This window comes from Condylostylus longicornis, unplaced genomic scaffold, assembly GCF_029603195.1.
Source record: "Condylostylus longicornis isolate FDR11 unplaced genomic scaffold, ASM2960319v2 ptg000001l, whole genome shotgun sequence".
NCBI classification, from domain to species: domain Eukaryota; kingdom Metazoa; phylum Arthropoda; class Insecta; order Diptera; family Dolichopodidae; genus Condylostylus; species Condylostylus longicornis.
In genome coordinates this window covers 3,830,004-4,060,854 of record NW_026577970.1, presented here as the reverse complement: position 1 = coordinate 4,060,854, position 230,851 = coordinate 3,830,004, and the positions used below count along the sequence as shown (strand labels likewise).

Here is a 230,851-nt window from a genome sequence, read left to right as displayed (position 1 = left end):
TTTAAAATAAATTTAAAAAAATATATACATTGGATTTTAAGCTTTATAATTATTGTTTTAATATATCATTATGGTTGTCCGTCCAATTATAAAAACAAACATAATAAAAATATAATAAAGAAAATGTTCAGTTTTTAAGTTTCCTAACGAGGAGATTTGTAGGAAGGCATGGATTGAGGCTATTCCTAGAAGAAATTGAAAACCTGTTGAGAGTAGTGACGAAATTAGGTAGGTAGATCATATCATGCTTCATATGACGGCTATTTTTTAATAAATTTTAAAAGAGGAAGATTTTTAATATTATTTCTTTTCGGCAAATAATTACAAAGAAATATTACTCGTAATTAATCTAACTTTTACAAATTTGTGTATGGGCGATTTTGATATTGACTTGCAATCTTCATGTGACAATTTGTAAAACGTTTTCAAATGTAATTTTAAATCATTTTACCAAAAGCAAAAATGATTTATTAGATGGTAATAAAGAGAATGAAAAAATTTTAAAATTTAATTAGAATGAAAAAATTATAAAACATTAAAAGTGTTATTATATTATATTAGTTATATTATGTGATATTTTTTTAAGTTATATGTATATGTATGTGATCATGTGCTGTGATTTTATTTGATTTAATTTGATTTTTGTTTTCTTGTTTTTGTTATTATGTAGATATGTCGTTATATTGTTTGTTTGATTTAATTAATTTTATTTTTCTTTAATATCTTATATATTAATTTATTTTTTTTTTTCTTAAAATTTTATAAATGTATTGTCTTTTACTCTTTCTAAACTTTTCCCGAAATTTTACTAATATGCTTTAATTTTAGGTAAATGAGTGGATTAGGCCTACTAGGGATACCACTTTAAAAAACGCGCCATATCTTATACCTCTGCAAGCTAATGTGGAAAGGGGGATAATTACATAATTACAATTATATATTTATTTTATTGTATTTATTTATGTCAAATGTTCAATTTTAAAAATTAAGGAAAACACAAAAAAATCTGCTCAAATTTTCACAAAAAAAATTGGTTTTTTTTTTTTGTCTGGAAGGTTTTTCTAAAATCAATATTTTAATGTTTTTATAAAACCGAATCTTAAGAATGTAAGCACTAGTAAACTAGAAAAAGATTGAATTTTAAGTTTTTCTAAATAAAAATTAAAAAAAAAATGATCTTGTAGGAGATTTAAGATGTTAAAAAGGGCGCTCTATAGGTCCCATAAGAATACGTGTTAATTCGTCATCTGTTAACTGTCACTCTCTCTTAGGGTCCAGGCCTGTATTTCTATCTGCCGTGGTGAATAAACATTTTCAGCATTATTTGACTACTATACTTTTGTTCTTCTTATTATGTAAACATTCGCCATCAGATGACAAAAATTATTTATCAAATCCTGTCAAACTAATTTATTTACTATACATACTATAATAACAGTGAAAGTGAAAACATTGGATTAAATGTGAAGTTGAGTAAAACATTATATAGAAACAAAAATAAACGGCTTTTAGCACATAATGCAATGATCCTCTTAAAACATAAGATAAATTATTCCCTTTTATATCAAAAAATAAAAGTTCATAAAAATAGATACCTTGCAACTTTTGGCAATGCAGATTTTCAAAATTCAAAAAATGTTTTTCAACGAAGAGAGTTTGAACCAAGAACACCAGATCCTGATTATATTCCACCAGTTCCTGAACATGCCCGAGTAGTTGGTAAAAACTTAATTGCAATTAAATAAAGTGGAAAAATATCCAACTATTTTAATAAACCATTTTATATGAATTTGTTATGCTAATCAAATTTTCACTTATTTTTATAGTTTGTGGTGGTGGTATCATGGGTTCATCAGTTGTTTATCATTTAGCCAAAAATGGTTGGGGAAAGGATACTGTTTTAATAGAACAATCAAAAATTTCTGATGGGAACCCTTGGCATGAAAGTGGTCTTGTTGGTAGATTCTATCCAACTATAACTGAAATAAAATTAGCACAATATTCATACGATTTGATACGAGATTTAACGAAAAATAATCATCCAACTGGATGGAAAGAAGTTGGTTCATTAAATGTTGCAAGAACTTTCGATCGAATGACCTGGTTTCGTCGTATGAAATCGATTGGCAATGCTTTTGGAATACAATCAGAAATCTTATCTCCAAAAGAATGTAAAGAAAAATGTCCTCATATTGAATTTAAGGATCTTGAAGGTGGTCTTTGGCTTCCTTCAGATGGAGTATGCAACCCACATTTACTTTGTCAAACATTTGTTAAAGAAGCTCAACGAATGGGAGCTTCTATAATAGAAAATTGTGCTCTTAAAAGAGTAAAACAAACTGATGGAAAAGTAAGTGGTGTGGAAACAACGTCTGGAAATATATCGTGCGAATTTTTTGTCAATTGTAAGTGAGGAATATTCTCTATCAAGTTTTTTTAAAGAAATTTTGTATATGTTTACACAGGCACTGGATTTTGGGCGCACTATATTGGAAGACTTTCAGATCCCCAAGTTAAAATACCTCTCCACCCAGTACAAGTTCATTTTTTACATACAAAGCCTATTCCGTGGTTACCAGCGGATATGCCAGTTATAAGAGACATGGATGGAAAAATTTATATACGAGGTAACGATGGAACTATTTTAGCTGGAGGTTTTGAATTAGAAGCTAAACCAGCATTTGAAGATGGTAGAGTCCCAACTGCCCAGTCTGATAGGGAACTACCGCCAGACTGGGATCACTTTTATGAACTATTAGAAGAAATTCTTAAAAGAATGCCATGTCTTGAGGATGTTGTAATAGATAGGTTAACAAATGGACCGGAAGCTTTTTCACCTGATTGTAAATGGATTGTGGGAGAAAGTCCAGAAATTAAGAATTATTTTATATCTGCTGGTATGAAAACCATTGGAGTTTCAGGTGCAGGAGGAATCGGTCGTGCTATAGCAGATATAATTGTTAAAGGCTTTTCAAGAATAGATGTGCACTTGCTAGACATTTCAAGATTTCTTGGACTACATAATAATCGTAAATTTTTAAAGGAACGATGTAAAGAAGTTCCAGGTTTGAAATACAAAATTCCTTATCCATTCGATGAATTCAAAACTGGTAGAAATTTGCGAATGTCTCCTATTTATCCCTCTTTGAAAGAAGCTGGTGCTGTCTTTGGTCAAACGATGGGTTATGAAAGACCCAACTATTATGATCCACGTGACAAATTAGGTAATTTTTTTTCATTATTCTTCAAATAATTTAATTTTCATATTCTACCCAGATGAACTCGGTCTTCCAAGGTTTCGAATAGCAGAAACAAATACTTTTGGTAAACCTCCATGGTTTGAATTTGTTTCAGCAGAGTACAACGCCTGCAGGTTCAATAATTTAATTTTTCTTTTTTTTTTGCTTTTTGCAAAACACTGAATTTTTAAATAAATAGGGAAAGAGTTGGTCTTGCTGATTACAGCTCATTTACAAAGTATGATATATCATCAAAAGGTCGGGAGGTCGTTGATTTTTTGCAATACTTGTGCTCAAACGACGTAGATGTCCAAGTAGGTTCAATTATTCATACCGGTATGCAAAATAATCATGGTGGATATGAAAACGATTGTTCAATAGTACGACTTTCAGAAAATCAGTAAGTTTGTCGTTCTTGATTTGTTCTAATTAAATGAAAATCATTTTTAGCTATATGTTGATCGCTCCAACGATTCAGCAAAAGCGATCTCTTGCTTATATTCGTCGTCACATATCTCCTGGGTCTGGAATAAACATAACAGACATTACCTCTATGTACACCGCCATATGCATTTTAGGGCCCTACACAAGAGCATTGCTCTCAGAACTCACAGATACTGATTTATCACCATCCAATTTTCCATTTTTTACTTACAAAGTAAATTTGTTAAATGTTAACCATTTATAATAAAGATGTTTTATATTACATATTTGTATAGGAATTAGATGTAGGTTTAGCAAATGGAGTTCGAGCATTAAATATAACCCATACCGGAGAGCTAGGGTACGTACTATATATTCCAAACGAATTCGCATTACATGTCTATTCAAGATTATGGGAAGCTGGACAACGTTACGGGATTCAGCATGCCGGTACGTTACATACATACGTGTTTAACATAAAAATGTACATATGTTTTAGTTATCATGAATGTTTTATTATTTTTTATTTATAGGCTACTATGCTACAAGAACTCTAAGAATAGAAAAGTTTTTTGCATTTTGGGGTCAAGATTTAGACACCTTTACAACTCCTTTAGAATGTGGCCGGACATGGAGAGTAAAACTCAATGTAAATAATTCCTATTTGAATACTTAATTCTGATTTTAGTTAAAGCCTTTAACAATTTTTTTTTACAATTTGTTTCGATATATTTTAGAAAGACATAGATTTCATTGGTCGTGAAGCACTGTTAAAGCAAAGGGCGGAAGGTGTTAAAAAAATGTATGTACAACTGCTTTTAAATGATCATGATCCCGAAATTGATTTGTGGTGTTGGGGTGGCGAACCAATTTATAGAAATGGTAAATATTCTGGTATGACAACGACGACAGGTTATGGTTTTACATTGAAAAAACAAGTATGTTTGGGCTTCATAAAAAATTATGGCGAAAAGGGTGAATCACTTCCAGTAACAAATGATTTTATACTGTCCGGACACTATGAAGTAGAAGTTGCTGGTTTAAGATTCGAAGCAAAAGTAAATCTACATTCACCTAACTTACCAACTAAATTTCCGGATCGAGAACGTGAGGCATATAAAGCTACAAGGGATAAACCAGTTCAGGGGGACATTTTATCATATAGAACATAAATTTAACTATTAAATGAGAAGGACAATAAAAATTATAACAAAGTTTCTAGAAATTAAGGAAGCTTGTTACATTTAGTTAACATTTATTTTATATCAAAGAAAATGGGAAATTTTTGTCATTTCGAAACTTTTTAGATTTTTAATACGGTCAATTAGAAAGTGATAAATAAATATTCACTAAATAATGTTATCTAAAATAAAAAGTCCCGCTTTGATATTTTTGGCTGTTTTTGCATTTACAATGCGATAATAGAAATTTTTATAAATATATAAATAATTTTAAAAAATATTTCTATTTTTAATGTAACTAAAAAGTTTTCATAAATAAGTAGTACATGTTTATATTATTTACTTAAATTACGAAAAAAAAAAGTTGTTCAAACATTTACATAATATATTTTACAATCTTGTTGTTTTGCCTGAAATTATGAATTAAATAACATTATTATGAAACAATGTACGATTTATTATATACACGCATACATACATTAAATAATAAATTTTGTTTTCGATATTTAAATTTGTATTCGAACTTTATTGCAATATGGTCCTTTCACTAAAAAATCAATGGGATGATATTTTTAAGCCTGTAGACAATTAGAAAAATAAAGCCTCACCTTAGCTCTGTTCTTTGAAATGTCAGGCGACATAACATTACTGAGGACAACCATTTTCATCTTTAAAATTACAGTTTATTGGTTAAAATACCTGTATTATTTTAATTTCAAAAGTATGAAGTGCTAATCTATTGTCTGCCGTGTTTTTTCAAACATTTTTTATTTAAACATAGTCACTACTTTCTCTAATTTTACTTACTTTTTTCTATTATATGCAATTCAGGAATTTACATCTTATTTTTTTGTAATAATATTTACATAACACATTTTGTCAAAAAAAATTTACATAATAGAAGATCTAATATTCCTCCAAACGTGCACGGTGATTAATTTCTCAATAAAAGTACTCACAAACCTAGAATAGGAATATTTAATATTTTTTAATAAAATAAATATAGTACAAATTAGAATTTATTTTTGTTCTTAATAATCCTTAAAGGAATGGATTTATTCATATGGTATTTTTTGACATCTGTTGGTCGCTGTTTATAATTTATAAAGCATTATAGCGCATGTATCATTACCATTTTTAAAGAAAAAACAAAAAAAAGCCATATAATACAGAATTACCTACATACATAATAAATGTACTCTCAATTCAAAGTAAAAAGTTCTTGAAATGGGGTCATTTTCAGTCATTGACTTACTTTTTGGTCCAGTGACCCATTTATTGTATTGAGGTAAGGTTGCAATTTTTAAACTACATAAAATACATAAAATTATGTATAGTGTTTTATATTAAAATTTTATTAATTCGATTCAATAATAAAATAAGTTAATCTTTTACTAATTGAGTTTTAAAAAAATAAAAATGAACGAGATAATATTAAATCTTAAGAGCTTCATTAAAGGATGAATAACGTAAGTAATTATCTACGTTGTTATTTTAGGTATAATGCTTTTGTTTTATTTACTGAGTGAATGGAACATTTACCTATATAATATAAAATCTAAACTTTTCTCAATTATTAATTTAATTTAGTTTTAGGAATATCACATTTGTAGATATATATTTACTATATTTAACTTTATTTACTATTTCTTACTAAAGAATTTATTTACTGGTGTTTAAATCAGTATTATATTCAAAGTACAATTCTAATATAATGTTGTTATATTAATAATAAATTAAAAAATAATTTAATTCTAATTTTAAATTATTTATAATTTTTAAAGCGAAAAGGTGTTCAATAGTGTTTCTAAACGAAATGAGTAAAAAATTTGACTTCAATGAATTTTTGATAATTGAGTTCTAATTTATAGATCTTAATATGAAGCACGTCCGAAACATAAATGCTGAAAATATTTTAAGTCAAAAAAATGTTATGCTAAGGACTTTATTAATTTGAAAATGCAAATACATATCAATGTATTTTTAAGATTTAAGTTAAAACTTTAAATGCATGCCAGAATTATTAAAAATACCAAATTTTATTAAAAAAATTAAAATATATATAACATGTTTTACATGCAAAACTACGATATATGTAGACTGAAGAACATTTGGATATTTGGAGGATCCTATCATTATGGCGCATATATAAAGAAAAGCGGAAATCTTATATTAAAAGAAAATTAAAGTTAAAAGTTTTCCTCAAAAACCTGCTCTTAATAGGGAATCAAAATAAACAACCATCAATAATCTGTAAATAACTATGAGGAAGCCGCTTTTTTCTTAATAGAAAAAATGAGTTCCTCATACTCGTAACTCAGCAACCCCTCAAATGGGTTCCAATTTTTTTAATAGAAAAAAACATAATATTAAATATATGTAGATTCCCTGTACTCCCAAATCAAATTTTCTTAATAAATTATCAAAGAAAGACTCTTAAAACTATTTGCAACGAAATGAAAACCACCCTGTACATACAGAATTATTTAATATTGAGTAGAATATTACATATACCATCGTTTAAAAAATCAAAAAATAAGAAAAATTTTTACTTGGAGAACTAGGAGTCACACTTCAATAGTGTCCGAGATACAGGGATTTTAAGAAAATTTGATATACAGAATTTACTCTTATTATGCGATCTACGAAAGAAATGAGCTTATATGTATATCTTTCGTAGATAAATAAAAGAACTAATTTTTTTGAAAGAGCTCATTGAAGTCTTTATGACAAAGCATAACTTAATTTCCTACCCCATTGTAATTCCAGAATGGTAAGCATTAAAAATTAAAAAACAATTTTCTTTATTTTCTTTATTCGCAAAATATTTCCAAAATTTTCAATGTTTTTTATTCCGCAACTACAAGTGTTAATATAATTTAAGCCATTCCTCATTTTAAAGGTTCAAAAGCTATTTAAAAAAAAAATGTACCAAATTTTCTTAAAATCCCTGTATCTCTAAAACCGTCTAGTTATTAAATTAATTTCTGCATAAAAGTTTAAACCTGTTTTTGATTCTCCAAGTCTTAACGATTGTATATAAAAAATTCGATATTGTAATCAGTACTGAATCAACCTGTATAGCGCCTATGCGTATCATGCTTATTGTGGTGTTTGTTTTTGTGTCAATATGCAATATTGAATAATTAAATTGGAATTCATTTCACATTTTTTTTATATTAGATATTATAGATAAATATTATTTATTAATAACATTATTATAAAATTTAATTTATTTTAATTTTGAATAATTATTCTTAAAGCAAAAATTAATAATAATGTACGCATTTCTGCTCATTTGCATACTTCTACACATGTTTGTTTTTAATTTATAATAAAAAAAAAAATTTCTCCCTATATATTCTTTTTAATTCATTTTTTTTTTATATTTTTCTTCTCCCAAGATATAAAGATCCTTGTATTCGTACATATATGAAAAATTTCTGTTTTTAGATTTTATTTTAAGAGTTTTTTTTATATGTACTCGCGTAAAATGTGAAATGAAGTAGAAAAATTTATAAAACAACACCATGAAAAGAATTCATTTGAGTACTACAAAATTATAAGAATAAAACAAAAAGAACGAGTTTAAGTATCAAGCATTTAGGTACCTCTACCAACCTATAGCAATTTCTTACAGCAATTTTAAGCTTTTTTAATTTTAGTTATATCGTGACGGTCAACATAAACAGTCCAATTGAGTACATTTTTTGCTTTTCAAATAAATTATAAAATAATTTCAATTATAATTAATATTTGTTTTTAAAAGTTAATTTTATCTAAATATATTAAAAGAATATTGTTTACCCGAATAATTTAATTAAATTTTAATAATTTCAATATCACAATAAAATTAAATATTACACTCATTTGTACATAAAAATATTGAGAGTTCACTAAACTTTAGAGATTAATATTTTGGACTTTACCCTGCTTATAAAAATTTTTTTTTTATATAAAAATATATGAACATAAATACATACTGTTGTACATATTAATACAATCATAAATAGTAGTAGATTATTAAAGAGTTTATTTAAAATCAGAAAAAATCACAATACATAATTAAAGGTAAAAAAAAAAATTGTTATTTTCTAAATTTTATTTGTTTTAATTTTATTTAAACAATAATAATACAAATTTGTATGTATGTATGTATTGTGAGAAAAAAATATAAGTAGATGATCAAATCAAATCAACTTGATCTTGTAATTAAAACATATACCATCAACACATTTTTATCGCACCCATAGAGAAAGACTGTCACAACTAGAAATAGAATAATAATGACATAAAAAAGATAATGATAATACAAAATCATTGTTTTCATGTTATGAGCTGTTCCTGCACTTGTAAAACTAGATTTCCTCGTATTTTTATTATATGTAAATTTTATAAAATAGCGGTTTTTATTAATGGAGTTATTAGATTCAAACGACAACTTACCATAGTTATATATTATAAGGAAATACTACTTTACTTTTGAATTATGTATGTATGTATATACATTTAGTCTTCCTTGATTATTTTAGTGATCTACCACTATTTTAAATATGAAATATCTAGTACAATAGTTTTCTAATATCGTAGATTCCAATAGAAAATCTCAGGTCGTATAATTATTGGTTATAGCACAAATTTAAATACAGGTATTTAAATTTGTGCTATTATGTAATAGTATAGCTTCTACGAATGTAAACAGCGAAATTTTTTAATTTCTTGATGTTTTAAACCGATTTTGTCATGATATAAAATATTTTTTTATATTATTGTCAATATTTAATCACTATTAGTGAATAATAATTCACCCACAACATTTTAATAAACGTCATACTATGTATATACATACATAGTATACACTACAAACATACATACTATGTAACGTACATTATATACCTTTATTAAATTTTTTTCTGTTAATAAAATTAAATCACGTACACTTTATGTAGCTATATAATTATTTTCTTATGCATGTGTACCTATAAGTCATTATTAGTTTTATTCATGATTTTAAATTATGGCAACCAATTTAAGAAAACTTATATAAATTATAATAAAAACATAATAAATATAATTACCACCAATCATTATGATTTTAGAAATAAAAAGTGCAACTTTACTAAGTATTTAAATAATTTTGAAAATTTTAATTTGAACGAAAACATATTGTGAAACCCTGTCTATTACGATTGTAATGCTCAGTGTTACACATATGTTACAAATATGCATGTTCAGTGTTACAAATATGCATGATAGTAAACATACAAATTACTTCAGATAAATTGTATAAATAGATCATTTTAAATTTATAATAAAAATGAAAATTAAATTAAATTGAAAAAAAAAAATTAAAAGTAAAGAAATAACTAAGTGAAATTTGAATAAGTCTCGACACTAGCTTCAAAATAACTTTATCAACGTATAAGTATTAACTAAGTACTTTGATTACTATATAAATGCGGTTATAAATAATTTGAAATAATATAATGAAAAATTTACGCTTAACGCTTGATTAACGAGGCAAAGTTTATAATTTTTTGCTATATAACTGGATTCAAAATGAAAACGGTCTCAAGAACGACCCTAATATTTAACGTAGTTTATTTATTATATACATTCATACATATATGCGTAATATGTGTGCGTATGTATTTAACTCAACTTTAATTTAAAATATTTTCAAAACAATAATAAAAAAAAGTTAATTAATTTTTTTTTATTTTTGTATATACCATCAATTAATTTGCACACAAAAAATATCGTATACGATTATTGTACATAAAATTATTAATAAATACATACATAGACATAGGTCGTTATTATATAGATATTTAAAAAATTTAACCCTAATAAGCAGATAGGATTTTGTATAGTAAGATATTATTTGCAACCTTAAATTTTATAACAAGTATTTGAGCAAAAAATTTACGACAAAAACGTTATTACGTTACATTTAATATTTTATTAACACTCAAATTATTATGTCATACATATGTATACTTATTTACGAAATTATTGAGTCCCTTCAACAAGAACTTAAGAGTTTTTAGATTTCCCTCAACGGTGGATGTTAAAAAAAAATCTGATCTGGTTAGCACATAACCGACCGCAATGTGTATTGTCTAGTTAAGTGAAAGTGTTACAGAATATTATAAAAATGCCTTTTAAATACTTCTTTTCAATTTTTAGGTCATTAGTAAACTTATAGTTATAACATACCTAGAAAAATGTAAATTTGTCTCTCAGTAGAGTTTCGCTTTGTGCTACTCGCATTACCTGAAATGCTCCTCAGTTAGTTTCGGTAACAACCAGAACTCAAATATCAAATTTCAAGAAATTCCATCAATTCGCTCTGTAGATATGGTGAAAAATGTAAAATTGAGGCCTGATCATTCCAAAAAAATTATATGTTCTTTGCTTTAGTACGAAGAATTTAAATATTAAATTTTAATGAAATCGGTTGATTATTTCTCTTTATATACGCAAACATGTATACTTGGCCCGTAGTAAACGTCCAGTTGCCGACGTCTGATTTCTTCCAAAAGTTGGGAGGTTTTGGCGGATGGTCGAGTGAAGCTTATATATATGAAATTTCAAGTAAGCCTGTTGAATCTTTTGTTCATAATGATCAAAAATGTAAAGTAGGGCCGCTAAAAAGTTCAGTTTCCGGGGCCTGATATATCCCAAAAGATTGATCAATTCGTGCCATAGTCGAAATAAACTTACATATAAAATTTCATCAAAATCGATTCAGCCAAACTTGAAATACACGCGTGCACACACAGACCGACAGACCGACAGGTTGCTAAAAATAGTTTATTTACACTTCCCTACTATGAAGAAGTGCGTTCCTACCTCGACATGCAAAATTTGCTGCCATCACATAACCTACCTATTGTATTCACAATACGGTCGTTAAACTTTTTGAAATCTCATAATTCATGTACGTAGTACTAAAAGCCGTTAAAACCAAGAAATAAAACAAAAGTCGATTCACGTATAAGCGATTTAGAAAATTGAAACACAATAATTTATCAAACCGTCTCATTAGGTTAAACGATAATAAAACAGCGTTCTCATAAAATTTAACTATGCTTAAAATAAAATTCTTATAGACAATTATTTTTAATTGAAATCTACTTTATAAACTGAAATCAATTTTAATTTATATGTGCATGAGTCTGTGTGAAAATTTTATATTTTCTCATATACAATATTATTATATGTAGTTAGTTCTATTCTAATATTCTAGTGTATGGTTACTTATAAGTTTATGACTAATTCAAACCATGTTCCTTCTATTTCACGCCTTTCTCCTAAAACATTGTGCGATTATTCTTTTGTGTGTTTTTTCTCTTTATCACTTTTAAATTTAATTTTTTAATTTTCTTTATTTGTTTTTATTATAATTTTTACATTCATTTCCAAATACAGAACAACTGGGTATTAAAATGATAAGATTAGACACATGTTATCAGTCCCTACTTTAATATATAAATAAAGCGACTTCATTATATTACTATTGTTGACCTCTTTTTAGACAGTTTTACTTAAAAAATATTTTCTAAACATGAACAGACATATTTTTATTTTGATGTGCTTTGTGAATTTTTAAATTTGTGAACTTTAAGATTAAAATTTAAAAATATAAGTAAGTGTTAGAAATATAAGATAAGAAGAGTTGTTGTATATGACACAGCATTATTATGGTCAGTGTGAACCCCTAAAATAATGGAATATGTGCGTCAGTAAAATAAGTTGATAGATTTTCTTTTATAGGTTTATACCTCAATTTCCGATATTATAAATTATAATATGAATATGCATATGCGATGGTTGCACAAAATATACCCCTACATTGTATTTCGTCTCCAAATTAATAAACCCAAGAATTTGAATTTTTAATATTATAAAATTATGCACAATATTATAAAAACATTTATGCACATAAAATTTTCAGTCTACAAGTCACGTGTATAAATATTGTACAGCGTGACCAAAAGTGAACTGACATATGAATTTACACAATCAAACTCCCTTAAATAGTGTTGTGATAATATACATAAGCCGTCTTGTGTTTTTGATGTGATAAATCACTTGTATAAGTTTGGTCAGGTTGGTGTAATTAGATTTTGGAAAATTGTTGGGATTGTCGAATGGATTCTTATTGCTAAATAAACCCAAAATAAATTTCTACATATTTACACAGAACAACTTTTCATAGACCCTAGCTTCATAATAATATATATAGGTGCAGACATATATAAATTAAATAATTAACCTTTATCTTTTTGGAACCCTAAATTCAATTATACAAATGTACATAATATCCAACTTTCGGTTTTAGATTTAAATTTTAATTTTATTTTTTTAAATTGTTTCACTTTTCACATAGTCAATCTTTTAAGAGCATACAGAAACAACAATTTTGTACGCATACGTTCTCTAAATATACACATAATATGTATACATATGTTTTGAATGCCGGTTATTGTTTTAACAGTTTAATATATATATATATATATATATATATACATAAATAAATACGCAAACTATAATGTTTACTTGCCTGTTCGGCAATTACTATTTACCGATTTAAAATTTTTAGTATATAATGTTCGTCTGATTAAATCCAAAACAGCATTTACTATAACTGATAGCTTAGTAGTAAACCAATTAATGGTTAATAAATATATTTAATTACCAATCTATGTGTGTGTATTACCAAATTAATTATTGAATAATAAAAGCACTATAAATTTTACTTTTTATCAGTCTGCACGATTATAACAATTTTTTTTTTTTGTAATTCTTTGTTTATTGTTTGGAAGGGTTATGTTTCGCTATCAGTTTTTTTTAGATAATATGATTCTTAACAAATTTTTAACCTTGTATAGAGTTCGGATTATAACATGTTTTATTCCTGAATAGCATTAATTCCAATAAATTTCTTTTTAATGGTTCGGTGAAAGATTATGAAAATAACCTGTAAACACACATTTTAAGTTCTGAGAGAGCAGTAGCGTTTTGCTTAATATACATTAATATATACCTATGTATATTATATACCATAACTATATATCTAAAAAATTGTTCATCTGGTTATAATTAAGAAATATTAAAAGTTGTTCAATTCGACATACACAGACACATAGGCTTACAAACGGATACCTTTTTGAAAATAGTCTTTTGACATTTCTATTATTTGTTCCTTCTTATCGTAGATAGCAATGCCCTAGTTTGACTCTATTTGTTTTAAAAGCTCAGCATTTGTAATTCAATGTAATTATAATTTCTCCCTTCATGTATGCAATGTTTCAGCATAGGCAAATTGTAAAAACATATTTGCTTATTGAAGTTCAGAAGTAATTGAAGTATTTGAAGGATGTTGGTGCACAAATCAATCACGTTTCATTGTTATAAAATTTATTGCACCTATTGTATAGTGAAAATAAAATAATTAAATTAATTAAACATGTGTAAAATTATATTAATAAACATTATCTAAATGTACATAGGTTCTTATATATAACTCTTAATTATATGAATTAAGACAAATTACAATTAACTTACAATTTAATTTCAAATTCCAAATGAAATTTCTTGAAATATAGGCCCAAAATATTTGCATTATATACCTATGTACATAAGTAAATCAAAATATTAGTACATTACAGAACTCGTGTTTTCCTTGACTTCAACGAGGGAATATGAGTAATTGCTAAATTTTGTAGTTTAACAGTATTACTGCAATTCTGAAGTCGTCTGGTATCTTACAAAATATAGTCTTCTTACTTTTGATCATTCTTTTTTCATTCTCTTATACATTCTGTAAAAAATTTTTGTTGTTTTTTATTTATCAACATGAACCTTTAATATATTTGGGAAATTCAATTAGTACAATAATCAAAATTGAACTTCAAAATTGGTACTCACAAGATTTTTTAATTTCATCTTTTTCTTTTATTTTTTAGCATCAATTTTCAGACGTCAATTACTACAGATTTTTATACGTGATATACATAATTTCAATTTGAAGAACATATAGATATATAAATCACTATTCTTACACGTGTTTATAATAATTAGTTTATATGCGGTAGTTATTATATAACTACTTAATCGTTAATTGCAAATTTATATTGTAAGCATTATAGAAAGTGAAAAGTAGAAGAAAGAACAATGATTCGGCCCAATAGAAATGTCGTATTAAATTTTCATAGAAATATAAAATTTATTAATAAATTATCAACATCAACATCACCAGCTACCACTACAATAGCATTAAACAAGTTTAAAAAAGTTCAAACAAGTTATAATCAAAAGCGTTTTCAAACAACTGAACCTGATTTTAATTTAAATAAAAATTTAAAAGTTTGTTCAAATCACGGGTATATTAATGCATCACCTTTTGAAACCATTTACGATCCTAATCTTACTTTAGATCAATACGTTTGGAAAAATTTAAAACGTTGGCCAAATAAAATTGCTGCAGTTAGTATCAACTATGCAAATAATATATAAATATGTATATTATTTTAATGGTTATATTTTAAGGTGTGTGTTTTAACTGGCAGAAAGTATACTTTTGCGCAATTAAGAGATGCTTCAGCAGCATTTGCAGTTAGATTACAAAAAAAGTTTAAACTTCAACCAAGAGATGTTTTAGCAGTATGTCTTCCAAATTTACCTGAATATCCAATAGCTTCATTTGGAGCCCATGAAGCTGGTTTAGTTGTGACGACCGTAAATCCTATTTATACAGCTGGTAATATTTTTTTCCCAAATTATTTAATAAAATTAAATTTACTTCTAAAAATTCTTATATTTTCATAAAACATGTAACTTTACATTTTTTTTAGATGAAATCGCTCGCCAATTAACTACTAGTAACGCTAAATTAATTATTTGTATTCCGTTAAATTATGATGCAGTTAAAAAAGCTTGTGAAATTTCAAAAAAAAATATTCCAATTTTATGCATTCCATTTCTTGGTGAAAAACAACCGCTACCAGAAAATACAATAAATTTCTTTGATATGATAAGTACAAAAGGAATTAATCTTAGTGACTTAACACCAAGTGGCATAACTCCTGATGATATAGCATTTTTACCATTTTCATCTGGTACAACTGGTTTACCAAAAGGTGTAATGCTAACACATCGAAATATTACAATAAATTGTGAAATGGTGCAGGCAAAAGTTCCAGTTGAAACTTATGTTCATGAAACTACAAATACATTCCAAGATATAATACCATGTGTCCTACCATTTTTCCATATATATGGTTTAACTGTTTGTATGATATCAAAATTATATTTGGGATGTCAATTAGTAACGATACCAAAATTTACCCCAGAAGATTTATTGAAATCTTTAGTTGTTTATAAAGGAACTATGTTAAATTTAGTACCACCGATTTGTAAGTATCAAAGCACTTTTAATTGAATACTAATGAATTTTGTACCTGTAGTATAATTGAAATATAATTCTATAGTAGGTATGATTGAGAAATATAATGAAAATGGCAGTGAGACTTCAGAATTTAATATTTAATTTGAATATTTGTTTGCTTCCCATTCCTCGTCCATCTTTTGTATGTCATGAACATAAAAATTTAATTTTTTATACATTAACTCACGAGTTCTCCCAAATAAGAAATTTTTAAATTCATTTTTGAATCTATCGATATTTGAAACCTGAATTTTACAGTTCGCATTCTATATGAAGAACACAAAGGCACAAATAAATGTATTTTAGATTATTATAAAAACAAGAAGAAGAATCATAGGTTTAATAAATTTCAAGGTTTTAAAAATTTTGGGAACATGTGAATGAAATCATGAAACTTTTATAACATTTTTCAAAATATTTTCATAATTTATTCAATAAGATTTCATCAGATATTTTTGTTAGACGAACCAAATTAATATAGACTAGTAACCAACTAAAAAATCGAAATGTGTTTAAATGAAATACTCGTAAGAAACTTGAATTCTATTAAAATATAACCATGCTAAATAATTGGTTCTTTAAATTTTTATATGTATATTCTAATATTAATTAAATTAAGTTTTTATGGCAGATCAATATTATTTATTTTGCAGTATTGATGTTAACGAATGTACCTACTGTTAAGACTGAATTTCTAAATTCTGTTAGATCTGTAATGACCGGTGCAGCACCTATTGGTGGAATGGATGCGATAAGATTTTTGGAAAAGTAAGTATATGAAATTTAATAATATACATTTAAAATTTTATGTTTTCCAACTAAGTAAGTTATAGGAATATCCATGTACTTGCATATAAGTTGTAAAAATTACCGATTTTTTTAAGCAAATACCTAACGTACCTAATTTCTGGCAAAGATCCAGATAATATCATGAAGTTTTACAATATGTCAGGATTGTTGTTTTAAATTAATGTACTCACATATAAGTACGAGACAATTTATTAGTTAACTGAAACATAAAACAAAATCTGACCAAAAAATTTTCAAATAAATTAATTATATTAACTAACAGCACTATGAAAATCTGAAATTAAATTATTTCTTTCAATTATATATTTTTAGATTTCCAGATGTTCAATTAATACAAGGTTATGGTTTAACAGAAACATCTCCAGTTGTTATACTAACACCAATTGGTAATAAAAATTATTCTTCAGCTGGATTTTTAGTTTCTAATACAGAAGCGAAAATTATAGAATTTAATGATCCTTTAGCTAAAGGTTTAGGTCCAAATAAAACTGGTGAATTATGTGTACGAGGTTCACAAATAATGAAAGGTTACTTAAATAATGAAGAAGCAAATTCTGATATATTTTTACCTGATTCATGGTTAAGAACTGGTGATGTAGCACATTACGATAACGAGGGTTATTTTTATATAACAGATCGTATGAAAGAATTAATTAAAGTTAAAGGTTTTCAAGTGCCGCCAGCTGAACTTGAAGAAGTATTACGATCTCATCCAAAAGTGTTAGACGCTGCTGTTTTTGGTATTAATGATGAAAAAACAGGAGAAGCTCCACGTGCAGTTATAGTACCGAAAAAGGATGTAAATGTGAAAGAAGAAGAAATTTTGAATTATGTTGCAGAAAAAGTAGCACCTTATAAACAATTAACTGGGGGTATAGTATTTGTAAAAGAAATACCAAAAAATCAAGCTGGAAAAATCTTAAGAAGGGAATTAAAAGTAAAATTTCCAGCAAAATAATATTTTAAAAATATTAATTTTAATTTTTCACTATAAATATTAATGTGTATGTATATATGTTTACAGTGTACTGTTTTTATAATTAAAATATTTGTTAAATTTAAGTTTTTCTTAAATTAAAAGTTTTTATTTTCGGAAATCGAAGGTTTTATTTTATTCGAAGGATTTATCACCTTCATGAAACATAAGCAAAATTTTTATAATAAAAATAATTAGGCTTATGTTTCTATGCTCTTATGTTTTATGCTTTTGGTGTATTTAAAATTTTTATATGTAATAGATATTGTATTCTTGACAAATGTGTAAGAATAGATAGAATACTACTCCCATGCATTCGTCTAACAAAAATATATATGTATGTATATATATATATGTACATATTTTAAAAAGGTACATTGAGTTGTTTGAAATTATTGTTTCTTTATTTTCTTGTTATTTTCTTGTTGTTCTTTACGTTATTTCAAATGAAATATTAAAATTATTCTCGTATGTGTGTATGCGTATATGTCAACTTTTATACCGTACGCAGCATAAAAGATACATTGATAAGTTGTCATATTATCTCAGCTAATGTCAGATTTCTCAGATTTTTTGTAAAGAAAATAAAAAGGTTCAGAGAATACCATCTTATTCTCAGTGTTTTCAGTACGTATAAAGAAAAAGTAAATTTTGGTTTAATTTTAAGAATTTTCTCTTTTTCATAATATAAATGCATATAAATCTTTGTAAATACATAGGCATATGTATTTACAAGCCATGCGACATACATAATGCAAAGCAGTGGTGTGTAAGTAGAGAAACCATACTGTGTACTTTGCTATTTTGTTATTTTTACCAACCGCTTTGCATACAATAAGGGAGGTTATATGATGGCTATGGCAACAAATTTCGAATGGAGAGTTTTCGGTGGTAACGCACTTCTCCTTGGTATAGAAGCGTTTATAAACTATTTTCGGAGAGATGTCGGTTTGTCGGTCTGTCTGCATATGTGTACAGCCTTGAACACACATGCAGACAGACGACCTTGGCTGAACCGATTGTCATGTAATTTTATAAAAAAAAAGAAGATAAGTTTGAATTAATTTTATACTTTGGCGCCAAAGATTCTTAAGTAAAATCACATTAAGTAGTGGTTTTGCCTTGAACAAGTGAAACCATTTTTATTAAAAGACAACTCTATTCTCATTAATTTACCAAAATTATTATATATAATTGTACGAATATCATTTAATAAGAAATTTTTGCGTACTTTTAGAATGAAAACAAAAATTAAAAGAATTTGTGACATAATTGCTGGACGTATTTCCCTCGGTTTTTAAGTTAAGATAAATAATTATACTTTTAGATAACACATTTACCATTACTTATAAAATCTTATGCATAGTTGTTTCATAGATAATCAGTTAAAAAATTAAATTTACCTAATTTTTAAAGACGCAAGTTTCTTAAAATGAAATGAACCACATAATATTTCATTTTATATAACTATATTTACTATTATATATGTATCCTACTACCTACTTTAATTGACAACAAGATTAAGCAAATTAAAAATTTTTCTTAGAGAATTTTAAGAGAAACATGTATGTACATATGTGCAAAATACAGGATTTCTATATTAAACAGTGTAGAAGTTTTGAGATTTCTTGAAGATATTCCTGTATAGATTTTGGAAAGGCAAAAATACCTCACAATATTCTATTGTAAATAAGTTGAAGTTTCAATTTTCAGATACTACATTTCAAGTTTTTTGAATTAATGAACGGGGAAATCAAAAAATTAATTAAGTTAGTTTTATAAAATTCGTTCCGAATTTTCTTTAATGAGTTCTTCACACATATGGATGTTTGTTTCTTAATCATAATTTTATATTTATATTTGCTATATAAGCACACGCCCCTGATATTTTGTTATATTAAGTATTTGTACACATACAATATAGATATGTACATATGTACATATATTTTACAAGCAACAAAGCTATTAATCAACGAAATGTGTTGTGTATATTAAGAAAACAAACTTTGCTCTCGAAATTCTCCAATCAGTAAGATCTTTATGCTCAAATGAAAAATAAAACGTTAAAGTGCGGCATTTGCTTTTTTTAATATTTTTGTAATTTTTGATAAAATTTTTTTAAAAAATTTTGGTTTGGAAAGGTTATAATAATTTTATCAATTGGTTTAATTTCAAATTTAAGAACTTTTTATAATTTTTAAAAAATTCTTGTTCAATTTATAGTAAATAATAAATGTGATATAATATATTATGGTATTCATATTGTGTACAATATAACGCTGACAACGTGAATACATGAATCAGTGTATAAAGATTGTGTTCATAATATGTATTTATGTAATAACGTGACATTAACACGCTTAATTTTATTTTTATTTGCTGTCTAATAAAAAAATTTATTAAAATCATAGTTGAAATTAAACTTTTTATGTATTTTTTTAAATTTTACTCGTGAGCAATAGAGGGCAATCGAATAGGAAAATATAAAAATTATAATGTTATGTTTTACTTTGATTATTTTAAAATATTTACATTGTACGAGTATGTAAAATAATTTCATTAATTTATTTGTAAATAAGCAATTATGTATGTAGATATAATATGTAAGAACAACCTTTCATACAATACATATGTACATACCAATCAATGTATGCAATTTAAAATATAAACGATATTCGATTGAAACCGTCCCTTTTTACACCCTGCATCTTTGTAAAGGATATTAACTTTAGTACGGAGTTTGTAACTACTTGTAAGAGCCGCCTGTGAGTTGAACATGTATATATTATATATATTTATGCTTAGCGCAAAACTCTGCGTTGTTGTGCATCCATTCGATCACACAATAACTCAAAAATGAATAACAAGCTTTTACAATTTGTTTTTTTTCTGCCAAGGACGGACACTTTTGCAGCAATTGGAACAATTGGAGCCTACTGTAATTTGAAAAATTCGAACAACAGGTTATGCTAGCTGCCATACAATAAATACTTGGTAGAGAAAAAATCATATATGTACGTACTTCATTTGTACTGCTCCTACATAATGTATTTCATACAGGGTAGGAGCAGTAGCTGAGGCACGATTTTATTGTTCTAATATTTTTAAAAATCAAGAATACAATTGATTACAGACAGACCATACATGCAGTTACAGACGATTAACAAACTACATATTTATGTACAGTAAAATTTTTGTAATTTTTTCTCAGCGTTTTTGAATTTGAACATGGTTAGATTCATAATAAACTTCTTCCTAAAATTTCTTGAATTTATACTGCGAAGGTTTAGTTTTTTATTTATATTATATCTTCTAAAACTATCACTGACTTCAAAATTGCAGTAATATTGTATTACCACAAAATTCAGAAATAAAATCTTGTCAAAAATAAGAAATAAATCTGAATTGTGTTTAATATCGCATTGCTACAATTATGAAGTTGGGGTATGCATAATATTTGTATGTATGTACTCGTACTTATCTCTCAAAACAGGTTGTAAACATTAACGTGAGATTTGAGTATACTACTTACATAATATTATTATGTAAATAATTTTTTACAAGTTATATTTTTATGAGTAGTTAGTATATGAGGATATAAACAGACTATGATTCGGTCAATAAAAAGTGCCGGTATATTAAAAAATTTTTTTCCAAATAAATATAAAAATTTTATAAGATATCAATCGACAAATGTGAAAATATGTAAAACAAATGGAATTATTAGAACTTCACCTTATGGGGAAATCTCTATACCGGAAATCACATTGGATAAATATGTATGGAAAAATGTAAACCGTTGGTCAAATAAAGTAGCAACGGTTAGTACCTAGAATAATTTAATTTTGAAATTATTCGTTATAAAGGAGAACGCTTCGATTGTTCCATTCTTTTTATGTAATTATTGTGCGTTAAGTAGTATGCTTGCTAAATTTAAGTTCTTGTATTGTTAATATTGCTATGTTATTTAATTTTCAATATTCGTGTTAGTTTAACTTTTGAATACTAAATAAATAAACAGATAAAAAATACCAAATAATTAAAGCATTTACATAACAGATTTACTTAATATTAAACACGTTAATATGCCAAATATGTGTTTAGAAATGGAAATATAAATTCACATCACTCATGTAATAATATCTATGTGAAAGTTTTAAAACATAAACTTTTTAACGCCTATTTTTTTTTTAATTTACATATTATGTGTAATATAATTTACAACAAAAAGTTTGAACTATATCGAAGCAGTCTTCCTTGTAAAAAACGATAATTATCTTTCATTTTTGTAAATTAACTTTTAATACGTATACAGATTTAAAATTTTAGCTATGTGTCGCTACTGGAAGGCAATATACATTTGCTGAATTACGTGATGCTACAGCAGCTTTTGCATCATCTCTCCGACATAAATTCTATCTTCAACCACATGATCTAATGGCTATATGTCTCCCAAATGTTCCTGAATATCCAATAGCTGTATTAGGTGCACATGAAGCTGGTTTACTCACTTCTTTAATGAATCCAATGTACAATGCAGGTTTGTTAATTGGCAATGATCTATATATATATACATAAAATTGTTAGATTAAACAAATTGTTCTTTATTTTTTTTAAATTAATTTCTGAAAATTATTCGGAAACGTATACTTGAATTATCGCTTTTGCGATGAAATTCACTCAAAAAACAATTTTTAAAAGATTTTTACTTGAATTTTCATTTTTTCTTTCTTGAAAGCTTTGAGTTATTATAGATTGAAAAGAAAGAAATTTACAAAATGTGCATATTTAACACAAAAATAAATTATTAACATTAATAATTAATTATTAAATTCACTTTATTGTGTCTTATAAAAACCGTCAAAAAAATTACATAAATGTTTAATACAAATAATATAATTGAACCCAAAATATTAATCCGTATTTTAGATGAAATTGCTCGTCAACTAATTATGTGCAACACAAAGTTAATTATATGTACACCATCAAATTACCAAGAAATTAAAAAGGCATGTGAAATTGGAAAGAAAAATATTCCTATTGTTTGCATACCATTTTTAAAAGAACAAAACAACCCCGAAGGTGCTGTGAACTTTTTTGAAATCATAAATTCAAAAAATTTTGAATATATTCAGTCAACGGTTTTAAAACCAGAAGACATTGCTGTGATACCATTTTCGTCTGGCACAACAGGCTTAGCAAAAGGTGTAACTCTTACTCATAAAAATATTGTAAGTAACTGTGAAATGGTACAAACTAAATTACCCACCGAACAATACGTTAGAGAGACAACTGATAATTTTCAAGATGTTATTCCGTGTTTTTTACCGTTCTTTCATATATACGGCTTGACGATATGTATGATGTCAAAACTGCATTTAGGTTGTCAACTAGTGACTTTCCCAAAGTTTACACCACAAGATTTGATAACTTCTTTAACAAAACATAATGGCAGTTTATTAAATCTGGCGCCTCCTGTATGTAAGCTTACAAATTTAAAACTTTAAACTGAAATACATTTATACATGTACATTTTTATATCTTTTTTATTCTTTATCATTCTTTTAGTGTTAATGCTCACCAATTCCCCCAATATTAAATGTGACCATTTTAAATCTTTGAGATTTGTTATGACGGGAGCTGCACCCGTTGGATTAACTGATGCTGAAAGATTTCTGTCTAAGTAAATTTTTCGACTCAACCTCTTTATTATGTAATTAATTTTGTATTTAATATTTTAGATTTCCTAATGTAAGTTTATCGCAAGGATATGGTTTAACTGAAACTTCTCCAGCTGTTATACTTACACCAATAGGCAATACAAAATATGACTCTGTGGGATTTCCACTTCCTAAAACAGAAATTAAAATTATTCCTTATCAGGGTTCGGATTTTAAGGGATTAGAAAAACACAAATCGGGTGAAATATGTATACGTGGTCCACAAGTAATGAAAGGCTATTTAAATAATCCAGAAGCAGATGCAGATATTTTTTTGCCTGATAGTTGGCTAAGAACCGGTGACATTGGACATTATGATGACGAAGGTTTCTTTTTTATAACTGATCGTATAAAAGAATTAATCAAAGTTAAAGGATTTCAAGTGCCACCAGCCGAACTTGAGCAATTATTACGTGATCATCCTAAAATTTTAGACGCTGCTGTTTTTGGAATAACAGATTCGAAAAGTGGTGAGGCTCCTCGTGCTCTTGTTGTTATGAAACCCGGAGAAAATTTAAAAGAAGAAGAGGTTATAAGTTACGTAGCAAAAAAAGTTGCACCTTATAAGCAATTGACTGGAGGTGTGTTATTTGTAAACGAAATACCTAAAAATGCGGGTGGAAAGATATTAAGAAGAGAGCTAAAAGAAAAATATGGACATAAAAAATGAAAAACTATTATACTATTGAATATACATGGAGATTTTTTCCGTATATAAAAATAATCATGTAATTTTTTTAAATAAAATAAGCTATTTACATAAAGGTTTCTTCTTAAATTAATTTAAATTTTAAAACATACATAAAAAAAATCATTTGTGAGAAAATGTATTAAAGCGGCTCACGATAATTTTCAAAAAAAATGTTTGTAAGATCCAATACCACTTTCTGTGGTTCAGCAAATATATTTATTTCATTTTTATCAAACACCTCTAAGTCATTATTTTCGTTTTCGCATTGTGTTTCGGATTCTCCGGTTAAAATTACGATTATATGACAAAATATTCGTCGAACCAAATTGATGTCGTAACCATTAAATTTAATCAATAATTCACTTAATCTTTCAATAAAAATTTTTTGAGCAAATGTTGAAATAATATTTTCTGGAAAAAGAAACACATTGTAGAGAGATTGTTAAAAAAATAATTATTCAAGACAATGAGTAAAAGTTAAGAAAATTTTTAATCAACTTACGATATTTCGAAGAATATTCAGGACAAAATTCAAGGACGAGTTTTGAAATGTTTTCTCGTATGTCAATGTCATCGTCCATCAGAAGGCATAATACTACCGAAGAAAATTCTGATACAAATGTTTCGTCTTTTAGTTTGATATTATCAACGAAAACGTTGAATAAATGCTTCAATATTAGTGATGATGTGAGTCTTGAAAAATATATATATAGAACAGAATTATTCTTAATACTTATAGATATAATTTATAAAATAAAAAAATGCTCATTTGGAAATTTAATAGATTTACCTCAATGAATAGTTATTCCAGGGTTGCGATATACTCTTAACGTATTGCATTATATCAAATTGATTTGTTCTTATACTTGTTTTATTATTTTCCAAAAAGCTGTTCATCACAATAGCAATTGAATTTTGTAGATCAACAGGATATAATTTATTATAACCAATTATTTGTTTTATATCGTATTCTTTTAAAATATTCAAATGACTTAAAATCGCAAAAGTTTTCATTACTGTATTTACATGAAAATTTTCATTTTTTTCTAAAAATTCTTGTATTGTCAATCCTAAAGGAAGACTAGACTTAAAATATAAAGCTGATTCTTTTAAAAATTCATCCGGTAAGGTTGTAACAAAATCTATTTCTGAGTCATGACATTCATATTCGCTAATCAAATCCCCAAATCTTTCTGTATTTTTAAATAAAATCATTAAAATAATGTTTAAGTAAGTTTCTGTTTCTTCGAAACTTAACAAAAATATGTTTTTTCGATTGATTGCATACAGTTGAGTTTCCCAAAAACTTTCAGCATATAATTTTTTATTATTTAAAAACTCAATTTGCAAGTTAAATATACAAAATGTTTTTCTAAAAATTGGATAATATTCGCTATATTTAGGGTTTAAATATGTTGGTGATCTTTTCATAATGCTTAATTGTTCAATAAGATGCAAAGGAATGGTCACTTTACTAAAAATATCAATTTATTAAAAATATATTTGAAGATTATTCTCCATTATAATACATACTTTTTTAGAATCTCAAGAAGTATTTGAAAAACCGTCCGCATAACAACTGGATTAAGGCTGAGTAAGCTTTGATAAGTTAATAAATCCTCAATAATATCACTGATTAAATTGGATTGTAATTGTTTTAGCGGTTTAATTATATACAATATCTAGAATAAAAACTATGTTAATCATAAATCACTGCATGTAAATATGTAGTAAATAGTAAAATTTGTGCCACCTACAATTTAAGTAAAATATTATTAACATTGTTAAAAAAATTTTTATGTAATAATTTTCCCAATATAAATTGCTGTATGCAGTTTATATTTGGATTAAAAGTGTCGATCAAAATAATAATTACCTATCTCCAGTAACTTTCTGGAAAAACAAATCATTTTACATATTTCTGTGAAAGCATTAGTTGAGTCAGCAACAAAACAAGAAAGTTAATTCCGTATTTTCAACCTTTATTGTAAAACCTTGGAACAAAGTCAAACTTAAGCAAAAATTAAATTTGTATTTTTTGCTTCTACTCTTTAAAAAAAAATTTCTTAATTGCCTTGTATTGCGTTTACTTTTAATCAAAAAAAAAAATGTTTGTTATTTAATTTAAAGTTATTTAATGTTCTAGATGGGTCGCACAATTTTTGTAGGTATCACAAATATAAATATTTATGCTCATAAAAATTTTCATCTATTACAATTAGGTAATAATATTTTCAACCTTATGCATTTATTTTACAAATGCTGATAGAGATTATTATAAGGATCATAAAGTTAGCCCATACGAAGATGGTAAGGAATATTTGTTTTTATTTATTTTATTTTTATTCTATAGTATGTATTTCTATTTTTTGAGAGTTTTCACCAGATATTGTAATTGAACTGCCTGACTATGAACCAGTAAAAAATAAGTATCCATCAAAAAAAAATTTGCAAAAAACGCTTCCTATTCAATATTCAAGTCAAGTGGAAAGCTCTACAATATCATCCACTTTAAGCAATATTCGAAATAATGGTGATATTATAACTGATGATAAAAAGTTAATGGAATATATTGACATAGAAGCTCCGGAACCAGAGCGTACAACAATGCCATTTTCAAAAACTTCAACCATCGAAACTAACGCACCTGTGGTTTTAGTAGATAACACCAATTCAAATGAGAATACAAACGTGTTTATAAACAATTTAAAAAATCAGAATGAAAAACCAAAACAAGAAAATTTCGATAAATTTTTCGAAGCAAATAAAATTGAAAATTTAAAACCACATAATGAAATTATTGCAGATACAAAAATAACAAATCTTTCAAATAATTCGACTAAAAAATTTCTAAATTTTAATAATACTGAAAATATTAAAAATATAAGTAACGTGGCAAAACAGAGTAGTTCGAAATTCAAAGATTTATTTCAAAATGAAGAAAAAAGAAGATATAAACGTAATAACTTTAGCGGTTTTGGTCATACTTTTAAAACCTTGCAGAAATTTTTAAATATGAATAAATTTTTAACGGATGTGCTACAGCCTATGGAAAAGCAACTTGAAGCCAAAAGTAAAGCTGAAACTAACAAAATTAGCCTGTACAATTTGATAAAACACCCGAGTGCAATAAAAAAGGATGCTTCTTGGCTCTACAATTCAAAAACAGACAAATCAAAACATAAAGTACAATTAGGGAAAGTGAACACCAAAAGGGCAACTTTGCGCAGCAAAAATGCTTTAGAAAAAATACTTTCTCCAAATAATGAAATGAAGACTGCCAGCTCAAATTCAAACGATACAAAAAAAGACGAAAAACAGGCACAGTTTGAACAGGGGGTAAAAAATTTCAAATTAGCTATGAATATGTTATCAAAAATGGATATGTATTTTGCGGCTATTTTAAAATCTTATTTTGAAAATTTATCAGGTTATGTAGATGAAAATAAAAATTTTTAACCGTTTATTTTTGTACAAATATGCATGAATTACATTTAAAATTACCTGTAATAAAAGGCCTTGAAAGTAGTTTGAATTTAAGCCTTTTTCTTCTGTTAATTTAGTCTGCAATTTAAAATATTGTGAGTTTCATACATTAGAAAGGAAAAAAATTACCTTTAGTGTGCTTAAAATTGTATATATTTGTTCTTCCACAAAATCTATTGACACAAAAGCAGCCACTGCTTTTGCAATTAATACCCTTGTTTGTAATTCTCTACTTGCAGAACAAGGTGAAATCAATGAAATAAACATTGAAATCTGAAAGTTGAGACCTCACTTTAAATCAATACATATAAAGAATTAAAGCAATTGAATTTAATACAAAAAATCTGTATTATTAACCTTAAAATGACATTCAGTTCCCTCTAGCGCTGACGGATATAACCTGCTTAAAATCAGCAATAGCGGGTGCAATTTATTAGATTTTTCATTGTTTTCAATTTTTATTTTTGCTTCTTTTAATTCAGTTAAAAAATAGTCATACAGTTTTGGATACCGCAAAAAGAAAATTCTACCAGTCATTTTATTTCGAATACTTAAATTGTCCGCCCCTTTTGTCCTTTGTACACCAAAAATTCTAACTGTTAAGGCTGCAAATAAAAGGGTAGAAGAGTTCCTTTCCGACCACGTATTCCCATCATAGCCTTGGATCGCGCAAATAATTCCATCGGCAATATATTCGTTGCAAACTTCATTAAGTTCAGTACATCGAAATAGCGCCCTCAAGATATTAAGACTATGAGTCTTCGACTCTGGGCTATAGCTTTTATTATAACAAATTTCAAAAAGAAATTTCATACATTTCTTTAAAGCTTTAGTAGTACCAACTTGAAGTTCTGATGTTATTAAAGCTTGTACCATAAATGGAATACCTGCACTGCGCCGTGTTGCACATATTTTTTCATTAATTTTTTCATCTTTTGATATTATATCAATTAATTCGTCTATCCACTGCATAGGTAACTCATTTAACTCCTCCTGATCAGTTCGCCAAAGTTTTGAACACAATTTTGTAAACCCCACGTAAGCTTGTTCGAAAGCACCGCGGTGTTTTGTTTCTGATAGTAAAAGTTTAAAATGATCCCCAATTTCTAAAATCTGATCGTGTGCAAGTAAGTAATTTACACTATTATCATTTTTTTTCTTGATAGTTGATCGTAAAGATAAATCACCTAAAATTAAAGATACTTCTTTTACAGTTCTCCAGGCACAAACCAGTACCATTTGAGGATTGGGTTTCGGAATATCTATTACAGTGCAAATGTTAAAACGGTTAAAACTGTTGATTTTATTTATGGTCCCCGTAGTGTATTCTTCATTACAAATTTTTGAAAATTCATTAAAATCATGCGGAAAATAGCCTTCAGGTGAGGAGCTATTTACAATTGGTGCGACAATATTCGAAGCTTGCTTATTTACTATAATAACATCATTTATAAAAACACGCCAAATATCTTCTTTACAAAGCTCGTCAAAGTCTAATCGCGACAAAATTTGTCTAATTGTTAGCAAACATCCATAAAACGGATTTGATATTACTGCCAGTAGAATTGATTTTTTTCCAATAATAATACCAGATTGTAATATATTCAGTACCATTTTTAGTGCACAGAATTTAACTGGCTCATAGAGAGGAAAAATTAAATTTTGTTCAATATCAAAAAATTTCACAAACTCTTCAATTGTGTACAAATAACAATAAAATTCTAGATAGTAAGTCGCAGTTACAGAATCGGTTGGCTTAATGCTTACGAGTAAATCTGTAAGCAAAGTTTGATGTCCAATAAATCGACCATATTTCATATCTACGAAAATTTTTAGGATGTCCAATGCAAGAACCTTGATATGTTCATATGAATCACTCAAACATGAAAAAACCAGATTTAAAGTATTTTCTGGCAAAAAATTGTTTAATTTCAAGTCAGTGTTTTGGATAATTATCAAGGTTATTTTTAAAATTTCTAAAGAAACCAATCTTCTGCTAAAATTCGATCCTTCAAATAAATTTTGACATAAGAAATCTAGCAAATTCCTCAAAAATTTAAAATAATAATGAAGATTTCTAAACTCTTTCTCATGTCTTCCCATTTTAATCACCTTTTTCAAGTTTATATCAAATCTTGTTAAAATTTTAGCTGACAATCCAAGTAACTTTTGTCTCTTTTCAGGATTTTGGCTATTTGAATGATACCTTAAGCAAATTAGTAAACTATCGCATTCTATTTCAGTTAATTCTTCGGTACTTTTGTGACTTTCCGCAATTAGTCTCAAAGCTGATATTATTGTATCATCCGAACTTAATAAGAATGTTTCTTTCAAATCTGGAATATTTTGCAATAGAGCATTAAAACAATCTGATTTTATCCCATTTTTGCGTACAGTGCACAAAACAGAAAGTTTTATATTAAGTTCTAAATCTCCAAGATCATCTTTTAATAAGCATTCAGCCAAATCTGGTGCAAGTTTAATGGATTTCTCTAACAGGCTTTGATATATATTTTTATGATCCTCATTAACTGTATTAATGGCTTTGATTAGGAAGTTTATATAAATACTTTTCCACTTTGGTAAATCCATTTCAAAATAGCTTTTTTGTATTAAACTTTCGAAACAATTTGCAACTTTTGAATCTCTTTCAAAATTCTCTGTGGTAAAAAAATCATCTAATATATTTTTATATTTTTCTTCAACAATTTGGCGTGTTCCGAAAACTTTGGCTAAATTAGAAATTAATATACATTTTACAGATAATGATACATCATCTTGTATTATAAACATGTAAATCTTATTGACCAGTTCATTCAGCTCATACTTAGCAGATATGTTAAGAACGTTTCTCAATAAATCCTTTGTCATGTGGCGAATATTTTCTAAGTTATGATCAAAATAGGAAAATGAATAATTAAATAGTGATTGACAACAAAGTGTAATTTCATTTAATTTCCATCCCAGACTAAAATTTTGTAAAGTTTTGGAAAACTGAACTAAACAACGTGTACCAGTTAAAATCATACAGGATTCTGAAGAATATTTATTAGCAATTAGGATGATTTTTTCAACAATTTCATATATCTTATTGAACTTTTTCTCCAAGTTTACTGACTTTAAAGTGTTTAAAATTCCAACCGAAGTGCATAATTGAAAACAATTATTTGTGTATTCTTCAGAATATAAAGGCTTGTAATTAATAATTTCATCTAGCCAATTGTCATATTTTTGAACCGCCTGCGAAATATAACTCAACAGAATACCAATATTTGCTTTAATATCCATTGGTATGTAAACATCACTAAACATATCAATGTTCGTAGTTCGTATGGTGTAAATGATTTTAATTATTGATAAATTGCGAAGATGCTCTAAAAATTCCTGGAAACATAACAACATCACTCTTATGGAATTATGCACAAAGAGGTACAACTCATTTTTAGCAGATGGCGAATTTATTGATCTACAAAAGTGGGTTTTAAGCTTTTGTTGCTCGATAAAAATAATTTATTACCTACTGAATACTTTTTAAATATTTATGTAGTGAGTGATGAATCAAATTAAGAAATCGTACAGCATGTTTTTCAAGAACATTTCTCAGATTTCGGAAATCTTCAAAACCTCCACTGAGAGAAGTTACACAGAAATTTATATATTCACATGGCAATGTTTCACAATTATCATGATCAGCAATCTTGTTGTAAATAAATGAATCAAGTTTTAAGGTCATTTCTTCTTTATTTGAATGGTCTTTAATTAACCTTAAAAAACAAGTTATCGATTTAATATTATTTATTATTTTAACTAAAATTATACTTACTTATAGCATTGGGATCTTACCGGATGTTTTAAGGGGCTATTGAAATAAATTTGAATCAAAAATTCAAGTTTGTCGTCTGAAGTACTTTCACGGGAAAGGCTAATTTCTTTAACAACATATATTTGCTTAGCTATGGTGTCTGCCTCCAAAAACTTCTTCAAAATATCATTCGAAACTACAAAAAATAATTTTGAAGTAATTATTTTTACACAAATGATCTTAAAATTATTTCACTTTTACTATTAATCGGCTCTGGGAGGACGACAATATGTTTACGTGTTTCGGCGTTCTTGATAACATTTTCTGTCGTCTTTGTAGTTGAAACTCTTAAGTTTAAGGAATTCATTACAGAAAAATTAATAACATTAAATCTTTGTAAAAATTAATAAAATGTTAGAGAACCAAAAAGGAAACAAATAAAAAAATATTTTTGAGGTTAGTGTAATGTAAACATCAGCACTATCAAATCAGCGAAGGAGCAGAAATGCGTTGCCGTTTAACTGAAAGAATATACAGTTTCGCATTTGAATTATTAAGATGCCATTTACACATAAAACTAAATTTACGGTTTAAAAAAATCTAACAAACTTTTACACATGAGACTCATGTTGTACCCTTAAGTCAAATTTTAGAAAACCATACTTTAAATACTTGCAATTTATCACTTAAAACATGGAATTAAAAAAGCGAAACTCGGCTTCAAAGCAAAATTTTTGAAAAAATCGAATTTGTGCTATATTATTTTCGTTTCAATTACATGTTATATTACTATATGCGTAGTTTGTGAAAAAACAGTATTTTTCTGTATATGAGTAAAATATAACCTTAACTTTTTGCAGAATCATTTTTTCACATCCTTTCTCTTTTTTATTATTCAAATGTCAATTATTCAATTTATTTTGAAAATGTCAATTTAATAAAAAGTGACATTTCAAATTTGAAAATTAAAAGCTAAAATAACTCTGAAAACACACAATCCATCAATTATAAACACATTGTAAATCAAAAATATTATTTCCAAATATGTCGGAAAAGAAAAAACCTAACTGCAGAGATTCTATGCATTTGTTCGAAGCTGCGCTCACTCATGAATAGATTAAACGTGATAAAAAGAACGCAAATCTTGTTTTTTGAAATTTTTCCATTTCTTCAAAATAAATCATAATCTTTGTAAAGTTGTAAATAGAACAAAACCGATTTTCCGCGGCGAAATGTCAGAATGTATATAAAATACACATAAATCAATAAAACTGCTCAGAATCAAGCGAAATTAGCGCCGCAAATCTTACCGTCGGCGATGAAAGGTCTAAAGTCTAATTTTAGCACTGGCGATTTTTTTTTTGACATTATCTGTTTCCATATGTGTGCTACATTATATGCAATCATATTTTTATAGGAAATGACTTGCAACCGTTTGGCTGACGGTCACTTCCCATAAAAATATCATTCATCTCATTAAAATTAAACGGCTAAGTGACTAACCAAATAAACGATTGATGGTCATTTCCCATAAATATATTATTCAGCCCATTAAAATTAAACGGCTGAATCTTATTTTTGCGGGAAGTGACCGTCAACCGTTTGTTTCGTCCAATTTTATTACAGTAAAAATATTTACAAAACAAAAAAACGATATTTAGGAATTTTGTAAATTATTACGAAGTAGAATTCAACTTCAAAAGACAAAATGGACTTCGATTATATTTTGATAATCTTGTAATTTTAAAATATTTTTTATTTATTTTTAGATTTTAAAAGTTATATTTTTTTATCTGGATGAATAAATATTTAGATTGGATAAAATTAATAAGCCCTAAAATTCTATTTTTTAATGAAAGTGAGAAAGAGTAAAACACATTTTTTATTTATTGTAATTTTGAACATGAACAAATCATTTTCTAATTAAACAGTTTAGAAAAAGTTACTTTTGTTAAGAAAGAATAAGAATACAAATAGCCTTACAAATAGTACTAAAAGTAATATTTTAGTACTATTTGTAAGGCGCAGTTACGAATCTGAGTTTCGATAACTCCATATCCCGTATTCGTAAGTAAACCCAAAAGGTTGCAAGTTAACCGATTATTATATGTACATACAAAGTGGAATGCTTCTGCTGCTTGTGATATTTAGTACAAATTTTAATTCTGGTTTTTAAAATAATGAAAAACTTTGAAAAGAAACTGGATAACTTTTGTAGAATATCAGGGCTCGAAAGTCGGAGTTCACTATGGGATGATTTTTTATTTTTCACCATATCTAAGAAACTAATCATTGGAATTTCTTGAAATTCAACATATTACATGCATACGTGAATATACCCTTTATTAAATTCCTGATTGCGAACCAAACTAAGTGGAAATAAAATCGGACCATAAAAACTGAACTTCTAAGGACAAAATTTAATATATATATTAATGATAAAATATGTATTAAAGATATATATTAATGATATGTATAATAAAATTTATATATTATGTATGTAAGTATATTAACTAAAAGTTTACGGCGTTGTTTTCATAGAATTTCAAATGTAGTTTAAAGTTTGTTTTTATCTTGTAAGTATAGATAGTATATGTACCTAGTAATATAGATTCAAAAGGAAATAGGATCATAAAAAATAATTTTACTACGACTTTCTTTATTCCATTTTCTAAGTACAGCAAACTTAGCCCAATAGGGTGACAGTACTTTTATAATCGGGCTTAAACAATTGTTAAGTATGTTTTTATCTATTTTTTGTAACTAACCCAGCAGGGCCAGATCCTACTCTTATATTTGTTGTAGTTCGCAGAGGCTGGAAGCCAAGTTCTTCTTGTGGTATTCCATATTGTTGCAATTTCCTTTCGTAAGTAGCTAACAAATCATCATGAGCTTTACAAACACGGGCTAATTCATATTTCAAATCGTCTATGGTTTCTTGTTTTGCTTTTAACAAATCGTCGATTCTAGCAGAAACTTTAGATGGTTCCATTCCAGATGCCGCAATAGCTTCAGATCTGTGAATAATATTTAAATAGATCACATTTTTAAATATAAAATAAGACTATTATCGGAAACATGATTTGCAAAAGCGGTTGACTAAATTTTTGTGAAAATTGCAAAGTTAAAATTTATTAAGCTTTTAATTTAGCTATTAAATTAAATAGTTAAATTTAAAGCTAAGCAATTTTTGTAAACAACATTTTCGATTATATGTTAAATTAAATCAAATTTATATGCTATTTTAGTTTTTATGTAATTTTAAACTTATACATTTTAGCCTTTTCCGTATATATACCACATTTAATATTTGTGAAAAAAAAAATTTTTTTAAGTATAAATTACAATATATAGTTACGTACAATAATGCCTCTCTAGCTTCAGCTTCTTTTTCTAAAAGTGTGATTTTGCGTTCTAGAAGAACGTTTTTTAATCCAGTTTTTTGTTGTAGTTCCATTAATGCTTCTTCAAATTTATTTTTCAAGTGTTCGCGTTCTTCCACTAAAACTTCGTTTCGCATTAGAATAACGTCGCTTTCCCATTTCAAATTTGTAACGTGCTTTTCGGCGCTAGAATGACGTTTCTTTAAACGAGCTAATTGTTTTTGGTCACGTCCATAATTTAGAAGTTTGCGACGTAGCTCAATTAATTCGGCTTGTGCCTCTGCAAGTGGTTCTGTTAAACGTTTATTTTCGATAATAGTTTCATTTGCGACTCGCTCATTTCTTTCAGATTGTTTTCGAAGCTCTTCCATTTGTTCTTTAAGGGTAGTAATTAGGGCTAAATTATTTACTGTTATATCATTATAATAGCTTTTTAATTCGTTGAAAGAACTTTCGTGTGACTCGATTAGTTTACTGATTTGAGTATTTTTACGCTCCTCTACTTCAGACATTTCCATACGGTTTTTAATTCCAAGTTCTTCGGCTTGCTGCTTTAATTTTTGTTCATGTAATGCCGTAAGATCTTCAGCCTCTTTTTCATAACGCTCCTGTTGCTCCCTAAAGATTTAAAATTTACTTATTACAATATTTCAGAATCTTATGAACATAATACTATGAAGAAATGAATACAATATACAGGAATGTAAGATTTTGATAAGTGAAATACATAATTTTTTATCTATCTAAATATTTTACAATAATAAGCAATTTTAAACAGGTTAATAAAATTCCGTCGTTGGGCTGGGTTTAAATTAAAATTAAGAACCATTGGGTTTATTCTGATATTTGCCGTAAAAGTTTCAAAAAGTTTATTATAGAAACGAGTCATTTGTATGAATTGGTTGGTGCTTACAATAATAATATCGAACATCCACGATAATTATCACTATCACTTTTGGGGTTATTCAAAATTTACCATTCCATTTGTAACGGTGAGAAATAGTTTTGTAATCAGAAGCGTTACGCGCCGAATAATAAGTTCATTACTAGTTCAGAAGCTAACTGTTTTAACAAAACAGAAACTATAATAGTTTAATATATCATTTAATAATTTAAATTTGAAATCAAATCGGCTTCCAAAGTTCTTTAAATCACATGCATTTAAGATAAATCACATACATTTAGATTTAAAATTCTTTAAATCGCATGCATTAACATTGATGTACCTTATCATTTCGCTGTGCTTCATTTTTAGTTCTTGAATTTGCAATTCCGTAATTTCCTCTTTCTCTCTCAGTAGGCGCTTGAGTTCCCTTATATCTTTTAAAAGTTCTTGTTCTCTTTTATCGTGCTCTTCCTGAGCTATTTTTAATTGTGTCATGGCTTCGGCACGTAACTCACAGATTTTGGATTGATTTTCATATTGTAAATGTTTCATTTGTTGCGTTACATTTTTAATGTCTATGTCAGCTAATTCTTGTGCCATCTCAACTTCTCTATTTTTATTACGAATTGTAGCTTGAGCTTCCTCTGTTTAAAATATTGTAAACGGTAATATTCAATTTCAATATTATTTAAAAAAGTACAGGAGCAAAAAAAAACAAACCTACCTAATTGGTCTCTTGTAATTTCCCAAAATGTTCTTAATTTATCTCGTTCCAACTGAAAGAAATTTCGTTCTTCTCGTTCTCGATCCATTTCTGCTTTGAGGCGATGTGCAAATCCTTCAAGTTGCTCTCGACTCATAGCTGATGTATTCACCCCATCGATTAGAACTACATAATATATGAAGAAAATTTATAAAGTATAACTAAATGTTTAGAATTTAAAAAAAAAACTTTATTACATACCGGGTCCTTTTTTTCCTTTCTTTTTCGGCGGCTGAAAACATTTCGACAAAAAAAAGATTATACAGCAGATTCATTGAATGTGGGATATGTTAACAATTTAAAACTTAAATTATTTGCTAAGAAAATTAATCACATATGATTAATTTTCTCAACTGGCTTATATAATATCATAATTGCTTTATTTACTGCAATTCAGTTAAGTCCGCTAAATATGCAAAATTAAATACGTGCAACAAATCCTGTGAAACTTACCATGTTTATTAAATTTTCTTATATATGGATATATGTTATGTATTCAATTTATGTATATGTATGTATGTAATTTTAAATTAAAATTAACAAAAGCTAAAATTTTTATAATTTTTTTGAATATTATTGCTACGACTAAAAAATTTTTTTAATGTTCTGAAATATTTTGAAAGAACTCAAATATATTTTTTATTAATTATTTATTTATTCTAAACAATTTCAACATTGATTTTAAGTTGCTTAGGAATTTGAACAAAATTCAAGAAAAATTATTACATATATGTAACATTCTGTTGATATGGTAATAGAATGTACAGAATTTGAGAATTCGGAACTGTGTAAATATTTTAATGTTCAATTTAAATATCGATTTTTCTTAAATTAATGAACGGCTTAATTATTCAGCTTTGCAAAGAACATTTTAGTAAATAAAATATTTTGAAATTTTCAAAGGAAGCTACCAAAACAGCAGCAAAAATAAAAAGCGAATTGTAACCAATGTAAGAAGGAGTTTCGGAATTTTTGATATATGCTAAATCGAATGATTTTTTTATTTATTTATTCAAAATATAAAAATGAGAATAGTATGAAACGCGAATGTACAGCACATATAATATGTACGTGTGTATAGATCGAGCAAAACAAAAAAAAATTATTCGAATAATATTGAAAAATATATGTATATGTTATGTTTATGCATATTATGTATAATCGAAATTAGAAAAGTTGGTTCAAACCAATTATTTGCAAAGTAACACTTTTCCCTTCAACAAGTAATAAAGATGGGTAATACCAATGGTTGGTAATGTAGGACTTTTCCCTCCAAAATATTACTTTAAAGAATAATCTATGTACCTACTACATTATTAAAATAACTTTTAAATTAGTTATTTAAATAAATTAAATTAAAAAAATATGAGGTGCTAAAAATTCTCATTGTACAAATTTAGAAAGGCGATAATTTGAGACTGGGTGGAGCTGGAAAAAAATTTCTTCTCTGGAAATAAACTGTTTATGGGTATATAAGAATAAAGTTGGATCAAACCAATGGTTTGAATTGTAGCACTTTTCTCTTCAACAATTAAAAATACTCCTTTTAAAAACAATCTGTGTATACCCACCACACCATTAAAATTATTTTCATTCTAGTACGAAACTATTTCATTAAGGATTGCATAGATTCAGGATGAACGATTTATGCAGTCTTTGAAATAAAGCAAAAATTAAGATAAAGAGGGATTAACATAATGCTCAATTTTAAGGGTTAATTGCGTGAGTTAAGAAAAATAATTATATTTTTTAATGTCATGGAATTTACCATTAGCTATTTGCGTTTATAAAAATTTGAAAAAACTTGCAGTTTCAGAAATATAAGGCGTCAAAAATTCAATTTTTACAAATTTCGAGAGGCGATAACTTGAGAGGGGGCGGAGATGAGAAAAAATTTTCTTCTAACGAAATAAACTATTTATTAGTGTGTAAAAGGTGTTAAAGATTCCCACAATGTACGGTGTGGAAGAAAAATGGTATCAAAAATTTGGAAAAAACGAAATTTAGATAACGGTAAATTTTAGCGGTCTTTTTGTTTTTTTAAAGTTTAAATATAGTATTCTGTGGTAAAAGAAGCCAGTCGTTATATTTTTGAGTTTGCAAAATTTAAAAAATGCTTATGGTTTCATTGCAACAATTAATATTTAAAAAAGGCCATTTTTAGGGTTTTGGGGGCATAACTTCAAGAGGGGGGGAGATAGGTAAAAATTTTGTTCAACGGAAATAAGTTTCTAGTAAAGATCTATGTACATATAAAATTTCAGCTTTCTACCTTCAAGGGGGTAGAGGTTTTCTAAACAGACACACGGACAGACGGACAGACGGACGGACGGATGAATGGACGGATGGACGGACGGACGGACGGACGGACGGACGGACAGACGGACAGAGTGAAACTAATAAGCACTTTTTTTCAAAATTTTTTTGGAAAAGTGCTAAAAATGATATTAAAAGTTTAAGAAAAAAGGGATTTTTGATAACGGTAAATTTCAACAGCCATTTCATTGTTTTTTTAAAATTGAACTATACCAGGGATGGCAAATAGGGTTTGATCAAAGTGCCAAAATTTGGGGAAATTTATTGTCACACTTTTTCCCGTGCCAGCACAGTACCAAGTACAGGTATGGTTAGGTAAATACAATATTATGACAAGTTGTAATAATATTTATTTATACATATTATAGTTCAAGGTATAAAAATTAATAAATACAGATAGAAAAAATATTAATTTAATTTTTTATCAGAAACTTTTTGTTTCATATTACTTGCAAGAGTTTTTATGTCGGGCTGGTACATTGTTGACTGCAGAGTAATACATGCTGCCGAATCTTCCTCTGTTAATCTGTTTCTAGTCTTTGAATGTACATGATTCAAAACGGAAAAAAGACTTTCGCAAGAGTAAGTGGAAGAGAAAATCGTTAACAACGAGATTGCTAATTTTTTGACTGAATAAAAGGTATCTGGCATACTATTCCAAGCTTCTAAAATTTTACTTTCCATGAAACATTCTGATTCCACATTTTGGGATCGATGGCTTTCTAAATCTTCAACAAGCTTCCGCATATTCACAAATTTATTTACCCAAATTGGATTGGATTGCAGATCAATAATTTGCATTTCTAAATTATCTAATCGCATCCAATTAAGGAGGTTATTGTCACAATCTTGCATATCAAATAAATCTGGGTAATTAATAATTTTTAAAATATTTTCGATCCTTTTAAAATCGAGAAATCTTTGTGCAAACTGTTGCTTAATAGAAACAAGAATATTTGGAAATTCATAGGTGAAATTCCAATTAGTTTTTTCAAAAATGTGTATTTCATCAAAAAAAACAAAAATAAAAAGAATATAACATTTGAATATGTTTGGTTTTGAATATTTGTCATTTCGCTATTAGGAAATTATCATTTTTAGGAAATTTTTCATTCAATCAATTTTTCAACGAGTTTTTAGATTTTTTATTAGAAAAAAAATCTATATAAAAATTTGTCGAGGCACAACTATAACGTGCCATCAAATTTTTTTTCCGTGCCAAGTTTGGCACGCGTGCCCTTTAATTGCCATCCATGAACTATACTATGCGTATGCCGCGGTAGATAATTTTTCTGCGTTTGCAATGTTTAAAAAATGTTGGTCGTTTCGTTACAATAAAAAGGCAAAAACGGCATTTTTAGGACTTTGAGAAGTTAGAGATCTTTTTCTGGGGAAATCTTAAGGGGTGTATGAGTTTTGTAAACCGACGCATGGACAGGCGGACGGACTTATAGAGTGATATTAATAAACACTTTTGTCCAAAATTTTTTTTAAAAAAGTGCTAAAAATTACTTTTAAAGATAAATGTACTTGTATTTATTATTAAATCAAAAAATGAACAACTTCTCTGTCTATTTATATTATTTCTTCTATTATTCTACTTCAAAAGGTAGGTAAATAACATAATGTAGGTACACATTTCACATGTTCGAACATACATTTTTAAATATGAAGGGAAATATTTTTGATAAAATATCACTGATATAATTAAAAGATAAATTGAACACAATTTTTCTTTTAATATATTGATTATGAACTAGAAAGAAATCCGTAAAGGAACGTTTATCATAAAAGAAAAATATTCAAAATTAGTTTTGATAAGATCGCACTTAATATTTTCTTCATTTTTCCACATTTTTTTTTCAGGTTGATTTTGGTTCGAAAGCATTTCAAAAAACTTAATAAGTTATAATTCATCCTCAATGAATGAAGTTTAAATATTTTTGATTTTTTTAGCTAAATCTTTTCTAAAAAAAAAATGTCGGAAAACGGAGATACAAACTCTATACATTTATCACCAGAAAATATTTCGCCACCAATTGAATTATCGAAAAAATTGTCAACTGAATCTACTACACAAACCTTAAAGAGTGATTCAACATTTAAACTACCGGACGGATCTTCAGGAAATTATAATTCAACGAAATTTTATTTAAAAAATTATAGACAAGTTCTTTCTTTATTACCGGGTAAGTTATAATTTTTGAAATAAATTTCACAAACAATTATATAAGCTTTCTAAAGTGACCTAGAATGATAAAAAGTCTAACATGTTCATTTAATCAATTAAATAAAATTTTATATCAAAAATACTTATACCATAAGTACAAAAAAAAAAATAGTTCCTTAACTTTTGAATGAGAAATGTTAAAAATTATGAATTTATAATAAATTTGTTAAACTTAGCTTGATATTTTCATTATAATAAATTGGTTCATATTAAAAATATATTAGAACACATCTTTTTATAAATTCTAATGAAACATATCAGTGTACAAGCATGAAAACATTCAAAATATTACTCGAATATTTTAAGTACGAGTATATCTACATTCATGCCTAAAAAATAAAAGCACGATAAAAATTGAACTCGTGGTAACGCTATACTGTCTAGATTAAAACCTTAAATGATACCTTCTAAAAACCAAGTTATGTTTAATGATCTCTTTAATATTATACTTTTTTTAAATATAATATCAAAAAAGTAAATATTTTCCTTAAAAAATTTATAAAATTAAAAAGAAAACCATAACTAAATTATTTTATTTTCATTTAAAACAGCATGGTTTCAATTTTTAGCTGTTGGCTTAATTACATTCAAAGTTCAGTATACTCCGGTTGCTATTATGTATTCAAAATGGGAAGCTTATACTTTTCAAAGTGTATTTTATATAGGAATCATAATTGGAGTCATACCAACTGCGTTTCTTTTAAAAAAAATTAGAAAACTTTTTCTATATGTAAGTATAATATTTGCGTAGATTGTGACGAAAATTTATTGAAGTTTAATATTAAGAAAATTAATAATTATGTACAAATTTATTAAACAATATAATTCGTATATACACACAATTATTGCGCTTTAAGTTCTGTGATAAGCTTAACATTTTGTAGTTGCGAAGTATGCGCACGGTGTCTTAAAAATAGCTACATATATTTTTTTTCTTTAAAGAAATCTCTTCATTAAAATATTGAATTATAAAATAAATTAGTTCACATTACAATCATTTCAGTTAATATTTTTGCTCTAAATCTTCTATAATCGAATAAATTTTCATACATAATTGTACAAACTAATTTTATTAAAATTAATATGTTAATAATATTACAATAATTATTATTAATTTTCAGTATATGAGTTCATTGGCATGCATTTCAAGTTGTATAATCTTTTTTGGGGAAACAAAATTATCACCATATCATATAGTTGGAAGTTTTTTAACTGGTCTAACATTTGGTATAGTATTATTAACTTTTCTTGCTCATTCCGGTGAAATATCAATAAAATATCTTCGTGGATTTAATGTTGGAATCATAGTTATAATTTTGGATGTTGGAATATATATTGGAGCAATTATTCAGTGTAAAGGATATAATAACAAAATAGATGATTTTGAAATAACCGGAATTTTTCTATTTATTTGTGGATTGATGACATTAATAATTTCATATTTTGTATGTGTTGAATCACCAATTTTCTATTGGGATAACGAACGTTTATTAGAATCAAAACAATCTTTGATTATTTTACGTAATGAAATATTTGAAACTGATCAAATTAAAAATGAATTAAATGATGTGCGAGCAACAATACTTTGTCAACCAGCAATATTTAGTCTTATTAAAAAAGAAGATCTTCTACCATTCATAAAAATATTTTTATTTCGTTTTGGTTATATATTAGGAACAGCATTGCCAATAAATTTGAAATTAATAAAATTATTTAAAATATATTTTAGAAATGATGAGGCAGAATGGCATTTAATATTTTTACCAAAAATTTTAATTAATTTTTTAATTGTATTAAATATAGAAATTGTTGGACGTAGAACATTTTTACTGTTATCGTACATATTATCAGGTCTAACATTAATAACAATTGAAATTATTTTAATTATTTTTAATACAACTACAAAATTTGATGAAATGGAATCATTTATAACATCTTTGCCGCCAATTTCATCAACGTTTGTCTTTACAATATTATTTATTTTATCAATAATGTATCAAAGTTTCTTAGGTTTAGGTTGTGGTACAGTTAGTTATATTTATATGGTTGAAGGTTTTCCTTTTGGTAGAAAAAATTTTTTAAATGCATTTATGATTATTGTCGAAAGTATAACATATATAGTAATAGTAGTTAGTATCAATGGTAATGACGATATACAAAATTTATTTGTATTAGTTACAGGTTTATTGCAATTATGGATAGCTGGTATTGCCATTACATTTGCACCAGAAACAAAGAAAATGGTACTTTTGGATACGCAGTATATTTTTAGAAGCAAAAAATAATTTTCGTTTTCGTACTTTAAGGTAATAGAAGAATAATTTTATTAGATTTTAAGTACAATATGTGTTTTTATGTAAAATGTTCCAAAATTGTCAAAGAAAACTTCTTATAATAAAATAAAAAAATTGTTTTGTTTGATCGAATCCTCTGAATATTATGTGAGTTTTATATTGAATAATATTTGAACTTAAATGTATTTATTAAATAAAAATATTACCTATAAAATTATTTTATAATTTTTTAAATTATGCTTTATATGTCTTATACAATTCTGTTTTCGACTCCGGGATGTTTTGTTACTTTAACGTAACGGTTTGGATTGGGTAAAATATATTATTTTTTTAGTTGTTGAAAGATAAAATCCAGTACCTTAGTTTACAAAACTTAAAAGTATGAAGTCAATATTTGTCATTTTTGACATAAAATGAATGTTTTTTGAAATCCAGGACTATATGTAAGCAGTTTTTAGTTCGAACTAATCGCCTAAGGAGCTCGGAGACATAATGATATTTTGCAGATTGAACTGCTGTTTTGACTGCAATTCTGTTAGTCGAGCAAGCAATTTTTTATTTAATTAGAGTTTGCGCAGAATATGGACGAGCTCGATCTGTCGAAGGAGCTATAGGTCCCAGAGAGCGAATCCTGCACGTAGGCAATTATAGTGTTCTAGAAGCACAATAAATTATCCGGTCACTCTCAGCTCAAATGTTGTTTATGAAAAATATTATGTTAAGCGGGTTTTATAACATTTACGAATAATAATTTTTCTAATTAAACTTGGATATAATTGAACTTTACTAGTGACCAATGATAATACCTATTTTATGTTATAATTCAAAAAAAAAAAATTTTTTTTTATAGAAAAAACTTTTATATTTCTAATAAGAGTAGCGTAATATTTTTATTAAATATTTGAATGGAGTACAAGCTCATGTATATCCGAACAATTTATGACTATGTAATTGATTAAGAGTAAACAAGAAATATATGTAGAAATTGAGGAAAAGTTAAAGTTTGCGTGTCTTATCACAGAATATTTTGAATGTGTAACACCGGAAGTGTCTAAATTTAGAATTGGAACTTACTATGTAATAAAGTTGGATGGTTCTGTAATGTAGCGGGGTTCCCTTAAAAAAGTGAAAGATTTGCATTTGTATTTCCAAATCTACATATTACTTTATTAAAATTACTTTCTTTGGTAATTAAAAACATTAAAAATATTGCATATATTTAGGATGAAGAAAAAAAAAAATGGAAGAAATGTTAACATAATAGTTGAATTCAACGGTTAAATTAGTGGGTTAAAAAATAATTAAAATTTTTTGAATTTTGAGAGGCGACAACTTGGACTTACCAACTAGAAGAGAAACAGTATTAAAATTTGAAAAACAAATTTAAAAAACGCTTTATATAACGGTTAACTTTAACCGCCATTTTGTTTTTTAAATGTTCGGCTAAGATGTGTCCTGCTACGAAAAACATGTCGCTACTCTTCGCTTTTGCAAAATTTAAAAATTATTATTTTGTGTTTTCAATACAATAAACAGTCAACAAGTTAGTAAACTTTAGAACTTTTAAGGCCTGTAGTTTTTAGAATGGGGAAGATAGGTAAAAATATTCTTCTACAGAAATTAATTTCTAGTAAAGATCTATTTGTTTATCATAATTCAACTTTCTGCTTTAATGGGTGTAGAAGTTTTGTAAATAGACACGTGGACAGACGGAAGGGTGTAGAAGTTAAATAATTCTCTTATTGCCACATAAATTCCCATAAATTTAGTATAAATCGAAGAAAGCATGAAGAAAGAAAATTGAAGAAAAGAAAAGCTGCTGTTCTTTCCTTAAAATTTGCAAATCCCAAAAAAAGGTGGAAATTTATGGAATTTTGTCCAATGCATTTTAATATTTTCAAGGTTTTCTTAAATTTAATGATTTTTTAAATCATATTAATTTTTTCATGTGATAATTGATAGCAATCGCCTTATAATAGAAAAAAATGTATTTACTTTTGATATTTTGAGAAAATTAATTTTTCTTTTCCTCATTACAAATGATTTCATAAGTCACGCTTTTTATTGATGAAATAAAGAACGTGTTCGAAAATAATGTGCTTAATTAAGTCTTAGTGGAAGGAGAAATTAAAGTTAACAGTTTCCAAAACATTTGAATCATTAAAATTCGAAAAGCAAAAACATGTAATTAAAAATGTGTTTATACTTGTACATACACATTTTAATATCGCTTTTTGTATGTATATGTATTTACTTCCAACTTGTTTTCTAAACAATTAGATAACACATTAGTTTCTTTGTCACTCGATGCAAATATTTTGTGATTCTAACAATTACTAATGCTGATATTTTTGTATTATGCAAGATATATTATTGATTCTTAGCACTGTTCAACAAAATTAGGGAAAAAAAATGCTTATTTTTTTCACTCTGTCCGTTTGTTCATGCATCTCTTTACAAAACTTTTACATTTTTGAAGATTAAAAGCTAAAATTTTGTATAGAAAGATATCTGCAAGAAGGGTTTTTCTTTAAAAGAACAAATTTACATACCTCCCCTGTTATAACAGTTATGATACCTTAAAACCATAAACATTTTTTAAATTTTGCAAACGCAAAAAAAAACCTAATCAGGTATCTATGTGTGGTAGGCCTAACTAATCGGCAACACTATTAGTTAGGCCTACCAATTAAATTCTTGTAATATTAATAAATAAGATTTTAAAACTCGTATCATTATATTGATTCCATTGTTTTGTAAAGCATACATCTAATCGAGTATAAAATTAACATTATAAAATTTTAAATAGTATGTAGCATAATATCACGTATGCATAATATCGCGTCAATGTGATCAAGAGTGAATAACAGCGGCCATGGTAAATAAAACCCTCTTTTTATAAATTATAAATTTTTCTAAAGTGAAGATAATAAAACCAGTTTGTTTTCTCCTTCCTATTAAAAATAATAATGTATAATTTTAATTTCCTTACCAGAGTTAAAAAATTGAAGAGATTTGGTTTTTATTCTCGATCCGTTTCTTTAAAAATATTTTTATTATTTTAGCTTCAAGCTCTATTAAAATTTTTTGTTTCTCATATCCTTATTTTTCCGTGGTATTATGGCATAAAATATAAAATAAATACAGCCAAGTAAAACTTTGACTGTATCTTTGGATGACGTATTATCTCATTTTATCGTAATTATATTAATTTTAAAATTTTTAAATGAAACTTTTTTAGAAAAGGATGTGTGTGTAAATAAAATTGAGGGAAATGTAAAATATTAATAATTTTTTTTTGTTTTTCAAAGAATTATCAATGGTATAAGAAATGGAATGTAAATTTTATTACGTTCTAGATATTTTAAGAATTAATGATTCTCGAATATATGAAAAAAAAAATAATAACTTAAAAGAATTCTTGAATATGAGAAAGCTTCTGTAGTACGAATAATTATTTATTCGTACTACATTTATATAGTATAGGGCAATATATTGTATATTTGTCTTTCAGTTTTCAGTAAATTGCAAAAAAAGTAACTGTTAACTTATCGAGCTATTCATCTGCCTTTGAAGAAAGTTTTTTGAAACTCTGTTTTATGGTAGGAAGTTTTTATATCCTTGTATCAATCCCTTCAAATATTTGATCTCTAAAGTTCGTATAAACAAATTTCATATTTATTTCATGACTTACAACAAATTTCAGATATATTTTATGTCTTACAAATTATTAGGTCCATAAAAATGGTTTAATAACTAATTAATAATATAATGATTATAATATTGAATATTCTAATTTCGAGACATAAAAAGTAGCATCATTTCCTGCTTTCATTTACCCCTACTATTTAGTGAATTTATGTTATCGTTTAAACAATTTGATATAGTTAAAAGTATTAGCCAAGAAGAGATTAAAGCAAGATTTGAGTTGTAGTTGTCGTAGACAATATTATCATCTGTACACACATATTAAAAATACCATATAAAATTTTAATGAAGCTATAAAAGTTATTAAACTTTTCCGCAAAGTATAGATTTTATTATTGTATAGACTTTTTAGATTATAATTTATTTAATAATTAAAATAAAATGTGACATAAACATTAGGTACATACATACATATAGCCATTTAATATACCAAATTTCATATTCCTTTTTCATAGTATTTACGATGATATTTAAATAGTAATTAATCGAATGTAGGGTAGTTCCTTGGAGTAACACTGATTTCTAGTACTTATAAACACCAGAAACTATTTTCCTGATTACAGGTTACATCTCACACATCCCAAGTTGCTATGCGTACACAATGTGATTAAAAAAATTTTAAGTATTATATAACAAACCTCATATATAGTATTTGTATGCAATTATGTATTACAAGTGTACAATTCAAATATGCGAATGTAAATTTAATTTCGTTGAAGTACCCATGTTTCATTAATTAACAGACATTATAGGATTTACAGGATTTCATTGAGTTTTAAAACAATGGTTACCATGATAAAAAATTTAACTCAAAATAAAATCATTAAAATTGCTTGTTGCCCCTTAAAAGTTATGATTTCTAAATATTATAAATATAGTAGGTTCTGTTGATCCTATTTTTTACGATTTCCATACACATACATAATTATCATATAAAATTATGGAAGTTTCATATTTTTTATACCCTGCACTTCGTGAAGGGTATATTCACTTTGGTATGGAGTTTGTAACCATTTGAAGGAGTCGTCTCCAGTATGGACATATATATATATTTTTGCTCAGCGTAAATTTCTGAGTTGATTTAGATATGTCCGTCCGTCCGTCCGTCCGTCCGTCCGTCCGTCCGTCCGTCCGTCCGTCCGTCCGTCCGTCTGATCGCACGATAACTCAAAAACGAAGAAAGCAATCGAAACGACAGCTGCTATTGTAATTGGCCAATTCGGACAACGGGTTAGGATAGCTGCCACACAACTCAAAGAGCTTTTTTTTATATTTCAAAAACTAATTAAGAAATGAATATCAAATTTTGCAAGAATGTGTCCAATTACACTCTTCATATGGTCTGAAAGTTTTGATGGAATGACTTGACAGATTCGGGTAGCTGCCGTACAACTCCAAAAGCAAATTTTAATGATTTGGGAAAATAAAAGAGTTAGATTCATGAAACTTGGCATTTGTGTGTCCAAGTTGTGTGGTTTGTCAAGTTCGAATACTTGGCATATAACAATGAGAGCTAATTTTACATATTTCAAAATCAAATTTTAAACTCAGATTGCTAACGTGCAGGGTATAATTCGGTCTGTTTATACCGACTGAAACGTTTTTACTTGTTTTTATTTAAAAGCAGAAATTCTAAAAGAATTCTAGATTTTCCTAAGAAGAAAGTGCTGAGAAAACTTATTAGCATTTTATATATTTTATTTTTTATTCGCACTAGTTTTTTGTATTGTTAACAAATTCAATTAAAATATCTTTAATTAATTAATTTTAATTAGCTAATGTCGAAAGCTTGAAAATTATCAAGAATTACAGAGAGAATTTTGTAAATGCCTGAGGATAATTTTGAAAATCCACACAAATATACATACATACGATACGCACATACATAAGGTAAATTGACATAATTGGCATAATTATTATTGATTTTAAAATAATGTGTATGTATGTGACAACTTAATTTATGCATTTATGTTTACATTTATTACATACTATACTTCCAATATATAACATTTACCTTTTGACTCTTTTTTATTTAATATTTTACATCGTATACGAGTACTTAAATAAAAAATTGTAAAAATATTTTTCAATTCTTTCAAATGGTAAATAAAAAAATCTGATGTGGTCAGCACATAACTGCTTGCAATATATTTTGTCTAGATCAGTTTTACTGATATTCCATAAAATTATGAAATTTCGTTTTCAAAGCTTCTTCTATCAACCTGTTCGTTCTGTAGATATGGCAAAAAATGTAAAACCAGATTATTTTCCTAGCTCGGATTTTACCAAAAAATTTATAGACACATTGTTTTAACACCTCGAATTTAAATTTCAAGGAAATCAGTTGATTATTTTTCGTTATTTTCGCAAAAACGTATATTGGTCCGTATAGTAAACATTCAGTTTCTCACGCCTGATTTCTTCCAAAAGTTAGGAGGTTTTGATGGACGGACGGATAAAGCTTATATATGAAATTTCAAGTTAATCTGTCGGATATTTTCTTCAAAATAATCAAAAATGTAAGACAAATTCGCAAAAGAGTCCAGTTCCCGAGGCCTGATATGTCCCAAAAGCTGATCAATCCACGCAGCAGTCGAAATAAACTTACATATAAAATTTTATCAAAATCGGTTCAGGCGAACTTGAGATACACGCGTGCACACACAGACCGACATGTTGCTAAAAATAGTCTATTTATACTTTTCTATAATGGAGAACCCACCGAAAACTCGATATGCAAAATTTGTAGCCATCACATAACCTACCTTATTGTATACACAATGCGGTCGATAAATATAAAATTACATACATAAAAATCTTCAATATTGTTGAATACCAAAGGAGCCTTCTTATATGAAAGACTCTTATAGTAAACAAACTTCTATGGTACTTCAAGTTTATATTTTTATGAGTAAATTATTGTTTTATAATGCGTACTTAGGCCATTAGGATTTGTTTTTGCATTATTTTTTGCTAATTAAAGGAAAAACCTTTTTTTTTGTATACATGCGATATTTTCTTTTCGAATGTGGCATTAACGCACTTCTTCCTAAAAATCAAATGAATATAAAAATTTGAAACTCATATGTTCTTTTATGTTTTCAGAGGCTACAGTCATGGCTTCTACGGTGGGTTTTACTTTAGCTCTCCAACTGAACATAATAAATTATTACATCTGCATCTGAATGGAAATGTTTAGCAGCTTAAACTTCTATCTGTATTTAATATTTCTATATGTTATTTAAGACCGTTCATAGACATTGAATAACATATGAAAATTGAAAATTATATTATTTATTTTTCATCACAAACAGTAAGGCAATAAATTTGTAAAATAAGGAGTTGTTTTTGATAAATTTTTAAATAAATATTTCTAAATTCCATTGGGGTCCTTTTAGATAAATACAAATTTTAAGAGTTAATGTCAAGTCTTTGATAGAAAAAGTTGCAGGCATTTCCGTCTTGGTTTCGTCTTGTGAAATGGTAAAAATAGTTAACACAAAAACAGAGAGTTCTTTGTCAAATAAAAGAATTATATTGAACTTAGGTTTATGTCATTTAAGTAATTCGGGATCACAATGAATTTAAAGAAGATTTTATAGTTGAGGGGAACAAGCAGTGCCTTATTAATATTACTTTAAAAAAATTTTTTGTTTTATGAATTCAATATTTTTAAATAATTGATTAAATTTAGAGAAAGGTCCGATGGTAAATAATTTCAAATTTCTTTCAAATAAGTTCTAAATTTTAAATTCCATTTACATAAACAAATTCCTACATTTACCTCAAAATTAACACTAAAAATTTTAATAATTAATGAGATTTTCAAAAATCTATATATAAAATTTTACTTTTTTTGAAGCTACTTGTTGTCTTTTTAAACTACTCAATGTGAAAAATTATAGATCAAACGTGTCTTGCTCTATTTAGAATATGTGGCTAGTACGCCATAAAATAATAACTTATTTATTTTTCGAGTTGCACAAAAATTTGACAAAATTCTGCGTCAAATCTATTAGATGTGATTTTCTGATTAATCTATAACAAAACAGTTATCTAACCCTTTGAATCATGATTTATCTTAACATGATTAAAGTTTTAAATTGCGACATTTTTCATTTTTTCACTCCAATGAACACCATTCATTTAAATGAAAGGGCTACACATATTATTAATTTATAAAACCCAAATTAAGACTTAATTGATGAATTACTTTTGTTATAAAAACAGAATATCTAGTGTATAGTTTGGGTTCTTCATTTATTGTAAAGAAAAATCGAATTACATTGAAAATATTTAACCCATAAACTTTCGAAATATGAAAATTTGAACAAGATTTTGTCTATAAAATTATTAAATAGTTAACATTGAAGTATTCTGGTTTGTGGAGGAATGAAAATCAAATAAAAAACTTAGCAAAAGGATTTGTGTTTTTTTTTTATTCCGAATTTCTTTTTAAACGAGTCTATAAATAACAATGTAGTTATTTTACCTTTTCTTATGAAACTTTATAGAAATTAAATTATTTTTCCTTGAGAAAGCCTAGAGCAAGTTATTTTCTACATGAAATTTTTAAGATTTATTTTTAGATAATCAAATTGTAAATGTTAAACTTTTATAAATTTATCTATTAAAACCATAATGAAATTTTCGTTTTACTTTATAATTAATTTATTTTGTTGTTTTTAATATTATTATTTTATATTTTATCGAATTAGACGCTAAAGTGATGTAAAAACTTTATTAAATTTTTATATACGTACAATTAAGATTAATTAACACATGAAATACTCACATATAATGAAGTTTAAGGATTAATTGAATATAAGAAGCAAAGGCTTACAGACTTCTGAATTAAATTAAGAAGCGTGAACTTTGGTATAATTTTAAGATATGACGTTTTTTACCAAACTCATAAGAAAATAGAAACTCAATTTTTTTATTTTTTCATTTTTGTCACTTCATTTCACTTTAACAAAAGAAAGATATTTAAATAAAGTTGGGTCAAACCAATGGTTTGTATTGTAGCACTTTTCCCTTCAACAAGTAAAAATTCTGCTTTTAAATACAGTCTATGTGTACCTACCACACTATTAAAACTATTTTCATTCATATTTAACTATTTCTAGGATTGCCTATATTTAGGATGACGCATACGAGTATATGCAGTCTTTGAAATAAATCAAAAATTAATATAAAAAGGGGTTAATATAATGCTCGATTTTAAGGGTTAGTTGTGTGAGTTAAGAAAAATAATTATATTTTTTAATTTCATGGAATTTACCGTTAGCTTTTTGCGTTTATAAAAATTTGAAAAAACTTGCGGTTTCGGAAATATGAGGTGTCAAAAATTCAAATTTTACGAATTTCAAGAGGCGATAACTTGAGAGGGGGTGGAGATGGAAAAAAATTTTCTTCTAACAAAATGAACTATTTATTAATATCTAAAAGCTCCTAAAATTTCAAGCTTCTACAGTCTGGGGTCTAGAAGAAAAACGACATCAAAAATTTGGAAAAAAATAACTGTAGATAACGGTAAATTTGAACGGCCATTTTGTTTTTCTAAAGTTTAACTATAGTATACCGCTCTAGGGGAAACAAGCCGCTGCCTTTCTGCGTTTGAAAAATTTCAAAAATGCTTATGGTTTCATTGCAACAAATATTTAAAAAAGGCCATTTTTAGGGTTTTGGGGGGGTATAACTTCTAAACGGGGGGAGATAGGTAAAAATTTTGTTCCACGGAAATAAGTTTCTAGTGAAGGTCTATGTACGTATGAAATTTCAGCTTTCTATCTTCAAGGGTGTAGAAGTTTTGTAAACAAAAAAAGTGTCCACGGACGGACGGACGGACGGACGGACGGACGGACGGACGGACGGACGGACGGACGGACGGACGGACGGACAGAGTGAAACTAATAAGCACTTTTTTCAAAAATTTTTTTGGAAAAGTGCTAAAAAGGAAAGGTAAGGAACATTTTTTGAAAGAGGATTTCAAATTCGAGGACTTTAAATCATAAAAATAAAATCGCAAAAAGGTTCGTACTCAAAAAAATCTTGGAAATTTATTTGTTTAGGTCAATTAGGAATGCATCCAGGAAGGATATAAATTAAAGTAACAATAAGTTTTTTTTTGTTGGGAATTTTGTTTTAATAAAATATTGTTGTTATTCAATTTAGTTTTTCTTTAAAAAAGTAAAAAAAACCTTTTTCGGTATTGGGTATAAAAATTACCGGCTTCAACTTAAGAATATTCTATAATTAAGAGATTTTATGTGACAATTAATTTGTATTAAGTTAAGATTGTGAGCTATCACTTAAGTGTAATATATGCATAGTAGTTTGTATGTGTAGTTAAGGCGCATATCATAGATTTATAATCAAAACTTAACCAGAATATTTTGCATACTTTTCTGGTTCGTCAGTCTGTTACACAGATCAACACATCATATCTAAAGAAATAAACAATGAAATTTTATATTCGAGTTCTATTGCTCAACTAATCAACAGACTTTCAGAAAAATTTAATCTACAAAGAAGCAAATTTACATTTGCATAAGCACAAATTATGTACTCTGACTAAACATTTTCTTAAAATGTAAAATATTTAAGTATTAAAGCGACATTTTGAAAATATCTCCAATACTTTGTTAAACTTAAGAGCAATAAAAATAAATAAATTAAATAATAAAAAAAATAATAAATTAATTGGAATTTTTAACCGATCGAATCAGATTATTTTCATTTTATGCAGTCAAAACTTGAAGAAGACGGGATTTTCTGTTAATTTTTTCTTTGTAAAATCTTTTTTTTTTTAACCTATAAACGCACAGAAAGACAGAGCGCGCTTTAACTAACTAAAAATGTGTAATTTTGAATTTATAAAATTTTTTTAACAAATTTGATATTTGCTTATCAAAAAAATAAGGCGTGGGTTGAACTTTAAGCAAAACAAATAAAATTTGTTTAAAAAAAAAGAAAAGCAATTTTATTTTATTATTTTCAAAGCATATATGGAGAAAACCCATTTTATTACAATAAAATTCGCAAAAGAACACACCGTCTGGACAATAATATAAAAATATTTTTAACGTTTTGTAAAATTATTGCAAATGTAAAAAGTACTCTTGAGAAAAATCCTTACAAATTTATTATGCCACTTACTTTAAACATTTTTACAATCCTTCATTGTGAAGTTATCGTACGATTATAGAGTCGCTTTGTTTATTAAATTCTGAAATTTTATTAAGAAATCTGGAATTTTATAAAAAAAATTCAGATTTTGTATTTTGCGCTGTACTTTTAACATTAGAGGAGAGACAATTATTCCAAGGATTTTAATATACTAAAAGGAAAGGTTCAGAGGTCTTCAAAAAGTATGGAAATACACACATATACGAGTATTTATGGCGTGTGTATATAAGAGTATATAATATTAAATGTTAAAAATGTTATTACTAAAAATATGTAAGTGTACTTGAAACTGAGTATTACTAAATTTTGAAAAAATAAAATTTCAATTTTTTAAAATTCTTTATAAACTTTTAGGATGTGTACAAAAACATAATTATACATACATTCATATTATAGAAAAGCACTAATTTATTTATTATTATAACAGCTGAATTGTAATAAAAATAAATGCATTTGTAGTAAAAAAATTTTACGTTAGAGATACAAAGGGATAATAAGATGAAAGTTGAGTCAAACCAATGGTTGTGTGTTGTAACAGTTTTCCCTTCAACAAGTGAAAATACTGCTTTTAAAAACAGTCTAGGTATGTCTACTGTATTAATAAAATTATCTTCATTCATATACGAAACTATTTCGAAGATTGCATATATTTAGGATGAACGATTTATGCAATCTTTGAAATAAAGTAAAAATAAATTTAAAGAGGTGTTAACTTAATGCTAGATTTTAAAGGTTGATAAGTTAAAAAAAATAATTATATTTTTTAATGGCATGGAGTTTAGCTTTCAGTGTTTATAGAAATTTAAAAAAGCTTCCGGTAACGCAAATATTAAATGCCAAAATTTTGAGAGACGTTAACTTGAGAGGGGGTGGTGGTGGAAAAAAATTGTCTTCTATCGAAATGAACTATTTATTAGTGTTTAAAAGTTGTTCAAATTTTAGACTCCTACTATGTACTGCGTAAGAAAAAAGAATGGTATAAAAAATTTAGAGAAAACGCACTTTAAATAACAGTAAATTTTAGCGGCCACTTTTTAAAGTTCAAGTATGGTATACCGTGCTAAAAGAAACCAGCCGCTATATTTTTGCGTTTGAAGAATTTGAAAATTGATTATGCTTTTATTGTAATAAATAGTCAAAAAATGCCATTTTTAGGATTTTTGGTGGGTAAAACTTTTAAAGAGTGGGAAGACAGCTAAAAATTTTGTTTTACAGAAATAAGTTTCTAGCAAAGATCTATGTACATATATTATTTCAGTTTTCTATCTTCAATGGTGTAAAACTTTTGTAAACATGTCCACGGACGTACCGATGGACGGACGGACTGGCAGAATGAAACTTATAAGCACTTTTTTGCAAAAATTTTTTTGGAAAAGTCCTTAAAATTGGAACCGCACATAATCCACTGCATTTGGCGTTTTCCTGATAATATTTAAAAATTCCTTTAAATTTATTATCGGCCAAATTCCATGTACCATAAGTTTTCAACTTTGTGCAAAAATCCACTTTTCCGTGTTAGACCAGTGTATAAAAAAATATTTTCAGCGATATTTTTTTATTCTGCCTGATTAATTTCATTTTAGAATTACAATTTTTCATTTCGCATCTATAGTGAGGTGAGTGTAATAAGTTATCAGATTTTGTTCGAATTATCCATAATCGTATCAAAATTCAATCAAATGTACATAAAGTACATATTCTAAAAATCTGTGATAAACATGTAGTTCAACTATCATAAGCTCGTCTACAAATACAATGTACTCGTATTAGAATACAATAAATTGTGATACAAAGTTTTGAGAAATAATTGTGAATACGAAATTTTGAGAAATGCCTTTTATCCTCTTTTACAATTTTCTTAACCCTTTTTCGGCAAATGGTACTTACAAGTGCCGCCTTAAATTAATGTCACTTCCGTCAATTAAAAATTGTTTTGTTTTTTTAAACCAACGAGACTTACAAGTACCACCTATTTCTTCTTGTGGTATGCTGTTTTATTGAAAAAATTAAAAGCAAAATAAAAATATTGATTTTTTTCATTAGGTTCTATTGCAAAAATTTCTTTTCTATTTCGTAGTTTATATTTTATTATACATATTGTTGAAGTTGGAGATGATTAGCTATTTTCTGTTATAAAAAATATAAATAAAAATAAATAAGTAATATGAAATATTTGACTAGAAACAATATCTACTTATCATTTTTTTAAACAGCAGGTTCCTGCAACCCAAAGATATTTTTAAGTACTGCAAAAAATTTAAATCCTCCAAATATTCAAAATTTATGAAACTTATATTTTTAACTAAAAATAGTCTAATAATTCACATTTTTGAAAATAGACTATACATATATTATCAGCTATTTAAGGCGTTCGTCCGTAAAGGGTTAATTTTAGATTTTATAACTTCAATGTAAAATTTTTTTCTTGATATTATAAGTGCTTTTAGAAATTTTCAAATCATTTCAAACATGTTTTGATTTTAAGGGCAAACTATTAGCACCCGAAAGTAGACAGGCAAAAATATAGAGAGCTATACAATACAGCTTCATAAAAACTTGGTAAAAAAAGTATGGCATTCTGTTTAAACGATTCTCTTGCTGACAAATTCAATAATAAATATATTTATTCGGCATGCATAATAAAATCTTCCTTAATTTAGCTTTTCTCATAATCCACAAATAAAATTTAAAATAAAGTTTGAAAAGCACGTTTCAAAAATATTTTCATCAATTTTTTGTATGCTAATGACACTAATCGTTCATAATAAATCTATAGATTTAAAATTTGATTAAAAAAAAAATTTATAAACTTCTGTGAAGTAAATTACTAAATTATAAAAGAAAAAACATTAGACTTCAAAAGAAAAGCAAATTTTTATGTATGTATGTTCATTTTATGTCACGTATTCCAATAAATTTCTTCCTTCTTTCACAATTTTAAAAAAATCAATTTAAAGGAAATGATAATTTTCTTGCCACCTTCCCTCTATTTTAAAATACTTTCATTTTTATGATTATAATGGAAAATATATTTTATTTTTTATTTAATTTTCTTTTAAAGATCAGGAAATAAATTTTAGAAACATCTGTACTATAATGGATGTCATTCAAATATAAAAATTCTATGCTTATTAGATTTTGAAGAAGGTGATTTGAATGATTAATTTAGTGTTTTTCTATTTTTTTTCGATTTGCCTTTTTGGTTTATTTTGTAGTAATAACTCAAAAACGAATTAAACATAATAATATTAAACCATATGTACATAATACTATTGATTGTGGAAGGTTTACTTATTAAAATAGTGTAGGAAGCGGTGGATGTTCAGCTTGCTGTGAAGAGTATCGTTGAATAAACTTAACGTTTCTTATGCAATCCAATCTTTATACACAATAATGACTGTATACTAATGGAATATTAGCTTAGAAAATATGGAACAAAATTTGTTGAAAAAACTAATAGGTGATTTTTAAGCACTTGATTTCTAAATTTACAAAAAATTACAAAAAAATTGCAAAATTTCTAAATAATTTTTATTTCTATTGATAAATCAATCCATTTAATTTATCTTGTGTCAAATTTTTAGCATATTTTCAACAAAATTATCCGTCTATTTACCCGTGCGATTTAAATTCTTTGAAACTTCATGCTTTATCAAATTGGTGTAAAAGCAATTCCATCAAAATATTTAAAATGTTTTTTTAAGAAGAAATGTAAAGATATTGAACCGCATTACATCAGTGACCATGACAAGCACATAACTCGAAATCAATTAATTACCGACCGTGTTCTTAACTTAAATAAATTATTGAAATTTGGGATGCATTATTGTGGAATGATTTGAATTTAAGAGATGCAACGAAGCATGTATGTGGTATCGAAAATAAAGAAATGACAAACGAAATTCCAAAAAAATCACCCTTTATTATACTACTCTAAACTATTCTAACTGTCGTAGAACGAATTCACTTAAAACACCAAAAATCTTGAATATCGAAAATCTGCCTCTACTTATTGACCTGATTTTAAACATCAACGTTTAAAATACTTTTATTGTATAAAAGCAAATTACTCAGAAAATTGTGCCATATGCTGCTTCAATAAAGATATTGGAATAGTTTAGTGTTTAAAATGTTTATGCATATTTCGTTTGCCTGAGAACGAAATCGAATAAACCAATTAATGTAAGAATTCGACACCATCGTTAGTTAATTTTTTTTTATAAATGGCGGAGCTAGTTTAGTTTTTCGCCATTTTCGTTTTTTTAGTTTAGTTCAATTCTCACCTATTCCTTTGAAAATTAAGCTAAAATTATTAAAAATCAAAACTTGTATACAAAAACTAAAATTTTAGCATGTAAATATGTTCACATCTATGTACATATGTCTGTATCAATATAATATAACATTAAATATTGCATGTTGGTACTTATAAGTTTATACATAAACACACATGTTTGACTACATAAGGACGCATGAATTTATGTAATGTATGTGTAGTTTTGTTTACAAAATAAATGCAACTTAAAATTTTTTACAACAATTTAAAAATAAAATTTTTAAGAAATTTGAACTTGACCTTGATCTTGTCCTTTAAAACTAAGAAGAAAAATTCAAATATTACAGGGCATCATTTAATTTATATTTCATTTATTACATTCATTAAGCAACACTATAGGTACAAGTAATTACAAATTTTGTTGATTAGATGAGATTATAATTGCACAACAAAAATTGTGATCTTTCTGATGATTTCTGATGCATCATTACTTATATTCATATATTTGTTAAGTCAGGGCCAAAACCGGTTGAATATCGTTATTATTTCGTAAAGATTATTTTAAAGTAAGTAAAAGAGTTCCTTCAGTTTATTTTTTTTCGTAATTTTGAATTTTTTTATTTTCCATTAAGTTTCGTCAAATTTGTTTGCAGCCGTACATTTTTATTGCTTCAAGGGATCTTTGAACTTGACTTCTAAATGAAAAGTCGGTTTTCATAAATATCGGCACGTTGCGCTAAAAGTATGCAAAAACTTTAGCTAAGTTTTTTTTCGTTTACGCAGTCTACAAATTCTGAAACTTCTAAAAAGCAAGTCGTTCGAAAATAACAGAAATGGTATTTTTTATTTTAACGAGATTTGAAAACTTAAAGAAAACTTACTTTAATAACCCTTCAATATTTGAATCAGCCATTTTGAAAACATATTTTCAATATTCATCAGCCAATTCAAAATTTTTTGGATTTCAAATCTAAAAAAAAAGAAGAAATATCATGAGGCAGCTACAAAATTTAAACTAGAGGTCGGCGCTACATCTCAGACATTTCTTTATTACAGATTAAACTTCCGAACACACTTTATTACAGCCAGTAATTTCCGAACGATCTATATTTTCATTGTATGTAACGTGAATTTTCGAATGTACTACAAGCCAGAACTTTTCAAGAACTTAATAAACGAAAACCCCCATACATATGCAATGATAATATACATTATATAATCAAATAAAGTTGGGTCAAACCAATGGTTTGTATTGTAGCACTTTTCCCTTCAACAAGTGAAAATTCTGCTTTTAAATACAGTCTATGTATACCTATCACACTATTAAAATTATTTTCATTCATATACAAAACTATTTCTAGGATTGCATATATTTAGGATGACGCATATATGCAGTCTTTGAAATAAAGCAAAAATTAATATAATAAAGTTGGGTCAAACCAATGGTTTGTATTGTAGCACTTTTCCCTTCAACAAGTGAAAATTCTGCTTTTAAATACAGTCTATGTATACCTATCAAACTATTAAAATTATTTTCATTCATATACAAAACTATTTCTAGAATTGCATATATTTAGGATGACGCATATATGCAGTCTTTGAAATAAAGCAAAAATTAATATAAAAAGGGGTTAACATAATGTTCGATTTTAAGGGTTACTTGTGTGAGTTAAGAGAAATAATTATATTTTTTAATTTCATGGAATTTACCGTTAGCTTTCTGCGTTTATAAAAATTTGGAAAAGCTTGCGGTTTCGGAAATATAAGGTGTCAAAAATTCAAATTTTACAAATTTAAAGAGGTGATAACTTGAGAGGGGGTGGAGATGGAAAAAAATTTTCTTCTAACAAAATGAACTACTTGTTAATGTCTAAAAGCTCCTAAAATTTCAAGCTTCTACAGGCTGGGGTCTAGAAGAAAAATGACATCAAAAATTTGGAAAAAAAGGACTTTAAATAACGGTAAATTTGAGTGGCCATTTTGTTTTTCTTAAGTTGAACTATAGTATACCGCGCAAAGGGAAGCAAGCCACTGCCTTTCTGCGTTTGCAAAATTTCAAAAATGCTTATGGTTTCATTGCAACAAATATTTAGAAAAGGCCATTTTTAGGGTTTTGGGGGGGTATAACTTCTAGAGGGGGGGAGATAGGTAAAAATTTTATTCTACGGAAATAAGTTTCTAGTAAAGATCTATGTACGTATGAAATTTCAGCTTTCTATCTTAAAGGGTGTAGAAGTTTTGTAAACAAAAAAAGTGTCCACGGACGGACGGACGGACGGACGGACGGACGGACAGAGTGAAACTAATAAGCACTTTTTTCAAAAAATTTTTTGGAAAAGTGCTAAAAAGGGGTTAACATAATGCTCGATTTTAAGGGTTAATTGTGTGAGCTAAGAAAAATAATTATATTTTTTAATTTCATGGAATTTACCGTTAGCTTCTTGCGTTTATAAAAATTTGGAAAAGCTTGCGGTTTCGGAAATATAAGGTGTCAAAAATTCAAATTTTACGAATTTCAAGAGGTGATAACTTGAGAGGGGGTGGAGATGGAAAAAAATTTTCTTCTAACGAAATGAACTATTTGTTAATGTCTAAAAGCTCTTAATTCAAGCTTCTACAGTCTGGGCTTCTACAGTCTGGGGTATAGAAGAAAAACGACATCAAAAATTTGGAAAAAAAGGACTTTAGATAACGGTAAATTTGAACGGCCATTTTGTTTTTTTAAAGTTTAACTATAGTATACCGCGCTAGGGAAAGCAAGCCGCTGCCTTTCTGCGTTTGCAAAATTTCAAAAATGCTTATGGTTTCATTGCAACAAATATTTAAAAAAGGCCATTTTTAGGGTTTTAGGGGGGTACAACTTCTAGAGGGGGGGAGATAGGTAAAAATTTTGTTCTACGGAAATAAGTTTCTAGTGAAGATCTATGTACGTATGAAATTTCAGCTTTCTATCTTCAAAGGTGTAGAAGTTTTGTAAACAAAAAAAGTGTCCACGGACGGACGGACGGACGGACGGACGGACAGAGTGAAACTAATAAGCACTTTTTTCAAAAAATTTTTTGGAAAAGTGCTAAAAACAGAAAGTTAAATGAAAATTAAATTTTCTTAAAATTTGAAGATTAAATTAGAATTTTACTAAAATGCATGTGCAATGTGAACGCAAAATTTGCACACATAGTAAATTGTTTACAAAATGTTTAATTTTAATGGTTTACACATATTCTTTTCATTCTTACTAATGTATCCCAATATAAAGTTCTTCATATGTCTTATAAATTAAGATTGACTTTGAATCTACCAATTAGACTATGATTTTTGTTATTTTTTTACTTGATTACCCAAAGAAAATTTGTTTACAGTTTAGTTTCCTTAGTTATTTACAAGTAAAAGAGGAAAAATATATTTAGGGATAATTTAAGGATAATTTTATAATTATGTTATTATTTTCATTGAAAATATACCTATTTTTAATCACTGATGTTTTAATCTATTTTTTTCTTGTCACCATTATTTTTTTTTCCCATATCTTATAGAAATTTTTTTTTTTATATAATTCAAAAATAATAATAAAACAATACAAACCTTTCAATCAAACGGCGCCATCAATAATAAATTTGTGAAATATTTTCGACAACAAAATTAAAATTTTCACATGTCATTGATGTATTCATCGGCGGGAAATAAAATACTATTATAAACAAACATTGAACATACGACTTAAATAGGTACAGGGTAATTCACTGAAAGGAGTTTCTTATTTTTGTTAAAAATAATGCACACTTATGTCTTGCTAATATTTCAGTTTCTGACCTACTAAATAAAGCCTTTTTAAAATTTTGTTTGCGTTCTAATGAAATGTTGAGTATGAGAGTAATGAAAATTGAGAGTTCTTATATGTGTAATTTGAAATTGTAGTTATTAATTTTCAGAACAGATGATTTAACTGCTCTAGTCATGATAATTTTGCACTATATTGTTGCATAAGTTAACGAGTATTGAAAACAAAATTGCCTTCTTTACGGAAATTAGTGTAATGCTGTTTTGGTTTTTATATTGAAGCTTACTGTGTTGTTATGAAAATTTATATTAAATTCTTACAATTAGTCAAGTGGATCCACATAGCAATATTTTAATTAGATTCTTAAGTTTAATAACATTATCGAAATAGTTCACTTAAACGATAGTGTAAAATGGTGTACTCATTACTTATTTACGCTGTATATTTATTACACATAACTTTATATTCCTATATATGTATGTAGGTATTATGAGAAAATAAAATTTGAGTATACAGCTAGTAGATTAAAATAGCACAAATAAACGCACATATCTTAGATACTATTACGAGTACATTATTATGTAAAATACTTTACGAAATGTTGATGGCATCAGAATATTAAAATTTATATTATATTTTATTATTTTAGGGAATATGATTATGATGTCATAAGCATCCGTACAATATGATATTTGATTGATATTTTGAATAATATAAAGATTATAAAAATATAGTATTAAAATTAGTATTTATGATTTTAATTTATGTCATACTCAATACATAAATTTCAGATTTTTACGGAAAGAATATTTTGTTATTAAAGTCGTTGAATCAGATTAAATGATTTGTAAATATCATTGATTTATGAAAACCAGATAATTGGAAAATGCATGAAAAATTCGTCGACTAAAAAAGATGTGTTAAATTTTCTGTGCTATCTTAAAATAAAGTTGGGTCAAACCAATGGTTTGTATTGTAGCACTTTTCCCTTCTACAAGTGGAAATACTGCTTTTAAATACAGTCTTTGTATTACTATTACACTATTACTATAAATACACCATTAAAATTATTTTCATTCGTATACGAGACTATTTCCAGGATTGCATACATTTAGGGTGAACGATATATCTTTGAAATCAAGCAAAATTAATTTAAATTGTTTAATAACATAATGCTCGAGTTTAAGGGTTAATTGTGTGAAATATAAAGTGTAAAAAATTCAAATTTTACAAAATTCAAGAGGCGATAACTTGAGAGGGGGTGGAGATGGAGAAAAATTTCAGGCTTCTATAACTTGGTCTCTAGAAGAAAAACGTCTTCAAAAATTTGGAGAAAACGGCTTTTAGATAACGTTAAATTTGAACGGCCATTTTGTTTTTTAAAGTTTAACTATAGTATGCCGCGATAGGAGAAGCAAGCCATTGCCTTTCTGCGTTTTCAAAATTTAAAAAATGCTTATGGTTTCACTGCAACAAATAGTTAAAAAATGACATTTTTAGGGTTTTGGGGGAGTATAACTTCTAGTGGGGCGGAGATACGTAAAAATTTTGTTCTACGGGAATAAGTTTCTAGTAAAGATCTATGTACATATAAAATTTCAGCTTTCCATCTTCAAGGGTGTATAAGTTTTGTAAACATTTCTACGGACAGACGGACGACGGACAGAGTGAAACTAATAAGTACTTCTTTTTCAAAAATTTTTTGAAAAAGTGCTAAAAATAGAGTCAATTCATAATTTTACTAAAGATTTCTGTATGTTTTTGAAAATTCAGTTTTTACTTCGAATTCAGAAAAGCAAATTCAGTTTAATTTATTTAGTTCGATAAATTAAAACTAGAAAAAGTCTTCAAAATTGTAACATTTAAAAATCATAGCATTGCTTAAAGTTGTAAAGTAGTATTAAAAAAAAATACATAGAAAAAATGGAAGCAATTTAAAATCTGAAAATGCAAACCAGTTAGTTTCTGCAGTATATCTGTACACGAAAAAAAAAGTTGTCTCCAAAAAAATATAGGATTCAAAGCTTAGGAACGATTACAATTTTTTTTCAAAGAAATCTTAGAAAAATATCGTAGATTTCTAATTTTTGCGCTCATTACCATAGTTTTAAGCACATATTTCTAAAATGCAAGTAAATTTGCATTACGGTTTTGAGTACTACTATTTTAGCATTATTTGTTTTTCGCTGTAGGACGATAATTCCAATTGTTTTTGGAAATCTTTCACTCTGCTTGTGTTGTAATTACAATTTTTTTTTTGGAATGAGTTACAAATTTTTGTTCCAACAAAGCCCATTATTTTCCGCACTCAATTCTACATAGACTTTAGGACAATGCGAAAAAAAAATGTGACAGTTTTCACTTTATTTGAAACCTTTTATAGGCTTTATATTCAATCGTTTAAAAAAAAACAGTTGCAGTCATTATGCCAAAATTTCCCAAAAATGAGGTAGTAGAACTCGATAAAAAATGGGAAGCTCACTTCAAATTTCTTTTCCGTGGCACTCCTCTTTGTAAATCATATGGGTAATGTTGGTTTTACTACATTTCATTATAGAAAATCATACTCTTATAGCTTTACTTTATAAACCCAAAATAAGGTTATGCAATTGTGTATATGACCTTTTTATAGTGTTTTTTTTGAGTTTTGAAATAAAATACAGAACAATTAGAATTTTTTTAATTATATTCGCTTTGCATAAATTTATTAATTTCTAAATTAAATTATAGTTTTATTAAAAATAAATTTTTATATTAATTTATTATTAAATAATAATTATATTTTATAATTAAACTATTTACAATTTCTATTTTTTTTTTTTTTAATTATTTCATACAATTATAACTTACTGTCTCATTTTTATTTTGAAATTTAACATTTTTTAGAAAATATATAATATTATTATATATGTATACATTTATTATATATGTATATTTGAAATTAAATTTTAGGATTTTCAAATTTACGTTGGTTTCGTTAATAGCTATTTACAATAAATATAAATATTTTTAAATATTATTTATTTACATTAATTTTAATGAGCAAATTTCCTTTAGAACTTAGTCGTGGAATTATAAACCAATAAACAAACGCATAATTTTCCCTCTTATTTACTCTAAGTTTTATTAAAACAATAAATTTCTTAATTATATAATATTAAAGTTAAAATGTAAGAAAAATTAATATTACAAAAATAATTGTTATAATATATTTATAATTTATTATATAATAATTTTGAAAATTAAAATTTTATTATTTAGTCAAAATAAAGAACAAATACATTTAAAGAAAATTTAGATTTATTTTATTGTTGTACGAAATGAATGATATTGGTAAATTTAATTTTGTGATGCTCTTAAAAATTTGTTAAAAATTTTGATATTAGAATTACAAGATTTTTCCAAGTGGTATAAGTGTAAAAACAATCGGAATTCGGAAATACAAATTAAATAAATTTAGAGAATGCAACAGTAAATTAGCAACGTGATAGTGCTGCGAAAAAGCAATCTTTATATTTAAATTGTAACTGGCCTCATTTACAAATTCTAGCGGCTTAAATGCCGATTTATTTATCTTTTATCTTTATTTTACACCGAAGTAAATCTTGCTGTTCATTTTTATAATAAATTTTTAATCGGAAAAATCTAACGTAATGTAAAATAGTAAGATAGAGACTTGCTTATTATACCGCTGGTAGTACCTAATATTTTCTTTTAATGACAAAAATGCAGAGCCGTAAAGTACGTTTTCTACTTATTGTACCGCTGGTATAGTAATAATTTCTTTTACTGAGAAAAATGCAGAGCGGTAAGCAACATTTATTAGAGTTTATTATAGTTTAGAGAGGCTTCTAAAATTTCTGTAAGAAAATTGTTTGTCTTGTCATACTTTTTTCTGTGTCCGCAGCGCTACATTTTTGTTATTGCGTTATTGCGTCTTGGCTTACATTTATGCCAGTTACTGTAGCTTGAAACATTTGTTTAGAAACCTTCTAGCTTTCCTATTTGGTTTCAGGAGGGACGAGTACATCTTTATGTATCTTTTTCATTTAATTAATGTCCCTCGTATATTTTTCTTTCTTTAAATAAAATTTTTAATTTTTTGTTTTGTTAGTGAATTTTTAAAAATCTCATAAAATTTTCTAACCTTTATCAAATATTTTTTTTTTAAAGATATGAGATTAAATTAAAATATTTGTATTTAATATAAAGTAGAATTTTTTTTTTTTTTAGAAATATTCTAATGAAATATCCCTTATCAAATCGGAAGAGATATTGACCTTTATGTCATAGTTCCATCATATTGATATTCTAATAAAATAATATGTGCTATCATAAAAGAATATTGTAAAAGTTTATTTGTTTGTTATATAGAAAAATAATAAATTTAAAATAAGTTTTTCTTAAAAAAAAATGAAAAATTATGAACCAAATTTAAATTTTATCTTAGGAAATAAGATAAAAGGAGTTTACTATTAACAAATTTAAACTTCCTTTGAATGGAATTTGTTTTAAAATTTTTAATATCTGTATTCAGATACTTAGTTGCTTCAAATACTGTTCAAATGCATTTAGTTTTATGTTTTGTCTTAGCACACAAAATTTCGAAAGGTTGACGATTTTTAAAGAGTGTGAAAAACAGTTATTTTGCATATAATTTCAATAATTGTCGTAACTTTGTAAGTTTTTTATGTAATCAAGCGATTCTGTGATAAACATAACAAGAAATCAAAGTGACCATCTTAGCTTCTTATAGCTGTCAACTTTGTATATAACTTAATCTTGTAAAACTCTTCTTGTTCTAAGCATATATTGTGAGAACTTGATTAGTTAATACCTATAAGCTAATATTGCAAGTACGCTACTTATTGCATTATTCTTCTTCATGTACCCGTATATACAGGGTGATTCAGAAAGGTATACAACAACATATACCATTGATTAGAGGATCAAAAATAGGTAAAACATTTGCTCAGGACTGGGTGCCAAATCTCAAGAGTTTCCGAGTTCCAGGGATTTTAGCGAATTCTTGCAAAATTTTTACTTATCCAAGTTTTTTTTTATTATAACTTCCGTTTTGAAAAAGATTGGAACTTTAAACAAACAGTTTCTGAAAGGCCTAGTGATGGGTTTAAAATAGACATGCTGCTTGATTCAGTATTTTATGCTACTTCGGAAGACCTCACATTTGAACTTTTTGGAAAAATAAATTTTTCCCTTGTTTTATTTTTTCAGTTTTGTCTAAACTAAATAGATAATTTCGTAGGAAAGTTTTTGAAACCTTGAAATTTTTTTTAGAATGAAAATAGAATGCTACCCAGCTGCTTAAACTTTAATTAAAGTCATCAAACATTAAAAAAATTTGCATGTTGCAGAAGATGTAGCGCAAAAACCATTTCTATGTTAAGATTTTAAAGGTCCTATCTTTCACTATTGCTTATTACTAAGCGCTGTAATTATCAACTATCATTAATTTAGGATGACAAGAGTCACTCGAAAAAACAGCTGACATTTTTAAGAGACGTTATTTTGATAAAAATCTGAATTTTAATGTTTTTATTGAAACCTAAGAAATAATAATTGAAATTGAAACGAAATTTTGTACAAACTTTTTAATTGAAAAACAAAAATTGAATTTAAAAAATTTTAAATTTTTGAAAAGAAAAACTAGAATTTTGTATTACGAAAAACAAAAAAAAATCTAGTAATCAAAAAATTTTTTTCGAAACTTTTCTTGGTAAAGAAAATTGATAGGTTTTTAATTTTTGCCAATTTTTATAAGAAATGGTACCTATATGGTTTGAAATTTTTAAATGCATTTTTCTCAGATTGGGTGCAATTTAATAATTTGAAAAAAATATTTTCGAAATCTAGACATCATTTAGCATCTGAAGCTATTAAAATTATTCAGCTGAAACGAATTTTTAACGCATGCCATATAAATTTTGACATTTATTCTAATAGAAAAAAAATTTTTTTAATAGAAAAATTTTATTTTTTTGAACAGAATGGAGTACGTAAGGGAATTAATAAATTTTCAACAAGTTTTTCGCAAACTTAAATTGACATACGGTTGATGCAACTAAAGAGCTGTTCCAGTAAAGCAATTAATTTAAAATATGCGATTGAATAGAAATAGATTTGAAAGAAGAAAAACATAAATTTTCTCCAAATTAAGTGAATTTCATAGAAAAATTTGGTGTTTGTTTTGAGAAATTTGTAAAGTTTTTGGATAAAGGAAAATTAAATTGAATTCAATTTTAGTTTTATCAACATCTGGTTTGATTTTATAATCAAAAAAACTTGGATAAGTAAAAATTTCGTAAAAATCCCTGTTACTCGGAAACCCTTGAGTAGAAGTTAAAAATATTTCAGTTCATCTTGATCAAATATCGTTTTCGCTATTATAGATTTTCAAATTTACGTAGTAAGGGCGAAATTGTTATAAAACTTTAAGAAGGAATTTTAATATTTAATTCTTTTTCATTGTTTGCAACGTCGTTCTGCAACGAGATGAAAGAAACATAAAAACTACAAAAATTTCATAGACGATTATTCCTGGAAACCATTAAATCTACTGACATCATAAAATGCATAAAAAATAATTTTACGATAATTTCTCTAAAAATTTTTTTATTATTAAAGCGTTATAGAGATTTTGGAATTTTTTGCTGTACAGATTTTGTAGCGCATATTATATTTTGTTTTAAATGACTAAAGGAAACAATACTGAGGCATTTTGTTTAGGAAGCTTTGAAAAAGTTGAAGATTTAATAGAAAGTTATTCATACACTTTTCTATATATTTTCATTTAATTCTATGATGATTCATCATTTCAGATTAAAATCAATTAACATATAGGTTCGATGTAATCGGGAAAACCATATTTCAATAGGTTCACAATTGGAACACCTTTAGCAAACTGTTCCAGTTTTTCAAAAACAGCCGCTGATTCGTGAAATTTATAACTACTGGAAAATAGTCTTGCAGTTTGGGTGACATTATTTATTTTAGCGTTTAAATACAGTCGTGCTAATTCAGTTCAATATAGTCGTGCTAATTGAGTTTTGGAGTAATTGTATGAACATTTTAGCGTTTTTATTGAATAAATAAGTTATTCATTTTTAAATTAACTTATTTTTACTATTGTATTGAAATTTAAACATTAAATGTGAATTTCTAGATATCAATGAAAACAAAATATTGCACATGATTTAAAATTAAATATACTTTTACCCACTCCAGTTCATTCTGAAAAAATATTTGGTAACTTTAAACAAAATTGTACTGTATTTTAAATTACATATTTTTCTTAATCTCTGTGGGATAAGATTATACTGATGGAAAAATATTGAAAAGAAAAAAATACTTTGATCTAAAAGTCAAGTCATCGTAAAAAACTATTAACTTACATGCTCAAAGAGAGAGGAGATCCCGAACAAAAGATACATGTTAAGGAGTTTTTGTTTATTTTTTAATATCTGACGATGACAGGATATTTAAAAGACATTAAATATATAAATTTTACAGTTAATAGAAGTCTGCATGCTTACAAAACTGAAGCCAAGGATGGAAATATTAATTATAATAACTCAAATATTTTTTGAACTCTTATAATGGTATACATGAAGGTTATAATAAATGAGTTTTTGCAATAATATGTTTTTAAAATTCATTTTTACAAATATGGTTCATAAGAGTGAGCCTATTGAATAGGATTCGTGGAAGAGCATTTCGTTTTAAAATTTAAAATATTATTAAATTATCTTTCAAATGAGATGAATTTTAGTAAAAGTTTAAAGCTTTTTTGTGATCGGTGAAAGATTAAATTATCGATCAAAATGTCGTGATTTCGAAAATTTTCTAGTTAATGAAGATGGGAAACAAGAAGTTTGAGAAAACTAATTACACAACCCTGTTTTCGACAGAAGTTTAGTAGTGAGTTCTCTTAACTTATAGAGTTAAGATAACAAAATTTCATAGAAATTCCTTATTTGTTATTATCATGATAATAGAACTGAAAATAAGCCGTGACCATCTAGTTAAGAAAACCCCGTGTGCATCTTTTAGTCTAGATTTCTGAAAAAATTTACGACTTCAACCGTATAAATAGAAAATTAATCATAGTTGTGCTTGAAGGTGGAACATTATTCAATGCAAATATGGAAAGGTAATCGGAATTACCTGTTTTTATCGATGAAGCAATTCAGATTGTCGTATAAAACTAAAATTATAATTAAAATAAATTTAAATCTTCTTTTTATATTTTAGACCAATCAAATTTTTTAAGGTTTATTTAATTTTAAATTACATAGAATAAAATGTTATGTATTCGGCCAAAGTTTTTACTGCAAATCCAAAATTTTTTTGTTTCATTAGAAAACATTTTATTATACAAAATCTAAAAGTTCAATAATTTATAAAATTCGCTTATAGTGAGGTTTCATAATTCGAAAATAGTTTAAATAAAGAAAAATATAGGGAAATGTAAATAAATTTGAAGAATTTTCTTGCAGTCAACTGTGATGTTTATTAGACAGAAACAATATTGAAATTAAAATCGTTCGAACGTTTTTTTAGAAAAAGGTTTGAAATGAATTCATTTCATTGCTCAAATATTGTGTAAACATACGTTAGGGAATTTTTGAGTAAAAAATTAAAATATTGTCTGACTGTTCCATAATAATTTCTAAAATGAATTTTATATAAAATAACTTTGAAATTCCGTTTGTATAACAAAAGAATAAACCACCCTAGAGAAAGCTAAATGTTATGTAATTTTACCTTTAGTATTTTTATCCTGGCACCATTTAAATAACATACTCATATTTTCCAAGAAAATTGTCGGGAAATATTTTTCATTTCATATTCTTTTATTTCCGATTATCTTCTTGTACATACATTCGTTATTATGTACGTTCATGTATAAAAAAAAAAAGCTTATAATAATAACAGTAATGTGGAGCATAAAATAATTTCAGTTAAAGAGATCCTTTTTATTTCTTTTCTTTTTTTTTTTAGTTCAAAACATGAAAATAATATGTGCTATTAAAATTTCATTTTAGAAAAGGAACGGAAATAAACACACATTTATTCACTGTATGAGTACATTGTTTGCGATTTTCTTTCGCGTTTCATTCGAAATATCATTCGAAAGAGGGCAAACTTTCATATAGAATATTTGTTTTTGGAAAGTAAAGAATTCAAAAGAAAGTTATCTATAGGTTCTTTCCTATTTACTATATGTCCTATTTATGTTATGTAGAGTATATGTTCGCGTTGTATATGTTGGCGTTTTTCTTTTCAAATGAATTCAAAAGAAAAATGAAAACTTAAAATAGTAAACCAAAATATTGTTATATGCAAAAGAAAAATACAAAATTTTAAGATTCGACATATTTTTTATTTTATTATAGAATAAAGTTTTGTTGATGGACAGAAAAATTTCCATAAATTTAATAATCTTACATAAATAAATTATGATAACCAAAGAAAAGAAAAAATAGCCTGATGAAAGAAACTATTCCTATTATGTTTATGACCCCCCCTATACAAAACTATCAAAGAGAAAGTAATAATAAATTTTATTGTTGTCGAAATTATTTTAGGCTTGGAACCTAAGATTTTTTCATGCAGAAAATATATTATTTGAAATAAAATTATTCAAGTATAAAAGTATTTGGAGACTTGTACAAAACTATTTCTATGAGTTTTTCAAAGATAGTCTCCTTTAGCATCAAGTCATATGAGACGCTCAGCGCATTAGTGGCCCATTCAATATTTTTGCAAAAATGAGTTATTACATATGTTTAATTGAGCTGTAATAGTCCAAAGAACTGTTCTATATTTTCTAAATACCTAGTTTACCCCTCTTTACACTATATTTTGACATAAGCTAGATTGTAGATTTGTAAGGGAACCGAGTGGGGCAGAAGTATTCTCCGGGCCACCGCAGCCTCCCGGAGAATACTCTTATAACAATTCGCGACTTATTGTAGCCTCCACACGCCCTCACCGACAATGCCCCCGTTACACTAATGAAACTCGAGACATCCCTAAGGGAGTTGGACAGCAGTTCCCCAACACTTAGGAAACCCTGTCTCTGACATAAGCTAGTTTTTGCCTTTAAAAAATTTTCTTAAAAATTAAACATTTGACATTTCAGTCGCAATTTACTCGAAATTTCATTTTTGCAAGTAGGCAACTAATGCGCTGAACGCCTCATATAATAATTGTTTAAAAAACTAATATATTTAAGAATTTTAGTAGTAAATTATTTAGTGGTGCAAGTTCAATGCAAATTATTTTTAAATTTGTACGGCAACTGTTACAAGACAATTTTGTTGAAATAGTAGTCTAACAGCAACACTCGTTTATGCAAAGTATAAAAACTTATACAACCAAACCAAATTTCGTGGAATATAATTACTCCGTTACTCCATTTATTTATGCGAAATTTTAATACAGTTAACTTTACGATTCCCGAAATATGACTAAATTATTTTCAGAGCTGTATGGTAGCTCAGTAAAGAATAATTTGTGTGTCATATATATATACTTTATATTCTATATTGAATTGCTTAATCGTTGTGAATATATTGAATTGATTTTAGTAATCCATCAATTTTAAATTGAAAATCGGCTAATACAGCATTTATACACGCAACGCTATGTGTTCTTTCACAACCATATAATATTTTGGATGCCTTAGTTAGAATTTTATCACATTTTCTAATTTGTGTCTGGGGATATGGTGCCTTATGAATAAAATTATATCGCTTGTGGTTTTTGCATTAGTTTATCCCTATCTCCTTATTAATTGCTCATTAATTTTCCTTCATTGCAGATAATATGATGACGTCTGGGTTTTATGCAAATGGAATATATGATTCCAAGCCAAAAGGAACCAAAATGGCATTTGTAAAGTAAAATAAAATTGAAAAAGTGTTTTCGAAATCTCAAACTCAAAGCTATAAAAGATTATAATTTCTAAATAAAATTTAGGAAATTATTATTTATAATCAAATAAATATCTATTGGTATACATACTATTTTTAATGAGAGGCTAACCATTTAAGATTTGGAATTTTCCGTAATAATTCTGATAACCATAAAAAAAAGTTTGTTTTAAAACACAAAATTTGAAAAAAATTCTTTTTTGATTTCCATTAATAAAAAATCATGGAATTTTTCCAATATTCTTAATTAAATATTAAAAATTTTAAAAAAATTAATGAGCATTAACGAGGCAATTTTTAAGAAGAAAAAGGATTTAAAATAAACAGAAATTATAAGTAAATGAAAATTACTATTACGTAAATAAGATTTTGAAATGGAGATTTCTCTTTTTAACTTTTATAGGGTTACTAGTATTATAAGTAAAGATTTCATTATTAAACAAATATCAGAAACGAAAGTTTCAACAAATATCAGAAATGAAATTACACAGTGCAATATCGACCATCATGTAATAAACATAGCTTTGGAAATATTATATTGCAAATACATGTATCCAGAATAAAAAAACCTGAGTCTTAAAAAAGAAATAAAATTTATGAAACCGTATTTCTACAGCGCCTTTTAGAACAATTTACAATTTTTTTATTGTTTGACTGTTGACCCTATAATTTTTTCTTATTTTGTCAGATTGAAAACTTTGCGTAAATCTAAAAAAAAAAAGTTAAAAAGGACTTTTGATCTTGAAAAATAAATAGAAAAATAAGTTTGGATAAAGTCAAAGGTTTATAAAGCAGCAACTTTTAGCTAGAAGAACTATTTTTAAAAAAACAATCTTCGACTTGAATTAATTTATTTAAAATAATACATACGCCAATAAAAATTTTTTTTACAATAAAAAACTATTGCATACTTTTCGGAGCAAGTACAAAAATTAAAAATAAACGTTTGAGGTCGATGGTTAATTAGTGTGGATATGATATAAGGTACGCAAGAACGGAAATTTTATTGATCTCGACAAACGATAAGGCGAATAATCTGTTGAAATTTCAGAATTCTTCAGCTTGATGTCTAAGAGCAAAATAATATCAAATATTTTAGATTATTATTAATTTCAACGGCCATTTTGTCAGTTTAATGTTCAATTATGCTGTTTTGTGCTAAAAGAATTATGTCGCTACTTTCCTGCCTTTGTGAAATTCAAAAAATTGCTGTGGTTTCGATGCAATAAAATAGCAAAAGAGGTAATTTTTAGGGGCGAGGCAGGTAAATATTTTCTTCTAGAGAAATAAGTTTCTAGTAAAAATCTATTTGTGTATTAAATATCAGATTTCTATTCTAAACGGTGTAGAAGTTTCGGGCAGACAGACATATTGATAATAATTAGCTCTTTTTTTAATTTTGTTAGAAAAATGCTCAAAAATAAAAAGCCTAAAAATTGAAAATGTAATAAAGTTTCCAAGTTGATTGTTTAAAAATATAAAAACAAAAGAAGAAAAAAGTCATATTCCCCCTTTTATTTTGTTACAAATACATAAACAAAGAAAAAGTATTACAGCACGTTCTGTGAACGCTCATTAAGGATTTTTGCTATGGTTATTAAACAGCACAATATTCTGTCAATAAAATTCTCTTGGTAATTTTTCTTTTTCTTTATGAGTATACAAAAATGACAAAGAAAATACAAAAATAAAAAAATAAATAAGAATCCAACAATAAAATTAAATTAAAATATTCCCTTAAGAAAAATATGTTGTATTTCTAAGGACATTCAATTAATACAAAACACAAAAAAAAAAGGAATATTTTTATTTTAATTCGCAAATATCGTAAATTTGTATATGTATAAAGAGCCTATGAGAAAATATCAAAGAATATTTTTTTAATTTTCATGAAAAAGCTGATATTACACTCGGCGTATTTGAGAATATTTTGTCGTTTCGAAGTATAATTTTTAGTTATATTGAATAATTTTCAAAAACTTAAGTATAAAATTATTTAAATTCCCGTTTACACATCTTTATATTAATATAATTGTATAAATATTTGTGTATGAAAAAGAAAGCATTTTCTAACGCGAGTATGTTTTGAAAATAAAAATTGAATGAATGGGTCTTAAAAACTTTAGACGCACACAATACTCAAGGAATAAAATTTTCCGTTTTGTTATTTACGTTATGAAATTTTATTTTTTTTGCTTTTTGGTTAATTTAATTTAGTTTTGCATATTTTCATATTATTTTGTATTCCATTTCTAATTTAAAATTTTTATATAAAAACTTAATGTAAATAAAATAATCTTTGTTAAAATTTGCTCTTAGTATTGCCAAATGCTGTTTCAGAAATATTTTTACAAGATTAGAAATATTGTTTTGGAAATGGAGTGTGTTTTATATGTATAACTTTAAGTGCATTAAAATAAGGACTTAATACCCTAATTTAATCATAATCAAGTTGTTAACGATTCTGCACACAATGCTTTTGATGATTCGTCATATCTATGATAAGCGATTAGGTTGGCAAACTTATACAAATTTCATGTATCATCTTATCAAACTCTACCTGATATAATTGCTCGATGTAATTATTCTATGATTTAAGATGCTTATACTAATTTTTATTTTCTAAATTTTTATTAAATTTAATAAGAGTGCGTGATTTAAGAAGAACTTATATTGTAAATCAAGAGACCTTTCTAAACAGAATTCCAATATTTAGTGTCAAGAAATTTCTCTAATTAGTTTCTTAGGTATATCAGAGAAAAGTGTAAAATTGACCCAAAATCAAAGATCGATTCTCAAATACAGGTTTTCTCGAAAATAATAAATTGATAGTTTATTCTCTTAACATATTGAAATATTAAAAGTGTGCTTAATATTTTAATAAGTTTGAAGGCGAGAGATAACTAAAAGCTGTTAAAATTTCAGACTTCTTCAGCTTGACGTCAAAGAGAAAAATAATATCAACGGCCATTGTGTCAGTTTAATGTTCAATTATGCTGTTTTGTCCCAAAAGAATTGCGTCACTACTTTTCCGCCTTTGCGAAATTCAAAAAATGGCTGTGATTTCGATGCAATAAAATGGCAAAAAAGAAAAAGAGACTTTAAGAGAAGAAGTTTGAATTCAAAAAAAAGGCGGATATAAATTTTTAACAAAATGGATTCGTAAATAATGCGTTTCTGTCGAAAACTTACAAGATGTAAAATCTGGTTTTGGTTCGACCATGCATTGCGGCCAGTAACAGGAAATTCTTAATATGTAAGAATACTCTGAACTTGACGTTAATTGCATATAACGTGGCATCAACTGCCATCAAAGGTGATTTCAATTTAATTTAAGAATCACTGAATGTAAACTATAATTAAACAATTTTTTGGAAAAATTACTTAAGTTGGTAACCCTATTTGTTTATATTCTTATTTTGAATTTATTAAAGATAATATTTTTGTATTAAAGATTCTGGGACCTGTATAAGAGCGAATAACTTTTATTTTTACAGAATTTTTGTTTAAAAATATTTAATTGTGCATAAATCATAATTTATACAAAAAAAATTGTCGGAAAATATTTCATATTACTTTTACAAGGCCCTTTAATGAAGGAAAATGTAAAAAGTAATGAAAAAAATTGTTACCTATAAAAAATTATTAATATTTAAAAAAACTTACAGTTTGATGAAAAAAAATAAAACAAAAAAAAATGGAAAAACAATTCGTTAATTAAAACTTCAATATTTGTTGATAATGGCACATTGTAAGCTAGGGGGTTATTTTTGATAATTTAATAAAAACGAGAAAAAAAATAGAGTTGACCATGTCAACTGTGTGATACCCGTACGAATTTGTTGTCATATGTGCGAATAAAGATGCCATAACTGACTATGGGACAGACTATGACTTTATGTTGCCGTATATTAATTTATGCAAAATTTCAGTACTGTGTTTTTCAAAATACTGTGTGTGCCAAACTACTATTGAAGTTGTATGGCAGGTACCAGAAGGAACCAAGTAATTTTAACGACTTTTATGAGACACATTGGCCCTAATAATATATTCGTTTGTGTGAAATTTCAATACCACAACTTTAATAGTTTCTGAGATATAGCTAAATAAATTTTGAAGTTGTATGGCAGCTACCCGAACCGGTACCCTGATCATGTCCAATTTAAATAGGGTTCTGGCACTTACTACAATAAATCATTTGTGAAAATTTGGTGAACTTAGCTCAATTAGTTTTTGAGTTATCGTTCGGACGGACGGACAGACAAAGCTAAATCAACTCAGAATTCGACGCTGATTAAAAACATACACTTGAGTCTATATCTAAGACCGTTATTTCTCAACGTTACAAACGGTAAGGCAAATTTAGTATACCCTTCGAACATACGTTCGTACGGGTATAAAAAATATTTTGTCTTTTTGGATATTCTTAATTTGTCCTATTACAGGCTTTATACATTTCTAGTTATAAACAAACGCACCTCGTAAATCATATGTAAATAGTTAAAAAAGTGAAACAAAATCAAGGAGTTTCGAAATTACCGTTCGAGAAATTTTCATTTCATTAATTCTAATGTCTACTAATTTATTGAAATTTATCGCAATTTTCTTGAAATTGGAAATCGATGACACTCGAAATTTTCGTCAGAGGGTTAAGGTCAGAAAATATTTTTTTAAAATTTAAGGATTTATGAATAAGATTCAGCGTTTTGCACAAATTATGGTACAACTACAAAAAGACAATATAAACTTAGAATCTCCTTACATCTGAAATCGGTTGGAAATCGGTTATTTATTTAGCAAGTGGAGCTTATTTTCAAGTGGAGCTCATTAAAAATCTTTTCCTTAATAAGTAATTTTCCAATATTTGTGCTTTTATAAACTTATGCGCTGTCAGACAGATATAGGGGTAAGCAGAATTAAATGAAATTAAACAAAAAGCAATTTATTTCCAAATTTTCTGCGAAATATAGCAAATACGAGTAATGTTTCCATTCAAAATATTTATTTTGAAATTCATACCATCTTAGAGAATTTATAGAGAAAATCTAAATTTTTGTAATATGAAAATAAAAATAATTAATTCAAATTTCACGGTTGGTTTTTTCACCCATCATCGTAATGTGTTTAACGACATAATATAGAAATTTTATCTTCAATGTAGGTTTTGTGATAATATTTTTTTAGAATACAAAAGAAATCAACAATAGAAGAAAATCTATTAAAACGGGGTATTATTGTACCTACATAAAAAGTAAGCGCATAATACAAAAAGGATCGTATTGAAAATTATAATTGTTTGGACCTTATTGAAAAGAAAAAGATAATTAGACTTTTCGTTACATGATATTTTAAGGTTATCTTTATTTTTCCTATAACCTTAAAAATAAAGCTTTTGAATTACGAGATGTTTTTTACATAGGTATTTAATGTTGCCGTAAAAATGAATGTATGTATTAATGATTGTTTTATTAAAATATTAGACATTTTTTTTAATCCTGATTCAATTGTACTGAATATTTGATCCGTATTTAGTTAAATTATATCCTTGAGCCTCTACTTAATATTATGCTTTTGATATAGAACGCATAAGATATGTCTGCAACAATATTAAATGTGTGTGTTTTTTCAACTGCAACAAATTTAGGAAACATGATTGTTAATTTTAATTGTTACCCTTTCTGGATAAATATTATAATTAATAAAATAAAGCAACAAATGTAAAAATTCTCAAACAGGATTAAAAATTTTCCCTTCCAATGAGAAACAATGAAAAATTTGTTGTTTAAATAACAATGATTTGGCTGCGATGTTTTCACGTTAACACGATTGGATTTACATACATATATGATATTGCATAAAATAAATTTAATTATTCTACGTTATACATGGTGGAAATTCTAGAATATTAAGATTAAAATGTTTTAAGTATTTGAAGTATTTGCATCAGAAATTCTAATATAGTATGCAAATAAATTTTTAGAAAAGTTAAACTTTTGGATATTTTTAAAATTTTTGTACAATACCCAACATAACTTTAAATTATACAATAGTAAAAAATTATTTTTTTGAAAATTATTAAAAGATTATGAAAATAGAAGAAAATTTAAAATCCCGATGTCATCATTCCTCCGTTTTTATTATAACAATCGAAATGTAATGATGAACTGGGTGTAATAACTGTTTGAGTTCTTTGTACATCTCTAGCTGGATAATAAACGCATGGGCCAGGTGATGGTGCACGATTACGTTTTATACGTTTACCTGATGTTATTCTAACACTTGTTGGTATACCATTATTATTATTACTATTATTGTTATTATTATTATTATTTCTTGTTAAATTTAATGCCGTTGTACTTCGTTGTGTACCGTGACGTGAAAATCGACCAGATGAACGATTATTACCCTCACCATTTGATATTGAACTTTCATAATGTATTAAATCTGGTTGATCACGACTAATTCTACCTTTACAAAATAATAATAAAAATATACGTTTGAATTTTTCACCAAATATCACATATATTATAAAATTTGCACTACTATTTATTGTTACTAATAAATTTGAAATTTTTATTAAATAATCATCAATTATACCATAAAATGCTTCCAATATATTTGTATATAATGCTAAAAAATTTAATAAAAAAAATACTATAACAACACACAATAACATTGTTGCTAAACCAATCTCACGTCTTTCTGTACGACTTAAACGCTGTCGTTCACGATTTGCCTTTTGAACCTGACGATATATTAAACAATTTAATATTGCTAAACTAAGAAATGGTATAAAATATATAAATATTAAATAACACCAGTGTATATAAATATTAATATATTGATCATTACGACGTAATGATGATGCAATTACGCAAAATATCACATTGTTATCATTATCATTATCATTGATATTATCGTAATTATAATTATTATTTAAAAATAATTCATCAATACCATCATTATTAAAATTAATAGTATTGCTACCGATACCATTATTATTGAAACTATAACTAGAATTATTAATATTATTACCTCTATTCGTATTAATACTACCATTAATATTATTATTAGTTATTGAAAGAGTAGAACCTCTAACATTATTTGTATTACTAGTAGTAACACTATTAGAAATAGTATTACCAGTATTATGAACTCCATTAATTGTATTATTTGTATTAATTGGATTATTATATATTGGTATATTATTATTATTATAATTTAAAGTATCTGTTATTACAATTACTTCCCAAAATCTTGGTATATTATATAAAAATGCAAATAATATACATATAATAAAATAAATTTTTGCTCTACCATATGTACATAATGCTCTAGCTTTTAATGGATGACAAACAGCAACATAACGTTCTAATGTTACAGTAAATGTCATATATACACTTGATGTTTGTGCTGCCATTGCTAATGGAAACATACAAGGTGATATATTCGGATATATATAATAATAATAATAAAATAAATAACCGGTATATGGATATATTGATGGTATACCAAATAATAATATTGATGTAATTATTAATACAGTATCACATCTAGCCAAACCAATTAATAAGTAATTAATACTTGAACGCATTTGTGGCCTTGATAATATTATCATTGATAATATATTACCTAATATACCTAATAAACCAACAAAATTTAATATAACACCACATATCCAAAATTCAAAACGTGCAAATTCTTGATCTGAAAAATCTATTTGACATCTGCTATCTAATAAACTAGTACCATTATTATTATTATTATTTGTGTAATTAAAATAATTTGTTAAATTATTATTATTATTATTATAATTAAAATTTAAATTATTAATTGTATTATTATTATTATTATATTCATTTATTAAATCAATTTGACTGTAATCATATTGTAATGTTGTTGAGGCTGCTTTAGCAATATTTGTAGCAGCAGTTGTAGCAATTGAAAATATATCAATATTTTTTTCATTATTATTAATATCACCATTATTATTATTATTATTAATAATAAAATTTCTAATATCAAAATTATTACTTGCATCACTAACACTACCATACATATTTGAATCATTATTAATAAAATCATTAATAAATTCATTATTATATAAATTTGTTTTTGATGGCATATCATTATAATATGATGATAACGATGATGATGAAGATGATGATGTTTGTAATGGTGATGTAATTGTTTCATTTTTAAAATAATCTAATAAATTAAAATTATTTAATAATGTATTATTTAATTTATTTAAATAATTATTATTATTATTATTATTGTTGATTTCTGATAAGAATTCTTTATTATTTATATTAAATTCTAAATTATCAATAACTTGATTACCATCATCAATATTAATAATGCCTCCATTTACAAAACCACCACCACCGCCACCACCATCTCCACTATCATCATTTAATACATCACTTTCGTAATCAATTATGTTATCAGTAATATAATTTTCAGTATTGAAGTCAATCATCAGTTTTTAATGTTATATAATCATTTATAATAATTGATTTCATAATATAATTTTATAATTTTATATTTAATTTTATTATTGTATAATAATAGTTCTTATATAAAGCTTCATTAAATATTTATAAGTAATTTTTTTCTTAATTATTATATAACTTTTATATTTTAAGAATATTAATAGTTTTGGTATGTCTTTTTAACAATATTTAAAAAATAATCTTTATGTATGTCATTTATATAACTTCTTACATAGTTTAATCATACAAATTTATTTCAGTTTGAATAGAGCTAATCATCTATAAATTCGGTGAGAAAATTTTTCGTATTTAAATATTTAAAAGAATAATTAAAGCTACAGAGTTATCAATTGGCAAATTATTTCGTTCATATTTCATATTATTTACTAAATCTAATTATTATTTATAATTTTCCAGAATTTTTCTTTAATTAATTTATTGTTAATTTTGTTTATATTTTGTATACAATTTCTATAATTTTCTTTGCTCAATGGTCTTGTCAATTATTTTTTACTCGATTTAAAATCATAATTATGATTATTGTAAAATTATTATAAAATAAAAATGTAATTAAAATCTGATTATTTAGAAAAAAAAAAAAAGTTTTTCAAATTTATTGAGAGAATAATCCAAAATTTTCCAAATAAATTTTTTTTTCTAGATTTTAAAAAATTTTTGAATACTTGTCAACTTTTTATGTTTTTTTTCCTAATAAAATTATTGATAATTAGAACAAAATTTTATACAAAATTTATTTTTGATATTTAATTAAATTGAAACGGAAAAACAAACTATCAAAATATATTCAAAATTATAATGGAAAAGGTTTTTCTAACATAATTTTCTCTTCATTTAAAATTTTAATTAGAATTAGATTTTCTAATATTTTTTTTTAAAAGATTTTTCTTGTAAAATGAGAAATTTAAAATTTTAAAATTAAATTTTGTGACAAATGAAACAAATAGTTCTACTTACAAAAGAATTCTAGTACAAAAGAATTAAGTTTAAAAAATATTTTCATGAAAATTTATGTATGACAAAAATAAATTAATTATTGTAATTATTATTAGTTTATATAAGACTTATTCTAAATTTAATTTTTCAAGTTTAAAAAATTTTTTTTTACTTATTTTTACTTTTATAATTCCACAATATGAATTTCCAAATATTTTACTTATATTCTTTGCTTTTGAATTTAAAACCTTAAAATTCTTTTAATTTGTAGGCTAAAATTCAAAAATTTTAATAGCTTCCTTATCTTATCGTAATTCCTTTTCTCATCCTACTCTTATTCAAGTTATTTTATATTCCCAATTAATTTGTTTTTCGATGATCGATTAAATGAGTGAACGATAAACTTTTTGGCTCGAAATTTGATATTTTTCTATCAATTTTTCTTTCTATCACTGTAACGCTTTGAAGAGATGATTTTTTTTTTCCTTTTATTTTTCTTTACTTATTAATTAATTTGTCTGAAATTTAGTAATATTGTTCATTTTCCTTTAAAAATAATTGGTAAAATATATATGAAATTTTTCAAGGTGTTCGCCATTTTAATTAAAATAATAAAATCATGTTATTTAATACCAAATAATGGTGATGTGTGAATTTCAGACGAAAAATACGAATTTGAGACGATTTTTCTTTTTTTGTGACAACCATTTAAAAACTTTTGATATTTAATAGAAATTTTTTTTGATATATTTTTTTTTTAGATATCCTTCGATTAATTAATTTTCATTATTGTTTTAAAATCCAAAATTAATTAATATTTAATTATTAAAAATATTTTATCACAGCTTTTCGTTTTAGAAGCATTTCTCATTCCAGATTTAAATGTGATCGAAATACGAAGAACAAGGTCTGAAAAAAAAAAAATTAAAAAAGAAATTAAATATTTTAGAAATTAATTAATAAATATAAATTATTAGTAATAAAATATAAATGAGTACTAATTGTTGAAAATAAAGAAGTTGATATTATTTGTGTATTATCGTAATTTTGGTAACTAATAGAATAAATGCAATGACTTTGCTTTAAAATTTTCTTTATAAATTTTTGCTTCTTTTGAAATATGGTCACCCTCACGGCTAATAAATTGATGTAATACACTAACAAAAGTAGGTTGGACAAATATTTTATTTTAATTAATTTCAACTGTTCACCTTTTTTCAGGTCTGATACCTGTTTGTATATACCGTGGGTGAAAAAAACAAAAAGGTTTTTCATTTGACTACTTTTCAATTCAAAATCTCAAAATCATAAATGTTCTTTATCTTTTGGAAAACTAAATATAGTATTTTTTCGAAATATTTCCTAAAAAGTTAATTACCTCGAAGAAAGCGCATGAGTTATTTTAAATCGTTTTTCTTCAATTTCTATTTATATTTCTTTCCTTTCTATATTTTTTTACTCTTTTTACAAAATCCTTTTCTCTTTTTTCATTCTATTTGACCATCATAATAAATTTTTCCTTAATTTTTGTTTCCTTTACTTAAGATAAAAGAAAAAATAAGATAGAAAACCGACAAATATTAGAAATGTAATTATATCCGGAAGAACCGAAATTTTTTGGCAGACAAATTTTTCTTTTTCTTTCACAAAATCTTTTAATTTTTAGAAAAGTAGAAAATGTTTAGAATCCTTTTTGAAAAAAAATAAGTAAAACTTGAAATTAAGATTTACAATCAACAAATTTGGCTTAAAAATTAAAATTAACTTGCGTTGTCGAATATATAAAAATAAAGTTGGGCCAAACGAATGTTTGCCAGAACTTTTCTTTTCAACAAGGAAAATGATTCTTCGAAAAGCAATCTAGCTGGCTACTACATTATTTAAATCAGTTTCATTCGTATATCTACATTTTATATAAAACAATTGCATACATTTAGGATGAGAAAAAAAAAAAAATTATAAAAGCATTTATATGATGGTTAAGCAAGTGAGTTAAAGAAAATAATTCCTTTTTTTTCCGTTAGCATTCTACACGGTTTCGGAAATATAAGGTGTAGAAAATTCGAATTTTACGAATTTCGATAGGCGGTAACTTAAGAGGAGGTTGAGATGGAAAAAAATTTGCTTGTAAAGCAGTAAACTTTGTATTTAATGTCTAAAACGTGCTAAAATTTCAAACTTCTAAAACCGCATTTCAACCTTCTAAAATCGCAGTTTGAAATTTTAGCATGTGTTAATTAACTTAACCACGCATGTGTTAAGTTAACTAACAATTAAATTTAAAGTTCGATTATCGCGAAATTATTAACTAAAAACTAAAAAGAACCTATTGCTACTTGTTAATGCCAGACATAAAATCATGAAAAATCATTAAATAAAAAAAGGAATAGACGGACATTGTAAAATATCAGCACTGATTTCTTTTCTTTAATTGCAATAAGCTAATAATTTTCTAAGATTTCCTTTTCGAAAATAACAAATTGGAATATTTAAGACGAAAAATAAAAACTAAGATAAATTGACCTCTTCTTGTCTGTTATCCTTGTTTATGAGATTTTTTTTTGTTTTCTTTCTAATTTAAAAAAAAAACCAATCCAACAAAATAAATTTTCTAGTAAAAAAGAAAAGAAATGTTAAGCTTCAGTCCTTTAAATTGGTTATTTTTATTTTCGTCCAAGTGTTTCCATTTTTAACTTTCCTAAAAATGTAGTTTTGTATAAAATTGATCATATGAAATCCTTGAAAACAATTTAAGATCTATGGACAAGTTGTCAAATACCAAAAAAAACCTTACTCATAACGATATTTTGATTTGTTGACAGATGGAAAATAATTTAAAATTGAATATGGTGATGGTGAAAGGGGGCGACGACTTACAACACATGAATGAAAAACTGTAACTTCACTTGATTAAAGCTGTTCTAGAAACTTCAAGCTGTTTTCAGAAGCTCATTATTTAAAAATTTAGCAGTGTGAGTTAGGAATGTCATTAAGAGAATTCTGCGATTTAAGTTAGAATTACTATAAAAAGTTCGGAATTAGTTAAAAAATTAACTAAGACGAATTTTAAGAAATATTTATTTGACTTTTTAGTTTTTGCCTCTGTTTCGAATGTCGTTTATTACCTTTCATTAATATTTTTCTAAACATAAGCAGATTTTTTGAAAGCATTTAGTATAATATGTTTTTTCCATACAAAATTTTGTTAGATTGTTTGAGGGAAGTTTTTTTATCTTTAATTTGACTAATATATTAGAATTAGTGACTTTAATACTTAAGCAGTTCTGCATTATTACGGCAAATTCCTTGTCCCCTCTTTAACAATAGAATTGGATTTATAATTATCCGTATTTTGCTGCTGCTTCAATTTAAAATTTTAATAGGAATAGAAGAAAGGAATTTTTTTAAGTTTGAGCTTTATAAAAATTTTTCTGTTTAAATAATAGAATCTTCCTGTTTAAATAAAAATTTCGTGATTTCAATATTAAAATTCATAAAAAATATTAAAAAAATTTAAAAGCAAATAAATCGAGTGAAAAATTAAATTTTAATAAAATTTAATATTCATTATAAAACAGGATTTTCTCCTTTATCGATTTATTTAAGGAAATAGAAATCATAAATAAAAAATTTTTATTGTTTATTCTAAATATAGCTAAGCGTATATAAAATATAATTTATAGTGAATACTTAATGTTTTCAGTTCATTTGCACCAAAAATTGAAATATTTTTCATTTTTTTTAATGTTAATAAATTTGTATGTATAACATTATGTTTTCTGATGTTATATGTAGGCGTACTACAATATCCACAAAGCTATTTAAACCCGAAGATTATAATATTTTAATATTCAATTTTAAATCGGATTATCAGAAAATGGTAATTATGCATATAAAACATACATCGACTGGAATTAATAATAAGGGTGTAATGTTACGTTAGAAAATTAAAATTTTATCTCTAAAAGAAATAAGATGTTACTTTGGGCGATATAGTTTTTAAAGTTTTAACTTGCAAACTTTGTAAGTAAAAATCCCAGTTGAATTTTATGTTTAACAAATTGAGTTTGCTTAAAAAAAATAATCGGTTTCTAAAATATGTCGCCTTTCATACAAAAATTGTATTTATGAACTGTATAAAATTAGATTTTAAATGTTCGCCGAGATATTCACATAATCTAACGGGTATGTGCATTTACCATTGTTTTTTAAAACAGTAGTGTAGTGTTTGTACAAAATATGGTTCGGCAGGAAGAAATCTCAGTCTGGTTGACAAAAGCACATAAGTCAAAAAACTACAATTTCTGATTTTAGAACAGCTGAATAGTATTTTTTCTGGAGCACATTCTGACAAGTACCAACTCATAAGTTGGTATATATGATTTTTTTTCTTAAAATCAACTAAGTAATAATCAACCTAAAAAAATTTCAAATTGTTCTATCCGATAAAAACACATAAGTCAACTTATGTGATTTTTACGGAAAAAATTTCATGTAAGAATACGACTTATTTTAAATTTTTTTGAACAAGTAGCCTATACGGTGTAATTCAAATTGTGGTTCTAGTTTTAAATAACTTTACTTTATATGATTATTTTACTTTGTGTAATAAAATTTGTTGAAATTACTGTTTAGTTTGATATATAAATTTGGTGTGATTAATTCGCTTTATTTGTTAGTATTATAATTTAAAATAAATTAACATATTGAAAAGATAAGCATTAATTGAAAATAATAGTTATTAAAGTTACTTTTTGATAATTTCAAAGTGAATTCTAAAATGTCTCTTAGTCGGTAAATTTTTTGTAAAATTAGTGCAGGAAAATCAACACAAAGCTGATAAAACTGCTCAAAATTATAAAGGTATTTCCAAACAAATTTTAAGTGACACAAATAATTTTACCTCTTATTATACCCGTACGAACGTATGTTCGAAGGGTATACTAAATTTGCCATACCGTTTGTAACGCTAAGGAATAATGTTCTGAAATATAGACTCAAGTGAATTCTGAGTTGATTTAGCTTTGTCTGTCCGTCCTTTAGTCCAGGCGATAACTCAAAAACAAATTGAGCTAAGTTCTCACAAAACCAAATTCACCAAATTTTCACAAATGATTTATTGTAGTAAGTGCCTATTTAAATTGGACATGATCGGGGTACTGGTTTGGGTAGCTGCCATACAACTTCAAAATTTATAGTCAACTTGTCTTATGAGACAAATTTTTTAATGAGAGTCCTTTCATAGAATCTACGTGAATTTTACGTTTTACTTGTAAAAAAACGATTTTTCTGCAAATGGTTTGTGTTGAAGGTAAAGTATTTTTGAAATAATTCACATAATGTCATACTCATTATCATTCAAAGTTTAAATGCTACTTAATTTTTGTTTCACTTGATTGAATAAACAAAGTTCTTAGGCCTAAAACTATTTAACATATTAATCATTCAAAAAATTAAAAGAAACCCTTAGACTTCTACAAGCACAAAATTTAGTAATTTTAACATTATGTAAATATTACAATATGTAAATAAATACTATGTAAATACATTACGGCAAATAAGAAGTAAAAAATTATGGAGGTGATAAACAAAAAATTATTTCCTTCAGACTACAAGAATGATTGTAGGTAATAAAATTCTTTTTGTTAAATTTAATTTTAATTCAATAAAATATTTAATGTAATTTTGAAACTTTTGTAACACAAATATACTTACATAATAATCCCTATATATATCATATTTCAGTGTTATCACATATCACAATATAACGTATGTAGATGTGGTAACACTGAAATATAATTATATGTGAGTAAACAAATAATATTTTAAATTTAATATTAAATGAGTGCTTTATTTGTTACTAAGGTAAACAAACGTATGTATATAATATTTTCATTTATAAAAATGATGTAAATATATATGGGTGTGTAGACAGGAGCACAATTTATCGAATTTTGAAGTACTCGAAAAAGTTAATATTGTAAGGCTTAAAGATAATAAAACATATTTAAGTTGATAGTTTAGTGTTTTTTATTTTTGTTTTTTTTTATTTGTGACATTTTGACATTTTTTTATACAAATAATTTTATTTTACTCTACGTACATATGATAAATACATACGTAGGTAATTATAATGTAATCAAGTAACATAACGCTAACAAGTGTATTAATAAGAGTATTGAAAATTAAATTTGAAAGACGATTTAATATACTTATTCCTTTAACCAATATTTATTTGCAGGCAACACAAATAAATACATACATGCGTACATATATGCATTATTATCACAGTATATTATAGTAGCCGTTTATAGAAACATACGTATGTGTGTCAATTCATTTCATGCATAATATATTCGTAGTTGTGTATTTAAATTTTTTTATGAGAAAATTTTATTATTAGAATAATTTTATTTCTATTTAATGATCACGAATGAATAAAATTTTATATTTATTTTATATCGTAAATTTTGATTTTGTGTAATTAAAGCTTAAGAATAATTCTAAAGCAAATAATGTATTTGAATGATAAATTTTGTTATTGATGGCAAAGTAATAATCGTTCAAATACCAATTAACAAAAGTGTAATATAAATTAATTCACTATATTATTTAATTATTATTGTCAGTATACGAATTATTTATTTATTTTTTTATATCCTGCACCTTCGGGAAGGGTATATTAGCTCCAACAGCTAATTTTAAATATTTAGAAAAATAATAAAGTCAAACTTGACAGTCGAGTGCCAATTATAGGTCAGATATAAAGTAACAGGGTATAATTCAATCGTTATATACCGACTGAAACGTTTTTACTTGTTTAATGAATATATTAGATTTCAAGTTGGCAGGGTCGATTTCAAATCAGATCAAAGCACTTTCATTGGTATGTGGATTCTTTTTAATCTTTAAAAGATGTGAGTATTTTAATATTTGTATTTATATTTTCAGGTAATAGTTCTCATTCGAAAAAGTTTCCATTCGAATTTGCTTCAATCAAAAATAGAATTTCTTAGAATAATTTTGAATAGAAAATGTTGAGGTGAGCTGTTGCATTCGCCGGACAATTATTTTTATCTGAAATTTCTTCATTGGTAGTTAGACTACGAATGTTTACCGACCACATTGTGTATACATAAGGTAGGTTATGTGATGGCAACAAATTTTGCATATCGAGTTTTCGGTGGGAATGCACTTACAACCAACCTGTCGATCTGTCGGTCTGTGTGTGCACACGTGTATCTCAATAGCCAAATTCACATTTTTTTGGGTATGTTAACTAAGAGCTTATTAGTGTCCTTAAAATTGTAAAGAAGTATTTAAAATAATGTTGTGGATTACTTTTACTAATCTAGACAATATACATTGTGGTCGGTTTTGTCCTTGAGAAATTTTTTCAAATCAAGACTAGAATCGATCTGTAACTGTCCAAGGCACAAAAACATTGCATCAAAAAAGTTACCAAGAATGAGAATGCTGAGTATTGTTAACTAGGTATTGAAAAGCTTCAGAAATATATTGTTTTTTTTCTTTGGGAAACATCAGTCTCTTAAAGTGCAGGAGCATATTTCAAAAAAATTAATTGGATCACATGACTTATTTTTGAAAAGCCGAAAACCGATTGTTCTATTTTGTGAAATCCTTTTTTTCAAAGAAAGCACACACGGATCGTTTGGTATATAATGTTATTTGTTTATACGTAGTTGTTTTATTTATATGTATGTATGGTGCTCCATGTAGTCCATTATGATCTACACAATATTAAATTTTAAGATAATTTTTCTTTAAACATACAAAGTAATTATTTTGTTAAAGTTGTAGAATACCAAAAGTTATATTTAATGTTTAAAGTTTATCTATTTAATGTTAAAAAAAATTATGTTATAAAAATTTAATAAAATTTTTTTTAATATATGCTTTTTCACATGATTCGCGAAAATATTTGTCTGTTAAACCGTTAAGATTTGACAACTAATCCCAACTAAATATTTTACCAATTTTTGATGCCCTAAACAATAATATCTAAAATTGTACGGTTTACTGAATCACTTTGCAACTTGCATGACCAATATGTTCGACCAACTTATTTGAACCACGTGGCTTGGCCAACACGCATGACCGCCAACATATTTGACCGACATGTTCCACAAATATGCTCGAACAACATGTTTGACCAACTTGCATGGCCAACACGCATTACCGACATGTTCGATCAACATGTATCGAACATGTCGTGCAGGGTATAAAAAGTTAAAGGTTTCCCCTTATGTTAATTGTTTTTTTCTTAAGTTTGAATGTTTGGTGTTCCGAAAGTATAAGAAATACATCAAGTAATATGTTGCTTTACAAGTCGTTTTAGAAACTGTTAATTTCAAACTGCCATCTTCTTCGAAAAGGAAGTTGTAATCAAAAAAGCTTAAAAAGTAGAAATTTCGTGAAAATTTGATAAAATCCCTGTATTTGGGAAACCGCTGAGGTTTGATCACTACTTCCAAACAAAAATTTGACCCACTTTTGATGCCCTAAACAATGATTATGTAATATTGTACTATATACTAAATCACCCTGTGTGATTATATGGTCGGCATTTATTTTATTTGTCATACAATCAGTGAAATTTTAATGTAAAGAAATTGAAATTTTTTAATAACTTAGAAACCTCTAGAAGGTTAATGAGATGTTAGAAATGAAAACAATTTTTAATAACAATTAAAAAGGGAAAAAGCTATCATTTAAATAGCAAAGTCGTATAATTATTTATTTGGCAATTAATTTTAATTATTAAACATAAAACATGGATTCTTTGGAAAAGTTATAACGTTATTAGACCATATTTTCTTGCGGCATTCTTGTCTGAAATTTTTAAATGAATGAAAGAAAAGAATTCGTATTTAGTAAAAAGAGAATTCTTTTTAATGAAAAGAAATTCTTGTATGTGTTATGTTAACAACATTTTAAATTAAAAACTCCTTCAAAAGAATTAAAAACAAATACAAACGTTTCAGCCGGTATAAACCGACTGAATAATACCCTGCACTTTGACAATCTGAGTTCAAAAATTTGTTTTTGAAATATTTAGAAATAACTTTTATTGCTAAATGACAATTACTTGAACCTGTCAAACCATTTAATAGAAACTTCACAGATATTATGTCTGACCTGTAAGTGGACACACTACTGGCGAGTTTCATGAATCTAGTTTAAATATTTTTCCAAATATTTAAAATTAACTTTCGGAGTTGTATGGCAGCTATCCGAACCTGTCAAGCAATTATATTAAAACTTCAGAAATACATCTGACCTGAAATTGGCCACAAGACTGCCAAGTTTCCGAACCAGTGCAGCCATTCCATTAAAATTTTCAGAACATATGTGAAATGTAGTTGGACACATCTTTACAAAATTTGATATTAATATTTCTATATTACTTTTCGAAATATTTTAAAAAACCTATTCGAGTTGTTTTGCAGTTACTCGATGATTCCGTTGTCCGAATTTGTCCAATTACAATAGCAGGAGTCCTTGGCACAAACGAAAAAGCTTATGAAAGTTTGGTGTCGATTGCATTGTTCGTTTTTGAGTTATTGTGCGATTGGATTTTACGCTGAGCAAGAATATATACATATGCTCATACCGAAGACGACTCCTTCATGTCGTTACAAACTCCATACCAAAGTGAATATACCCTTCACGAAGTGCAGGGTATAAAAATGTTGTTCTTGTAAGGAAAAACAAAAGCTTTTTAGGGAAACGAAAAGAACTTTGAAGTCTCATTAATTGCTTGTAACACTTTTATTTCATAGTGCTGCAGCGATTGTTTTTAGCACTTTTCCAAAAATTTTTTGAATTGCCTTATATTTCCTAAGCATCAAAAATTCAAATTCTACAAATTTCAAGAGGCAATAATTTGAGAGGGGGTGGAGTTGGAAAAAAACTTTCTTCTAACGAAATAAATTATTTATTAGTGTCTAAAAGCTGCTTTTATCAGCACCCCAGTGGTTTAGAAGAAAAACGACATCAAAAATTTGGAAAAACGGATTTTAGATAACGGTAGATTTGAACGGCCATTTTGTTTTTTTAAAGTTTAATAATAGTATGCCGCGATTTTTAGGATTTTGGTGGAGTATGACTTCTAGAGGGGGGAGATAGGTAAAATTTTTGTTTCACGGAAATAACTTTCTAGTAAAGATCTAGGTACATTTTAAATTTCAGCTTTCTATATTCAAGGGTGTAGATTTGTAGAAGTTTTGTAAACATGCCCACGGACGGACAGACAGGGCTGACAGAGTGAAACTAAAAAGCACTTTTTTTCGAAAAATTTTTGGAAAAGTGCCAAATACTCGTATGACTGATAATTTATATCATATAAAATAATTTCGAATTTTGTAACATTTTTCGCACCTTATATTTGCGAAATTTCAAACTTTTCCAAATTTCTATAAAATCAGAAATTTGAAGGCAAAAGCATTAAATAATATAATTATTTTTCTTAACTTACGCAATTGACGCCTAAATTCGAGCACTATTTTAACGCCTCTTTCAATTTTTTTTTCTCATCCTGAATATATGCAATTTTTTGAATACTTTGGCTATAATAAAGTAATTTAAATAATGTAAAATATTGTTTTTAAAAACAGGGAAAATTGCTGCATTTCAAACCAAAATCCTTAAGAGTTATAAATATAAAATGTGTACGGATATTGTAAAAGAATGCAGCGCTTACACTTTATATAGGTTACAAGTGGGTTTAAAAACTTTCTGCGAATATAATACAATATTATTTGTTTAATTTTTTGTGCATAACAATTTTTTTAAAAAATAAATAAATAAAAGCTTATTACGAATGTGGTTTTTATTAAATATTGGTTGTTGTATGTCATTCAAAGGATTGAAATAAATTTTAAATAACATTAAAAATAAAAGCAAACTTCTAAAGTAATTAGAAGCCCAAAATACAATTTTTGGAAATCCATGTTTTTTAAATTTACAGTAATATAACATCGAAAGACATTGCCACGCAGCGATCACGTTCGAATTTTAAATTCAAGTGTGTGGTGCTGCTAATAAGGAAGCTATTTTCATTACCAAGCGGTTTACGACATTTTTTGCTTGATTTTTTTAATGTAAAATATTTATGTTCTGTTTTTTTTATGTTTAAATGAAAGTTTATTGAACTTCAACAAATGATTATTAGAAACAAGTATTTATTCTTAATTTTATGTAAAAATTATTACTAGTAAAAACATTGATGAAAACCACTGTTAACGCTAAAGAACAATTAAAAATATTTATAAAAAAATTCATTTCCAATTTCCGAAAAATTTCATATCTTATTGAAATTGAAAATTCAATGCTTATATCATAATAATATTGCAGAAACTCAATTCTTAAAATGTGAGGAATTATTGGAAGATTTCAAAAGAAAATCAGTTACGTGGTTTTGTATAATTTTATTTGGTTGTTATTTTTAGTAAATGTAGTAATAAACGATTATTTTATTAATGATGCGACAAATTACTTTTCCAATCCTTGCAATTCAAATTTAAGGAAAATTAAAACTGAAATTATAAAATCTGAGATCTATTCGATATCCTAAGAAACTGTTCAAAAGTTATTCGAAACTGCAACAATTCTTTTCGCTCCTACAAGACACAAAATATAATAAATTATGTAAATATATCGATTCGGCTTTAACGCTTTTTGTGGTTCTGAAAATTTAAACATTCGTTGGAATTCGAATTACAAAACTAGGTAAATAGAAAATTAATTATAATAAATAAATAATTAATATTTTTGTTTCTCACATGATAGTGGGGACATAATTATTTTATATTAACCCGAATTTTATAATTATGGGTTGTTGATTAAAGGAAAAAGTTTCAAGATTTTTTTTAACTCGAGGTGAAGTATATAACAATCTAGCTCTATATATTATGTATAAGTTAAAATAAAATTGAAATTTCCAAAAGAAAAATTTAATTTTGCAAAATCATTTCCTATTCCTCCAATTACTATAACCGTATTTCAATTCCAAATTTCTTATTGTCATGTTTTATAAATTAATAATAAAGAAAGAATTTTATTAGACATTTAAAAACTTTTAATAAATAAAATGGCGTCAAGATTAAAATTCCGATTACATTCAAGTTCTTATTTTCTTTGGACTTTTTTTTGCTTTTATCAAATCTTAAATTACACATTTATTAAATTTTTAAATCATATCTTTTGAGATGCCTTGTGTCTGTAATAAAGAAAAAATATGAGTAATTTAGTAAGGCATAGAATTTTCTCATCTAACCACCATATATTTAATGTATACATGTGTACATACATAAAATAAAGCAATTTTCCGACCATATATAGCCGAATAAATATGTTTCTTAAAATGTACGCACCAATTAACAAAGAGAAAAAAATTATTTTAATAAATAAAGCAAAACAGAAAAAAATGACATGAAATATAACAAGAAATTTATAAATATCCACACAAACATAAACATTCGTAGTTAAACTCCGTTATGTCGGTTTTTATATCCTCCTTTATATTTTTCTCAAAATATTTAAAGAAAATATTACAGAAGTTTTGATTAATTTTTCTTTAACTTTTATTTTTGCCATCTTCCATTATGGTTTACTTCATTCTTATAAATGTTATTATGGAACCGAATTTGTGGTTACCAGAAGAAAAAACAACTGAAGCGGTTAGAGTTAAAAAGATCCCGGAAATCAAACCCTAATAAGAAAAAGTTCTTCTTTCTCATAAATACTTTTTTCTCGTACGTATAACCCTTGTCAGTAAATTTTATTTACTTTTTGTTTTAAGATTTCTGAATGTTAAAAAATTTTTGAGGTTAAAAAATTTAATCATGATTAATCACTTTGATGGAAAGTATATTTGTATATGTTTATTTTTTGAATGGGTTCCAATCTTTGATTGGATTGGGTCTATTTAGGGAGAAAAACAAAAAATTTTAAAGTGTGGTTAAGATTAGTAACTGTAGTTAGATAATTAATTCTTAATTTAAATGAATTTTTTTTTGAAATTTCAATTGATTATTAAAAAGCTTACGAGTATAAGTACGATAACATAAATTTAGCACTCCGTTTGTGACGTCAAGAAACGGACGTGTGTGATATAACTTGATAGACACAAGTATATATTTTTGATCAGAATTGAACTCTGAACCGACTTAGCTTTGTTCGTCCGTCTGTCCTTCTATCCGTCGCAGCGATAACTCAAAAACGTGATAAACTAATCAAATTTATATAAATTGTTAATAATATTTACAGCGGGAAAATTAATTGCTTTGATCTATAAAATAGGAAGATATAAAACATGAAATAAAAGGTTTACAGAACTTCTACACTGTTTAAGATAGAAAGTTGTAATTTTATACGTAAATAAATCTTTACTAGAAATATATTTCATAAATTAATAGAAAACTACTAAATTCCTAGCGTATATACATAGTCTATGGACAATGTTTGACGTTACCTCTTATAAGTATCAATGATATTGATATTTGCATTGCATATGGAAAAATTAAATATAGCAGGAAATCGGTAGAAATAACACTAAAACAGTTTTAAGTTTATTCAATCCAATTAAAGCAAATAAAACTTAAGATAAATTTGCCCTACTAAAATTGCATTTTCATATTGTATTTATGTAGAATATAGTCAAGATTAAACTTTATAAGAAATGATGAGAAAATTTTGAAAACAAATGTATAGTGTTATACCACATTATTGTACTTCGTTAATTGCTTTATGATTTTTGCTCAACAAATCTTCGGTTAAAGACTATAATGTAAAAAATGTTCAATGAAAAGGATCAGGTGTTTTAATATCACAAAAAGAAAAAAGATAATTTCAAAAAAAAAAAAAAAAAAAATTTTAACAGAAAGCAGAGAAAACTATTTTGTATTTTTCCAGTTTGTGATTTTGTTTCTTTCTTTTAAGCAGATAAAGGTTAAAAATGTTAAAGTTTCCTGATACAATTTTATAACCAATTTATATTTAAAAGGATATTATTTTCATCTTTCTTTTATATTTGCTTGTGGGAGCGTTTTGTTTCTCTTTTTATTTTGAAGAAATAAAATGGTAAAGTTTGCACCTTTTTTAAACACTTTACAATACGAAATCTCTTTTCTAAATGCTCTTAAAGCAAAAAAATCATATTTCTAGGAATTCAACTGTAGTATATTCGGTTAACTACTGAAAAAATGAAAAAAAAAATGGATAACATTTTTAAATTAATCAGAATAGAATCAATTACATCAGAATGTAATCAATATTTATTTGTAAAAGATGAGAAAATTTAAAGAGTTTAAAAATTTAAATTTTGAGTAAAAATAAGACGGGAATGAAAATATTTTACATTCCCAAAAAAATGAGAGTTTGAGTGATTATTTTGTCCAATGAACTGACTGAATGAACCGGTTCACGTAAATTTTATACGAATTATCTTTGTATTTAATGGTTTAAGCAAATTATATTCATATTTCTTAGCGTATTACTTGATACCGTTGCACATGAATAGGTAGGAATAATAATTAAAATCTACAGTTTCTGTAAAATTTGGTTAGGTTTTTAAGAACCGCCAGACTCTCAGAACCTCAAACTTTACAAAAACCTCATGACTTCATCAAGAAAAATATTTAAAATTTCAAGCAAAATGCGAAGTATTTGAAAATAGTGAAATAATTCTTTTCAATCAGAAATAAAACCACATGGTATGAAGACATAGTAAATTTTAAATTTTAAAATGTTCCTCAAAAATTTCGCATATTGGACTTAGTACTTTTTTGATAAGCGGCTTATACCGACATAATACGTATGTGTACTGTATAAAAGCCATATACACACACGTACACATACCTATACATACATAAGTAATTATTCGCTTCGGTCAGCTGAATAAAAAAAGTAAAATTAAATTTTTTTTTAAATACTCTAATCTATAAAATTCTATATTATTCAACTTTAACAATAATTTAATTTGAAAAGAAGAACGGTTGGGAACTAATGACGTTCTAGTTTCACCCTTTTGTGTGTTAACGCTTAACCATTATAACCGTATTCTACATACATTTTTAATATTATAATTAAAATAAATTTTTATTACCTTAAACCATTAAATTTAGCAGAGAAGGTAATCTTTAAAAGCGTAGGAAATCTTTGTAACCAAAAGTAAAATATTGTTAATTTGCATAAGGTTATGTTTTTCATTCATTTTGAATTGGAACGCTGTTAGATTAAAACCCGGATTAAACCAAACCAAAAAATTATTTAAAATTTTAAAGGTCATTTTTTGTAGGAGGTTTCATTTCCATTTATCTTTTAAATAAAATATTTTATAAGAAAATTAAATATGAAGAAAACATCTTTAGTGTGCAGTACTGAGAAAAACAGACAATAATAATTTAAGGAAAAATTTCTTAGAATTTAAACTTTTTTACCCAAGAATTTCATGTAAATTTAAATATTTTCCCCAGTTGAAAAATTAAAGAAGCTTTGGGAAAAAGAATGAATAAAAAAACTTATGTATTTTTTTTACAGACCACACTGGATACATTTAAGAAGGTTATGTGATGATACCAAATTTCACATGTCGAGTTTTCGGCGGAAATGCGATTTTCCATGCTAGGGAAGAGTAATTAAACTTCTAATTACTAATTTTTAGTTAAGTTACTAATTAAGGGACATGTCGGTCATTCGTTTTGATTAATTTTTGCTATATGTCTCGAGAAGTGTACTTTTTTACAGGCCGATTTTACATTTTTGATTTTTAAGCGTATATTCAACCGATTAACTTGAAGAGACCACATAAATTTTAAAAGAGATTAAGAGTCAGAATTTAACAGCATGTAAAGAGAAATAATCAACCAATTTATTTGAAATGTAGTATTTGAATACATTTTTTACCATATCTAAAAAACTAATTGAGGCAATTTCTTGAAGTTTAATACTTGGGTTTTGTTTGATATCTGAAATAACTGGCGAACTTTTCAAAGAATTCGGATAGCACAAAAATCGACTACGAACTACATTTACATTTTTCTAGGTATGTTAATAAAAAGCGTACTGGTGTCCTTAAAACTTGCAAGCAGTGTTTAAATTTAAAATACAGTTTCATAATCTTCTGCAAAATTTTTGCTAAACCAAACCAACTAAGAAAATACATCTTGCGGTCAGTTATGTGCTGACCACATCAGATTTTTTTTGTATTAAACTTGTGTATGTATAATGTAATGTTTTTATGGACATAGTTGATTAATAATTAAATAAATGCTTATGAATTTAATTAAGGCTACTAAATTGATTTATCTTATTAATTGTCCTTTGGGACCAGTATATGCATTGTGTATGTATGTATGTATGTTTTTTGTAAAGACCACCAACGTGATTTAAATTAAATTAAAAGTTGTTATAGACTTCCTGGTGTTCAAAGAAAATGATTTAAATGACTTGAAAAATTAATTAAATATTTTTATTCAAAATTAAATCTACAAAATTTTGCTTTAAGACTTTTTACTTTCTCTAAAGAGAAAATAAAAAGTGTTTGTAGATAATGTTTGTATTGTAGCACTTTTCCCTTCAACAAGTGAAAATACTGCTTTTAAATACAGTCCATGTATACTTAGCATACTATTAAAATTACTTTCATTCATATACGAAACTATTTCTAGAATTGTTTATATTTAGGATGAACGATTTATACAGTCGCGGAAATAAAGCAAAAATTAATTTAAAGGAGGATTAACATAATGCTCGGTTTTAACTTTTAGAGGGGAGTGGAGTTTAAAAATTTTGTTCTAGTGAAATATGTTTCTAGTAAAGATCTAGGCACATATTAAATTTCAGCTTTCTATCTTCAAGGGTGTAGAAGTTTTATAAACATATCCACAGACGGACGAACAGAGTGAAATTAATAAGCACTTTTTTCAAACATTTTTTGGAAAAGTGTTAAAAATTAGATTTGGGTTTTTTTTTCAAAAACTGTTCTAAATTTTTTAACTTACTGTTTTCAGGCTAATGGCCTGAAGATGAAAAACTATATAAATTCTGCATTGTACTTAAATGGAATAAGAAAGTAAGGATATTTAAAGTTCTTGCTATCCACAAGATTACAATAAAATAAATTCAATTTTAGGTATTAAAAACTTATAACAGTGGTCCGAACAGAGCAATTGATCCGTAGCGGTAAATTAAAAAATTACATGTTTTTTACCAATTGTATAAGACAGAAATCAAATGAAAAATTACGGAATTCAAAGTTCAAAATTGTAATTATCATATGAAATGATTTAATGACCTTGTATTTAATACACAAGCTGTGTTATTGCATATTATGACTAAGGGATATTGTTTTCAAAATCACTGTTTTTGATTAATATTTAAAATAGAGCACGCATCGGTTCTCTTAATAGTTAAACCACAAGGTTATTCTTGATTTCATTAAGCTCTAATCAATAATTTAACACTAAGTTGGAAAAATAAAAAAACTATTCAGTTTTTCAAAAATTTTTGTCGCAATCAGCTAATTGCTAATCTCTGCTTTCTTTTCAAAACGCTTTTAAATCTTAGCTCGAAATTACTATAAATTTCACTTAGGTAGTTTTATATTGCTGTCATAGATTTTAGTTTTAGGATTTTTATAATATTATCAGTCATAAATTATGTGCCCACACGTCAAACGTGTATAGGATTTCCTGTTATATTTGAAAACTTTTTACTATATAACAACTTAGGAATTTTACTGCCTACAATTTAAATTTTAATTTCCAAGAATTCTAGTTTTATTTGTAAAACTATAAAGCTTACTATTATTATCATGATTATTATTATTATTGTTATTAACAAAAAATATTTTAATAAATTAAGAATTTTTACGATATACTTTAGATAAAGCACATGTACATTTGCTTTTGTAGTATATTACGTATGCATATATGCAAAATAAATCAATCAAAAATAAATTAAAAAACCGTAAAGTCAACAGTAAAAACAATTTTCTAAGAATCATTTACATAATTCTGAGCATAAATAATATTATGAAAATAAAAAACAAACAGTTTTGATTGTATAAATTTGAGATTAAAAATATTATAGGCACAATCAAACGTATATAGATAGACACACACATATATGCATATATGTATATATAAGATTTTGACATTGAACAAAAATCTGATGTGGTTAGCACATAACCGACCACAATGTGTATTGTCAAGTTAAGTGAAAGTGTTACAGAATATTGTAAAAATGCCTTTAAATACTACCTTCCAATTTTTAGAGGATCAGTAAACTTTTAGTTAACATACTTAGAAAAATGTAAATTTGGCTCTTAGTAGAGTGCAATCCGAATTCGCAAAAAAGCACGCCAGCTAGCTTCGGTAACAACCAGATCTCAAATATCAAATTTCAAGAAATTCCATCAATTCGTTTCGTAGATATGGTAAAAAAATGTAAAAGGCTCCCGTTTAGTTTCCGACCCCCGATCATTCCACAAAATTTATAAATTCATCGTTTTAACAATTTAAATATAAATATTAAATTTAAAGGAAATTGGTTGATTATTAATTCTCTTTATATGGGCAAAAATCAATAATTGGTCCGGAAAAAAGTCCAGTTCCCAAGGGCTGATATATCCCAAAAGTTGATCAATCCGTGGCATTGCCAAAACTAACTCACATATGAAATGAAAATCGGATCAGCCGAACTTGAGATACACGCGTGCACAGACCGATAGACAGACAGACAGTCCGATAGACCGACACTTCTCTAAGAGTAGTTTACTTACGCTTCCCTACTACGGAGAAGTGCGTTCACACCAAAAACTCGATATGCAAAATTTTTTGCCATCACATAAGCTCCCTTATTGTATGCAATGCGGTCGGTAAAAAATGAAAAGATTTCCCAAAAATGCTTGTAGAACATCTATGATTGTAAGGATATACGTTCATATATACATGTAAGTATACAAAGATGAAAATGATTATGTAGAAATTGTCATAGATTTTTTTTTAAATTTAATGTTATACTTTTTTTTTTCATTCGTGGACTGTTATATATTTCTTTGTTCGTTTGTGACTTGGTAAAAAAACTTGTAAAAGGATATTTGAGATTTCCCTACATGTAAGAAATTAAAGCACTTGCCATTTTTGTCGGTTCATTTGATAATTAATAATTTCGTAATAAATAATAAGTAATAACAAATAAATTTGTAATTTAAAGATTTAATTTTAAAATTCGAACTCTGACATATTTCGGAATTTATTTGACAAAAACTGAAATTAAAATTTCTGATGAACTAGAATTCATAAGATAAGATTAGTTATGTTGATCGGTTTCTAGTTCTATAATTAAGATAATTTTGTTGAAATTTTAACATTTGCTGGCCAGATAATTTCAAAATCTTGACCAAATGTTTATCGTCCTTGAACTGAGTCTCTCTTTATTCTTTAAAACAATGGGTTTTTAATGCTTTCACTTCCATTCTCACAGACCATTAAAAACAGCTTACTTACTCCTTATTGTTTTTTCATCATTTGAATAAAACAAATTTCAAAGAACATGTTTAACCCTAATACGTAATGTAGCTAATAGGCAAATGAAAACATAAAATCTTACGGAACATTTAAAAAACATTTAGTATATAAAATTTTGTTTGATTACCTGCAGAATATTTTGTGCCAATGTTGAACCCATTGTACATATAATGTTGATTCTATAATTTCTTAAATTTTACTGAGACCATCAAATTTGCTATTTCTGGTCAATGTTATCAAAATAATTTCAATCATATCGAATCCCTATAGATATCCCATTATTAAATTATTTTATATTTTTTCGTTTATGACTTCTTATGTTATTTGAATGATAATTTTCCAAATTTATGCACATACATATACCGAGTGCTTACTTACATATATACATTTTAATGTACGTTTATTTGTCTATTTTTTTGGATTTTCTATTTAAAAGATTTCCATAAATTCTAAAAGCTTGGAAATATGAAAATTTTAAGAAGAAATAGAAGAAAAATATAACTGATTATTCTTAAATTTGGTTATAAAATTATTTATTGTTCCAAAGGAGGCATACTATCAAAAAATCGTTTGAAAGAATATGAATTCTAAAATTAAGGAATTTTACCCAAAATCTGTTAAATATGTATGTTATCAAGACTGATAAATGCACTAAATAAGTTAGTTGAATTAAATTGGAATTTACCGTAGTTCATATTATCTCACTTTGTCGGTTGGAAAAACTTTTTTAATTGTTTTCAAAAACTATTTAAAATTGAATGTGCGTCTCGAACAACTTCTTACTTTTTTTACAAAAACGTTGTACTTTCAAAACTCTACATTTTGACATATAAACTACCGTTAAATTCGAATTAGAAGTCGGTCAATTTCGCATTAAAAAATGCTAGTCCATCGAAAAACGTCTCATACAGGAAATTATAGAAACTGAAGAAATTATAGAAAGCTGAGTAGAGACAAAAAAGACATACAAGCGTTTCTGAATCAAAAGATGTCAACAATAAGAGATTAAGGAGCGCCGGAAAGTCACATAAAACTAGAAAAAATAAAATTGAAGCCGAAGAAAAAGCGCCAAAAGTGGTTCTCAGAAAAACGTTGTATATAACAAAATTTTATAAATGCAATTTTCAGATTGCAAGTGTAATTTTAAATGTAGAGATTTTTCAACAAAAGTAATGAAGCTGGAATTTGATAAATTCTTGACATTTAATTCTTATTTTCTGGAAAAAAAGTATTTAACGATCGTCGAGAAAATATTATTTTATTTAAGAGATCTTGAATACAAAACCATTAATAGGAATGTTTCCGTATTTGTACAATTTAAAATTATCTGCTAGCTGAAATAAAAATTTAAAACATTGGTATGCAATGCGATCGGTAAAAAATTTATTATTTAAATTTGACTGAAAAGTTCTTGACGATTGTCAACTTCTAAAATGTAGGGTGCCATTTCTAAGTTTGATAGATCTTACGACGGTAAAAACAATTCAACATTGAAATAATAATTGCAAATGATTTCGAACATTTGATATAGTGATTTAATCATTTAAAATCGCATTCTGAAAGTTTATATTACGCGTTGCATGAATAATTTAAATAATCTTGATTTTTAAAGCATCGAGATCGTGAGCTTTCCAATTCTTTCATTAATTGGTGACTTCCAAGTCACGTTTATTTTCAATAATTTTTCAGTAAATTTTAAAATTTCAAAATGGGATGATTTTAGTCAGTGCATATAAACACGGCGTGATATTTTACTGATATTCCATCTTAATCGAGTCAATTTAAATTCTATTAAATGAGTTTTTACATGAGTTTTTCTGCTATTTCATAGAAGTTTCAAACTAAACCTTTTAAACCCTATAAAATTTAGTACACAGTAATAAAATTTGTAAATCTCAATATTTGCATTTGCTAAATAACAAATGTATACGTATGTCAATATTTTGTTGAATTTGATAGCGCAAAATATCCTTTCTAAATCTAATTATTTGTATACTTCTGAATATTTGCTATTAAAAAAATATATGTGTAGTAGTCACATTTCCCTGACCAAATATTTGTTCACTCGTACACAATACTCACATATACTCGTACATTTACACTTATGTGCAATATTTTAGTTTGTGTTACAATAAATGATTTTAAATCTCTATCCTCCAAATAATTGGGGTGTTTTAATGTTGTTATCAAATATTTTTTTAAACTTTATCCCACTATCTTGTTTTATTACACCACAAGGTAAATAACAAATATTGTGTGTCTCTTGAATACATTTGTTTTTTATGTTGATTTCAAGTTTCAGCTGATACACGTATAAAGATAAACATATATATGTATGCACCCCTATGTAGTTGTACTTATCTTGTGTTCGAGTACTTATGAAAAATGTAAAACCGTTGGAAATAAATTGATGATGGTTATTATGGATAAAAAAAAAATCCAAAATATTATTTTTCCCTCATCTAAAATGGGCTGTGGAAAATGGTCTTTTGAATATTTGGGAATAACTAATCAATTTTGTAGAAGTTGTTTTACCGTACTAAAAAAAAAACAGCAACAACAATAAAAATGTAAATTTACCATATGTTACATTTAAAGCGACTGACTAACCTAAATAAAAAAATTTTCTCCAAAAAATAATATTTTTTTTTTGAATATTGGTATACAACTCCCTCTTCTCTTACGCATTTTACAATATTTAGGACGCATAAAAGTATCATTAAAGCCCTCATCAATTCCTAAAAAATAAAAGATAAAACGAAAGGAAAACGAAAAAATTACAAATTGCTCTATCGTGTAATGGAAAAGAAAATATTTTGTTTAAATAAAAGGTAGATTTTAATCGTAGTTAAAAAACACAGCAGGTATTAAATTTGTGGATTAGTGAAGCCAATCTATGCAAATTCCTAAATATATACCTATGTAACCTCACAGAATAATTAATTTATATACAAGTTGGGAATGTTGAAAACTTCCCTTGTAAAGCATTGAATTTTAATACCAATTGAATATATAAAGGACAATTCCTTTTCAAAACACTCTAGCCACTTACGAGTTTAACTTTCTTGTATTTTTAGTGTTTGAATTTTGCCAATTTCGGACTCATTTAAATCGAAATTGAAGTTGAAGAGTTTTATTGCTAAATAAGATTAAATCTCCAAAAATTATTAATTAATTCTAGTATCATAGAATTTACACGTTTGAAAGTTAATCATTAATTTTTAGCATTTTTAAGAAACAAAATGGGAAAAAATCGCCTTTGGGGATTCGCCTTTTGGGATTCATAAAATTTGAATTATCTACACCTTATATTCCTGAAACTGCAAGCTTTTTTAGATTTCTGTAAAAGAAGAACCTAACGTTAAACGCCATGCCATCAAAAATATAATTATTTATTTTAACTCACTTACTCAATCGTCAATTACGACGCATTATGTTAATATTTCTTTCAAATTTTTCTCATCCTAAATTTATGCAACAATTTGATATTTGTTGGCAGGGTACACTGCATAAAGCACAGTATTTTTACTTATCCAAGAAAAAAGTACTACTTTACAAGCAATTGCTTTAATCTAACTAAAAATCTGTGTAAAGGTTACCCAATCTTTGTCAGCTTGATATCTTGAATTCAATGAAATTTATGTGAGGAAATAGAACCATAATGAAATTTTAAGAATATTTTCTCATTGTTTCAAAAACACTCAGTGTGAATTTAATATAGAATTTATTAGAAAATAATAATTAAATATAAACACGGAAGAAAATATTGTATGGTAATTAAATCTCATTCAATGCAATGCAGAACAGCGATATTGTTATAAAACTTTCCTTTTTGCCGTATTAAATTTTAATTAAACACCTGCTTCGTCCTACTCTCTAAATGATTAAATAAATTCAAATTTTTTTTCGCAATGTTATAAAGAATATTTTTAGTTTGTGTTCGTTAAATTTTTCTTTATACTTTTAAAATTTTTATAACATATGCAAGTACCAGCTTATTGGTTTTTGAGGAATTTTTATTCTTATAAGAGTTTTTTTATTTTAGGTCAACTGCCGCGATTATTTTAGGTCAATATGTACTATGCGAGCATGAGTATGAGCCACTTACATTACCTATTTACAAGAAGAAATGAGAACAAAATTGTGTTGTTTTGACAAATAATAAATTTGTATGTCTATTATCTATTGAGATCTTAAAAATTTCAATAGTCGCAATCGAATAATATATATTTTTCATCATTCTACTTGATGGACCGCATTTTAAAGTTGAATGGGCCGCATGCCGGCCATGGACCGCACTTTTCCGACGGTTGATTGACAAATGTTATTTGAATGAAAAAAATATCTATTTTTATACCAGTGTGAAATTTAAAAATTTATTATGCTAATACTATTTCTTTATTTATTTACATTTATAAATAAAAATTGAAGCTTAAAACATTATTTTTTGCATATTTCGAGGAAAGTTCCAAGTTTTGTTCGTACGTTCGTGGACGTTCGTTAATTTTGTAAAATCGAAAAGGTCTTATTTACACAGCAACTTTTCACCTAAACGACAATTTAAAAGTGTCACAAATTTTAATAATTTACAGTATTGATAAATATTTTATTTTACGTGAACAAAATTTCTTAAGCTATTACGTTTCATACCTTCTGTAAAAGCAGAAATGTAATAGTGTCACACTAGTCGCCCTCTTCCCCTTTATCTATTGATTACTTTGATTAACTATTATTAATACAAAGTTAATAAAGTTTTTGTTATTTTTCTAAGAATTTGCCTAGTAATATGCAAAATTATATGGTAGTAAGAGAATAATAAATATTTCAATACAATCGTTTAACCTAACTAAAACTCTATAAAATGCAAGCTCTTAAAAGAAGTTACAGTGAAATGTAAGCAAACTATTCTTATTATCTTATTCGTGGAGATCGTAAATTTTAACAGTCATTTTAAAACTTCAGTTAGTAGAACAATGTGGTTGTTGTTTCCCTATACTCTTATGCATGTGTTTTCTGTTTCTTTGAATTTAAATGGGTACGTAATAAATTAAAATCGAATTAGTAAAATTTATATTTTTTATTTGGACAAAATTAATGTTGGTGAGACTTTGCAAGTTCACATTATTATTCAGGATTAACACTTTATTTGTATGAAAATATTTCTACAAAAAGTTTTATTAAATTTCAATTAGAGTAATTTACGGTAAATGTTTTCCTATCAAAAATTTAATGTGACTCATTTAACTGTCTATTTCAATATCTTCTATTCCTATAAGTATGCAATTTAAAGACTCAATACAATGGGAGATCTCAAAATATTAAATCGGTATACTAATAATAAGAATAAAAATATTTTAAACCACTAGAAAAAATTAATAGAATTGTAATTGAATGCCATTTTTAGCAGAAGAAATTCTTTGAACAACTCAGATTATTTAAGTAAAATGCGCTATTTTATAAACTATCAGTTCGACCCAAATTTTTTCTTATATCCTTCTACATAAATCTGCACATTATTCAAACAGCATTAAGCAAAAGGATTTTTTAAATAATTGTAAGTCAATGACGTACGTGTCATAAATTTTTATATGAAGTAATTCAACTACATACCGTAAAAATTTTACAAAGGATTCTTTCTCCTTTATTTGTAATACCAAAATAGTAAAAAAATGTGAAAATGCCTGTATATACCATTATACATACATACATAATTATATTTTACATGCATAAAGTTAAAAAGGTGAAAAAAGTTCATAGCATGACTCTTATAACTTATAGTTGTACATCTATTTGCTCATAGGTATAAATGTAATCTTGTGAAGCTTGCATATTTAAAATTATAAGACAGTATGTTTCAAATGCAAACAAAATTTTCTTGAAGACTCTGCTATAGTAGGCAGCTAATTTTCATAGTCATATTAATTTTCGAAGTCTAATTTTCAAATTAGAAGTCAAATTAATTTTCAAATTTTCGAAGTCATATTAATTCAACTAATTTTCAAAATTAAGTTTGCGTTTTGGCAATAATAGAATCGAAGTTCGTTTTTGTAAATCAGTAAACATATACGACAGTACACTTTATGAATTCTTATATTATATTTCTGATTACAAATTCTAAAATCTATATTTTTGTTAAAAAAATTTGCCAATTACGACAAATTTTCTAATTATTGTGTCTAAATATTAGAAGGAGTAGCAACTGGTTTTTTTAGTTTTTCTGTTAATACAAATTCTTACAATTATGGAGTTTGAAAAGTCAATCGTTTCGTTCGATTGTTGATGCTATGGGTTGTAAGCCGCCTAATTACATTTCAACTGTTTAAGTTTTAGATTGAACCAATACCGTGTCTCTTCCCAAACAATTTTCAAGGGACTTTCAAGTAATTTTCCACGTTTAACAAATAATTTTTCTATTTTCATATGAAGAAACTATGTTGCTTCAATGTCTTTTATTACATGGTTTATAATGTTACATTGAAAAATTTGCAACATATTCAAATGAAAATCCTATTAAATAATTTTGATAAGACGATTTGTTCTAGTATAACAGAATTCTGAGTTGTTAATATGATTTTCTTATAAATTTTTATACTAATCCGTTTAGTTATTTTAACTTCGACCATTAGTGTTACAGCTTCCTACCATCGAAATGTAACAATAAACCGCTAATAGCTTAGGGCATTCATTTAAATAAACACAGGGTTTAAAATTTGGACTATTTACATTTAATGGAGAATTTGTTTTTTTTTTTAATTTGATATATAAAATCCTTAAGATTATTTACATTGTTTGATAATACGTAAGAATATTTTCTAAGAAATATACGTAATTTAAATAAAATTTTAAAAACATTTTAGGGTGTTTACTCAAAAAAAAAAAAATTCTATTTTCAAAAATGTTGCAAATTACACACAATTTCCCGATTTAGGTATAAAATTTTATGGAATGGTCTTTTACAAAACATAGAAAAGCGACAATAAATTTAAATAATATAAACTGATTGAATTTCACTCTTTTCGACGTTTGTTTTACCATTTCAGTATGAACAGACTTAATGCATATCAAACTATATAATTTAAGATATAAGTTAAGAATTCGCGTTCGATTAGCCTGTAGATACCCGTCTCCGTTCTATCAACTGATCGCAGAGGTCATGTGATTTGTGCTTCTAAATTCTTGTTAATTTCTTGTTTATGCCGACTATCTGCCATCGCCATTACAGCTTTGGAAAACTACATAATATTGAATGTGGTATTGGTTATATCCCAGTAAAAATGCAATACATAGAATTATGGAGATTTCACAAAAGCAGTTTTGCTCACGCCTTCAATCACGTGCTATTTTAAACTTAAATGGTTGAATCTGTTCTAAAATTTATCACAAATGAGAAAACAATCAGAAAGGGAGATAAGTAAAAAGCAGGATTCTAACTTATTCTTTATTTTTATTCATCGACGGTGTTCGGGCAAAAGTAAAGAAAGGGTTTATCTTATTTTCTCTCAAATAAAATAAGATTTTTTACCGCACTCCTAAAAAAATTAATTAAGTTCGTATTTGGTAATTTTTTCTGAAACAAATAAAAAGTTTTAATTTTCAAAATGGCGCTCATTTAACTTTTCCCGAACAATTTAAGATCAGGAGGGAAGCCAATAAACTATTCAGACTTTTGCTTTTTTTTGCTAATTTTATATTGCTCTTTTACAATTAAAATTTATATAGAATTTTAACTAAAATATAATAAAATATAATTTTTCAGAGGAAGTGAGGTATTTTGAGAATATTTTATTTCTATGTATAAAATTCATAATTAAAATTAAAATAACAACACTACTCAGAAAAAGAAGAAAATAATAAGAGGGAATGTAAACTACAAATTCAAATCGAAAATTTTATTTTAGAGAAAATTCACATTTGCGTTAAAAGTGCTGAACACCATTATTATCCTTCGTATACTGTTTTTTGTCCTGATTATTGATTTCCTGTCAATTGTATAAAATTCTACTAAATTTTTTTTTGTTTCTGTTTTATTTAGCAATGTGGTGTAATAAAAAAAGAATATTTTTAATATCCGTTTTAAATTCCTTACAATAGAAAGGAAGGTGAGTCGATTCCCTTTTTTTTTTGGCAAACGTAATTCGAAGAAATTTTGTTCATGACAATTATTAATTATATTTTTTATTTTAATTTTTTTTTGTTTATTAGACAAAATCAAAAATTTAAAATGGAGTCAAAATGAGATTTTATCAGCTAATTTTTTTTTTATTTGTCATTTAATTAAATTGTGATTGATGAATATTTACCGTAATTTTAATGAAGTTTCTTTAAATATGTTCTTACCAGATTTATTATAATTAGGTCAACTTATAAAATTATTTTTCTTATGAAATTTATTTTTCGTTCTTTATTTTTAGAACCATGTAGTGGGAGTGATTTATTGGAAGCATAAATTGTTCGATCTACTTTGAATTTTCGATCTTTTAGTAAGTAAAGCAATTTTTCAGAAAGCTAATTTGTTAATTTATTTAATTTAATATCTTAACTATAAAGGGAATCGAATCGAGTTTTTACTAAACTACTCATTGAATTTTTTGCTTGGTTTAGAAAAATTGTTATCAGTTTTTATTAATATTTTTTTGCCATGTGATTGGTCTGCCTTAAATTTGCTAATCTTGAATACAAGGGATTCCATTATAGAAACTTCTCGATTTATTGGTACGTTTATCTTATTTTTACAGATCAGCTATTATACGAGTAAGTCTTAGTTGGGTTCACGATAAATAGTATCAACAATTATATCAACTTATATAACAGTAATTTATCAAGTCTGCGTATATTATCGGTCTAATCGAACTAACCATTGCTTAAAGGCTTCGATTATGTTCTCATATAACATTATGACATTAAATTTATATTATAGTTTAAGGAATATTAATAAATATATTTTACATCTTATATTCTTACATTTTTTATAAATAATTTGAACTTGGAAAATTTCCAAATTTAATTATTAAGCTGATATAAATTGGAAAATTCCAGTGAATACATTAAAAAAATATGATGTGGTTAACACATAACCAACACCTTGTTGTATTTTATAATTTAGCAAAAATTTTGAAAAAAATTATGAAAATAACCCTTAAACACTTATTTCAAATTTCAAGGACCTCTAGTAGAGATTCACTTTATGTCTTTTAAATTCATAAATCAATTTAAGTCAGTTAGTTCCGGCAGAAAACAAAGTACAAAAATGGTTTATTTACGCTTCCACACTGTTTTCAACGAAATTTGGTGAAATAACATAACCTCCTTTGATGTATGCTATGCGGTCGCCATATAATTTAGATCCTACACATTACTGTGATCATATACGGCATGAATTTATGTACAAGTAGTAGATGCCATGTGAACTGGTTCAGAAATATTGCAACGATACAAAAGAACTAAAACTTTCTTAGCCGTAAGTTAGGTTTAATTCTTTAGTAATTTCATATTTTGGTTTTAGCTTCATTTTAACATTGTTAAAAAGATATTGTTGCCACATGTGTTGTATCAATAGGTCGATCAGAACATTAAGAATTTTTAAATTATTAGTAAAGCGGGTAAAGAAAAAGTTATCCAAAAAATTTCAAAATTTCAAAAATGATTTCAATCTCGTTGGAATGTTGTTAGAAAAGATATTGAAAGCTTCTATGTAAAGGGCTAATTTTTGGAAAGATTGATTTTGAAACCGGTGGAAAGGTGCGAAAAGTGTTTTTGTGTTTTTTTGATTATTTTATTGGGTCCATCATCTTGCTTTAGGAGTACAAGCAAGTCTTACTTATACACTACATAATTCTTATGCATACATCAAATTATCTTACTTAGAAATTTTCAAGTTTCTCTCGATTTCAATATTTTACCGAATAAATTTTGTTTACTTAAGTTTTTTAAAAATTCAATTTTGTCTATTATTTAAAATAAATTTCAGTTTTTATACTTACAAATTTTTACAATATTTTGTATAAATTTTTCTGAAGCATAACTATGTTATATTGTTTATTGATATATATTAAATATTTTTACAAATTTATAGGAATAAAAATATTTTAGGGCGAGATTACATGGAATATTAATTAGTTTATACTTGGAATATTTCTGTTTGTTTAATTTACATAAATTTGCATAAAAGGGAATTTCATTAAGGTTTTTGGCAAAATTAACTTTTTAAAATATGAAAAATTACTTAAAACGAAATATGAAATTTTAGCTTTAATGCAATCTATTGGCTATGGCAAATTTTTTCAACTTAATTTGATTTATGAATAAAAATTAAAAATTTAGTTATTTTTTGAATCCTCTGTGAATTTCTTTATAATAATAAATCAATATTAATAATAAAAATAGTTTATATTAAATTTCATTTTAAAAATGTTTTTAATTCAGAATATTTTTCTAGAATAAATTCACAGATACCAATTACTGTTTAATATTAAAATTTTGTGGGTTATTAAAAATAAAATTTTACATAAGAGAATGACACATAAATTGGATACAAAATTGTGTAGGTAAAATCATTTTTAAAGATGAAGGTTGGTTTGAAGTTCAGTTGTATAAACTCTTTTTTAATTTTTGTGCTCGCCGATCTCAGGTCTTATTGCTTGAAATTATGCAATATGAGAGCATATTATGATTAAAATAGTAATGAGCTTAGAACATCGATTTTTTACAGAATTTGACACGTTAAAAGCTATTGATTGAAAAATAATTGTTTAAAAAAGCCATTGAGTGCCAAAAATTGAATTATTATGCGTTATCTATCGTGGTAAATGTGTAAAACTATTCTTCTTGCAGAATTTATTTCTTAGATTAGTATATAGTTTTTAGCACTTTTCCAAAAATTTTTTAATAAAATGTGCTTATTTGTTCCACTCTGTCCGTACCTCCGTCGGTCCGTGAACATGTTTACAAAACTGCTACACCCTTTTAGATAGAAAGCCGAAATTTTATACGTACATAGATAATTACTAGAATTTTATTTCCGTAAAACAAAATTTTTATCTGTCTCTCCCCCTCTAAAAGTTATACCCCCCAAAACCCTAAAAATTACCTTTTTTCAACTATTTATTTTAGTAGAACCATATGCATTTTTCAAACATTTGCAAACGCTGAAAGGGAGTGGCTTGCTTCTTCTTTCACGGCATACTATACTTGAACTTTAAAAAAACAAAGTGGCCGTAAAAATTTACCGTTATATAAAATCCGTTGTTTCCAAATTTTTCAAGTCGGTTTTCTCCTAACCCCCAGATTGTAAAAGTCTGAAATTTTAACAGCTTTCAGACATTAATAAATAGTTTATTTCGTTAGAATAAAATTTTTTTCATCTCCACCCCCTCTCGGTTTATCAAGTAAAATTTTAATATTTGGCACCTTAAAACCGTAAACTTTTTCAAATTTCTATAAACGCAGAAAGCTAACGCTAAATTCCGTGACATTAAAATGTATAATTATTTTTTTAATTCACGCAATCAACCCTTAAAATCGACCATAATGTTAAACACTCTTTATATAAATTTTTGCTTTATTTCAGAGACTGCATAAATCGTTCATCCTAAGTATATGCAATCCTAGAAATAGTTCCTGGAAAATAATTTAAATAGTGTGCTAGGTATACATACATAGATTGTTTTTCAAAGCAATATTTTCACTTGTTGAAGGGAAAAGTGCTACAATACCAACCATTGTATTTTGACTGTTTTGATAACTATACAAGCGTAATATCAAAAATTGCGTATTTGCTTAGGTTTGAAAGAGAAATTAAATGAAAACAAAATTTAGAAAATTCCAATTTTCTTCATAATAGTTATTTAACGATATAATTTTAATATTAATGTTAAAATTGATAAAGCGATATTTTTCATTATTGTCTTCGAAAATTGCGTATTATTTAACATATAAAGTCATGATATGCTTATAAAAATATTCTAAATGAAATATTCTGAATTATACTGAAGCTTATATAATTGAATGAGTGCAAATGTAAGAATTTATTATAAGAGTAAATATCTAAAAGTGATACACAATAAACCAAATAGAATGAGCAAATACAAATAATAAAATAGACTACAAATATACAAATATTTAACATGCACACTGCTTGTTGGTATATAATTGTTGATATGTACATAATTTACGATGTAATTCACCTATACAAAATTAAACTAGGATCAAAGTAATGTTTTACAAAATACTATATTCCAACAAGAAACATTTGAATTGTCAAAAATTTTTCTTCAAATAGTTTTCAACATATTACGATATCTTAACGAAAAAATTATTTCATTGTATACTTTCCGGACCACAGAAAAAATTTAAACTAAATACTAATATATTAAACATAACTATAGTATATTACATGCGGCAAAGCCAGCGTGAGGGGTCTGGACGAGTAGTCGAAAATTTACATTGAGTATTGAAATAGATTCTACAAAAGGAAAAAATGGCTTATATAGGTCATATGTAATAGTTTGCTCGATAATAACCTTGGTCTTGAGGTGGTGATAATAAAACGGCACATTTGTGTCAATTGAAGTACGGGAGGCCTGTCAGATCATATGGTAAATGGACAAAGTAATATAAGTAAGCACTTTTTTTATATTTATTTGTAATGTGCTAAAAATTTAATATTATAAATCAGTTTCATCTAAGAAATTTCTAAATAACATACAATATTTATTTTAATTTTAATATTTATTCTTATTTAATTTTCTTAGTATTAAAGTAAAATAAAAACTTTTTCATTTACTTATTGAACTTATTACTTTTTAAGTGGATAAGGTACAAATAATGTAAGTTTATAAATAGCACAAATATTAGGTATACTTACTTACAACATGTTTACGATTCCACATAATTTCAATTTCAAATATAATTTGCCATATTTTATACTATATTTGCCGTATAATTTACGTATATTTGTTAATATACCGTAGTTATTTTACTCAATTTGTATAACTTTTGAAAAAAAGAAGCAATAATTTATATCTATTACATAATATGAGTATAATCGAGTACACTTACATTATACATTTACATGTATATAGTATTTGCTCTACTAGCATTGCCAAACCTTTTTGGATGAAAGAGTTAACAGTTTCTTAATAAAAAAATTTTAAAAATTTTTGTTGTTAATTTAAAAAATTTTATATACTTTGTTACTTGGATCGCTTATAACTGATATCAATTAAAAACAGTTAATATGCAAAATAAACTCTTTTCTCGGATATTGTGGTGCTGTTTTAGCATTAGCATATAATATGAATGAAAAAAATTTCCTACCTTCCAGTATGTACACGAGAAACACATATTTTGCATACCTACACAAAAAACAGGTTATATTTACTATACCAAGTTAAAAACCTAGGAAAAAAATTACTTTTTCTAATGCCTTTTTGTACACAATTGAAGTCGGATAAGTGGCAACCCCTTTCATGATTTGACATTTTTATAAGTGAAATAAACTTTCCCGTTTCTACTACGCAACTACTTTCTACTACGAAATTTTTTTTAATTACATATCTATGAGTATTTACTTACTCGTATATATAGAAGTTTCCAAGGATTGTATGGAAGTGAAGAATTTTAGTCTAATTTAAAGAAAATTAGGTACTAAGAACAATCAACTCAACTGTGGTTTCTGTTTAACGTACAACGTTAGTGTGATTAAAAGTGAACTGTCTTCATCAATATAAAAATATGAAATTTTTTGTACAATTCATTATACGAGTAAGTACGTAAGTAAAAATATTTCAAAATAAATGACAATTTAGCGGAAAATATAAAGTTGTGTATGGCAAGACTATAGATCAACAATCCATAATAAATTTTCTGTATACTTATCATAAGGATTGTATCAATCAAAAATTTTCATTTCCATCTGGATAATTTCAAAAACCTACACAAATTGTGTATGTATGAATGTGAACTCATAGGTTTTTTACATTTATACAAATATAGATATACACCTTTCTCTTATGGTTATAAATGACTCGTATGGTTACTTACGTATACGTATAAATGATACGTACGTACATATCTGTTATATTGTATACAATAATGTTTTTTGAGTTCCAATTCCGTTGCAAATGTGAATTGAAAGAGCTGTAAAACTGTGAGGTACGATGTATAATAAGCATTTAAAATTATATTACTATAAATTTTCTTGATTCAAAAAACATGTAGAGGATATTTTTCAGTTGAACTTTTTGATAACTTGAAAATTTCTATGGATATGCTAAACAGATTTCAAAATTTGTTTAAGAATATTTTGCTATAAAATCCCAATGTTAAAGAAAGAAGACCTCAAAATTAATTTGTGAAAACATATACAAGCTTAATTAATGGATAAATTAGCAAAGAGAAGTGGAATATACACTTAATTACAACTGATTTGTAAGCGCAAATTCTCCTTTAAAAAGTAGTTACTTTCTCTGTCACAGTATTATAAGTGGAATAATAAATTAACAACCAAATCGAAATAAAAAAAAGAAACTGGTACAGGTATAAAAAATTAATGTAGAAATGCAGAACCTGAATTGAAGCAGAAACTTACTAGAAATTTGAATTTATTATCTTTGTGAGAGTAAAAATGAAATAAAATATTATTTTTAACTGAACATCTGTAAACTTATACAGGACGAATATATTATGGTATCTTTGCGTATTTATGAAGTTCTCAACTTTATTTATGATTACTTAAATATTTTTCAATTTGTCTTAAATCATTGGTTGATATTGGATTGCAAGGAACAGGGGAAATTAAGAATTTTTGTTTTAATTTTCAATCTGTGAATTTTTGTCCAAGATTAAAAGTTATGATATTTTTAATTTAAAAAATAAATAAATATTTGCTCCTTATCTTTACGAAGTTGATTAAAATTAAATTGCTAAAATTTTAAATGTGAATTCTAAGACTTTGATTGAAATTGTTCAAATATAAGTTATCATGAACTTTTTCTTAATAACGCTCAGGTAATATTTAAAACGCTTTGAGAAAAGTTTTGTTTATTAAAATTTCAATATAATAAGAGATTTTCTGTTTAAAATTTAATATTTTTTGTAGATGCAGGAATAATTAAGTATTCGCAGTAATGCATGCAGGAATGATTAAGTATTTCCAGAAAAACTGGGTTCACAGGTCAAATTAAGGAACTGGAAATTGGCCAATTTTCCAAATTCTTAGTGATTCTTTTTTTTTTCATCTGAATCCTCTTTTTTACCTTCGAGGTACGAAAATCGAAAGACTATTTTTTACCCTTCAATATTGTTGAATTTTTTTCCGATATCAAGAAAAAAATCATACAAACTATAATTTCCACGATTGAAGAAATTTTCTAGCACCTTCATTATCATGCTTAAAGCTTTAATCAATTAAAATTTATCTTGATTTTTACAAAGCATATTAATAATATGAATGATTTTCATAAAAATTCATTTTCGTTATTATTGCAACATATTGAAAATATTTGGATAACCAACAGGATGCCACCATCATTTTACTACAAATATGTGTAGATTAATTTATTTTTATAAGGGAATTATAATCCGATTACAAAAGGAAGAGAATGGAACTTAAGTAAGGAATAGCACAACAAAAAAAAATAAAAAGAAAAGGGAAAAAATTAAATAAATAAGGAACTCATTAATCTTATTGAAGGATAATAAATGTCGAATATAGTAATTACAAAGTTCTATTCTTCCAAAGTATAAAGTGAAAGAATATTTCTCTTACCCTTCATCAATGGCCAAAAAATAAAAAAACCTAAATCATTGAATTTATCTCTTTAATAATAAAATTCTATAGTGTCTTGTTGTATTGAAATTAATTTTTATTCATGTTCAATATTTTAATAGAAAAAGTATTACAAAATATTAAAATTATAGAATTAAAACGATCAATAGAATTTCAGTTTTATGCAATAATATCCTTTCAGAGTTGTATATAGTTTCTGTTCAGACAAGTATAATACGACAAATAAATTCGTTTGTTTATATGGCAATACCAGAGCCATATACTTGTACTTTTAATCCAAAAATTACTCTTTTATACATGTAAACCATGGTCTCTTATAATTGTATACTTTAATAAATTCTTAATCAACAGTTTGATTATGAATTCTTTTCGTTAGAAATATGCTCTATACATTGAATAAACTTTATAATGAATAATTTCTTTAATCCAAAATAAATTAATTTATAAAAGAAATTAAGAATAATTTTCTCAGAGACATTTAAGAATAACGTCTGACTACTGATTAAATTTTAACAAAGCATCATTGTTTTGTGAGACTAAAATAATTGAATTTTAAGGCACAAAATTAATATAAATGGTAAAGCCAGACAAAAATTAAGAAGTAAATGCTGTCAATAACTTACTCGTTTCAAATTATAACTTAAATTTTAACAAGTGATTTAATTACATCACTGAATGACATATGGATAAACAGAGAATTTTTATCATCGTTTTTGTTTAAAGAAAAAAAAAATATTTTTTTCGGCAAATTTCATCTGAATTGAATTTTTCTAGAAAAAAAGAATTATAAAAACCTGTTTCAAAAGATATTTAAAATTATGTATATAGCTTTTTTGCAAAGATGTCAAAATAAATTAAAAAGTAAAAAAAAATATTCTGGTATATATCCTTCTTGGTCTCAGATCTCCACAGACGTTGTTATTGTAATTTTAAGAAAATGCTTTACCGATTATTCAATTTAGTTACTTGTTAGAAAAATTGTAAAATTTTTAACCAGCAATTTTGAAAAAACTTTATTTAATAGACTTGTTAATTATCAACTTGAGTTCGTAGATTTATCATTGATGAATCAGACTCAATGAAATTTTGTTGCATGAAGTATAGGTTTCTTACGTTTAATGAAGCATAAAGTTGCTTACGAAATTATTTGTCAATTTCTATATAGTCTTTTCTATACTAACAAAATTCTTCTACTCTATATAATTTAAATTAAAATATTAATGAAAGATATTTTTCCCAAAGCTATGCAAAAAATAGAAAAATAGACTCACAAAAATTTATGACAAAAGTCACCTATTTTTTTACAAAATACTGTTTTATTAAATAAAATTGGAATATTGTGATTCGGTTTTGTTTAAATCCAACGGTGGTTGTTTTGTTCCCAAACTAATTTAGCTAATATAGTTCAATATATTTACAAAAATTACTCTTCAAAAAATTTTTATTCAAGAAAATTTTAAGCGATTTTTAAGTGCTGAATTAAAAAGAAACAATATAAAAGTAATGATTTAATAAATTTGGGTCAAACCTATGGTTTGTCTCACTTTTCCCTTCAACGAGTGAAAATACTGCTTTTACAAATAATCTACGCATACCTATCACACTATGAAAATTATTTTCATTCATATACGAAACTATTTCTAGGATTGCATATATTTAGGATGAACGATTTATACACTCTTTCACATAATGAGAGATTCACATAATGCTCGATTTTAAGGGTTAATTGTATGAGTTAAGAAAAATAATTATATTTTTTAATGTCGTGGAATTTACCGTTAGCTTTTTGCGTTTATTGAAATTTGAAAAAGCTTGCAGTTTCGGAAATATATGGCGTACAAAATTAAAATTTTACAAATTTTCAAAAACGAATTTTCTTCCAACGAAATAAAGTATTTATTAGTGCCTTAAAGCTGCTAATTTCAGGCTCCTACAATCTGGGGTCTAGAAGAAAAACGACATCAAAAATTTGGAAAAAACGGATTTTAGATAATGGTAAATTTGAACGGCCATTTTGTTTTTTTAAAGTTTAACTATAATATGCTGCGATAGGAGAAGGAAGCCACGGCCTTTCTGCAGTTTTGTAAACATGTCCCTGGACGGACGGGCGGACACAGTGAAATCAATATGCACTTTTTTTCAAAAATATAATATTTGGAAAAGTGCTAAAATTTAGATTTATCAATAAAAATATTTAAACCACTGTTACATTCATCCCTCTTCTATTCGTTTCTATAAGCACACAAATTTCGGTGAAAATATTTTATTACTCTAGAAAGAGAATGATATAAAAGGAGTTGAAATTCTGTACATATTCGAATATGTTTATCGTGTTTTCTGTAAAATAAGATACCCTTTTATCCTTCCCCTTTTTACTCTTCTAAACTTATCACAATTGTTGACATGATGAACTAAAATCGGAAATAGTTTATAAATATTCAAAAGGCAAAAAATTTCTTGAAATTATGCCAAAGATTGAAACTACGAAAGTTAAGACTAAGAATCTAAGAATGACTACGAACCAGCATTACAATGAGAATGTTCGACTCTCTCACAACACAAATGAATTCTAACTTCATTTTTTCTTTTATTTATATAATTTTCTAATTATATTGGAAAACTTTGACACTACTCAAATAGTTTCTTCAAGTTTATTAATGTTACAAATAATTTATTTCATTCCTACACATGTGTACACATATTATATGTGTACCTTTTACATTTACTTTTAAAACAAAGTAGAGTCGTTAAAAATTTTCTCAATCAATACGATATTGTTTTTATATTTTTAAATTTATTCAATGAATAAAGTTGTAAATTTTACCATAAATTTTATACTCTTGCTCATAATCAATAAATCTATGCCTTATGTGAAATATATTTATAGAAGTTTGTATTACAATGAAAAGTTTTCCGAGATTTTTAAAATTATGTATATAGGTACTTATATGTATATTTAATTTTTATCTTCACATTGTCGTAACACATACATACATATTGAAAATTTTTATTAATTGCTTGTATTCCTAAAATTCTTAATTTTACCAATATTTTTTATTTTATTTCTTAAGTAATAAAATTGAAATACAAATTCTTTTGTATTTTATTTTGTGTAAATTTAATGAATATTAAAAAATTTTTTTGCAATCTCATACAATTTTTTTAAATCAAATGAATTTTATAGTTTTTTACATACACATTCGTATATAAATATAGGGTGTCTGAAAAGTTCCCGTACTTTTGGAAATATTAATTTTTCTCGTTATAATTTTGGTTTTTTTTTAATTTGGTTTCATTATTTGATTTCGTCGTGCAATTTTACCCCAAGTACCTGTTAACTGTGTCTTTATTTTTTGTTAGCCCAGAAACGAATCGCGATAACAAGCGCATTAATATTATAGAATTACACGGGTCAGGTATGAAAACAGCTGAAATTGTAAGGACGACTGGTTATAAAAGAAAAATAATGTCTATAATGCCAGGAGTTGGGGAGCACGTCGAAGTGTCCTCGTAGCGACCGCCCTACCACTATATGATCGAACTATGGAGCGAATTTTGAGCATTTGTTGTAACTTTTTTATTTAATATTGTTATTACTATTCTAATAAACGTCCCTAATCAGTCAACAATGTTGTTTTTTAATCCATGTAGCAGTTATAAGCTGTAAAATGTTTAACAGGAACTTTTCAGACACCCTGTAAATATGTATTTATTTTGGTATATTATACAACATAGCTACAAGAACTGTAGCCAGACGCATCTTGTAAATCATATCACTTAGGAATTTTTAACAAATATTAAAACACAATTCAATTTGTACAGGAAAAAGGATATTTTTGTGTATACAAGAAGTCCAAAAAAATAAGCAATAAATTCTATTGTTTAAAGTTCTTTAAAGTAGTTTGTTTGTAAGTAGCAGAGTTTTTTAAATTTTTTTAAAAATCAAAAGAAAAAAATATGATGTGATCAGCACATGATCGAAGGTATTAATGTTTACTTTTGACATCATTATAAAGCTTTAGAATTCGTCTGAAAAAAACATTTTAGATTCCACATGTTTATTATTCAACATGGCTCCTTTTTACATGGAAATTAATTAATTATGAAAATTTCAAATGGGTTTTCATAGAAAATTTCAAAAGGTTACGCGAAAGATTTATTAATCATTTTCCGAATAAATTCAGGTAAAATATAATATTTCAAATGTGAATCTCACTTCCTGCTTTTGCGATTTCTCAATCATAGAAACACAAATTTGTAACTTCAAATCATTTTTTATATAGTGTTTCATTTGTATTATGATACCGCCATTATTAGAAAATGTAAACTATTGCGATATACACTCCTCTCTTAACATTGAAAACAATTTTAATGTTTTCGAAAATGAAATTAGGATCGATGAAAATAAAGACCAACTCAAATTTGATCGAGCTTCGCTTTAATGTAAAGGTAATATTTAAATGATTTTAAAATAATCATATTTGTTCTAATAAAAATTGTTTATATATTTAAATACTTCCGATTGTAACCCCTGCCTATATATACTTGATACTTGATTACCATAGTATTTCCTCATTAATATTTTATATATATACCTAATAAATATATTATATTGAAGTCGAATGTCAGCTACCACTAGAATTCAAAAATTTTCAAAGATTTCTATCACACATAAAAACCCCATATATTTTTGTGTTATTTGAAACATATTTGGTTGTGCATATTTCGATGCTATTGCTTTAATAATTTCTGAAATAAGGTTAAATAACTTTTTGTTGAAGTTGTAGGGCAGCTACTCGAACCAGTGCCTCGACCATATCCTATTTAAATAAGGTTTTGGCATTTACTTATATTAATCATTTGTAACAATTTGGTGAGCTTCGGTCAATTAGTTTTTGAGTTATCGTTAGCAGGGACGAACAGGTGAACACATGAAAAAACATAGTTAAAATAACTTAGAAGTCGGGTTGATCAAAAACATTTTCTTATGTCTAAATCTCAGACCATTATTTCTTAAGGTTACAAACGGTAGGGCAAATCTAAATCCCAATCCAGCACACTCTCTTACAGGTATAATAAAGTGTACATATAAAGTGCATGAATTTATTACAAAGGATTTAAATCAATTTTATGAACGAAGAAATTTTAATAATTTGCAATTAAAAAAATTTTGGACAGAAGTTTTTTGCGATTCTTTTTAAAATTCTTTTGTTAATTTCCTCTCTCTTTACTTTATATTTCACTCATCACTCGTCACTTATATCACAATAGATTGCAAGGCTACATACTATCGTAGATTGACTACATCCTCTTCCGTGCACGTTTATTTAAGAATTAAAAAATCATGTCTGTTGCATTAGAGCACGTCTCTTTTATTTTAATTTAAAAAATTCGTTGAAAATGTTAAATTAAATTAGGGATCAATGGAAACTAAAAGTACATTTAAAATAAAAGCATTGTCTAGTACTCCAAGCTTAATTAAAAAAAAATGCAAGTCAAATTTTTTTTATTTTGCAATATTTAAATAAATTTTTAAATTTCTCTTTGCATGATACTCTAACAACGAAAAAAAAATTCTAGCGTTTTTTTTTGTAAATGGAATATGAGCTTATAAGTAAAATAAAAATATTTAATTTTTTATAATATGATAAGCCCTAAACCTAAAAACGAAATTTTGTACCTTTTCCAAGGATAGATTTACAAAATTTAAAAAAAAAAATTATTTAAATCCTGTTATTTTCTTTTTGGTACTGAACAGGATTTCGTGAAATAAAAATAAAATAACCCAATTATTTCAACACGCCAAAAAATCTAAAAGGTACATATTTTAAGATGGCCAAAAATGATTGACCACAAATTTTTATGAAATTTTGAAAAATTAAGTTCGCTTAACTTGTCATTAAAATTAATCATTTCAATTCGATTTTAATAACTTAATTCGGCAACTAATAGTGCTTAGTCTTGTGTATACTTGCACAAGAAGAGTAATTGAAAATACTTTACTACAAACAAACTCTGGAGTACAGTATAAAAGTGTATTAAATAAAACTGGTAGTATTATAAATATTAACGAAACTCCATTTTTATTTTCTTGCAAAAGAAAATGTATTCCTTAATAAATTATGTACAAAATTTTCATTTATAAATGAAAATAGGCAATTTTATTGACGCGGATATTGATTATTAAATTGTAATTTTTTTATCATTTCATGAAAAGTACACCATAAAACTGAAATACGTGGGATGAAATTTTTTACCTGAAATACGTTTTCCAATGATTTGAAAGCTTAGAAACATGTGTTCCTGTACAAAATACTTCAGGTATGTAAAAATACACGCGTTGTGCCTAAAGTATTAAATTTTGTATTATATATTCAAAGATTCAAATAACATACAACAAAATTCAGTGATCAATTCGCAAAATTAGAAAAAAATGCAAAGATTTGTGTTACGTAATTGTGATATTTCTGTTATGTTGCGGAATGTGCTATAAAATTTCAATTTTAACCATGTTTTTCTTTTAATTTAAGCTTAAAATAAATAATTTCATTAAAAACTATTTTAAATATTATTAAATATTAAAAATAACTCTATATGACTCGAAAATAGGGTTTAACACAATTGTAGACTCTCGATCATCCTGATTTCAATAAAATCTAATGAAATTTTTAATAGTTTTTTTATAGCAAATAAGAGCTGATATCAAACAAAATCGATACGTAGGTGATTTTTTAATACAACTTTCGTTAATGATTTAACAGTTAAATAAACTCCCTGAATAAAGTTCGATATGTAAACGCTAATTGATTGCCAATTTTACATTCACATAGGATGTAACTGCTACTTTTGATTAAACAATTTCCAAATAAAAATAAATTTCAGCAAAATCAATATTTTAACTTTTATAAATTTTCTCAGTTAAAACTTTATCAACACCATAGAATACATAGAATATTTGAAATTCGAAAAATTTATGGTTAAAACTATTTTTACGTAATTGGTTTAAAAAAGAAATTGTAATTTAACTCACCTGAATTAAATCGACTACACTGACAATTTGAGTACACTGATGTAAAATTGTTCATAAACGTTATGCAAGAGAACCTGCAAAAAGAGCAAAAGTAAATAATTAAAATTAATTATAAAAAATTGAATTATAATGAATTTGTAAATAATTTTATAACGAACATCATCCGAATATCATTAAAAATTTTAGGTATAATTTTCTTATATTGAAAATTTTATCTGTAATTTAGTTATTGATGTATTGTTTTAAAATCCTAGAAAAAATACATGAGGCAAGCAAAAAATTTAATAAAAAAATTTCAAATTTAAACATTTCTCAAAGTTTTGTGATGCAAAATTTATAATATTTGTTCAAACTATAATATGCAATTACTCTTGGGAACCACACTACATTGGAAGAAACTTGTACGAATTATGGAACCAACCAGAAAAGTCGTCATATACATAAGTATATTTTGTAACGAAAGTATAATGTATGTAAATATGTAAGTATATTTAAGTAACGAATACCCATGGAACGACATGTGATTTAATTCAACAAAAGAACTGAACTTGTTTAAAGGCATTTCTCGCCTTCATTTCTTTTGGAATGCGTCATGAAGGTTGTATTTAAAAATTTAAAGAAGTCAGAATCTTTTAAAATATTTTTTAAATAATCTCAGTAAATAAATTTTGATAACTTTAATGATTTTCATGTGAATTAAATATCAAAACCATAATGTATCCTTTTATAAAGCAAAAAATCTTTATCTAATCTACATTCAATTTCATTACCCTTATAATTAAATGAACTAAATTAAGAGAACTGAAAGCTCTTAGCTAATCCACTTTATCAATGTCAATTTTAATTACAAAACATTTATATTATAAATAGGCTATTATTAAATTTCTAAAACTTTCTATACTATGTGTACGATTTCTTAATTTTACTATTCAATTATTTAAATTATCCTTTAATGTACACATATGTAAGATTGTTAAGATTAACGAAAGCAAAAAAAAAAAATTCATGTTTTACATTCAATCTCATATTTCCGTTAAAGTCCCTAAATTTTTGTTCAACCTTAAATATGTACGTCGTTATTATAATATTTTCTTTGAAAAATAGTTATAATTAACTATGATCTTATACTAATTAATATATTAACATTTAAGTCCCAAAAAAAAAGAAAAACAGATGAAGTTTCTTGTTTCTATTTTATTAACTCAAACTTCTTTATTCTTTGAAATTTTCTTTTAATAATTTTCATTATTGTAAATTATATTGGGCCGGCTATCATTATTACATGTAATACTCGTATAAGAATGCATATATGTATGTATCAAGGGTGTTAAAATGGAAAATTTCTTGTAATAATTATGAAATAATAAAATGTAATAATATAATGTTATGTTTAGGTCAAAAACTTAACAAGTTGTTACACCCCCTGGCGATAAAGAAAAACAATAATTTTATTAATAATGTGACAACTAAAAGGTATTATTCTTCCCAAATGGTGAAAGAAATTTTAATATTCCATAAATTGTAAGAAAATGGTAACAACTTTCAAATTTTCCAAATTTATTTTTGTATTTTGAAAAGTATTTTACCGTAGGCGAGTTTCGTTCGATCATTCATACATTTAAGTATTGGAAGTGTAATTTTCGGTGAAGTTAGACCTTAACGTCTTAAATTAAGAATAATTTTAAAATTTGACTTAAAACAGTGCGACATTGCGATTATTAAAATTTTGTAATCTGTTTACAGAATAGAAAAGAAAGTGATAGTTTCTAATTGAGAGCTCTAAAATTAGGATCTTATGTAATTAGTCGGCAATTCGAGTTTTCTATTTAAATTAATTTATTTGTTAAATAAAATTAATTTAACAAATCTTATATTACAAAAAGTTTGACTAAAGAATTTTATACATGTATGTCAATATCTGTAAAAACTCTGAATGTGGTCATTTTTAAGATTACAATGTTACTTACCAAAATGTTACAATGTTACAACAAACAAATCATAAACAAAATCTAAGATTACAAACGAAAAGAGAATTTTTATAATTTCTCTCTCCTGCTATAACCGTAATTAATTTACAAAACTTTTTATACATTTTTACTTTTATTATAACTTTCTTGTCTACGTGTTACATTTTTAAGGTTTGAATAAATTTGATTTATGTTTTTCTATCATTTTGGTACGGTTGATTACCACTAGAACAAAAATCAATTAATTTCATTCTATAATATTAAATTAAGCAGGAAATTAACTAACCATAAAATTATTCATTCTTTCATATTAAAGAATTATTATAATTTTTTTGTATTTTCTCTTTAAGATTCTTGAATTATAATAATTACTATGAAACGAGAAAAAAAATAAGGTTATCCGTCACAACTTCGTGATATCCGTACGAAAGTTTTCCGAAATGATTCATAGAGCTCCGACTAAATAATTATTAAGATGACGACTTTGTTTTTAACTTGTTTTAAATTTGCATAATGCAACTATTGTTTATTCTTGTAGAGCAACAACCAAATTTTTCCAGAATAGTTGCTCAATATTGCCAAACTAATTCTTCAAAATTTGAAGACTGTTTATATTTTCTGAAATGTAATCAAATAACTTTTGAAACTGTCTTGCAGCCATTATAAAAATTTATACAACGATAAGCAAAATTTATTGTAGCAGTGACCCTTTTCACTAAACTTGTTCAAGTAAAAGTTAAATATTTTAAATTTAACGCGCTACCTGAGATTTAATCAAATTATTTCTGGGATTGCTTCCCTGCTATTATAAAAACTTTTTCTGCCATTACCAAATTTAGTTTCTGTACTTCTCTAATTATAATTCTTATTGTTAAAAAAATTGTAATGCATCTAATATTTAAAATCAATAAACTTGTTTCAAAATAGGATACTTTAGGCTCTATTTAGTTACCAAGATGTCACCTAATTGTTTTTAGGACTACTGATTCAATTGAAATCAAATTGAACAGAATTCTTAATATAAGTTTTTATATGTATGAAAAATTTGGTTAACTAAACGTATTTTTAAGTTATTGCTTGGGAATACTGACGGCCAAGGATAGGTAAATACACTCGAAATTCGACGCTGAGAAAAAAAATATAAACATATTAGATCAATATTTCAGACATTTTTTTCGCAACATTACAAAAGGAGTGTAACATTTTACATGTCTTTTTAGATTCGTATTAATATTAAATGGGATTTTGGATTGAATAATGTTTTTGTTGGAAATTATTACTTATACGTACGTTATGCTTTATATAACCTAAAGCTATCACTAGAAATTATTTGCGGAAATCTATATTGGAATTTTCCGAACTACATAAATTTTTATAAAAATTCGATTTAAATAGTAATTATAATAAAATTCTTTTCCGCAAGAGGTTCAAATGTTAAAATCTAAGATTACTAATTTTTTGAATGATTAATTACAAATTTAATGAAAAATATGAAACAAAAAGGTATTGTAATGGAATATTGAGCAAATAAAATGTAAATAGGCATAACGTAAATTGAAAATTTTTGAAAATGACAGAACAATATTGTGTTCCTAAATAATTTCTAAATAATTTGTATGCAAGTTTATGGTTGTTTCGAACTGAATTAATTAACTAAAACATTTCATAAATATTTTACATTTCCATTTTCTTGTTTCTACAGAAAACAAAAGTAGAAGTAGGTTGTTTAATATATTTTCATAAGAAAATTTTCTCCTTAATTTTAATAGAAATTCTATATCCATAATTAGATTATACGATTTCTTACAAAGAAACGAAATATAATTAAATTGATTCTCTACAAACCGACCTCCTTCTCTCTGCCTTAATATGAAATTTAAATTAATAAAAACGAAGAATAAAATAAATAAAAAAAAGAAAAAGTAAAATTGAAATTAAGTGTTTTTTTTTTTTTCATTCAAAATTTTAAAAGATGAAGTATTTTAGTTTAAAGATTTTCACAAAAGAAAGGTGAGTGCCATGAAGCAATTGGATGTGTCTATTTGTACTCAAATAGTTTTTATTGCATATAAATAAAAAAATATAATGTAAGCTTAGGTCTGTTAAAAAAAAATAATAGATCTGAACTCAAATTTGTTGGTTAAATTGAGTTTTAATCAGCAGAACATTATTATTTGCTCTCCATCTGCAAAGGGACTAAGCTAATTTAATAATTAGTAAAAAATTTCAAAATTGAAAACGATGTCACAAAAATTTATTCTTATTAGAAATTTTATAATTTTGAAAAAGCTTAGTTCCACTACAATGCTAAACACTAATAGGCTTTTAAACAGTGAAATACACACAAACTGGTAACACTAACAAAACACGAAAATATCAACACAAATCTAAATTTTATTTATTGCGATAGCAACTACAACTTTTCAGTGACAGTGACTATCAGTGAGTGAAAGATAATTGAAGATACTTTCTTAGTTACCTTGTTTTTGTACCGGACAGTCATTTATAATTGTATTCTTTTATTTCGATATAGACATTCACATTTCATTCGCACAAATGAAATGACAAGTTTTAGTTCAATATAGATTCTAGTGAGATCAACTTGTTAAAATTTGAATATATTTGTACGCACAAAAAACAAGAGAATAAATTAATACATGATTGTTCACAAAACGACGTAAAAAAATCATGTCATTTAATATTTTCGCCTCATGGAGCAAATATATGATTTACGTTTAAAAATTTTTTTTTTGTGAGAGAAGAGACAAAATTTTACTTTCATTATATTCCATTACCTTATTACATTAATGAAAGAATTCACCGAGGTATGAAATTATATAAATGTGCACTTCTGTATACACATACATATATACGTTACATAATTTACTTGTAAAGAATTAAAGGTAAAATTTATTTATTTTAGTATTTTCTTCTTTTTTTAAACAAAATTATAGATTGTTATCATTAAATGTAAAACATATGTGATTATGTTCGTCAAAATTCGAAGTAATTACATTTATTATATTGCTGTCAAGGTAGCAAATTTATTACAAGTGGAAATGAAGCAAGAACACATCACAAAATGAAAATTTTATTTATTTCATAAATTTTTTTTTGTTTTTTAACTTCCACTTTGTCAAGATATTAAAAGAAAACAAGAAAACAAAAAATTAATGGATTTGTTAAAAAAAAATTTTGTATCAGGTGTGATGTTTTAAGCTTGCAATGCCTAAAAATATGCAATATTTACCTTCTGAGAATTTCAAACAACTACAATGTATTATTAATTGCTAAACCCTTAAAATGGCCCTAGCAAATAAGAGTAGTTTCAAAATGGAAGTTTCTACTCTGATATAATAAATAATAGGAGATAAGTTCTTGAAAAGGCAACATTACAAAAAAAACAAAAGTGAACAGAAACTAAGTCTTATAATACCCTAGTACTTATGTCAGAAATTGTATTAAGAAATTTTTGCTAAAATATTCAGATTTTTTGCTGTGCAAGATCAGATAAATGGAAAATGTGTAGAAGGTTTTTAAAAATAAAATATTATCACTATCTTTATTTAATTAATCAAATTAATCTTCCTCTAAGACAATTTAATTGTTCTAATTGCCCAATTACACAAAATTAAAACATTTTTTAATGGTTACAACACTTTCTTTCCAATTTTCAATTGAAATTTTTCGATAAAAAAAATAATTTCAATCCTGATAAGTTCTTGCTAAATTAAAATGACTTGAATAATTTTATTATTCAATTTTATTATTAAATTTTATCATAATTTCATGACGCATTCCACGTATTAAAAGTTTCCTACACAATTCAAATTTAGTTGGAAAACTTCTGTGCGAGAAAATTTGTTAAGATTCTAGGTAAAAAGAATTTAAATACAAAAGTGTATTAAATACGAAATTGAATTTTCTGCTCGCTTAGATTATTGCTAAATACAGCTGGTAAATGATGCACATTAGCTTCTTAAATATTTTTATCGTGCTACATAATTACCGTAGTGTGCTATAAAATATTTCATTGCCTATAAAAAAATCGATAGGTGGACAATTTAACATGAATCACAAAAATTTTCGTTTTTACAGGTGACAGAGATTGCGTTTGTATGATCATAATTATTTTTATTGGATTAATTACTTAAGTAGGTACACACATTTAATAAATTCACATAATTAAACAAACCAACATGTGTAATCGAACATATGTTATAATGGTAAGCTTTATAAAAATAATATAAAAAATAAATATAAAAAAAGATTGAAAAATATGAAAAAGAATCACAAACGCGTAAACAAAATAAATAGCTTAAATTTTATGAGGAAATTATAATTTTGTAAGGAAGCGGAAGTAGAATAAACATTGGATGGAAAGCAATCAAAATTAAATGAAAATGAAAAAGAATAAGAAAAAAAAGTTTTCGAAATCAATCTGAGTGCGAGAACGAATAAAACGACTAAGTTCTTATGACAGCTCTTGTATACATTAGCACTTTATAAAATTTTATTTAATTTTAATTAAAACTTATTCAAGTTTAAATACTTTTAATGTTATTCTTAAAGTACACACTTTTGATAAAAATTAATGAATTGTTAGCTCAAATTTTCATTGTAATTGTTTCTTATCTTTTATTCTATGGTATCAATTTCTATGGTATTACTTACTGCGAATTAAAAAGTAAAAAATATTTAGATAATTTTACAATTAAATTAATTTATGGTTCCTTTAGTTTAATTGGAAATGTAATTATAAAGCTAATTAGTTTCCCGTTTCCCAGTTAAAAAAATAAAAACGATAAAAAAAAAAAAAATAATAAAGTTAAAAAAATATAAACGCAATGCTTATAAAATTAATCTCGTAAAGAATAGGTAAAATGAGGTTAGGTAAAGCACTTAAATATCACAAATATTGAATTTTTGACAACTCACTATGTTGAAACTGCTCCTTTTTTGTAAAAGTAGAGAGATAAGGAGCATTTTTCTTCTGTCAACAAATAACTTAGAAAAAAATGTCAAAAATCGCAAAATCATGCTTTTATCTTGAACTGGTTCTCTTTTACGAATCGAAGCAGACAAAAACTTTAATAATTCAAACAAATAGTTAGAATTATATAACACTTTTTTCTGTTTGCGTTTCGTTTCGTCCCGAGTTAAATTTAAAAAAATTTTAATTTTTGACATTTAAATTCTTTGAAACCTTAAGTATGATTGGACTTCCAGAAAGTGAAAATTTTGTGTAAGAAAATGTTTATTTTAGATAGACTTTCAGTTTCACATCTCCTAAAAGTATGCAATATAATATTTTATATTAAATGAAAATGATATAGCAATAGACAGAAAAAAAACTGTTTTTGCCCGTTAAAAGAGAAAATGCTACATTCTTTGTAACCCTTTAATGTGATTCGGATTTATTTATAATAAATAAGTTTCTTTTTGTTGGATTTGTTGGAGTTATATAATATGCCCTTAATTTCTAAGATTTTGGGATTATTGCAATTCCAAACAATTGCTTCAAGTCTCAAATAAAAATACTCATTCAAATTTTTCACTCCTCTGTCTACAACTTTTTATTGTTCGATTTTTTCATTATTTTTTCATTACTCCTTTGATTATCTAAAATTTTTATTCATTTCATCCGTTGATTGAATAAACCAAGTGTTTCGTTCTAAAGATTATGTTCAAATATGAATAACTATCATTTTATGTTTATCATTTTTGAAAACAAATTAGTGTGAAAAACTTTTTTTCCAGTAGATAGTGTAAAAGTATTTACTTGATTTTCAAATACTTCATCTTATAATACCTAAAAAAAAATAATCAATATCAAGCAGGTATTTTCATTGCGAGCCTTAAAATGGCATCAAACTTTTTAGTTTAAAAAAAAACTCCAACGAAAATGTTCAATGAACTCTAAAGAATTGATTTGAAGAATTACTTAAAAAATTAACAAAATCATGTTCTTTAATATTTCAACTAATTTTATACCTAAAGAATTTATAATTTAAAAAGAAAATTGCTTGTCATTGGACTAAGTATGTACGTCATACCTAGATGGATATTAAATCAAGCATACAGGGTCATATAATAACGACACATGATAATTATATTACACGCACACATCTATTGACCATATTTCTAATTTACCGAAAGACCTGGCAAATGCTAAATTTTCCAAATATTAAAGAATGTTTATTTTAATATTTTTATGTGCTTTTTGTATTTAATGTTAGAGTTTCAGAATACTTCATGCTATTGGTGAATTGCTATATTATAAAGATTGCTATAGTAAAAGGTCAAAAATTATTTACTTTAAAAACTGTTAAATGGCAACAATAAAGTCCAGCCACTACTAACTTTAAACCATTGCCTCTTTTTACTTTTAATTAATGATCAATGCAATGCCCTTTTTTATTGTTATAGAATTTTGAATTTTATGGATCCCAGCCTTAGTTATTTGAATATAAAATCAAATATAGAGCTTGATTTGCTTTTGGCGGCAAAGGATAGTAAATTAAATAGAAATAGAGTATTAAACTTTCTATATTAATCAAACTAATTAAACTCGAAATTTCAATTCAATAAATCTCACTTATTTCTGATTCACGCTATATTCCACAGAGTCATTGTAAATTTGTTAGCTTCTAAAAACAAAAATTAAATTAAAAAAAATGAAATTGAGCTAGACAATTTGGCGACTGTTCAATTTTTTGTGTGCGTTTGCTCCCCCTTCTACTCACCGTTTATAAAACCGAAATAGATTTTCTTTAAAGATAACGCTTAAAAAAAGCTGTAATGTATGCTGCCAAATAATTCTGTGTTTCTTTTAAATAACTTAATATACATTAGGCTTTTCAACAAAAAACTAAATATTTTTAAATAGACTTCTCTTCCAAACAAATACGCATAATGATTTATTAAGCTACTGTTTTTTTCGTAAATATTTAACAAAAACATAAATTAGTATCAAACAACAAAAAATATATATTTTTACACAGAATCAGTTAATTTTTGCAAACATAATGAAAAATTAATTTTATTTCAGAATAATAACGAGAACAATCGTTGAAATTAGCTTCACAGGCTCATGAATAAAAAAACAGATATAATTAATTTATTGTTTTATTGCAATGAAAGAGATTAGAAAAATATTATAGATTTGCAATCGACTGCTCGATAATATGAAACAATGGCAGAATTTCATAAAACACAAAAATACATTTGAGAAATGGAAAACAACTTGAGTAAGCGAACATAGCGAAAAATAAGGCGTCAGGAGAAGTACTAAAATTGATTTTATATATTTTAAAGACATGGTAAAGAAGACGAACACAACCCACATTCACATTCTTTTTGACTGAATAGAAAAAATATTGCAAAATCTTCTTTTAAAATTCTGTATGTTGCAAGGTGTAAGTAAAATAAGTAAAAAGATATTGGAACAAAATTGGACATGAAATTGTAGAGTTCTCTAAAAAGAGAAAGTCACCATCATAAAGAAAAAGAAAATTTACACAATGTAAACAAAGAAGGTTAGGAAATTCGTAAAACCTCTAAGTCTGAGAATATGTCTCAAATATCTGTTAGAGGTAGCGGACGAAAATAGAAAACGACAAAAATACAATACGAGAATATTCCATTATTTATCTCTGAATGATAATGGAACATTATACATTTACATAATTAGTGATAATACAAAATTCATTTCTATTAAAGGTGCATGTTTTTCTTCATTCGTGAGGATTGGATATTGCAGATTGCAGATTTTAGATTTATTTGTTGAAAGCACACAATTGACACCAAATCTCTCCGGCCAGTTTGACTTGATCTATTGTATTTATTGCAACATATACTACTACTATATGTTACCAGTGTTTCCATAAGGAATATGGAGATATTGCATTATGACTTGGAATATCCGGAAAATCTAAATAATCGATTTTCTCATTCTACAGTTAAGAAATTTTTCATATAACGTTTCTCCGTTTTGTAGAAGTAATGTGTAGCAAATTTACCTCAATAAAGCCAAAAAGTGATATACAAAGAAGGAGTACTGTTAGTACTCTAGGTTTCGATGAAGTGATTCAGAAAAAATGTATTCAGTAAATTTCTATGTATAGTTCACAGTTTTACAGAATTTGTATTACTGATATTTGGTAGAAGGTTTAAGAAAAAAATTATAAAAAGGTCACATGTGATCGAGGAGTAACAGGAATTCATAAGCATGAATAAACTGTTTGGTGTAATCATGTGAGGTATCAAGAGAAAAGTTTAATATATTCGAGAAGTTTGTTAAACTTTATTGGAAAATCCCAGCAACACGCGGTTCGTTAGTTAGTTTAATAAATTAAAAATTTTACGATTTTAATAATGAATAATACTAAACATTTCATTTTATTTAACGTATTTGTAAATGCTTATGATAGCTTTCAAAAATTAAAGTCACACAAACTTGATTTGGAAGAATTACAATTTATTTAATTTAAAATAATATAAAGATTAAAATAATATCATTAAAGTACACAAATCCCCAAGGACTAAATTCATATTTCAAGAAAAGTACGTAAGCATTTATTACATTTGAATTAGTGTCACTTTCTTTTCTAAGAAATTTGACAATAGCCGATTTAGGAAAATAAAAATTGTAATTTATTAATACCATTAAAATGTCATTATTCCAAAAATTCTAACAGCTGTCCTCTTTTTTTCCTTCATTTCTTAGGAATTGCTTTTGAATAAATTTTATTTATTTTTTTTAATTTAATAACTTTGTACCCAAATAAAATGAAAATCCTTACAATTAAGGAGAGAAATAAATTAATAAATTGAAAATAAAATACTCATTTTATTAAAAAGAAAAATAAGAGATAATGTTTTATCGAAAAAAATTCATTATAAAAATGAATTTAAGTCACCCACATCTAATTACACGCTTGCTTTTTTGGCAATTATTATGCTCTTCCCGTAAGTGATTATACCACTTATGTTCATTACACGCATAGAAAGAGAAGATGTTTTCCTTTTCGTATAAATCATGACAATTACCAGTCTTGTCACAAAAACAAAACATTCTTGTTATTATTTTTTTTTATTTGACATAAAATATGGCATTCAATTTTCAAATGGTTGTTTCTCATTCCGAAAGGCCTATCAAATAAATTGAAAAAAAAAACTTAACAAGAAAAAATTGAAAAAGGAAATGAAACTCGATCTAAAAAAAAAATTATTTACTGTTTCGTTTCTTTTTCTTTCTTATTTTATTCTTTCTTTATTTTAATTGAAAATTTAAACCAATGCCATATTTATCTTATTATTCAATTCGCCAACGAATTTGCTCGAAGGTAAGTGGCTCTCCTCTTTATTAATTTTTATTACAGTAAATATCTCGTGTCATAATTGATCGATTTTCGTAAAATTTGTATTTAATCGAACCCTTATTTGCTTGGAGTATGACTAAATTGACTTCTAGTAGGATAAGTATTTCATGAAACAAAAAGTAACTGTAACAACATGTTAGAGCACCATTTAAAAAAGCTATGAATTGATATCTGTCGACAATGTCCTGACAAGTTCATTTGTTTTCAAAAACTTTAAATTTAAAATTTTAAGATATTTGGAAAAAAAATTTTTATGGAAGTCATTTTGGAGCCAAAGCAGCTCTATTTCGGCTTAGAAATTATATATCAACTGGAAAAATACTCACGTAGAGTATCAAAATACAGGTTTAGATAAGCTGTACGAATTTTTAAATCTTGAACCTGTTTGTCTCTGAAAAAAAAACTAAGGTTTACAGAACTTGTACCTCGGTATAACCTTTACGAGTCCAAAGGTATATTGGAAAGATTCCAGGCCATTTGGTTTGAAGAGAATTTTTAAATTGAAAGTTGCCTTGTCCACAATCGATGTGCTAAGCTCTTTCGTTTTTAAAAGTCGCCAAATTTAGTCATGCCACTTACCATTGAAACTTAAAAAAAAATATTTTTGGAAAATCACTTCTTTTTTATATGATAACATTATTTAAGTCACTTTATGTAAATGAAGGTGAATAGAACATTTTCATTCCAACAAAAATGTGCACATTGTATGATGTATTGTATTGTTCGGAGGCTCGAAAGATATATAAAAAAATTCTTAGATAGTGTTTTATACTCCCTAAACAGTACAAAGCAAAGTACTTTAGTAATATTATTTTGCAAAGCAAAATATTAAATGAAAGTTCTATCAAAATTAAAGACCTTGGCGAAAATATTTTGAATTGTAATTCACTAAATATTTGTTCCGAAAGATTGTGATATTGGTTTTGTGCCCTTATTTTGCATCATTTTATGAAATATTTTTCCATTTATAAATATCGTGAGTTCTTGTAATATGCAGCATTTTATTGTTAAATTAAAATACGATTTTCTAAATAAAATTTATTAATTTTTCAATATACTGGTGGATTTTACTTTTTAAAGTATTCGTTTCGAATAAATCTATGAAAATAAACAACATTTACATATTTATATTTCAATGATAATATTTTTAATATCCTTTTCATTATTGGTTAAGTAGTTATTTAAAGTTTCAAGCCCCACCATATGAACATATGCAGCTTAGAATATGCTGAGGTATAATCCGATTAAAATGCAACATGTAAAATAATATGAAAATTCAAAATTATTTTAGTAAAATAAGCATTGTATGAGAAATGCAAATAAATTTTATATTCCATATTATGAATTTCGAATTTTATATAATTAGCAATGCAATCTGCTTACTTCGTTTAAACCTCATTAATATTTGATTTAATAAATTTTTACATTTTACTAAAATATAAAAACTACCGATTACATTCGACCAGAGGGATGAAAAGGAAAATCGCATTCATTCCGTTTTATTTCTCATAAATTACAGAATAATGATTTATAAACAGAATATTTTCAACTATATTTTATTTAAACATAAAAAGAAAGGAGAATGATTCATTAACGAGAAAATTTTCACATAAATTATGTACGTAACATATGTACATAAATCTTTTTCGCCGAGAACTTGATTATACATTGTACGTACATTCAAATATCAAGCATTATACATGATATAAAAAATATTTCAATCGATAAATTTTACATTTATTAAACGAGATTTTGCTGAAGCGACACGTATATGTAATACAATCAATACATCATAACAGAAATTCTTTCATCGGGAATTTTAAAGTTTTCAAAAAATTGTTTGACAGAACAAAATAATTTGCCAAATACGAGTAGTGTATTCTGTCCATATGAGTTTAATTAAATTTTAAAGTGAAATTATTTTGGAAAAAATTCTTCTCTAAGTAAAATTACAGTAATAAACTTGACGCTTCTGTAACTGAGTAAGCGTAACCTAGTGCCTTGAATGGGGTAGGCCATTGATCTGAGTATTGTACTCGAAGTTTAAGAAAAAAAATATTTGCCTCATTCAAAAATTATAGCTCTTTTATTTTCTCACGAAAATCTATCTGCTCTGTAGTTTTATAAATGAATTGTTTATTTTTATTAAGTTCTTCTAGCTAGATATTAAAATCAGAATTAAATTTCGGTATAGTAAAATGACTTCACATATGCAGTTATTTTCTCTGCGCGCTTTTTTTCTCCAAATTTCCTTCTTAGGTAAATGGCTTATCAAATTTTTATAAAAACAAAAACCTTAATATAACTAGTGTGCGCTTATTTCAAATACTAGTTCTCTTCTTAAAGGTATGCTACAATCAGAGATGAAAATAACAATTTCAAAAAGAAATATACAAAAGCTCGTAAGATAAATTGTTTAAAAAAATATGCTAATTCGCAAACCTTTGATTAATCCATAACTTCTTTGACGTATTGTCTATCACTTTAATATTTCAAGACTTCTTAAATAAGAATTATGAGTGTCTTGTTAATATATGGTGTAATGTTAATTTGATGTTAAAACGATATGCAGTCGGGTTGACAGAAGCGAAAAACTTATTGTTTAAAATTAAATCCTTGTTTAACAAAAAAACAACACAAGTCGATTTAAGTGAGCATTTTGGTACATAATATAAAAATATAAACAATTGTAACCTTTATAACATTATTTAATCTAGATAGTAATTCAAATACAAAAGGTTTGATTGAATGTTTTCCTGTCACTTAATTAAATAAGTTATTCCGACCACCGACTTTTAAAAAGTAAAAACTCTAGTATAGGCGCGAGGAACTTCTCTTTTCAATTTTTGTTTATTGGCTTAAAAATACCATTGAGATCGAGATACCCTGCAGTATAGTACTTGTTGAGTTACTACGATTTAAAGATCAAAAACCGTTTTAAATTTTCATATATTCATAGACCTTCATACATACGCGAACATCAATTATCACTCTTTTTACCGACCGTATTGTGTATACAATAGGTAGGTTATGTGATGGCAACAAATTTTGCATATCGAGTTTTCGGTGGGAATGCACTTCTTCATAGTAGGGAAGTGTAAGTAGACTATTTTTAGCAAAACTGTCGGTCTGTCGGTCTGTCCGTCTGTCGGTCTGTCGGTCTGTGTGTGCACGCGTGTATCTCAAGATCGGCTGAACCGATTTTGATGAAATTTTATATGTAAGTTTATTTCTACCATGGCACGGATTGATCTTTTGGTTTATATCAGGCCTCGGGAACTGCACTTTTTAGCGGGCCTGTTTTACATTTTTGAACATTTTAAAAAAAATATTCAACCGATTTACCTGAAATTTTATATATAAGCTCAGCTCGACCGTCCGCGAAAATTTCTATGTTTTGGAAGAAATCAGGCATCGGCAACTAGACGTTTACTACGGGTCAAATATACATTTTTGTGTATATAAAGAGAAATAATCAACCGATTTCATTGAAATTTAATATATGAATTCCTCGTATTAAAACAATGAACATGTAAATTTTTTGGAAAGATCAGGCATCGGCAACTAGACGTTTACTACGGGCCAAACATACACTTTTGTGTATATAAAGAGAAACAATCAACCGATTTAATTGAAATTTAATATATGAATTCCTCATACTAAAGCAATGAACATAAAAATTTTTTGGAAAGATCAGGGCTCGCAAACTGATGTTCGGGCCGATTTTACATTTTTCACCATATCTGCGGAACGAATTGATGGAATTTCTTGAAATTTGATATTTGAATTCTGGTTGTTACCGAAACTTACTGGCGAGCATTTGAGGGAATTCGGGTAGCACAAAGCGAAATTTTACTAAAAGCCAAATTTACATTTTTCTAGGTATATTAACTATAAGCTTACTAAAGTCCTAAAAAATGAAAAGAAGTATTTAACAGACATTTTTATAATATTTTGTAACACTTTCATTTAACTAGACAATACACAATGCGGTCGGTTATGTGCTGACCACATCAGATTTTTTTATTTTGAATATTTTATTTTCTATACGCAAGTGGAATAAATTTTTTGTAAAACATGTCATTTACATTTTCTTTAAACGATTTTAGGCATAAGTAGAAAATTGTAATCAAACGAGTGCTTTATAATTTTATTATAGTCTTTTATTGGCTTCAATTTACAAACTATGTAGAAATAAAATATTTTTATGCCTCAGATGTATTTTTTAAATTTAATTCCATTTTCGATTTCTTTAATGGTTTACGATTTTATCTCAATTTTTACATTTGAGGTCAAAGTTCTTAGATGATTGCAAATGTAATTTTTAAGTATTTTTTATATAAATCTATAATATTAAATATTTAGTACTAAAAATATTAAAAGGGTAAAGGAATCACATGTTTCAAATCGGAAGAATTAAAAGGTCAAAAGGCTAAAATCAGTGATCAATAATAATTTATATTTCACGAAAACAATAAAATTTATTAAAGAGACAATTAATTGGAATAACACTCGAAAATTGTGTTGGTTGTTAAGTAAAAAGTCAACATCAGTGCAGAGTTGCCCGTTAAAAATTTTTGTGATATTAGTGTTTAAAATTTTCAAAATAGAAGAAATCTAAGGAATGTAAAAATGTTTACTAGTTATTCGCAAACAAAAATTATTTATCAAAAATTTTTGGATTCCAAAACTCATTTCTCCTGTACTAGATTAAGTTCTTAGCTTCAATGTTAAATTATAACTTTTACAGTTTTCTTTGGATTTGTAAAGTTATTAACAATTATCAAATTAGCTTTTAATTATACCTGTTTTTAACCATTCTGTTTGTAGCGCTGAGAAATAACAGTCTGAGATATATACGCAAGGAGCTATATGTTTTTAATCACCTCAAATTCTGAAACGATATGAGTCATATTTTGCTGTGTATCCTTCGGTCCTCATAACTTAAAAATCAATTGAGTTTAACAAATCGTTTATGATAGTAAATTCCAGAACCATATTTGAACTGAATGTTATCGAGGGAGTTCTTTAGGTAACTGTCGTTCGGTATACAATTTCAAGAGATTTTTGATCTTATATTTTGGAAATCATTGAAACTTTGAATTTGATATGGTTATTATTTTCAGTAAAACTTTTGAGAGGGTATAAGTTCATGTTGTAACTGTAATTTATATTCTCGTTTTATGCGTTTTTATAGTTTGATTTTTAAAAAGTAATAGATTTTTAACACTTATTGATTATTACAAGATGCAAATATTTTTTGTAATATCGTCTTTTTTGGCTTAAACTAATGTTTTATAAATACTCAAATCGAGCCAAATAATTCTCGAACTCATGAGTTTACGCTTAGAATGTCCTTATCGAATATTCGATTTAAAATTTTAATAAAATAATCAATTAGCTTTAATTAAAATTCTTAATTAATGTTAATTGATTATTTAGTATAAAAATTTATATTTTTTACGAGAATAGCCGAGTTTTTTCGGAAATTTTCTACAGAACAGCCATTTTTTGTATTTCTTTTGCATACTTTTAGGGGATATCTTTGTTTTTTCGTGCTACACATGCTAACACTTAAGCTTTACATTGAATTTTGTAGACTAATCAATAAATCCTAATCAATTATCCGAATCAATTATCCGAAACTATCCGAATTAATTTGAAAACCAAAAAAGAAAAAAAAATTGGTTAAAATATTAAAAAAATTCAATTTTGTTTCAATTTTAAATGAAAAGTACAATCGTTCCAGAAGCTTTATATGCTAGTATATTTATATATTATGTCTAGTAGTTGTGAGTATATTTATACTGGAAAAATATTAAGAATATTTCTAAATATATTATATAGACAAAATACTTTGTAATAATGCCCAACATAATATTATTAATTACCCTTAATATGAAAAATCTTAAAATCAAATATGAGCAAATATATTCCCTATTCAAGTTAACAGGACTACAAAATACAAATAATTTAAAACTTATGCTTAACTTTATTTAGAATAACCACAAAAATTATTGTATATAAAAATAAAACAATATTAAATATACATATACATGTATATAAAGTTAAAATTAATGCGATTATCATGTTTGTATGACTATTGTGTACTCATCCCACTTTTCTGATGATTTTAATGTGTCTGACTGTTTCTGTATTCTGTCAAAATGTGAACGTTAAATACAGATGAAAATAAATTAATGTGAAAATTATTTATTATTTTCTGTGTTAATTCAACAACTTCCTCCTCCTATTTTTCTATTATATAGCTACTTCTTAAAATAACTAAAAATATTTAAAATTTAAAATAAAAGCATATTGTTTAACAAAATGGCTTTCAGGATTTTAAATTTCAAGAGGAAATTAAGCAATAATTTTGAATATTTCAGAAAATTTTCATATTTTCTCTATTTAGGTCTTTTTTTCAAATATTTGTTGGTCTTTAATGTTGTAAAATGTGTAAGTGGTAATTTAAATAACAAAGAAAACTTGTGGTTCGAGATATTTTTTAAAATCTTCTTAATAATCTTAAGTAATTCTTATACAAATAGGTTATTATGGTTCGTTTAAACTATTTTTGTTAAAGGTATTTCATACTTTATTATAGAAAGTCCAAAAGAAAAAAAAGATAAATTCTTAATGAACCATGTCTTCGGGTCTTCAAATTTGTTTTCTTTTTTGATTATTCATTTTTTCTTTGACAATTTTTTTGTTGGTTTGAACTAAAAAAGTTTAAGGATTCAGGAGTCTTTTAATGTATTTTTCTATTCAAATTTTTGGAATGATAATGTTGCATAGGCTTGTTTGTGTTTATTATTTTGTTTTTGTTTATATCTAAGCATAAATGCATGTATAGCTATTCATATACATATAACATACATTTTTAAAAGAAGGACAATAAAAATTTTATTCAACGAAATATTTAAATTTACTTTATTGTTTTTGAATACATTTGATTGAAAAGAATTTAAAATTTCTTGCTCGTTTCGTTAGTTCCGCTCTCTTTTTATAAAATGTTATAGGCTTTAGTGACCTAAAGACGTACGTGAGACATTCAACGATATACAAAATTTTTTTAAATAATTTTTTTTTACTACATATTTTGATGAAATAATATTGCTAAAATCGAATATGTGGATTCGGATTTAAGTCCGATTTTCGGATTAAAATCCGAATTTCGGATTAAAAGCTCATAATTTAATACAGAAATATTTTGTTTAAATGGGATCAAGAAGGGATTAATTGCAGTTAATTAATAAGGAAAATAATAACAAAATGTAGAAAGTACAAAACAAAACTACGTTATGAAGTTACATCAGATTTTGTATCTGATATAGTACTGAGAGATTTGAACAAGAAAAACTATCTTGATTTTACATTATTTTTGCTATCCAGTTTGTGGATCAACTTATCAAAAGAAAAAATGGAGAAAAAACCTTTATAAAAAATTGTTTAAATGACAATTAATTGACATTGGTGCAGCGGTTATGGCGCCGGTCCTTTAACCGAAGGGTCTCGAGTTCAAACCTCGGTTAGGTCACTATAAAAATTGTATTAAATATTAATAATTCATATACAATACTAAAAACTTTTAAGTAATTTTCAAATATTCATAATATTCGTTACTAAAGACTAAGAAAAATAAACAGTAAATATTAATAAACTTAAATATTTAATATAAATAAAATGGTAGTACAGCATGGTAGTCACCTACCGACCTAGTTAACTCTTTGACGCTATGAAACTAGGGACTGATATCATGCACTAGCTAGGAGTGAAAAAGGAAAGAAAAAACAAAAAAAAATTAAAAAGCATTTGCTCTTCATTTTTTAAAAGAAATTTTTTTTGTAACAGCTACCAAAATTACCCATTCAAAATTTTCAATATTTTAAATTATTCATTCTGTGTTTCAAATTTCTGTAACTTAGTTAGAATGAGAAAAATGACGAATATTAACTATAAAGTTCCAAAACAAACTAAAAATATCTATATAAGAGTGCTATATAAATTCTAAATTATTTAGTATGTTCGAATTCTTGGTAATTCCCATCCAGTAAATGAGTTACGCTTACGGTTTTGCTACAACTGTTAAACAAGAGTAAATTTAACTAAATTCGTAAAATTTAGAATAAGTACGCGCCGTCGAAACATTGTTTTTACGTAAGAGTTGTGAAGCTAAATTAGTAAAATAGTTTCAGAGCACTCCTCCTTCAAAGCAAATTGTAATATTTAGTAAAATGTTTTACGCATGTTTGTATAACTTAAAATTCATCTAAATACAAATTTCAAATGCGATTATTGGCGAATTCTTGTTAGCATAATGTTTTTCCTTATTTTTCAGAATTGAACTAAATTTGAATTAACATTCAAAGTTCGAAAAGAAATTTAACTTAAATTGTGGTTTTTAGTACATTACAAACGCAGTTTAAAAAGATAAGATTTCTTAACTAATTTACTTTGTCCATTTCTTATACGTACTTTAAGAACTTGTACGTACTTTAAAATATAATTTTTAATTTTATGCTCTCAAATTCTTTAAAAAAGCATTTTACTATGCCAAAATCCAAAATAATATCAGAAAGTTAGTCTCTACCTTGTATCATGGACAAAAAAGTGTACCAGTATATCAAAATCACAAAACTTTGGTCTACACTATTTACCTTTCTCCAAAATATTTCTTAAACATTTTTGAACTTTATCAAAGCAAATTTTAACAATAAATATCTTTTATTGCATACACATAGGATGAAAATTATCCTATTTTTGCTGTCTACTTTTTTGTCGGCTAATTCATTCATAATTTCAATTTTAGTCTTTTTTAAGCCTCCGCTTTTTATTATATAATAAGAAAATAATTTCACTAAAAAGTGGTTTTTTGCCTTTACTTTTTAATAATTTTAAACATTTTAAAGGAAATGTGCTACTTCAAAATTCAGTTTACTAATTCAATATTCATACTTTTTATATCTTTAGAAATTAAATTAATAATTTCAAATAAACTTTCATATTACACAAGTTTACAAACAATGCAAGATTGAAAAAGACATTATTAAAATTAAAAGATAACTGATGCGTATGTTTGTGATATTTTTGTTTATGTGACAGGCAACCAACCACCATTCATTTTATATAAAAAAAATGTCTTAATTTAAGAAGGAAAAAATCTAAAAAAAAATCATTTTCTTTTTAATTAGAACTCTATATAAAAATGCCTTTCAATCACAAGTTGTTCAAAAGAAAATGTAAGTAAAGTTAGTCAGAGATAAAATTAACGGGCATATTTTTTAAAAAAAAAAAATGCCAATTTGAAAAAGGAATCATTTTGAATTTTTGAAATTTAAAAAAAACTGAAAGCTGTCAGAATTTTCATTTTATATTTTACATTTGAATAAACCCAAAGCAATTCAAAATGTTGTGTGTAGAAATAATAACCAGTTAACTGACGCGGAATTTGATTAAAATGGTTATTTGAGGATTTTTCATACTCTTCTTATACAAATTCGAATTTTCGCGTTATTTTGTTTATTAAATTAAAAAAAATATTCTTTTTGCGTGGATATTAAAATTTAGTCCCATGTATTTTAAAAAGAATAAAAAATCTGGCCGAAAATTGAAAAAGAACATTGAACCCGACAGACTCCTGTCGCCAGAACATTGTCATATAATACAAATCTATTTACAATAACATTTTCGAAATTCAGAAACTATTGATAAAGTGAGATTCATTCCTTAAAACGCAAAGATATAATAGGTTTTGTTGTACCAATAATAAAACCAATATAGTTTGAATTTCTTTTTAAAAAAATTAATTGATTTTGACGAAAACTTTACCATATTACAGCTTTAATCAACAAAAACCTTTGTCTCCATATCTGTACATTTGTGACAAAATATCTGGGTGAAATTATACAGCTTAAGACAACAATCAAGAGATTATAAAAAGTGCGGGCCAATAACAAAAATAAATTTAAATAAAAATTCTAAAATATGGTGTTAGTGTTTTAACATAATTACCAACATTTTTTTAGTGAGTGCGATTATATGACAACCCCCAATGCTGACAAAAAGTGCATATTACTCTTCGTTACTCTTAATTTTCTTCTAAGTTTTAGGCAAGTTTTAAACCGTGCATAATTGAGTTTTCATTAAAACCAGTGTAACTATTACAAATTCCACTTAACTGAGAAGAGTGCCTTTCATCTAGCGTCCCATTTTACTTTAAAATGAACAATAATTTTTTAAATCAGGAAGGATTAATTTTCCTTGAATCTTGTAAAATATGTATGAAAAATTGCTGCTCTTCCCGAGAAAAAAATTAAATTAAATTATAAAAATATTGTTTCCATTTTTCTTTCAAATGCAACAAATTTCAAAACCATAAGATTCAGATATAAAATTCGATGGAAAAACATTCATAATATGTGGGTGCTTTTGATATTTTCAAGGTTTTTCATTTTTAATTTTATTTTACACGAAAAAACTTTCATTTCTCTAGTGTTTACCAACATGTTATTAATTAAGAATTAAGAGGGGAGAAAAGGAAGAAATTTATTTTATATTTCCTTTTTTTTTTTTTTGAAATTAAAATCCAAAATGATAAATTTGATTTCAATTTGGATTTAAGATTTATTAAGCACCTTTTTTTTTGTATTTTATTTTCGAAATGTGTTTTGTGTAGATTTCAATAAGGATTTATTTGATGTAATAAATTATACAGATCAAAAGGATTTAAAATTCATTCCATTCTAGACCTTTTTTTTCTAGATTCAACATTTTTTCCATAACTTGACTGAAACTTTCAAAATTGAGGAAGAAGTCAAAATTAACAATAGAAACAATCTAGGAATTTTCTTTTTTATTTTATAATTTTTTGTGACTTTTAAAAAAAAACCTTTTTTCTTTTTTTTTAATAATTTCATAACCTTCTAACTTTTTTTTTATATCATGTTCTCAGGACATTCATTTTTTATAGCCTTTGTTTCAAAAAAAAAAACAAATACAAAAATTTAATTAAGAATCTCTCTTACTTTGGGTCGATTGTTTTTTAGCTTTAGAAAAAAATTTCGTATTTTATGAAGTGATTTAAAGTCTTCTGCTCTTCTGAACGATTTTTATATTTTTCTTTAAAAGAACAATGGAAAAATATTTATGAGAATTTTTCCAAAATCAAAATCAATCTTTTTCAATTTACCGACTTTCAATTTTTTTATCATGCCAATAAACCTGAATAAAAGTAAGGAATAAAGAATTTCTTAATGCATAATTTCAATCTAAATGGACCAACCTATGTTCGTATAATGTGTACATGCAATATTGGTAATAATTAATTGTCGCCTACTATTTTGGTTTGTCAATAATAACAAAGACATTAAATGTTACTCATTGCAAAAACAACGAAAATAAAAAATTCTTTAATTTTTGCTGAAAAGTCCTGTCTGCACATCTTTGATCTTATTATGCAGCAGAACTTTTAATTAAGTACAAAAATATTTCGCTTTATAATTACTGTCGAACATGATTACTATTGACAGCACTATGAATTTACGATTTGATGAAAGCAATGGTTTTTAAAAAAGTATATTTTACTTAAAGTAATTGTACTAAATGCAAAAAGGGGCAAAATGTCAATCACAGAATATTGTTGAAGGAATATTAAGCAAAATGTTTTTAAAAAAAAAAGTTCAATAAGTGTTATATTTGATTTTAACTTCCGTTAAGCAGGTAAGAAACACTCGTTTAATTCCTCTTGGGAAAAATTGTATCCTGCTTGCTTATAAAAATTTTTTTTTTGAAGTTTAAGAGCTTGAGGAAGTAAATGAACGAAAATTGTTTTTATACCCGTACGAACGTATGTTCGAAGGGTTTTTGAAAAACACGGTACTGAAATTGTGAATAAATTAATATGGTAATATGGCAACTTAAAGTCATAGCCTGTCCCATATTCAGTTACGGCATATTTATTCGCACATAGGATAACAAATTTGTACGGGTATCACAGAGTTGACAAGGTCAACTCTATTTTTTCTCGTTTGTTTTATAATTTAGAATGCGACAACTAGGAAGTTGTTAAAGATGAAAATTGAAAATAAATTTTTGTTATTATCTCAAATCTAAAATGATCTATTAATCTAATTAAGTATTATCTAAATATTATTAGTAGATTTTGATAAAAAAATTTATAAATATCTACAAAAGTTTACTGTAATATAAATAAAGGATTAAAATCTAGGGTTTTCTTACATATTTTTTGAATAGCATAAATTTCAATAAATCTGTTTTCATTTACTAAGCGAATTGTGTTGCTTAAGATTTGTGACTGTAGTGACACTCCGTTGAAAGCTCGACTTAGTGCTGTTTCAGTCTTTTATCTTTAATTATTGTATTTAATTAGAATCTAGTTGAACTTATATTTTAATTTTGATGATTAGATTGTATTAACGTTCATTTCTTTGAACAAACAAATTTTGATATGTACAGGGTGTCTCGTAACAAAGTGCACTTTGAAGTTGAGCTGTGAACATGGTCTCTATACAAAAGCTTTGTCTACTCATGACGGCCTATGTAATGAGGGCCCTGTATATGTATATTAAATTTGAAATTCTACAAATATCTCAGTCTAATTATGAAAAATTATGATCCATCGCTCTCATTGTCTAGCTACCGTACTGAATGATGGCTCGGTTACTATGTATGTAGCATACGCTGAACAAAATATCATATAATACAAAACTAAAATTATATGCGACTGCAAAAGCTTAATATTCCATAAAACAAATATCTTTTAAATTTTATACTAAAATGCAAATTTCATATTTTCAGAATATTAAGGAAATAGACGAAAAACAAAAGCACTTTCTTTTGAATTTTTTATTCAACGTAATTGATAAATTTATTTTATTCATGCCATCCTTAAAATCCTTGAACGTATATAAAACAAAAACACACGAAATGAAAACAGTATGGCAGTTATTAAATTAAATTAGCTGAAAATATTAAATATAAAATTTATGCTTTAGAATATTTTTAGATGCATAAAAACCGAAAATTCTAAGAAATATTTTTTAAAATAATTAGGTAGGTTGAAAAACTTTTTGAATTTTATTTTTATAAAATAACTTTTTAGTGGGTGGCTTCTATCAATTGCCAGTATTACTTATTAATCAATTTGGTTTAAAAATTATTTGAGGGAAAATTCCAGCGGCATATTACTACCGGAAATTTAATGAAATTTAATCTAAAATATTAACAGAATAAACTTTATATTTTTGTAATTTTGGACATTTAAAAAGACTTTAAATAAAATTTTAAACTTGGAAAAACTTTTCGCCCCGAGATAGGACGTTGCGTAGCATAATGTTATTTTATTGAGAAAAACTCAACAAAAGTTCAAAAGAATTTAATTTCATGTTTGAGAATTGGTGATTTAGTGAAATCTTGTTTCAGTTACCATTTTGACTGTTAACTGCTTATTTGAATTTGATCCTTGATTGACCGAAACAATTTAAATTATTTAGAATTTATATTGCCGGTATTTAAAAACGCTAGGAACAAAATTATTTTCTGCCGTCATTAATAGACACAAATTATTAAGTGATTTTTTCTCCCATAGTTTCAATAATTAATTAGTACGAACGTAGGTTCGAAGGGTATACTAAATTTTCCTTATTGTTTGTAAAAAATTGTAATCTGTGATATACACCCAAGTATTTGTTTTTGATCAGCTTCAAGTTCTGATGCGATTTAGATTTGTTTGTCCGCCTGTCCGTCCGTCGATCCATCCCAACGATAACTCAAAAACTAATTGTGTTAAGTTCACCAAATTTTCACATTTGATCATGTCCACTTTAGATAGGGTTAATTCCAGAACCCTATCTAAAGTGGACATGATCGAGATACTGGTTCGAGAAGCTGCCATACATTTCATAGGCCCATTGTGTTTGATGAAAGCAATTAAAATTGCTTGAATCCTTTGTAGTAGTTTGGCCATATTTAAGAAAATATGAAAAACACAGCACTGAAATTTAGAATAAATTAATATGGTAATACGGCAACTTTAAGTCATAGCCTGTCCTACAGTCAGCTATTATGCATATTTACTCGCACATAGGATAAAAAATTCGTACACGTATCAAAAAGTTAACATGCTCAATTCCATTTTTTCTCGCTTTAAATATTAAAATTTTTAAAATTGAAATTGAAATTTCAAAATAAAAATAACTCTTATACATTCATCTTTCTACTGTTATTTATAGGTAGTCTGTTAAATTTTTATTTTACGGAATTTCTCATCCTTTTGATTCATATTTAAATAAGAATTGATTTTTTTGTTAAATAATGAACACATTTTACATTCAAGTTTTAAGTATAAAAGTTTTCAAAACATTATTTTCAAAGTGTAAAGTAATTATTTTTCCCTTAAATTCAATATCACCTAACATTTTCACTCATACATGAATTTCTTATTCAAGTGACAAGTTTTCAAGTAAGTTCTTAATTAACATATTGTCAAAGCGTGTACCGAATATGTTACTAAGTTTCATGTATAGTCATGAATTGATTTATTAAATTTTCTATACAATTTTGTTCGCGTGAATTATTGCTAAAGTTAAACAAAAAATTCAATGGTGCGTGTGTTGTTAAATTTCCCTTTTTCAAATTTTTTGAAAACTTGTAGGTATTCATTGTACACGAACGTATATAAATCAAATTATGAGGTAAAAACAGAATCATATTGTTCTCAAATATTTTTACCAACTTTTCTTATATTTTTAGACAGAAAAAAGGTTAAGAAAGAAAAGAAAATATTCAAAGTTTTTTTCTTTTGTGTTTGCGATAAGCACTTGCGTTTTCCTTTTCCTTAGAATTCTTCAAAATATTGATGCACACTGAACCTTACACACATTAATTTTGTCATAAAATAAGTATAAAGGATGAATTTTCTCATATGTTTTGATTCCTTAAGGAAATTTTAAGCACTGCCAATATTACGTTTAAGGTTGCAGTAAAAACAATTAATCTTAAAAATATATCGAAATTTTTTCGAAAACTATTGGTAAATTCCATGATTAGTTCCAAAGCTAATTGGAAATTTTTGTGAAATAAAATAATTGAAAAGGGGGGCATTTGTTATTTGTTATTTTTTTTTTTTTTTTATTTTTTTTTTTTATTGAAGGCACATAAGTAATTATGATTCCAATTTATTTCATTCAAAAATTTTTACATAATTATAAATTGAAGTAGATTGAAATATATTTGGAAATTCTTGAGTAATATTTATTTTAACAGAATTAAATTCACAAATTCATAGACTTTATTTGAAACGTGTTCTTGAAAAGGAGCATTGTAATTTACGAGCATATTTAATTTGTATATAAACTTTAAATATATTGTTTGAAAATTGCATACTTTTAGGTTTATTAAAAAATGAAATGTTTTCCCACGTTCAGTAACCGTACCAATTTGCCAATACTGAAGTCTTAGACTCTATTCAAAGAACATTTATTCTCTTTTATAGCGTTTCATTTCGTTTACGCCCATCTCTTTTTTGTTTTTATTCAACATGTTCTTCTTATTACCCAGTAATCGGATTAGCATACGACCAAAAATAGAAATTTGTCGTCCTTAATTCTTTCCTTGTTTTTTTTTACAACCTTAACATTACTTTATATGTATGTTTGTCATGTATACATATATGTATGTTTATATTTATATTTATTATATTATATGCGTATATACTTATTTAGTATCACAAAATTCAATTGCTCACTTTATAAATTTTGTTGAACTCATTTTAATCCTTGAACATCCATATTTTCAAATGACATTCAAAGAATATTTTGAAATGTGCAATTTAAGCGAAGTGAATGAATAAAAACATATACTAAGTGAGCAACTAGAAATTTTTTCCTGGAATTTTACCCCGCTAAATATACAAAAAAAAAATTATCTCATGTTACAATTTCAATATAATCAAAATAAAAGAAAAGAAAAAAACGTCAAAAACAAACTGTGAATTTCATCAGCTTTCCTGCTGCAAACTTAATAAGAATAGCATAAGTTTTGAAAACAGATGCGCTTTTTTGTTGCTATTCTTGCAGTTCTTTATAAATTATTATGACATTTGAAAAGATTGATTGACTTGAATGGAGTAAACAATAAATTCAAAAGCAAAATATTTACAAGGATACGTACATTTATGCATCCATGTAAGAAATTTATATGCTAGGGAATATTGAATTTTTTTTTCATCAAGTAAAAATTCAGTAAATTTATTCAAAGTACTTTTAATTCATTGTAGAAAAAAACACTTTTAGTCTTTACATGATTATTTCCGCTTCACAAATAAACAAATACAATATATTGTATATATACATACATATTTATATAAAGTGCAGATTACATGAAGTAAATTTTAAAAGTTCGCTAAGCTCATGTGTATATTTTGTTGTCAAATAAATGATAATTAACATTTCAGAAAATTCGAAAATTCCAGGAATCTGCAAAAATATTCACGAAGTAGATTTTTACGTTGAAAATCCGCAGTCATGTTATATTTTATTTAATTTGATTTTAAATAAAATTAATTTTCATACACCAACATTAATGCGTATGAGTTCCATTAATGAACAGCAACAACTGTTCGGAAAAAATTATTTTGAAAATATTCTCATTATATTATAAAAACGTGAAATTCGTATTACGAGCCAAAAACGAAAATAACGAATACCGTACTGAAAAATAAGTCAAAATGTCATTAATTTTCTTATTATTCTGTAACGCTTATTATATATGACGACATACGTACGAATATATTTGACAATAGGTTCGACTGTTTCATATACTAAAGCTTCAATTTTTTGAAACAGAATGTGGAAACAATTTCTTTACTGAATTTTCCTTCCACAGAGCGCATTTTTATTTTCTTCCCATATAAAACAGATCTAAGAATAGCAATGGAATAATTTATCTAAGGATTCCGTTAGAAATTTTGTTCTCAGATGTTATTTTGTAATATACCGTCTCACATTATATTTAGAATGATTTTGTATAATTAAGGAAAAATTGATTTTTAACCCTTTACAGATTTAGCCAACTAGAAAATAAATTTGAAAGCATTAATTACCTAGGCATAATACCTGTTTGGTATTCATATATAAAACCAAAATATAATAAAATATTTTTATTCATAACATGTTTATGAGTTTAAAGAGTGTTATGCGTTATGTAATGTTGCATTATACTTTTTATCACGTTAATATTATCTTTTGCATAATAAAAATGAGTAGGGTTTGTGTCTTTTATGTACTCTTATACTATAAATCTAATTATCATGAAATTTTGGGAGGTTGTAATAAATTAATGGGTTTTTGGAATTGTAAAAAATTCATGAAATTGGATGTTATAGCGATAAAATCGATTTTTCAAGTATTTTAAGTCGAGCATTTAAATTGCACCAACAAGTGTGATCTAACGCTCTTAGATCTCGGTGAGATTTACAATTTTTATCCTGGAATATTTTAGAAAATCTGTTCTTTGTAGCTACACGTTTCAAAAAAGTGATTCAGTAAAATAAAAGGATTTTATATTAACATTTAGTATTTTACTGGGTTTAAGATGAAATTTATCAAAGGAAGAGGGAGCTAGGGTTCCGGAAATCTTAAAAAAGGAACAAAATTTGTACATTTTATAAGTTTCCTAAAGCACTAGAACAAATAAATAATAAGAATTCCACTTCCGCTCTTCTAAGATTGCAGGAATGCGTAACATTTAAGCAAATTTTTTGATAAAAATAACAAAATAATAAATGATTTGTGCCACATTTGGTACCCTAACAGAGCTATCTTTTTAAAAATCCCGCAGACCAAATGTATTACGGTATGTACGTAATGTTAAAGATCAATTGTTTTTGAGGAATAAAAATAATTTTTTAAAATTATATAAAAGTTCCTTTTAAATCTCCGGAATAACTACATATGGGATAATTCACCGAGATGTCCGACCCAAATACAGATTTATAATATAAAATTCTAAATAATGAATTTTTAAACAAAAATTAAAACTAAAAAAAAATTTATACAAATTATTTGATTCCATAAAACTCAGAAACGTCCATTTTTCTATAATTAATCTATGCGTCTATTTGAATATTTTTTGGAAATATTTTATAATATAATTGCGTTCTTACATAAGTACGAATATATTAATGACCTTGGGCGTGATGAATTCAAAAATAATTTTCTTTTATAAATTAAAGGAAACCCTAATCTAATTGGTTTGCTTTCTATTTGGTTTAATTTCATCTGAACATGATAAAAATTTCAAAAAAATAACAAAATTATAAAAAAATATTAATTTAGAATTTTGGCGTCCTATTTCCATGATAACATTTAACCAGTATATTTATTATACATACTCGTATTATATACCAGTGTCTTTAATTTCTTCTAATAGAAAATTGTACATATAATTACATACATTTATACATTACATGTACAACTCTTTGACCTTCAATATTGTAAAATATCATAATTTCTAATATAATTATGTAAGATACAAAAAATAAATAATTTAAGTGAGTTTAAATTTGTGGTTTTATAACAAAATTTATTATTTGTTTTTATAAACCAAATATTTTGAATAATTTTGGAATTTTACAAAAAATTGTATATGAGAATCTATATATGTATGTATACATCTGAAATCTATATCAATACTAACTAGAACTAATGTATATGCTCGGGAAATTAGGAGGAAATTCTATGATATTATGCAATAATAAAATTTTGTTAGTACCTAACTAGTTCACAGTATTAGGAAATTACATCACTGTTAAAATAAATTATTTAAATTAAATTTTAATTAATCTGTAAGCATTCATAAAAAAATTTTTTTCGAAATAAAAGTATTAATTAAACTAGTATTTGGACTAACAATTTTTTGACTCTGTGATAATCAAAAACTAAGACTTATTTCCCGTAGTATTGCACAAATCATAAATGTGATAATGAAAATCAGGAGAACCCGAATTTCGAGCATTTACAATAAATATTGCTTATTATGACACGGAATATCACCCAAGCGCGTTAAAAACAAGATCAAACCAATAATTTGTAAAGAAGCAGTTTCTCCTTGATAAAAGCACTCTTTTACGGTCATTATTTAAATTATTTTTTTTTTCCGAATTTCCAAAGTATATTGCACATATTTAGAATGAGGAAAAGCAAAAAATTGAAAGGAGCATGATAATTGGGAGTTATATTTTGGGAGGAGATACAGGTGGAACATTATTTTCTTTTAATGGTGTAAATTATTTTATTGGTGTCTAAAGGGTGCTAAAATTTCAAACTCCATGGCAACATGTAGCCCCGTAGAATAAAAATCATATGTAAATAACTTGGTTAAAAACGGATTTTGGGTAACGATTAATTTTAACAGGCACTTTGCCTTTTTAAAAATTTAATTGTGGTATGCATTGGTTGGATAAGCATGATATCTTCCCGCAATCGCGCGATTTAAAAATGTGTGTGTTTTAGTTACAATAACTTATATTCAAAAAATGACATTTTTAGGTTTTTGGGGGATTTTTGCTTTTAGAAAATTTTATTCCACAGAAATAAGTTTCTATTAAAGATCTATTTTCGTATAAGATTTGAGCTCTCTAACTCAAAAAGGTTAAGAAGTATTGTAAATAAACACACAGACGGGTGGACGAACGGATGAACGGAAAAAGTGAAACTAAAAACATTTTTTTTTGTATTTTTTTTTGGAAAAGTGTTAATAAAAACAATACCTTTGTTATAAATTCACTTTTTATGAAAAAATAATAATGCCGCTTTTATATTAAGACCCTCTATCACAATTCTTTCGTAATAAGAATCCAAAATATGATTTTCGGTATGTAATTTTTCCAATATATAAGTACTCTGTACATAAAGTTAATTGTACGTTTTTATGCTGGCTTGCGAAAGGACATTTTTTTGGTTTACAATTTCTAATAACCATTTTCATCTCTAAAATATTTTTTACAGTATTTTTTAAAAGAGGATAAGAGGCAGTTAAAATTTTATTTAATAAGTGTGACTTTTGGTATTTGTATGTGGTATATATCCTTAATTTATGCAAATAAAAAGAAAAAACAGAATAAAATTTAAAATTCAGTTTGATTACAAAAAAGGAAATTAGTTCTGAATTTTAAACATTTTCATATGTGTACAGACATATGTGAACATGTACATTTATATGAAATCAAAGTAATTAATAAATGTTGGATGCTCTTGAACAATATTCAAAAGCTTCGCATGCATAGATTTTACTAAAATGACAAATAATTACAGTGGCAAAAGTAACCGGGAGTATTCTTTATAGAATATATGAGAATCAAACTAATTTAGAATTGAATTTAACTTGGCTAGAATATTAATCAGATTGAAATGTTCATCAACACAATTTTTTTTTATAAAGACCAGCGATAAACATTTTTTCAACAAATCTTTTAAGAACCATTTGCAATTTATCAATAAAGCAGCAGCAGAATTCAAAAATAATTTTCTCGAAAATTTATAATCAGATTAGTTTTTATAATAATTGATCTTTATTATAAAATTTGTAAAGCAAGTATCAATTGATTTCATTCTGAAATTAGTTAACTTAATTAAAATTTAATCAAAAGTAAAATTTCAAGATTAAAACGGATACTTACTATAATGCATACTAACAAAAATATCTTCTATTTAAGGCACATTGCTGAAGGATAAACAATATGCAATTTTTAAATCAATATTTCTCATTCTATTGTCTAATTGAATTCCTGAATGATACTTAGATGTCAATTACAAATTTTCTATTAAAATCTATTTAGTAATTAAAACCATCAAAAAGGAAGCGATCGGAGCTCTGGAGAAGTCTTCTGGGGCTGTGGTAGGCCAAGGAACTTCTGGGACATTATGACCGGGAATGAGAATTATTACCGGGGCCTTTTTGGGTCGCTGCAGACTTAAAGGGGAACGTCAGACTTAGACTGGGCTTGGAAAATGAAAGCACTTGCAGGTTCTGTGGGCGACATAGGAAGACCCCAGCACACCTTCTCGGGGTGCGTGTGTAACTCGGCGGCCGAGTTGCGGTCTTTGGCGCCTCAGAAGTTGCTCGAGTACATCAGAGTGCTGGATTTCGAGCGGGTGCCGTTGGGCCATACCCCATACTTAGAAGGGGTGGGGCCCACAATAGAACCTTTCAATTTCCCGAAAATGCAACAGGGTATAAAAACTATTGTATTTTGTTTCTCAAATTTGAAATTTCAAGATCAAATTATAAAAATCGCTTCGTGAATTCTGGAATAGGCCAAATAATACGGCTTTATAAATCATAAAAGGGGCTCAAAATTTTTTGCGAAAGTAGCTAACCAAATAGTAATAACTGAAAATTGAAAAAATGATATAAGAAGATAAGCAAGGGTTAATGCAGATCTAATCAGCCAACGAATCTAAATTACACTGGCAATTACAGTGTAATTTTGATTTTCCAGGTAAATAATCGAAATCGCGAAAATTTAAAGTTTCCAAAATTTCGTCTTATCTTGTGACTTGACTTTTTGTCAAGTTTTTAAGTTTTATCTCAATAAGAACACACGCCGCTTTCAGTGGAGAGCATTTAATTAAAGATATAAGCATTTAATTACAAATATTTCACTGCTTGCATCGTCAGCAGTGCAAGAAAAACACTGAACACAAATTAAATGACTTTCAAAAGAATTCTCATTATGAATTTTTTTTTCCTCTTATTTTCAGTTCTCCTTTTCACATTATTATCAAAGGGACATACTTGAAAGGATCTTCTAGATTTTACTTGTTTTTTTCAACATGAGTTTTAACTGATAATGGAAAAACAAGTGAAATGAAAATAAGTTTTTAAACTTTTTTAGTATCTGTCCTAGAGACGTGAGAAACACTAAAAAGAAAAAAATTATTTACCATTAAATTTTCCTTCTGGTACCATTTTTTTATCTCTTTTATATTAAGGTGTAAGTTGATCTGGAATGCATTTTTTTTCTTAATGTAATGAAAGGTTATAATTAGTTTTTACTATGTAACATTGTATTAAAATTAAATTTATCTTGAAATGCATGCACTTTTTTTATTAAAAACTCAATTGAAGTTTCATTGCAAGCAAAATATGGAAAAGTAACTTAACTCTTCTTGCAATTTATGTATATGCTTTGTAAATATAGGTACTCGTATACTATACCGTCTAATTCTGACATATCGAAAAGCATATGAATTCAGAAGAATTCAGAAGAATTAATTTGTTTCGAAAAATCACTTTCGGAGAAAATCAAATAAAATTGATGGGAACCATTCTTAATTAGCGCTTTTGCGTACTTTTCTTTATAATTTTTAAATTCAACGAGGAACGACAATGGGAAAAGGTTAAATACTTGCTGCGGCTGCTTTAAATTCCTTTAAAATGATTTAAAATTATTTTCTTTATGATCGATGCATTATTGTAAATTTACATAACGGAGTAACAACCATTATAACATCTACTTTCATCATGAAATATTTATTTTCCACACTTATTTCAAATTTCAAGAATATCATTCCCTCTAATTAATGCACCTTAAAAAATTTCATTGAAGTTTCATTGAAAATTTCTTAAAGAAATAAACGAAGAAAATTTTTTCGTACAACAGCAGAACAGATGGATAACGTATTTAAAGGAACGAATCAAGACAATAAAACTAAAATCTTTTCACTTCGAAGAGGACTCGAAGCAGCGATATATATTTGGCTTTCAAGCTGGACAATGTGCAAATATTAAAAAAAATTAGTTCATTATTTCCTTAGATATATGATCAAAATGTAAAATATTGTAATAGGGGGAATTCAAGAACGAGTTGGGAGCCATATACCACTCTGTAGACTGTCGAAAAAAAAGTAAAATTTTTGGAACATTGTGCATTGTGCAAAGGAATTTTAAGAAAATTTGCCAAAATTTAAAATTTCTAAGTTTTTTTGGTTATCACTCCTGTTCCAAAAATTACAAGAGCTTCAAACAAACAGTTTTTGAAATGTGTAGTAAAGAGTTTAAAATCTACACGTTGCTTTATTATGATTTTGTGTACTTTCGGAATACCAATCATTCAAACTTTAGGAAAGATTATTTTAATTCATAATTCAACCTATAGATGCTAATATTTATCAATTCAATCATTTTTCATAGCAATAAATTTAAAGTTTTCAAATACGGTTTAGAAAACTTTCTTGTTTTATTAGCAATTGAAAAATTTAAGTTTTTTGAATAATTAATTTATGATCTACATGGAATTCAAAAACTCCTTATTAAAAGCTAACTATGAAATTTGTGTTTGCTTAGAATTTTTTCTCAGCAATGTAATATAACTTTAAAATGGTAACACCGCGGTATAAACATAGCAAGCATAGCAAGCAAAGAAGGTATTCATTACTTATTATTAATTAAAATTTATGATGCAGGTACAAAATGTGTACATATTTTGTACCTGTATCATAAATTGCAATTTTCCCTTTTTTTTTGTAGTAATTATTCAAATTTTTAATAATATTTTCATACGAATTAATTAAATTCTATGTTATTCATGAAAAAGTTTCTGGGAATAACTTATGTAATTAGTTTATATGTGCATATATGCAAATATTTTTTTTATGCAACGTGAATGAATTTTACGACGAAATGTGACGTTGTTGCAATTAGCATAGATTTTTTTAATCTGTTTTTTTTTTTTGTCAAAAATTTGAACATAAATTTAAATGAATAAAACATTTTTAAATTTTTCGCTCGTTTATATTGCGTTTATTATTTAAACAAAAAATACAGTGAAAATGGGTTTCTAAGTATAGCAACGTTATCTATAAGGAAATTGCAGTTCTAACTTTATAAATTTGGGAGCATATTGCACGAAAACCATACGGAAGAATTTTTTAGAAGCATAGATAGAAATTATAGGTTTGAAAATAGTAAAAGAGACTTAAAAATGTCATACTACCTAGGTTGAGTTTGGTTGTTCCGGATTTTGTCTAAATATCGAGTCTTCTATAGTTTTATTCATATTCTGCCAAAAATTCTTTAACGTAATCTCATTAAGTTTCGAAACTTTAAGCATATACCTACTATCAAAATATTTTTCAACAATAAAACAGTGACTTCATGTCTCTGTTGGGAATTTTAAATTACAAGATCGAACAGTAGGCTGAAATTCCTCTGGAAATAAAGCCTAAAGATAATGAAAATGAATTAGCAAACAAAATGAGAAAATTTTCACATACAACAATGATCTACTCAAGCGATTATAATGATCTATCTACATTAAACGTAAGTAATGTCGTGAATGTTAGAGAATGTTTAAACCACATTCTAAATTATAAGCAATGAAGTTCATGAATAAGCAGTGTAAAAATTTTCTTAACAATTTATTATATACAAGAATCAAAATTACCACAGCCATAGAGCCACAGCTCTTTCAATCTTAATGCAATTTTCTATTAAGAGTAAATTATTATTAAGAGATCCAATAAATGATTCGTTTTAATCGTTAACTTTGATAAAATAATTTAAAAATAAAGTCGATCCATAGATTGGATACAAAGGTATTTTAAGTGATAAAACGTACTTACACTTTTGAGGAGGGCAAATTTTGTTAAATTTTTTTTTTCTTACAGTAAAGATTTCTTTTATACGTTTAAGAGGAATATGAGAAAACAGAATAATTTTTAATTAAGGTTTTTCTTAACATAACAGTTAATTAGCAACTAGTAGTATTTAATTAGTTAGTTAAGAAGAAGTAACTGCCCTGAAATTAAATTTTTTAGAAATTGCTATGGCAACACTTCAGAAGAAAAGATATGAGCGCTTTATTAATATATGCACCAAATCAAAATGTTAAAGACTTCGGGCTTGCTGTCCGAAGAGGAAAGGAGTAGTTTGCTAAGTAGAACGGAGTAATAGAATAAGAGAGGAGTATAACGTAAGGTATAAAATATTTCAGCTTTTTATCTCGAATTGTGACCAATGGATGCACGGTCGAACACAAATTAGTTAACGAGTCTTATTTCCTTAAATTTTCTTTTTTGGAAAATACATTTTGTTAAAAATTTATTAAAGTTTTATCGGAGTAATGTTAAAAATTCAAATTATGCAAAACTCTAGTAATACGCACTATGATGATTTTTATATGATTTTATAGACAATTATATTTGTTGAAGTCAGGTGTACTTAACAAAAGCGATAATGTTCACATACACATTAATTTCCATAATAAATAGATTTGTTTTTTTCATGTCAGTAAGTTTTAAAATTTCTATAATTAAAAATCATAAATGTAAATTGAATTTTTTTTTTCCTGCATCAATTTTAATTAATGCAATGATTTTTTAAAAAGCTTAATTAATATTTCATTTCTTGTACTTTTTAAAATGAAATATAAGTATGTGTTTCATATGGGATTATGGCATATCTGAAAGTCTACTACAATAATGTGTAACATGCCTACCAACAAATTTTTCTAATTTTTTACCGACCGTATTGTGTATACAATAGGTAGTTTATGTGATGGCAACAAATTTTGCATATCGAGTTTTCGATGGGAATGCACTTCTCCATAGTAGGGAAGTGTAAATAAACTATTTTTAGCAACCGCTCGGTCTGTCGGTCTATCAGTCTGTGTATCTCAAGTTCGGCTGAACCGATTTTGATGAGATTTTATATGTAAATTTATTTCGATCATGGCACGGATTGATCAACTTTTGGGCCACTGGACCTACACTTTTTATCGGGCCTGTTTTACATTTTTGACCATTTTGAAGAAGATATTCAATCGATTTACTTGAAATTCATAATAAGCTTCGCTCAGCCGTCCACGAAACCTTCTAACTTTTGGATGGAATCAGGCATCAGCAACTGGACGTTTACTACAGACCAAATATACATTTTTGCATATATAAAGAGAAATAATCAACCGATTTTATTGAAATTTAATATTTAAATTCTTCGTATTAAAGCAATAAACATGTAAATTTTTTGGAAAGATCAGGACTCGAAAACTGGTTTGCGGGCCGATTTTACATTTTTCACCATATCTACGGAACGAATTGATGGAATTTCTTGAAATTTGATATTTGAGTTCTGGTCATTACCGAAACTAACTGGTGGGCATTTTAGAGAATTCGGGTAGCACAAAGCGAAACTCTACCAAGACCCAAATTTACATTTTTATAGGTATGTTAACCATAAGCTTACTAATGTTATTTTGTAACACTTTCACTTAACTAATTATTGCGGTCGGTTATGTACTGATCACATCAAATTTTTTTTAAATATTGCAAAAGTTTCTTGTGCCACTTAAAAAATTTACTATAATAGAGAGCCCCGAAAATTTAATAAACTACAAAATAATCAAAGCTAAGTTTCATTTTCCTGTACGTCTTTAACAATGAAAACTAACCTATTTTTGTTATACTTATGAGTACATATGTATTATTTGACAGGTTAAAGCTAACATTTTTTGAAAACCGTTAACATTTCGTCTAAATGTAATGGCACATTTGATTTTTACGTTTATCACATATGCAACATTAATCCTTCGAGTACGAAAAAAATGTGTTTTCCAATATGTTTTCACATTGTTCACATAAATCTTTGGATTTTAAGGGTTAAAATTGCTTTTTTTTTAATTTTTTTTAGAATGATTTAAATTATTTTTTTTTAATAATTAAAGAGTTAGGTCTATAGGCTCAAATGGCAAAGCAGAAGGTTGAATTCATTATGATCGATGAACTAGCATCCTATAATTAGAAAACATTGTTTTAATTGTTGGATGTGAGTAGGATTGTAAATTTAATTTTATGTAAAAACAATTTTATATAATTGTAATATTGTTATTAAATTTTAATTGTTATTATACAATAATTATGATTAAATAAATAATTATTTAATTATTAATTAATGTTATAACTTTTTTTTATCATGCAGGATAATTACGTGCTTATCTTTATACTAATTACTATGTTGTTAATAATTTTTTTAATTAATATATGAACAATAAATTTTTTTGCTATATAATTACTTAATTGGCTTTGTTAACAAAAAAAATTTAATGAAATTTTTATTGAATTTTTTATAATTTTAAAATTTTTACAAAAACTTATTTTTTTTTGTTTTTTTTGGTTATTAAAATCCAATGCTTTTCCATTCCTGCATTACTATTCTGAATGTAATTTTGAATTGTATGAGTATTATGTACAAGGGTATAGTGACATGAAGTCAATACGGTATTGCACGTGAAATTGAAATAAAAATCACGTTTTAACCTTTATTTTAACCTGTTAAGCGATTAGTTTTTATTAGACAGATAATAGATTTAGACTCGATTTACTGTGCTGATTTCAAGCGAAAACGCGTATTTACGAAATTTTATTAACAGAGAAATTTTCGTTTTTTGCTTAACTTTAAATTTCATAGCAAATGCAAATTTTTTTTTCGGCATGACGCACATATACGACATTAACTAAACAATGAACTTTTGAAATTGACACATACATACGACATAATCTCTTAACAGGTTAAAAATTACGTATTAGATGCTACAAAATGAGGGCAAAATTTGAATGTTATAAAGTATAACACATACTTAACAAGAACAAATAATCTCCAGAAAAATTAATCAACCACAATTTTATTTTGCAAAATAAAACTCATTTGAATTAGAAATGATCGACCACAGGTTTGGATAGGGGTCAGCTGTTCTTCAAAAGTTATATGACGATATCTCAAAAACTACTGTAGGTACAGTATAATGAAATTCTAGTCCTTGATTTAAGTAATTGAATTTATGTGACTCCTTGAAGTAGCTGACAAACTAGTTTAAGAATTATTTAACTATATCTTAGAAAATATTGATGCTATACAATATTGAAATTTCGCACAAAACAAATTAGTAATATAGTACGGCCGTATCTTTTCGCAAAAAAGTTAAGATCACATTATAGTACTCATGGTAGTTGCCATGTAACTTTAAAAATTACATTTAATTCATTAATAGTACTACTACTGAACTGTACTGTAAGAACAGTAACTTTTATATTTTATTGAACATTAGCTTTAAAATTTGGTACGTTGGGAAATTTTTTTCATACTTTATCGCTTTCCAAAAATTTCCTATATAATTCCGAAAGAAACTGCAATATTTTTGTTAAAAAATGTTAATTATGGTTATAGTACAACCAAATAAATATTGTCACATTGTGCCAAATTTCGTTCAGTTGAATAAAATGAATTTATCATATTAAGAATATTATATGTACAAAGTACTTAATATTCAAATTACAAAATTCTACAGGTTTATATTAAACAGTGAGGCAATCATCATACTACTTTTTTAGAATTATTCATTTGGACGAGTATCAGTGTATATAACAGAGCTAATACGGTCAATTTAATTTAAAAATTTTTATCGCTAATAAAAATTTATTTTATAATGGCACAGTTTGAATAAATGAGTTCAGAATTAAATTTAATAGCGATATTAATATTTTTTATTGAAAAAAGAAAGTATAGCTCATCAAATTGGCTGATTTCGTTTTCATTTCAATTCTTTTACGTCGTATGAAGAGTATTTAAGCTCTATGATTTCAAAAACAGATTGGTCGAAGTTAGTAATCAACATTAAAATTTATAATAAAGCTCTGATAACACATATAGCCGGGAATTAGCATTTTCATGTATGCATTTTACTTTTTGTTGAAAGGTTAAAGATCATTGTATTTACCTTGTTGGCTTGTTCTTTGCTATAAACTTTAGAAATAAACTAAAAATGAGGGAAACCATAAAAAATTAAATTTCTTATGCAATTATGGGACACCCTACAGCACATTATTGAACCCAGCAATTACAGTATTTATAAAAAAAAAAACATTTCGCACTTAATTTCTTCAATCGTGTTATCTTTTCCTTTTCCTTATGACCAACTAAGATGAAAATTACAAAGGCCAAATTTCTCATTTTTAGCACTTTTCCAAAAAATTTTTGAAAAAAAGTGCTTATTAGTTTCACTCTGTCCGTCCGTCCGTCCGTCCGTCCGTCCGTCCGTCCGTCCGTCCGTCCGTCCGTCCGTCCGTCCGTCCGTCCGTCCGTCCGTCCGTCCGTCCGTCCGTGTGTCTGTTTACAAAACTTCTACATTTCTAACGATAGAAAGCTGAAATTTAATACGTGTATAGATCTTTACTAGAAACTTATTTTCGTAGAACAAAATTTTTACCTATCTCCCCCCCTCTAGAAGTTATACCCCCCCAAAGCCCTAAAAATGGCCCATTTTAACTATTTGTTGCAATGAAACCATAAGCATTTTTGAAATTTTGCAAACGCAGAAAGGCTGCGGCTTGCTTTCCCTAGCGCGCTATATTATAGTTAAACTTTAGAAAAACAAAATGGCCGTTCAAATTTACCGTTATCTACCGTCCTTTTTTTCCAAATTTTTGATGTCGTTTTTCTCCTATACCCTAGCCTGCAGAAGCTTGAAATTTTAGGGGCTTTTAGACATTAACAAATAGTTCATTTCGTTAGAAGAAAATTTTTTTCCATCTCCACCCCCTCTCAAGTTATCGCCTCTTGAAATTCGTAAAATTTGAATTTTTGACACATTATATTTCCGAAACCGCAAGCTTTTTCAAATTTCTATAAACGCAAAAAGCTAACGGTAAATTCCATGACATTAAAAAATATAATTATTTTTCTTAACTCACACAATTAACCCTTAAAATCGAGCATTATGTTAACCCCACTTTATATTAATTTTTCCTTTATTTACAAGACTTAATCGTTCATCCTAAATATATGCAATCCTAGAAACAGTTTTGTTTATGAATGAAAATAATTTTAATAGTGTGGTGGATATACATAGATTGTTTTTAAAAGCAGTATTTTCACTTGTTGAAGGGAAAAGTGCTATAATACAAACCATTGGTTTGACCCAACTTTATTACTTTTTTTTTTTCTTTATATTGGAAATATGTATTACATTCATTTATTTATAAAATCGATTAAAGTATATAATCCCTTGATCCTTTTTATTAAGGTTAAAATCATTGAAGAGTATGTGATTTTTATTTATTTATATTGGAAAACAATAAGCTCTACCCAACTTTTGTAATAATATTTAATGGACTCTACCATAATTTCCAATTTACGTGAATGTTTGGGATATACACGTACATTAAGTACTTGAATGGTGGCCTTTGTATAAGAATTTATTAAATGATTATTTTGTTACGGTTATTAATAAATGGATGAGGAAAAATTTTGAAAACCTTACGAAAGTACAAAAACAAAAAAAAAGTAATTTTAAATTCAAATCGATTTTTATTTTAAATTTTAATGTGGTTGCAAATTTATATTTTATTGAAAGCAAAACCAATTATGGTAATGAAATTAATTTTGTATAAAAATCATGAATAAATGAGCTACGTTCTCGATACTTATAATAGAAAATTTGCAAAATAATTTTGCAATCAAATATTTTAATTTAATAATATAGTAGTTTAAAAATAACACTAGCAGCATGAGTTTAGCAAAGTGATCACGCGTATTCCCTTAAGTATTTGAAAACAAATAATTTTAACAGAAAATGTATGCAAAAACAATTTTTATGAACACACGCATAGCATTTATTTATATAGATTTAAATCTAAAGATCTCCAGATTAAGCAATCATTATGAATTAGGTACAGTACAAATAAACAATAAGAACGTGTAGTTTTTTGTACAATTTTCTCTTTTTTGCAAATTTCTTATGGGAAAACTCGTACATACAGCAACAGAACAGATGATTGTCGTAGCCTAGATTTAGATCTAATATTTATGATTTAGGTTCAAAAAACGAAGTATACCGCTGAGATGACCACTATTAAATTAAGATTAATTTCAGTAAAATTGGGGTGCGAATTTTCTAATTTTAGTAAATTTAGTAAATTATGGAGCACTCGTGCTTTGCTATTTTAATTATAGTATTTAAACTACGTACTTGCTAATAATTTTCACTTTATATACTCAAATTGTAATGGCAATGGGTGATTTTTTAAGAGTTTAATTTTCGTAACGCTAAATACCGTTTTAAAAAATTTTGAATTTTTAAAATCAATATCAAATAATGCAGTCAAAACTGTACTCAAAGTTGAATCTGGGTAAAGTAAAAAAACTCCATATGTGCAAAATTGTTCTCATAGAGTACTTTCACTGCATTGAATAAATGGATCAGGATAAAAGCTTATCTAATAATTTTTCATACTTTTACCAAAAATACTGTCTGTCTTAATAACTTTTTAATTTTTTGTTCATAAAAATGAAAAATATGGATGAAGAAACCATTATTGTTTTCGAAATTGAATCTAAATTTCTAGAAAGACTCGAACAATTTTTAAAACTCGTTTTGGCAAAATTTCAGTATTTCAATTTGTTAGTTTACATTGATGCAAATATTTTCTGATACATTCCTAAGTTAAAGCTCAGAGCAGTACAAGAAATTTTATAAAAATATTGAATTAATTTCAAAAAATCAAAATTTTACATTTCTCGAGCATGTTTAAGAGATGTAGATGAAAAATAAATTTATTAATATAGGTGACATACATTATCACATATCTGTGGACTTTTAAATAAATTTTTGAGTTATCACAGTGTTTATATTCTTACCGTCCGCATCGCATACAATAAGGAAGGTTATGTGATGACAACAAAATTTGCATATCGAGTTTTTGGTGGAACGCACTTCTCCGTAGTAGACAAGCGTAAATAAACTATTTTTAGAGAGGTGTCGGTCTCAAGTTCCGCTGAACCGATTTTGATGAAATTTTATATATAACTTCATTTCGACTATAGCACGGATTGAACAAGTTTTGAGATACATCAGGTCTCGAGAACTGCACTTTTTAGCGGGCCTGTTTTATATTTTTGATCACTTTGAAGAAAATATTCAACATATTTACTTGAAATTTTATATATAAGCTTCATTCGACCGTATGCGAAACCACGTAGCTTTTGGAAGAAATCAGTTGTTAGCAACTGAACTTTTACTATCGGCCAAATTTTTGCGTATATAGGGAGAAATAATGAACCGATTTCATTGAAATTTAATATTTAAATTCTTTGTATTAAAACAATGACTCTATAAATTTTTTGGAAAGATCAGGACTCGGAACCTGATCTCAGGGCCGATTTTACATTTTTTACCGTATCTACGGAACGGATTGATGGAATTTCTTGAAATTTTATATTTGAGTTGTGGTTGTCACCAGAAGTTACTTCGTATAATTCGAACTGAACAAAATGAAAATCTACTAAGAGCCAAATTCACATTTTTCTAAGTATATTAACTAAAAGCTTATAAGTGTCTTTAAAATTGTAAAGAAATGTTTAAAACTCATTTTCATAATCTTCTCGAATACTTTTACAAATCTAGGCAAAGTCGGTTATGTGCTGATCACATCAGTTTTTTTATATACATGCATATATACACATAAAAATATTGAAAACTCTTGAATTTATTTATTCGTCATTTTTCCAATATGAAATTTTATATTTTGATTTTTTTACTTTGACATAGTCATGTACACAACAACAAATAAACCTAAGAATAGAATTTTAATATTGTGCTCGATTTTAAAATTTATTTTAAGAATATTTTATTAAATATCATGGCACTCCTTTACGTACATATACATATTCTTATATGTATAAATAATACATAATACTGAGAAGACAAAAAATGTCATAAAATCATCATTTCGAATTTTTCTTTTGTAAATAAAAAGTTTATGTAAATAACACAATTATTAATATGAATAAATATGTATATATCCGTATTTATATTAAATGTAAAAAGAAAACACACACATAGACTTTTGATAGAGAGAAAAAAAATTTAATTAATATGTGACGAAATTTACATCATAAACCTCAAAAAATGAAATAGAAGAATTAAAAATATAGAAGAGGCGTCTTGGTATATAAGGTCAAATTATAAAATGGCTGAACTCAATTAGTTGAAACAATCTTTTAATTAAAATAAAACTACAAGATGAAAAAGCAAATTTATGGACTTTTTCATGAATTTCTTTATTTTGTGAATCAAAATAAAAATTTCGGAAACGAAAATTTTTCGGAAAAAAAAAAATTTCAAATTTAGCGTCCGAATAAATTTATAATTTTAGATATCAGTTCCAGTATATTACGTAGTTCATTTTTACGTTTTTATATACTACAAAGCCACAAAATCTATTTCTAAAAAAAAATTAGTATTTATTTTGATAAATAATGTTATTTACGGATATTTAAGTGTATTAAAATTTTTTATTATAAAAAGATGAAAATTTTTAATAGATTTAAAAATTTCCTAAATGTTTATTTTGATTGACAACTATATACGACATCGTAAAGTCAAATGCGCATGTAGCATCTGAATGTAGTAGAATTACTGTACAGTAACATGAAATATGTAAAGAATTTAGATGACGGTAGTGAGAATTAATTTTTTAAGCCTTGTTTCGAAATAATTAGGCTGACTTTTCACTTTTGCAAAAATTTATAACAAAGAAATTACCCAATAATTTTTAATTTCCATGACGTTGAAATGAGAACTCAATATTGCCAAAAAGAAAAAGTTTTCGTCTTTAGAAAAATCTAGATGTCTCTTGTAATATTTTTTTATACTCTTTGCAAATATTTCGGCTTGTTATATTTGTTTAAAACTGTTATATTCACAATATTTTTTTTTTTTTTTTTTTAATAAAAATTTATGCAAATATGGCGGCATATATTATTAGTATGAAAAATTATATTTAAAAATACCATTTATAAGAGTACCATTCCCTCGTATAGCTGCAATATAAACCATTTAAAATTCTTTTAATCGCAAATTCACTTATATTATATTATGTAAATATATCAGTTTTCCATTAAGACTGGTTTTTCAATTGAGGTTCAGCCGGGATATATGCAATTTTTTATTTTAAATCACATTTTATTCTAAAATTTTGAATTTTTGAAATAGTTGCGATAAAATGTATTTGAAGTTTATGGATTTAACAAATTTATGCATCGAAATTAACCTTCAAAATAAAAAAAGTTTCAACAATAAATGTTAAGGATACTGGAACTTCAATACAGTTTTAATTGAATTTTCAGTAAAATTAACATTTTAAAGCATCAACAGAGTAATCAAGCCAGCCTTTTATGCAATTCTTAAATTTAAAATTTACTAATACTTTTTCGATACCACAATTTTTTAATAATATTCGCAAGATGCTAAGATATTAGTGGAAATTATTAGAAAATTATTTCTTTTATTCACTTACTGCCACATAAAAACTAAATGAATTATTTAACATGAAATAAAATAAAAAATATAAACTCAACTTAATAAAATAAAGTGTCATACATAAAATTTCGTATGACATTTTATTGAATTAAATGTACTCGTTTATTAAGAATTAATCACAAATTATTTGTGTAAGTTTATTATTGTTAGCAAATTATTGGTTTATGAACTATACAGATTTCCTCCTAGCATACATTTTGAATGTGTAAAAGTCAATAATACAACTGAGATTTTAATAACCATTTTGCAAATTTTTTAATTTCATTTTTCATTTCAACTTTAAATTAATTTTCCATAAAATGTAATAAATATTTTTTTAATTCTTCTTAAAGGATTTACCCTCACACTATTGTACTATTTCATATCATTGAGCTCATTTGGTGGCGTAAATACAATTATTAATAAATTTATTATATAATGAAAAAAAGAAATCAGGAAAATATTTTAAATTTTGGTACCGACATACATACATAACATAATTAAATTTTATTCAATAATAAATCAAGCATTTTAAAAAAAAATCAACCTTTTCCGACGAAATCTCAATTTACGTAGATATTGTTTGAATAATTTTTTAAACCAGTAATAAGAACACACATAATTTATTTTCTCTTATCAGCCAATTTTATCTACTAACATACTGGTATACATATATTTCAATTTTGGTTAAAATTATTATACAATTATGATTATCGAAATTTCATATTTTCAAAATTTCAAGTGCCTGGAAAAACCTATATCTATATACATATACATACGTATAAAATAATATGTATGTATACTTGTACATTTATACGCATAAAAACCGGTATATCTACAACATACAAATACTCATATATGTAGTAAAAATTTTCTTATGAATAATATCCCAGCAAGCCTATGTGAAACAAATTTCTATCTTCTATAGGATACCTTCCAAGTTTTCGTCTTATTATTGTAGAAAAGAATTTTTTATTATTATAAAAGGGAAGAGAAGAGGACCGTAAGTGTAAACTACCGAAACTGCACAACTCAAAATGAAACTACACAACTGAATTGAAAGACTTTAGACGTTTCAAATTTGAATAATTTTGAAGGAAATAATTCGCTATTCAATACTTCTATAATAAATTTTCATTCTTATTCTGCTTAGCTGGATTTTCTCTTTTACAAGGTAGATCTTAATAAAGAATGGTCGAATACATTAAGCCACAAGTTGATCTTAATCTATAATATAATCCGATAAGGACTCTTCCCCGAAAAATTATAACTAAAATTTTAATGTAAATATTGATGATTTTTCCAAACTTGCTCACTTCTTAATTACACATAGTATTCCCTTTCTTCACTGCAAGAAAAATATAAATATTTCAAATCTTAAGAAATCTAAGATTTTCCAATTAAGGTATTGTCCAATGAAACATGTCAAGAAAGTGGTCATTCAATTTGTATCACAAAAATATATGAGTATAGTACAGTTCAGATTGAACGGTCAATTTCTGAATTAAATTTAAATTGAACGTTCCTGCTGACAAAATTGCGATGCATAATTTAATCGAAAATTTATTAAAATTTGTCCGATAATTTCTAACCCGATATTTGATTTCATCTAAAACATCTTATGATTTCTATTGTCATATGACAATTCTCTCAGATTATTGAAATTATTGCCTCCTAGATTATTGAAATTGCTTACCAGGATTATATGTATATTATATGAAACATTAATACTTACATATTATAATATATTTAATCGAAGTTTAATCTATATTATCAATATATTACAGAAAGTTTTATAATTAAATTTGACACAGAAATAAGGAAAATTATAATAATTACATTAAAAACCTACATGTTTTCAAATAAATGTTATGGTTGAAAAGCAGTAAATATTTAATATTTATTATAAATAAAAAATATTTCATATATATACATATATATACTTACAAGTTATAGATGTACCTACATATTATTTGCTTTAAGGATGTTAAGATTTAATCAAAAATAAAATTAATTTGTATCATCATGAAGCAATGGATATAAAATAATTTAATTAACTAGATCTCATGTATTTTATACTATAAATTCATATTTAAACATATATGGAAAATTAATATATGTAGTTATGATAGATTGAATTAAATGAATTCAATTAAACTAATTCACATTTTGTTTGATTTTCTTATTCATATTTATATTATATTATAAATTATATAAAGAGTCTTACAAATGGGTGGTTTTTAATTAATTGTAAGTTTTCAATAATATTTCCAATGATATAAAATTCATTAGTATTCATAATGTATTCTAATTTTGAAACTAAATAAAAGATTATACCATTAAATCATACATAGGTATCTATATAAATATAGAAATTCGTATGAGTTTAATTTAGAATTTTTTTTTTGGAATTTTGGGTATATTAATAATCTAAAAACGGTTATAAACCTAAATTTATGAAATAATTCAAAGAAATTCTGTAGCTAATAGGATGAGATTTTGTAAGGAAATCAATTGAATGAGATGAGTTTAAATAAATAAAAATTATTTATTAATTAAATATTAATTATAAAGTACATCGATGGAAATATCTTTGAAGATCAGTGAACATATTTCCTAATTCCTTTCCAATATAATACATTATAGTGAAAATATAATGAATTTTAACAGAATACAAAAAAAAATGGAGATATTTCTTTGAGATCCAATTTTAAATTTCAGAAAATCTTTAAATATTTCGCTACTTTCGAATGATGTTGAATAAGAAATGAAAAACTGTCTATTCAAAATATGCTTATTCAAACTAATTCGTCGAACACTGAAAAATCGTAGCAAATTCCTAAAAAACCTGTGCTTTTAGGGAAAATACAAATGATGAAGTACTTTTAACAGCACTCTAAAAAAAATTTGAGAACACTATAATGAAAGTTCTCTATAATGAATTTCTTAAAATTGTACAAAATTTCTAATATTTTATAACACATGAATGCTAAGAGCTTTTTTAAAGTGCCTTTGCAGTTTTACATTCTAATTTGTTACCTTAATTGTTATCTTTTCTACTGTAACGATCTCGAAAAATTTTTGTTAAATTAAATTTTATTTCCTCTGCATATATTTTTCTAATTCAATGTCCAAATTATTTAAAACAGATAGTATGGAAAACTTGAAAAATCCAAACTAATAAAAAATTATTAAACTCTATTAATTTTGAAAGAAAAATATGACACACACATTTTCATAGTAATACGAGTATACACAAAATATATTCATGACTGTATATTTTTTTTAGGTATAACGTAAAGACGACAGATGGCTTTGTAGTAAAATAAAACAAAAAGAAGAAAAATTTGTTTTTATTTCGCCAATTTTCCTCTGCAGTCTATTATTAAATTTTCTCTTCATTTTTTTAACATTTGATTCTTTGATGTTTTTCAATTATATATAAAAATAGCAAATATTCATGTCTGAAGAACGTGAAAGTGAAAGCATTCAAATTGGGTACATAAAAACGCAAAAATTTAAAATTTAATATTCAAATCTTTAAATTGAATCAAAATTCATCCAAAAATGTTAAATTAAAGACTAGCTCCACAACGATAAAAAATTAATATAAAAAGCTTTTTTTCAACACTAAGAATAATACTAAGAAGAATTTTTTTTTCAACACTAAGAATAATACTACCCCAGACCTAATAGATTTCTTTATCTCCAGAGGGATTTCTGGGAACTACATGCATGTTAAAGAAAATCTTGACTTAAGCTCAGATCATACTGCTGTGATACTTACCATAAGCGAATCCGTAATTACTAAACAAGAACCACCTAAGCTAAGTAATAAATCAACTAATTGGAACAATGTCAGAAATGAGTTACAAGCCAACATCGAATTAAATACTCCTCTGAGAAATGCTCAACAATTAGAAATCGAAGCAAACAAGTTGGTTACTGACATTCAAAATTCTGTCTGGAATAACACTAATCCTCGCATGATAACCAATAGCAATAATAATTTTATATATCCACTAGAAGTAAGGAAACTAATAAAAGAAAAAAGAAAAGCTAGGAAAAGATGGCAGATTACCAGAGCTCCAGTTGATAAAACGAATTTCAATCGCATGTGCAATAAATTGAAAAAGCTTTTAAAACAAATTAAAAATGAAACAGTTGCAAATACATTAAGTAAACTATCTGTAGATAACAAGAACGATTACTCTCTCTGGAAAACAGTCAAGAGTACAAATAAACCAATAAGTCAAGCTCCACCGATAAGGAAATCTGATAACTCATGGGCTATAACCGATATGGACAAAGCTAGCTGCTTTGCTGAGTACCTAGAGAATATTTTCAAGCCTCTTCCCAGGCAGACTTTCTTGGAAAACGCAAACCAAGTTGCTAATTCCAATCACATGACCATTAGGAAAATAACTTTATCTGAAATTCGTAACGAGATCAAGAAAACCAATAACAAGAAGGCTCCAGGGTATGACCTTATCACCGCAAAAATATTAAAAGAACTACCAACTATTGCTGTTAAGAAAATGCTATTCCTGTTCAATGCGGTAATTCGCTTAAAATATTTTCCGGAAATATGGAAAGTTGCAGAAATTATGATGATTCCTAAACCAGGGAAGCCACCTACCGATCTGAAGTCCTATAGACCGATTTCACTCCTGCCAATTATATCCAAGCTGTTGGAAAAAATGCTGTTGGCTCGCATTATGCCGATTATTCAAGAAAGAAACTTAATACCAGCCCACCAGTTTGGATTTAGAACGAGTCACTCTACAATTGATCAAGTTCACAGGATTACTAATGTCATAGAAAAAGCGTTGGAAAATAAGGAAATTTGCTCAGCAGTATTCCTAGATGTGGCGCAGGCCTTTGATAAGGTGTGGCATAAAGGTTTAATATGCAAATTGAATAAGGTACTGCCGAACGAAATGTGTGTGATTCTAGAATCCTATCTTACCGGTAGAACTTTTAGAGTTAAGCACAATAACGAATATTCAGATATTAGAAACATTGAGGCTGGGGTCCCACAAGGTAGTGTGCTGGGTCCTGTGCTATACCTCCTCTTCACAAGAGACATCCCAGAAATAAGTTCAACAATGACAGCCACTTTCGCAGATGACACGGCAATCTTAGCTACGGGAAAGACAATTGAGGAATGTTCAAACAAGCTACAAGTAAACTTAAATTTAGTCAACTCTTGGATGAAAAAATGGCGTATTAAAATTAACGAATCTAAATCCGTTAACGTAAATTTTACAAACAGAACCATTAACCCTGTTAGTATCATGCTTAATGATGAGGCAGTGCCATACGCTAATGAAGCAAAGTATTTAGGAATGACCCTAGATGCTAAATTACGCTGGAAAACCCACGTAAAGAAAAAGAAGGAGGAAATAAATTTGAAACTAAGAAAATTTAACTGGTTAATCGGAAAGAAATCTGAGCTCAACTTACATAATAAGCTCTTAATATATAATCAAATTATTAAACCAATTTGGACTTATGGTATCCAACTTTGGGGATGTACTAAGAAAAGCAATTACCAAATTATACAGACAATCCAGAACAAGGTGCTTCGATGTATTGTAGATGCTCCTTGGTATGTCAGAAACTCCACTATTCACAGAGACTTAAAAATCAACACAGTTGAACAAGAAATAAGGAAATATGCAATTAACCACAACGAAAGAATAACGCAACACGAAAACATAGAAATGAGGAAAATAATTGAAGATGAAGATAGTAGTGCAACACGTCGCTTAAAAAGAAGAAGACCTTTAGATCTTGCAGCCATAATATAATTATAAAATCCGGGGTTACCGTCGTTGGACGCTCTCCCACTCTCTCTACACGTGAAAAATAAATTGCTAGATAGGTTTAATTAACTTAGTTGCGATATATTAAAAGAGAAATAAAAAAAAAAAAAAAAAAAAAAAAAAAAAAAAGAATAATACTGGAGGTAAGAGGAGAATTACCGTCATAGTTTTTCTGCTATACAAGATCGATAGAGGTACTACAATTGGAGAAATAGGGGTCCGAAAATTTTTATTTTCTAATATTAATATTATAGCTATCTGGTGGTTAAAGATTTTTCAATACCAATAAACTGTTAAAATTCAAAAACCGATTTGATGCATAACTATCAATTTGAATAGATAATTCGACAGTCTAACATTATTGTTTATAGTTTTTTATGATAAAAGAAATTGTGCCTGACTTTGCTGTACTAACATAATTTAAAACATTGCTTTTGTTTGGGACAAAATTTCTAATTTCACGACTTTGACGATTTTAATCGAAGTGATGTTGAGATACGGAAAATATTCTATTCTGAAGAATTAATGTTTTCAAGATTTAATTGAGTAATCTCCTATTTTGATCTTGCTTTAGAAGTTTTATATAAATAAACAGGCAGAGGGCAGATAGAGCGAAATTATTAGGAATATTTTTTTCAAAATTATTTTGAAAATATGCCAAAATATAAAGGTTAATTTAATTTTAAATAATTTTGAAATATTCTTAATAAATTCTATAGTCCATTTTTTAAAAATTTAAATAAACTTAAATTTTCATTTTTATTGCAGTGCAAAAAAAAATATCCTTAAAAAAATTCCCAAGCAAAGGCTCGAATTAACATTTTTAACCAAAACAATACATTCGTACATATATTTATTTTGTGTCGAGACAATTGTTTTTCGATAACAATTTCGATTATCTAAATATGAGTTTATCATTTTATTTATGAGTCATAACATTATGACCTCATTTTAATTTTATTGGCTATCAAATTATAGTTATTATATTAATAATAAAATGTACCCAGGGTTAAAAATAATAATGCCAATAATAATGTACCTAATGACATTAATATTTATGTGAAAATAAAATAGTTCCTATATATGTGGTGTATCAGAGTTGCTTATTTGTTTCATAAAATTATTATCAAATTATTTTGAATATCATTATTTTGGGCTTGATAATTTAGTAATTATTTAATTTACATACACGTGTATTTAGATTATTTGTTGACATTATAAATTTTGTTATATTATGGAATGGATTTTAATTCGCAGACACTTTATAAATGAATAACAAAACTGTTATTTATAATGGTGATTTTCAATTTAAAGTTTTGTACTTATTAGAAATTTGTATGATTTTTCTTTAAAATTAATTATACTGCAACAACCTCAACATTAGTTATAAAACTGTTAAATATTACAATTTTAATAATTCCTTGGATTACAGTAAAAAAGAGACTGGAATAACTTTAAATCATACTTGAAAGTATAACAACCATTTCAGAAGGCACAACATAAAAAATCGTAAGGTATGGGGTTGCGGTTATCATGGGATAGTGCTTTCAGATTGCCTAGTCTTGGAGTAGTTTAAGTGAGCATGCAAAAAAATCTATGGGTTTGTAAAAGAATTCAACTCCTTTGTTTTCATGTAGAATTTTTTATACAATTGTGTTAATAAAAAATCTTGCATCTATCTTAACTTAATAGCAAATATAGTTTATATCTTTCTAAAAAGCAAGCTATAAACAATATCCAATTTGGTATCCGGCACATCTTTTCAAATAAAACACAAGTATTTGATTGTGTTTTCTCTTCTAATAACTTAAAAAGAGAAAAACCCACTTGAGCTTTTATTAACAAGCTTTAATTTGATATTTCCATTCTATATAAATATTACGTGTGAACATGTGTGTTATCTGAATATAAACATGTGTCTCTACTAACATACGCAGCATGAAAACAATAATTTGTTCCAAATTACTGTACAATTAATATTTTAATATCATTAATAAGGATTATTTTTGTTTTTATTCCAATGAAAATTTTATCTTGTCACATCCATTATTCTCTTATGAGTAATTCCTCGAAATAATTTTATCAGCATCGAATAATAATAAATTCAAAGGGTTAATATTATATACATATTTGATTTAATCAATATTAATCTAGTTTAAGCACAAAAATAATAAATTAAATATTGACATGAAGTAAAGGAAAAATAAATTTTGATGTTTTTATTAATCCTAGGTCATATTTTTATTTTAAAAATTTTCGTAAATCCTTAAAAATAATATTTTGACGTACGGGACGCGTTCAAGTAGTTTCTAACTGAAATGCAGATGTGTGTAAATATGTATATGATTTTTTTTATAAAAATTAATTAATAGAAAATTTTCCTTGAATAAGTGAAAATGGTTATCAAGAAAAATTTTTTTTTCTCAATATGATTTTTGCAATAAACGATTATTGCATACTTTTAGGGAAATCAATAAAAATTTAAAGAAGTTTTTAACAAAATGTTCGAATTCGACGGCTAATTCGGTAAATTACAATAAATTATCATACTATTTTAAAGAGGGTATAATTACTGTTAGTTTTTAACATTTTGTTGGTAATTTTATAGAAACAGAAAATCTTTGCTGTTTCGAAATAACAAGGAGCCGAAAATTTTATTTTTGCGAACTTCGAAATGTGTTAAACTGGGAGTAGAACTACAATTCTGCATTTTGTAATAGGAGAAGCAAGTTGCTATTTTTCATCATTGTATATGATCCCAACCGCGAATCAATTCGATTGAAGTTCCTTGATAATTTTGCATATTTATCGAAAATCAAAACGCATATTGACAATCATTTCGTACACACATATAACTTATGTAAATTAATAAAATGTAAAATATGTGGCAAGCCATAAACTTTTTGTTTAATTTTGGTAAATTTTTAGTAAATTTTATTTTCATTTACAGTAATGCAATACTGAAGTGTTGATATCTCTTTCAAAATAATTAAACTAAAAATTTTATAATATGAGAAACCAAAAAAAAACTTTTTAATCCATTAAAAATATTTTTTCTAGTTATTTCAGTTTTCACTTTTTTAAATTAATTACGACTTTGTTACAAATTGTTTCAAGTTTCACTTTTTTTTTTCCGGCATTGATATCCGATTTTTAATAAATAATATTTCAGAAATTCTTATTGGTTAGCATGCATTTTCTAAAATTATTACTAAATTGAAAAAAAAAAATTAAATGGAAATTGCACAAAGCGTTTTTTACCTATTCTTGGTACTTTCAGTAAAATACTTGCGTTGCTTTCATTTACGCAGTAATTTTAAAATATTGCACAACTTTTGGTTCTTTGAACAAAATTTTATTATTATCGTTCTCAGTTTTATAATTGTTAAAATTAATTGTTAAAATTATTAAGTAGTATAAATTGATTTAATACTTAATATTTTATATTCATTGTTTACTATTCATTTGAATTGATGGCCGGCAATAGCTGTTTTAATTAATTTGCACTTATATTTTTGAGGTGTCAGTTTCCTATATCAAGTTTGATTCTAATTAGCAGCCCTTAATCCCTTTCAAAATTTTAATGTACGTTCTTTACGTGATTTCGAAAGGAATGAGATAAGTAATGCAAAGTATGTATAGCACCAATTGTTCATTCCCAATTCAATTTTACCATAGCATAAAAATTATGAGAAATTTCATTAAGAACATTCGGCTTTGTAAACTTATTTACTTAGCGTTTACTATTGCAAGAGATGTGAAAGGATCATAAACCGATTATCAAAGTTTGGGATATTCTTACACAATTCCCTATTTAAAAAATTAATTAAAACTTTAAATAGTTTTAAAATGATTCAGACCACTTATTTGCATAAAATACTTATGTGCATGAAATATTTTTCTCCCCAAAATATTGAATTTTTGGTGTTTTTTTTCTCTAAAATAGCATAAGATGCACATTTCTACGTAAAATGTACATAAACATTTTTAATAATATGCTGATAGAAGTCGCCACAGATATTGGTTTTTTTATATATAAAATATCATTTCACTTAAGTTATTTAAATATAAAAAAATAGATTAATATCGACATTATTAAAATTTCTTTGAAAATTAAAAAAAAAACTTTCGAATTTTTAAAACAAATACGGCAGGATATCCAGTATCCAAAATATAACTCTGTTTAATATTATTGACCCATTATAGAATTAATGATTTCAGAAAAATATTATGTTCCTTGTGCCAGATTACTGCTGTATTTAATTTTAAACCGAAATTGAACATAGTAGGGATAATTGATTTTTGGCGGTTGGGAGTTAAATCTTAATAGTTATTCAAGAATATTTAAAAACTTATTTGCACAGATAAAACAAGCAAATACAAAGCGAACATATTTGATCGAAAAAGTTGATATGGATCAAAATCGCACTGGACCTTCTCTAATTATTTTGCTATAGCTCTCGATCCCTTTGTTGAAATTGCACAAAACTTAATAGTCAAACTCTTAACATCGCAATAAAACTAGTAACAAAAATTTAGGAAATTCCATCGTTTAGTTTTTAAGTAAAGTGTTGTTAAACTTCGAACGCGATTTTCTCGATTAAGAAGTCATGGCGTATGGACCAAAATTGCACTCAGCCGACGATTTGTTAAATTGAATATATTGTGAAACTTAAAAAAAATTTTACAAATTGTGTAACATTTAAACATGGCTCTTATTCAATTTCAACAGTCTAATTCCGCGAAAAATGTTAGAAACAACTAAATATACTCGAATATAAAACCTACATTATTAATTAAAAACTTTGGTAGTTCGAGAAAATCTAAGTACCTTCATTACTTTCATTACTTCAAAACAGGCACAAATTAGCATTCAACAATTTCAACAAAACCTGACTATTTTAATGTTGCTACAAATTCTGTGCTTATACTTCATATTATACGCTTCTTTTTATATAAGTAATATGTGTATGAAAATTTTTTATTTTTCCATTTCAAATCAATTATTGGCAATATTTTACAACCACAAAGTATGATTAATAAACCTTAAATGGTTTTTGAAATTCATAAATAATGCAGTAAAAGCAACGATGCGATGCAATTATCCTTTTTACTCTTACTTAATGTCGAAAAGAGCAAGATATTATGTACATTTCTATATTCCTATATAAAATAGATAGCTACATATATGGCTATGCAGCAATAATTTTATAGACCACATTATGTACTATAACGTATTAACCGCATTATTGATGTATTGTAATCGTGCTAACTTTCACATATCTAATGCTCAATGAAAATGCATTCCGTCATGGAAGAAAAATGTAAGCTTAAATAGATCTACTGAAAAATATAGATATGTATGTACGTATATGCACTATGAAATAAGTAATTTTTGGTCACATAAAATTTTTTATGTAAAAAATTTAGTTTGGCATTTAAACTTGATTTTCTAGCCGGTGTGAAAAGAAAACTTTTTTAAAACTACTTCTAAGAAATTTAGAAAACGACATCTAGATACAATTGATCGTGTCTACTCTGTGATATCTGTGCAAATGATCATTCCAGGAGTTGCGTTTTAATTTGACAAATTTATTGATTCGCACTATTTCTATACTTATACGTACAGCTTCCAACTAAGTCAATTCTAACTAAGTCTAATTCCAACAAATCCTAACAACTTTAAAAGTCATAGGACAGCTGGCCAATTACGTTCAAATTAAATGAGTTACCATACGACCCCACTTAGCGTATTGATTATAATGCCTAATTTTTTTCGAAAAATTTTACGAAAACATTATTTTCTTATGTTGAGCAAATGATTTTTCCAAATAAATCTTCATTTTTTTTTTAACTTTTTCCTGACAAATGGTATTCCTCGTAAATGTAAAAATTGAAAATTTTAGCGGTTTGTTACGTATCGCTTACAAAATATTTTATATCTTTTTCATTTTGCTCATTTTGGAAGTATTGGTCTTATGAAATTTCTATAAAGTCGGGAATATTTTAATTGTGCAAATTAGCTGTCTAGTCAACATTTTTCTCGAACCTTATATAAATTAGCTATCCTGCTTATGGTATACAACTAGATGATTACAATAAGGTAATAACTTCAGTTATATAGGTTAATACAAACTATGGTTAATACACTTGGTGCGTTCCATTATTAGGTACTTTAATATTTTATTTGATATTTTAAAAAACACGATTATTTAAAGTTTTTTTAGTGAAGAATCCCTTTGAAAATTTAAACAATCTTCTTAACATTTCACATGTATAAAGCAATGAAATTCACTTTTTAAAGTATATAAATATTAAAACTCATATTTTATTACATTTCGTGGTATAAAATGAATTCTATAGATTAAATTGTATCACTTTGTATATACATAAATTCATTCAGATCGTTATCAAATTTGACAACATAAAAGTTTGCTGCAAAATATTATTTTATATAAACTTGGTAAAATAATAATATAGAAAAATAAAAATTTCATTTTATGTTCAACTGTTCAACACTTTTATGTTCGTACACTATAATATAGATTCAAGAGTTGCTCATTAAAGTCTTACATAAAAAAACATAAAATGTGGAAAAATTATTTTTTCTCTGGGGTCTTACGTTCCCTTAAATTTTGTAATATTTTCTTATGTACTCAAGTAAACACTTAACTAATATCAGGTGTACTCATCAAATTTAAACTGATTCATTTTTCATAACGTCATACCATTTAATATAGAATATTATGTAGGTATTTGTGAATTGTATATTTTACTGGTATACAAGGTTATTCATTTCTTGTTGCAGGTGAAAACTTCCTAAGTTTAGTTTATTAAATTTCCTTTTACTTTGGATTACAATTATTTATAATTAAATTTACTGGTGAGTAAAAATTTTATCTATTTGTTTCAGACATATTGATATAGTTTTCAGAGAATGTATAAATAGCCTATTTTTAAACCTATTCCAAAATTTATTGAAAGTTGATTCTCCAGAACCTTGTTTTTCTTGCTGATATTTTCAAAAAGGACGTTCACAAGCACTCGAATACTCCCTAAATATTCACATGTGAAAAATATAGCAGATGACACCCTTTATAAGTAAAACCACAGAGATCCCTAGTTACTTAATTGAATATAGCGAGACTTCTTCTACAAATTCAAGGCTTATTCCGCGCAGCTACGAAAAATAAAAGAATTACTATGAAGTTAATTTTGAATAAAATTTTTAGTAATTTTTACCGACCGTATTGTGTAAACAATAGGTAGGTCATGTGATGGCAACAAATTTTGCATATCGAGTTTTCGGTGGGAACGTACTTCTCCATAGTAGGGAAGTGTAAATAAACTATTTTTAGCAACCTGTCGGTCTGTCAGTCTGTCGGTCTGTCGGTCTGTGTGTGCACGCGTGTATCTCAAGTTCGGCTGAACCGATTTTGATGAAATTTTATATGTAAGTTTATTTCCACCATGGCTCGGATTGATCAACTTTTGGTTTATATCAGGCCTCGGGAACTGCACTTTTAAGCGGGCCTGTTTTACATTTTTGAACATTTTGAAGAAAGTATTCAACCGATTTACTTGAAATTTCATATATAAGTTTTGCTCGACCGTCCGCGAAAATTCGTATGTTTTGGAAGAAATCAGGCATCGGAAACTAGACGTTTACTACGGGCCAAATATACATTTTTGTGTATATAAGGAGAAATAATCAACCGATTTCATTGAAATTTAATATATGAATTCCTCGTATTAAAACAATGAACATATAAATTTTTTGGAAAGATCAGGGCTCGAAAACTGATTTGCGGGCCGATTTTACATTTTCCACCATTTCGAAGAAAATATTCAACCGATTTACTTGAAATTTCATATATGAGCTTTGCTCGATCGTTAGCAAAACCTTCTAGCTTTTGGAACAAATCAGGCATCAGCAACTGGACGTTTACTACGGGCCAAATATACATTTTTGTGTATATAAGGAGAAATAATCAACCGATTTCATTGAAATTTAATATTTGAATTCCTCGTATTAAAACAATGAACATGTAAATTTTTTGGAAAGATCAGGGCTCGAAAACTTTTCTGCGAGTCGCTTTTACATTTTTCACCATATCTACGTAACGAATTAATGGAATTTCTTGAAATTTGATATTTGAGTTCTAGTTGTTACCGAAACTAACTGGCGAGCATTTCAGGGAATTCGGGTAGCACAAAGCGAAACTCTACTAAGAGCCAAATTTACATTTCTCTAGGTATGTTAACTATAAGCTTACTAATGTCATAAAAATTGGAAATAAGTATTTAACAGACATTTTTATAATATTCTGTAACACTTTCATTTAACTAGACAATACACAATGCGGTCGGTTATGTGCTGACCCCATCAGATTTTTTTATAATGAAAAGAAAAATAGAAGGGAAAAAAATGTTTAACCTATTACAAACATTTTTTTACACATACACTGTATATATATACAAACATGTAATATATTACGGTAACGTTACACCTAAGTAATATTTTTGAGTGTGTACTCCACACATTATAAGCAACATTTTTTCAATCTTCAATTCTTTTTTTTTTTACAAAACACTTTGTCAACTCATACTTCATACACGTAATGATATTAGGAGACAATATAATTTTCATATACTTACGTACATACATATCTATATATGTCAGTTTATATACATTTTATATAATATGTTTATATGAGAGAATAATATTATAATAAAATGAAAGAAAGTAATATGTCATGAATTAAGGACATAAATCATTCTTATATGTTATGATATTGTCATCGGCATAGATTTTTCCGACAATAATAAACCGACAAAATAAACAAAAATATTATAAATATAAACAAACTGATAACATACCACAATAATAAAGATTGTTCCCAACATACAAATCAATTCCCAGGCAAAATTTCTTGGATGTATTTAATTTTCCTTTTCAATAACAGTGAATTTAAATTTACAATAAAGATTTACAAAATTTAAAATGTATAATATATATGTACAAAGTGCTTAACCAATAATCGAAATACTTTAAAAGATTAATAGCAAATTGTACTTTGATTTTAGAAAATTCATTATTTGTTTAATCTTCATGAATAAAATTTTTACTTTATTAGTTTTTAATGCCCTTATTTAATCTACATTAATTTATAATTAAAAATTGTAAATTATTTGACCCAACCTAAATTTAGCTTAAAAAATCTAACTTTAATTTATTATTAAAATTAAAGTTCGAAACAATTTCGAACTTTAATTTTAAGGCATTTCTATTTCAAATTAAGTTAACTTAATACATACGCGCACAACGAGTTAACACTGTTAAGATTATTAAAGTACGTTCAAAAAATCTAAAACAAAAATGCTATAGTAATCCTTCAGAAAATGTGCACATATTATGTGACACTCTTCATTTTTATAATTTTATAACAAAAATAGCTACTTGGAAAATAAATAAAAATGTTCGACCCTCAACTAAGTGAATAAGAATGATGTGCATAAGTCAATGGAAATGACATTCCAATCATTTATATTAGATTATAAGAAAAATAATCTAATGTTTTAAAAATAATTGTTATGATGTGGAACACATTATAATTTTCTATTACACACATCTACGTACATAAGTAATTGCTGATCAAGTACATTATACATAATGATATATATGTATAATAACAGCTCTGTCTATAACAAATTTAAAACCGGGAACAGAAATATTTTTTTCGCTGATTCTATTACCTTTTGTCATTTTGAAAAACAGTGAACTAGACAAAACTACTAACAAATTTTTAAAAATTTCTTTCACTTGGAAAGTTTGTTTCCAAATATACTTGGATTCTTAGTATAATTCCGAAAAACCTACTTTCGATTTACAAATACGTGGTTTAAATTATAATCTCTCATAACTTATTCGAAATCACTGATTCTTGCTGAAGCAGTTACACTTTATTTCAAGCGGGTTGGACTCTATCTTCCCGTTTTGGCGGGAACAAAATAGAAAGCTGGTATTTACTAATTAATTTTTGCAAAAATTTATCCAAAGAAAATTACATAAAATTCAAAATTTTAGATTCAAATAAATTTTTAAATACTGTGAAAAGAAATAACGGTGTTAATCCTAAAGCTACATACTTTCTACAAACAATGCATTAAATGTGTTTCATTAAGAGAAACAAGAGAGATCACCCATGTCTTATTATGACTAAATTTCTTTACGGCTCACTCTTAAAATTTGGTGAGTACCATTTATCAAATATTATAAACATATTTAGGACTACAATTGATTCGGATACTATTCGTTCTTCTTTTAGGTTAAAGATTTTCAATTCTTTAAAAAATTTTATAAAATTTCACTTCAATTTAAAAAAAATCGAATTCCAAATTCTTGTCTTCGAATAAATTAATATTGAACAAATAAGGAAGCATAAAATTCATCCGCAAAATTCTTTTATTTTCCGAGCACCTTTCATTATAAAATAATTGTGTAGAAAATGAAAATTAAAAGTGAGTTCAAACATAAGAAAAAAATAAAACCTGTTCAATTTTTATTTTGTTCCAAAGCTTATTAATAGGTACTGTAACATATCCTCATACAAAAAGGATTCACATTATTATGAAAATTACGAAACGGTAATAATTTTAAGAATGCTTAAAAATTTTTTATATAAAATTTCAAATTGAAAGCGACGGCTCACTACATTTCCAATTGTAATTGTATGGCAAAAACATTCAAACAACTTTTTTTATACCCTGCACTTCATGAAGAGTATATTCATGTGGTATGGACATGTATATATTATATTCTTGCTCAGCGTAAGATTCTGCGTTAATTTAAACATGTCCGTCCGTCCGCCCGTCCCATTGAACGATAACTCAAAAATAAATAAAGCAATCGACACCAAACTTTCACAAGTTATTTCTTTTGCCAACGACGGCTGTTATTGTAATTAGATCAGTTGAGACAACGGGTTCGGGTAGCTGCCATACAACCCAAAGATTGTTTTTTTAAATATTTCAAAAACTAATAAAAGTATTAATATCAAATTTTGTAAAGATTTGTCCAACTATATTCTAAATATATTTTGAAAATTTTAATGGAACCAGTGCAACCGGTTTGAGTAGTTGTCATACAACTCCAGAAGAAAATTTTAAATATTTGAAAAAATAATATTAAACCTAGATTCATGAAACTCGGCCGTCGTGTGTCCACTTATAGGTCAGACAGAATATTCGTGAAGTTTCTATTGAGTAGTTTGGCAGGTTCAAGTAATTGCCATTTAGCAATCAAAGTTATTTCTAAATATTTCAAAAACAAATTTTTAAACTCAGATTGTCAAAGTGCAGGGTATTATTCAGTCGGTTTGTACCGACTCAAACGTTTTTACTTGTTTTTAATCAAATTTGTATCGGGAAATTTAACCTTTTTTTTGGAAGATTCAAAATAAATTATACAAATGTAATTAAGTGGGTATTTTTAATTTGAAAAGGAAACCAATATTCATGTTGACGTAGAAAATTTTTATGAGTCAATTGCAATTGGTAAATAATTTTATGTAAATATTATATATTAAAAAATATTTGTAAAATGTGAAATGTAAATAAATATGAATTTGTAAAGGAATGCATACAATGTATGCATATATGTATGTATTTATTTATATCCGTACATTACGTATGCATACGAAAAACATTTTTTTTTTTTTAATATTTTTCTTTTGCAAGTAAAATTTTATTAAAAATTAAAAATTATTTCTTAAAAAAATATTTATGTACCCACACAAATCTGATAATAATAAAGAATTCTCCTTTGACAAAGCTCATTTAAAAAAAATTATTATTGTAAAAACTGATTTTCCATTTTTAAACTGAATTGAAAATAACTGAAAGGAAACTGAACCTTTCGAATTAAAGAACAAGTAAAAACGTTTCAGTCGGTATGAACAGATTGAATTATACCCTGCATCTTTCATTGTTGTATAGCAATTACTCAAACCTGTGAAACCATTCTATAGAAACTTCACGGATATGTCTGACCTATAACTGAACACACAACTACCAAGTTTCATGAATCTGACTTTATTATTTTTCCAAATATTTAAAATTATCTTTTGGAGTTGTATGGCAGGTACCCGAACCTGCCAAGCAATTCCGCTAAAACTTCAGAAATATCTTTGACCTATAATTGGACACACGACTGCCAAGTTTCATAATTCTGACTTTATTATTTTGCTGAATATAAAAAATTTGCTTTTGGAGTTGTATGGCAGCCACCCGAACCGGTACAGCTATCTGATTAAAATTTTTAGAGCATATGTAGAATATAATTGGACACATGTATACAAAATTTTATATTTGTACCTTTATTAGTTTTTGAAATAATTAAAATAAACTCTTTGAGTTGTATGGCAGCTACCCGAACCCGTTGTCCGAATTGGTCCAATAACAATAGGGTTCGTCCTTGGTGCGATCGGACGGACGGGCGGACATGTCTAAATCAACGCAGAATTTTACACTGAGCAAGAATATATATGTATGTATATGTCCATACCGCAGATGACTCCTTCAAGTAGTTACAAACTGCATACCAAAGTTAATACACCCTTCACGAAGTGCAGGGTATAAAAAACTATTTTTATTTTCATAATTGCATTTAAAATTGTAAAATTAAAAATTTTTAAAGAATTGGGTATTAACCACCTATGCTTACGTATGTATGCAAATCTATGACTCTTTGTAGAATTGAAGCAAAATGATTCAGTGTTGAATTATTAGTAAAATTTTTTTCATTCCTATATACATAAGTGGGAGTCAGATAGCTTTCCTTCCTACATGTGTGATGTTCAATATGTTTTCTATTTATGCCACTTATTTTGAGCAGAAGCAATTAAAATAAAGTTGGGTTAAACCTATGGATTGTATTGTAGCACTTTTCCCTTTAACAAGTGAAGATACTACTTTCAAAAACAATCTATGTATACCTGTTACACTATTAAATTACGATAATTCAATGAACAATTTGCAGTCTTTGAAATAAAGTGAAAAAAAGATTGAATTTTAATTTCATGGAATTTATCGTTCGCTCTCTGCCTTTATAGAAATTTGAAAAAACTTAGGGTTTTGTAAATATAAGGTGCCAAAAATTCAAATTTTACAAATTTCGTGAAACGATAACTTGAGAGGGGGTGGAGATAGAAGTTTTTAAAATTCATGTATTGTATCCCTTTCCTAAAATTTCCTAAAAAGCTTCCTCCAGATACTTATACGTTTCTAATGAGTTTAAGTTACTTTTTCGGAGTAATACCTTGGAACGACGTGTTAACCAAGACTCCACCGAAACAGTCCTTTTTCATCACTGGAAAAAAATGATACATAATCTCTGCTACTCTATATAATCTACAATAACTGATCAGTTTCTTAGCTCAGTTTTCTTAAACCTACAATGCCCAGTAAAGAAGTACATGACCATTCTAACATGTTTTCTGCTCATTCTGATGATTGTTTTTCAATTAATTATTTCTCCTCCTCCTATTCAACATGAATATGTTTACTTTTTATTTCAGTACAGGAAAAATGTTATGCTCTTTCGACAAAATTACATAAGTATGTATATTTACATATTTCTTTTCATTATTTGTTTACTCAATTCTTGAGGGCATCACAAATACTTTGTACAATAATTTTGAAAAATATAAAATTTTTAAAAATTATATTAATTTAATATTTTTAACATGTATAAAAAATTATTCTAATGTAAATAAATTGCATAATAATGAATGATTGCATATATATGTGATCAGGCGCGGCTCTGATGTATTCGTCGCCCTAAGCGGTTCCCAAAAATTGCGCCCCCCCTTCAACCGTTTCAACTATTTTACTAATGTGAACAAAATTTAATAGCCATTCCACATTGTGCATCATAAAGCACTTTCTTGTAACCTTATTATGCTGAATTATAGAATTAAAGTCTGGAACTAAACTTTCAATTTTTTGTTTTATAAATTCAAAATCAAGGTAATTTATTTAACTGTATGTTTTTCTATGAAGTTATGATCAGATTTATATCAATCACTTGATTTTAACAACCAAAAAATTTACTTTTCGACGTAAGTGAAACTTATTGTAAAATGTTCTATGAAAATTATATCAAATAAACTTTTTCAAAGCTTATTTGAATAGGAAAAAAAAGTAAAAATTTATTTACTTATATACTTAAATTAGATTGTACATAGCGAAATTTTATTCGTAATTTTAAATTTACGAATAAAATTTGGCTTTTTATTTCACAAATCGCCTGAGAAATGAAGCAGCGTATAAAAAAAGTTTCGACTTGCATTCAAAAATTTAAGGAAAATCAAAGTTTCGTTCTAAAATTTATGACTTGAAAACTAAGCTTTTTATGAACATTGGTACAAGCTTTTATACTGTTCGTTAAATTTTTTAGACTTTATTAAAATAAATGCATTTGCTGGTATTTATAGGCTTGTGGTTTTGAAATTTCAGAATGTCGTTTTGCTAAACTGTTTTAATTTTGGAGATTTATTCTTATTTTTTGGATAACTTACACTACATCAATTCAGCATAAAAATTCTTAACATTCACTTGATTATTAAACAACATTTTTTCAATTCAATATAAGTAGTAGATTTTATCAATTAAAATTTAATTCTGTGATTGATAACAGTTTTTTCAAAAACGAAAGCAGAACATAGTAGTAGAAATTCATAACGATCATGTAATTTTGAAATTCATTCAAAATTTTTTGTTGTTAGACAAAAAGAAAATATTGGTATACACAATCTCAATATCAAGCTATGCATTCCATTATTTAAGAATATTGCTCTCATTCTCTTTTTCTAATTTCTTTCTATTCTCATTCTTAATTTTTATACCCTGCACTTCGTGAAGGGTATATTAACTTTGGTATGGAGTTTGTAACTACTTGAAGGAGTCATCTGCGGTATGGACATAATATATATATTCTTGCTCAGCGTAAAATTCTGCGTCGATTTAGACATGTCCGTCTGTCCGTCCGTCCGTCCGTCCGTCCGTCCGTCCGTCCGTTCGCACGATAACTCAAAAACGAATAATGCAATCGACACCAAACTTTCACAAGTTTTTTCTTTTGTGCCGAGGACGAGCCCTATTGTTATTGGACTAATTCGGACAACGGGTTCGGGTAGCTGCCATACAACTCAAAGAGTTTATTTTAAATATTTCAAAAACTAATAAAGCTATAAATATAAAACTTTATATACATGTGTCCAATTATATTCTACATATGCTCTAAAAATTATAATGGGATAGCTGCACCGGTTCGAGTGGCTGCCATACAACTCCAACAGCAAATTTTTTATATTCGGCAAAATAATAAAGTCAGATTCATGAAACTTGGCAGTCATGTGTCCAATTATAGGTCAAATATACTTCTGAAGTTTTAGAGGAATTGCTTTACAGGTTCGGGTACCTGCCATACAACTCCAGAAGCTAATTTTAAATATTTGGAAAAATAATAAAGTCAGATTCATGAAACTTGGCAGTTGGATGTCCGATTATAGATCAGATATATTTGTGAAGTTTTAGAGGAATTGCTTGACAGATTCGGGTACCTGCCATAGAACTCCAGAAGCTAATTTTAAATATTTGGAAAAATAATAAAGTCAGATTGATGAAACTTGGCAGTTGTGTGTCCAATTATAGGTCAGACATATTTCTAAAGTTTTAATGGGATTGCTTGACAGGTTCGAGTAGCTCCCATACAAGTCTTAAAGCTTATTCTTAATATTTGGAAAAATAATAAAGTCAGATCCATGAAACTTGGCAGTTGTGTGTCCGATTATAGATCATATATATTTGTGAAGTTTTAGTGAAATTGCTTGACAGGTTTGGGGACTTGCCAAACAACTCCAAAAGCATATTTTAAATATTTGGAAAAATAATAAAGTCAGATTCATGATACTTGGCAGTTGTGTGTCCGATTGTAGATCAGATATATTTGTGAAGTTTTGATAGAATTGTTTGACAGATTCAGGTACTTGCCATACAACTCCAAAAGCTAATTTTAAATATTTGGAAAAATTATAAAGTCAGATTCATGAAACTTGGCAGTCGGATGTCCAATTATAGGTCAGACATATCCGTGAAGTTTCTATAGAATGACTTCACAGGTTCGAGTAATTGCTACACAATAACGAAAGGTGCAGGGTATTATTCAATCGGTTTATACCGACTGAAACGTTTTTACTTGTTGTTTTTTTTTTTTGTTCTTGTTGTTTACTAATGCAATAGTATACAGAAAAGTAATACATTATAATAATGTGTTTGTTTGTTTGGTGAGTGGGCGCCAACTAAGCAAAAATAAAATTTTGCATGTATGAAACAATTTAAATATAATGTGTACGAACGAGTGTAGCCAGGGAGATAACTAAGCATAATAAAAACCTTGGTTTGTGATATAATTATATGCGTACGAGCGAGTGTTGATAGGGAGCAATCTCAGCAAAATAAAAATTTTGCTTTATGAGATAATTATATGTGTACGCATGAATGTTGATCTTATACATATTAGGCAATATAAATTATGTGTACATGTGTATTTTTGAATATTTTTATTTGTTGCGTACATTGCTTCTATATATGTATGTATATTATATGAGACGATTTCACTTGTATATATGAACGATTGAATGTATACAGCTGTGTGAAATAATATTCTGTGTTTATAGGCATATACAAATTCATTCTATAATGTATATAAAAGTAATAATATTAATAATTGTAATCTGATGATTCATATCATTCAAAAAAATATGTTCTGCATTCGTATAAAAAATAAGAATGAAAGAGTAGTGTAGAGTAAAGAAATGTGTGAGTAATTTTAATTCTATGAACATTTTTTGTTATATGGTGCAAATAGAAAATATGTGTAGGAACAAAATATTATGTTTGCATGTAGGTAGATTTTATTAAGTTAATTTCGCTATAAATTGATGTATAAAAAAAAATTTGGAATCCTTTTTTTGGGTGAAATTTTTTTTTTTTTAAATTTAGGGGTTTTTTAAGTTTTCAATGGCGCCCCTATTTTTTATCGCCCATTGCAAATGCATACTTTGCATGTATGATAAATCCGGGGCTGTATGTGATGAAAATAATGCAAACATTTATGATTGCACGTAATGTAATTACTTTTAATTTTAAAATCCAATATAGCGGTTACGTACCTTTACACAAATGTAATATTGTTGATAAATCTGAAATCAAATAAGAAAATAAAATTATTTTGTAAATTTTAAAATTTGAATCATTTTAAATTTGGAAATTACTTTACCACACATACAAGTAATAAAACTTTTCTAAACTAGAAAAAACAATATTCTAAACACTCAAGTACATTTTAATTTAAAAGATTTACAGAATAATGGAAAAAAATGTATGTGAATTCCTCATAAAAAAAAACATAATCAAGCCACTTCTAAAGTTGCGGCTTTTCTTTAAGTGAAAATAATTTTTTGTAAAAAGCATTCTGTTACCCAATTATATCAATTATTTATCATTAATATCTGCACATGTTATGGAAATACATATATCAAAATATTGCATACATTTAGGATGAAAAAAAAAATTGAAAGAGCGTTAATATAATGAAGTGAGTTGAAATAAATAATTATATTCTTTAGTGGCATGGCATTTACGGCTAGCTTTATGCTTTTATAGAAATTTTGAAAAACTGACAGTTTCGGAAATATAAGACGCCGAATTTTGAGAGCTGATAATTTAGAAGAATGTGGAAATTTTTTTTTCTTTTAACGTAATAAACTATTTATTAATTCATAAGAACTGCTATAACTTCAGACCTCTATAACATGCTTATTTAATATATTTAAATCACAACTTTATTATTTCAACATTCAAATATGCTATGTATGTCACGGTAGAAAAAGCATGTCACTATAAATTTTTGGAATTCCCTGTATTTGTAGAATTATAAAATATATTTGCTGTTTCAACACAATAAAAAGTCAAGAAATGGCGTGTATTTATGGCTTTAACTTTTAACGTCAGGGGGATAATAAAATTTTCTCCTAGAAAAATACATTTCTAATACATTTCCGTGCATGAAATGTCTATTTTGAAGGTTATAGCAGTTTTCTAAATAAACACACGAACAGAGGAACGAATGGATTAATGGACGGACTGGCGGATATAATGCAGCTAACAAGCGCTTTTTTTAATTTAATTTTTAACAGTACAAAAAACTTGTCCGTGTTTCCACAAACTGACATATTTTCATATTGGTTTATTACGTAATATAACAACATTAAACGTATACTCTTTGTGCCTATATAAATTATAACTATTTATACATATATACAAATATACTTAAGCGTTATATCTACACATCACCTCAACATTTTGGTTATCTCATATTATGTAGATACGTACGTATATATACGAGTATATTTGGTTTTGACTAGTCCTTTTTTGTTAAGAATTAATCATTTCCTCCCATAAAAATAATAACAATGATTAATTTTTTTGCTTAGTGCTGTAAAATATAAAATGAAGCAATTGTTGTTTACCTAAACGTTTGCATAGAACAATGGCGTAAGACGAATGATGATAAATAAGCTTCATCGTTAATAAATCTCTTAAAAAATCACATATGTTATGTAACAAAATTTTGTCACTAAATAAACATTTACTCTGTTGATGTTGTTAGTGTGCCGTTTATTGAAAAAAATAAAATAATTAGGACACATACGCATATGAGACGAACATAATAAAGAAAAGGACATTGAAAAACCTTCAATTTTCATGTTTTATGTTCTTTTTAGCAACTTTCCAAAAAAAATTTAAAAAAAGGTGCTTATTAGTTTTACTTCGTCCGACGTTCCGTTCGTTTGTCCGTGAACGCTTTTACAAAACTTCTACACCCTTGAATACACAAAGCTAAAATTTAATTTGAAGATAGATTGAAATAGAAAAAATTTTTATCGATCTCCCCCTTCTAAGAGTTATAGCCCCTCAAAATTCTAAAAATGCGATCATTACTAAAATGATTGTAGCAAAACCAGAAATATTTTTGAAATTATGTAAACGCGAAAAGTAATGTCTGGCTTCTTCTACCGCTTCATACCATACTTGAACTTTTTGAAAAAAGCAAATTTACAGATATCTAAAATTCGCCTTTTTTCTAAATTCTTGATATCATTTTTCTTCCAGAACTCAGATTGTAGGAGTGTGAAATTTTAGCAACTCTTAGAAACTAATAAATAGTTCACATCGTTAGAGGAAAATTTTTTAATCTCTCAAGTTATCGCCTCTCCAAATTTCTAAAATTTGAATTTTCAGCACCTTATATTTCCGATACTGCAATCTCTAGCAAATTTCTATAAATGCAGGATGTTAACAGTAAATGTCATTAAAAAATATAATTATTTTTCTTAACTCACGCAATTAGCCTTTAAAATCGAGCGTTATGTTAACCCCTTTTTAATTTTTTTTTATTTTGTTTTATATCAAAGAATGCATACAATATTCATCCTAAAAGTATGCAATTTTTAAAATATATTCGTGTATGAATGAAAGTAATTTTAGTAATGTATTATATAGCTAATTTGTTTTTAAAAGCAGTATTTTCTCTTGGAAAAGTGCTACATTATAAACAATTGGTTTGATTCAAATTTATTCTAAAATATTATATTGTTAAGGCTAAGAAAATCATTTATAATTTTTACAGTTTTTATTTAAAATGGCAATATCTGCAAATATACTTTTACAAAGTTTCAGTAAAGTATATTGGAAAAGAATGAAAACTACTTACCTAGATTCCTTAATAATGTATTACGGACCTTATAATATAACAGTTAACAGTATAACAGTTACGAAAGATGTCACCTTACAATTACGGTTAAAAAACTTGCTGTTTTAGTTGTGTCTCTTAGACTTAATGTAGTGGATAATTAATAATTTTTTTAATACGTATGCGCATTTTACTTGTGCTAGAAAAATATATACAACGTAAAGTATTTTTGGTGATTGTATTCTAATTTAGTACAAAGGTGGTGTGATGCGTTTGTTATTTACTGAATAAACTGTTAAGTAAGTAAATCGAAAATGTAGAGATGTTCTAAATTATGATCAAATATGCTGTTCATGCTATTATTTCAAATCATTGAAGTTTTAACAAACGCAAATTGCATTATTAAAACACTTGGATCAACCAACTGTTATAATAATTTTGGAGGCCGTTGATAAGAACAACGTTTTGTCAATGTATCACAAAGTAAGATTGATACTGATAATTAGTGATTTTATAAACAGTATTAAAAATATTCTAAAACTGAACAATGTCAAACATGAATAATATTAGATTTAAAGAACGTCAATGCTAAGTTAGCGTGAATGCTAACGTTAAGCTTGAACCGTGTATTTAGCACGAACATAACTCCTACAAATCTTTAAATGAACAATATGGTGCAATGTCAGCCACTTTATTTACAGATTCTGTGGTAGAGACTAGTCGTTAGTGTCATTAAATGAATTTCCTTTTGGATAATTTTAAATTTTAAATCAAATTTAATCAAAAAAATTCAATTCACAGATCAAAAAGAAAACAAAATTTCAAATTATATTAAAATTGGTTCCAAAATTTAATCAAATTTAAAATTATGTGTTGCTTTACCTTAAAACAAATAAATTTGACCAATACGAGTAATCACAATGAAACAATTTTTGAATGCATTGAATAGATTCTACACTAGGAATTTTTTCTAAATATTTTTCGTATTAGAGAAAAATACTTTAAAATGGGAATGTGTTAGATTTGTCGAGAAATTCCTGCATGATTTCAATACTAAAAACATGATTTAAATCGTCCTATCAATTACAATCTATTATAAACAAAATATATTTTAAGTGTTTTAAATTTTTCCACATTTATATTAAATAAAATATTTGTTAGTAGGTCAAGATAAAACATTAGTTGGGCACATTCAGTCGGGAGAAAATTTTAAAATTACTTTTTTGCTAACTAAAGAAAATACGAGTATCTACAGTATATACAGGAATTCGAAGGAATGAAACCTGATTTAATTAAATTCATTTTTTACGAAAATGTTCTTTTATTTTTGCCTTCCATAAAACTACAAATTCTGAACATTTTTTTTCATTACTCCTTTAAAGCAGTTCAGTTTTTCCTCTAACCAAATTAAACATTGTTGCAAATGTAGAGATTGCTGATAAATTTTTATAAAAAAAAAAATTTCTATAAAAACGTTTAAATAACTTTTAATAATAAAAACTAGGAAATAGGAAATTTTTTTTTCCACAAAATTTAATTTAAAAAAAATCTCATTTTAAGAGAAGAACCGAAGACCCTACAAAATAGATAATGTGCATATTTTTGTTTTTTATAATTTTTTCACTATAATCTTTTTCCTATATATTTTCGCAATTCATTTTATTACAACGCTAAAAAAATATTTTTTTTTTAATATTAATCTTTCAACAATCAAAATGATATCCCGGCATGAATTTTAACTTAATATAAAAATTTTTAGTAGGTAAATTTTAAAATAAAGAGATTACATTGAACTTTTGCTTTATCATCTAGCTTTATCTTCTATCTATACACTGTAGCATTCAACAATATCATTGCTATAAGTAAGAAATTTGATTAAAAATGCCTCTATCACCTATTAAATCGCCTCATCTTCGTTGCCTCTTTGATCATCAGCATTACCATTAAGAAAAAAAAAAATTAATAAGAAAAATAAGGAATTAAATTAAGTACACAAAAAGATAACGAAAGTCACAAAAACAAAATTAGAATACCATTTTTTTTTCCTTAACATTATAATTCCGTTATATCCAAGCGATTTATAATATTTTACAATTTCCTCAACTCCTATATAAGTTTATATTAATACCTATATAATATACTAAGTAATGTGTTTAAAGTCTTTTAATTTGATAGCACAATGAGAGGAGAAAAACAAAAACTTACTTAACTTACTTATCCTTAAAGTACTATGTAAGTTCAGAAACACACGTACATACACATTGTCATATATATTTTCTTGTGGACCAATGTACGGGTACATTAAGGAATAAGATTGCCATGTTGTAATATTTTTTTTTTGACTTTTCAGTCTTTCCTTGTTTTTCTTCGGCACATACGTCGTATGTATAAAGTACATACATACTCGTATAAGTACATACATACATTTATCTAGTACAGAACTTGGTTGTTCACTTATCCACTTGATTGAGCTGAAATTTTACACATTCAAGGACAACTTATCATTTAATAATAAGATACGATCCAGGTAAAGCAGTTTGCTTTTTTGTAATTTAAAGAAATTTTTAATTTATCGTCAAACATAAACGTTTGCTTGTTCTTCGTGCTTGAGTTCTTGGTTCATCCGGAGAAGCAATGGTGTAATTTTTGCAGTGTCTTTTATTGACATTTTTAGTATGCAATTAGTTTGCTATAAAAAAACATGGAGTCCTGCTTCATATTTATTTGTAAATCCTACTAACTAACCGATAACCGTTTTGCCACTGTTGATTTAGGCGAATTTGAAATTTATTGATTTTGAGTAGAGGTAGAGTTAAATAAGTATTCCTGAAAAGCATATTTTGATAATTTCTTAAATTATGCAATCGAACGTAGAAAATAAAAAAACGCACTAACAAAAGAACTGGATAAATAATACTATTGCAAAGCTTTGGGCAAAGAGTATAAAATTCCGCATTTATAAATATAAACCTATAATAGGTATGGATTAATTATTACAAGCGTACTTTATATATTATCTTTTGTTCTTTAAATTTAACATTGTATACCTTCAATACATTTACAAAATTTCTATTATCAACTCAGTCATATTTGTTCAACTCACATGTTTTCCTAGATTGCATTTTCTTAATATTAACTTTGTATCAATTTCCTAATATCGTCTTTAGAATAATTTTCAGATATTGGTAACCCTAGATATGTACATATATCCTATGTATATCTTATGTACATTTTCTATTCGTTACTTAATTGTAATTCTTTAGAGAAAGTGGCACAGCATAATTTCAATTTTTACTTTTTGCTTTTGTTTTAAAAATCTCAACAGAATTTCTTTTATAATGCTCATAGGAAAAATTATAAAGGAATAACAAAATGGGAAGAAACAAATTGAAGAAATAGACTTTTTTCACAAAAGCATAAAAGTTAAACAAATGTTTAGACCACTACGAAAGAAAGTCAAGGACCCTAACTCGAACTCATACATAAAACATAGTAAAGTAAGGTAGAGTCGTAGAATGATATTTTGATAAAGGATTTCAATTAAAACTTTTAGTTGAAAGTTAGGTTTCCTTTTTTTTTTGCTCATGGACCTCATTGCTTTCATAGTAAATTTTAAAGTTTAATTTCTTTTTAGCGACTTGTTATCTTTTATTTTAAAACTTTTCACCGTCAAATTATGATGTCTGGAACAAAAACCACTTATTTCAACCTTATACATGCGAACTTTTGTGTGGTTTTTCAAAAAAATGTCAAATTAGTTTTTTATTTTCTTGCTTTTAATTTGAAATTCTTTTTTAACTTTTATAGTTTTTATTTCGATATTATAATATTTTTATTATTTTTCATATAAAAGTTTTTGATTTTTTTGAGATTTAATATTCATATTTTATTCATAGTAGAAATTAAATGCTGTCGAAGAGCAACAAGAAACATAGGGTTAGCGACGGAGAAGAAAATAACGACATTATTTAACACGGTGAATTAAAAACCTCAGACTTGCAAACCCAAATTTCAAAATGTTTAAGAGTTTAGTACATAGAACCGAAATAGTACATAGAACCTACCTCAAAAATCAATCGGTTTTCTAATATGAATGTAATAAAACATATTAGTAAAGGGTAAGATTACATGATAGAATCTTGGAAATTATTCTATTTAAAAATATTCAATAACAGTTAATATTCCAGAACAGCTGGTTCATGATATTATAGGAAGTAATGCCTCAGTTTCATGCGAGAATAAACGAATATTAATTTCAGATTTAAATATTTAAGATCACTAATATTTTTACTGTTTTATTTTTGCTGGTATTTAATATCGAATATTATAGAATTGTGTGGTAATTAATTTTATACTATAGTATTGTGTATTAAGCTATATTGAATATAATTTTTCATAATGAACTAACCACTTTTCACATCTTTAAAAATTTTTAACTCTAATTAATTTTGTATTCTGACAGACTGAAATTCAGAAGCATAATCCAACACAAAATAGTTAAATTGGTAGTATCATACAGCAGAACAAAATGATTAATCGATTGGTTTATAAAAACTACAATTTTGTGTAGAACAACATTTATTAAATAAAGTAAGAAGCTATTGACAATGTAACAAAATTCAAGTCTTAAAAATATAGAACTTTACTAATCAAATAGCGTTCCTCAGATTTTAATTTGAATTTACCATTTAACTACCAACCTAAATTACGCAAATATGAATGGAAACGATTATATGTACAAGAAAAGTCTACATATTTCAGAAAAACCAAAAAAAAATGATTTTTAAAAGCAAATGCTGATTGAAAATCTTTTTACAAAAGTTTTTTTCATTCCAATAACCAAAAGCTATTTAAGAAAATTATTTTCTTTTCTTTAGACTAATGGCAATAGTTACAATATTTTCTTTTTACTCTTCCAACATTTTCAAATGTTTTCCAGATACAATACAAGTGTATGTAGAACACAAATAATACATTCTTATTATTATGTAAGTGCCTCCCATTCATCTTTTAATTCATTTTTATTTCTCATGCATGAATAGTCAAGACATAAAATTTATAGAATTTTTGCTTCAAGGTTGTATTGATATTTTAAATAAAAATATCCTTTAAGTAAGCCTTTATGTCTATGGCTTTAAGATTATGTCTAAGTTTGAAGATGAAATCGATTCGATACAAAATATTAAAGATATTAAGTTTTCAATGAATATTTTACAAATTGTCAATGGATTTTTAAAATTAATAAAATAAAGTTAAAGTAAATCTGGAATTTGTATTGAATAGTCAAACAGTGAACTATACTCTTAATTTTAGCTAAAAGTGTGTAACTTGGAAAAGCATTGTAATTAGTTTTCCGTCTAAATTTTTATTTGGAATTGAACATGAACAAAATTTTACCATTTCAGTACTCCTATTTTTAGGCAATTTATATTTGACTGGATTTTTTGAAATAATTTAAATTATTTATAATTGATTTAACATTAAAAAATTTCTTTTAGCAGAAATTCCGTAGAATGCAGTTTAAGACAACATACAAGGAGAATTGCTCTTTTTCCCATACAGATTTGACCCTTAATCTCACAAATACCTTCTATTGATTTTCCCTTTTTCAATAGAATATAAATTTTATCGTTGCCAAATCTAAGAGAGTAACTAATATCTGACATTAACTGAACTCTATTTTTGTATAAAATTATGCTCCCAGATTTCTGTTTCTCAGAATATCTCTTTTACTTTACATTCAATTTCAATGAAATACTTAAGATTTTTATTATTAACATTTTTTATAATTAGTTTAAGAAAATTCTCTAATAAATTTTTTGATCTTATTTTCGAAATCCATAACATAAATTTTTTTATGTCAACGACATTCATTTCTAGTTAAATTCAAATTTTTTTTTTGTTTTTTGGGGTCCTTGTAAAAATATTTTGTAATAGAAAAGATAATTTATTCCAAAGTTAAGTAGTAAAAAATTTTTTTTAGATCTAATAAAATAATAAAATTAATTAAATGTTATTAATACTGCTTGAAAAATATCTTATAATTTGTGATCTACTACATTTTCGCCTAAAGGGGCAACTTTATATTCTATAAGTTTTTTAACAAATTATAACATTTTAAATTAATATTCTTTAATTAGAGTTCAATAATCCTTTTTATCTTAACTTTATATACTCTTAATTACATAAAGTTTTTGAATAATAATGGTATAAGATATAAGAAAAGTTTCTGTTAATAAATTCCTTAACGGTTTTCTTCCACAGGATTCATAATATAAGATAAAGATATAGAAAACATTTTAAATTTATTATAAAATTTTTGAGAAAATGAAAAAGAGAAAAGAGAACAATGAAAATATATATAGAAAGGAGAGAATATTAATTACAACCATAAAAGAATTTTTCTATCATTCTTGTGGTTTTTCTTATTTTTTTTTGGTATTTAAAAATTTTCTTGCTTTTAAACCGAAATTTAAGAAGATTATCGAATTTGTACAAGATTTTTTTTCTAATAATCTGACCTTCATAATACATGCGAATTTTAAAAAAAATTTGTATTACTTTTCATTGTGTTTTTACTTGAGGATATTATTTTTGAGGATTTTAGAACAAGAATTTGCATTATTTAATATTGTGGCTAAGAATTACGTAAATGCGAAAATTTTTCTATTAGCAAGCTTGTATTATTAATTAATATAAATTTTTTTTTTAAGTAAGTAAACGTACGTATTGTACAAAAGCGGCTTTTCAGTCTAAAAAAATTCATAATACTTAAGTTGTAGCTATTTGATGAACATATATGGATGCGAAGTTTGGACTTTTAAATAACTCCGACCAAAGTGCACTGAGGATATTTGTGAGGAAAGTATTGAGACAGATATATGGGCCTGTAAGACTACAAAATGGAAAATACAGTAGAAAATACAATGACGAATTCTACAATCTGAGCCAGAAAGATGTAGTGAAATATGTTTAGTCTCAAATGATCAATTGGGCCAAGCATATTGTAAGAATGCACGAAAACGGAGCCCAAAATCGAATACTCTTCAACAGATCGCTTGCAGCGCAAGATCAGAGCAAGAGATAAACCGAGATTAAGGTGAGAAGACAACATTCAGGACATCACGACGATGCAAGTAACTAATTTGAAACAATGTGCCAATGGAGGTCAATTGTGGAGAAGGCTAAAACCCACCCCGAGCTGTAAAGCTACAAGAAAAGATTTGATGAACATAGACAAAGCTTTTTCTTTATTTAATTAAACCATTTATAATAATTTTAGTATCGTCAAGTTAAAATGTAAATAAAATTATATGCAAAGAAAGTGCCTTTAAATATTTCGGTTTTCAATAATTTCAAATTAAATACTAATTTTAAATCTAATATAATTTTCCACATAACTTTTAAAACTAACAAAAATTCTTGCAGTTGCAAAACGTCTTATAATTTCTTTAATTGTCATTTAATCTGAGCATTGTGAAATTATTTTTGTTGTAATCAAATTTATTACCGTACTCATTTAAAAATAAGTGTTATACACTCTTAGAATAATAAGTGTCATAAACTTTTATATAGATAATTGTCATGTTATAACCAATAGTTAAAATCATGAAGCAAGTGCATAATTTCCTCAATGGTTCATAAGTTTTCTAATTATAATCAAGGTAATATGCTATCGAGTTTTTAGCTTTAATATTTTCAAAATAGTTATTGGCAAAAAAGACTTTTGTTTTGCTAAAAGTGTTGCCACAAATTTATAACACCGCAAATTCAATAAAATAGTAGTAATGAACGAACACATCAGAAACTATAACTACATTTTTTATTAAAAAAATTAAAATAAAATTTTACCAAAAATTCTGAAAGAATTTGAGAAGGAATGAAATTTTACAGAAATTTAAATTATTTCTTTTTAAATAAGCGAATTTTATTTAAAAATTTCAAAATTGCTGCAATTTTCTTCTCACTTGAATGATTATACAGTAATTATCGAACCTTTGCACAAGGAAATTATAAATAATTATATGGATAAAAAATTTTACAAGATTATTGAGCCCGATTACTCGTTCAAAATATATTTAGTTTAACCTTATTTTGATCTCTATATCTTCAGTACATTATATACAGAGAATTCCAGACTGTTAGCTGGCTAGTTGTAATTGAATAGGAAATAACATTTAAGAGGTAGATATTAACCAAAATATAGTCAACTGTGCTTATTATTGTTTATTATACAAAAAATTTAGCAATATAACAGTTATGAAAAACTTTAAACTTAAATATAATAGTTATCGCGATGCACTCTTGCCTAGGAGAAGAATATTAATTTGAAATATTAACTTTTTTTTTAATTTTATTAAAATATAGATAAAATATACACTAAATATGAATTCCACCTAGAAATTATATTGAAAATCTACAAAATCTCACTAAAATCATTGCATACAATTATCACAAAATGAATACATTAAGTACATGAAAACCTGGGATTGTTAAACCAGCATATAAAATTATTACAAAAATGAAATCAAATATGTAATGTGCAAATCCACGAAGCATTATTAAGAATATAAAAGTATCTTCACCTTTATTCATATATAAATACTCCATAACAGTATTTTTAGAATAATTCACAGAAAATACTATAAAAGCATTGAATAGCGAGAAGAAATTAAATTTCGACTAAGAAAAATCAATTTTTCAGTTGAATCATAGAAAAATGTTTGTACACATTTGTAATTTATACATGAAAAGCCTCTAGTTGTTTGAATTTAATATAAAATTAAATTTTCTATAGAAAATTTTCATATAGAAAATATAATAACCGTAAAATATCTCAAGTCCGCATACGTGTACAAAACATATATAGATAATGCTACTGTAAGCACAATATGCACATACGAGTACAATGATACTTTTTATAAATAAATATGAATTTTCTTTTTTAATAAAAACTAAAATCATATATGACTTTGCTTCTTTTATAACAAGTACCATTATAAAAATTACTTGTAAAAGACAAAAAGAAAACGAAATTTCTGCGTTTTGTTTTTAAGAGTTAATAACGAGAAAACTTTCTAGGCGACATTTTATTCTTACATAGGTATACACACAACACATAAATACCTACAAATATAATATAAACTTTTATATTTCTTTTTTTACGTACCAAATTTGTTATGTAACACTTATCTATGTAGGTTTTTTATAATATCGAATCATAAAGGGCATTTACAATTTTTATGTAGTAGAAATAAGTAAATTATAATGTGTTTCAAAAAGTTTTTTACTTTTTCTTATCGATTCAAATTCCTGGTGAAGAAGATAAAATGTGATAAGTTTCAAGGAAATCATTTGTTTGTAGAAAGGCGAATTTCAATTTAACAGCAATTTACATAGCGATGCCCAACAATTGAAATCTATATTTCAGATAGAGTTTGTAATATGAGAGTTCTGGCATTACTATTCCCAATATAAAAACTTTAAGAAAATCATTCTGAGAATTCAGATGCTCGGTAAAGAACGAGAAAACTTTAATTTGAAAATTTGAAATTTCGTTGAAAATTTTGCCAAAGATTTTGTACTAACAGTAATTTTAAATTATCTCAACTTAAAGTCCTGTAAAAGCTTCTATACAGCTAATATTTTTCATATTGTGGCTGTGATTATCAATCTGAATCTGATCAATAAAAATATTTTGTAGAACAAAATGACCTACAGAAACAGAAAAATTTAAAAAGAAAGTAATTACTAAAATTGAAGGTACCATTCCGCAATAATTATGGAAATTACATAAAGAACAAGGAGAAATGACAATTAAATGGAATGCAAACTATTTCGGTTTCCATTTTTTTTTTTAAATTTTCTAGGACAAATAAAAATATATAACGACTTCAATTGCTTTCAATATCTGATATGATGTAACAGGCATTAAAATCTCATTATTATATGTTGCATTAATAATCCTGTTATATATCACTACATTGCTTTCTAAATTAAGATTACAACACCAATATTGCAGTATATTCCAGAAAATTTTAAATGCTATTATTTTTGAGAAACAAATAGCATTAAAATAGCTTTACATTTCATCGATTGAGATCTATTTACAAACATAATATATAATTACTATTGTATATGCACAATTTTTGTAATATATGCTAAAAATATATAAGCACAATAACGTATTTCATACCAGTGATTGTATATTACATAATCATGTAAGAACATACAATTTCCAAATATTATTCTTGCTCAAATTGGATCTTTTATACTATTTCCATTTGCCCGCATTTTCAAATCTATTGTTATAATGTTCTTAAAATTTCAAAGGCTCTTATAAGAACTTGTAAATTTTCTTGGTATACTAAATTATAAATATAGCTTTGATAGAATTTATTGAAATAAATATTCTGACCATTTCGGAGAAAATTACTCCTTTGGGGAATTATATGGTTCCTTATATAACAATTTATTTCAATAAACGTATAATAATAACTAAATGAAAATTTAAACATTCCTTTCTGCTAAAAGAAAACTGTTTGAAAAATACATTTTTAAGAATTTACAAATAATTTAGAAAATTTATATTTCCACGTTCTTTAATTCTCATATTGTACAACATATATGTACATGCGAGTATGCATAATTGAAATACGTTATATTTATTGTAACTATAATAATTTTTAACATGTAATCGTATAATTGCAAAGCATTTACAATGAGCGCCAGAAAACGGGAGCGCTATTTAAAATTAAGAAAAAAACTTAATTTTAAAAAATTTAAATTTTTTGCCAACTCTTTCAATTACTTGCTTTACAGAAATGTTTCCCTTTGTATTTGCAGCGAAATTGTACCTATATACGAATATTGGAAAACAAACAACTAAAAGTTTAATTTCATGTTTTAATTCTATGTTTAATCTTGCATTCAGCATGACCAAGTTACAAGCAAGTGATTTATTATGTGCAATGTTTGTTGTCTTTTGTTCCATGCTTCGAAAGCGGTGGAGGGTATAGTGCGTGTGAACTTTTTGGAACCCGCTTAAGGCGCCAAGCAAATAGAGCTGGACCTGACTTTATGTTTAAAAGTTTTCAATTGGATCATAATTCCACCTCAAACACTTCTACAATCTTTGTATTATTATCCAATCCTCCTCCATTTAGCCAGATCAATAAAATTTTTAATTGAATTTCATGGAAAATTTTTTATTTATCATATTATTTTAGAGTAACAATATGTCATGGAATTATATATATGCGTATAAGGAAGTTCTCAGATGAAAATTCTTATAGAGATCTAGAAAAACGAAAAAATTTTTAGTATACCTTGAATTAAGTGTAATTGGAAATTTTACTATTGTTTTGACAAGCACAAGAATATTTTTTCAAAATTTGTGTAAAATTTCCTAAAATTTTCTAAAAAATCCATAACATACCGGTTATGCACGAGCTATTTCAATTACGAGGACAAAATAAACGAGAAATAGATTTGACGGTGTTAATTTCAATTCTCTGGTACTCGGAAAAATGTTTTCTATATTTCCCGTTAACATTTTAAATTCTTTTAAAATGAGTGAATGAGTAACTTGTTTTTGAAATTGTTTAGTAGTTTTAATGTGACACTGCAAATTTATTATCAAAAATTTAAAGTCAGGCACTGCAAGTTTATTATATTGTAAAGTATTTAGTTTCCAATAAATTTTGTTGTAATAAAACCAAATTAATTTTGAATTTTTGGAAGGCAGCTATTGTAAGAACTTATACAAACACAACTAAATGCTTGTTGAACTATTGGTCCAAGTAACTAAATTTGTTTTAGAGTTGTATGGCAGCTGCTGGAACCGATATGTCAATTGAACCCAAATAGTATTCTGAACAGTAATAGAGGTGGCAAAGTACAAACACAAAAAATTTTAAGTTTTGCAATACAACAATTATAACAGCTAATTTCTATTTTAAGGGTGTAGGTATTATTTATAGGTCTTATACAAAACTAAATTATAGATTACACTAAATATATCACCCCCTTAATTTGGCACATCAAATAAACCCAAAAAATTTGAATTTTAAAAAGCCGCAGAAATCATATTCAGGCAGGAAACTATTTTGTGAAACAAAAAAGTCAAATTTACCATCAACTTTGAATTTGTTTTTCGCACATTTTCCAAAATTATTTTACTACAGATCGTTAACAATCAATTGTAAAAGCTTTTTGGATAGAAATTATTTTAAGTAATCACAAAAGTTTAAAAAATTTGAACGATCTAATAACAAAAAAAAATTCCAATTATTCTCTGAAGAAAAAATAAATGTGCTCTTCGTAACGAACAAAAAAAAAAAGAATAATAAAAAATTAACAACAAGAGAATTTCTCATTTTAAAAACTTTCGCCTTTATTAATATTCATAGAAGAATGCACTAAAATCTGTAAAATTTTCGATCTGTTAAAATTGCGCTTAGGATAGCACAAAAATTTTATAGCATAGAATGTAAAGTAAACTTTTTAAAAAAAACTTTTAAATAGTTGAAATTTAGAGAAAAAATTTAAAGAGAAAGTTTTTCATTTCAATGCCAAATTAAAATCATAGAAATGACCCACTTATTTTTCTCTCTCTCTCTCTCTCTTATTCAAATATTTGTACTTTTACTTTATGTAATTGTAAATCACTGTAAAATGCCACTTAAGAGTAATTAAACAATCCTTAAATATAATTTTTGTTTTTGAATGTACTTTTAAGAATCTTATATACCATTTTCCGTTTCATTTATATTTTAATTTAAAAACTATTTTATTTTATTTTTAGAACATAATTTAAAGATTCTCTTTTTACCAACCGTGTTGTATAAACAATAGGTAGGTTATGTGATGGCAACAAATTTTGCATATCGAGTTTCCGGTGGGAATGCACTTCTCCATGGTAGGGAAGTGTAAATAAACTATTTTTAGCAACCAGTCGATCTTTGGGTCTGTGTGTGCACGCGTGTATCTCAAGTTCGGCTGAACCGATTTTAATGAAATTTTGTATGTAAGTTTATTTCGACTGTGGCACGAATTGATCAACTGTTGGGATATATCAGACCTCGGGAACTGGGCCTTTTAACGGGCCTGTTTGACATTTTTGACCATTTTGAAGAAAATATTCAAACGCTTTACTTGAAATTATATATAAGCCTTGCTAGACCGTCCGCGAAACCTCCTAACTTTTGGAAGAAATCAGCGGTTTGCGTATATAAAGAGAAATAATCAACCGATTTCATTAAAATTTAATATTTAAATTCTTCGTATTAAAACAATGATTTAACATTTTTCACCATATCTATGGAACGAATTGATGGAATTTCTTGAAATTTGATATTTGAGTTCTGGTTGTTATCGAAACTAACTGGAGAGCATTTCAGGGAAAAGTCAAACTCTACTATGAGCCAAATTTAGATTTTTCTAGGTATGTTAACTATAAGCTTACTGATGTCCTAAAAATTGGAAATAAGTATTTAACAGACATTTTTATAATATTCTGTAACACTTTCACTTAACTAGACAATACAAATTGAGGTCGGTTATGTGCTGACCAGATCAGATTTTTTTTTGGTACTTAAATAGTTTTGTTGAGCATAATATAGTGTTGGTGTGCACAGTACATTTTACTACTTAAAAAAATATATTAATGTATGTATGTGTATATGGGACAGAAAGAAAGTTAAAAAAAATAATATTTATCCTTCCCTTAAGTGCCACAATTTTTATTTACAAAAAAAAATTTCATGTAACCTTGCTATTTAATTTTAATTTAAAAAAAAAAAAATAAAAAATAATGAAAAAAGACGTTTAATTTACGTATAGGTTAACTCTCAACTATTAAACTTAATTTTATAAAATCCTTAAGTCAAAATTTATGTTTCTATATTTTATATGAGAACGACAATTTATTTTCAAAACTGTTCTGACAATTTTTATCCTTTTATATTTCCTAAATCGATTAAACTGGTCTTATATAGTATGTGTGAGCATATACTCATGTACATACTTGTAAATATATACATTATGTCATGTTTGTATAGATGTGTAAGTGTAACATAATATTTTCGTCTCATTTAATATAAAATAAAAATGTTCCAAATGTATTTTTGCTTTTGTGTTTTGTTTATTTCATCCTTCTTCTTAAAAATATCCTTTATCACCTTGTTTTATTATATAAGGTTATTGTTATAAATTTATTCTCATTTTAAAGGTTGAATTTATTTCAAAAAATTTAAATTTTCATATTTATCTATTTTTGTTCTTTTAAATCGATTCGTATACATATTTTGTTTTTGTGGAAAATTAAATGTGTATATGTAATGAAACCTACACACCAGGATGAATTTTTTAAAAATAACTGTAAAAATGATTGTTTTTTCATTTGTATTTATTTATTTTATTTTTTGGTATACGGGTGACTTGTTTTCATCCTTAATATAATATTCAAAGTATATGCGGGTACAAAATTTTTAACAAACGAGGTTACAAGTCATTGCTGGGAAAAATTCACGAACTGGGAGAAAAACATACAAAATCGTCATGCATTTCTATGTTTCAAGACTAGAGATTAAGAAATAATTTTTTTATAAGAGATGAATGAGATATTTATATTGTTAACTAACATTATTAATTAATGGCATACCATTACTATGGAATTATAACTTTGTATAATATTATTATTGCAATTGAAATTCAATCTTGAAAAAGAACTTACAAGTTAAGTTGAAGTTGTGTATAACTGGTAGATCCATATTACAGTCTTTGTGTGCAAAATATACTTAGAAATATTGAAAAGTGAAGCTGCTTCTCTTTTTCCATTTTCTAGGTTTCCATAAACTGCGCTTTTAGTAAATTTCAATTCATTTTTGTAATATTCATTTAAATTTTTACGAATTCCAATTCTTCATATACTTAGGTGGAAAAACATTTTCCGATTGAAACTGTAGATTGTTTTGAAATCGCACTGAATTAAAGTCATAGTTTTATAAAAATTGTTTATCAAAAAGTAATGTTATTTTTAAAAAATCTAATGGCGTCAGCACATAACCGACTGTAATGTGTGTTGTCTAGTTAAGCGAAAGCGTTTCAAACGACTACGAAAATTTTAAATACTTCTTTACAATTTTATGGACGCTAGTAAAGCTTTATTTAACATATTTAACTAGAAAAATGTAAATTTGACTCTTAGTAGAATTTTGTTTTATGCCACCCGAATTTCTTAAAAAGTTTACCAGTTGGTTTCGGTGAAATTTTATCAATTAGTTCAATATGATATGATAAAAAATGTAAATTCGGCCACCAATTTGGTTTCCAAGCCCTAATCGCTTCAAAAAAATTCAATACTCCTAATTTGAATATTAAATGTCAAGGAAAATGGTTGATTATTTCTCTTTATATCCATCCGTGACATAGCTAAATCCGTGACATAGCCAAAACAAACTCCTATATCAAATTTCATCAAAATCAGTTCGGCTAAGAACTTTAGACCGGTTGCTAAAAATAGTCTATTTACACTTCGGTACCGAAAACTCGATATGCAAAATTTGTTTCTATCACGTAACCTCACTTATTGTATATAATGCCGTCATTAAATTTTTGCTAAATTATTTTAAAGTTTAAAATTTAAGTATTATTTCAGGTGTTTGCATATTTTTCTGTTAACGTTTACACAGGTATTTCAAAATACACTCAAAGAGCGCAGAAACTTTTTTATTATAAAATCATGGTAAATAATAAAATGAATTTGTGCTCTAAATTTAAAAAGTTGGATGTAAAAGGATTTACAAAATACAATTTGCTTCTTTATTAAATGAATTTAAACTGCACTTTCACTTTTGAACAAATGCATTTTTAAAAAAATAATGTTGGTTTACCTTGAGGCGATAACCTAAAGTTAATGTAAATTTGAATTTTTAAAATGTAATCTGGAAAATTATTTAAAAATGTTTTGTAAAAAATATTTACTTGCTTATGAAAATTTCTAAAACATTTTCAAAATTTTGAAAATTTTTATCATTAAATTTTATTTTTACTTATTCTTTTCGACTCGTACTACTCCGGTATAAGTAGATACTTGACACTATAATATTACTTTAAATACATTGTAATGCAAATATTTTTTTTGTATTCCATATTTTCTTATACAGTGGGTGTAGAGTATCCTAGGTAGAAGAAGTTGGTTTCTTATTTCTGAAACAAGTTTTATCAAATGCAAAAATAAAATTTTCAGGTTGCAATTTAAGTGGTTTCATTTGCATAAATATTTAAAAGATTTCAAGGATTATGAGGCGCTCTACTAACTCTTCTCTTTAACATTTGATTAAAAAAGAATAAAAACAAATTTTACCATAGCTTTTAGGTAAACCAACCAGAAATAATTTCATCGGTATTTTTATTATAAAACTAATTTCTTATCACTGATGAAAAAAAAAATTGTTTGCTTAAATTAAATAATAAAAGATTAACCGAATATTATAAAAGATCAAATTAAATGTTACAAAATATTTTGAATTTTGAAAACGACTAAACCCTACACTGCTCATTTCTTGTATGCCAAAATAGTTTTTTTCTGATGCAAAAACTTATCAAAAACAATTAATATTTTTGTTTTAAAAAATTGTTGTAACACAAATCATTTGATACTGTGGTAGATAGGGCATATTGCTGCATTAAGAGGTTAAGAACTTAGACTTCATCAGAGAAATAAGAAGATAAAAATTCTTTACTTCTTTATTCTTCAAACTAGTCTACTTCTCTACGATAGAACCTACTTTAAACAAGCAGTTGCAAAAAACTGCAGATCTTTCCAATTTAGTATACACACTTGTGTAGACTTAAAAAGTTTCGTGACTGGACTCTAAAAATTAAGAAAAATGTGTTAAAAAGGGAAAAATATTCATTAACGAATTTGAAGTTTTCAAATTAATTGATAAATCAAACTTGCCCGTGCCGCTATTTCAGAAGAATCATGTGCTCTAACTTAAATTGACGAAAAAAAGTAAAAATCATGAACTGGAAATATTTTGTGCGCGTTCTTTAAGTCAACCATTTATAGGACCGAATAGTACAGCAATTAAGAAATAATCTTTTCTGCTTTAACTTTCCACGTTACATAAGCAGTTGTATGTCTTGAAGGCTTAACAGTCTAAAATCCTTCACATATAGCATTTGCAGTTTTCTTTAGTACTTGGCATAAATATTTTCATGTATTTTTATTGGTTTTATAACATTCTTTGGTTGGAATCTAAATATTTTCATACAGGTTTATTGGTTGTATAATTTTCTTTTCAATTATGTCTAACCATAAATATATAATTATTACGAGTATGTTGTTTGTTCACTACCATATCCGATAATATGTGATTGTGTATGTGTAATAAGTTCACTCATACATGAAAATATAAGAGTGTGATTTTGATTTTTATTTTATTTTTTGTCAGATCATTTTACGAGAAAATTGGAAAAGCTTCCTTTAACATTATCCTTAAAACAAATAAATAAATATGTATAAGGAAAATCCGATTATTCCGATAGCACCATTATAACATTTACCTTGATAATTTATGTGTTCATAAAATAACTTGTGATTTTGTTTATTCTATCTTATACGTAGGATAAAATGTATTACAATTTACATAATATGTTCGTATACATGTCTGGTGATAATAAAAATATTATAAGATTATAGAAATTTTTTTTACCAACTCATTCAATTTTAAAATATAATTTTGTTTTTCAGGAATGGAATTTGGTCGTCCATGGGTAGTTGAAAAAACAGATTGAAAAAATTAGGTTTAATAAATAACCATAACAGCTGAGACGGTGTTGTAGTAACCAATGTGTTACTTTGTTGTCAATTAATAGACCTACTTAATTAAAGATATTTTCATGGCATTTTAAAATAATTATATGGTACGAATTCGTTGAGAAAATTTTGTTGGGAACCCATGAATTAAAAATTCCAAATGACACTCAAGATTCTTTGATTGGAAGATTAAGAAGACCCTCAAAATCAAATCAATTAGAAGGTAATGTTTGATGACACTTCACTTATTAAAAACCCCTTAATTATAAAAAAAAACAATAAAAAAACACATTGTTTTCTAAAACTTTATCCTAAATGGAATTATTTTTCAAGGTTTCAATCTCATTTATTATAATATACATACATATTTTAATAGCTACGTCGCAAACTGTTGTGACCAACTATGCCAAAAATATTATGACCTGACTTTCTGATTTTTTGAAAAATTTTATTTAAATTTTGATAAAATTGTTTTAAAAATTATTTAAAAGCGCAAAAATTTTCAAAAATTCATTTTTTTAAATGGATCTGGTATGTGAACTAAAAGTGCTATGAAATTGGTTGTGTGATTATTAAATTATTGTACAATTGCCTTCTAGAGCATTGAAAGTAAAGTCAAACGCAAAAAATTTTGTCTTTAAGAGACTCTACCAATTAAAACGGTTGAGAAAAAGCTTGGTTTAGAAAAGAGCTTTGCTTTTTACTAAAGAAGTCAACTACATCTGGTATAATATGTCAATGCACAGCTATATATAGTGAACATCCTGTATAATGTTCTAATTTTTTTTTTGCATGAGCTCTGATGAGCTCAATATATTATTACCAAATTACTTATCTACCTCAAATTTAATTTTGAAACAAAAACCTTACTACTCACAAAGTTGTGGGCACTTAAATTCGAGAATTACATAACAAATAATCAAATAACATTTTTAAATAAAATTCTGGAAATTTTTTTTGTCTTTTGAATGATGTCAGCATTTTTGTTATATTAAATTAAATAAAATTTAATTGAGTAGGAACTCATTTTTTAATAGCAAAATGTTGTAAAATTTTTCCCTTAATGTACTCGTAAAATTTTTTCTGTATTTAGAATAGGAATATGCAAATTTCGCTTTTTTAGCATAATTGAGTGAAAAATAGTCAAATTGCATTTGGTGTTTTATTTTTTAAATGGGAAAGTCAAATTTATAGTTTTTTATTTTTAATTCTTAAATTGTCAAAGTTCAAAATTATTGACCGCCGAATTGAATATTTCTAATCCTGAAATTTAACCAATTTTATTCATCATTGCGTTACAAAAATCTTTGTAATTTTGAGAAATCATTAGAAAACAATGTCCTTTCCTTAGCAGAGAAAATTTAATTATAAACTGCAATCAAGGAGTTTTCGATAAATTGAACTCTAAATTCGTTTTTCGAAAATCTGATTTTTGGCGTTTGTCGGAAACACACAGAAAACTGACCCAAAATGAAAATTAAATTTCGAACAGGCCAGCCAATTAATAACCAAATAGATTAAAATAAAAATATGAAAATATCAAATACATAAAGTTATATAAGCGCAGATTTATAGGATATTGAATATTTTATAATTCAATAAGTTCATATTACATACATAAGTATATAAACATTAATCATTGGAAAATCCTTTTTATTTATTTTTTATTTAAAAAGTATTCAAAAAGCATTTATATTGTTTTTTATTTATTTTAGCTATTTGAAAATTTTTAATACGAGTATTTTCCCCGAAATTTATTGAAATTTTTTTGTTTCTGTTTTTTTTCTTTTTGTTTTTATTATTTGCTCATTTTAATAAAATTTTTTAATACACCATTGGTCCATGTTCTTACACATACCCCAAAGAAAAATGGAAAATCCAAGCTTTTATTCAAGAAATTAAAAAAAAAAAAACAAACATAAATAAAAAATCGTATATCCCTGAACAATACTAAAAAATAATAATAACAATAATTACAAAACATAAAAGAACTTTTTTATTTAGCCTACAAAAATAATAATGAAATTTCAAGGTTATTTTCAAAAATTTATTAAATCTCATAATTTGTTCTATTTTACAATATACACGTTCTAGATTTTTAATGAAATTACTTTTCGCTCTTGTAAATATTATGGGCAGACAAATCGTAAAAATTAACAAAATTATTATGTGCCTTTTAAAATATCGCTTTGAAGCACTTTTGGGGAAAAATATTCTTACCAGTTTCATTCTGTCCGACCGCTCCCGTGTCTGTTTACAAAATTTTTACACCATTTAAAATAGAAAATTGTCTACACAAATATATGTTTTGATTTCAAAATAGGGTAATACGGGACATTGTAAACGCCCCTTGGTTTGTCCGTAATGCCGATATACACAGTGATCTCACGATCTTAAGTGTCACAGACGAAATTAAAAAGCAAGCGGCCAATCATGTCAACATTGGCGTTTATCCAATCATGTCAACATCGAAGCGGCTCGATTGGTTGACAATCAAAACTTTGTTAGGAGGTTTGAACGTACGGGACCTCTCAAGTTAGTTTAATGTTTTTTATCTGGAACAATAACTACTTAGTACGCTATTGCGCCAGATAAAAAGCTTGTAAATAATCAAAAAGGTTAGACCAAAATTAATAGTTAGTCCTTTCCGACTAGTTTTATAATTTATTTTGAGGAGGGTGTTTTTTAGTGGATTAGTGGATTAAAGCTCCATACTAATACTTTTCGTCTGGCAGTGTCTTTCGAGATTTTCCACCCTTCCTCTCAGTAAAAAAAAACAAAAAAATACATGCTTACTAGAAAGTTAATTCTGTAGAGGAAAAATTTTACCCATCTCCCCTCCTCTAAAGTAACAGATCCACAAAATAATAAAAATACCATTTTTTGACTAGTTGTTTTATCGAATCGACAAACTTTTTTTAAATGCTGGAAACGCAGGAAAGTAGTGACTGGCTTTTTCTAAAGCAATACGGGGAATCTGAAATTTTAGCAGCTTTTAGACACAAATAAATTATCTATTTTGTTACCAGATTATTTCAAGTTATTAGCGCTCGAAATTCGCAAAATTTGAATTTTCACCACCTTATATCTCCGAAAATTGGAGAGTTTCGAAATTTCTCATAAAAGCAAAAATTTTACAGAAAATTCAATAACATTAAAAAATGTAATTATTTTTCTTAGCTTAGCCAAGCAAACATTCGTTTTTTTTTTTTCATCCTAAATTTATGCAAAGAATTGAAATATTTCAATATTTTAACGAATGTAGCTACTAGATTGTTCTTTGAAAGTATTTTCATTTGCTCAAGGAAAAAGCGCTTTTTTACAAAAATTTGGTTTGATCAGAACTTATTAAATTTCACTTTAATGAAATTTAAAGGCATACAAATTAAGAAATTGTTCTATAAATTTAAATTTTGAACTATAGTTTAAGAATTTGTTAGCATACTTTTGTTTCACAAAATAATATTAATCTTGTTATTTTTTGCCAGAATTTAAACTTAAGAGAAAAATTAATTTTTGATAGATAAAAAATGGATTGTTCTGACAATGTGATTCTTTTTTGCATTCCTAACTTAAAACATAAATCAAATAAGTATTTTAACAAAAGACAAGGATCCCACAAGAATTCTAATTTTGTTATTCCAAGTCAAATTTCAAAAATTTTTTTTAAAAATGATTTTTGTTAAAAACGTTAAGTTTCAAATAAGAAATTTTCAATAGGCCCTGTAGCCAAATTGACTTTAAAATTTAAAGTTTAAATTCAGCACAAACTTAACATATGAATAATTTTTTTTTATTACTTACTTTGTCTTAGATATATGGCTACGTTATATTGATTTCCGTCACCAAATTTGTCAGTTAAATTGGTTGCCATAGAACTTATACCCAAGAATTTTTTTTATTAAAGCATAAATTTAATTTGTTTCTATTCTTTTCTATCTTTTATTCTAGCTTATTTGGAAATAATTGTCCTAAAATAATAAAAGATATCCTAAAAGATGAAGCTATGCAGCTATATATGACATGTGGATGTAACTCTATACTTAATATTACAAGCCGTTATGAAGTTTTACGCATATGCATATGCGGTTTTCATGAAAAAATTCAATATTTAATTTGTGAATATATGCCCATTTCTCGTTCTCATAAGTATAGCCCACTAAATGTATATATTTTTTAATTTGCTTTGCTTTATGATAATGTCCAAATAACTCTATTTGACGTACCGACTTATTCACTATATTTATCAAACCCTAAAACTTTTTTAAAATTTGAAACCAATTTTTTTTTTCAATGATTTCGAATAAATTTAGATTTACCTCAAAGTGAAATAAAATTTTCAAAACATATTAAGCCTTTTAAAAAAGGTTTGATTTAATATTAAATTGAATCAAGGCAATATTTACAAAAAAAAAAATTAAATAATTCAAAACTATTTGAAAAAAGAAAGACGAACGTAAAAAATGTTTCCTTGAACATGAAAAAATCCTCTTAACGGCAAGGATACCAAATATCATCTCCTTTTTGTACTAAGGTATTCAACATTTTTACAAAGTCCTTTTATTTTAAGATTACAAACCGTAAAAAAAAAATTACTTCTAAGAAGTTACACAAAAGTTTAACAGATGTAGCTGGTAGCATTCAAATAAGTGTTTAAAGAATAAACAAAAATACTAAATAAAATTTAGAATTACAAATTTAATATTAAATTCTACTTTATGCTTAAAATGTTTCATAGATAATTTTCTTTAACATTTTTCCGGCAGAGAAATAAGAAACAACAAAAAAATGCAAATAAAATTCATTAAAAAAATTGTTTGTGTTTTCTTTTTTTTTACTTTTATTCAACCTTTGGCGCAAAACATTTTTTTCATTCATTTGGAAAAAAAATTTTTTATTCAAAACTAACTACAACCATTGTTTATTTAAATATACCCACCCTATAATAAAAAGCTTTTAACACTCGAAGAAGGAGGAGAAAGACACATAAAAACTCTATGAAAATGTTAAAGGGCAACTATACAAAACTAAAAATTAACAAATATAGAGAAACGAATGCATGACGTAGGATGTGAACTTATAGAGTCATTAAGTGAATAATAATTTTCAAGACAATTTTACTATCAAATATGAAAATGTAATCCGCCCTCCATACATACTAAAACTTGTAATTTTGAAAAAATCGTTGAAATTCAATAATTGCACTATTGAAATATTCTGCTAAAGTATATGAAAATTTTCAATTATTTTTTTAAAATATAAAAATTTTTTTAATATTCAACTGGAAAAGTGAAAATTTTTATTTCTCTTATAATTAGAGGTAAAAGTAATTTTAATTTCTAATTAAAAAACATGTAACGTTTAAACAAAACCAATAATATAATTAAATTTTATGCAATTTTGTAAGGTCGCCGAATTTGATTGCTTATACTTTCAGAGGTTAAAAATTAAAATTTCTTGTTTATCGAATCCTGAAATTTTAAGACTGTAATCAACTTTGCTGACCCTTTCGAATGTTGAATTAGATTTTTAGTTTGTACATAAATTTTGAAAGTAAAACTATAAGAAAATGTAATATGTTAGGGTCATAGGTTTTAAGCTCTCATAGGTCAAAAATAAGTTATACACTTTTAAAATCGAAACCATTTGGAGGAAACTACTTTCCAAATGATTATTATCTCTAAGAGTTCTTGAAAAATACACAATCGGCTCTCACACTAAATCAAACGTTAAATCTTTTCGAATCAAAATAGAAGCAAAAAAAAAAGTTCCAATAAATTTTATTTTGACAGAAAAACAAGAATTTGGGAATTATTGGATTTACAGCTGATGTTGCTTATATGATCCTAATAAATGTATTTACTCCACGTGATCTTAAAACAAATATTTTGAAAAAATTTCAATTTATCCAATAATTGAACAGCCAGTCCATATGAAATTAGTGGCTCACAGAAACCGAAAATTTTCTGTTTTCAAAAGTCTTACTAGACAACACCTACACACAAAATAATATTATATAAAAATATCCCACGCTCTTTCTTATTGAAACTAAATTAACTATTCAGAAAAACAAAATTTTAATTGTGTAATATGGAAAAAAAATTTTTTACAGAATTCCATAATAAACATTTGAGATTTTAAGGAATTGCTAATATTATTTAATTAGGTTAATTATTAAAACAAAAATTTATTTATTCTTATACGCAAACATACATAGCGATTGAAATGAAATGCATAGCATATTTACAGTTGCAAATATATATGTAAATAAATATGATTTCTTCCCCAGTAAAACAATATTAATAAAAATAATTAATTAATTATTTAAAGTGAATAAAAAACCATCAGGTTAATTAAGAAACCGACCGCAAAAAAATAGGAATTATCAAATGAAACTTAATTAACTCATACCTCTTGCATTGTAATTAAAGACTTTTACTAAAATTATGAATATTATTGTCAACTTTTGATGTACTCAAACTCAAGATTGGCTAATATTTTCATTCATTAATCATAATTGTGTAATGAAAACATCGCTTCTTCAAGAGTCCTTTTTTCTCTTTAATAGCTAAAGCAATTACTTCTCAATTTTCTTTATATTTGCACTATAGTATAGAAACCCCTCAATTGTTTGTCTGAATAATGAACAATATAATTTTATTTTATAAAGTAAAGTAATAAATCTTTTATACGAGAAAAATTAAAAAATAAATGCAAACATGGCAGGACATTAAAAGCACATATTTTTTTTAAGTTTTTTTTTTAAACGTTTAAGGCGAAAATCAATAATTAAAATGGTTTTCATTCGAAACTTAAATTATATTTTTTACCTTTAACTTTCATTTATGAAAAAATAGAAAAATATTAATCTTTCCTGATAATTGATGGGAGGACATAACCTTTTATATGGTCTAGTAATAAAAAAAAAAAACTGAATATGGTGACCTTATGCGTGCTGTTATAAATCGGATGAAATCATTTTGCATGAATGTGTCGTGCCCCATGATTTTGACAAATTATTAGTTTTTACTCTTAACACGTTCTCATTAATTTTAATGCCACAATATCTTTCTTTATATCATACAGTAATTTGAAATCTGGTTAAATTATATTCAGGTAATTCTAAGGCGCAGTTTTTTTTATTTTTCAGCATTTTGTATGTACCTTTCGCTATTTCTTTCTACGGAATCACAAAGGCAAAATTTGGAATGCATAGGGCGTAAATATTGTTTTGTAAAGGCGGTCTATTATATCTCTCATTGTCCTTAATTACATGAAGAAATATGAATGAACCATTATGAATTAAACTGGAAATAAGCCGAAATAGCTTATCAAGCACACATTCGTATCAAAATAGTTAAAACCTTAAGAGTAACGCTTGAATATTCGAATAAATTATTTCGATGGCAAGGATGATAATCTGGCTTTGTTAAACAATTAAACATTTATAGTGAATATTGATATTGCTTTTGTATATATTTGTAATCTTTCAACGTTGTTTTTAGAGCATTTCCAGCATAATGGAAAAATATAGGCTTAGTAGTTTCAATTTGTCCGTCCGCTCGCCATCCTTGCATCTTTTTCTAAAACTTTTACACTCTTAAGAGAAAAAGTTAAAATTTAATACGCAATTTAATATTATCAAGAAACTTATTTTTCAAGAAAACAAAATTTTCCTTGCTTCCCTCTTTCAAAAGAAATACCCCATTCAATTAAATCTTAAAAAAAATAAATATTACAAACGCAATAACAATAAAATAATTCGATTTAATAAATTTCTTATACCGAGAATATTGTTTATTTTATAAAGGAATTATGGTTACCGTCACTAAAATAAAATTCTAATGACATTACGTACATTTATAAAATAAAGTACATACTACGTACTATAATATGTGTACGTATAAATTTCGCATTTAGAGTTAATGCATTCTTAAGATATTTTTTTGTAAAGAACCCACTTTCTATATTGAAACTAAGTATTGTTAAATATTTATTTATTACTTTGAAATGCACTTCATAAAATATATATAAACATGAAAATATAAACGTATGAACACAAACATTTTTGCGCATATACGGAAGCAGTATTATTTTCATTTTGAGTATTATAAATTATTTTAATGATATTATTGTGAAAAATATATATTATTTTACTGAGTTTCCCAAATGAACAGTTGGAATAGATTCTTTTGTAGAAATACAAATTTTTTTTATCATATTATTACAGAGTATTGTCAAAAGCTGCTTAGTATTTTGAGAAATTATACTTGAAGTTGAATGCATCCTACTAGATTTTCTGTTCATTATTTTACCCACATGATTTTCATTACGATTTATACAACTCTAAATAAAAATTAAGAAACAACTCATACCCATGCACTGTATACACTATACATCTAAGTAAAAATATAAAGAAGCAATCCTTTTAACAAAAAGAGACGTATGTACCAAGTAGAGAGCATTATGTAAATACTATGTACGTAAGTAAACAATATTTTTTGATCAAATTGAAAAAGGGCTTAAACAATTCGTCATACTGCCCTCATACTTTTTCACTTTGATTATCTTTATACTTTAGCAAATCACAAATAAAATCCCACGTGAATAACACTATTAAATTACCACGATTTTTGAAAGTTAGCTCTTGGTATGTGACTTGTATTCAAAAAATACACAACCAGATTGTAAATTTTGTCTTAGTTTTTTTTTAATGACATGAGAAATTTAATTAAAAGAAATTTATTCATAAGAAACCAAGAAATCCTCTAGATTCCACAAAAAAAAAACGCATTGCTTTTCGAAAAAGTGATTCAAAATTTTAACATCCTGCAGTAGAAAGCGGTACGTCTATAGTCACGAAATCCTTTATCATCCTTTTCCGACCACATACACAAAATAATTTTTAAATGTTAATGTCAAAGTTTTTTGCCTTTCAATAAATGAAAGATGTATTAAAGTTCTGGCTCATTTAAAACGCGGCCTATTGAAAAGTGAAAGCGAATGCAAAAAAAATTAGGAATGATAGGCAATCTTTAATTTTATACAAATTATGGTATTGGCTTTAGTACTTAATACCGAAGATAAGAATGTTGACCCTCCCAAAAAATAATCCAAGTCACTAAAATTTTGACATTTAAAGAGGTTTATAGATTTATCATTAACCCATGTACCTTAAATCTAGGTTGAACTGTGACAGTAAAATATTAAACAAAATTTTAATAAAATTTTACAGCCTCTTATATTTGAAATTTTACATTGAAAACAATATTTTTAACTTGAAAAAGAGAAAATCTTTAAAATTAAGATTATATGCGAAAATTTTTTGGTTTATAAGATTTGAAGAGAGCAAGAAAAGAATTTAATATTTAAATTATTCGCTAAGAAATCACACGTACACTTATAAAATGTTAAAAATTTTAAGAAAATGTTATAGAATAAAAAAAAATGTTTTAATTTTTTTGTGTATCCGAAGTAAAATATGAATTTTTTAAGAAATTTATTACCAAAGAAGCAATCACTTCAAAAATTTTATTAAAAATATTTACAAGACACAACATTGTTGACACATGACTTTATAAGTATGTGGCATAGAAAATATTTTAAAAGAATTTGAAATTTTTATTAATAAATTTAAAAATAAGAATTTTTGCTACGGTGGGTAAATATGTATTTGCATAAGTTAATATCTAACTACAAAAAGTGTACGAAAATTACGTAAATTCTTGCGTTACCAGCAGTATTTTATAGAAAATTTGTTTGAATATTTGATCTGATGTTGTCAGCACATAACCGACCGCAATGTATATTGTCTAGATTAGTAAAAATATTCAAGAAAATCATGAAAATTCGTTTTAAACACTTCTATACAATTTTAAGGGCACTAATAAGCTTTTAACATACCTAGAAAAATGTGAATTTGGCTCTTAGTAGAGTTTCACATTGCATCGTCGGAATTATACGAAAAGAAAAAAGCTTGTCAGAAACTTCTGATAACAATCAGAACACAAATATTAAATTTAAAGAAATTCCATCAATCCGTTCCGTAGATAAAAATGTAAAATCGGTTGATTATTTCTCTTTATATATGCAAAAATGTATATTTGACCCGTAGTAAACGTCCAGTTTCTGACACCTGATTTCAAAAGTTAGGAGTTTTCGCGTACGGTCGAATTAATCATATACATGAAATTCAAATAAATCTATTGAAATTTTTCTATTGAAAAATATAAAACAGGTCCGTTAAAAGGCCCTGTTCCTGAGGCCTAAAATATCCCAAATGTTAATCAATCCGTGACATAGTTCAAATAAGCTTACATATAAAATTTCATCAAAATCGGTTCAGTCGAAAATAGTTTATTTACGCTTCCTTAATTATGGAGAAGTGCGTTTTCATGAAAACTCGTTATGCAAAATTTGTTGCCATCACATACCTCCCATTTTGTATGCAATGCGGCCGCTAACAATTATTTGTAAACTGTTTCTGATTATCTCGTTATTCTGCGACACTTTTATATTACTGAAAATTTAGTAATAACGCATTACTTGTTTAGAGTGCGAAAAAGGAAGAACAGCGAATGCTATAATTACCGTTTTTCATTGAGTGATTGAGTCATTGAACTGAAGGCATTGTTTGAATTACAAAATATTTTTATTTAAAACACAAACAGTGTTGCTTGTGTTATTAACAAACTAAATACGAAAAATTTTTGAAGAGAATATCGATTAGTTTCTTATCTGATGCAAAATTAATTACACCGAGGGAAAACCTGAATTTGTAATTGATTTAACAAAACAAAACTGAAAAATTTTCTTGAAAAAAAAAAGAATTTTTCTCAAAAAAAATAATGCTTTAATATACTTTTGAAATTTTTAATGACAGTAACAGAATTTTATAAAACACGATCCAGTATAATATTAATATGTTTTTCTTATTTGAAATATTGGCGAAGAACACGTTTTAGATAACAGTTAATTCGACAATATACAATTTGGTAACAGTTTCTTTATGAGAAGAAAAAAAACATGACATCTTTCCACATTTCAGAAATTACAGATTGTCTTGGTAATAATGTCGTAGTTATTGAAAAATAAATGAATTTTTCAATAACTACGATTTTAACAAACTTTGAAGTACTCGTACTATAGCTTCAAGGGAAAATCGAATATGTAACAATTATGTATATATGTATGTACATATCTTGTAGAAGAGATTTACATTTGCTAAAATTTTTTTCAAAATATTAGTTTTGAAGTATTTTATTTTGTACTTGATTTAATTACAAGAGTCTTAAATTAAAATTTACCCTTTAAATGCAAGGGTTGCTTTAAAATTTATTTGGATCATAAAAATTTAAATGGACGTCGCGAAATTAAATGTTTAAATCACATTGCTAAAACATTAATTGCTAAATTTCTTTAAGATGTGGCCCTATCAGAATGAGGGGTTTGGCTTCTAGACTTAGTATATAGTCCGTCTTATGAAAAACTTATTAACTCAATTATAGAAAATTTTTAATAATTAATAACTTTCTACAATTGTATTCTTAACGTGTTAAATGCTACATCGACTTTATATTCCAGAATTTTTCCTACTACAAATATTAAACTATTTTTCCTACTACAAAACTATTTTTCTTAGAGAATTTCAAAAAATTGTAGTAAGGTACTACTCAGAGAGTAGGGAATATTTTCTGAGTAAAATCTTCATTTTATAATTTTAATATTTAACTAATAATTGGAAAATTGCAATAAAATTGTATAACATTTTGATTAGCTCACATAATCAAATAGAATGCATCAAATTTTTAAAATTAAAATTTTAAAATTATTACGAGTAATAAGAAAAATTATAAAGATTCGCTCTTAAATTGTATAAATTGTTTAAATTCAAAAATGTAATTTATATAAGAATTTGAAAATTTTTCGAAAATATTTTTCTACTTACATTTTATTGATGCCCCAGTGTTAGTATGTATGTGTTCTGCTACAAAATTCTTTAAATTTATTTTAAGTTTTCAAATTTGTTTTTCACATAAACTTTTCAAATTTTAATTTAAAGCCCTTTTAATTTTTTACAGGCGATCATTTTATTTTTCTCTTCTTCTTGTTATTCTTCTATATTATTATCGCCAAATCGTTACAAATTTCTGTACATGTAACGTATGTAGGTATAGATGCAAGAATTAAAAATTAATTTTATAAGTATACAATCAAAAAAAATTTTGTAATTTTTTTTTTTTTCTATAATTTTTTCTTGTGTTCTTGTTGCTTTTTTGGCAAATTTAATTAATAATAATTTTTAGATTTATTTTTGAAAGAATAGTTTTTTTTTTTGTTATATGAAATTTTAGTTTTACCAAAAAGGCACACTTACATAATCATAATTAAAAAATTTTCAATTAAAATTTTAATTAAATTTAAAAATTATATGCGCACAATAATATAAATTTTTTTTTTTTAATTAAAAAAATTAAATGGGAAAATTTTTTTTTGAAAACACAAAAATTACGGGAAAAAATACACCAAGTAAATTAAATATAATATTAAAATTTGCTTTATTTTTAATTTTTTTTTGAATTATTTTATATATTTATTATTGTTTTACATATAGACACACACATATGTAAACATATACTATTGTGCAAATTGTAGAAATAGAATTTGGTTACGTTCAACTTTTTCTCTATAGTAAACTTTCACTTTTCACTGTTTTAAAATAAATTTTTTTTTAATTATTTTACTATATGTAAGAAATTTGAAATAAAATATTTTTAAAATATACTTTAATTTTTAATGTATATATTTAAATGTATATCGTATATTTATTAAATTTATTATGATTATATTCTAAGCATGCATGTATTTATGTATATATGTTAGTTTAAGCACATACAAAATTTAAAATTTAAATTTTAGAGGAAAATTTTTAATTTTTGACTATCAGATTATATTTGTAGGTGTTTGGTAATACCCAGAAAGCGGTTGTTTTTTTCCAAATTCACTTACAACTTACAAAATTAGAAATATATATATATATATATATTATATTTAGGTAATTTCTATTTTGTGGCATAACTACTTCTTAAAGTTTCGATCAAATTATTTTCGATTAATCAAATTATTTTCGACTGAATATTATTATTAAATTGTAAATATGCAAAAAAAAAATTCTATATTTTTATTTATATTTCAATTTATATAAATAATTTTACACTATGCATTTAATAAAATATTCTTATCATATGTACACATGTTACGTATATTTACGAACATCCTTTATATAAATAGAAATAATTTAAACCCGTCGGGATTATAAATTTGGACTTTTTATTCAAAAAACAAAAAAATAAAGAAACGAAAACAAAATTAACACTTTCAATATTAATAAATTTTGAAAATTTCCTTAATTTTTTTTTCTTTTATATTTTATTTTATATACATATATATCTTTAGGTATATTATATACTAAATATTTACTATAATTTTAAATTTTTTATATTTTTATACACCAATATATTTTTTCGCAGTTGTTTTACATTATGTACACAAAAGAAATTTTGTATTTTATTTTAATTTTATATATGAATAAAATATTTTTTTTTTATTTTTTTTTATTAATATAATGCTATGTGTTATTATTGTATTTTATATATTAAACAAAAAAATAATATTTTGTACGCTGTACAAATTTATATACAATAGAATTAAAATGAGATGAGACAATCCACATTGAACTCAAAATATTCACAACATTAAAAATATTTTTAAAATTTTTCAATTTTTTTTTTATATTTTTTTTTTTTGCTTTATTATTTATATTTTTAATTTAATTTGTTTCGTTATTTTCGTTTTATCACATTAATATTATTATCTTGTATTCTGCTATTTTGCTTTTTTTATAAGAATATTTTCACTATGGCTTCTATTTATTAAAATTTAAAAAACTCTGATTTTTTATTTAATATTTAAATAATATTAAAAGTTTGACCGCTCGACCGCTCAACCTAATCTATATAATTATAAAATTATATATTTCTATTCGCACACTTTTCTGAATGCTGAAGAAAAATATAACACAATTTCTTGTTTAAATAATAATATTTTTCATAATATTTAAATAATTTCCTGAAATATTTTAAAATAAAAAACAAAATTTATTAATTTGAATTGATCAAAAAAAAACGAATATTAAAAATATTTCATTTATAATTCAAAATTTTTAAAAATATATTCAAAATAATATAACAAAAAAAAAAAGAGAAAAAAATTCTAAAAAAAAAATTTCAAGAAAAATTTTTTTAACAACTCATTTGAATTTTTTTTTTATAATAGTATTGAATATTAAAATCTGTGAAAATATTTTTAGATTTTTAAAATTATACAACAAAATTTTTGTCCCTTTTAAAAAATAATTTATTTTTATTTTGTGTTATTTTGTAAGCTTTTTAATAATTCTTGTCAAATAATAAATTCTTAAGTGAGAACTCATTAACCAATTCAAATGAATGCATTTTATTAATTAAATATGTATATGCATTTTATATGCATATATACTTGAACTGACATACATATTAAAAGTAAATATAATTTTTTAATAGACATAAAATAATTTTAAATATAAAACGTTAACCATAGGATACGTTATTTTGTAATATTACGTTATTTGTTTTACATATACAACTATATCACTCTACATCAAATTTATTTGATTTTTCATATGAAAATGGTGATAAACAATTTCCGAATTTACCAACCTAACTCAACGATAGAAAATCGTAAACTAAAAAATAAATGGAAATTTAAAAATTTCAATCAAAAAGAAAAAATAAAAAAAATAAATTGTATATGAAAATAGGAAAACAGGAAGAGTTTGTATTAGTAGAAAACTTGCATGTATTTTTTATATACAATGTTAAAAAAATTTTTTTTTTTTGTTCTTGTTCTATACGATTTTTATTTTAATATTTTTTTAAAGAAATTTCGTTGACAATTTAATGTTTTATATTTTTATCTTATACTTTCACAGTATAACACTTTTCTTTTTTAGTATAACACTTATAATTTCTATTAAAAGAATAAGTATTATATGTTATATTTTTACATTTGGTGTTGCGTCACAAAAATAAAATTATTGTATTTTGTAACAATGAAAAAGTTATCATAAAACTGTTACTATCATGGGTTTTTTTTTTGGTATACAACTACTGTCATGTCATTTAAAAATAATGTTTTATAATAGTAAAAGAACAGTAACATTCAGTTTAATTTTTCCTAGTAAAATTCAGTTTAAATTTAAACTGTAAAAGTAACAGGAGATTTCCAAGTTCTATGACAGTATTATATTCAATTTAAATGCTGACGTTAAATTACTATGCCATCACATTAAATTCCAATGCCATCACAATGAAATGAAATTTTTACTTTTACATTTTGTAGCATGGAAAATAATAAAGCAAGTAATTGAAAAGGAATAATTTAAAAAAATTTCAATTCAATTTTAAATATGAATTTCAATTCAATTAATGTGTATGTATTTCCTCAGAATGATTATTTTGAATTGTTGTCAACAGTATTGAAAGAGAATATTCAATACCATCTGCAAGCACATTATAGTACACTATAAATGAAATTTATAATACAATTATTAGAATAGAAAAAAGAATATTAAAATTCAAACTAGACAATAATTTAATTATTTAATGTTCACAAAGTCAGAAGCAAAACTATAACTGTAAAAGAAATTATAATGGAGGAATATTTTTCATTACAGCGAATTTTTTTAAATTTCTTTAAGATTTCATTTTAATGAAACCAAATTTAATAAAATTCTAGTTTTCATTAGGGTTAGGTATAATATGTATAAGAAAGAATTATAGTTACTTCACATACTCAATGTAAGATTTTAATCATTAATTTTAACAACTACATAATACTCAAATAATTTTAATAATTAATTGACACTTACAGTTCCCATCAAACTCAAGAAAAAAGATGTTATTCAATTAAAAAATTTTTCTAAGTTTCGCAAATAACAAGGTAGTTATTAATATTTAATTCAACTAATTACTTGAATAGATTCTGATATTTTGTAAATATTACCGAGCTCAATTTACTGGGAAACTTTTATATTTTTTCAAATTAATCTGTTATACAAGCGTACACAGAAGTTTTTTCCACATATAAGTTTTACTTTTATATTGAAACTATTTGAATGTTATGTTTTTAATTTGAAAGAAGCATACCCTGATTCATAAACAATATTGTGTTGATGACA

At 26.1% G+C, this 230,851-nt stretch overlaps 6 protein-coding genes and 1 long non-coding RNA gene across 17 annotated transcripts; 3 read left to right on the top strand and 4 right to left on the bottom strand.

Moving 5' to 3' along the window:
• The first annotated feature begins 1,384 nt into the window (after positions 1–1,384).
• On the top strand, positions 1,385–5,004 carry LOC129606939 (pyruvate dehydrogenase phosphatase regulatory subunit, mitochondrial). The gene is made up of 9 exons (XM_055517622.1): positions 1,385–1,719; positions 1,827–2,405; positions 2,466–3,224; positions 3,277–3,373; positions 3,439–3,639; positions 3,690–3,897; positions 3,959–4,112; positions 4,196–4,311; positions 4,400–5,004. Exons 1-9 carry the CDS (start codon positions 1,524–1,526, stop codon positions 4,832–4,834), a joined length of 2,745 nt encoding a protein of 914 aa, XP_055373597.1. The 5' UTR covers positions 1,385–1,523; the 3' UTR covers positions 4,835–5,004.
• Positions 5,005–14,817: 9,813 nt separating this feature from the next.
• LOC129608084 (uncharacterized) lies at positions 14,818–18,196 on the top strand. Of its 2 annotated transcripts, XM_055519513.1 has the most exons (6): positions 14,819–14,942; positions 15,001–15,337; positions 15,401–15,611; positions 15,706–16,266; positions 16,952–17,066; positions 17,421–18,196. In XM_055519513.1, the coding sequence occupies exons 2-6, from the start codon at positions 15,026–15,028 to the stop codon at positions 18,064–18,066; spliced, it is 1,845 nt and encodes a 614-aa protein (XP_055375488.1). In that variant the 5' UTR covers positions 14,819–14,942; positions 15,001–15,025; the 3' UTR covers positions 18,067–18,196. The 2 variants fall into 2 exon arrangements, with proteins under 2 accessions (XP_055375419.1, XP_055375488.1); XM_055519444.1 differs by having other exon boundaries at positions 14,818–15,337.
• A 1,925-nt stretch (positions 18,197–20,121) lies between these two features.
• Positions 20,122–24,568, top strand: LOC129613518 (uncharacterized). Of its 6 annotated transcripts, none has more exons than XM_055527996.1 (6): positions 20,122–20,225; positions 21,578–21,905; positions 22,414–22,624; positions 23,014–23,565; positions 23,653–23,767; positions 23,826–24,568. In XM_055527996.1, exons 2-6 carry the CDS (start codon positions 21,693–21,695, stop codon positions 24,472–24,474), a joined length of 1,740 nt encoding a protein of 579 aa, XP_055383971.1. In that variant the 5' UTR covers positions 20,122–20,225; positions 21,578–21,692; the 3' UTR covers positions 24,475–24,568. The 6 variants fall into 6 exon arrangements, with proteins under 6 accessions (XP_055383971.1, XP_055384731.1, XP_055387712.1 ...); XM_055528756.1 differs by having other exon boundaries at positions 20,128–20,225; positions 21,667–21,905; XM_055530270.1 differs by lacking the exon at positions 20,122–20,225 and adding an exon at positions 20,513–20,581 and having other exon boundaries at positions 21,667–21,905.
• LOC129611192 (thyroid adenoma-associated protein homolog) lies at positions 24,496–32,223 on the bottom strand. Of its 4 annotated transcripts, none has more exons than XM_055524599.1 (10): positions 32,039–32,223; positions 31,805–31,979; positions 31,503–31,745; positions 28,339–31,447; positions 28,111–28,254; positions 28,000–28,059; positions 26,029–26,177; positions 25,286–25,969; positions 24,998–25,188; positions 24,496–24,906 (listed from the first exon to the last, which is right to left on the bottom strand). In XM_055524599.1, the coding sequence occupies exons 1-10, from the start codon at positions 32,148–32,150 to the stop codon at positions 24,635–24,637; spliced, it is 5,139 nt and encodes a 1,712-aa protein (XP_055380574.1). In that variant the 5' UTR covers positions 32,151–32,223; the 3' UTR covers positions 24,496–24,634. The 4 variants fall into 4 exon arrangements, with proteins under 4 accessions (XP_055380574.1, XP_055381327.1, XP_055382041.1 ...); XM_055525352.1 differs by having other exon boundaries at positions 32,045–32,223; XM_055526066.1 differs by lacking the exon at positions 32,039–32,223 and having other exon boundaries at positions 31,825–31,948.
• A 2,271-nt stretch (positions 32,224–34,494) lies between these two features.
• LOC129610752 (dynein regulatory complex subunit 4) lies at positions 34,495–82,045 on the bottom strand. Of its 2 annotated transcripts, none has more exons than XM_055523474.1 (6): positions 81,910–82,045; positions 37,017–37,047; positions 36,777–36,941; positions 36,393–36,696; positions 35,146–35,784; positions 34,495–34,800 (listed from the first exon to the last, which is right to left on the bottom strand). In XM_055523474.1, the coding sequence occupies exons 1-6, from the start codon at positions 81,934–81,936 to the stop codon at positions 34,530–34,532; spliced, it is 1,437 nt and encodes a 478-aa protein (XP_055379449.1). In that variant the 5' UTR covers positions 81,937–82,045; the 3' UTR covers positions 34,495–34,529. The 2 variants fall into 2 exon arrangements, with proteins under 2 accessions (XP_055379449.1, XP_055379525.1); XM_055523550.1 differs by lacking the exon at positions 81,910–82,045 and adding an exon at positions 37,269–37,394.
• LOC129618670 (FMRFamide receptor) lies at positions 79,670–81,625 on the bottom strand. Its single transcript, XM_055533570.1, has 3 exons — positions 81,601–81,625; positions 80,799–81,300; positions 79,670–80,477 (listed from the first exon to the last, which is right to left on the bottom strand). The coding sequence occupies exons 1-3, from the start codon at positions 81,623–81,625 to the stop codon at positions 79,670–79,672; spliced, it is 1,335 nt and encodes a 444-aa protein (XP_055389545.1).
• A 1,083-nt stretch (positions 82,046–83,128) lies between the features above and the next one.
• Positions 83,129–226,936, bottom strand: LOC129617054 (uncharacterized). Its single transcript, XR_008697673.1, has 4 exons — positions 226,523–226,936; positions 194,170–194,199; positions 125,386–125,459; positions 83,129–83,924 (listed from the first exon to the last, which is right to left on the bottom strand). It is a non-coding gene; the product is annotated as an uncharacterized LOC129617054 (long non-coding RNA).
• Between the last annotated feature and the right edge of the window lie 3,915 nt (positions 226,937–230,851).

Excerpts from the sequence above, each read along its gene's own strand:
- LOC129613518 (XM_055527996.1), top strand. The coding sequence starts at position 21,693 with ATGATTCGGTCAATAAAAAGTGCCGGTATATTAAAAAATTTTTTTCCA. Across the intron at positions 22,625-23,013 it reads GAATCCAATGTACAATGCAG|ATGAAATTGCTCGTCAACTA; the intron begins GTTTGTTAATTG and ends TCCGTATTTTAG. Across the intron at positions 23,768-23,825 it reads GCTGAAAGATTTCTGTCTAA|ATTTCCTAATGTAAGTTTAT; the intron begins GTAAATTTTTCG and ends TTAATATTTTAG.
- LOC129611192 (XM_055524599.1), bottom strand. The coding sequence starts at position 32,150 with ATGAATTCCTTAAACTTAAGAGTTTCAACTACAAAGACGACAGAAAAT. Across the intron at positions 28,060-28,110 it reads CAATTTTAAGCACACTAAAG|ACTAAATTAACAGAAGAAAA; the intron begins GTAATTTTTTTC and ends TTTAAATTGCAG. Across the intron at positions 25,189-25,285 it reads TGGAATAACTATTCATTGAG|ACTCACATCATCACTAATAT; the intron begins GTAAATCTATTA and ends ATATTTTTCAAG.
- LOC129606939 (XM_055517622.1), top strand. The coding sequence starts at position 1,524 with ATGATCCTCTTAAAACATAAGATAAATTATTCCCTTTTATATCAAAAA. Across the intron at positions 1,720-1,826 it reads TGAACATGCCCGAGTAGTTG|TTTGTGGTGGTGGTATCATG; the intron begins GTAAAAACTTAA and ends TTATTTTTATAG. Across the intron at positions 3,374-3,438 it reads GCAGAGTACAACGCCTGCAG|GGAAAGAGTTGGTCTTGCTG; the intron begins GTTCAATAATTT and ends TTAAATAAATAG.
- LOC129610752 (XM_055523474.1), bottom strand. The coding sequence starts at position 81,936 with ATGGAGGCATTATTAATATTGATGATG. Across the intron at positions 36,942-37,016 it reads GAAAGGAAAAAAAGGACCCG|TTCTAATCGATGGGGTGAAT; the intron begins GTATGTAATAAA and ends TATATTATGTAG. Across the intron at positions 34,801-35,145 it reads GAAGCTAGAGAGGCATTATT|ATCTGAAGCTATTGCGGCAT; the intron begins GTACGTAACTAT and ends TATTATTCACAG.
- LOC129618670 (XM_055533570.1), bottom strand. The coding sequence starts at position 81,625 with ATGTATGGTAGTGTTAGTGATGCAA. Across the intron at positions 81,301-81,600 it reads TGGTAGTGTTAGTGATGCAA|ATAGCAGATGTCAAATAGAT; the intron begins GTAATAATTTTG and ends CTAGTTTATTAG. Across the intron at positions 80,478-80,798 it reads TGGGAAGTAATTGTAATAAC|CAATGATAATGATAATGATA; the intron begins AGATACTTTAAA and ends TTACGATAATAT.
- LOC129608084 (XM_055519444.1), top strand. The coding sequence starts at position 15,026 with ATGATTCGGCCCAATAGAAATGTCGTATTAAATTTTCATAGAAATATA. Across the intron at positions 15,338-15,400 it reads GGCCAAATAAAATTGCTGCA|GTGTGTGTTTTAACTGGCAG; the intron begins GTTAGTATCAAC and ends TTATATTTTAAG. Across the intron at positions 16,267-16,951 it reads AAATTTAGTACCACCGATTT|TATTGATGTTAACGAATGTA; the intron begins GTAAGTATCAAA and ends TTTATTTTGCAG.